This window comes from Balaenoptera ricei, chromosome X (genome assembly GCF_028023285.1).
Source record: "Balaenoptera ricei isolate mBalRic1 chromosome X, mBalRic1.hap2, whole genome shotgun sequence".
Lineage (NCBI taxonomy): Eukaryota > Metazoa > Chordata > Mammalia > Artiodactyla > Balaenopteridae > Balaenoptera > Balaenoptera ricei.
Window position 1 is genome coordinate 100012879 of NC_082660.1, and position 288358 is coordinate 100301236.

The 288358-nt window shown below is 41.6% G+C and overlaps 2 protein-coding genes across 12 annotated transcripts; one reads left to right on the forward strand and one right to left on the reverse strand.

The window, feature by feature from the left end:
• Positions 1-94948: 94948 nt before the first annotated feature.
• Positions 94949-206589, forward strand: PAK3 (p21 (RAC1) activated kinase 3). Of its 11 annotated transcripts, none has more exons than XM_059911966.1 (20): positions 94949-95046; positions 96023-96088; positions 96207-96316; positions 97128-97478; positions 97744-97959; positions 101384-101531; positions 120513-120714; positions 139124-139224; positions 144874-145027; positions 146572-146609; positions 155984-156115; positions 157367-157532; positions 165898-165961; positions 182818-182866; positions 183180-183292; positions 185282-185399; positions 186814-186913; positions 187419-187615; positions 202553-202690; positions 206052-206589. In XM_059911966.1, exons 7-20 carry the CDS (start codon positions 120540-120542, stop codon positions 206139-206141), a joined length of 1635 nt encoding a protein of 544 aa, XP_059767949.1. In that variant the 5' UTR covers positions 94949-95046; positions 96023-96088; positions 96207-96316; positions 97128-97478; positions 97744-97959; positions 101384-101531; positions 120513-120539; the 3' UTR covers positions 206142-206589. The 11 variants fall into 11 exon arrangements, with proteins under 11 accessions (XP_059767949.1, XP_059767952.1, XP_059767950.1 ...); XM_059911969.1 differs by having other exon boundaries at positions 97795-97959; XM_059911967.1 differs by having other exon boundaries at positions 97128-97247; positions 97351-97959.
• A 20649-nt stretch (positions 206590-227238) lies between these two features.
• CAPN6 (calpain 6) lies at positions 227239-252349 on the reverse strand. Its single transcript, XM_059910232.1, has 13 exons — positions 252265-252349; positions 245650-245829; positions 236615-236746; positions 235369-235577; positions 234663-234855; positions 233917-234110; positions 233583-233660; positions 233297-233483; positions 231223-231345; positions 230839-231041; positions 230142-230263; positions 229446-229582; positions 227239-228845 (listed from the first exon to the last, which is right to left on the reverse strand). Exons 2-13 carry the CDS (start codon positions 245812-245814, stop codon positions 228663-228665), a joined length of 1926 nt encoding a protein of 641 aa, XP_059766215.1. The 5' UTR covers positions 245815-245829; positions 252265-252349; the 3' UTR covers positions 227239-228662.
• Positions 252350-288358: the final 36009 nt, after the last annotated feature.

A 288358-nucleotide genomic window follows, 5' to 3' on the forward strand; every position in this document is an offset into this window, starting at 1 on the left:
AGGCCGACTGACATGATGTACAGAAGGAGGCACCTGGGCTTTACTGAGTAGGCAGCCCCAGAGAAGGCTCTGGAAGATAGTTGAGAAAAGCCTGGAGTTGGCAGCCCTGAGTTTGGATCAGAGCGTTGCCATCTTATAGCTGTGTGAACTTGAGCAAGTTGCTTAACATCTCTGAGCTTTAGGTTCCTCATCTGTAAAGTGGGGCCAATAACAGTACTAAATTCATAGGGTTGTGAGTATCCAATGAGATAGAGGGCCAAGCAGGTGCTCAATAGATGGAAGAGAGTCATTCATTTGATGGGGATTTATTGAGTTTCTTCTACGTATAAACAAAGAGTAGTTCAAATCCAGTCCACCCTTAACTTGCCGGTTTTGCAACCTTGGACCAGTTACTTTCTTTTACCTCTCTCAGCCCCAGTTCCCTTCCTCTCAAATGGGGCTGGTACTAGTGTGGAACTCCCAGGATTGCCGTAAGGAATAAATCAGGTCAGGTACATAGAAAAGTGCCCAGTCAACATGAATGATCATAATTGTTGTGGTTACTATTATTATCAGCTCTTCTCTGAGCTCTTTCTTATTATGAGTAGATTCACTTAGCCAAGCACTCTTTAAAATAGTCCTTTGCAGTCTCCTCCAGTAGACCCTCCCTGATCTGCACTGTCATCTCCTCAAGGGCAGAGGCCACATCCTTTATACTTTTCTGGTGTCTCCATGGTACCTGGCAGAGAGTAGGTGTTTGGTGCAGGAAGCAGAGAGCTTCAGTGCCTGGCTTTGGGTTTTAGCCTGTCCGCTTCACTTACTGAGTGGCTTTGTAGCAACTCCTGGACCTTCCTGGGGCTCCATTCTCTCATCTGTAAAATGGGTGTGATCATAATCCCTACCTCTGGGGATTACTGTGGGGAATAAAGCTGGGCTCAGAGTGGGAGTTTAATAAGGATTAAGTGTTATTATTGCTATCATTTGAGAAAATTCCCGCAGTCAAGAATCACAGGAGCTGCTCTGAGAGATCACACACACACATACACTCATACACTACCACCACACGAGTGGGCAGCCCAGAGAGGACAGGTTACAAGACAGACACAAATAGGCGTTCGTTGCCCAAGAGGGGCTCTTTGAACCCCAGGCCAGGGCCAGTGTCTGCAAAATATTCTCTCTGGGACAGTGGCGCTGTGAGCCCCTGCGTTCTTTCTTATATTGAGGTAAAATTCATATAATATGCAATTAACCATTTTAAAGTGAACAGTTCAGTGGCATTTAGTGCATTCACAGGGTTGGGCTGCCCCTGCTCCCTGAGTTCTTTAGAACTGGTTACCGCTTTCAGCTGGCTGTATCCAGAGGAAGGCGGTGTTCATCTGTTTTTGTCACTCTTCCTGTCACTGTACCATACCTGCCCCCATTCCCAATTTGTTCCTCCCTCCCTGTTTTTCCCATTGCTCCATGTCTCTCCACCCTTCTGCCTTTTGGGGCGACGGGGGTAGGTGTCTCTGGCTGACATCTACGTTTAGGAAGAGGGAGGGAGGGTGTTGACCCACTGGAAAGATGCCGGCCCCAAAGGGTGGCACCAGCAGACTGCGGGTTGGAGCTGGCGAAGCCACTTCTTGGCACGGATGAAAGCAAGCAAACCCATTGTCGCTTCACTTTCCAGCGGCCCCAGAGGCAGCAGACAACACAAAAGGGATTATTACCAACTATGGCCTCTGAGAATTGCTGTCCTCTTTGTTAGCGTGTCTTCCATCTTTGGGCTCCTCGTCCTTATGAAGAAATTTGCTCTGTCTCAAAGCATCTCTTACGAAATAACCTTGGCAGCCTCCGCGGCTTCACAAATATCTGCTTTGTATTTGTACTTGTGAGCAAGAGCCACATCTCAAGTATTTTAAAATATAAGAATACTTTATAGGGTACCACGCGCTGCGCTAAATGCCCTAAACTCTCATAACCGCTCTATATGAGTTTTCTAAGTTTCTACAATGACTCTAGGAGGTAGGCAGTTTTATTAAGTATCTACTTTCTATAGATGAAGAAACTGAGGCAGCAGAGCTGGTCAGTGACTCGTCCAAGGCCACCTGGTAAGTAACAAAATCCATGTTTTTACACCGCTAAGTAATACTGTGCCCTCATAATCCCAGCATGGATGTTAATTAGTTGGTTGAACAGAAAAAAAAAAAATGTGTAGCAACCATATACAGTAGCTTCCTTCATTCACTACCTAGATATTAGTTCTGGCTCATGAATTTCCTGGCTTTATGACTTTGGATGAGTCACCGAACCCCTCTGAAAATGTTTCATCATCTATATAATTGGGGTAATTTTCTTGTCTTATCTCCATCAGATTTGTGAGGGTAAGATATACAATGATACAGGGAACGTTTCTGCAAAATGTAAAGTGCTATGTCAATGTCAGGAATTGCTAACATGAATAAACGGTTTCCTGGGATTGTGTAAGAGCCACAGAGTTGCAGGTTGGGAATGAGAGCTCCTCAGGTGCTCTGTAGTAACCCTGGGAAGCTGCAAGTTTCTCTGGCTAAATCAAATCCTGGACAAGCCATTCCCATTTCTGCTCTTCAAGGCTGTGTGATCTTTTAAGCACTAGCCAACTTCTCTGAACTGCATATCTGTGTCTTTCATCAAGTGTAGTTGGGAGAGCACTAGGGGAATCCTCAGCCTTTGATACATAAAGGGATTAAATAAACCCAGTGAAAGCCTTCTATAGCTGGCTCCAGCCTATCCCAGTTTTGCAAAATCATAGCCTATCTATCACAGAGGTTGTGGCGCACATTAACTTGACATGATATGGCTGAAAATGCCTTGAATAGTGCCAGCGCTGGCCTCGTAGTGAGTGCATGCGCAAAAGATGATGAATTTTTGTGACTTGTTATTCTTGGGGGGAGGGCAAAATGCAAAAGGGGGAGGGAGGCCTCAGCAGGGGGCAGGCAGTTTGGATAGTTGGGCCTTCTCGACCACAGGGCTTGCCAGTTTCCCCCATTCCTTGAAATGAAGGCGTGATTTTGAAACACAGCTGCCTCTTATTCAAACAGGAGCTGTTTATGCACAGGGCTGTGTCTGACTTTCCATGTAGGTTATTTCTGTTTCCCAGGAATGTTGGCAAGGGGCAAGCGGATGAAGCCTTGTTAAAGCCCTACCCGTTCCATCACCCTTCACCCTTCACCTCTCCTGGCATGCAAACAATTTAGCAGCAAAGGAGGCAAGAGTCTCTGAGCAAGAAATAACTTTCCTTGTCCCTCAATGTAGACACGAAGGACAGGGGAGCAGAGAGACCAGGGAAGCAGTGGAGGGGAGCAGTCTTCTAAGTCCCATGTAAAGTTTTCTTTTTAAAGAATTATTAAACTTTTTCAGAAATTACAAATGTTCCACATTTTCAGTGCCATCAGTGAGATAATGCACAGACATATGAAGCAAAATAAGCAATGCACTCCTCTCTCCTTTTCCTCTCTACAGAATAAGCAATAGTAACAGCCTGAGTCTGAATCCTCCCACAACTTTCCTGTGCACATGCAAAGACATGCAGGCATGGAGTACATCGATTGGAGATTTTCTCTGCAGCCTGGCTTATGCACTTAAAAGTACATCACAGATCTCCCAGCACACCAACAGTCATGGATCTCGCTCATTTTTTCAAATAGCTACATGATAGTCCATAATATGATTCTACCAGGATTTGTTCAGTCATTCATCTATCGATGAGTGCTCAAGTTGTGTAGAACTTTGTGGTCATTCCTGTGAAAGAGGGCACCATCCCCATTCATCTCAGCATATTTACCAGGGTTGGTGGGAAGATTGCTGGGTCAGAGGGTTTTAATTTACCTATGGCAAGATTGCTTGGCTGGTTTTCATGAATAGCATTCTGATTCTCTCCTTTTATTGTCAAAAAGTTTATTGTTCATCTGTTAAGCGGATCTCATTTGCCTTCTCAGTAATCAACGTATTGCCCCATAGTAAAGGGTATGAATTGAAAAGGACTTTTGTAAGGAATGGGCATCCAAAGATAGAATCTTCTCTTCTGTGGGATCCCAGAAAGCGGTGGATTGCAGTTTATCCAACTGGACCAAATCTTCCTGATGCCTTCCTTCACTGACCTAGTCCAGTTATTCTCCCGCCTTTTCTAGCCATGAGTACCCTAGGCCCAACCTTGAGAAGCAAAGAGAAACTCCATTTTGTTGGCAGCAAACATGTTCTGGGTTCTCTCTCAGATAAAGACTCCTCTGCAAGAAAATACAAAGGAACCAGAGAGGCTAGAATACGAAGATGAGCACAAATTACAGAGAATGATGAATGTCAGTCTGCTTTGCTAATGTCTTTTGGAAAACTATTGTTGAACAGTGCCTTTAAAAATCAAGGACATGGTGGGCATATAGGTGTTCACTGTAAAGTTCTTTCATAGTCGTATAACAGAATGTTAAGATGTTAATATGTGGTTTGATTTATAAAAATTCTGGTCATATACCACTATCTGGGCATATAAAATCCATATCAAAACATGGGGCTCTGTATATACTTGATGCTTTTTAAAGCACTTAAAAAATCGAATTCCACCCTTCCAGCAGCCTTGTATGACAGGTATCACTCTCCTCATTTGACAACAGAGAGAATGAAGCCTGGAGAAGTAAATGACTCGTCCAAAGTCACATACATAATTGGCAACAGCCTTGAATTTGGGATCCCCCATCCAGTGTTCATTCCACTTGTAGAAAAGGGGTATAACATGAGATCTTAATTCCATTTCTCATTAGGCCTCTGCTTGAGTCTCATTTGGCCTAACCCAGTTTCTCTCTTACTCTAGGCATACAGAGTTATGCTTCTTTCCATGGCTGATTTAACACTGATGGAGCACCAGTAATGTGCTAGGTGCTCTAGAGACTGTAGAATTAAATCCGGTTGCTGCCCTGTAGCTCCCAAGCTCAATTTGTTGGAGCCCAATCTAAAATAGTTACTGCTCTTCATGGACGGTACAGGCTTATAAGAACATTTCTCCTCTCTAAGCTTGTTTCTCACCATTAAGGACCCCCAAGGGAATCTCTTCTTGTCAGACAGGAATATCTGGTAACTGGTGTCTGAGTAGTCCTGAAAAACAGTCCCTTATTTTGCCCAACTCACTCTTAAAGATGAATGTGTCAGTTTGTTTTTCTTTCCAGAAAACCAAACAGAGGCCAGTTTTCTCTTCTGAGGAGTCAGAAGTGCAGCTCACCCAACATGTTATGGTTTGAGGCACGTAGGAATGGTCTCTCTGACCCCAAATATTTTCCTTATCAGCTGAAATATCCTTTTTAGAGATGTAACTCCTTTCTGACTCTCACATCCCGTCAGTTATCATGCTGTATTAACCATGCTCTATGTATATCCTTTGGAATGTTCCGAACATCTATCCTTTTTCTAACCATTCCCACTGCCACTGGCCTTGTCAACTTAAACAATTACCACAAGGTCCTAGCAGGTTCCCCTACTCATTATCTCCTTTAGTCTACCCTACATTATATCGGCAGAATCTATTTCTAAAACACCATTCCGGTCACGTCATACCAATGGTCAAAAACCATAGCTGGCTTTCCATTGCCTGGAGTAGTAGTTTTCAAAGTCTGTTTGTTCATTTGTTTGTTCTTTGGTTTCCAATTACTACGGGGATGCTTTTTTCAAGCAAAATATTAGGTAGCTGAGACCCCCAAATGAAAAGCAAATAAAAGTAAACATGCTCCAAAAAATGTAGCCTCCCTTCTTTCCTGGGCCTCAGGGAACACAGTGTGGAAACCACTGGCTTACTCATGGGATTCAAATGCCTTAACTTGGCATTCAAGACTGCACTAGCCTGGCCCTAACATGCCTCTCCCGTTGGGCTTCCAACTTTCTCCCATGGGAGCCCTTTGTTCCTGCAGTTTGGTCTGCACACAACTGGAGCATTCTCACTTTTTACCTTTGCACATGTCATGCCCCCGAGCCTGAAATACCCACTTCTGCTCTCTCTTCCTGTCTGAATTGCATTCACCCTTCAAGGACCAGCTACTTCAAGAAACCTTCTCTGGCTACGTTGTTTCACAGGGACTCACTTCCTGGAGCTGTGATGACTTTATCTTCCAAACAACAGCAAAAAAAAGGAGACAGAAGCTGTTGCCATAGGCTCTGTTTTTATGTTCTCCTTCTAGTTAAAGAAGTCTTATGGTGTGACTGTTAAATGTGAGGCCAAGGCTCCCTGAGTTTGTGTCCCAGCCCTGCCACTTGTTAGCCATGTGACTCTAGTTACCGTGCTTCAGGTCCCTCGTCAGTAAAATGGGGGCAAGAATTGTTTTCATGTCAAAGGGTTATGTGAGGATTAAATTGTGTCAAGCTCCTCTAGCAGTGTTTGGCACTTAGTAAGCAGTTGCTAAAAATCAGCTATTATTAGGATAGCTCAGACATGAGGTGATGAAGGTCTGAGCTAAAGTAGAGGCAGTGGGCTGTCTACCAAGAGCAGAATTGTTGCGAGATCTAAAGGTAGGGAATTGTGGACAGAGTAAGATAAAGAGACTAGTACACAACCATTGGAGGGTGAAACAGGTTGCTCCATCATCGGAAGAAGGAGGTGCCCTGAGAGATGGTTCCCCCCGGGCTGCTATCAGAAAGGCTATATTCTCACTGAGCCTGTGCTCAATAATGAAACCAGTAAGTATCTTAGCAAAATTCTTTCTTCAGTTAACTGGGAACTAAGAGAATAGCCATTTGGAATTGGGCCATAAGACAGAATGCGCTGGAGAGGTGAAAATAGAGCATAGGGCGCTGTCAGGAAGAGGACCCTCCATGGGAACAGGTGGGGGCATTGTGCCAGACAGCATAAACTCTCTAAAATGTTACCTGGTGGAATTAAGAGTGCACTAGCTGCCTGGGGCAGGAAGAGACAGTGCCGGAATGGAGACATGGAAAAATCCAGAAGAGAAATTTTGATAGCTTGCCTACTTAAAAGCGCATGTGTGTGTCCTAGAGTGCAAAGGGAGAGATCACAAGATCCAAATTGTTTTATTCAAGTGTAATTGACTTAACAATATTATATTAGTTTCAAGTGTACATCATAGTGATTGGGTATTTTTATATATTGCAAAATGATCACCACAGTAAGTCTAGTTACATCTGTCACCATACAAAGTTATTACAGTATTATTGATTATGTTCCTTATGCCGTACATTACATCCTTGTGACTTAATTTACTTTAGAACTGAAAGTTTGTACCTCTTAATCTCCTTCACCAATTTCACTCATCCCCCCACCCCCACTCCCTTCTTCTCTGGCAACCACCAGTGTGTTCTCTGTATCTCTGAGACTGTTTCTGTTTTTGGTTTTGTTTTTTAATTTAAAAAAATTTTTTAAAAACAAGGTTTCTATTAAAATTATTTTTTATTTATTTTATTTTTCTTTATTTTTTTTGGCTGCATCGGATCTTCATTGTGGAGCGCGGGCTTCTCTGTCTAGTTGCAGCGTGCGGGCTTCTCTCTAGTTGTGGTGCGCCGGCTCCAGGGTGCATGGGCTCTGTAGTTTGCAGCACATGGGCTCTCTCGTTGTGGCGTGTGAGCTCAGTAGTTGTGGCGCACGGGCTTAGTTGCCCCGTGGCATGTGAGATCTTAGTTCCCCGACCAGGGATCCAACCCATGCCCCCTGCATTGGAAGGCGGATTCTTTACCACTGGACTGCCAGGGAAGTCCGAAGGTGTTTTAATTTGTTTCTTTTAAAATTTTTTTTGGCTGCACCGTGCAGCTTGTGGGATCTTAGTTCCCGACCAGGATTGAAACCAGGCCCTTGGCAGTGAAAGCGCAGAGTCCTAACCACTGGACCACCAGGGAATTCCCTGTTTTTATTTTTGTTCATTTGTTTATTAGATTCCACACATAAATGAAATCAAACAGTATTTGTCTTTCTCTGTCTGACTTATTTCACTTAGCATAATACCCTGTAGGTCCATCCATGTTGTTGCAGATGGCAAGATTTCATTCTATTTTATGGCTGAGTAAAATTCCATTATACACATGTACATCTTTATCCATTCATCTATCATTGGACACAAGTTGCTTCCATATCTTGGCTATTGTGAATGATGCTGCAATGAACATAGGGGTGCATGTATCTCTTCGAATTAGTGTTTTTATTTTCTTTGGAAAAATACCCAGAGGTGGAATTGCTGGATTGTATGGGAGTTCTATTTTTAATTTTTTGAGGAATCTCCATACTGTTTTCCATAGTGGCTACACCAATTTATATTCCCACCAACAGTGCACAAGTGTTCCCTTTTCTCTACATCCTCTCCAACTATTGATCTTTCTTGTCTTTTTTGTTAATAGCCATTCTGACAGGTGAGAGGTGATATCTCACTGTGGTTTTGATTTGCATCTACATAATAATTAGTGATGTTGATCTTGTTTTAATGTGCCCATTGGTCATCTGTATGTCTTCTTTGGAAAAATGTCTATTCAGACCCTCTGCCCATTTTTAATCAGGTTGTTTGTTTTTTTTTTTGATGTTGAGCTGTATGAGCTGCTTGTATATTTTGGATATTAACCCCTTAGCAGATATATCATTTGAAAATATCATCTCCCATTCAGTAGGCTGCCTTTTTGCTTTGGTGATCGTTTCCTTCACTGTGCAAAAGCTTATTAGCTTTAAGTAGTCCCATTTGTTTACTTTTGCTTTTGTTTGTCCTGCCTGAGGAGAAATATAAAAAATATTACCAAGAATGATGCCAAAGAGCATACTGTGTATGTTCATTTTCTTCTAGGAGTTTTATGGTTTCAGGTCTTACATTTAAGTCTTTAATCCATTTTGAGTTTATTTTTGTAAAGAGCATGAGAAAGTAGTCCAGTTTGATTCTTTTGCAGGTAGCTGTCCAGTTTCCCCAACACTATTTATTTAAAAAGGCCATCTTTTCCCCATTGTATATTCTTGCCTCCTTTGTCAGAGATTAATTGACGATATAAGTGTGAATTCATTTCTGAGCTCTCTATTCTGTTTCATTGATCTATGTGTCTGTTTTTGTGCAAGTACCATACTGTTTTGATTACTATAGGCTTGTAGTATAGTTTGAAATCAGGGAGTGTCATACCTCCAGATTTGTTCTTCTTTCTCAAGATTGTTTTAGCTGTCCAGGGTCTTTAGTGTTTCCATACAAATTTTAGGATTATTTGTTCTAATTCTGTGAAAACTGCCATTGGTATTTTGATAGGGATTGCACTGAATCTGTAGATGGCCTTGGGTAGTATGATCATTTAAAAAGTATTGATTCTTCTACTCCATGAGTATGGTATGTCTTTCCATTTCTTTGTGTTATCTTCAGTTTCTCTCATCAATATCTTATAGTTTTCTGAGTACAGGTCTTTTACCTCTTTGGTTAGGTTTATTCCTAGGTATTTTAATCTTTTTGAGCAATTGTATATGGGATTGTTTTCTTAATTTCTCTTTCTGAAGTGCAACAGATTTCTGTATATTAATTTTATATACTACAACTTTATTTAACTCATTTATTAGCTCTAATAGATTTTTTTTGGTGGGCATATTTAAGATCTTCTATATATAGTATCATGTCACCTGCAAATAGTGACAGTTTTTCTTTTTCCTTTCCAATTGGATTCCTTTTATTTCTTTCCCTTGTTTGATTGCCATGGCTAGGACTTCCAATACTACGTTGAATAAAAGTGGTGAGAATGGGCATTGTTGCTTGTTCCTGATCTTAGAGGAAATGCTTTCAGCTTTTCACCATTGTGTATGATGTTGGCTGTAAGTTTGTTATATATGGCCTTTATTATGTTGAGGTACGTTCCCTCTAAACCCAGTTTGTAAGAGTTTTTATCATAAATGGATGTTTAATTTTGTCAAAAGCATTTTCTGCATCTATTGAGATGATTATATGGTTTTTATTCTTCAGTTTGTTAATGTGCTGTATCTGATTGATTTGAAGATATTGAACCATCCTTATGTCACTGGTGTAAATCCCACATGATCATGGTATATGATCCTTTTATTGTTGAATTTGTTTTGCTAATATTTTGTTGAAGATATTTTCCTCTGTGTTCATCAGTGATATTCACATATGATTTTCTTTTTTTGTGGTGTCTGTCTGGTTTTGGTATCAGGGTTACACTGGCCTCATATATTGTGTCTCTGCTCTTCTTACCCATCCCATTGTGGTTCCTTTACAGCTTTAGTTGTGGAAAATCTTTTTTGCTAGTCTTCAGGTTGTTCTCATAGGTAGTTGCTCTGTAAATAGTTGTAATTTTGATGTGCCCATGGGAGGAGGTGAGCCCAGCATCTTCCTACTCCTCCATCTTGGACACACTTATCCCCCCAAATTGGTTTTGTTACTAGGGAGATAATTCGTTATTTGAATTCTTTCAAAGAGTAACCATTATTCCAGATAGAGTGGAGGACACTATAGATATGATTACTATTCAGTGAACTCTTTTGGGGCAAGGTCCATGCCTTACTTGTCTCATGTGCACATCATCAGTTCTTGTTCAGTACTGCTTGTTACATATACAGTTGCAGAAGGAAGGGAAGAAAGAAAGAAGGAAGGAAGAAGGGAAGGATGGAAGGAAGGAAGGAAGAAAAGAAGGGATAATTATGAGATGATGATTAAAGCATTTGCCCCAGGGACTCTTGGAGATAAATAGGAGCTTCTGACCTATTACTTTTACTCTAAAATTGGTGTTTCCTTTGGTACCCACAATGCTAAATAGTAAAAATTCAACAAGGATAGTAGTCCCTGCTTTTGGCTGGAAATGAATGTGAGTTTGGCATGGGGCAGAGTAGAGGCCTAGATTTATTTTTACCTACTGGGAATGAGATGGGGGCAATACATGGCTCCAATCCATTTTTTAAAAAATTTTTATTGGAGTATAGTTGTTTTACAATGTTGTGTTAGTTTCTACTGTACAGCAAAGTGAATCAGCTATATATATATATAACCTGTTTTTTGGATTTCCTTCCCATTTAGGTCACCACAGAGCATTGAGTAGAGTTCCCTGTGCTATACAGTAGGTTCTCATTAGTTATCTATTTATACATAGTGTCAATAGTGTATATACGTCAATCCCAATCTCCCAATTCATCCCACCCCTCCTCCTTTTCTTTGGGTATCCATACGTTTGTTCTCTATGTCTGTGTCTCTATTTCTGCTTTGTAAATAAGATCAGCTATACCAATTTTTTCAGAGTCCACATATGTGTGGTAATATACAATATTTGTTTTTCTCTTTCTGACTTACTTCACTCTGTATGACAGTCTCTAGGTCCATCCACGTCTCTACAAATGACCCAATTTCATTCCTATTTATGGCTGAGTAATATTCCATTGTGTATATATATATATATATATATATATATATATATATATATATATATCCAATCCATTTATTTTTATGTATCATCTAATGAGATCCAAGTCTGCTGTTCACTCTGGGCAAAGGCAAGGCAAGGATAAGAGGTAAAAGCCAATTCAGTCATATAAAATCAATAAGTATTTATTAAATACTTACTTTGAGAAAAATAGGCAGATGTTAAGCACCTATTCTCTGTAAACACAGCAGAACTTATGAATGATTCCCTACCCTAGGGAGCTTACAATCGAGGTGAGGACTCAAGTCTAATATACCTGAAGCAATAATGAATAATGCAAGTTAGATTAAAATTCAATTCAGAAAACGTTTGTTAAGCACTTCCTATGTACCATGCATTGTTTATTCAATGATTAAAAATAAGTGCAAACAGGTGATGTCAGCAAAATGGTGGACTAGGATGCTCCAGGTCCTCACAGAAACATCAAATAAACAACTAAGGACTGACTACAATAACTTTATAGGAGTTCCAGAAACCAGTTAAAGATCAGTACCAACCAAGCAAATTCCCAATCAAGTAAAAGCTACATTCAAAATGGCCAGAAATTTCATGATATTTTACTCACCCTTGCCTCATCCCCTCCCCAGTGTGGTGCAGTATGGTCAGGGGGGAATCAACCCAATTCCTGTTTCCCTCCCTTGGGACAGAAGGAGCAGAGTGGAACTTGTTTGCAATATTCTGGCCTCTCTGTGGGCTACCTGAGGAACTGGTTTCTGTATCACCTGACTCAGAGCACAGATGAGAAATAGTGAAATAGTTTGCATTTCAGGCTGGAAGCCATGGAGGCAATGGCAGGTGCTGCAGCACCTGAAAATTGCAAGAGAACTGCTGACCTGTGGATGCCTGGGAGCAAGAGATTATGGGCAAATGAGTACAATAGAATATCCAAGGGCCCAAGAAGAAGCAGGGGTGAGATTTTTGGGAAATTAAGACATTTAAAAGCAGCTGGGGGAACTATTTACAATAGCCAAGACATGGAAGCAAGCTAAGTGTGCATCAACAGATGAATGGATAAAGAAGATGTGGTACATATATACAATGGAATATTACTCAGCCATAAAAAGAATGAAATATTGCCATTTGCAGCAACATGGATGGACCTAGAGAATATCATACTAAGTGAAGTAAGTCAGAAAGAGAAAGACAAATATTATATATCACTTATATGTGGAATCTAAAAAATAATACAAATAATTTATTTACAAAATAGAAATAGACTCACAGACATAGAAAACAAACTTATGGTTACCAAAGGGGAAAGGGGAGACAGAGGGATAAATTAGGAGTATGGGATTAACAGATATATACTACATATATAAAATAGATAAACAAGGATTTACTGTATAGAACAGGGAACTATATTCAATATCTTGTAATAACCTGTAATGGAAAAGAATCTGAAAAAATATATAATTGAATCACTTTGCTGTACACTGGAAACTAACATAGTATTGTAAATCAACTATATTTCAAATAAATAAATAAACAAATAAATAAATAAAAGCAGTTGGAGGATATAAAATAATAAAATCATACATAAGCAAGCCCAGACAGGATGCATTTCCATAAAATACCTGAGAAGAACTTAAAAGCCTTAACCCTGGACTGACCCCAAGGCTCAGGTACCTGCTAACTAGTGAAGGTCTTCACGCTAGTGTGCAGAGACTGGAAGAGGTAGTTGCCTTTTCAAATGCCCAATTTTCAAAAAAAGATCACATCAAAAGTTATAAAAAAAAATACAGGAAAAACTGGCCTGATAAAAGGAACAAAATACATCTCCAGAAACTGTCCCTGAAGAGACACACACACTGGGCTTACTAGACAAAAACTTTAAAACAGCTGTCTTCAATATGCTTAAAGAGCTAAAGTAAAATATAATACAAAGAACTAAAGGAAATAAAGTGTGCTATGTACTGAAATGTGCCCCCTCAACCCCCATTCATATATTGAAGTCCTAATCCCCAGTGTGATGGTATTTGGAGATGGGGCCTTTGTGAGGTAATTAGGTTTAGATGAGGTCATGTGGGTGGGGCTCTCATGATGGGATTAGTGCTTTTATAAGAAGAAACACCAGAGAGTTTTCTCATACTTTCTTCCTCTCTCTGCCATGTATGGACACAGCAAGAAGGTGCAGAACTCCATCATGCTAGTGCCATGATCTCAGACTTCCACCCTCCAGAAGTATGAGAAAATAAATTTCTGTTGTTTAAGCCACTGAGTCTATGGTATTTTATTATGGCAGCATGAGCAGACTAAAACATCAGGAAAACAATATATGAACAAAATGAGAATATCAATAAAATATAGAAATTATGAAAAAGAAACAAAAAATTATCATGCTGAAAAAGAAAAATGAATTCCAAAATTCACTAGAGGATTTCAAAGGCAGATTCAAACAGGCATAACATCAGCAAAGTTGAAGACAGATTATTTGAAGTTATCAAGTCTGAGAAGCAAAAAGAGAAAAGAATGAATAAAAGTGACCAGAGCCTAAGGGACTTATTAGTGGTACTATTAAACAGACCATTGTACACATTATGGGAGTTCCAGAAGGAGAAGAGAGAAAGGGGCAGAGATTATTTGAAGAAATAATGGCTAAAATCTTCTGAAATTTGAGGAAAGACATAGATATACAAATGCAAGAAACTCAATAAATTCCAAGTAGTATAAACCCAAAAAGACCCAAATGAAGGCACATTATAATTAAACAGTCAAAAGAGAATGACGAAGAAGAATCTTGAAAGCAGCAAGGGAAAAATGCCTTGGATATATAAAGGATTCCCCATAAGACTATCATCAGATTTCTCAGCAGAAACCTTGTAGGCCAGAAGATAGGGGGCTTGTATATTTAAAACACTGAATGAAAAGCAAACTGTCAACTGAGAATTCTGTATCCAGAAAAATTGTCCTTCAAAAATAAGGGAGATATTAAGTCATGCTCAAACAAAAGCTGAGGGAATTCATTCCCACTAGATGTACCCTGAAAAAAATGCTAAAGGAAGTAAGTCCTTCAAGTTGAAATGAAAGAATGCTAGCTGGCAATTTGAAGCCATATGAAAATATAAAGTTCTCCAATAAAGGTAAATATATGGACAAATATAAAAGAATTTTAATTTTAATTTTGGCTTACAACTCCACTTTGTATTTTCTAATGGATTTAAGAGACAAATGCATTAATATATAAATCTATGTTAATGGGTATACAATACATAAAGATGTAATTTGTGACATCAATAACATAAAGTAGTGAGTGGGTGGAGCTGTAAAGGAGTAGAATTTTTTATGTGATTGAATTTAAGTTGGTATCAATTAAAGACAGATTGTCATAACTTTAGGATGTTGCATGTAACCCCCGTGGTAACCACAAATAAACTATCTATAGAACGTACGTACACAAAAGGAAATGACAAGGGAATCAAAGGGTGTATGGAGGAGACAGTGAAGGGCCTGGGGATGGGAGGAAGGCTGCTAGCCCTCTCTGAACAATGTATCCCACTTGGGCACTCAACTGCATTAATTCACTTCTCCCAGGAATCGCAGACGCATGCTAACATGGGACTGAGTTACAGTGCCATTTCATGCTACACTGTTCTCCTTGCTTGGAAATTCAGCAAAGTTGCATATGAAGCTTGGCTTCATGGGGCAACAACTTCCCATAAAACTTTCAGATATTTGTTATTCTTGATCTGTTGGTTGTCCCATGGTACCTTCCTTAAGGAATTGGGAGCTAGTGAAGCCTCAGGGAGTTTTCAGGGGAGGAGGTGAGTTTTAAGGCGTGGTGCCCTTTGTCACATCCTGCCTAAAACCTCCTTGTCATTTCTCCATATCTATCAAAAGACTGCAGCAGAATTCCCACCTTCATGTTGAGGAGGAGGCCTCCCTCCCTGCAAATCCTTACCAATGTTCACTGAGAAGAAACTTGTGTAGGAGGGTGACAGGACTGATGTTTGAGAATTATTTGGAATCTGCAGTGAGAGGGAAGGCAGAACTGAAAAGATCTAGGAAGGTTCTTAAGAGAAGGGATGCTTAGTGCAACTCAACAATTGTTAAATATCAGATTTCTATATTCCTCACCAGAATTTTCACGTGACACTCAATTTAGAGCTAGATTAACTGTAGAGTTCATTTGCCTTTAAGATTCCAAGAACATTAAACTTCCATAGTTACATTAGTTAAATAGGTGGGTGGATGCATGGATGAAGGGATGTTGGATATACGGATAGATCAGGGATGAATGGATGGCTAGATGTTGGATATACAGTTGAAGGGCTGTTGGATGGATTGATGGAAGGATGGATGGATGGGTGGGTGGAAGGATGGAGAGTTGGACTGAGACAAAGGAAAAAACCTCAAGTTGATCTGCTTGTTTCTTGATCGCTTTTGAAGTTCAGGTAGGCCTGCCTCAAGACATCATGAAATACTTCCTGGTCATTTCCCACTCCTTTCATTAGGTTTTAAGTGTGCCCAACAGTGATATAGATGCTGCATCTTAGCTTAGTTTCAGTACATTTGAAGGACATTAATTCTCACTGTGAAAGTTTAAGCTACATTACAAGTGATTTCGTCATCAGCTGAACTCTCCACTGTCCTATGATTTGGCAACTGGTAAACAGCTAACTTTATGGAACCCACCCTCACCCTTGTCCCAAGCAAATTGCAAATTGAACTAGTGATGTGGTCAAAGCCAGTTATTTGAAATGGCTCATCCATTGGAAATAATTTTACTCATTAACATATACATGCAATGCATACAAAGTGAATACCAACTGTGAGACGAATGAAGCACAGCTCCTATCTTTGGGGAGCGCACAGTCTAATGGAAGAAATAGATATGTGAAACAGGGAACTAGAGTACAGCAAGTCAGTACTAGATGGCTGGGGGAGACTAGAGCAAGAGGTGATTCACTATTTGAAAGGGTCAGAGAAGGCTTCGTACAGGAGGGAGGTACTGGGAATCCCTGGAGGCCAACCCAAGAAGATTAGGCTTCCTCCCATAGAGAGAAGGAAATCAACAGAGGGCTTCTTTGAGCAGAGAACAAAGTAGCAAAACATATTTTAACCTTTTCTGGTTGATGCTGGCTCGTCATCATCCTCAGTTACTCTAATGACTGTAAATCTCTATGGCTGAATCAGTTCTGATTTCCAAACATTTCCACTGTTATTGTTTTTTTTTAATTTTTATTAGAGTATAGTTGATTTACAATGTTGTGTTACTTTCAGGTGTACAGCAAAGTGTATCAGTTATACATATACATATATCCACTATTTTTTGGATTCTTTTCCCGTGTAAGTCATTACAGAGTATTGAGTAGAGTTCCGTGTGCTATACAGTAGGTTCTAATTAGTCATTTACTTTACTTTTTTTTTTGAATTTTATGTTTTTTATACAGCAGGTTCTTACTAGTTATCTATTTTATACATATTAGTGAATATATGTCAATCCCAATCTCCCAATTAATCCCACCACCATCACGCCCCCCCAGTTGCCCCCCTTGGTGTCCATACATTTATTCTCTACATCTGTGTCTCTATTTCTGCCTTGCAAACTGGTTCATCTGTACCATTATTCTAGATTCCACATATATACATTAATATATGATACTTGTTTTTCTCTTTCTGACTTACTTCACTCTGTATGACAGTCTCTAGGTCCATCCATGTCTCTACAAATGACCGAATTTCGTTCCTTTTTATGGCTGGCTGATATTCCACTGTATATATGTACCACATCTTCTTTATCCGTTCGTCTGTTGATGGACAACTAGGTTGCTTCCATGACCTGGCTATTGTAAATAGTGCTGCAATGAACATTGGGGCGCATGTGTCTTTTTGAATTATGGTTTACTCTGAGTATATGCCCAGTAGTGGGATTGCTGGGTCATATGGTAGTTCTATTTTTAGTTTTTTAAGGAACCTCCATACTGTTCTCCATAGTGGCTGTATCAATTTACATTCCCACCAACAGTGCAAGAGGGTTCCCTTTTCTCTACACCCTCTCCAGCATTTGTTGTTTGTAGATTTTCTGATGATGCCCATTCTAACCAGTGTGAAGTGATACCTAATTGTAGTTTTGATTTGCATTTCTCTAATAATTAGTGATGTTGAGCATCTTTTCATGTGCCTCTTGGCCATCTTTATGTCTTCTTTGGAGAGATGTCTATTTAGATCTTCTGCCCATTTTTGGATTGGGTTGTTTGTTTCTTTAATACTGAGCTGCATGTGCTGTTTATATATTTTGGAGATTAATCCTTTGTCCACTGATTCGTTTGCAAATATTTTCTCCCATTCTGAGGGGTGTCTTTTCGTCTTCTTTATAGTTTCCTTTGCTGTGCGAAAGCTTTTAAGTTTCATTAGGTCCCATTTGTTTATTTATTTATTTTTAACATCTTTATTGGAGTATAATGGCTTTACAATGGTGTGTTAGTTTCTGCTGTATAACAAAGTGAATCATTATTTTTGTTTTTATTTCCATTACTCTAGGAGGTGGGCCAAAAAAGATCTTGCTGTGATCTATGTCAAAGAGTGTTCTGCCTATGTTTTCCTCTAAGACTTTTATAATGTCCTGTCTTACATTTAGGTCTTTAATCCATTTTCAGTTTATTTTTGTGTATGGTGTTAGGGAGTGTTCTAATTTCATTCTTTTATATGAAGCAGTCCAGTTTTCGCAGCACCACTTATTGAAGAGACTGTCTTTTCTCCATTGTATATCCTTGTCTCCTTTGTCATAGATTAGTTGACCATAGGTGCATGGATTTATCTCTGGGCTTTCTATCCTATTCCGTTGATCTATATTTCTGTTTTTGTGCCAGTACCATATTGTATTGATTGCTATAGCTTTATAGTATAGTCTGAAGTCAGGGAGTCTGGTTCCTCCAGCTCTGTTTTCTTTTTGTCCTCAAGATTGCTTTGGCTATTCAGGGTCTTTTGTGTCTCCATACAAATTTTAAGATTTTTTGTTCTAGTTCTGTAAAAAATGCCATTGGTAATTTGTTAGGGATTGCATTAAATCTCTAGATTGCTTTGGGTAGTATAGTCATTTTCACAATGTTGATTCTTCCAATCCAAGAACATGGTGTATCTCTCCATCTGTCTTTGGCATCTTTGATTTCTTTCATCAGTGTCTTATTGTTTTCTGAGTAGAAGTCTTTTACCTCCTTAGGTAGGTTTATTCCTAGGTATTTTATTCTTTTTGTTGCAATGGTGAATGGGATTGTTTCCTTAATTTCTCTTTCTGATCTTTCATTGTTAGTGTATGGGACTGCAAGTGATTTCTGGGCATTAATTTTGTATCCTGCAGCTTTACCAAATTCATTGATTAGCTATAGTCGTTTTCTAAAGGCAACTTTAGGATTACCTATGTATAGTATCATGTCATCTGCAAACAGTGTCAGTTTTACTTCTTCTTTTCCAATTTGTATTCCTTTTATTTCTTTTTCTTCTCTGATTGCCATGGCTAGGACTTCCAAAACTATGTTGAATAATAGTGGCGAGAGTGGACATCCTTGTCTTGTTCCTGAACTTAGAGGAAATGCTTTCATTTTTTCACCATTGAGAATGATGTTTGCTGTGGGTTTGTCATATATGGCCTTTATTATGTTGAGGTAGGTTCCCTCGATGCCTACTTTCTGGAGGGTTTTTTTTAATCATAAATGGGTGTTGAATTTTGTCCAAAGCCTTTTCTGCATCTATTGAGATGATCATATGGTTTTTATTCTTCAATTTGTTAATATGGTGTATCACATTGATTGATTTGCATATATTGAAGAATCCTTGCATCCCTGGGTTAAATCCAACTTGATCATGGTGTATGATCCTTTTAATGTGTTGTCGGATTCTATTTGCTAGTATTTTGTTGAGGATTTTTGCATGTATATTCATCAGTGATATTGGTCTGTAATTTTCTTTTTTGGTAGTAACTTTGTTTGGTTTTGGTACCAGGGTGATGGTGGCCTCATAGAATGAGTTTGGGAGTGTTCCTTCCTCTGCAATTTTTTGGAAGAGTTTGAGCAGGATGGGTGTTAGCTCTTCTCTAAATGTTTGATAGAATTCACCTCCGAAGCCATCTGGTCCTGGACTTTTGTTTGTTGGAAGATGTTTAATCACTGTTTCAATTTCATTACTTGTGATTGGTCTGTTCATATTTTCTGTTTCTTCCTGGTTCACTCTTGGAAGGTTATACCTTTCTAAGAATTCGTCCATTTCTTCCACGTTGTCTATTTTATTGGCATAGAGTTGCTTGTAGTAGTCTCTTATGATGTTTTTGTATTTCTGCAGTGTCTGTTGTAACTTCTCCTTTTTCATTTCTAATTTTATTGATTTGAGTCCTCTCCCTCTTTTTCTTGATGAGTCTGGCTAAAGGTTTATCAGTTTTATCTTCTCAAAGAACCAGCTTTTAGTTTTATTGATCGTTGCTATTGTTTTCTTTGTTTCTATTTCATTTATTTGTGCTCTGATCTTTATGATTTTTTTCCTTCTACTAACTTTGGGTTTTGTTCTTCTTTTTCTAGTTCCTTTAGGTGTAAGGTTAGATTGCTTATTTGAGATTTTTCTTGTTTCTTGAGGTAGGATTGTATTGCTGTAATCTTCCCTCCTAGAACTGCTTTCGCTGCATCCCATAGGTTTTGGATCGTTGTGTTTTCATTGTCAGTTGTCTCTAGGTAGTTTTTGATTTCCTCTTTGATTTCTTCAGTGATCTCTAGGTTACTTAGTAACGTATTTTTTAGGCTCCAGGTGTTTGTGTTTTTTACCTTTATTTCCCTGTAATTGATTTCTAATCTCATAGCGTTGTGGTTGGAAAAGATGCTCGATATGATTTCCATTTTCTTAAATTTACTGAGGCTTGATTTGTGACCCAAGATGTGATCTATCCTAGAGAATGTTCCATGGGCACTTGAGAAGAAAGTGTAATCTGCTGTTTTCAGATGGCATGTCCTATAAATATCAATTAAATCTATCTGGGGGGCGGGACCTTCAAGGTGGCAGAGGAGTAAGACGTGAAGATCACCTTCCTCCCCACAAATACATCAGAAATACATCAACATTGGTACATCTGCGACACAGCACCTACTGAACGCTGGCAGAAGACATCAGACTTCCCAAAAGATGCCCTCAGGCGATCTACACGCAGAGGCGGGGTCAAATCCAAAGCTGAACCCCAGGAGCTGTGCAAACAAAGAAGAGAAATGGAAATTTCACCCAGCAGCCTCAGGAGCAGCGGATTAAATCTCCACAATCAACATGATGTACCCTGCATCTGTGGAATACCTGAATAGACAACGAATCATCCAAAAATTGAGGCGGTGGACTTTGAGAGCAGCTGTAGACTTGGGGTTTGCTTACTGCATCTAATTTGTTACTGGTTTTATGTTTATCTTAGTTTAGTATTTAGAGCTTATTATCATTGGTAGATATTTTTTAACATCTTTATTGGAGTATAATTGCTTTACAATGGTGTGTTAGTTTCTGCTGTATAACAGAGTGAATCATCTATACATATACATATATCCCCATATCTCTTCCCTCTTGCGTCTCCCTCCAACTCTCCCTATCCCACCCCTCTAGGTGGTCACAAATCACTGAGATGATCTCCCTGTGCTATGTGGCTGCTTCCTACTAGCTATCTATTTTACATTTGGTAGTGTATATATGTCCATGCCACTCTCTCACTTCGTCTCAGCTTACCGTTTGCCCTCCCTGTGTCCTCAAGTCCATTCTCTACATCTGCATTTTTATTCTTGTACTGCCCCTAGATTCTTCACAACCATTTTTTTTTTTGGATGCCATATATAAGTGTTAGTATATGGTACTTGTTTTTCTCTTTCTGGCTCACTTCACTCTGTATGACACACTCTACATCCATCCACCTCACTACAAATAACTCAATTTTGTTTCTTTTTGTGGCTGAGTAATATTCCATTGTATATATGGGCCACATCTTCTTTTTTTTTTTTTTTTAAACATCTTTATTGAAGTATAATTGCCTTACAATGGTGTGTTCGCTTCTGCTTTATAACAAAGTTAATCAGTTATACATATACAATATATTCCCATTTCTCTTCCCTCTTGCATCTCCCTCCCTCCCACCCTCCCTATCCCACCCCTCTAGGTGGTCACAAAGCACCGAGCTGATCTCCCTGTGCTATGCGGCTGCTTCCCACTAGCTATCTATTTTACATTTGGTAGTGTATATATGTCCATGACACTCTCTTACCCTGTCACATCTCACCCCACCCCCTCCCCATATCCTCAAGTCCATTCTCTAGTAGGTCTGTGTCTTTATTCCCGTCTTGCCACTAGGTTCTTCATGGATTTTTTTTTTCCCTTAGATTCCGTATATATGTGTTAGCATACTGTATTTGTTTTTCTCTTTCTGACTTACTTCACTCTGTATGACAGACTCTAACTCCATCCACCTCATTACAAATACCTCCATTTCATTTCTTTTTATGGCTGAGGAATATTCCATCGTATATATGTGCCACATCTTCTTTATCCATTCATCCGATGATGGACACTTAGGTTGCTTCCATGTCCTGGCTATTGTAAATAGAGCTGCAATGAACATTTTGGTACATGACTCTTTTTGACCTATGGTTTTCTCAGGGTATATGCCCAGTAGTGGGATTGCTGGGTGGTATGGTAGTTCTATTTGTAGTTTTTTAAGGAACCTCCATACTGTTCTCCATAGTGGCTGTATCAATTTACATTCCCACCAACAGTGCAAGAGGGTTCCCTTTTCTCCACACCCTCTCCAACATTTATTGTTTGTAGATTTTTTGCTGATGGCCATTCTGACTGCTATGAGGTGATACCTCATTGTAGTTTTGATTTGCATTTCTCTAATGATTAGTGATGTTGAGCGTCCTTTCATATGTTTGTTGGTAATCTGTATATCTTCATTGGAGAAATGTCTATTTAGGTCTTCCGGCCATTTTTGGATTGGGTTGTTTGTTTTGTTGATACTGAGCTGCATGAGCTGCTTATAAATTTTGGAGATTAATCCTTTGTCAGTTGCTTCATTTGGAAATATTTTCTCCCATTCTGAGGGTTGTCTTTTCATCTTGTTTATGGTTTCCATTGCTGTGCAAAAGCTTTTAAGTTTTCATTAGGTCCCATTTGTTTATTTTTGTTTTTATTTCCCTTTCTCTAGGAGGTGGGTCAAAAAGAATCTTGCTGTGATTTATGTCATAGAGTGTTCTGCCTATGTTTTCCTCTAAGAGTTTGATAGTGTCTGGCCTTACATTTAGGTCTTTAATCCATTTTGAATTTATTTTTGGGCATGGTGTTAGGAAGTGTTCTAATTTCATTCTTTTACATGTAGCTGTCCAGTTTTCCCAGCACCACTTATTGAAGAGGCTGTCTTTTCTCCACTGTATATTCTTGCCTCCTTTATCAAAGATAAGGTGACCATATGTGCGTGGGTTTATCTCTGGACTTTCTGTCCTGTTCCATTGATCTATATTTCTGTTTTTGTGCCACTACCATACTGTCTTGATTACTGTAGCTCTGTAGTATAGTCTGAAGTCTGGGAACCTGATTCCTCTGGCTCCGTTTTTCTTTCTCAAGATTGCTTTGGCGATTCGGGGTCGTTTGTGTTTCCATACAAATTTTCAAACTTTTTGTTCTAGTTCTGTGAAAAATGCCACTAGTAGTTTGATAGGGATTCCATTGAATCTGTAGATTGCTTTGGGTAGTATACTCATTTTAACAATGTTGATTCTTCCAATCCAAGAACATGGTATATCTCTCCATCTGTTTGTATCATCTTTAATTTCTTTCATCAGTGTCTTATAGTTTTCTGCATACAGGTATTTTGTCTCCTTAGGTAGGTTTATTCCTAGGTATTTTATTCTTTTTGTTGCAATGGTAAATGGGAGTGTTTCCTTAATTTCTCTTTCAGATTTTTCATCATTAGTGTATAGGAATGCAAGGGAGTTCTGTGCATTAACTTTGAATCATGCTACTTTACCAAATTCGTTGATTAGCTCTAGCAGTTTTTTGGTAACATTTTTAGGATTCTCTATGTATAGTATCATGTCATCTGTAAAGAGTGACAGCTTTACATCTTCTTTTCTGATTTGGATTCCTTTTATTTCTTTTTCTTCTCTGATTGCTGTGGCTTACATTTCCAAAAGTATGTTGAATAACAGTGGTGAGAGTGGACATCCTTGTCTTGTTCCTGATCTTAGAGGAAATGGTTTTAGTTTTTCACCATTGAGAAGGACATTGGCTGTGGGTTTGTCCTATATGGCCTTTATTATGTTGTGGTAACTTCCCTCTATGTTTACATTCTGGAGGGTTTTTATGGGAAATGGGTGTTGAATTTTGTGGAAAGCTTTTTCTGCATCTATTGAGATGATCATATGGTCTTTCTCCTCCAACTTGTTAATATGGTGTATCACATTGATTGATTTGCATATATTGAAGAATCGTTGCACTCCTGGGATAAACCCCACTTGATCATGGTGTATGATCCTTTTAATGTGCTGTTGGATTTTGTTTGCTAGTATTTTGTTGAAGATTTTTGCATCTATGTTCATCAGTGATATTGGCCTGTAGTTTTCTTTGTGACATTGTTGTCTGGCTTTGGTATCAAGGTGATGGTGGCCTCGTAGAATGAATTTGGTAGTGTTTCTCCCTCTGTTACATTTTGGAAGAGTTTAGAAGGATAGATGTTAGCTCTTCTCTAAATGCTCTTCTCTAATACTGTGTTAATGGACTTCCCCTTTTATGGCTGTTAGTATTTGGCTTATGTATTGATGTGGTCCTGTGTTGGGTGCATAACTATTTACAGTTGTTATATCTCTTCTTGGATTGATCCCTTGATCATTATGTAGTGTCCTTCTTTGTCTCTTGTAATAGTCTTTATTTTAAAGTCTATTTTGTCTGAAATGAGAATTGCTACACCAGCTTTCTTTTGATTTCCATTTGTGGAATATCATTTTCCATCCCCTTAGTTTCAGGCTGTATGTGTCCCTATGTCTGAAGCGAGTCTCTTGTAGATCACATATATAGGGGTCTTCTTTTTGTAACCATTCAGCCAGTCTATGTGTTTTGGTTGGAGCATTTAATCCATTTACATTTAAGGTAGTTATCGTTATGTGTGTTCCTATTACCATTTTCTTAACTGTTTTGGGTTTGTTTTTGTCGGTCTTTTCCTTCTCTTGTATTTCCTGCCTAGAGAAGTTCCTTTAGCATTTGTTGTAAAGCTGGTTTGGTGGTGCTGAATTCTCTTAGCTTTTGCTTGACTGTAAAGGTTTTAATCTCTCTGTCGAACCTGAATGAGATCTGTACTGGGTAGAGTAATCTTGGTTGTAGTTTCTTCCCTTTCATCACTTTAAATATGTCCTGCCACTCCCTTCTGGCTTGCAGAGTTTCTGCTGAAAGGTCAGCTAGTAACCTTATGGGGATTCCCTTGTATGTTATTTGTTGTTTTTCCCTTGCTGCTTTTAATATTTTTTCTTTGTATTTAATTTTTGATAGTTTTATTAATACGTGTCTTGGCATGTTTCTCCTTGGATTTATCCTGTATGGGACTCTCTGCGCTTCCTGGACTGGATTGACTATTTCCTTTCCCACATTAGGGAAGTTTTTGTCTATAATCTCTTCAAATATTTTCTCAATTCCTCTTCTTTTGTCTTCTTCTTCCGGGACCCCTATAATTTGAATGTTGGTGCGTTGAATGTTGTCCCAGAGGTCTCTGCGACTGTCCTCAATTCTTTTCATTCTTTTTTCTTTATTCTGCACTGCGGTTGTTATTTCCACTATTTTATCTTCCAGGTCACTTATCCATTCTGCTGCCTCAGTTATTTTGCTATTGATTTCTTCTAGAGAAATTTTAATTTCATTTATTGTTTTGTTCCTCATTGTTTGTTTGCTCTTTAGTTCTTCTAGGTCCTTGTTAAACGTTTCTTGTATTTTCTCCATTCTGTTTCCAAGATTTTGGATCATCTTTACTATCATTACTCTGAATTCTTTTTCAGGTAGACCACCTATTTCCTCTTCATTTGTTTGGTCTGGTGCATTTTTACCTTGCTACTTCATCTGCTGTGTGTTTCTCTGTCTTGTCATTTTGCTTAACTTACTGTGTTTGAGATCTCCTTTTTGCAGGCTGCAGGTTCGTAGTTCCCATTGTTTTTGGTGTCTGGCTCCAGTGGGTGAGGTTGGTTCAGTGCGTTGTGTAGGCTTCCTGGTGGCGGGGACTGGTGCCTGTGTTCTGGTGGATGAGGCTTGATTTTGTCTTTCTGGTGGGCAGGACCGCATCCGGTGGTGTGTTTTGGGGTGTCTGTGACCTTATTATGATTTTAGGCAGCCTCTCTGCTACTGGGTGGGGTTGTGTTCCTCTCTTCCTAGTTGTTTGGCATAGGGTGTCCAGCACTGTATCTTGCTGGTCATTGAGTGGAGCTGGGTCTAGCGTTGAGATGGAGATCTCTGGGTGAGCTTTCGCCGTTTGATATTACGTGGTGCCGGGAGGTCTCTGGTGGACCAATGTCCTGAACTCGGCTCTCCCACCTCAGAGGCTCAGGCCTGACACCCAGCTGGAGCACCAAGACCTGTCAGCCACACGGCTCAGAAGAAAAGGGAGAAAAAAAGTAAGAAAAACATAAAATAAAATAAAGTAAATTAAAGTTATTAAAATAAAAAATTTAAAAATTATTAAAAATTAAAAAATTAAAAAGTAATTGAAAAAGAAAAAATAAGAAAGAAAAAACAAAGAAATAAGAGATCAACCAAACCAAAAAACAAATTCACCAAAGATAACAAGTGCAAAAGCTATACTAAAAAAAAAAAACAAAAACAAAGGACAGACAGAACCCTAGGACAAATGGTAAAAGCAAAGCTATACAGACAAAATCACGCAAAGAGGAATATACATACATACTCAGAAAAAGATAAAAAGGAAAAATATATATGTATCTATATATTTTTAAAAAAGGAAGAGAGCAATGAAATCAATAAACAAATATTCCCAGGATAATAAACTCTACATACTAAACTAAGTTAAACATAAGGCCAGAAACAAATTAGATGCAGTAAGCAAACCCCAAGTCTACATTTGCTCCCAAAGTCCACGTCCTCAATTTGGGATGACTCGTTGTCTATTCAGGTATTCCACAGATGCAGGGTATATCAAGGTGATTGTGGAGATTTAATCCACTGCTCCTGAGGATGCTGGGAGTGATTTCCCTTTCTCTTCTTTGTTCGCACAGCTCCTGGGGTTCACCTTTGGATTTGGCCCCGCCTCTACGTGTAGGTCGCCTGAGGGCGTCTTTTCTTTGATCAGACAGGACGGGGTTAAAGTCGCTTCTGATTAGGGGGCTCTGGCTCACTCAGGCTGCGGGGAGGGAGGGTACGGAATGTGGAGCAAGCCTGTGGGGGCAGAGGCCAACGTGATGTTGTAACAGCCTCAGGCGGGCCACGTGTTCTCCCAGGGAAGTTGTCCCTGGATCACGGGACCCTGGCAGTGGTGGGCTGCACAGGCTCCCAGGAGGGGAGGTGTGGATAGTGACCTGTGCTTGCACACAGGCTTCTTGGTGGTGGCAGCAACAGCCTTAGCGTTTCATGCCTGTCTCTGGTGTCCGTGCTGATAGCCGCTGCTCGCGCCCGTCTCTGGAGCTCGTTTAGGCTGTGCTCTGAATCCCCTCTCCTCACGCAGCCCGAACCAATGCTCTCTTGCCTCTTAGGCAGGTCCAGACTTTTTCCCGGACTCCCTCCCGGCTAGCTGTGGCACAGTAGCCCCCTTCAGGCTGTGTTCACGCAGCCAACCCTAGTCCTCTCCCTGGGATCTGACCTCCAAAGCCGGAGCATCAGCTCACAGCCCCAACCCACCCACCCCGAAGGGTGAGCAGACAGGCCTCTCAGGCTGGTGAGTGCTGGTTGGCACCGATCCTCTGTGCGGGAATCTCTCTGCTTAGCCCTCTGCCCCCCTGTTGCTGGGCTGTCCTCCGTGGCTCCAAAGCTTCCCCCCTCCTCCACCTGCAGTCTCTGCTAGTGAAGGGGCTTCCTAGTGTGTGGAAACTTTTCCGCCTTCACAGCTCCCTCCCAGAGGTGAGGTCCTGTCCCTATTCTTTTGTCTTTGCTTTTCTTTTGCCCTACCCAGGTACGTGGGGAGTTTCCTGCATTTTGGGAAGTCTGCGGTCTTCTGCCAGCATTCAGTAGGTGTTCTGCAGGAGTTGTTCCACATATAGATGTATGCCTGATGTATTTGTGGGAAGGAAGGTGATCTCTACGTCTTACTCCTCCACCATCTTGAAGGTCTCTCTCCACTGGTACATTTGTTTATAGATTTAGTTGCTCTCTTCCTTTTTTATATATATATATATATATATTTTTTCCTTTTTCTCTTTTCGTGAGCGTGTGTGTGTATGCTTCTTTGTGTGATTTTCTCTGTATAGCTTTGCTTTTACCATTTGTCCCAGTGTTCTGGCTGGCTGTTTTTTTTTGTTTGTTTGTTTGTTTGTTTTTTAGTATAGTTTTGGTGCTTGTTATCATTGGTGAATGTGTTTTTTTGGTTATGTTCCTCTCTTCCTTCTTACTATTTTTTTTATTTTTTATTTTCAATAATATATTTTTAAATAACTTTATTTTATTTTTTTCTTTCTTTCTTTCTTTCCTTCCTTCCTCCCTCCTTTCTTTCTTTTTTCCTTCTTTCTTTGTTTCTTTCTTTCTTTGTTTGTTTGTTTCTTTCTTTCTCTCTCTTTCTTTTTTTTCTCCCTTTTCTTCTGAGTCATTTGGCTAACGGGGTGTTGGTGCTCCAGCTGGGTCTCAGGCCTGACCCTCTGAGGTGGGAGAGCCGAGTTCAGGACATTGGTCCACCAGAGATCTCCTGGTCCACATAATATCAAATGGCAAAAGCTCTCCCAGAGATCTCCATCTCAACACTAAGACCCAGCTCCACTCAATGACCAGCAAGATACAGTGCTGGACACCCTGTGCCAGACAACTAGCAAGACAGGAACACAACCCCACCCATTAGCAGAGAGGCTGCCTAAAATCATAATAAGTTCACAGATACCCCAAAACACACCACTGGACGCAGATTTGCCCACCAGAAATATCCAGCCTCATCCACCAGAACACAGTCACCAGTCCCCTCCACCTGGAAGCCTACACAACCCACTGAACCAATCTTAGCCACTGGGGGCAGACACCAAAAACAACGGGAACTACGAACCTGCAGCCTGTGAAAAGGAGACCCCAAACACAGTAAGATAAGCAAAATGAGAAGACAAAAAACCACACAGCAGGTGAAGGAGCAGGGTCAGAACCCACCAGACCTAACAAATGAAGAGGAAATAGGCGGTCTACCTGAAAAAGAATTCAGAATAATGATAGTAAAGATGAACCAAAATCTTGGAAATAGAATGCAGAAAATACAAAAACGTTTAACAAGGGCCTAGAAGAACTAAAGAGCAATCAAACAATGAGGAACAACACAATAAATGAAACAAAAAATCCTCTAGAAGGAATCAACAGCAGAATAACTGAGGCAGAAGAACTGATAAGTTACCTGGAAGATAAAATAGTGGAAATAACTACCGCAGAGCAGAATAAAGAAAAAAGAATGAAAGGAATTGAGGACAGTCTCAGAGACCTCTGGGACAACATCAAACACACCAAAATTCGAATTATAGGGGTCCAAGAAGAAAAAGAGAAAAAAAACGTGACTGAGAAAATATTTGAAGAGATTATAGTTGAAAACTTCCCTCATATGGAAAAGAAATAGTCAATCAAGTCTAGGAAGTGCAGAGAGTCCCATACAGGATAAATCCAAGGAGAAACACACCAAGACACATATTAATCAAACTACCAAAAATTAATTACAAAGAAAAAATATGAAATGCAGCAAGGAAAAATCAACAAATAACAAAGAAGTCAATCCCCATAAGGTTAACAGCTGATCTTTCAGCAGAAACTCTGCAAGCCAGAAGGGAGTGGCAAGACATATTTAAAGTGATGAAAGGGAAAAACCTACAACGAAGATTACTCCACCCAGCAAGGATCTCATTCAGGTTCGACAGAGAAATTGAAAACTTTACAGACAAGCAAAAGCTAAGAGAATTCAGCACTACCAAACCAGCTTTACAACAAATGCTAAAGGAACTTCTCTAGGCAGGAAATACAAGAGAAGGAAAAGACCGACAAAAACAAACCCAAAACAATTCAGAAAATGGTAATAGGAACATACATATTGATAACTACCTTAAATATAAACGGAATAAATATTCCAACCAAAAGACGTAGACTTGCTGATTGGATACAAAAACAAGACCCATGTATATGCTGTCTACAAGAGACCGACTTCAGACCTAAAGACACATACAGACTGAAAGTGAGGGGATGGACAATGATATTCCACAAATGGAAATCAAAAGAAAGCTAGAGTAACACTTCTCATATCAGACAAAATAGACTTTAAAATAAAGACTATTAAAAGAGACACAGAAGGACACTACATAATGATCAAGGGACCGATCCAAGAAGAAGATATAACAGTTGTAAATATTTATGCACCCAACATAGGAGAACCTCAGTACATAAGCCAAAAGCTAACAGCCATAGAAGGGGAAATCGACAGTAACACAATCATAGTAGGGGACTTTAACACCCCACTTCCACCAATGGACAGATCATCCAAAATGAAAATAAATAAGGAAACACAAGCTTTAAATGGTACATTAAACAAAATGGACTTAATTGATAATTATAGGACATTCCATCCAAAAACAAAAGAATACACTTTCTTCTCAAGTGCTCATGGAACATTCTCCAGGATAGATCATATCTTGGGTCACAAATGAAGCCTTGCTAAATCTAAGAAAATTGAAATCATATCAAGTATCTTTTCTGACCACAATGCTATGAGACTAGATATCAATTACAGGAAAAAGTCTGTAAAAAATATAAATACAAGGAGGCTAAACAATACACTACTAAATAACCAAGAGATCACTGAAGAAATCAAAGAGGAAATCAAAAAATACCTAGAAACAAATGACAATGAAAACACGATGACACAAAACGTATAGGATGCAGCAAAAGCAGTTCTAAGAGGGAAGTTTATAGCAATACAATCCTACCTTAAGAAACAAGAAACATCTCAAATAAACAACCTAACCTTACACCTAAAGCAATTGGAGAAAGAAGAACAAAAGAAACCCAAAGTTAGCAGAAGAAAACAAATCATAAAGATCAGATCAGAAATGAATGAAAAAGAAATGAAGGAAACAATAGCAAATATCAATGAAACTAAAAGTTGGTTCTTTGAGAAGATAAACAAAATTGATAAAGCATTAGCCAGACTCATCAAGAGAAAAAGGGAGAAGACTCAAATCAATAGAATTAGAAATGAAAAAGGAGAAGTAACCACTGACACTGCAGAAATACAAACGATCATGAGAGATTACTACAAGCAACTCTATGCCAATAAAATGGACAACCTGGAAGAAATGGACAGATTCTTAGAAATGCACAACCTGCCGAGACTGAACCAGGAAGAAATAGAAAATATGAACAGACCAATCACAAGCACTGAAATTGAAACTGTGATTAAAAATCTTCCAACAAACCAAAGCCCAGGACCAGATGGCTTCACAGGCGAATTCTATCAAACATTTAGAGAAGAGCTAACACCCATCTTTCTCAAACTCTTCCAGAATATAGCATAGGGAGAAACACTCCCAAACTCATTCTATGAGGCCACCATCACCCTGCTACCAAAAGCAGACAAAGATGTCACAAAGAAAGAAAATTACAGGCCAATATCACTGATGAACACTGATGCAAAAATACTCAACAAAATACTAGCAAGCAGAATCCAACAGCACATTAAAAGGATCATACACCATGATCAAGTGGGGTTTATCCCAGGAGTGCAAGGATTCTTCAATATATGCAAATCAATCAATTTGATAAACCATATTTACAAATTGAAGGAGAAAAAGCATATGATCATCTCAATAGATGCAGAAAAAGCTTTCCACAAAATTCAACACCCATGTATGATAAAACCCTCCAGAAAGTAGGCATAAAGGGAACTTACCTCAACATAATAAAGGCCATATATGACAAATCCACAGCCAATGTCCTTCTCAATGGTGAATAACTAAAACCATTTCCACTAAGATCAAAAACAAGACAAGGTTGCCCACTCTCACCACTATTATTCAACATACGTTTGGAAATGTAAGCCACAGCAATCAGAGAAGAAAAAGAAATAAAAGGAATCCAAATCAGAAAAGAAGATGTAAAGCTGTCACTGTTTACAGATGACATGATACTATGCATAGAGAATCCTAAAAATGTTACCAAAAAACTGCTAGAGCTAATCAACGAATTTGGTAAAGTAGCATGATTCAAAGTTAATGCACGGAACTCCCTTGCATTCCTATACACTAATGATGAAAAATCTGAAAGAGAAATTAAGGAAACACTCCCATTTACCATTGCAACAAAAAGAATAAAATACCTAGGAATAAACCTACCTAAGGAGACAAAATACCTGTATGCAGAAAACTATAAGACACTGATGAAAGAAATTAAAGATGATACAAACAGATGGAGAGATATACCATGTTCTTGGATTGGAAGAATCAACATTGTTAAAATGAGTATACTACCCAAAGCAATCTACAGATTCAATGGAATCCCTATCAAACTACTAGTGGCATTTTTCACAGAACTAGAACAAAAAGTTTGAAAATTTGTATGGAAACACAAAAGACCCCGAATCGCCAAAGCAATCTTGAGAAAGAAAAAAGGAGCCAGAGGAATCAGGTTCCCGGACTTCAGACTATACTACAGAGCTACAGTAATCAAGACAGTATGGCAGTGGCACAAAAACAGAAATGTAGATCAATGGAACAGGATAGAAAGCCCAGAGATAAACCCACGCACATATGGTCACCTTATCTTTGATAAAGGAGGCAAGAATATACAGTGGAGAAAAGACAGCCTCTTCAATAAGTGGCGCTGGGAAAACTGGACAGCTACATGTAACAGAATGAAATTAGAACACTCCCTAACACCATATACAAAAATAAACTCAAAATGGATTAAAGACCTAAATGTAAGGCCAGACACTATCAAACTCTTAGAGGAAAACATAGGCAGAACACTCTATGACATAAATCACAGCAAGATCCTTTTTGACCCACCTCCTAGAGAAAGGGAAATAAAAACAAAAATAAACAAATGGGACCTAATGAAACTTAAAAGCTTTTGCAAAGCAAAGGAAACCATAAACAAGATGAATAGACAACCCTTAGATTGGGAGAAAATATTTGCCATCGAAGCAACTGATAACGGATTAATCTCCGAAATTTACAAGCAGCTCATGCATCTCAATATCAAAAAAACAAACAACGAAATCCACATGGGCAGAACTAAATAGACATTTCTCCAAAGAAGATATGCAGATTGCCAACAAACACATGAAAGGATGCTCAACATCACTAATCATCAGAGAAATGCAAATCAAAACTACAATGAGGTATCACCTCATAGCAGTCAGAACGGCCACCATCAAAAAATCTACAAACAATAAATGCTGGAGAGGGTGTGGAGAAAAGGGAACCCTCTTGCACTGTTGGTGGGAATGTAAATTGATACAGCCACTATGGAGAACAGTATGGAGGTTCCTTAAAAAACTACAAATAGAACTACCATACCACCCAGCAATCCCACTACTGGGCATATACCCTGAGAAAACCATAGGTCAAAAAGAGTCATGTACCAAAATGTTCATTGCAGCTCTATTTACAATAGCCAGGACATGGAAGCAACCTAGGTGTCCATCGACAGATGAATGGATAAAGAAGGTGTGGCCCATATATACAATGGAATATTACTCAGCCATAGAAGGAAATGAAATTGAGTTATTTGTAGTGAGGTGGATGGACCTAGAGTCTGTCTTCACAGAGTGAAGTAAGTCAGAAAGAGAAAAACAAATACCATATGCTAACACATATATATGGAATCTTAAAAAAAAATGTTTCTGATGAACCTACGGGCAGGACAGGAATAAAGACGCAGACATAGAGAATGGACTTGAGGACATGGGGAGGGGGAAGGGTAAGCTGGGACGAAGTGAGAGAGTGGCATGGACATATATACACTACCAAATGTAAAATAGATAGCTAGTGGGAAGCAGCCACATGGCACAGGGAGATCAGCTCAGTGCTTTGTGTCCACCTAGAGGGGTGGGACAGGGAGGGTGGGAGGGAGATGTAAGAAGGAGGAGATATGGGGATATATGTGTATGTATAGCTGATTCACTTTTTTATACAGCAGAAACTAACACACCATTGTAAAGCAATTATAGTCCATTAAAGATGTTAAAAAAAAAAGAAATCTATCTGGTCTATTGTTTCATTTAAAGCTTTTGTTTCCTTATTAATTTTCTGTCTGGATGATCTGTCTATTGGTGTCAGTGAGGTGTTAAAGTCCCCTATTATTATTGTGTTATTGTCGATTTCCTCTTTTATAGCTGTTAGCATTTGTCTTATGTATTGAGGTGGTCCCTTTTTGGGTGCATATGTATTTATAACTGTTATATCATCTTCTTGGATTGATCCCTTGATCATTATGTAGTGTCCTTCCTTGTCTCTTGTAACATTCTTTATTTTAAAGTCTATTTTATCTGATGTGAGTATTGCTACTCCAGCTTTCTTTTGATTTCCATTTGCATGGAATGTCTTTTTCCATCCCCTCACTTTCAGTCTGTATGTGTCCCTAGGTCTGAAGTGGGTCTCTTGTAGACAGCATATATATGGGTCTTGTTTTTGTATCCATTCAGCGAGCCTGTGTCTTTTGGTTGGAGCATTTAATCCATTCAAATTTAAGGTAATTATTGATATATATGTTCCTATTACCATTTTCTTAACTGTTTTGGTTTGTTTTCATAGGTCCTTTTCTTCTCTTTTGCTTCCGACTTAGAGAAGTTCCTTTAGCATTTTTTGCAGGAGGTTTGGTGGTGCTGAATTCTCTTAACTTTTGCTTGTCTGTAAGGCTTTTAATTTCTCCGTCGAATTTGAATGAGATCCTTGCCGGGTAGAGTAATCTTGGTTGTAGGTTCTTCCCTTTCATCACTTTAAATATACTGTGCCACTCCCTTCTGGCTTTCAGAGTTTCTGCTGAGAAATTAGCTGTTAACCTTATGGGAGTTCCCTTGCATGTTATTTTTCGTTTTTCTGTTGTTGCTTTTAATAATTTTTCTTTGTCTTTAATTTTTGTCAATTTGATTACTATGTGTCTCGACATGTTTCTCCTCGGGTTTATCCTGCCTGGGACTCTCTACTCTTCCTGGACTTGGGTGGCTATTTCCTTTCCCATGTTAGGGATGTTTTTGATTATAATCTCTTCAAACATTTTTTGGGTCGTTTCTCTCTCTCTTCTCCTTCTGGGACCCCTATAATGCGAACATTGTTGCTTTTAATGTTGTCCCAGACGTCTCTTAGGTTGTCTTCATTTCTTTTCATTCTTTTATCTTTATTCTGTTCCATGGCAGTGAATTCCACCATTCTGTCTTCCAGCTCACGTATCCATTCTTCTGCCTCAGTAATTCTGCTATTGATTCCTTCTAGTGTGTATTTCGTTTCACTTATTGTATTGTGGTATCTCTGTTTGTTTGTCCTTAATTCTTCTAGATGTTTTTTCTTTAATTCTTCTTGGTCTTTGTTAAACATTTCTTGCATCTTCTCGATCTTTGTCTCCATTCATTTTCTGAGGTCCTGGATCATCTTCACTATTATTATTCTGAATTCTTTTTCTGGAAGGTTGCCTATCTCTACTTCATTTAGTTGTTTTTCTGGGTTTTTATCTTGTTTCTTCATCAGGTACATAGTCCTCTGGCTTTTCATTTTGTCTGTCTTTCTGTGAATGTGGTTTTCATTCCACAGGCTGCAGGACTGTAGTTCTTCTTGCTTCTGCTGTCTGCCCTCTGGTGGATGAGGCTATCTAAGAGGCTTGTGGAAGCTTCCTGATGGGAGGGACTGGTGGTGGGTAGAGCTGGGTGTTGCTCTGGTGGGCCCAGCTCAGTAAAACTTTAATCTGCTTGTCTGCTGACGGGTGAGGCTCAGTTCCCTCCCTGTTGGTTGTTTGGTCTGAGGTGACCCAGCACTGGAGGCTACAGGCTCTTTGATGGGGCTAATGTCGGACTTCGGGAGGGCTCCTGTCCAGGAGTACTTCCTAGAACTTCTGCTACCAGTGTCCTTGTCCCCGCAGTGAGCCACAGCCACCCCCCGCCTCTACAGGAGACCCTCCAACACTAGCAGGTAGGTCTGGTTCAGTCTCCTATGGGGTCACTGCTCCTTCCCCCTGGGTCCTGATGTGCACATTACTTTGCATGTGCCCTCCAAGAGTGGAGTCTCTGTTTCCCCCAGTCCTTTCAAAGTGCACATTACTTTGCGTGTGCCCTCCAAGAGTGGAGTGTCTGTTTCCCCCAGTCCTTTCAAAGTCCTGCAATCAAATCCTGCTCGCCTTCAAAATCTGATTCTCTGGGAATTCCTCCTCCCGTTGCCGGACCCCCAGGTTGGGAAGCCTGACGTGGGGCTCAGAACCTTCACTCCAGTGGGTGGACTTCTGTGGTGTAAGTGTTCTCCAGTTTGTGAGTCACCCCCCCAGCGGTTATGGGATTTGATTTATTGTGATTGTGCCCCTCCTACTGTCTCATTGCGGCTTCTCCTTTGTCTTTGGATGTGGGGTATCTTTTCTGGTGATTTCCAGTGTCTTCCTGTTGATGATTGTCAGCAGTTAGTTGTGATTCCAGTGCTCTCGCAAGAGGGAGTGAGCACACGTTCTTCTCTCCACTGTTATTGTTGTTGTTTGTTTGTGTACTTGTCATTGTTGTTTCTTTGCGTCTCTAATACAATCACTGTCTTCATTGTTCTCGTCCTCCTTTGACTTTTCAGAGGTGGTCAGAACATTCTCTTATTTAGGGGTTACTATTTCAATCTTATTTTCAGGTTTGGTGCTCTCTCTGTCTCTCTCTCTCTCTGTCTCTCTGTGCCTCTGTCTCTGTCTCTCAAGAGAATTTAACGATTTAGGGATCTGTGGATAGAATGCAGGGAGGGTCTGTGAACTTGGATAGGAAAAAAAGGGCTTTTGTAATTTTACAAATCTCTAGCTGAGATTTAGCTTTCTCTTCTGTTATGAATTTGGCAATAAACTGCAGTAGTATTAGCAGTAGTTGTAATTTTATCACCAGTAGAAATCACAGATGTTTTCCTATAACATTACAGCCATTGCCAATGTCTTAAAATATCATTTGTGCTGGTCACTTTTTTGAAATTATATTAGTTATGAGACCTTCTGCTAAAACTTGTTTAACATGTTAATAAAAAAGCACATATGTGACTATATCACAAATTTTTTAATAATGTGCTTATTTCAATATCTCCTTGGTAATCCTATATATTTAATTTTATACATTTAAAAACATTGTTCAGGGACTTCCCTGGTGGTGCAGTGGTTAAGAATCCGCCTGCCAATGCAGGGGACACAGGTTTGATCCCTGGTCTGGGAATATCCCACATGCTGTAGAGCAACTAAGCCCGTACGCCACAACTACTGAAGCCTGCGCGCCTAGAGCCCGTGCTCCGCAATGAGAAGCCCACGCACCACAATGAAGAGTAGCCCCTGCTCACTGCAACTAGAGAAAACCTGTGTACAGCCAAATGCAGCCAAAAAATAAATAAAATTTAAAAAATAAAAATAAAAACATTGTTCAGAAAGAGATCCATAGGTTTCATTGGACTGCCATGGGGGTCCATAGCACAAAAATGGTTGAGAGGCTCCATACTGCATTTGCTACAATTGCTTGTTCTAGAAAGTAAGGAATAGTATTTCTTTTTGGCCACCATGTTAGCATATTTCATCCAGAAACTTGCCCAAGCTTGTAAACATTTAGATCAATGTTCTTGAAGACCATTAAACCCAGGTTGCATTTTGTGTAACTACAGGCAAAAAAGGAACATTATGTGAGCCACTCTGGTTTTCAGCCAAGCCTAATTCTTTAGGGTACAAGACCTCTGGGTGTAAAATAATCCATTTATTGCTCTACTTGTAGCCAATTCTCCTGTTATTTGCGGGAACAGTCAGAAACTGAGATAGGGTGGCTCACGGTACTGCATTTAACCATTCTTCTTCCTTGGATGCTCCTGTGAACTGTGGACTTGTGTAGATCAAATGAAGATAATGAAAAACAAAGGGAAGACTGCCCATTGCTGAGCCCAAGCTAGGCAGGTACATTGCTAGGCAGGTACTGCCTAGGCAGGTACATTGCTAGGCAGGTACTGCCCATTGCTGAGCCCAAGCTAGGTCAGACACTTGTTAGGAAAGAGAGAGGCATGGAGGACAGGTACATTTCACCTGATAGAGGGGCAATTTTGCACCATTTCCCTTTCTCTTGATTACTGCAGTGGAGGGAGAAGGGGAGAGGGACTGGCTTAATTGTCAAGGAATTGAAGTAGTTTGGTTCAGCTCCCTGGCAACTCAGGCCCTAATGAGGTAGGTACTTAATGACCCAGATCTTCTTCCTTGTCCTTTTCTTAAAGGGCTCTTCACGGGCTCCTTGTCAGTTTCTGTCTTCCGTGCTCACATACTTGTCTTCTTTTCCCTTGTTACTAACATGCAGGAAGGTATACTCATACACACACGTCAGTGAATGACTCACACTGCGAATTTGAGACGTGCTACACATACGTACATAGTCCCATTGTGACTCGATTTATTATCACCAGATTTAGGTATGCTGACCCTGAAACATTCCGACTCTATATAGTGAGAGTTCAGTGGAACTCTCCCACTCACAGCTTCCCTCCGCACACACAGGGTCTTTGTGGTCACAGCCCCCTCTAGATGCATGTCACCTGTAGCTGTCAAGAGGCAAATCTTCACACCCATCGCCTACATCTGTGACAGGTGATACTTGTTCAAGCCTACATGTCTGTGGGGAGTGCACATTCTCCAATCTGCCACGCCCCTCCTCTCCCTCCTTCCTCGCCCGTAACTACCGACCCAGGCACACACACAGGCATTCATGACACGCGGGGCTAAGGATGTGGAAGGGGCAGAGGACCCTTACCTCACAGGCACTGCACTGATCTGCTAAAGCCCTACATTGGCCTGCACTCACCTTCCAGTTTCTGCTGATATGGTGAAAAGTAACTCTCCCTGGCTTGTCTCTAGTTTTTTAGAGACACCTGAGAGAGCGGGCAAAGAAAGCACTCAGGTGGACCCCCTTGATGAGACTTTCCTCAGCATGTGGGAATGTGACTCCCTTGGCTAAGCTGTCTAGCGAAATAGTTACAGGATACGCTGGGATGTCTGCCACCCACGCCTTTTAAAGAAGATTCCCCGACACCAAATTAGCCATTTGAAAATTGAGTGTTAAGTGATTCCCATTTGGCTAATTGCTTTTAGGGAGTCTGTCAGAACCCCTCACTTACTCCAGCCCACACTCAGAAATTCCAGAATAGCTCTGTGGTTGGGACAGTGGCTGGGAGCAGCTCCAAATGCTAGAATGGAGACAGCCTAGGGTGGTGGCTTGGGCCCTACGGGAACTCCTAGGGGGGACACTTAAGGGGCTTCTCAAGCCGACAGTGAGGAGAAGCTGATCTGATGTTGTCAGCCGCTTGGAAGCTGAGCTCTGAGAAATGCTGGACTCTGTCCAGTAGAGGATGAGAGACCCTAGATCTACTTGCACCACCTTAGGACATGGCTATCAGAGCCTCAGGGCAAAGGAAACATCAATGTAGGCCAAGAGGTGATCCTTGGATTCACAGCTTTCCCCTGGAGTTAAAAGGCTCACCTAGATCTTTTTTCTCACCCCTCTCCAGCGCTGTGCCATGGATTTGTTTTGCTATGAATGAGCAGAAGATCAATGAAGCTGCTGGCTGGAATCATACTGTGTTCACTATCTATTGCTACATAACAAATCACTCCAAAACTTAGCGACTTCACACAACACAAATGTATTATCTCTGAGTCTCTGTGGGTCAGGAGTCCAGGCACCGCTAAGCAGGTTTTCTCACAAGGCTGCAGTCAAGCTGCTGGCCAGGACTATAGTCATCTCAAGGCTCAACTGAGGAAGTGTCCACTTTTAAGCTCACTCATGTGGTTGTTGGGAGGATTCAGCTCCTTGTGGGTTATTGGACTGGATCTTGCTGCTGTCCAGGGACCACCCTCCGTTCCTTGCCACATGGCCTCTTCCCGTGGGGCAGTTTACCTCATCAATGTGTCTAAGCCGCAAAGGCAATGGAGAGAGAGTGTCAGCAAGATGGATTAACAGTCTTTTGGAACCTAATCAATGAAGTGACTTCCCATCACTTTTGCTATATTTTGTCCCTTAGGATCAAGTCACCAAGTCTAGCCTATGCTCCATGGCTGTCGATACCAGAGGGAGCATCGGGGTCCATGTCAGCAGCTCTGAAGCAGATATAGCGTAGTGGAAAGAGCATTGGAGCGCTGGATTGGGAGTCAGGACTCTTGTCTTCTAATTCTGGCTCTGCCATTAGCCAGCCATGGAAACTTGAGTAGTTTTCTTTACTTTCTCTTTCCTAACTTTACTATAAGATGGGGACTAATAATACCTGCTATGAGGATGAAACAAAACGAAAAGTATAATAGTACTCTGAGGAACTTTTCATAAGTATTATGTTTTATTTTGGAGCGGGGGGAGGTCCATCTCCCTGCAGGAGACTAGAGTGTAATGTTTAAGTCATAGGCTCTGGAGATGGATGCTTGGGCTTAGTCTGAGCTGTGACATTAACAGTGTGACCTTGGTCTAGTCTAATCACCTTAAGTATCGTTTGCCTGTCTGTAAAATGGGATGATGATACCTACCTCACCAAGTTGTGAGGAATAAGTAAAATGATGTTTATAAAACATTTAGCAGGGTAATTGGCACACAATAAGATCTCAGTAAAAATGACATTAATTTTGTTCTTATTATTGTTATTATTTTGCAATCATGTGAGGGGGCATAATCTCTTATACTCTTAAAAAAGAATTCCACAATCTCGTGCCTTACATCATTTCAGCGTCAGCACTCTAACAGAGCTGGGAACTTTTTCTCTTAATTTCAAGCTCTCACTTCTCCTGCCCCTGCACACACACACACAGACATACAAATGCATACACACAATTCTACTCTAAATTTCCCTTCTGTACTTAATTCTTTCTGTACTTTAGTCTCTCCATGAGGATGGCAGCTAGAGAGTAAAATTGAAGGATAGCTTATTTCCTGGGAGATGGTCACAGTAACCTACTCAGAGGGCTAAAGTATGGCCCAAAAGAGAGAAGATATCTGTATGTCTATCTATCTATGTATCTATATAGATATATATGTCTATATCTATATCTGTCTCTCTCTCTCTCACCTGATAAGAGAGAGAGAGAGAGAGAGAGAGAGAGAGAGAGAGATAAATGCCCGAGGAGATTTTAAAAAAATGATCCTGAGAGCAAATGGAGGTCATCTTCCATAAATAAGAGACTACCCGAATGCTTCAATCATCGTATTGTCATTGCTTGTCCACTCCTCCCTTTCCAACAATGTGTAAAATCCAATTTTTACATAAGCTTCTTTGATCTTTTAGACAACCTCTGTAGTGCTCCATGGATGCTGCTATTTCAGTCCTTTGGTAGTTTCCCAGGTCAGGGCAAGTAGATTACTTTGGGGCCAAAGAGTGGGCTTGCCAGTCATCTACTCTTTTTCCCAAGACAACCTCTGTATCCTGTCTGAGGTGCCGCACTCCCTTGAAACTGACCTTGATAGCTGTGCCTGCCAGGCCTTGCGATGTAGTGGAAAGAACTCTAGACTAGACCTAGGTTCTTTGTATTTTTTTTTTACATTCTTTTTTGAAAAAAAATTTATTGGAGGAGAGTTGATTTACAATGTTGTGTTAGCTTCAGGTGTACAGCAAAGTGAATCAGTTATACATATACATATATCCAGTCCTTTCTAGATTCTTTTCCCATATAGGCCATTACAGAGTATTGAGTAGAGTTCCCTGTGCTATACAGTAGGTCCTTATTAGTTATCTATTTTATATATAGTAGTGTGTATATATCAGTCCCAGTCTCCCAGTTTATCCCTCCCCCCTACCTTATCCCCTGGTAACAAGTTTGTTTTCTACATCTGTAACTCTATTTCTGTTTTGTAGGTAAGTTCATTTGTACCCTATTTTTAGATTCCACATATAAGGAAGATCATAGGATATTTTCGACCTAGGTTCTAATGTCACCTCTTCTGCTAGCTAACCGTATAACTTTAGGCAAGGCTGTCCTTCTCTGAGCCACACTTCCTCATCTTTTCAATGGCAATGGTAACATCTGCCCTGCTGGCCTCATAGCCTTGTTGGGCGGCTCAATGGAAATGTCAGGAAAGCATCCTGAACACAAACAGTGCTGTGCTAATGGATGTAGTTGTGGTTAACAAGGGTCAAGGATTCTGCCTCTTGTTTCAACTGCTGCAGTCTGCAGGGACTTAACCCAAATCTCTAAGCCTCAGCTTAGTCCCCATTAAATAGTCACTGTGATGCCCACAGGGACTTGTAAGCCAATGGCTGAATTTTCCCCAAGCACCTGTTGTTCTTTACTGTGGGTAACCGATGCCATGCTGGGGACTGATGGTGCCTGGCATGAGAGCAGGGGGGTGGGGGAGAAGCGGGGTGGCATGCCAGCAGGCAGAGGTGGTGGTCACGGCCCTGAGACATTATCAGCTAGATGTTTTCAGGCTTTCCTAGAGAGAGAGAGGGAAAAAAACAATAGAAAGAAAATGCTTTAAAAATAGAATTTTAAATGCTGTGCAAGTAGAAGATATGACGCTTCAGCCCCCTCATTTTTTATTACTCTTACTCTGTTTGGGCACAGTGCTGGGTTCTTTCCATGAAGTATCTCATTCCATCTGCACTTCAACCCTATGAGGGAAGTACTAAATAGATGAGAAAATTAAAGTCCTGAGAGGGGTGTAGTAGCTCTCTCAAGGTCAGACAGCTTGGGACTGGCGGAGCCTCACTCCACAGTCATCTTGAGAGGTGAATAAAACTAGCCCCAGTTTATGGGTCAGGAGACTGAAACAGAGAGGGAAGTAAACTCCCCAAAGCCAAATGGCCAGTCAGTGGAAGAGCCGATGCCAAAGCCCAAGCTTATTATCTGTACGATGTGAAATGTGGAACTTGGGCTCCCCATGTATCACCATTTCCATCAGTTCATCCACCTCTAGGCGGTGAGTCCTTGAACACGTACTCAGTGCAGGGGGCTTGCTGAAGGAGGTGGCACTGGACACGGACCACAGTCTGGTTGAGACACCAAGAGTTACACAAGGCTGAACTTGACTAACCAAGGTCGTGTGCTGAGTGTCTGTGGACTGTAGTTGCCCCTCACAGAGACCTCAAGCAAGTCATTATATGCCACGGGTCTAAATGTGTTGTAGGCTTTTTATACTTAGTACCAAATTTCTTTACAGACAGCTTGCCCAGTTTAAACTAGCCGTGCATAAGAGAGCCCATAGGACACTTTTTGCCAACTTTGAGTCCTCTCATTTAAAAAAAAAAAAACCTTTTTTTTTTCCTTTTTAAAATTTATTTATTTATTTATTTGGCTGTGTTGGGTCTTCGTTTCTGTGTGAGGGCTTTCTCTATTTGCGGCAAGCGGGGGCCACTCTTCATCACGGTGCGCAGGCCTCTCACTATCGCGGCCTCTCTTGTTGCGGAGCACAGGCTCCAGACGCGCAGGCTCAGTAGTTGTGGCTCACGGGCCCAGTTGCTCTGCGGCATGTGGGATCTTCCCAGACCAGGGCTCGAACCCGTGTCCCCTGCATTGGCAGGCAGATTCTCAACCACTGCGCCACCAGGGAAGCCCCAAAACCTTTTTTTTTGTTTGTTTATTTGATAGGCAAAATTTGCTTCCGACTGTTGCTTCATTTTTATATATTTTATGACTAGGTGAGGTTGAATGTTTTTCACATATTTATTAGCCATTTATAGTTCCTCCTTTAGAAAATAGTTGTATCTTTTGCCCACTTAATCATTAGAGTCTCAGTGTTTTTCTTGACAAATTGCAAGCTCTTTATATACGAAGGCTATCAACCTTCTGTCATGTTTGTGCTGATTGTTTTTTTAGGCTTGCTGATTCCCTGACACTGTTTTAAAATTGAGAGGATTTCCATTTGGGGTTTGGATTGGTGTGGATGACTTTTTAAATCTTCCCACATCCCTTGTTTGTTCAAAACTGGTCTTTCCTTGTTACTGTGGTTTATACCACTCAAGGATAACCAAGTATTTCAGTTCTTAGAGGAAGCAGAGTGAATATTGTCTTCCCCTTAGTCATAGAGACGCAGCATAACCCTGCCAAGAAACAAAATTGAGCCTGTCAAGTAGTAGACAGCATAGGTCTACCGTCTTCCTAGTACACAGTGCCTGGTACATAGTAGGTGCTGAGAAAAACTTTGTTGTAAAAGCAAGCATGAATCTCCCCGCTCCCCAAGAATCATGTTTTATCAGTTATAGCCTCATGTCTTATCTCAGTTATGAGGCAGACTCCCTTCTTTCTCTTTTTCTCTCAAACTCTTCTTTTCCAATATTTAAAAAATCTGATTATAACAGGAACAGGATATCTATAGGTGTTCATAGGTTTTTAACACTAATAATCTCCATTTCAACAAGGGGTTCACAAGGTGCCCCAATTTCTTATGAATATTGTGGAGAGGTCTGCAACATAGTGATTAAAAGCCCAGACTCTGGTGACAGAAAGACCTGATTTCAAATCCAACTTCTGCAACGTACTAGCTGTTTGACTGTTGGCAAATTACTTGACCTCCCAATGGTTTGATTTCCATTTCTGTAAAATGAAGATGATAGTAGTACATCTCTCACAGGGTAGAGGTATTTCTCAGGGTTAAGTGAGATAATGTATGCAAAGCATCAGGCACAGATTAGGTAAGCATTCACTGAATGATAGCTACAAGTATTATCAACAATAATAATGTACGTGTTTGGGGCAGCGGGCAAGGATGGAGGTAGCCTCAGGGAGTGTATCATAAAGGACATTAACGTGAAGTTCAAGCACATAGATTCAAGTTCAGGCTTTATCATCAAGTCATTCTGTGACTTTCTTTCCATCTGTGGGCCTGGTACACTGACAGTAAAGTGCCCTGCCATCCTCTGCCCACCTGAACCAGAGCACTCACCCCATCATTCTTATAGCAATGGCTCCAGCATCCTAATCTGCCTTGCACTCAAGCATAGAAAAGGCCTTTCGAGGTTAAAGCTAATGTAGTCTTTGGGACTCCAGGAAGAGTAAGTACTAGGACCAATGGGGTTACAAAGTTACAAAGGTAGACAGGTTTCAGCCCAATAACAGAGCTTTTCACAGTGCAGTGGGTAAACATACACAGTGAGAAGCCACATTGCCTGGGTTAGAATCCTGACTCTGACACTTACGAGCTGTGTGACTTTGAGTATTTTAGCCTCTCTGACACTCAGCTTTCTCACCTGTAACATCAGGATAATAATAGTACCTATATCATAAAGATGTTTTCAAGATTAAATAGTTTAAAATTTGTGATTTGCTTAGTTCAGTATCTGACAAACGTGAAGCACAGTGTAAGTGTTTGTTAAATAACAAAACAGATAAAATTGAGAGCTCATTAAGAATTGGAGGAAGTGCTTTGATGGGTAGCAAGTTCCCTGTCGCTCCCAGGATGCCAGTAGAGGCTGGTAGTATGAAATATATTCAAGCATCAGGAGAGGATTAGACAAGATAAACTTTACCACCACTTCCTGATCAGAAGTTCTATGACTTGCCCTTCAAGGTCACCCAGCTAGTCAGTAGCAAGTAATACCTAGGATAAACCCAGGTTAACTCAGAAGTTAGTAGAGTTTTCTTTCTTCTATGCCACTCTCACTGTCATTTAAGCTTGTGTTTCCTTGGATGACATTTGAAGATCGATCCATGAAATTCAGTGGCATAAAGGGCAAGTTCAACCAGTCACCCTTCTCATGCTCACAAAGCAGCTATTACTCAGAAATCCAGTTTTCCTTGCTGCCTCCTTGTTAGATCCTGGACAACTTTGATTGACAAGAGGCTTTGGGTGCACCTTTCATTAATGTGCTGGGTGTTGCTTGCTGATTTACAACCTTCCCATTTGTAAGGTTCCTGTTGCTCTTAAATGAGAGGAATTATCATGTCATAAAACTGATGCCATCAGCTTGTCAGTTTTATATCTGACCTAGATGTACCTGCATCTGCCATCCATTCATCTACCCTCCACCACCACCCCCACTCACTAAAGACCAAAAGTATGCCTCCAGATGGGGTTGTTCAGTGATAGAGTTACTCTAAGCTCAGCGGACCAGGCTGATGCTTTAATAGACCATGCAGACAAAGGGCAGTTGGGAGAACTGGGGCAGAGATGATTTCTCACTTGGAGAATCAGGCTAGACTGTAGCCCACACAGATGCAGCTTCCTGAATGATTGGAGATGGAGTGTCGGTATCGTCAGCCCTAAACTGGGCTGAAATCCAAACCGGGAAGGCAAGCTAGGTATGAGCACATAGGTGAATGAATTTCCCTCAAGTAGCTAGGCCTGTGGGGTACCCTGTGGCTAGGAAGGGGTCCTGTGAGGCACACACTTCCTACGGTCATGGCTGAGGCACACCTGCCAACCCTGAGAATCCAAGGGGGACATTCTGCCTGTTAGAGAAGGGCTGGGCCCCTCGGAGTTCTTAACCATCCCACGAAATGTAGATATAGCAAAACGCTGTCTCCAGGATGCCGTCAGAGTAGTGGAGGGGGGAGGTTTGCCTGCACTAAAAAACTCAACCTAGGTCCAGAGAGAATGCCGCTTAGCGACTGCAAATGGCAGTAAGGCCTTGGAATCAGAGAGAACTGGTTTCTTGTCCCTGCTTTGCCAAATTCTATTGGATGAGTTACTTAACCTCTCCAAGCCTCAATTTCCTCTTCTCTAAAACAGAGGTGATAATAAAAGTCCCTGGTTCATTGGGTTGTTGTGAGAATTACATAAGATAGAATGTAGGTGAAGCACTTAGCACTCTCCTTGGCAAAAACTAAGTGCCTAGTAAATGTTAATTATCATCACCATTATGGATCAATTACTGAAAGCAGATAAATATAACTATTTAAGAAAATACATATACATTTTCACACACTTTTTAATGCATACTGTATTTCACAATAAAACCGTCATTAGAAAGCGAAAAAAGGAAGGCGGAATGGTTACCAATGTATGACAGATCATGGTTCACACCCCCAGCTCTATGACCTGTGAGTATCTGGGTAAATCACGTAGCCACTTCAGACTCATAGGACCAACCTCACAGGATATTGTGAGAATTAAATGAGGAAACCCCCATAAAGCGCTTAGCGTAGTGCCCTGCACAGAATTAACTAAGGTTTATTCCTGGTTATTATCATTATGGATGTTTACCCTGTGCAATTCTCAGCCCTGTTGTATTCCATGTAATTCTACCAGCCTTTACTACATCATGCTGAGCTGTACCATAGGGAAGTCCAGAGTGTCACTGATGGGCTCCTGGAGCGGGGGGTGCGATTGAGACTCTCAGGCCTTAGGGTATGACCCAGTGCTAGTGGAAAGAGGTAAAACATTGTTAGGAGCCCACCCTATTAACTAAAAGCACTGTGGCTTTCAAAGGTCATTGTGTTCCAGTGACCCCACGGCTGAGTCAGTTCCCCAGTGGACCCTGTACCATGAGGTAGCCCCTTCCTTCCACCCCCCAACCCCACTAGCCAGTTGTACGTGTACACTCCTGGCTGACGCATTTGCCACTTTCTTCAAATATTTGTGAAAAGCTTCCCAGAGCAGGAAGCCTCGCGGCTGCGGAGAATTCCATGAGAAAACCGAAGCAGTGGTTTCCATGGCAATGCCTTGGCACTTATTAGTGTTTGCCTAGGCACTGAGGCAAGAGCTGGGGTCCAGACAGGCCCTTTCTGGGCAGAGATGAGGAGAAGAGAGGGCTGAATTGCTCTCACTTTGCCCTCTTGGGTGGGAGCCCTCAGGGACGGTCCTGGGGGATTGTTTGGGACGCAGTTTGGCCAGATGCCCTGAGAGAATGTTTGAACTCTCCTCCGGAAGCTCCAGAACCACTCAGTGCACCCAGTACCCCCTGTCTTTTCCTCTAGGTTCAGCTTCCTCAAACACCCCTTTACATGCCACTCCTCTGCTGCCCCAAACCTTTGCTGCCGTTCCCTACAAGTTCTAGATCAAGTCTAAACCATGGCATTCGAGGCCTTCCACACCTTCCTCTTTCCAAAAGTTCTGGCTGCTTCCCTCACCCTACCCTACGTACCTTCTACTTCAACAAGATTGTTCAACCTCATCCTGCCTCCACTCTCTGTCATACTGGGGGGATTTCTCCTTCCCCTCTCTCTCCCATACCATTCTCCTTGCTTGGAGTTCCTGAAACCCTTATCCATGTATCCAGGACTGACCTTTCCTTCAAGACCCATCTCAAACCTCAGTTTCTTCAAGAAACTTTCCTTGACACTGCAACTCAATGAACTCCCTTCCTCTGAACGTGTATTGCATTATTGCTTAGACACGTCATGCATTTGGCCCTTAAACATATCCTGCCTTTTCAGTTGTTTTACTATTGCTTACATGTCTCTGTCCAACTACACAGTAAGCTCCTCCCTGAAAGGGGATTTACAAAAGAATTTATGTGTTTCCCACAGCATCTAGTACAGTACTCTGCTCATAATAAGGAATTAGTTAGACCACATATGCAAAGGGCTTAGCCCAGTGCCTGGTGTATAGTAAATGCCTGGTATCTAGATGTGTGATATTATAAAATAACCCTCAAATAGTTCTGGATAGATGCTCTGGTACCTCAGTCACCACTTCCATTCAACACATCCCGGGCTGCATATGGCGCCCAATGAAGCATTCATTTAGTCTTAGGCTTGGGGCACTCATAAGCCATGAGGTTGGCAAAACTCACTGAGTGGCCTTGACCTTAACCTCATCTGCTGCTGCCCACTTACCACTCTGGCTGTCAGGACCAGCTACATAATTTGCAGGGCCCAATGAAAAATAGAAAGGTCAGGCCTCTGGTTTAAAAACTAAGAACTTCAAGACAGTGAGAGCAGAGCTTTAAACCACACGTGGGGCTCTTCTGAGTCTGGGGCCATCACTGCTAGCCATCCCCATTCCCTTGTGCTGCTTCCCAAGGCCCTGGGACAAGAGGCACAGGAAATCCACATGTAGCAAATACATGTCAAATTGTTCTAGTGACCTAAAAGCCAGTTCTCCAAAAGTGAATTCACTGAATGTCAAATCACTGAATGAATGGTCAAGTGTCCAAACGACCAGTTTGTCATATTTGTAGTCGTTTTTATTTTGTCCTGCTTTTGCCCTGGCCCTAGCCCTGCCTGGGCCCCTGACTGTGCCTAGGTCCAGGCTCTCAGCTCTCACTCCCCAGCTCTCAGCAAATTGGACCATAAAAGAAAGGCTGCATCTATTTTATGTCCTTTTTGTCCCTGTGTTCTGATTTCTTTGGAATCGGTCATGGTTTCTTTTGAGGCTCGGGTGAACGGCTACTCCACCACCCCACACCCTACTTGTGGGGCCAACAGGCAGTAGAGTCCGATGACCATTCAAGAACTGAGAGCTGAAAGTAGAGGATAGTTCTGTGCTTACTACAATTAAAGTTTCCAAATCACAAGAATCTCTTGCATTCGTAATACACTGTCAGCTTTTCCCTAGCACTTCTGTGCACATTATCCAATATGAATATCCACCAACTTGTTTTGTGCTTTCTACTTGTCCTTCTGTTTCTTTTCCTCTCCTTTCTTGCCTTCTTTGGCATTGATTTTGTTGTTTTATCATTTTCCTCTTTCCCCTCTACTAGTTTGGAAGATTTCAGCTGTTACCTAAAAATTAGAGCATGCCCATTTAACTTGTCATAGTTTTCGGATCATACTTTTTTTTTATCCTGTTCATGGATAATATCAGGACCTTAGAACAGATTAACTCCATTTCTTTAAACATAGTATCATTTTATAGTCTATCTCTAACAAGTCCCAAATCTGAAGTCTTTGTGGGTCGATTTCTGTTGTTTGCTTTTTCTACAGGTTCCTGGACATGGTGCCTTATTTCCTCGTGTGTCTGGTTATCTTTGTATGCTAGTCATTGTACTTGAAAACTTATTTGTAGGAATAATTTGAGACCCAGGATAAAGTTATCTTTCTTCAGAGAAAGAGTTTGTGTTTGCTTTGACCAGGATCTTGGGGCACTGCTAGTCTGGTGCAATTTTATTTCAAGACTTGAGTTTTTTATGGACAATATAAACAGTGGCTGCAAGCCTACAAGGTTCATGTGTGATTCATCCTTATCCTATAAATACTATTATTTGGAGCCCTGGCTCTCTGTGGCGAGAGTTTCCTACTGTATTTCTCACCTTCTATTGCTCTGGGCCTTGATTTTTGTCCCCCTTGACCCACAAGCCTTTCAACATGGAAGTTCACATTTGCTAGCATTGGAAAATGCCCTTAGGGCAAAAGGAGCTACCTCCATGCTTACTCAACTTTCTAGGTTCCCATTATCACGTCAGTCTTGTCCTATAATACTCACTACCTTGTTAGTTCTTTTTTTTCTACATGTATAATATTTTATTGACCATTACTATACATTCCTTTCCTCTCATCCCATTAACCATAATTTCTTTCTTTTAACCAATATCATTAGTTTTATTTATTATTTTCATTGGGGTGTAATTGACATGTAACATTATGTTAGTTTCAGGTGTTCAACATAATGATTTGATGTTTGTATATATTGAAAAACAATCACCACAGTAAGTCGTCATCATATAGTCACAGATTCTTTTTTTTCTGAGAACTTTTACTCTTTGCAACTTTGCTAAGAGAGCAAATATGCAATACAGTATTATTAACTATAGTCACCATGCTGTACATTACATCTCCATGACTTATTTATTTTATAACTGGAAGTTTGTACTTTTGGACTGCCTTCACCATTTACCCACCCCCAGCCCCTGCCCTTGGCAACCACCAATCTGTTCTCTGTATCTATAAGCTTGGGTTAGTTTTTTTTGTTTTTTGTTTTAGATTCCATATAGAAGTGAAATCAGCCAGTATTTGTCTTTCTCTGTCTGACTTATTCCATTCAGCATAATACCATCAAGTCTATCCATGTTGCTGCAAATGGCAAAATTTTTTCTTTTTTATGACTGAATAATATTCCTCTGTGTGTGTGTGTGTGTGTGTGTGTGTGTGTGTGTGTGTGTGTGTATCTTCCACATCTCCTTCTGTATTTTGGCTATTGTAAATAATGCTGCAGTGAACATGGGGCTGCATATATCTTTTTGATTTACTGTTTTCATTTTCTTCAGATAAATACCCAGAGGTGGAATTGCTGGATCATATGGAAGTTCTATTTTTAATTTTTTGAGGAACCCCCATACCGTTTTCCATAGTGGCTGCACCAATTTACATTCCCACCAACAGTGCACTTCCTTTTACTTCATATCCTGGCCAACACTTGTTATTTATTGTCTTTTACATAATAGCCATCCTAACAGGTGAGAGGTGATATCTCATCGTGGTTTTGATTTGTATTTCCCCAATGATTACTGATGTTGAGCATCTTTTAATATACCTGTTGGCCATCTGTATGTCTTCTTTGGAAAAATGTATATTCAGATCTTCTGCCCACTTTTAATTGGATCGTTTTGGGTTTTTTTGTTTTGTTTGCTGTTGAGTTGTATGAGTTCTTTATATATTTTGATTATTAACCCCTTATCAGATATATGATTTACAAATATTTTCTCCCATTTGGTAGGTTGCCTATTCATTTTGCTGATGGTTTTCTTTGCTGTGCAGAAATTTTTTGTTTGGTGTAGTCCCATTTGTTTATTATTGCTTTTCGTGTCAGATTGAAAAAAATCATCACCAAGACCTATGTCAAGGAGCTTACTGCCTGTGTATTCTTCTAGGAGTTTTATGGTTTCGGATGTTACATTCAAGTCTTTAATCCATTTTGAGCTAAATTTTGTGTATTATGTAAGATAGTGGTCCAGTTTCATTCTTTTGCATGTGGCTGTCCAATTTTCTCAACACTATTTATTGAAGAGACTGTCCTTTCCCCACTGTATATATTTGGCTCTTCTGTCAGAAATTTATTGACCATATATGCATGAGTTTATTTCTGGGCTCTTTCTTCTGTTCCATTGATCTGTGTGTCTGTCCTTATGATAATACCATACAGTTTTCATTACTATAACTTTGTAATATATTTTGAAATCAGAGAGCATGATATTTCCAACTTTGTTCTTCTTTCTCAAGATTGCTTGGGCTATCTGAGTCTTTTGTGGTTCCATACAAATTTTAGGAATATTTGTTCTATTTCTGTGGAAAATGCCATTGGAATTGTGATAGCAATTGCATTGAATCTGTAGATTGCTTTGGGTAGTATAGACATTTTAACAATATTAATTCTTCCAACCCATGAGTGTAGAATCTATTTCCATTTATTTGTTTCTTCTTCAATTTCTTTCCTCAATGATTTATCATTTTCAGTGTACACGTCTTTCATCTCCTTGGTTAAATTTATTCTTGGGTATTTTATTCTTTTTTGATGAAATTTTAAATGGGATTGTTTTCTTAATTTCTCTTTCTGATAGTTCATAATTAATGTGGCTTTTTATTGATTTTATGACAATTTAAAAAAACATATTTATCCAGAGATTTTTGGTGGCTTTAACCATTATAAGAAACCAAAGTATGTTGCATGCAATTCCGTCATGATGCTTTGAAGTAGACAGGTAGTCTGGGAGGCTAAATTATGTCTGTCTTTTGGATGAGGAACTTTCTACTTGCTTGCCTGGAGCCACACAGTAAAATAGTGACTGAGTTTGAAGGAGAATCCAGGCGTCCACCATGTATCTCTTACACTCTACTACTGTGTCACCATCACATTATGAAACAATGGAGGAGTATTATTCCCCAATGTGTTACCCTCTACTCTTTTTTTAACATTTAAAGATTTATTATATAATAATGTATTCTCCTGTTAGAACATTTTAGAATGGACACATAATCCAACATAATACAATAGGTACTTTCTATTTCTTTTCTTTTCTTTCCTTTTCTTTTTTTTTTTTCCTTTTTTTTTTTTTTTTTTTTTGCTACCCCCTACTCTTGACAAATCCTGGGAGGATGGCTTTGGTTGCTCCTGATTTTCCTTCTTCTTTCTCTCAATGGCTGCTAATAGCATATCCCCCAAGGACAAGACCTGCTTTCTTCATTTGGCCTTCAACCACCCTGCTTTGTGCAGGAACCCCTAGTAGAAAGAGATTTGGCAACTTTTCGAAAGCAGTGGTATCAAGGTTCGTGGTTCTTTCTTTTCTTTTCTGCCCAGGTACCCTGGTCACTCCCTGGATGTTGCCTTAGAAATAGGGAGATAGGTGATCACTGGCAAATACATGGTGCCTTATTGGCTACTCCCATCTATCATCATCTCGCACCCTGTAGTAGCAGTCCCTCAGGTGCAGCTTTGGAGAATGTACATACCAGAGTTCTGCAGTGCTTTTACACATAAGTGTTAATTTTTCCATCTGTGCTGTCATCTGTGACTACAAGAATGTGATCTTAGAATGTGTTTTGCAGGTTAGTGGAACAGAAACTCCAAGAAAACCTGCCATTTTGGCATTGCCCACCTAAGCTCAATCATGGAGACTGTGAACATGAGCCTTTTGGGAGGAGGGTGGGGGCTGGCATAGGAGACTCAGAAATGTCTAGAAGATGGAAATTCAAGCTATGACATATGACGTGAAAGCCTGCAGTGAAAGACACAGCCTCTGCAAGGGAAGCCTAGTGGACAGACACCCCAGCCGCAGACTTCTTCAGCTCTTTTCTCCTTTCCTCCCCTCCACAATGAAATTGACTTCCGTTTTAGATCTTAGGTGCTGTTAGCTCTTCTTCCCAAGGATCCTCATCAGATGCTATAGGTATAATCAGGCACAGGTGTCTGGAAAGAGGCCAACAAGGGGAAGCAATGGGCAAAGTGCCCAAAATGTATAGGAAATTACCTTGAATGTCAATTTGGAAGTGATAAGGTGGTTTGACACGAGTTAAAAGCAGAACCACACTGCTAACGCTTTCCAGTGTGTTATTGGCAGATACTGCCAGGTTGACAGGATTATGTTTTATTTTTATTTTCAACAGTTATATTTTCTGACATTTTGAGCACAATATTTCTATTGATATTTGAGAAGAACTGTGGCAAATTTAGCATACGGTTATGTGTTTCTTTTTCATTTAAATAAGAGATTTCACTAAACTTGCTATCCCTCTAAGTGTGATGTGATTGCACTCAATCTGATGTTTCCCAGGATAATGAGAAGGAAGATAATTGGAAAGTTGAGAAAGGAAGATAATTGGTTGGATTCGCTAAACAGAAGTTGCATCTATTCTATTAAATAAGAGCCACATGTCTCACCAGCAGTCTCACCTAGTCACACACCTCTAGCTATAGAGGCACTATTGTGTGAGCAAAATTTATTTTCCTCTAGGAAGTTATGGTGTCAAGATTCTAAGCAACTGCCTCCGTGGCTGATTTCACTCCATCCCACCTGCTGTTTCCATGGGCCAGAGCTGGGCTAGGCTGTAGGGGTAGTGGGTGACTCACCAGTTGCACTGGTGATGCTGGTCTGGGGCTCCAGTGGACAGAAACTTTTCAACACTAGTCACCTCTATTTGACCCTGCTTCTGAGCTTTTGTTTCTGCCATTGCCATGCCACTAAGCCGAGGTAGTCCAGCCTTCTCATTTACTGATCTAAGTTTCACTCTGACCTCATCTCTAATTGTTAACAGGGGCCACCCTGGCTGACCTGCTCAACCGGGGGCCAGAAGAGATCCTTAACTGATGGTGGGCAGAGCCAGCTACGTGGGAGCTGAGACAGAGAAGGGCAAGAAGGCCATTATCATTTACTGCACGTTTACTATTTGCCGGGTACTGCCCTGAGTGCTTTACATGCATTGACTGTACTCATTTGCTGTCAACAAAAGGTCAAAATGGTTCAGCCCTAAAGGGTGAGCAGTCCACTTGCTTTCCCTGCAGTAAATGAGGTGCTCCTGTGTCAGGGAGGGATTACTCCATGAGGAGGGAGGAGCCTGTGGTCCAACAGGCATTCGCCTTTAAACAAGCCACTTCCCTTCACTGGGCTTCAGTTTACTCCTCTGTAAAATGGCCACATTGTCTTTGCTCAGCTTATCACACATCTTGGTTGTGAGGACACAAGTGATACAGATTAGAGGGCTTAGAAAGGTATAAAATATTTTATAATATCGTGTGAGGCAATAGAGAGCCAGAGTACAGATGGGCTAGGGGTTCCCAAATCTCAGCCCAGCAACTTGTCACCTGTGTGACTTGGGCAAGTCACTCAACTTGGATGTACCTTAGCTTCTACATCTGTAACTAAAGATATGGCTAGTACCTGTTCGTAGGGGCTTTGTAAAAAAAAAAAAAAATGAGATAATAGATTAAAAACATTCAGAAGAGTACTGGCATGTAAAAAAAAAGCTGCTGTTATTACAAATAGTAGATACTATGAGTATTTCATTCCCCTGTCTTTCCCATATGCATTCTCTCAGTGTTTATAACACTTAATGCAGCAGAACTTGGTTAATGCTGCAATTCCATATGCAATGCGTGCAGCTCTCGACATGCTAGGGCATAGTACATAATGCTGCCCTAGAACGCACATATGACACAGCACCTGGATGGAAGCTCAGTGTTCCCCAGTGGATGAGAGACAGGCCTCTTTGTTTTTTTTTAAATTTATTTATTTATTTATCTATCTATCTTCCAGGTTTATTGAGATACGATTGCCGTAAAGCACTGTGTAAGTGTAAGGTGTACAACATCATGATTTGACTTTATACATCATGAAATAATGACCACAATAAGCTTCATGAGCATCCCTCATCTCATACAGATACAAAATTAAACTCAAAGAGGTGTTTTTGCTTGTGATGGGAACTCTTAGGATTTACTCTCTTAACAACTTTCACATATAACACACAGCAGTGTTCATTATCATGTTGTACATTACATCCCTACTACTTATTTATCTTATAACTGAAAGCTTGTACCTTTTGACTGCCTTCGTCCAATTTCCCCTCCCCCGACCCCTGCCTCTGGTTAACCACAAATCTCATCTCTTTTTCTATGAGTTTGTTTAATTGACCTACAACACTATGTCAGTGCCTGTTACACAACATAGTGATGTGATATTTCTATACATTTCAATCTGATCACCACGGTAAGAGACAGGCCTCTTTAAACTGACAGCCTCTGAGATGAATGCCATAAGGGATTCACTTACAGAAATTCAAGATGCTTAACTTTCAGAAACAGGTTGACTGCATTAAGTGAGATACACCTGTGTATGGAGGTAGATGTGATGTCATTTCACACTCTACAGTTAGTAAATGCCTACTTTTTGTCATCTGTGGCATAAGGTAGTCCCTGATCTCAGAGAGGTAGTTGATCGTTAAGGGGAGAGGCACATACTCAAACTCAACATGTTATAGGACAAGACGGTGTTGCCTATGAGTCTTAATTAAGAACATACACATAACCTTATAAGCTGAAACTATATAAATGCTAATGGTTGTAGTTTTTTCTACAGGCCTTAAGAATTGCAGAGTGCTATAGGTGCCAGGAGAAGGAGGGATCGTTTCTTGTTGGGGCATCAGGGAAGGCACTGAAGCATGAGGCTTTCAACAGGCAGAACTGAGGGCAAAGGGCACCAGCAAAGCCATGGAGATGAGGACACACACAGAATATGAAGGTACCAGTGAGTAGCTTATGTTGGCTTTCACATGGGATATATGTGGGGACTTGCTGAAGGATAACAAGGCTGAAGTTTTGGTGGTAGCTGATCTTAACTGCCAGGCTAAAAAGTTAGGTTTATTTAGTAGGCAGTGGGGAGCCATGGGCAATTCTGGAGCAATTGCAAAGGAGTTGCAAAGGAGGAATTGCGTCATCGAAACTGCCCTTTTGGAAGACACTCTGATAGCAGGGTCCAGGAAGTGCCATCTCTGGTCACCTCAAGGACTTCTCTCTTGCAATGGTATCTTTCTCTTCTGCATCCTCGATCTTTCTCTCTCCACAGATATGCAGTGTTAGCCTACTGCTTTTTTTAAAAAAAAAAAAACGAATGAAAACCTTCTTTAACTTCACACTCCCTTCCAGCTTCCTACCCATTGCTCTACCGCCCTAATAACAAAACTTCCAAGAAAAAAAAAGAAAAAGCTATCTATATTCTTGTTTCCACTTCCTCACTTATCATTCTCTTCTCAGCTTGCTCTAGACAGGCTTCTACCCCCAGGATGTTATGGTCAATACTCTTGTTAGGGTCACCAGTGACCTCCTCGGAGTCACATCCAGTGGTCATTTTTCCATCCTCTTTCTGCAACAGCCTCTTCTCTTGATTTCTCCAACTCCATACTTTCCGGTTTTCCTCATATCTCTCTAGCCATTTCTTCTCAGTCTCCTTTGCTGACTATTTCTTCTCTACCTAACCTCAAAATGTTGGAACACCCCGCAGCTTAGCTCTAAGTCTTCTATTCCTCTCTTACAATGTCACTGCTTTCTCTTACAATGATTTTGTCCAGTTTCATAGTTTTAAAAGTCTACATACTAATGTTGCTCACATTTATATCTTCAGCTCTCAGCTCTCCATTGAGCTTTAGATTCATATATCCTGCTATCTACTTAAATCTCTACTTAGACGTCTAATAGCATCTCAAACTTATCATGGCTCCCAAAACCCCCTGGATCCATGTACCCCTCACCCCGACCACCAAATTGTTCCTACTTCAGGCTTCCCTAAGTAAATGGTACCATTTGTCCAAGACTAAAGCTTAACCCTCATTCTTTTTTTTTTTTTTTTTTTTTGGCTGCACCACGCAGCTTGTGGGATCTTAGTTCCCCGACCAGGGATTGAACCCGCACCCTCAGCAGTGAAAGCCCAGAGTCCTAACCACTGGACCACCAGGGAATTCCCTTTAGCCTCATTCTTGACCCTACTTTCTCTCACCCAACACATCCTATTCATCTGTTCATCAGCAAATTCTATTGGGGCTTCCCTGGTGGCACAGTGGTTGAGAATCTGCCTGCCAAAGCAGGGGACATGGGTTCGAGCCCTGGTCCGGGAAGATCCCACATGCCGTGGAGCAACTAAGCCCGTGTACCACAACTACTAAGCCTGTGCTCTAGAGCCTGCAAGCCACAACTACTGAGCCTGAGTGCCACAACTACTGAAGCCCGCACACCTAGAGCCCGTGCTCCGCAACAAGAGAAGCCACTGCAATGAGAAGCCCGCACACCACAACGAAGAGTAGCCCCCGCTCGCCGCAACTAGAGAAAGCCCATGCGCAGCAACGAAGAGCCAATGCAGCCAAAAATAAAAAATAAATTTATTAAAAAAAAAAAATTCTATTGACTCTACCTCCAAAAAATATTAAAAATCCATCTGTTCTACCTCCATCGCTCTCATCTTGGTCCGAGCCATCATCATCTCTTGCCTAGACCACTGTAATATCTCCTACCTGGTCTTCCCACTTCTACCTTTTCTCCTCTATATTATTATTATTATATAATTATTATTATTATAGGGCCTATCATTAATTCTCCACAGAGCCTCCAGAGTGAGCTTTTAAAAATATAAGTCAGATCATCACTCATCTGCTTGAAACCGTCTAGTAGTTTCTCATTGCACTTAGAACAAAATTCAAACTTTTTCCTGTGGTGTACAAGAGCCCTACAGGATTTGGCACCTGCATGATTCTTCAACCCCAGCTTGTGCCATATTCCCTCTTGCTCACTGTATTTCAGTCTCACTGTCTTTTCTGTTTTGTGAACAAGTCCATTAGGACCTCTGCACCAATTCATCTTTCTTCTTGGAATGCTGTTCTCCTAATTATTTACATGTGATAGATACCTTCTTGTCATTGAGGACTCAACATAAATGTCACCTTCTCAGAAAGGCCTTTCTTGACCACCTAAAGTAGCCTTCCTTCCTTGCTATCACCTTCTAATACATCAACCTGTTTTCTTTTCTTCATAGTATTTATCTCTATTAAATTATCTTGTTCTTGAAGTGTTTACTCCTCACCTCCCATGCACAGAACTAGAATGTAAGCTCCATGAGAGCAGGAACCTTTTCTGTCCTACTTTCCCTGGTATCCTCCATGCCTGGAACAGTACCTGGCATGTAGTAGACATATAATAAATATATATTGAATTCATGTTGAATAAATTAATTGACAGCAGAGTGGTTACTGCAGTAATACAGACAATAGGCAGTAAAGCCTTTAAATTGGTGGCAGTAGGAAGCAAAATGGAAAAAAAAAAATCAGTATTAGACCAAACCCACCCAGATTTCATTTCAGTGTATTTAATACTGTAAACACTGGAAGACTTCTTAGGTCACTTATTTCTATTACAGAGTATCAAAACTGGGACCACAGGTCAATTAAGCAATAAATAATTGTCCATTAATCAGAAATAGAAGTGGAGGAATAGATCGGTAGAACTTGCTATCTGGAAGTTATGGGAGTGGAAGAAAGAGAGAAATGATAATTCTATAGTTTCTTGCCATGAAAATAAAGCAGAAAGTTTGGGGGAAGAATTGCTGGTGGGTGGGAAGGGAGGGTGACAGGTCTGGTTTAGAACATGCTGAGTTTTACTCACCCCCTGAGGTTTCTGGCAGAGCCTTTGAATCCTGCAGGGAGGAGGAGATAGAGGTTAAGGATCTCACCAGCAGAGAGATGAGAGTTTAAAGTAATGGCTGTGGGATCCTTCAGGAGTACAAAGCCACTGAAGGATCTAGGAAATCCTCATTCCAGGGGATCTGTTTATCACATCTAGTAGCTCCCAGGAAATACAACTAGAAAGTGTAGATTAGAATAATCTCCAATTCCCCCAGCCTCTTCCCCACAGTTCGCCCCCTCCCTTGAACAATCCTGTGGATTCTTTCCCAGGCAGGGGAGCCCTAAGCGTGGGCGGTGAGGAGTCCTTGTCGTCCTTCCTGACATTCAGCCTCATAACATAGGCTCCTTACTACTCACAGGGGCGGCTATCAAGATAAGCAATGGAGAATGCCTTGGAATGACTGAGATCTGTTGGGGAAAAAGCCTGCCTATAAAGTCATCACCACTATTTTGCTTTCCTACTACAAGTGCGCACTCTGATCCCTTAAGCACCAGAGACAATGCGGCATCAACAATCTCATCCAGACACGCAAAGCTTTTTGTAAGTCTGGCTAGTGTTGTCAGTCGAAGCACTGTTATAATTTGTATTCACTGCCAGCATGTGGCTTGGCGCGATGAAGGAGCTCACTCATCTGAGTTACTAGCGGAGCGGGGATGAGGTCCTCAGAGCTCTAGGCCCAGCCCCTCAGCTCAGAAGGAGCTGTTGGCAACGATCTCAGACTGTTAATCCTACCCTCTCCCTTTGCCAGTAAGCAAAGCCTCATCCTGAAGCCCTGCTAGGAGCCAAGAGCCTATCAGAGACTGATTGTTCTGCTTCCCTTGGCAGATTGGCACCGGCCAGTGTCAGGGCTTGTGCGGAGAGTATATAATAAGGGTCCCTAATGCGGACTTGACAAGGACGGTTTTGTTTCACCTGAAGGGCTTATTTGTCCTATGTCAGTGTCTAAACCCCACAAGGCAGACCTGGTGGCAGGGGCGGGGGGGTGCGTAGAGGAGAACACTGTAAAGTAGGGACTCAGAGGACGGAATGACAAGTGGCTCAAGGCTCTCAGTTGCTGCAGGAAATGAAACTTACAACTTTGTCCTGGACTTTGGGCCTTGCATTTGAGCAGAAAGAGAGGGGTGGGTTTGGGTGGTCAGAGTGGGCTATCACCTTCTGAATAAGACAAGACAGTCTGAATTTGGATTCTGGAAAAGGATTCCACCCCCATTGAAAACAGGAGGCTTGCTCCATTGGAGCCGTGACTCTGTGTGGCTTGTTCACCTCTGTCTCCTCAGGGCCTAGAAGGGTGCCTGGCACATAGCAGATGCACAATAAATATGTATTGAATATGTGGATGAATGAAAATAGATTTGAATATCAATCCCAAGTCTTAGACTAGTACTGATAAACTCAGTTTGTCTAGCGGAAACCTTTCCCTAGCTATTACTGGAAGAATTTAATTTCTGTAACATTCCAGGCAATAAGCCAAAAACCCACAGAGATCGCTTTTAAAAGATGGTCTTGGGCCCATTTCCTCCCTTTTTTTGTTTTTCTCTAAACCTAGTATTCCATATTGACCGTTTTGAGATTTTTTTCTTCCTCCTGAGCTGATAATCGTCATAAGCTCCCCGTTTTCCTCCCCCTGTCACTAGGTTGCTGCCGGTCTGAGCTTCTAATAACTTGGGTTTCCAGTTTCGTGCTGATCTCTGCTTAGTGTGACATCAGTGGGTGCAGTCCTTATGGGCAATGTGTGTGTTCATGGGTGTGCATGTGTGTACATGTGTAAGCAGTTTTAACTGCCTGGAAGAAGGAAAAGAACTAAAGAAGGCCATGGAGGGTGAAGATTCACATGTAAGTGAAACGATTAGGCACTTCTCAGCCTGTCACTAGAGCCATGATAAGTACTAGACAGGAAGACATCTCACTAGAGACCAAGTCTCAAATTGGCCCTAAGGTGGAGCTCTCAGTTCAAGGCAATGGTTGGCCTTCCCAAAACACACAGATGGTGAATCTACTCTCAGCAGCTCCAAGGTCACTGTAAAATAAGACACTGGGAAGCTTGGAAGACAAGCAAGCCCGTGTCTATAAACAGTACTTCCATTTGCCTGGGAGGAGGGTGCTGGGGGCAGGAGGTACCACCTATCCCGCTCCCCTGGTCCAGGCTGAGCCTAGCTCCTTGTGCTGCCTAGTTCAGAAACCAGAGTCACACCCCCTCAACCCTCCTCCCAGATTCTCCCACTATCTATCTCCAGAAATTGCTGAGGAAGAGAAATTAGCATTAAGTTAGATCCCTTATTGGTGAACGGGCAAGAATTTTAGGAGCAGGCAAGAGTCAGAGGTTTTGAACGATCTATAGGTCATCAACACAGAAAAATGAGTTATTTAAGACAACAAAACACTGGAACATGAGCCAGAGGGTCTCCAGAAAATGTTTTGTGTAGCCGTGTAGCTTGAACGTTTTATTTGTCTTGTCTTTCAGAGAATACAGATTAATGGTCAATAATTTCTTTTTTTTTTCAGACCCTCTATCTTGTGGCGTTAATAATAATGGCAGCTAACATGTATTGTAAACTATGTGCCAGATACCTTAATCCTCTTAAGCACATTATTCCACAACTTCATTTAATCCTCACAATGATTCCCACGGGGCAGGTACAATTAATATTGTCACTAGTTTTTAGATGATGAAGCTGAGACTTAGAGCGGTGAATAAATGTTCCTGGGTCACATAGCTACTGAGTGATAGAGACGGGATTTGAAGCCAAGCTCTCTAACTTCTGTTAACCAACGCACTACAATAGGTGTGTTTCCTTCCTTTGACTCTTTTACGTAAGTACCAATCTTATAAAGTCTTAAGCTGAGGCAGTGGCAATGGAAGTGGATGATTTTGTAAACGTTTGGCTTCTTTCGTGGAAGAAGGGATTTAACATGGCCACACCCCTTTACCTATGTCAGAAAAGCTCAAAAGATAAGGATATTGTGATCTATTTTATACTTTTATTAAGCAATAGGCCATGTTATAAATGTTATTAAGCTGTGAATAGACAGTGGTGGCTTTTACTGTGGAAACTTGTGATAGATGTACAGCTCATGTATCTCATAGGCACAATTGAATTAGGTTCACATATGTTCTTCTGAGATATAAAACATATTCAGGGAATGTGCCTCATGTGTAAGTGAGGTGAAGGGTATCGGAGGCAGGGCTTTCCTATATGTCTACTTCCAGGAGGGATCTGAGATTAGAATATAGAGAGGTGTAGGCTTCCAGAATACTTGATGGGAAGAGCTGTGCCTGATTGAGGAACGAGCTTCCGCCACTGGCTCAGGATAGGGTGAGAGAGTTGGCACCCCAACAGGTTCTACAGCTTGAGGTTCTCAGTGCTCTTTGGCCAGTAGCTACCAGTGTCTCCCAGTGCAAATGGGGAATTGGAGGCGCAATGTCTTCCAGATTATAAGGCTAGGATTGCAGGAACAGGTTCAGAAGAACGGTCAGGTTGTCTCTATTTCTTTATCTGTACAGGTATTAAATGATGGCGTACAAGCCATTGCGCAGTCACCAATTGGCAACCCTTTTAGAATACTGGTTCCCCGTGTGTTGTAATTGTCTGGATATAATATCCTCAAATGTCCATTCAAGGTTCAGGCACTTTTGACACACTACATACTATTAGGCAGGATCTTATCAACAAGGAGACCCTCAGACCAAGCTACGTACAGTGGGGTAACTCTCACCCCACCTAAGACCCTCACAACTGTACCATACCATGCTGGGCAGGCCCCGTCCATCCCAGAGCCCTTTCTTTTTTCCTTGATGCATTCCTTCAAGGGGCCTCATCCACTGATCGGGATAACCCCACACAGTACCTTCTCAGACCAAGGTCGACACCACCACGGTGCATACCCCAAAGCAGCCCTCCTGGCACTCACCCACACTCCAAACACCATCAGGCAACTCTCGCTTACATGAGAAGCCATACCCTAACTGCACGGAGTAAGAGCTTTCTTTTTGAGGTCACGTCTTGGCTGTGATACACGCTGAGACGAGTCTGCTCTCCACCAGAGTGTATCCTACAGTGATGCAGCCTTGACAATGATCTCCGTGGCCTACTTAACCCATCTTAACTCTGTGAGGCAAGTCCCCCTCGGATCAGAGCTCTCACTGAACTTTCCAATGCAGTGAAGGCAGCCTTACGCGATCCCTCGCCATGCCACCACTCTGAACATCATGAGGTCAATCTTGAGCACCCAGCCGCCACTTCACACAGGACAGCCAGACCAGAGGCTCCCATTGCTGGGTCTACTGTGAAGCTGATCTCACCAGCCCTCACCTTCACCAGGGCTTATGCTGCCATTTTGCTCCCAGTAAGGCAGCCCCCTCCCAGACCAGGGTTCACATCTCACCGTATGCCCGGCGAAACAACTTTCTACTGCCCCTAATTAGTGCTGCATTATCCGGAAGGCCAGCTAATATGTGCTTAGGGCACAGCAGTGCAGGGGCACCAGCCAAATAACTTGTTCAGGAGTCGGTAATTCGACATTAAAAGATGAAGTAGTCGTGATAAGAAAAATCAGAACTCTGTTGGATTTTTCTTTTACACCTTTATATGGTTTAGAATGATTTCCATTTGAATGATAAAGCCAAGGATGGTCATCTAAAATCTTTTCAGTAATTAGGGCTTCCAAAAAAGGCCCCGATTTGGCCTGCCCTCTCTGTTTCCCCACAAGCTATGAGGCAGCTGCCTGCCACTACTCAAAATGCCTCACACCATCAGACAACTCTTGCTTAGAACAGTAACCCTAAAACTAGGACCAATATTCATCCAGAATGCATGAGTATGGCCATAATAGGATTTAAAATATTGAAATTCTTCCCTACTTCTTGATAAATACCTACTTCCCTAAACCATCCCCCCTTCCCCTTGTGCATCTCACCATCATCCCAGCTTCCCTAGACCCTCCCTAAGGAGTCCTGGACCTCCTCAGAATCTCGCAACCGAGGCATAATGCTTGCCTCAGCATCCTGTTCCAGTGTGTGTACTGATTGGCCAGCGCCCATGCAGGATCTGTTGTTAAATATTTTGAACATTATCCTCTCCTACAACCACTGCACCCAACATTATATAGCTCTCTAAGGCTCACTACCTAGGTGCACATGCCATTAGGCAGATCTCTTCCAAACCAGTGAGGACGCCAACGTAGGTTTGCAGTGCACGCCAGCTACTGGCCCACACCATCACTCCCCATACTTATATGCACCCTTTTCCTTGAGACCACCCTTGAGCAGACCTCACCCCAACCAAGCTCTTCATGAAGCAGCCCTCCAGATACCTGTCAATCTCCCCACACCATGTGGCAGGTTATAACCACGCCTCCTCTTCACTTATTGGCTTGACCTGCCACTCACTACTGCCCCTGTTCTCTGGACACCCCATGATCTGGCCAGTGCACAACTCCGGCATGAGGAAATGACGGAGAAGACCAGGTCCACATAGCCGGTACCAGTCCTCAAAACCTGAGGCAACCTATGATTAGACCAGAGTCTACCTGGGACATAGGTGTCAGCCCCTACCATGGCTCCCATACCGCCTCTTCACAGAGCATTAGGCTGAATTTGATGAAACTAAGATCCGTAACACCGTCTCCAGCAATTCGAGGGATCTGCTAAACAGAGTCAGTTGTCAAACCCCTCTCCCCCAACAATGACTCTCTACCCCAAACAGGCCCGTGAAACCACTCAGGACACTGACGAGAGCAGGGCCACGCCTACTCTCCACACAGCACTAGGTCACCCCTGTCCAGACCAGGAGCCTCATCAATGCTGACCAGACGACCACCTGCACAGCCACGCCTCACATCCTGAATCGAACCCTCACCAGGCTAGGGGACGAACAGCAGCCTGCAAAACTTGAATGTTCTGAGCAGACCAAGGAATCTTACAGAAGCTGCTAAGATGACCGGAGCCCACAGAAGTGTCCTCCACTTCATGAGACTATCCGTGAACAGACCTGGCATATGACCCCACTCTCCACATTCATCTCGTCCTTCCCCGCCCTTCCCTTTCTCTGCTCTCCCCCCGCACCCTTTCTTCTCCTTTCTCCCCTTTGCTTCCATTCTCTGTTTCCCTTGTTCTCTTTCTCATTCAGTCAAGTCACTGCTGTACGGTTTGTCAAAATACTTTTGATGTATTCCCAGTCCCATTTAGGTCAGAGGAAAACTCTGGAAGCATCTAAGGCAGTCCCACCTCCTCAGGCAGGGCTGCTGCAGGAGACTGGGCCTCCTGAATGAGAATCTATGCTCCTGGAACAGAATGGGTGGGGAACAAAATCCCCTTTCTCTAGTAAGCAGGGCCGGCCCACACGCCAGCTGCTGGTGAGCTAAGACCAGTCCCCAGATGAAGGGCGATGTGTCAGCCAAATTGGGAGGGACTAGAGGAGACCTTGAACAAGAAAGTCAAGTAGGTAAAATCTTCTGTGCCTCCTGCTATCTCACTTCTTGCTATACCACATGAGGGAAAATACTTGTTTAAATAAATCCTTCATGTGTAGGTTTGTTGTCAATCTTTAGAGACTTAAGCAAACCATAATTCATTGCCCTTCATGTCCCTTGAACTCCTTTCTGCCCATTTCTCTCCTTTCCTTACATTGGGTTGGGTTTTGGTCTCATATGTGGTATTATCACACTCAATCTCACTCCCCGCTCCCTCCCTAAATTGACAGTGTCATCCATCTGGTGAGTGTATTTTAAGACCTTTATCTCTATGTTTACATGCATATATAGGGACCTATGCAAATATAGAGGATTATTTTATGCCTGGACTTTTTGTACAAATGCTGGGTAGTACATATCATTCTGCAACTTGCTTTTTTACCCTACGTTGTCTTGAAGATCTTGTCATGTACCTAGTTCATTTACAATAAATTACTGCATAGCGTGGCATATTATGAATATATCTCAATTTATGTAATTACTCCTTATCAGTGGACATTTAGGTTGTTTACAGTGTTTTTCTATTGCAAACAGTGCTTCAGTGAAAGTCTTAGCTTATGCCTCCTTGTGTAATTGAGCAGGGATTTCTCTAGGGTAGATATTGCGAATGGGAATCACCGGGTCATCGTGAATTCCCCCCTTTTTCATTGTAATAAGTACTGCAAAGTCACACTCTTAAGTGCCTTTTCAAAATTTAAATTCCACTAAAGTGTATGAACGTATGTGCTTCCCCAATCCTTTGCAAATGTTTTTTCAAGCTTTTATTGTGAAAAATTTCAAACATAAAAAATGTGATAGTATAATGACTGTCCATATAATCACACCTAAATTAATTAATTGTTAACATTTGTCATGTTTGTTTTATCTGTCATCTATCTATCTATCTATTATCTGTTTTTTGGTGAACCACTTCCCTGTAAGTTTTAAGTATCATGACTCTTGACCCTTAAATGCTTCAGCAAGAATCTCTTAAAATAGGACATTATCCTACATACATGCCAATTATATTCACACAATATCTTATCACCCCTATGCAAATTAACAATAATTTCCTAAACTTTATATCATTTAATATCCAGTTCACATTTAAGTTTCCCTCGGTCTCTCAAAATGTCTTTTATAATGTTTTATTTTGGCAACCAGGATCCAGCCAAGGCTAAGTGCATTTTTTATTGAAATAATAATTCAAATACCAAAAAATACTCAGCATTTTAAATTGAACAATTCAGTGGTTTTAGGTACAGTCATTAGATTGTACAGACATCACCACTACCTTATTCCAGAACATTCATCACCCCAAAAGGAAACCTCACCCCTGTTGGCAGTCACTTCTCATTCTCCTTCCTCCCAACCCCTGGCAACTGGTAATCTGATTTCTGTCTCTATAGATTTGCCTATTCTGGAAATTTCATATAAATGGAATCATACAATATGTGACCTTTTGTGCCTGACTTCTTTCCCTTAGCCATAATGTTCACAAGATTCATCCCTGTTGTAGCATGTATGAGTACTTTATTCCTCTTATGGCTGAATAATATTTCTCAGTTGATGGACATTTGGGTTGCTTCCGGTTTGGGGCTTTTATAAACAATGCTGTTATGAACATTCCCATACAAATTTTTGTGTGGACATATGTTTTCATTTCTCTTGGGTACATATCTAGGAGTGGAATTGCTGGGTCATATAATAACTCTATGTTTACATTTCAAGGAACAGTCAAACTGTTTTCCACAGTGACTAAAACATCTTACATTACCACTAGCAGTGTATGAGGGTTCCAATTTCTCCAAATACTTGCCAACATTTGTTATTTTACTTTTTAAGAAATGGTATAGCTAGTCTAGTGGGCATGACGTGGTATCTAACTGTTTTGATTTGAATTTCCCTAATGATGCTGAGCATCTTTGTGTGTTTTTTGGTCATTTGTGTACCTCTGTGGAGAAATGTCTGTTTAAATCCTTTACCATTTTAAAATGGGTGGTCTTTTTTTATTGAGTTATACAAATTCCTTATATATTCTAGATACAAGTGTCTCATCAGATCTGTGATTTACAAATACTTTCTCCTATCCTGTGGGTTGTCTTTTCACTTTCTTGATAGTTTCCTTTGATACACAAAAGTTTTAAAAATTTTTTTTAAACATCTTTATTGAAGTATAATTGCTTTACAATGGTGTGTTAGTTTCTGCTTTATAACAAAGTGAATCAGTTATACATATACATATGTTCCCATATCTCTTCCCTCTTTCATCTCCCTCCCTCCCACCCTCCTTATCTCACCCCTCTAGGTGGTCACAAAGCACCGAGCTGATCTCCCTGTGCTATGCGGCTGTTTCCCACTAGCTATCTATTTTACATTTGGTAGTGTATATATGTCCATGACACTCTCTCACCCTGTCACATCTTCCACCTCCCCCTCCCCATATACTCAAGTCCATTCTCTAGTAGGTCTGTGTCTTTATTCCCGTCTTGCCACTAGGTTCTTCATGACCTTTTTTTTTTTCCCTTAGATTCCATATATATGTGTTAGCATACTGTATTTGTTTTTCTCTTTCTGACTTACTTCACTCTGTATGACAGACTCTAACTCCTTCCACCTCATTACAAATACCTCCATTTCATTTCTTTTTATGGCTGAGTAATATTCCATCGTATATATGTGCCACATCTTCTTTATCCATTCATCCGATGATGGGCACTTAGGTTGCTTCCATGTCCTGGCTATTGTAAATAGAGCTGCAATGAACATTGTGGTACATGACTCTTTTTGAATTATGGTTTTCTCAGGGTATATGCCCAGTAGTGGGATTGCTGGGTGGTATGGTAGTTCTATTTGTAGTCTTTTAAGGAGCCTCCATACTGCATACTGTTCTCCATAGTGGCTGTATCAGTTTACATTCCCACCAACAGTGTAAGAGGGTTCCCTTTTCTCCACATGCTCCCCAGCATTTATTGTTTGTAGACTTTTTGATGATGGCCATTCTGACCAGTGTGAGATGATACCTCATTGTAGTTTTGATTTGCATTTCTCTAATGATTAATGATGTTGAGCATTCTTTCATGTGTTTGTTGGCAATCTGTATCTCTTCTTTGGAGAAATGTCTATTTAGGTCTTCTGCCCATTTTTGGATTGGGTTGTTTGTTTTTTTGTTATTGAGCTGCATGAGCTGCTTGTAAATCTTGGAGATTAATCCTTTGTCAGTTGCTTCATTTGCAAATATTTTCTCCCATTCTGAGGGTTGTCTTTTCATCTTGTTTATGGTTTCCTTTGCTGTGCAAAAGCTTTTAAGTTTCATTAGGTCCCATTTGTTTATTTGTGTTTTTATTTCCATTTCCCTAGGAGCTGGGTCAAAAAGGATCTTGCTGTGATTTATGTCATAGAGTGTTCTGCCTATGTTTTCCTCTAAGAGTTTGATAGTGTCTGGCCTTACACTTAGGTCTTTAATCCATTTTGAGTTTACTTTTGTGTATGGTGTCAGGGAGTGTTCTAATTTCATACTTTTACATGTACCTGTCCAATTTTCCCAGCACCACTTATTGAAGAGGCTCTATTTTTCCCCCTTGTCTGCTCATACTTTTGGTGTCATATCTATGAAAATGTTGCCTAGTCCAAACACATGAAGATTAACTCCTGTGTTTCCTTCTAAAAGTTTTATAGTTTTTAGTGCTTATATTTAAGTCTTTGAACCATTTTGAGTTAAATTTTGTATATGACATAAGGTTGGGGTCAAAATTCATTCTTTTGTATGTGGATATCCAGGCGTCCTGGCACCATTTGTTGAAGAGACTGTTCTTTTTTCTTTAAATGGTCTTGGACTTTCAATTCTGTTACATTGTTCTGTATGTCTATCCTTATGCCACTACCACACTGTCTTGCTTACTGTAGTTTTGTAGTAAGTTTGAAACTGGAAGTATGAGTCTTCCAACTTAGTTCATCTTTTTCAAGATTATTTTGGCTATCCTGGAACCCTTGAATTTCCATTTGAATTTTGGGATCAGCTTGTCCATCTCTGCAAAAATAGGCCATTGGAGTTTTGATAGGGATTGCTTTGAATCTATAGATAAATTTGGGGAGTGCTGCCATCTTAATAAGTCTTCCAATCCATGAACATGGGTTGTCTTTTCATTTATTTAAGTCTTAATTTCTATCAATAATATTTTGTTTTCAGTGTACAATTTTTGCACTCTTTTGGTTAGAGTTATTGCTAAGTATTTTATTCTTTTTGATACTATTGTAAATGGAAATGATTTCTTAATTTCATTTTTAGATTGCTCATTGCTAATGTATAGAAATACAATTTTTATATTGATCTCGTATCCTGCAACCTTCCTGAACTCATTTATTTATTTTATTGAAGTGTAGTTGATTTACAATATTATATTGGTTTTAGGTGTACAACACTGTGCTTCGATATTTTTGTAGATTATATTCCACTTAAAATTATTATAAAATAATAGCTATATTTCCCTATGCTGTACAGTATATCCTTGTTGCTTATTTATTTTATACATAGTAGTTTGTATCTCTTAATTCCCTTTCCCTATCTTGCCCCTCCTTCCCTCTCCCCACTGCTTACCACTAGTTTGTTCTCTGTATCTGTGAATCTGTTTCGATTTTATTATATACATTTGTTTATTTTTTAGATTCCACATATAAGTGATAACAAAGAGTATTTGTCTTTCTCTGTCTGACTCATTTCACTGAGTATAATATCCTCTAGGTCCATCCACGTTGTTGCAAATTGCAGAATTTCATTCTTTTTTATGGCTGAGTAATATTCCACTGTGTGTGTGTGTGTGTGTGTGTGTGTGTGTGTGTGTGTGTACCACATCTTGTTTATCCATTCACCAGTTGATGGACACTTAGGTTGTTTCTATATCTTGGCTACTGTAAATAATGCTGCTATGAACATTGGGGTACATGTATCTTTTTGAATCAGTGTTTTTGTTTTCTTCAGATATTTACCCAGCAGTGGAATTGCTGGATTATATGGTAGCTCTATTTTTAGCTTTTTGAGGAACCTCCATACTGTTTTCCACAGTGGCTGCACCAATTTACAATTTACTAGCATTCCCTTTTCTCTGCATCCTCGCCAACATTTGTTATTCATAGACTTTTTGATGATAACCATTTTGACAGATGTGAGGTGATGTCTCATTGTGGTTTCAATTTGTATTTCTCTGTTGATTAGTGATTTAGAGCATTTTTTCATGTGACTGTTGGCCATCTGTATATCATCTTTGGAAAAATGTCTATTCAGATCTTCTGCCCATTTTTTAAATCAGGGTGTTTATTTTTTGATACTGAGTTGTTTTGAACTCACTTATTTACTCTAAAAGTTTTTTAGTGGATTCCTTAGGATTTTCTCTATATAAGATCATATCATTAATGAACAGAGATAGTCTTACCTCTTCCTTTCCAGTCTAGATACCATTTATTTCTTTTCCTGACCTAATTGTCCTGGCTAAAACCTCCAAGCAATGTTGAATAGGAATGGTGAGAGTTGACATTTATGTCTTATGATCTTATGCGGAAACTTTCAGCCCTTCATTATTAAGTATAATGTTAGCTATGGGTTTTTCATAGATACCCTTTATCAGGTTGAGGAGGTTTTCTTTTATCTTTGGTTCGTCGAGTGTTTTCATCATGAAGGAATGTTTGGTTTTGTCAAATGCTTTTTCTTTTTTTATTGAGATGATCGTGTGGGGTTTTCCCCTTTATTCTACTAAAGTGGTGTGTTACGTCGATTGATTTTCATATGTTGAACCAATCTTGCATTTTTGGGATAAATACCACTTGGTCACGATGTATCATCCTTTTAATATACTGCTGGCTTTGATTTGCTGCTATTTTGTTGAGGATTTTGCATCTATTATTTGTAAAGGGTATTGGTCTGTAGTTTTCTCTTTGTCGATGTCTTTATCAGGTTTTGGTATCAGGGTGATACTGGCCTCACAGAAGGAGTTAGGAAGTGTTCCCTCCTAAGTTTAGAAGAGTTTATGAAGTATCAGTGTTAATTCTTCTTTAAACATTTTGTAGAATTCACCAGTGAAGCTTTCTTGTCCTGGGCTTTTCCTTGTAGAAATTAATTGATTATTAACTCAATGTCTTTATATAGGTCTATTCAGATTTTTACATTTCTTTTTGAGTCATTTTGGTCATTTGTGAAACTCTGCATTTTGTTATGTCTCTTTAGACTCTTTTATTCTAGAACAATACTCCCACCTTTTTCCCCCATAACATTGATTTTGAAAGATACCAAGTTAATTGTCTTGTAGACTGTTCCGTATTTGTCTGATTGTTTCAAATGGTGTTGTGATAACAGTATTATTTTACATGTTCTTGTTTCCCTTGTATTTCTTATAACCTGGAAGTTACATCTAGTGGCTTGAGTAGCGTCAGGTTAAACATTTTTCTTGTCAACATTTGATGTTTCAAAAAAAATTACATTTTGAAAATCTGATGGATGAAAATGGTATCTCACTGTTAATTACTAGGAAGAGTGGACATATTTTCAGATTTATTGGCCATTTGGGTTTACTATTCTGTGAACTTTTGGTTTTCATTCTTTTTGCATTTTGCTACTGTGTTGATCATCTTTGTCTTGTTGATCTGTAGGCATTTATTATATATTCTAGATGAAGACTACGTCCATATTTTTCATTTAGGTCTTTCATTCACGTGAAATTTAGTTTTCCGAATGATGTATATTAGGTAAGTATGTTATTTATTTAAACTGATAACCTATTGTATAGATGCAGTGTTTTGAATAGTCAGGGTTTTCAGTGATTTGAGATGCCACTTTTACTGAATTCCCATAGATACATGAATCAGTTTCTAGACTTTTCATTATGCTCTACTGATTTATTTTTGTCTAGTCTTATGCAAATACATTTTAATTACTCAGAGGTATCACATGCTTTGATATCTACAAATACCTTGCCTATTTCTTTTTAAAATTATCTTGGCTATTCTTACATATTCATTTTATTTTTGAATTTTGTAATCAGCTTGTCAAATTTTATGAAGTATCTTTTAGGACTTAGATTGTCATTATGTTGATCTTATAAGATTCCTTTTGTGAGAATTTATATCCTCAACATCCTGTCTCTCATCTATATTTATAGTTATATTTATCTATATTTATGATGTTCAATAAATTTTTATAGTTTTCTTCATAAAAATTTTGACCATTTTGGGGGTCAGATTTATTCCTATGTATTTCAGAGGTTGGGTTTTTTTTTTTTCTATTACACTTCCCAGCTGGTTAGTGCTAGTGTACAGAAAGCTATCAATTTTGGCCTGTGAATCATATACCCAATTGCTTTTAAAAGTGCTATGAGGTCTGAATAGACTGTCACTTCATTTTTAAACCTAACTTCTTTTTATGTCTTATTGCATTGGCTAGGATACCATATGGAATCGTAGTTGTTAATGATCATCCTTTTCTTCTTTTTCATTTTAATGAAAATGCTTCTAAATTTTCACCATTAAAGCATGCTTGCTGTAGGTTTCTAGTAGATAAGTTTCATCAAGGTAAGGAGTTTCTAATTTTAAAGATCTGTTAAATCATGGCTGTATGGTGTACTGAGTGTAGTGCCACACTTGAGACCAGGTACCATCTTCATTAGAAAAGAATTAATAAGCATCATGGACTCATGACCTGCAGAGCATTGGCTTGGGTTGAATTGAACTTTGGGCAGATGTACCCTGCAAATTGAAGCCAGACATCTGTGGAACCTCCTAGAAGTGAAAAAATTCCCAGACGGAGGGTTCTGTATATACCATAAAAGCTCAGTCTCATCAGGTAACAGGATCTTGCTTGGGGTAAGAGTGGCACAAGAGGCTGGCCTGGAGGTCCAGTCCCAGCAGATCAGATTTCTGCTGAAGACCCTGTTGCTTGCCTGCCTTAGGTTATCAAGTCAAATGGGAACAGAAGAGAGACAACTGTGGTTTGTTACACCTCCATCAAACTGTAGAACCCTTGAGTCAGGAAATTACCTCATTTTTTTTCACTGCCTCAGGAGAGAAAGGCCACTGCTTTGAAGATTATCATCCTGTCATAGTGGCAATCACCGCTTAGGGCTGACTGGCTTTGCCCTTTCCATGACATACTGTTTGTACTGCCATATGACAGCTTCAGCTCCTGTTATCTGAAGAAAAAGAAAGACCTCTTTCTTCTTACACTAGCTTGGAAAAACTGGTGGCTGAAGCCAAATGCCTAACATGTGCTTTCCTCAAAAGAACTTCTCTGCCTCACACTTTTGGGAAATACCCGGAAAGCATAATGGAATGAAGTATTCTTCAGTCAGGTCATGGTCAAGTGGAAGGAGCTAGGTGTCCACAGACCTGGACTTTAATATTAGCTCTTTTCCTCATTTATTATGTGAGCTAGGACAAATCACTTAATTTCTCTGTGCCTCAGTTTCCTATCTGCCAAGTGAGGATGAAAATAGTATCTACCGCAAAAGTCATTGTGATGATTAAAAGCGATGATATGTATCAAATGCTTAGCAAAGAATCTAACAATATTCAAGGTTCACGAAAATTTTCTGTTAGAAAGAATTACTGAATGGAATTGTTGTGAAAAGCCTCAGAGTGAAAGGGAAGAGACACCGTCTTTTATTCTATATCTGTTTCTCTCCAGTGACTTGCAAGCAGACACTAAATTATTTGAACCTAACTAAAGAGAAACAAGATTCTCCAGAGAGGCCTTCAGTAGCACCCTGCTGCTAAAGCAGTCATCTCTTCTTGTAGGAAAGAGTGGGCACATGGAACTGGGCATTTATTGCAAAAGCAGTGGCTTCTCACACATGAAAAGCAGCTCTAGACTCCTCAACACTGCTCAAGATTAGCTGGACTCAGAGACTGACTTGACTTAACCCCTGAATAACTCCAGGATGTTCCTTGTCTTTCAGGGATTTTGTTGGCAAGGGGAAGAGCACAATTCCAGGATTGCTCTAGACCACAGACCCCTCCCACGCACCCTGAACTATGCTAATCTGTTTACTGCTCTGTACATCAGAGTGCCTTGGTTGTTTAAAGAGGAAACCAGATGGTGTGCCTAATTTGGGCTCTGACATGCTCCTACTTTGGCTAAACCCTTTCCCTACTCTGTTGAACAATTTCTTATTTGCAGAAAGAGAATGACACTGTGAGTCATACCTCTTTCACCAGGACTTTGTGAGGAAGAAAATCACCCAATTTAAAAACAACAACAGCAATAATAACAATAGTAGTAGTAATGTTACCATTTAATGAGTACATAGCCTCTGTGAAGGAGAACACTGCTAAGTACTGTGCATGCTTTCTCTCATTCAGTCCTCATGAGAACACTATGAGGTAGCCACTATTAACTTATCTATTTGACATTTAAGAAAACTGAGGCCCAAAGAGGTTAAATAACAAGCTCAGGGTCTTATAACTAGTATTTTGTAGTTTTTGTTGCTATGGTAAATGACACTTTTTTTTTCTATCAGATATCCTAATAAGTTATTGCTGATATACAGGAAAGTTATTGGTTTTTGTAGGCTGGTATCTTATGTAACCACTCTGCTGGACTTTCATATTGATTCTAATATTTTATCTGCTGACTGTCTCAGATTTCTATACAGCCATATTATTTGTAAACGATAGCAATTTTTTCTTTTGCTTTCTAATTCTTATTCTCTCATTTATTTTTCTTACCTTGTTGCATTGGTTAGGACATCAGAATGTTGAATAGAAAGTGGTGATAATGACCATCGTTGTCTTGTTTCTCATCTTAATGTTTTGTCAATATGCAGTACTAATAATAACGGCTTATTGAGTACTTAATATTGTCTGACACTCTTGTAAGTGTCTTTATATAATTTACATCATTTAAACCTCATACCAATACTATGAGGAGAAGGTACTATTATTTTCCTCGTTTTTATGAATGAGTAAAGTGAAGCTCAGAGAGATTAAATAATTTGCCCAAGATCACACAGCTTGTATGTGATGGAACTAAGACCCAAACCTAAGCAGTCTGACACCAAAGCTTGTGCTTGTAGCCAGAATTACCTCCTGGCAATTTTCTAAAGGTTTGTTGAGGAAGTTCTATTGTATTCCTTTCTTGCTATGGGTTTTTATCATGGATGGGTATTAAATTTTGTCAAAATTTTTTTCTGCATCTGTTGAGATGACTGTCTGGTTTGTCTTGATCTGTCATTGTAGTGGATTATGTTAATAAATTTGCTAATGTTGAACTATCCTTAGATTCCTGAGATAAACCCTGCTTGGACGTGATGTATCATTTTAATAAGCTGCTACATTCCATTTGCTTTAGGATTTTTATATTTTTATTTATAAGTGAGATTAGTTTATAATTTTCTTTTTCTTTCTTGTCCTGTCTGTTCAAGTTGTGAGAGCAGCTCATCTTTTCGATACTATGGAACCATTTATATAAAATGGGAATTGTCTGATTTAAAGGTTTGGAAGGATAAAACTGCTTATCTTTTCAACTTGTTCTATGATTTTTGTCTATGATTTTTTTTCTACTTCTTGGATAAACGTTAGTAATTTGTTTTTTCCTAGAAATTTTCCCATTGAAATATATTAGTTTAGAACAAACAGATACAAAGAGCAGAGCAGCTGTTACCAGAGGGGGAGGTTTGGGGGGAGGGTGAAATGGGTAAAGGGGATCAACTGTATGGTGACAGATGGAAACTGAATTTTTGGTGGTGAGCACACCGTAGGGTATACAAAGTTAAAATATAGTGCTGTAACATGAAACATATAAAGTTATAAACCAATGGTACCTCACTAAAAAAAACTTTTTAATAAGATTTTACATAGTATTCTCTTATTTTTAATATTACCTTGGTTACATATTATTTTAATATTAAAATATTTGGTCTTCTATTTCACCATTTTCTGATTTTATCTTTATCAATCCCTTCCTTCTACTCTCCATGAATTTATTTTACTGTGCTTTTTATAACTTCTGGATTTGAGAGCTTAATTAATTATTTTCCATTTGTTTTTATTTTCTAGTAAGTGAATTTAAGGCCATATGTTTTTCTCTGAATATTGCCTTGACTGCATCCAACAGACTTTGATAGGTACTGCTCTCATCATCATTCATTTCTAAAGCATTTGTTATATCATTTTAAATTCCTCTTTTATTTAAAAGTTGTTTAGAAGTGTGTTTGTGTTTTTAATTTGTAGATGTATGTTGTGTTGGGTCTGTGTGTTGGGAGTGGGGGAGTTGGTTATCTTTTTATTGCTGATTTCTAATTGTTTTTGAGTCCTGCATGGCTGGATTTTGAACCTGTATTCTCAATCAATACAAACTGTAATTGTCCATCCCAGTGTGTGTCTCTGCCTGTCTCCCAATCTGGAGGTGGTGTGATGTTGACTTTTATATATTCAGCACCACCTAGGAGTGAGCACTTGAGGATATGAGAAATGAGACTGAATGTCAGTTCTGAAAATTTAGTTGATCCACTGAGAGAGGGGCAGCTCCTTTCCTAAAGAGCCTCCTCTAGAGGGTAGAGAGAAGATATTTACGTTATAAGCCCTCTTTGCCAGGCAGTACACACCTATCATGTTGCCTCATCTAATTCTAGTGGTTTGTAGCTACCCTGAAGGGTCTTGGTTAGTTGGTTATGGGCACATCCCATAGCTCATGGGGGATTGAGGAAGTAGAATCTTCCAAGTCCTGTCTGGGAGAAAAAAAAAATCTATCTATCTGTCCTTGGAGGCTAGGGCTTCTGGTTAATTTTTATTCTACTCAACACCACTATTTTCTTGCTCTTCAAACCCACTGTATCCATAGCAAAAGAGGTGATTTGTACATTACCTTGTAACCTATGATGTTTCTTTGTTATATTTATAACTCTTGCATAGATGTCTTGTCTCCCGACCTATATTTTCAGCTTCTTGAGAGCAGGGGCTGCATCTTACCTAGCTCCATAAGTAGTCCCTCAAGTACTTTGTAAAGAGCTAAGCAAAACAAATGCATCAGTAAATTCATGCTGAAGGAATAAATGGGATGAATGGGTAATGACCAGATATTCTTAGCAAAATAAAGCAAAACCAAAACAGAATACATCTTCCTTCTGCTTAACAACCTGATGGGTGTTTCATCTCCCTTTGTACCTTCTCTGTAAGACCACAGTCTCGTTGCCTTGTGACACAGTCTGTATCTCATATGTCAGGACCGGGGCCTCCTTCAGACTGCTGTTATGGTCTCTTCCTCTTCCCAGTGGCAATCCCCCACTGCCGCCTGACGTGTTCATCCTGAGAATGGTGAGTTTTAATTCGTCTTCCAGATGAATAGGGCCGTTTCTTCCCATCTGCACCCTCCAGCACAGTGTTCTGTTTTCACACCCACATCCATTGTTTTTAATGTCCTTGCTTCCAGACGACCCTTAATTGGACTCTTCTGTAGACCGAATCTGACTGCCTTTTTCTTTCTCTCCTCTGTATCATTAATGACAGTGCAGGATAAAGCGGGACCTGACATTGCATTCTGCTAACCCGTTTGCCAGATATGCAGTGCACTAGATTAGCTCTTTCTTTTTTTATGGTCAATTTTCTACCCATTCAAGCCATTACAAAATGATTTTGCATTAGATGGGCACAAGGTAACCCTGAAACAAAAGAACAGCCTGGCTGGGATTCCAGGGCAGTTGCACCAACCCAGAGCTGTCTTGAAGCTCCTATCTTTAAACTGCTGAATTTGATCATCTGTATGGACTGCGTGTGCTTCCAGTGAGGTTCCCATAAGTACTCTGTGACTTCAGAATGGCTGTGGCCATGTGTCCAGGTTGGGACGTGCCTCAAATGGAGACATCTTGCCTTTCTGAGACTGGGCTATGTTTGCTGCAGAAAAATCTTTGCAATTCTATCCCTGCAGGGAAATCTTTGCAATTCAGGTTGAACTGGGGGCAGGGGTGAGGAGGGAAGGCTTTTTAAATTTTTGAGCACAAGAATGTTTTAATCTCATGTTAAGGCTTTTGTGTACTTGTAGTCATTACTCTACCTCTTGGATGGCTCTTTCAAATGAATCATAGATCTTGGAGCTGGCAAGGACCTTGAGACTATCTGCTGTAACTCCCTTCCTTCAGCTAGGGGTGCTACTGTGATCCCCATTTTACAGGTGAGGCAGCTGAGGCCCACGGAAAATGCCATCCTGTAGCCCCAGACATCATACTTGACCCAGCCACTGTTTGCACTTCGTCTACTTTGTGATATCCTGTCTCGGTCACTACTTTGATCTAATGTTGCTCTCCAGAGAGTCTGAACATGTTGCTACATGCTGGGCACCTCGTGGGGGGAATCTTCACTCTTAGCTCCCATAATTGAGGGCAGATCTTACCCACTTCTGTTTGCCTGTAGAGAATTGGTGTATTCTTTAATGCAGTGATACTTTCCCCGAGCCTCCGGAGCTGCATGTGATTCTTTCACACGCGACCTGGCATTTTCCCAACCCTTTGATGTCTGTATTAAAATATTCTTTCTGATGATACTTCATAGGGCACATGTAGTCATCAGGTGGCTCTCATAATTAATGAGTGATTGCATATCAGACTCTAGAATCCATGTAAGTAACCCAACCTAATCGGACAGCCTGTTGCACGCATATACTATGTAGCTGGATGTTAAGAAGTGTTTGGGGGCATTCTCACATATGTCATTGAGGAAACCAGTTTACTGAGGCCATATTGGTCTTTGGAAACGGATAGAACTGGATTCTAAGCCTCGCTCCGCTATGAAATAGTGACTACTTAACCAGCTGTGTGGCATTGGGCACTTACTATAAGCTTTCTGTGCCTTGATTTCCTTATCTAATGGGATAATAATAGTACGTCTCACAGGTTTGTTGAAAGGATTAATTCACATAAAGAATTTAGCCCACACAATGCCTACCACATTGGAAAGATTTAATATATTGTTACCATCATCTTCATCATCATCATCACCATCTCTAACTGCATTTCAGGGTTGTTGTGAGATTATTAAATAAAATGATATAAACCATATAGCAGAGTTTCTTGTCCCTAGTAGTTTCTCAAAAATAGCACCTCTTATGGTTATGGTTATTAGAGTGCTGGGACTACACCATGAAGCTGTCACATTTCTGGAGCATGGCTTATTTGGCCACAGAGGGGGTTTATCTTGAGCAAATAGTACTGTTCAGATTTTCTACTGCAAATCCATATGTCCCCACCAGAGAGTAGAGTGATAAACAGCATGGAATCCTTTAGAAATGGATCCTGTTTCTGAGTTTTCTCATTAACCCTTTGTCAGTTTTCTAAAAGCAGTACTAAAATGTACTCTCAGAAAATAATTTCTTTTGAGGATAGAATTGTGACAAACAATACTACCAACGCGGCTAACTAACAGATACACAATTTTGCAAGGCAGAATTTTGAGATGTGCTCTGATTACTTGGTCTCAACCTTCCTTTGATTGTAACATCCACCCATACACCCTACCTCTTACATAAACACCCAGCCAAACGTATGTATTGGACATTGCAAAGGGTTAGGAGTCAGAAAGACCTTGATTCTCCTCCAGGCTCCACCATTTGCTAGCTCTGTGACCTTGGCCAAGTCTCTGAATGTCAGTTTCCTTATCTATAAAACTGGTGTAGAAGTAGTTTTCCAACCTCTTGTCCAAAAGCCTTCGGGCCAGATAAGTTTCATAATTCAGTATTTTCTCTTTATTTTAAAACTACTGCATGGTGTATAACACCCTTAGTGGGATTTGGAACAGAACCCAGGAATCAATCACATTAATATTTCTGCAATGAAACATATGAATATTTACAGAGAGAGCCTCACAGGTTTTGTTACCGTATAAGTTTTGTCGGGCAACTTATAAAAAACCGGCTTTCAAAGCTTTCTGGAATTTGGAATTATTGATCATCGACTGAAGAATTGTACCTGACCTCATGAGGTTATTCTAAGAGTTATGTGAAATACATTATGTGTATCAGGGGTCCTGCTGCTGACCCTAAATTGAGATTCAGACACATCTGGGTGTGTGAAGACCACCAGATGTCTATTTGCTTGAGACGATTTGTGGAAAGGACAAGGCTCTGTGAGGAGGACTCTGGGAAACCTAAGGCTGTGGAGGTGGAGGAGCACAGGAACAGAGCTGGGAAGTCTGAGCCGGGGTGGTGGGAGCTCTGGAGAAGGGGGTGTTGCTGCAGGAAGAAGCTGAAACCCCTCTTCTCCCATGGGCCTCACTGAGATACAGGATAGAAGCAACGTGGCTTCAGTGTCCAGGTGACAAAGTGTGGCAGGGAAAAGAAAGGGGGCGTTTCTACCTTTCTGGATAGACCCATAGATGGCTTCAGCCAAAGCTTCCGGAAGGGAGGGTGGCATCATTCATGGGCTTTTGAGCTTCTGCAGCTGTGAGCGCCCAGGAACCCACACCCCACCCCAGCAGCGGCCTCTGTGTCCCCACAGCCAGAGGCTCCCTCCGGCTGCTGGCAAGGGGTGGAGGGGCCGCCCCTGACTGTCTCTCATTAAAAATGTGAGCTCCGTAAGAAAAGGGACGCTTGTCTGTCAGTGGTCCCCGCTGGATTCCCAGCAACTGGGCCAGTGCCTGGCACATAGTATGTACCTAAGAAACATTTGTTCAATTAATTTGCTGGCAGTTGACATTTGTGAGGAGAGAGGGAGTAGAAGAATAACAGAAAAGAACTGTTCTTGAGGATTCTCAGAAATAACTGGGGAAACAGTAAGGGGGACTGAGCAAGTGCGGGACACGAGTCAGTGCCATGCGAGTTATTAAAGTGTATGTGACCTCATGTGTGATCAAGGTCAGGTATGGTTTCGGGAAACTTGAGACCTAACAGTTAATAAAGGTTCAAAATGTTTTCTGGAGTGTTCTGGGTGTTAGACAGCTAAGCTTCATCTAGACACCAAGAGGCTCTTGGAAAGTTTCTAATTATTAAGCAGATCTTCGGGGTGGGATGAGGATGGAGGTGCAGGGGCTGATTCTGGCAGGTTCTTCCTGAGATTCAGCTGCTCCATTTGCCTGCGGGATGTTAGTTTGGAGGAAGGGAAAGCCAATAGTAATTGGTTGGGGAAAAAAAGAAAAGATTCTCTGTTGTTCCCCACTGTACCAAGAGGAAGCAAGTTTTACTTGAGTTATTACTATTACGGTAAATTCATTTGTACCCGTGTACATGGGGAAATGCAGGTTACATAGGTCAAATATACAGCATTTCTCATGACATACAGTAGACATTCAATAATGATTTTTTTAACTTTTTATTTTATATTGGAGTATAGTTGGTTAACAGTGTTGTGATAGTCTCAGGTGTACAGCAAAGTGATTCAGTTATACATATACATGTAACTACTCTTTTTCAAATTCTTGTACACACTGCTATATTTAAAATGGATAACCAACAAGGACCTACTGTATAGCACAGGGAACTCTGCTCAGTATTCTGTAACAACCTAAATGGGAAAAGAATTTGAATAATGATTTTTAAATGGATGTTTTTCCCTCTAATTCCCCTCCTCCATCTCTGATCCCTGAGTATGAGGTTCTTGAGGGCAGGAATACAGATATAGTTCTATCTATATCTAGTGCTTCCTGACACATAATAGGTGGTAATAAAAAAAAAGATTGCTCATTGAATGAATGAGACACGTTGATGATTAGGACATGGATATAGAAATTAATGCCACAGAAATAATTAAAAGAAATGATCTTTTCCCAAACTGGTTAAATCCTGTCTGACATGAACACTAGTGATTTACTTAGCAAACAGTTCTTTGGTAGGAAATGCAAAAGATAACTTTATTCCACCCTAGGTCTGGAATTATCACAAAACTAAATTGGATGGGCTCAAATGAATGAGGTCTTCCTGTTTGTTTTTCTTGTCGTGGCTTCTGACATTTCTCTCCCATAAATCCGAATACAGCACAGAAACTATAACCGGTCTTTTCCTTCTTATGATTTCGTATATCATAGCTGCTGGCTGTGTGAGTTGGCTCACATTTCCTAAGTAGTCCCTTACCTCATTCTGGTTGATGGCTATTTTTATGAGGCCTTCATGACTTGCTGCTTGCTTAAATTAGTTTATTCATTTGTCTGAAAGCTGACTTTTAAAAAGGCGCCACTCTTGTAAGCTTGAATCATTATTCATTCCATAACCTCTCTCACTCATTACAGGGCTAGTTTTTGGTCTCTTCTCTTTCCCCTGAGTTATTAGCACGAGCCCTTTCTGTTCTCTTTAACCTCTGTTTTAAGTGGTGCCTTCCCTTCCTTTGCCACTCTCAATACCCTCTAACATCTGAACTGATGAGTTATATTGTTGTTTATGTCCTTCCTTCTTCCTGTATTTTTGTCACAGCCAATTCTTGGCCTCTTTGATCAACTGTTGCACATAAAACTTCACCTCCGATTGTTTCATTCTGGAAGGTGCAATACCATGCTCTTGACAGTGAGCAAGGGAGGGCTTCTCCACCCAAGCGGTACCCACCATTGCCCCATGTTTTCCCCACTGCACGCACCAACTCTTTTCTTTATACAGCATGTCTTTCGCTTGGTTCATCAATACTGCACACCTCTAGATACCTGGCAGAGTGCTAAGCGCTGGATAGATAGCAGTGAACATGGCCTTGCCATCAAGCATTGATCTTATTTATTTCATTTTTGGACAGTCATCTCTTTTGCCCATGACATGAATAAAAGGCAATTTCGAAATCATTTTTATCTTTTTGATTGCAGATGTACCCATCCTGATTAATCTCGCATTTAAAGTTAATTTGCATCTCTTGAGATATAACATTTACCAAACCCACAGTGTGCTGGAGAGGACCGGCTGGTCCATTCAGAAGTGTCCATGAAATATTCACAGGTGGCCACTGATACTGCACAGTGTTTGTCCAATATTTCTTGCACACACATTTCTGTTCCTTCCTGGATTATCTGTCTTTGTGAGCGTCCAGAGGGCAGGGACTGGGCCTGTTTGACTTAACTTTTGGGGAAACTAGCTCAGAGCCCCATCACTCCATTGCATGTAAAATAATGTGTTCAAGAGGTTACTGATTCACTGGATTCAATTCATTTTCTCTTCCTCTGTGCTATTGAAGAGAAGTCGTGACTGTTAAATGAAATGAAATGAATTGAAATAAAACTAATCACAGGTTGTAAATAGTATAGCTCCGACTGTGAGGCAGCTTTTAAACACGGGCTGCTTATCCTCTGTGTCTTCTGTCCTTAGGGATTTTCGTACTCCATTCTCAGCTCAAGCTAGGCATCAGATATCGTCATCTCCTCTAGGATGCTTCCTTGGGACCTGCCTCCCTTTCTGTGATGTGGATGGATGGCACCCAATCATTTTCTAGTTGAGCAGAGTAACTGATAAGCTCTAGCTTATGGAATGGAGCTTGTGAATGGTTCGCACCCAGGGGAGTTTCAGAACACCTAGCCCGGTAGCCGAGTCCTTGAGCCTCTAAACCTTTCTGTAGTTTATTTGCCTTTCTGATTCAGACACTTTGAAACTATCTTGCCACTATTCCAGGGGAATGTGTGAGGTTTTATTTTGTTTTGTATTTTTTTGTTTGTTTGTTTTTGTTTTGGCTGTGCTGTGTGCCTTGCGGGATCTTAGTTCCCCAACCAGGGATTGAACCCAGGCCCTCGGCAGTGAAAGCACAGAGTCCTAACCACTGGACTGCCAGGGCATTCCTTTGTTTTGTTTCTGTGCCTTCCTTTTTTGTGTGTTTTGGCACAGTAGATTATTTGAAAAACTATTACCCCTTTCCCTAGGAGCCTTGCAAATGACCTCTTGGGTAAATGGCCTAGTTCATTTCCCCGGGCCAGTGTAGAAACAGCTTTGGGCTCAGAGTTCATCGAAAATGGACCAGGGAGAGAATTTGCTTAGAGGAAAATGTATTTGATTATTATTTTTGTTTTTCAGTACAAGCAGATTTTCCAAAAGTTGCAGCAAACATCCAACTTATCTTCAAGTGCTGAATTATTTTTAAATGTCATTTTTTAAACAAGAGAACTTGAGTGTTTAAAAATGAAGATGTTATTTAAAAATAAAGCGGTGTATTGTAGCCAATCAAAATCCCCAGACCAGAAAATGGCTTTCCAATTTAACCAGTCTGTTTTCATCCAGGTTATCTCAAGCCTCTGCTAAAATGGCCATGAGATTGCTCCCCAACCGCACTATCACCCCCAGCCTTCTATATCGGGATGCATAAAGATGCACGGCAGTGAAGACAGATGTTCTTGAGGCAGGGACTGGCCTAGACTCCTAATATGGTCAGGTTGAAATTAAGCAGAAAGCTGAGGGTCATCGGCACTGAGAGGCATTTTAAATTTCTCTCTGACCAAAAGCCCCGTTTTTGTCTGAAGTTTCTTGGAGTTGATGAAAAGTCTTGCTTCCGTGTATGAATGCAGAAGTCTGTCTTTGAAATCATGGAGTTCTGATGTCTGAGAACCCTGGCCGACATCGGAACCAAACTTGGCTGTGGGACGGTCTCTTTAGCAGGCTCTTTTTCTTCACCAAAAACGTGCCTTTCTCATCCACTCCCCGCAAACCTACACTGGCTTCTGCATTTTCACCTGTGCACTTCATTCCTAAATGCAGATACCTAAAAGAAGCAATACATGGAATGGCTAAGACTGAACTGAGAAGAAGTCATTCAGATTTCCTTTTTCACAGACCCAGGAAGGAAATGGGCAGCAACCTTAGTTCACTGGGCCTCTGGGGGGCTGGGAGAAGTCCCTGAAAGGAAGAATGGAACACAGGAAGGGAAAAAACATATTAAGACTAGTTTATAATTTTGTTTAGGACAGGCCTGTCATGTCCGTGGATCATTGTCTTAAACTCCAGAGAGATGACTCAGATGTCAACATGTGTGTGTGTTGTGTGTGTGGGACAGGCTTTTAAAAAAAGTGGAATATAGTAAAAAAATAATAATAAATTTATTACTTGAGGCTGCTGTTATGGAGAGTCTAGATCATCTAGAGTTTACTAAAAATCTAAGGAATTTGAGGGCAGTGTGGTATAACTAGAACACGGTAACTTTCACCATCACCCCCCTCCAGCAGGCAAATCCAAATAGAGCCTGGGGGGAAGGGTGATAAATCCTCAGCTCCCCACCCCCAATGTAGCTTTGATAAATGATTGATAATTTCAACTAGAGTAGAGGGAGAATGATTCTCTGTCTGTCTACCTCCCTCTCAAGAACAGAATGAGGGGGCAGTTTGCTTTTTAAATTACAAAAAGCCGGGTTAAGAGTTCTTTCTCGCCTTACATGGGTGGTGAAAATTAAAAAGGGTCAAAGACGATCCCAAGATTAGTGAGAAAGTGCACCCTCCTCCCGTTTCCAAAGACGCCCCACGTCTTTCAAAAGAGAACCAGCAAATTACCATGGAAATCTGCCCCCACCGGCAGTGCTCCAGGAAGGGTCAGAGCCTTTGTTAGCAGGGGTTTGTGCGGGCCGGCACCATAGTGAACACAGTTAAGCCTCACTAATTCCCTGAATGGGGGAAAGGCCAATCTCGATTTGTAAGAAGCTTGAATTTGAAAATATGTTTAAAGAAATGCCATGTTATTGTTTCCACAAACGTGCAGTCAAACTGCTGGCTGGGGTCTGTGCTCTCAGCTTCCAAGACTCTTAAGGCCTTGAACGAACAGATAAGGCCTGTAATTAGCATACTGGTCATTTGAATGCAAAGTGCGGTCAGAGTGGTGTTTAAAACCTGCGTGTTCGCATACTCCCATAGCAGGCTGTCGCTTTCCTGTGCTTATAGTATTAATTTGCCTAGCAACCTGCCCCCTTTCCTTTTTGGCAGTAAACTTGAGCCTGGCATGTCAGAATTCGTTACATTTTCCATATTAGCCGCCGGAATGAATAAGGAGGGGAGGGGGTGAACCACTTGTAAAAGATCAACATGAACATATTTTAAACTTCACTTTTTAACTGACCTATAAAGCTCATCAGTTAATTCATATTTAGTATTTACTGGGTAGGGAATGTATTAGCTTGGTTGATTCAAAGGGGCGGAGGGGCAAGCTGTTTCGGATGTCCCTTCCCCAACAAGTGACCTGGTCAAGTGAACACCGGAGAACCTTGAACGTAACCAGTTCCTGGATTATAACAAAATAAGGGTTGATTAGGAGGCTCAACAGGTGCATACCTATACGGAACAACGGCACAGTGAGATCTGTATCTATCAACCACGTCTGTGACGGCCAGCCGATCCTGCGTGCACGTATTAAAATTTTTTTTCAATTCTAACTTTATTTTTATTTATTTATTTATTTTGGCCATGTCATGGCATGTGGGATCTTAGTTCCCCAACCAGGGATCGAACCCATGCCCCCTGCAGTGGAAGCGCGGAGCCCTAACCACTGGACCACCAGGGAATTCCCTAAACTTTGTTTTTAAATTCACACTTGAGACCACTTGATTTGAAGTGTGACTGAGCTGTATTTGGGAAGGGGGAAAGAGGAGACAAAGATGAATACAGCTGCAGTTTTACCCGAATATTCAGAGTCTTCATCACTTTGTTCTGCACGTGGAAGAAAAGGGCTGTGTTTTTTTTTTTTTTTCCAAGTCGAACAAAACATCTGGCAGTTGGGGTGGGGATTGCAGGAAAAAGCTGGGTAAAGCCTGAGGGAGAATCAAACTTAAATGCCTGCCTGCCCTTTGGGAAAATTCCCCAATTCTACTTCCTGGCCCTGAGAGAGATGGCGAGAGGTTACCCACTAACCTAAGGAGGAAAGATAATCCTTAAATAATGAAATCCTGAATGTAGTGCTTCCCCAAACTTTACTGCACATTAGAATCAGAGGAGATTAGAGTGTAAGATTTTTAAAAACCCTAATGCCCAGATTCATTGCCAAACAATTGAATCCGAATCTCTGGGCGGGGGTAGGCACCAGCATTTTGTGAAGATGACCAGGTGATTCCAAGTGCAGCAAATTGGGACCCACTACCCTAAAGCTTTCCCACCTTACATGCATTTAATCTATATTTAATCTTCCCAATTACCCTAAGAAGGAGGTGCTATTAGAGCCCCATTTCACAGATGAGAAAATTGAGGTTCAGAAAGGCTCAATAAGTCGCCAGGGTCTCAAAGCTGTTAAATAGTGAATCTGGAATTTGAATATCAGCAGATTAATTTCAGAGTCTGCATGTTGAACTTCTATGCAATACTGTTTCTCTGGGCTTTTGTCCCCTGGATCCAGTACCATTCCAACGAATCTGATATATGACAATCCCATGTCCACTCAGTGAGAATTTATTAGGCACCTACTGCGTCAATCTCAGTTTTAGGTATAGTGTGTGACTCTAGGTAGATTCAAGGAAATATGGCTAACTCCTGATAATTCACGGGGCCTTCCAGATAGCCATAGGTTGGTTATCGCGTTATTTATGTTAAAGCTTAATCAACCAAAGGCTACCAGAGACAAGACTGTAGTTGGACAAAGTCAAATGTATTGACCTGATGCATTGAGGAAGTGCATTCCAGAGGAACCCTAGGGTACCACTCTTGAAAAGAGGGAGGAGGGAACATCTTTTGTAGTGTTTGGGTTCCCACTGAAGGATGCTGAGGAGGGTCTAAGGAAGCAGGGATGACTTCTGGATTGGTTGCAGCTTTGGAGGTAGGATCAGGAGAAGGAAGGTTGAGTAGGAATTGGGTCATGAGGCAAGGGTGGCTTAGTAATTGGTATTCCCAGTAATACATGACAATAGCAAAGCAGGTCTGGGCCATCGCTGGCAAGAAAGTATCAATAGTAGTAGTCGCTCAAAGAAGACAAAGGTCATTATGGCATTCTACAACTGCTGTGTAACCTTGGGAGAAACAGTGTTTTCTGTTAACTTTGCAGCTGACTTTATTTGTCTGTCCTCCCAGCCTGATTAACGGCAGGGCTGTTTTTTCTTAGTCCAAGCTGATTTTCTCTCTTTCAGTCCCGAGCAAGTTTTGACTCTCAGATTTTGGCCTTTTTCAGAGGGGATGGGCCTGAGAGGGAAAAAAAAGTTGACACTCAGATCTACAATTAATAGTTTTGCTACTTCTCAGCTGAGTTGGTAAACTATCTAATGGGAGAGTGCATGTAAAACTGGTGAATATTGAAAAAGGCTTTTATTTCAGTTAGTAGCACTATATCAATGTCAATTTCCAGGGTTTTGACAATGTACTGTGGCCATGTAAAATAAAATAATACAATGTATCAAAATATTGGGGAAAACTCATTGAAGGATACCTGGGAACTCTCTGTACTATTTCTGCAACTTCTTGTGAGCCTTAAACTATTTCAAAATTTAAAACTGTTATAGAAGATGTGTAGCAGAACAGGTTTGTGTTGATCATCTTAATAAGACTTTTTTAAAAGTAGTGTGACTTTATCTATTCTCTTCCCCCCAAATAATCCAAAATTGGTTATATCAACCTTCTCTTGTATGTCGCTGAATTTGAATATGGTACCCAATAGTGATGTCGGTCAACATCCATGTCTACCAGTTACAGATCCCTGTGGGGTTATAAATATCAGAACCGTTTGTGCATCAACAGAGATGCCATTTGAGTAGGGTCTGGAAATACGTGTTAAATATCACCAGGTAGGGAAAGGAGAGAGAAAGCTATGCTAGGCAAAGGGAAGAGCAGGAGGAAAGGCACAGGAGTATGAAAGTCAAGGCATATCAGGGAAACAGATATTGGTTTGATGGAGCTGACGCTTGGGGTATAAAGGAGGACTGATGGGAGAAGAACCTGGAAAGATGGTTTGGAGCTGGAATGTAACAGTCTGGATGTGATTCTCTTCTCTCTGAAATCGAGGACTTTGGATTTTCCTTGTAGTATTGTACTTACTACACCTGTCTTGTATCACAGTTACCTGGGTCTGTATTTTTTCTCCCCAGCTAGATCCCAAGTTCCTTGAGGAGATGGTCCAGGTTTGGTTCGTCTGTGTAGCATCTGTAGCACTTAGCTGTGTGCTTTGTCCTTAGTAGGTGCTAATAAAATTGTCCTAGGAATGTATAACATGTCACAAAGGTGCAGTTGATATTCCCTCTCAAGAACATTCAGAGCCCCAAGATAATGTAGAGTGAGGTGCTGACCTCCAGGGAAATGAAAGCATCAGGAAGAAAAGCACACAACCCATCCTCCTCAAGCTCCCTTTGTATCTGGCTTTGGTGACTGGGTATGGCCATGCCCTGCCATCTTTGACATATGCCCTCTCTTGGCCCTCGACCATGCCATGATGGTGTCCTTTGAAGAGATGTAATGTGCCTTGCCCTAATCTATTTAGCATTCCACTCTCACTTCCCTCTGTTCAGCTTTGCTGGATGCTTGCAGAGATGCCTCACCCCTCCACCACCTGTTCCTCGGGTCTCTGAATTATAGTGAATACAATGGGGTTTAGATGGGAACCTGCAGATGCTAGGTGAGGATCTCCTCAAGAAGGAGATTTTCTCCAGGATTTGGCTGACGTACCTTACCTGAGAGGATCTCCACCACGCCTGTTGGTGATTTTTTTTTCCCTCTGCCTCCTAAGAGAAATGTTCTATTGCTCACCACTTCAGATGGTTGGATGTGGGGATGGGGGCACTTCTGTTCCTGACAACCTCATTATGTGGTTATCAGGAGCAGACACTGCCCAGGTTGTCACGACAACCAGCAATGATTCAAAGCTTCCCTGAAAGGTCTGTATCTCTGGCAAATAATCAGCCTTTAGCTCTCAGCAGATGCTGAACTGAGCAGCCAATCACAGGTGAGCTGAGAAAGCATGACGTCATAGTCCAGCCGGTCCCAAAAAAAAAAAAAAATTAAGATTTGGTTTTCTATTTCTCTCCTTGGCTCTTTGTCCCCTAGATTTTGTCCTCTACTTTCTCATTCTCTCTCTTTTCCCCTAGTAAAATGGAGAGAACAATGAAACCAACTTTCCAAATCCACTCTGCAGTTTGACTTAGGTTCGGGCCGTGCCTGGATCGGAGTGTGTGGGGAAGGAATGTATAATGTGATCCACTTAGGAGCAAAACAGAGCATCGGCTCAATTAAATAATGTGGTTTGATATGTAGGACCATGGAAGTGGGGCTAATTAAAACCGAGTCAGAGGAGAGGAACTTCCTAATTCTCATATTAATTCATCCACAGCCACCTGCATTTAATTGTCTTCCGCTTTTCCTTCGCTAACTCCCTGGTGGAGGGGAGGAGGGCAGAGGCTGTGGGCTTCTGAAAGCTGGTAGATTCTACAGGGCAGGTCTCTAACGGGCGCTAATTATAGTGAGGGAAGGTGAGGAGCGCCCCGCCCCAACCCAGTCCCAAAGTTCCACCATACAGGGAGTATATGTAAATGGGGGTTCGTCCAGTCTATTAAGGAGGTGTGTAGCTCTGAAATCTGTTAAAACCACTCATATTCCATTAGCCATTTGCATCCATACAGGAGTCCAGGGAGACAGGCAGGACAGGTTTCACAAAGGAGAAATTTAAAGCTGAGGGAAATTCGAATCTTGCCCAAGGTTTCCTAGCCAGAGGCTAGACTACAGTCTGGGTCTCCTGATTCCCTGGCCAAAACTCTGAAGACCCACAAGGATGGTGTTTTCCTAGCCATGGGCTTCCCTCTTTCCCTAGCCTCTGGTTTTAAGGGATGTGGGATGAGACCTTTGCCCTGCAGGATACCCACCACGTTGCCTCCTTCAGGACAGCTGGAGCCCCTAATGATTGGAGTAGAAGGTGGGAGGGATGGGAAGGAGCCCAGTAGGGCCTGACTACAGTGATGACAATAGGATAGAGTGAGCAGGCCCAGATGAAAGAGGAGTGGGCACCGCGCGCCCAGCCAATGCCCTGTGCGCTAGCTGCCAAGGCAGGTTCTTTTGCATTCCGAGCAGGAGGGAGGATTTTTTTTTTTAAGTTCAGCTGTTGCAGCAAAAGCTGTGAAGACTGAGAGCCACAGAGACCCAGAGTCGACTACTGGGAATAATTTCTGGCTTTGGGACTTGAGACAGGGGTGGACAGGGAGCCAGAATATCCAGGCTGCTTTTGCCTGGTGGGTTCCCTTTAGCAGGGATTCGGCTGGAACAGTTTGAAGATATTCGTTTTAGTTTACATCTGTTGCTACAAGCCCCATCTCACTTCTCATGCGACTGAAAGGGCTGACTGGGTTGGTGGGAGCCAAAGGAGAAATACAACTGAAGTTGCCATGTAGGGTGGTAGAAAGAACAGAACTGACAGTGGGAGACCTGATTTCTAGGATCATCTCTCTGAGGCATTGAACAGGCTACTTTCAACCCCAGACCTCCATTCACTCATCTATGAAATGCAAGTCATAATAATTGCCACAGTACACTGTCGTGGTTATTATGAGGATCAAACGGGGAGAAACAAAAGTGGTGTGTAACCTAAGAAGCAGGATACACGTGCCAAGAGGTTATTATGGTAGTGTTGTCGTATCCTTAAATCAATGAGCTTGGGGAAGGGAGTTGATGAACACAGATGAAATCTTTAAGACATTTCAGTTTCCCTGCAGGGTCCCATGCAGTTATGCTATTATATTCCTGGAGAACAAACCCCAGCAGCAGTAAAAACTGCTGTATGGTATCAAGAATGAAATAGGTTATCACCCTTTCACAGGAAGACTGAAGTCTTTGTGTTGATCCCTGCTCCTAAGTCCAGTCTTCTTTCTAGGACACCACTATGCTTTAACTTGTCAAGCACCTAATAGGATTTTGGCCCCGTGCTAGTTTCTATAATCACCAGGGAGAGAAGAAATACACGCATGAAATGTCTAAATAACCATGTGGGGTGATTGCATAAATAGCTCTGCGTTATAGCTGAGGTATATGGGAGGATTAGAGTGAAATCAAATACCTTTTAATTACAATTTAAATCAATAGCCTAGAAGACTCAAGTTAAGTCATTAGCCAGGAAAATCCAGTTATATCTTTCTATTTCTTTTTTTTTTAAAGTGTTCTTCTTGTTTAAAATAACCCAAAGAAGTGCATTTTACAAATCAGAGATGTAGCACTAAGTAAATGACATTCATTTATATCAGTGATTTTTAGATTACGTTTACCACGATGTAAAAATAAAAATCAATGTGATGGGTTGCTCTTTTTTTAACCCCGAAGTTAATTTAAAAGGTATCTGTAAAATTATTGGAAGCAGAACCATCCTGATTTAAACCTATTAATCAAGGATTTGAGGAGGAGGGTGATGGGAGTTTTTGCATTAGAAGACAGTAACCACATCAAAAAAAAAAGCGCCTTTTAAAAATGACTGATTAAAAAAAAAATCAAGCTGGTATACTCAGATTTTTTTTTAAAGCAAATATGTATTTTAACAAAATCAGTAATACCACACATCATATTAGAAAGAGCATGGGTTTTGTACTCAGATCTAGACACAAATCCCATCTCTGCAAAATTCATGTAATACTCATGTATACATAAATATATTTTTTAATTAAGGAAAATAAAAAGTAAAATGCAAAGTGATTCTTAAAAAAGTCTTAAAAGTATGTGGTTTACTTAGTCTTTGCCTCCCTCTTTCCTGCTTTGTCGTAGACTTGAAGGGTCGTTATTATTCATTTCCCAATTCCCAATATCATCAGAATTTAAAATGAATTAGTCCAAAGAGGAATCCCAATCTCCAACTTCCCCAGATGTTGTCTCTCGTGAATCTAGAGGCCTGTTGTGTGACTTTTCCTAAGAGGACCCTGGCAGATGTATTAGTTCACTCTTGGTCTTGAAACTTATTTTGTTGACATTACAGCGAAATGATTGCTGGAGGTTATGCAATGTTGAGAAAATTGGATAGAAGTGCACTGGGGAGGGTCATGACCCATCTTGACCATTTAACTATGTGAGGACACATTTATCTTTATAAAAAGAAGTTCGAAAGTGAAGAGGAAAAATCACCAATAATTCTACTTCTTTAACCCAACTATTATAATTTTATGTTCATCTCTGATTTTGTGTGTGTGTGTGTGTGTAGGCATATTTTACATCATTATAATTCGAATGTACTTATTATTTTGCATTTTTGGTCATTTTTGATGACAGCTTACTGTCTCCTTGCTGGGGTCTACGCTAATTTACATAATCTAGCCAAATCCTAGGGCGGATGGATTTTGGAGTAGCAAGAGATGACATTTGAGGTTAGATTTTAGAAGGCTTTCAACATGGGCAAAAATTTGAACTTTTTCTTAAAGACAAGAGATGCCATGGGAGGTTTTAGGGAAAGGGTGGACAGAAACAGCCGCATCTTAACAATTGTTAATATAACTATATATGTGTGTGTATACACACATATATATTGTATTTGAAGTAGATTAATCATTCTCTTTTTGTATAATGCTGTTTTTATTTTTATTTTTTGGCTGCGTTGGGTCTTCGTTGCTGCGCGCGGGCTTTCTCTGGTTGCGGCGAGCAGAGGCTACTCTTTGTTGCCGTGCGCGGGCTTCTCATTGCGGTGGCTTCTCTTGTTGCGGAGCACGGGCTCTAGGCACGCGGGCTTCTGTAGTTGTGGCACGTGGGCTCAGTAGTTGTGGTGCACGGGCTTAGTTGCTCTGCAGCATGTGGGATCTTCCTGGACCAGGGCTCGAACCAGTGTCCCCTGCATTGGCAGGCGGATTCTTAATCACTGCGCCACCAGGGAAGCCCCTATAATGCTGTTTTTAAAATGTGTGTTTCATGGGCAGAAAGGTAGTTTTCCTATCTAGATTGCCATCTCTTTGAACCCCATTGCCATACCTGCCTCTCAGTTTACTGTGGATTCTGGAGACTCCATCGGTGTAAACTGGTTGCCTGACAGGTGGTGTCCCAAATCCAAACCATTTGCCCCCAGTAAAAAGTGCTTGTGTAGCTGGACAGATTTCCTCCCCTGAAAATGTATCTGAAATCCCAGTCTTCCTGCGGGGGCAGTTGAGGAAGATATACTCAATAACCGCCCTCCCCTCCCACTGTCAGGTGCGCCTCTTTCTCGAGGGCCACACCTCTGTCTAGACAACCCTGACAGTGTAGAAGTTTCCATCTCCTTTTCCTTTCCCTCTCCCTGTTCCCTCCCCTTCATTTTTTTTTTTCCTTCCCGGCGCTTCCTGCCTGGAAACAAAAGATTGGTCCCCAGTAGCCCACTCAGGGTGATTTTAGTTTTCTGCTCCGGCTCTGATTGGCCTCCGCGCGGTGCAGAGCCCGGGTGACGTCATAGAGGAGCAGGGCGAGGGAGCTGTTGCCGAGCAGGGCTCGACCGCGGGCGTGCAGCTGTGGGTGGCGGACCGTCTGGGGTCTCGCGCGGGGGGCTGCAGCTTTCCCCGGCCCGGAGCGAGTGTGCAGGGCCGGGAGGAGAGCCGGGGGGGTGGGGAGCGGGCCGAGCCCGGGGCTGCGGCTGCGGCCGCGGGGCTGCGGCGCCCCAGCCCCGCCAGCCAGCCCGAGCGCTCGGAGGGAGAGGCAAGGTCTGGACGGGGTGGCTGGACCAGTGGCAGGTAAATCCCGCGATGGGTGGCACCCGGCTCGCTCTGGGGAAGGGGGTGGCGGCTGGGCTCTGCTTTTAGCCGGCCGGGCAGATTTTCTGCCTGCCCGGACCCCCCTCCCGCTGTCGCGGCGCCCCGGCCTCGAGTCCCCTACGTGGCTCCCCCAGAGCCCTGACACCCGGCGCACCGTGTACACGATCCCGGCGCGCGAACCCGGACAAGTGGGTGTGTCGGGGCCATTCCCGGAGGACCAGGGCCCCTTCGCTGGGTCGAGCCCTAGACTCGCTTACTGGGGCCTGGGCCGCTTGAGGCTAAATCCGCCCCCGGAGCTACGTCAGGCTGTAAGTCTTATACCATCTTCCCGCCTCCCTCCCCCAGCCACTGTAGCAGCGACGGCAGCCCCCTACCCCCCCCAAGGCGAGGGGGTGTGGCCGCGGCCCCGGCAAGTCCGGGGGAGGGGGAACAGCCCAACCCGAGCAAGCAGAAAAAGTGACGATTTTCTTACACGGGCGCCTTTCCCCCCTTTCTTTTATTTTTCTATATTCCCCCTCCCCCTTTTTGGTGGGGGGGAGGGCAATCAGAGGAGGACTCTTTTCTTCTCCTGCGAGGACTAGAATGATGCAATAATGTCCCTAGAAAGCCCGGGGTCCCTCAGTTGGCCTTTGTCTTTGTCTGGGGAGCAGGGTCATCAGGTCCACTGCCCCCCTTCCCTGACCCCATCAGCTTGCAGGGGGCCTTGCCCTCAGTTTGCGAACTGGCTCTGGCGAGGTTCCTGCCACACTTTCGGAGGGATTGGACCTTTTCGATTCTTGCTCTGGCAGGATTCCTGCCACACTTTCGGAGGGATTGGACCTTTTCGATTTCTTGCTCTGGCAGGTTCTCCTTCCCTCGGTGGTGGTGGAGGGGTGGAGTGCGGGAGCGGTGGGAGGGCGGTGCCCGCAGGGAGGGAGCCAGAGGCTCCACTTGTTCTTTTGGTCCCACCTTCCAGAATCCAGTGCCAGACTCTGGACTTGAGGGTTCTGGGCTGTGGTCTGTAGAAGCGAAGGAGAGAAGGGTGAGTGGCTTGGCTTTGGGAAGCATGAAGGGGGCGGTTGCAGTGCTATTTTTAAAAAATGGTTTTCAGCAGGGAAGCCTTTAGCCATGTTAGTCTCGCTCCCCTCATGGTTTTGCAGACTCAAATCCAGGCCAACTGTATGGCTGTCTGAGGTGTTGGAACAGAAGGAAGTCCATTCCTGTCGGTGACAACACTGTGGCCCTGTTCTGGAATGACCGAGGTGTAAAGGTCAGTGCGGTTTTCACTGGGCCATCTGCAAAATTATAATTGGGCAGGTCTGTGATTTGGTTCTTGAGGCCTTTAATCAGGGAGACCTTTGGGCAAAGGGGCTTAATGTGGTAATGGGCGATTAACAGGCCAGGGCTTGGAGAGAGCCACGTAAGGCTCTGTTTCTGGATACAAATATCATATCCTCCTCCCCCCAGGAAAGAGGCAAAATAGCCAGAGCCTGGGGGAGGGGGGACGGGTAAAAGCCAACAGCTGCGAATCTCGAGGCCAGGGGGGACCTTGAGATGTCAAGGAGCAGGCCCTCCAAGCCTCCAGGCAGGCAAGTGGGCCTTGTAGGAGAGACCTAACAGAAAAAGGGGGTTTGCCTGTGATAGAGGTACAGGCATGGGGCCACAACACCCTAAGGACGTTCCAAGTAGCTGACCATTCCCGCGGGTTGCTCTGAGGTCTTTTGGGGGAAGGGAGCAGACAGACGTGACAAGAGACGGAAATGAGGAATAACTTCGGGGATTGGGAGGTGCTGCCCTCATCAGAGACTCTGTTATTATGAGGTCAGAGACTAAGCTACCGTGAAGTCAAAGTGGGTAGCCAAGGCCAAAAAAAAAAAAAAAAGTCAGATCTAGAAATCAGATAGAGTAGGTAGGTAAGGTCAGGGGAGTAGATAGGAACAAAGCCAAAGAGAGAGAGAAGAAAAAAGCCATCATCTTACCAGGAGCCCAAAGGCCCTGATTTCCCTGGTGAACTGGGGGCAGTTTTGGTGGCTGAGGCACCTGTGGCTCAGCCCAGACTTAGGGGGACGATTGCTCCGTAGTTGGGGAATCAATAGCGTTCCCACCGGTGAAACCCAACCTTCAGGAGCCAGTAGCTTTGGTCGAGGGAAGAAGAAGAAACTTGATGAGCAGCGGCCTCTACAAATGGCTCTTCCTCCTGGGTAAGGAGAAGGGAGTGGGGGACCAGGGCCCCAGAACGGACTGGGGGAGCTTCGAATCTGGCCGAGACAGGTAGGTTGACTGCTTTTACCTGGGGTGGGCCAGGGCCAGGTCTGGGTCCCCTGCTCCAGGCATGGGGGTATCTCTGCCTGTGCTCAGAAAGAAAGCCCTCCTTCCCAGGGGCCCTGGGACCCTGTGCAGACCAGGGACGGCGAAAACCACTGCCCTAGAAGGTAAGTGAAGCTGCTGAGGCATCTAGGGTGCAGCTTAAGCTTCAGCTGCCCTGTTGTCCCCCAACCTCGCCACCGGCCAGAGGCTAGGCGGTTCCCTCTGCAGGGCCTGGGGTGAACTCGGCTGCCAGCTCCGCACTACGCGGCTTCTCCGGCAGGGGGCGGGAAAGGGCAGGCCGGGGCGCGCCCAGGGCCAGAGTCCTCCCTTTCAGGTGTGAAGCCTGGGCCTCGGATCAGGTGACAGCCATACATTTCAAATCTGATTTAGGGGTACCAGATGAACCCTCGGGTCTGGCAGTCTGTTTCCATTTCCTCCCAGAATGTGTCGCTTCCTCCCGCGCTCCGCGACTTTGGAAGGCGTTTGCATTTACATCCGCCGTGATTACTGGAGTCACTAATACAGCCTAACCCGGAGTTTAATTGGAAACGTTAATCAATGCGATGGATCCGTGTCTGATTTGCACAGTCGGTCAATTATCTGCAGGTTGGGGCAATCGGCGCTGCACCCAGGGGGATGCGAGGAGGGGCACGATGGCATGGCCACAGCTGGGTCTGCGGGCGCGAAGCAAAATGAGGGAAGCGGAGCTTGAAGACTGGAAAGAGATGAACAGTTTCCTGGTGGGGAATGGAAATCACAGAAAGGCCTGGGCACCTGATCACTGAAATGGAATAGGACGGTGTTGGAGCCCACACAGTGGAGATGGAGGCCAGGGTTTTGCCCTGAGGTGGGAGGGTCCTGGATTTGGAGAAGGAAGATTTTTTAGGGACTAGAGAACCAGGAGCCGGGGTGGAACCAACCCTGGGAGTCCAGAAGCCAGTGTTCTGGTCTGAGTGTTTCTGCCCCTCTCCGGGCCTCAATTTCCTTGTCTTTCAAATGATGGGTTTGAACGAGGTGGTTTCTAAGATGGTGGTGACATTTTAGGAAGTGGGTCCATTTATTCTTGGTAATGAAAAACAGGTTCACTAAAGGAGAGCCCCCCCCCCGCAATTTACCCCTTTTAAATCATACTTTTTGGCGTGCCTCTAATTTGGAGGAAAACAGTACAAAACAAACCCACAACCACTACACACATTTCATCTCTTTCAGCAGGGTGGCCTTACGTTTATTTCATGTGAATGGGAACAGGGAGGAAAAGAGATGCACAAGTGGAGAATCTGCCCCTGTAACCAAGGCCCTGAAAAGAGCCGTGGGGCTCTTAACACAGATCTTACACCCTGGAGGGGGGCGGACATGCGTTAGTGGCCCTGACTCCCTAACTCAGCCTCAAAACAGAAGGGCTTGGGGTGAGGGTGAAGGAAAGGCCCGGCTTAGGGTCTGTATCCTTTTCCTTCTGTCTTCCTCACCACCCCCCTCTCTCTGAGTCAGGTGGGCTTTTTAGAATTCTGTACTTTCTAGAGACACTACCCCTAACAGTCAGCACAATCGCGCCCTCTAGTGACCTCAACGGGGACACCTTTGGCAGAGCTCCGGATACATCCCGTGGCCCAGCTCCGATGTCAGAGCTTAACCCCCTTTGCAGTTGCTCCTTCCTGTGGAGAAGGGCTTCAGTCCTTCCAACTGAGAAACTCAGGCGGCTGCAACTTCCTGTAGGCCCATCTGGGGCTGGGAGTTGAGAGAGGGAGCCATTTCACCCCCAGTGCCCAGTTTCCTTCTTTGGGCCTGAAAAAGGTTCTGGAACATTCCCAGCTATCTTCAGTGCTGGGACAGGTACCTGCCATGGGAGGGCTCTGTGGCGGAGAGAGTGGTTGTCCACAGATTCCCTCCCCTACCAAAGAGGTGGCAGCCCTAGTCCCCAGACAGATGCTGGCGGGAAGCCGGAATGTAGCAAGGCTGGGGTGCTGGTAGGCACACGAGGGGTGCACTGATCTCTACCCCAGCCTCCAGTAGGAGGCTAAGCCACAGGTGCATACACGGGCAGTATAAACACACAGAAGATACAGACACACAACGTGGCGTAGACATATGACACACAATATAGATTAGACACAGGCTCCCCAAGCACGGGATAGATGGAATACACATGCAACACACTGCAGACCCACGGCGCACATACACAGTACGGTACTGACATGATACACACGCACAACACCATGTAGACACGGCTGCACACGCACGACACGGTGCAGGCACGCAAATGCAAAGTGGCGCAGGCTGCGGCTCAGACACAGCCGACCCCGTACGTGCTCACACACAGACATGCCCGCGCTTCCACCACAGCATGCCCCCAGACGGGTGACAGGAGCGCGGCCACCAGGTGGCGCCCTGTGTCCTGCCCGTTGCTTCTGCATTGGCTCCGGCTGTGCAGCTGGTGGGTTCAAAGCGGGCTGCCGTGGAAGCAATAAGCAGCTGAGGGGAAGTGGAGGTAGGTCAAGGAAAGCTCTTGATCTTGCACAGAAACCCGGAGCTGCTTGGTTAGTACCGGCTGGTGCACTAGCACCCCGCTCCCCCAGGTCCTCTGGCGCTGCCCCCAACCTGCGGATGCACAGGGGCCTTCCTGCGGCCCTTCTTCTTGGGCCCTCTCCAAGTCCCGCCCCTCTCTGGAGCTACGGCAGCCCTCCCTCCCTCACCACCCCCCCCTCGCCAGCGCCCTTGCAGGATGAGCTCATGCATTGGGGGCGGGGGTGGCACACCACTCAGCAGTGCAATGGGTAGCATTTGGAAAGGCTGCTTGGACTGTGCGTGTGGGACGCTCGCAGGGGATGCCAGGGCCCTGGGGGGCCAGATGTGCTCTGGAGGCTTGCCAGCAGCAACTGGCAGACCTGGGGGACGGCTTGGTCTTTTTATTCTAGAAAGGGGAATTGGGAAGAACGGGGCTTTTCCTGGCTCCCTGAGGCTTCCGTTTTACTCTCTCCACCTTTAGATACCCATCCACCCATCCATGTCTTTGGATTAGGACCCTCTGCGTCCTGGAATCCCCTAATAGAGCATGTGCTGGCCTGGATCTGACTCTATGGGAAGTTAGGCCATAGGTGCTGGTCTTCTTTGAGGACAAAGTCTATGGAGGAAAGAGGGGGCAGGGAAGGAAGAATTGCAGAGCTTGGGGTCCTATCGAGGGAATATCAGTCTCCTCCTTGAGAGGTTCAAGTGATTGTGGGGAAAGGCAGGAAAGGGAAGGGTTAAAGGGACCCTGTCTCCTTTGTGGTTGGACATGGAAACCTCTCTGGGGAAGACAGGGGAAATTGTAACCCCCTAAAAACCCCAGTATGTATTCATCCCCCCAAAATCTGGGGAAGACTACGGAAGGCATCCCTGTGGCAGAGATTGGCGGAAGGTAGAGGAAAGTTCCAATTAGGATCAGAGGCCGAGGCCCTCAGCAGCTGTGAGATGATAGCAAATCAGGGGACCTCAGAGTGCTCCCCCAACCCTGCCCACCAACCCAGTGAAGGAGGTTGTTGAGGAGGGAGATGGAAATGGCGGTGGAGACTTGGGGGTGAGGGATGAAATAAGCTGAACAGCCGGGTCTTCAGGCAGCTCAGGTAGCCTCAGAGCCAAACCTGCATCTGCCACCATCTCGCAGTTTCCTCCTGTTCACCGGACTGTACCACCTCCTGTAAATATGCAAATATTTCACGTCTGTCATTTGATAGAGTGCTCTCAGCACTTGTCCAGGGTGACTAGGGCAGGTCTTCTCCACTCACGGGCAAGCAGATCCAGAGTGGTGAAGTGCTAGCCGTTCTCAACTTGGAACTCGCAGCTCAGTGCCCTTTCCGGACTCCCATGTACCGAGGCTTTTTTTTTTTACACTTCTTGACTCTGATTATCTACCTTCTTAAGGGATTTTCTGTATAGTGTGTGTGTGTGTGTGTGTGTGTGTGTGTGTGTGTGTGTGTGATATTTGGGGGGTTGCATGGAGTAGTAGCAGGTGGGGAAGGAGGTTCCCACCCCCCCACAATGCTTCTCTCGGCAGGTTTCCCCCAAGAAAGAGCAGCTGAGTCCTTGCATCTTGTGGCAGCTGGTGTGCCCAGCACTGAGCCCGTCGGAGCTGAAGGCAGCCCGGCCCCTTCTCATGGGCAGCACCCACCTGTGCTGAGGTCCTGCAGCGGTGGCTGTGTGAGGTGAGTAATGGATTCCAGGGCAGGGAGTTAGGGATCTCCAAATCCAGGTAAATGCCACCTTTCCACCAGAGCTCCCTATGTCAAAGACCCTGCCTGGGCCTCACCAGCCAGGCCTCAGGGCACAGCCCATACTTTCTGGGGGATTGTGCAGCTGCGCTTGGTCTCTTGGTTCCCCCATCTCTAACATGGGATTGACAGCCTTGACCTACATCCTGGAGTGAGCAGGAGAAACAAGCTAACAGTCATTGCCAAGTCCTTTGCAAATGTCAAGCTCCATCTAAAAGCTTTAGTGTAACACAGACATGCTTCCCATCAAGCTGTCATTTCCTTTCCTCTTGCTTTCCTGACATTGAAGTGGCATTTCAGCCACATGCCCCAAATTCACCAGTTGGTTCCTGTAATTTCTACTGCCCCATAACCTTCATTTTACCTTCCTATTCAAAGTGTACCCCTATCCCATCCATCCCAGCTTCTGGGCCTGGCAGGCTTAACTTAACCCTTCCAGAACATTCCCTCTGTCTTACCACCCAACCAGGGAGCATTTCCTCCCCCAGCTCTCCAACGACGCCTGAGTCTGTAGCATGTAGTGTAGCCCTTGTTTCTCTGCTGCCTTAACTAATTCTTGCATGGTTTCTGGAGTGTTCATCTTGGCTGGTAAACTGGACTGTGTAAGGTCTTCAGGAGTAGGGGCCAGATTTCACAGGTCTCTAGTCTCTCTCAAGTGTCTGACAGTTCCCTAACAGCTTTTCCATTTGGGCCTCTCTCTCTTCCTGTCCACTCCTTTCAGGTTTCTTGGCCTGCCTCTCTGATCGTCTACCTGTCTCTTTTCCTCTCGGGCAGCCATGATAGCTTCCTCTGTTGTCGTCTCTGTCTGGCCTTCTGTTGCTATATGCTGCGGTCCAGCTATCTGTATCTTACCGTCCCTCTGTCTCCTTGTCTGGTCTTCTGTCTTTTTGTCAGTTGCTGAGACATCTCTCATATTGCCCAAGTGAAAACCAAACAACCAAAATTAAAAAAAAAGACTCAACAAGAAAAACAAAGAGACCTAAACAAAAAACAAACAAGGAATATGCAATGCAGTTTCCTTTCACACTGAGCCTGTCCTGGGCCTACAGGACGAAGGAAAACTGCAGCTCAGTGGCAGGTGCTTCTGTGATGCCATCTCATGGAGGGGAAGCTCCAGAGTTTTGGCCGTGAAATTGAAGGTATGAAATTACAGCCTTGCCGATATTGATGCATTCAGCTTTCCAGAGATGCTCTGGCAGGGGATCCTCTATAGAGCTTGAGCAACAGAAGGTAACTAGAACTGGCTAAAATAAGAAGCAAGCCCCTGGGTCTCTCCTGGGTGTTCCATGACAGCCACAATAATAACTTGTATTTATTGTCTACTGTTGCCAGCACTGTGCTAGGCATTTTACTTGCATGAGACCATTTGATCCTACAGTGACTCTGCAAGGTAGGAATTTTTTTCTGATAGCTGCTGTTTTTGTTTCTGATTATAAAAGTGATACTAGTTCGAGGTAGGTATTTTTATCACCACTGTTTTTACCCATGAGGAGATAGAGGTTGAGAGGGGCTAAGGTGCTTGCGTGTAACTGGACGCATGTTGTGACTTTGGGAGGAAAGACACTTCTGGAGGGTTTCTCAGCATCCCAGATAATTTTGGTACCCTCCGATGCTCACACACACACTCTCACTCTCACAAGCACATACTCATACCCTTGTACGTTCACACGATCATATTTACCTCCTTGACTCTCACTGTTCACACTGGACACATTCATAGTGATGATCGCTCTTACCCCCTCGCCCTCACACACCGTCATATTTCTGAACACACTGTATACAGGTACATTCATACTGCCACACAGTGATACATATTCACGTCTCTATATTCACAGTTCCGTGCTGACACACACCCACACTTATCATACACCCACCCTCACGTTGTCACACACTCTTTACGTTCCTTCTTATGTTCTCACACTCTCCCAGTCATACCTACACACTCACATCCACTTAGATGATGCAGTCACCCGTAACCCTCCCTCAAATTCCTACACAATTACACACACTCTGTACGCAGACATAGGTTGACTTTCCCCTGCCTGTTTCTCATATGGTCATACACACACTCAATTTCATACACTCCAACACATTTGCACTGATACCACTATTTCCTCCTCACAGTTACATGTTTACACAGCTCGTAAGTCACAGACACACACGTGTGCATACATGTTCATATGTTCACATTTATACATGCTCACACCATAAACACAATCTCACCCATTTAAACTTTTCTATCTTTGTACACCCCGAATTACACCGTTCCACTCATATATTCAGCACTGACACAATCACTGTAACCATGTCACATTCACACGTAATCACACTTACACATGGCAACACTCATTTTGACACAGATTCACAATAGTACTAATAATGACCCATGCTCTCACGTACACACCCATGTAATACTTTCCCAAACTCTTATACATACCCCCGCACTGATATTATCACATTCACACACTTTCTCACTTCACACACACACGCACACACACATTGTAACACACCCAATTACAGGCAGTAGTTCGTAGTCACAGCTGTCACTTTTTTCCCCCCTATTTGCCACTAGTTCTCTTCTCACCTCTGGCTAAAAGGAAGAGTGTTGCTCTCAGCCAGGTGCCAATGGGACTGGATCTTTCTAGCAGAAAGGAGTGAGATTTATGTCTAGGATTAAAAAGAAGCTGCTCAAACCCTCAGGTCAAGTTTTACATCCTTTCACCATAGTTTCCTTTTGCAGAAATCACCTCTAATAGGCAGAACCTTAGCCACTCCTTTCCAGAGAGGTTAGGGTTTCAATGGTTTGTTTATCTTTTGGAAGTTTATGGCTTAACTTGCCACCTCATTTCTCTCCCAAGGGCAGGGGGAGGTGAAGCCTGCGTTTCTTTATGCACTCATAATGGTTTCCTATGTGAAAGTGTGTGTCTTTGATTTTTTGTTTATGATCTGGAATTGCCTGCTGATTAGACACGTGGAAAGGGCAGTCCTGCTTCCAGCAGGTACCTCTCATCCAGCCAGGTCTACCCTTCCCCTATTAACCCTGGACCATGGTATTCAAGAAAGGGAAAGAAAAGGTTAATGAGCTAGCTGGATGATAAAACACATTCCTATTGTGAGTGTGCACGAGCACATGTAGACCCCACTGGAATTTCAACAGCTGTTACTAACAAGTTAACAGAGGAGATTTCTCAGTAGGCGTGGGTAAAGACAAGCTGAAGAAACTTCCTTGCACTCCAGACGGACTGTAGATTTCCCTGCAGAGGGTGAAAAAAAAACCCCAGGAGTGAACCAATAGATCAGGAGCCTGGTGCCAGGGCCATGTGCCACCCTAGTCCACAAGAGCACCTTGTAGGAGTCTCCCTAGTCCATGGCTGCCCCTGCTGGAGTCTCCCTGGAGTAAAAACACTTCAAAATATGACCAAGCTGCCATTGGGTATGGGTTCCAGCACACCATGGGGAAGAGCCTATACTCTGGGATACCACCTCTCCACCCCACCCCATGTACACCCATCATTAGATCGAGAACTTCTTTGATAGCTGAGACCACACCACTTTACTTATCTTGGATTCTCAGTGCCTAACACAATGCCAGGCCCAGGGCAGCTACTTGAGAAACTCGATTAAGAAGCTAAACGGGGTGGGTGGGCGGCAACATGTGGTCAGGACAGATCCAGTGCCTCTCTCCCTCAATTCCAGGATTCCAATGGCATTACCAGCTCAGATTGAGGACCTTCTGTGGGCCACACATAGTACAAGGCCCAGAGGGAAATTCAAATGGGTGAGAGGCACAGACTCTGCCCCTGAGTTTGAATTTCATTTGAATGGGAAAGATGAAGTCACCATGAAACCGTAGTACAAGGCAGCAGTCTTGAAGTTTGGGGTTAGCGGAGTCTTTATCATGTAATCCAGTGGTCTTCAGGCTCCAAAAGGCCTTGAGGGTCCATGAGTGGTTGGAAACAGCAGTCAGGATTTAGGGAAGACACTTCCCAAAGCAAACTGCCTCATAGACATCTTGCTTAGCACAGGAAAGATGGGTCATCTTTCTAGAAGATTGTGTAACAAAGTGCTTTGTCACTGGGCATAAGGCAGAGGAATAAAAGTGAGCTTTTAGACCTTAATGGAAATATTGTACTTAATTAAGATTTAACCACCACTTCCACCAGGAGACAGCTTTAGGGAAATAGCTCGGCAAATTTACATTTGATCGTTTCTGCCGATGTGCTGAGACTCACTGAAAGCAATTTATAAAACTGACAGTACTGGCTGAATTTTAGGAGGGACAAAATGCACCTGCCTGAATTCACTTGAATACAGCGAGGAGCGCTAAGTAAGGAGACCCACCCCTTGCATGTATATGGTATTTTATACTTCTCAAAATATTTAATAACCCCTTCATCTGTTATGATAGAAGCATTAGGAGCACCAACTCTGGAATCAGCTAGACCAGCATTTGAATCCCAGTTTGGCCGCTTCCTAGCCATGTAACCTTGTTTGAGTCAATTACTTATCCTCAAGTCTCAGTTTCCTCATCTGTAAAATGGGCATGACACTAATACCTCATTGAGTTGTTATGGGGATGAATTGAGATACTGTATGAAAGCGTTTAGCACAATGTCTGGCCTATAGTCAGTGCTCAACAAAAATGGTAGATCTTATTATTACCCTTACCATAGCCCTTGGAAGGAGGTGCTCTCAAAGGGGCAGGACCCTGAGGTAACAGAAACAGTATGGTTCCTTGCTGCCAAAGACCCAATTTTCACAGGACTTGTTGCCTGCTTTCCTTTAAGTCTTTATTTCTGCTTAACCACAGGCTAGGGGGTCAATGCTCATTTCCACTTAAGATGAGTGAAAAATAAAATTAACCCATGCGAGTTTCCTCATTTCCTGTGTCATTTTCAGACATGCTTATTTGGCCACTGTAGCAATGTTTCATGTTCATTTCAATGTCCCCTCTAGTCCTACAGCTTTTCCCTTGAAATCGTGAAGCCCTCAGTAATGTCACCCTCATATGCTGGTACAGAAACCTGGGAGAGGAGGAATGGAAAAGACTCCTGATGCTGGTGGAGCCAGAGGTCTGGTCTCTAACCACAGGCACTCCTCTGCCCTTGATTCTCATGCTGAAATGTCTGTGTCGTGGGCAGGGGGTCTGCTCATTTCCAGGCTTTGGTCCCAGACACCAGAGTGGAGGCACGGTTCACTCACTTCAAAGCCCTAAGAGCATTTGTGTTCATGCAAAAGCTGTGAGTAACTGAGAACTCATCATATCACATAAAATTGTAATGTGATTGAGGAAGCATAAATAAGAGCATGGGCTTTGGAGTCACACAGACGTGGGATTGCATAGTTTTGTTTTTCTTTTCCATTATGGTTTATTACAGGATACTGAATATAGTCCCCTGTGCTATACAATAGGACCTTGTTTATCCATTCTGTATATAATTGTTTGCATCTGCTAATCCCAAACGCCCAGTCCTCACTCCCCCTCCCCTCCCCCGGCAACTACAAGTCTGTTCTCTAGGTCTGTGAGTCTGTTTCTGTTTGGTGGATAGGTTCATTTCTGTCATATTTTATTAATAGATTCTACATATAAGAGGCATCATATGGTATTTGTCTTTGAGATTGTCTAGTCTTACTCTGCGACCTTGGCAAGTGAACTGATGTCTCTGAATGTCAGTTTCACCTGTAAAATGGAAATAATAACACAAGTGGTTTTGCAAGTTATGTGAACTTGTACATGAGTAACTTTTAGCAGAGTGCCTGGAACATAATCAAATCTCAGTGAATGGTGGTGATTTTTTTTTATGGCCTGTGAAGTCTGTGGCAGTAATTGTAAACATCTTCTGTGGGTAAAAAATCTTAAATTACTTCAAAGCATTTCCCACATGTGGATCATTTGATCCTCACAACCTCTTGGTGAGGTGGTCACCTTTTGCATGTGAGGAAATAGATTCAGAGCGACCAAGGGATGTACTCAAGGTCATGAAGCACCATTAGCAGTGCTGGGCTGAGAAGGTACTAGTCTAGGCTGAATACTTGCATCTTTGCTTGACAAAGTCTTTGGGGCGACAGTTGGCAAATATGAGCTGTTTGAACTGAGCATAATCCTTCCTGTGAAAAAATGTCTAAATGCTACTAGCTACAGTTTAGCTGCTCGCCAAACCACACGGTGTTTCTCTCTGTGTCTTGTGTGATGCCCAGCATGTTGCAAAAGTGCAATAAATGTGACATCGTGAGAGTACCCTTTGCAACAAGGCTGAGTGATATATGGCCACGGTGGTACCATTTACCACCAAAAGGAAAATCTTTCTTGAGGCATGCTGTGTGGTTTTGTTCATGCTGCTCAAGGAGTACCAAATGTCCAGAGCCCGGAAATTCTTGAAACATTCTGAAACACATCAGCAGACCTCTGGTGCCACTTGGCCATTTCTCTTCTGACCTGAAAATGACAAGGCGTCAACTTTAGTGAACTCTAGGGAAAGGATGGGAGGACAAAAAGATAAGAGCATTTTTGACCTCTCTGTGACATTTGCCTCATAGCCATATTCATCTTGAAATACATTTCTCTTGGTTTCCATGATGTCATAGAGCCAGTTCCTCTACTTCTTTAAGCATATTTCTCAAGGATCCCTGGTTCCTCTTCCAGCCCCGAAATGTTGGTGTTCCCCCGAGGTCTTTCCTCCTCTCTTATTCTATGCTCTTCCTGGGCAATCGCACCTACTCCCATGCTGATGGTCCCCAAATTAATACTTTCAGCCCACGTGTCCTGCTCTCCACTGAACCCTTCCATAATGCCAAATAAACATGTTAGAACTGCTGCTACGTTTATATTTGTCTTAATTTTGCTTTCTCTATTGAGAGGAATAGATATAGCTAGGGAGAGATTTTTTTCCCACCACATGTGAATTGATGTTTCCTTCAGCTTTTTATTATTTGCTATGTAATAAAGACAGGGTGCTTAGATATTTATTTTGCTTCCTACTAGATATTCCTAGTTTAATTTTTACCGAGATATCCATCGTGTCACTGTGTTTGTTCTCCTTTCTTTGTATATGGACTTATACAAAAGTTACATATTCGAGGACCATTTGCAGATATTTAGTCTTTGTAGAATGTTTATGTTTGTTGGTAGAGTCTTTATAAAAATTTAGACAAATTTTCTATAAAACTGATAAGGGCTGTCCTATTGGCCAAAACCAGAATAACGTGTTATTATTCTCTTGGGAATATGATTATTACTGGTGGTCCAGTGGCTGCTCATTTAAGGGGCCTCCCACATAATCATATTTGTTATCAGCATACCAACTTCATTAGCTTTTTTTATTAATCACCATTCTAAGCTAGTTGTTTACTCTCGTTTGCAAAAAAACCAGAAACTGAGGCACAGTTCTGTCTGGAATCCTGAGCAAAAACTAAAGGCTACACTAGGGATGTAATGTACAGCATGGTGACTATAGTTAATAATACTGTGTTGTATACTTGAAATTTGCTAAGAGAGTGGATCTTAAGTGTTTTCAACATATCTAAAAGCAAAACAAAGCAAGAAAGTGATGGATGTATTAGTTAACGTGATTGTATTTCATGTTACACAGTTGTATGTTAATTGGTATATGTATACTATTTCACATTGTACACATATACCAGACCATTAATCACATTGTATACCTTATATATATACTTTTTATATTTGTCAGTTATCCTTCCGTAGAGCTGGAAAAACCCCTAAAGGCTAAAAAATCAACCCTCCCACATTCCTCTGGGCCTCTTGGGATAGAAATATATATATTTCTACCCAGATTTCCATGTGGGGTGCTGAGACCAGTTAATCCCACCAGGCCTAGTTCTGAAACGCAAAGCTCATCATGCCATTCCACTGTTTGAAATCTCTTTATCTAGACAGGAAGAGTCCAAACCCCAGAGAAAGGCATACGAGATCCTTCTTAATTTGATCTCCACTGGTCTTATTTTTCGCATCCCTCTTCTTTGCTACGGTCACACCAGGTTACCTGTAGTTTCTCTAATACACTACATTGTCTCTGCTCTCCTCTCGGCCTTAGCACGTGTTGTTCCTTGTGCCTGAAACGTGACCTCCCCCCCATGGTTTGGTTACTTGTTCTTCCTAATTCAGCTCAAGTGTACTTCCTCTGTGAAGCTTCCTTCTTCAGGCTGCTGGGAGCCCCTCTCTTGTCCTTCAGTAGCAACCTGTTGTCATCTTCGGCCTGAGTTGTCATGGCCAACACCCATTATACTTTGTCTCCTTGAGGGTGGGAACTGTAACTTGTTCATCTCTCACCCTAGACCCTGGTGAGCTCCTACTCATCCTTCAATACCTTGCTCAAGTGTAATGCCCTCTGCTGCCTCTGGGGAGTATTAGCTACCCTTCCTACACTGGCCTTCCGAAGCATCCCCTGCCCTCCTGAGCACATACTAGACACTGTGTAAATGCTGAATGAAAGATTGAATTTATTTATGAAGATTCAGTGATTACCTGAAGATCACAGAACAATCCAGGAGTGGAGCTAGAATTAGCCATTCTGCTTTGGTTGGAGACAATTCTTCGGGATTTATAAAAAGACCTAACCAGAAATCAACTCCAAAAACTAAAATTGCGGAGCAAGATGCAACTTAGTTCTTAAATGTAACATGAAAGGAAGTAGTTTCTTTTTCCAAGTGTTATGTTCTTAATACATTTCCCCAAAAGAAGTCTGTTCTGCCCATATATGACTTCAGTTCTGGAAAATGCTTTGTGTCACCCATACTGATCCCTTCCGTAGTTCACCAGAAGCCAGTGTTCTGGCTTTTGTAAGTCTCATACATGTTACTTTCTTCCAGGGGTTTAAGATCTGTTCTTTTTCTTACATAGCACCAGCATCACTTAGTTCAGCAGAAACAGGGGCCTAAGGCTAAGAAACGTAATCGAGCATGCTTGGAGTATTTGTTTGCTGGAATATACTGCTGAATAATGTATTATACCAACCTAGTGCTTTCCATTTTTCAAATCCCAGCGAGCTCCTACTCATCCTTCAATACCCTGCTGAAGTACTATATCTCTGATCTCTTTGAGAACCTCAGTTACCTCTCTGCTGTGTCCTTCCACAGCATTCTGTGCCCACCTGGGTGCATCCATTGTATTCCCTATTGAATGTATGCCTGTCTACCATCCTCGTTTAACTGTGAGCTCTTTGAAGACAGGGACTGGTCTTCATTCACCTCTCTTTGTGTACCCCCTGTACCTGACACAGTACCTGGTACATACGAATGTTGGTGGCATGGAGATGAAAGGCAGGGCAATGATGTTCATTGGAACATCCACATCAAACACTTTCCTTATATGGGGAGGTATGATTATTGGCACTGATTTCTCATCCAATAGGATAGCAGTCAGTGAAGGAGAGTCTTCCCTTCTTCTGAACCGCTGCAGTCCCGCTTTTTGTAGCACCCTTCAATTTGTAATACACATGCCCTTGTTCTGTAGTTATATTTTTATCTGTGTATTTAATATACATTTTATATACAGTATGCAGCCAGGGATGAAACCCACTGCTCAAGCCTATAATGTCCCTCAGAGCTGGGCATTTATTTATCTCTTTACTCCCAGCACCTTACCGTTAAAGGGGAGTAGGTCTCTGCTTCGGTCTTAGGATTCTTTGAAATGAAAGTCAGCCAACAATCCACAAGAAGAAGGCATGTAACTGGTTTCTTTTCCTATAAAAAGCAGTGTTAGGCTGACCTAAGATCTTCTCTTTTCCTCTCTTTATACAGCTGTGTAACCTATAGACCCTCATAATTAAGCTGGCCAGAAGAGTATAGGGCATGTCTAAGCGACCTGCAGGCCACCAAACCTGCTGGGGGTTGACTGCCATGATCGTGAGTGCAGGGAATGTATTAGGCTCAATCGTTTTTTTTTTTTTTTTTTTTTTGGCCGCACTGCACGGCTTGTGGGATCTTAGTTCCCCGACCAGGGATTGAACCCAGGCCCTCTGCAGTGAGAGCACAGAGTCTTAACCACTGGACCGCCAGGGAATTACCCTAGGCTCAATCTTAAAGGAGAACGAACACTGTGAGATGACCATTGCTTGATACAGAATTATAATAGAGTTATATATATTTATTATAAACACCCAACTTTCCTTCCCTTTTTCTTCCCCAAATGTTTGTCAGGATGTGTTCTAGGCCACAGTCCCGCCTCCACAGGAGTCATTGGGAACTACTGACTGATTCCCCCTCAGGCCTGCTGACTCGCGCTCCTTGCAACAAACCCTGCTTCTGCTTTATCTGCAATTTTCCTACCGGGCTATCGTGCCCTTCCTTTGAAGTGCGGGCTGGGCCCTGTGATCTCAGCCTGGGGGCTTCCCCGGGCTCCAGAAAGACTTAGGTACCTGGCAACCTTCTCTTTGTGTGCGCGGGTGAGCGCTGGGGCAGCATAGCTGATCGAGTGCTGGAGGAGGGATCTGCCGCAGCATGAACCCGTCGTGAGCCACATCTTCTAGAAGTGGGCAGTGGCAGCTGCAAGTAGAGTAACGGGCAGCAAGGAGAATGAATCCCTCGGTGGATCTGACAGCTCGTAAGTGAAGAACTTACCTGGTACAGGAAAAGCCATAGGGAAGCCAGCGTGCTTAATTGTGAGGTCATCCTTCGGGCTTTTGGATTCTAGAGGAATTTCACTGGGTAGATTACGATCTTTTCTTAGACCCATGGACAGTTTTTTTTTAAGACAAAAATAATCCTCTTTGGTGGTAGTAAGAGGTGGGGGTAGGAGATGGGGAATTCCTGCAGCTAAGGCTATGGCCAGGTGGATGTTTATCCCCTACCATTTGTGAAGTGGGATAGATGGCCATTGGGCCTGGTCACGTCCCGTTCTTCTTTCAGCATTTGAGGGAAGCCCTTTGTTTTTAATAGATAGTATTTCCTCTTCCTTAACCATAGCCCCCAAATAAGATACTGAGACACATGCTCAGGGTAAACTTAGGTTAAGGGGCAAAAGCTTGAAGAAGAGTTGCTGCATTTTACACCAGCTCAAATTCTTTGACCTCCAGTTCTGGCAGGATGTCTTTTTTTTTTGCGGGGAGGGGGTAGCATATGAGCTTTGCTAGAATGATCTAAATTCCTAGTTTAGAAATATGTAATGCTAAGGTCTCAATTGACCCCATGTAACTCTTCTCTTCAAACATTCAATGGGCACCTTCCGTATAGAAGGCCGATTTGGGTGTAGAACATTGAGAATAGAGCAAGTTCCTAGGACGATAAGGCATAAGGCGCATGTTCGAAAACAATGTCCAGACATCTCTCTGGTATACAGAAAGCCCTAGCAACTGTGGGAATTGAATTTTTAGGCTTGAGTTTGAGGGCATTTGTGGCTCTTTTGCCGGAGTGGATCAGGGAAGGGTATAATTATCACCCATGCATAGTAACAGCGAGCAGCTAGAACGCCAGAGACTCGAGATGTTGGTTTACCATATCCTGTTCACTTGGGCTGCTAGTCTGCATCTAATTTTTTCCATCTGACTGCTTCCAAGGATACTACATTCTGTTTTGAGAACTAGGAAATGTTTTATTACTAGGTTTTGCTTCCCTTTTCTTTTTTCCACACATTTATTTGAGGCATCTTTTATTTTCTTTAACGCTTACAAAAATTTCTACCTCTGTTCTTTATGCATCTTATTTTCTCTTCTTAGAAGCATCGGTGTTGGAAATGAAAAGCTGAAACCTGTAATAATGCATCAGTTTGCAAATATAAACACAGGTCAGGTGATTATTAGCATTTTCTTGGCATTAGCTCATGCAGCATACACAATACATTTAGAAGCTGAAGAAGTCATTCGAATAGGAACTATTTGCCCCATATAATATATGCAGTATATGAGGTCTGGATGCTGGGGTATACCTATCGATTTCCTTATTTGCAACCTATTACTGAAATTTGCAACTATAATATGCTGGCTTATTGGATTTCATTAATGTGAAGTTCCTGCTACAAACAGTGGAAGTCACTCATAACAGAGAACGGGACTACAGCGGAACCGACCTCATTTGCTCGCGTGTGTGAGAGAGAGCATGAATGTATTCTGTGTGACCATGCTTTGTATGTGTGTCAGTAGTGAGCTATCTTTTGCAGGATCTAAGATTGAAATGAGGCGGCTGTAAAAAGAGCTAGTGCCTCCCTTACTTGTCCGGCTGCTTTTGCAAATCTGCCTAACAAGTAGCTCAGCAACTCCTGATCAAATGATCTTCGAAATGGCTTCCCTCCATTACACGCTGTAATGGTATCTCCCAGGCCAGGCTTTCTGAAACAGCACACCCCTGTCTCTGATAGCAGAGTTCCCTTGGTGAGTGCCCCAGAACAGACAAGCCCCAAAACAAGGCCATCTAAGAATTGGTCCTACCGGCCAACGAATCCTCTTGGAGTTCTGTCAGTAAATCTCCTAGCCTTGGGTCTTTGGATGAGACAAGCAGTTGAAATCGGTAAGTACCAGCCTGAAGTGGGTTGAAATGAAAAAGCTAGAACCGTCATATGAATATTCGGGGAGGATGAAAGTACATATATGAAGAGAGAGAATGTGTGTGTGTTTGTGGGTTTACTTGGATCCATATTGTAATGGTGTCATGGGAAGGGAATTGAGGAGAGTTTGAGATTCTGGTCTCAGTTCTTTCAGTTATTTTGTGACCCTGGGGAAGTCACTTAACCTCTATGCCTTGTTAATTCCTCATGTGGAAAATGGGGATGGTGCTCCCTTCTTCACATGTTGGTGTCCGGCTCAAATAAGAGCAAGAGCTCAAATAAGCTCCTGGACATTACAAAGTCATATAGTAAAAAATGAGGTGTCCATACTCCGAAGGTAGCTGGCGTCTACATGATGCCCAATTGCTTGGCAGTTAGACTAGTGCCAAAATTGCCAAACGCCTTCTTAGCTCAGACCTGCTTGGAGTAGGCATATAGGCTTATTCAACACCATGAAAAACTTACTCAGAGCTTCAACAAAGGCATAGAACTTACAGAGTTCCATTTCATTCCCTCACATGTGTATTTAATGCCTCCTGGGAACAAGGCACTGTACTAGGCAGTTTGAAAGCATTACAGTTATGACTGAGGGGTTCTTACCCTCAAGGAGCTTATGATCTAGTGAGGGGAATGACATGTTTCATGACTATGTGCGATTTGAGACAAGATGGTGGCAATGCTAAGTTGGGCCCATCTGGCTGACTATTGTTAGGGGTCGGGCTCTCGTCCACCTTGTCTGGGAATGGGAGTGTGGGTTTAGGGCTGCTGAGGGACCCAGACCTGGCTCATTCTCCTCCCTATGAAATGAGCCCTTTCTCTCTTCTTTGGCATCTTAGCATATTATGGGAAATAATGTCTGAAAAGTTGCTAGAAATCTTCAGGTACAAGTTGCTGTAAAAATGTAAAGCAAGGTATAAACATTCTTTCAAATGATAGTACATTGTCCCCTTTGTAGAAGGCTAGATGATTTTTTCCTTTTTTCTTTTTTTCTTTTTTTTGGCAATTGAAAACAGTTCACTACATCTTCTTACACTGTCAGTCATAAGTGTCTGGCTGGCTGATTCAGTTGCTAAGAACGTGTCCAAGATAAAGTGGGTTTAGTATCAGCATAGAATAGTTAGCAAAGCATCATTTGTTCCCCCATCACAGTTTATCCCGGGAAGCTCAGCTAGCCATCTTGAAAATGTGTGCTTCTGTTTACAGGGGAGCCCAAGAAAGAGCCAGCAAGTAACTCTTGGATCCTTTTTCCCACCATCAAAGTATAATTCAGTGTATACATCATTCTTATAGTAAAAGCAGTAACCTCAGCCTGAAATACGGAGAACAGTCCGGTGTTGATATCATTGTCTAAGGAGACATTGGCTGACTTTAAATCTCTGTTTACTTAATACCTCCAAGTCTGGAAGCTGTCATTTAAAGTTCACTTTTTCTTGATCTATACAGCTAATTCTTGTTATAAAGATTTACCCAATTCTAGAAATTTGAAACGCTCTCATGTTCTGTTAATGTCTAAACATAGTGAGAGTTCTTTGACTTGTTTACTACATTTTTGAGAGCCTAGAATCAGTCTTATTTCATGTGTGCTCTTGTCAGTTTAGCTGTCATCTCATCAGCTCTAGGTGTCTTGCAGCCAACCCTATTCTTTATGTAGGTATCTCAGAAACATTAGGAAGTTCACCCTGGAAATTTCCCCTGGGCTACGTCTCATTCCTGTGTTAGATCCTCTAGTTTGATATGACAGGGATATAAGCAATATTGATGCGCTCACCAATTTATAATAATGGCCTTGTGTGGTTGGTGGTTTGGGAGCTTTACCTCTGGGTTTATTAGGTCATGGCTGTGCATCTGCCGGCCTGGGCTTTTGTTTTTGAAAGGAGGCCATTATTAGTTTGTCTCTCATTGGGAAAATATGCAAATAAGCAGTTATTTAGATTTTTGAAAGCAGACAGAATAATACAGACATATGGGTTGTCTCTGATGACACCAGATCTGATGAAAATATTTAGTGCAGTTGCTAATGGCTTAATAGATGATCTTTGCAAGTCGTAGGGCCAGTATTTCTGGAGTCTCACCCTTCACACACCTGGGTAGAGCATCTGTGGCAAATGGGCACAATTGGCATTTTTGATTGTATCCAATTCAACACATATGCCGTGGTATGAATTTTGGCCACATTAGCTAGAGTATACTTGAGCACCTGTCTTTCCCCTTGACTCCTGGAACATGCAGGCTGGCGGCTTTCTTTTGTAACCTACTGAACATTCTCTGAGGGTTTAGTTTGTCACCACATTAAGAGAATGCATTTTGGAAGAATGAGAGAATAATGACAATTTTTATAATACCTAATCATTTCATCTAAAGTTGCCATGCATCTTGATAAAAGTTTTCCTCTGAAGTACTTTGCAGCAAATCTCTGTGTCAAAAGGCAACTCAGTGAAGGGGTGTGTGTGTGTGTATGCACCTGTGTGTGCATGCCTGCCCTTGCACTTGGGGGGTGGGAGTGGGGAGTAGGGAAGAGAGCGAGAGAAAAGCGAGATAAGGAGGGAAGGAAATAGAGAGTTAATCTTTCTTAGTACTCTGAAAGAGGGGTGTTCTGGCTTCTTGGTTATCATGAGACAAGAGGCTCATTTCCTACTGCTGGTGAATTTCAATTGTAATTACAGAGCATTGGTAAGCCACATTCAGTCCCAAGGGCTGGACGAGAAAAACACCGTCCACAAAAGCCATTTGAATTCTCTCTGAAAAACCTAGTAGCCAAGTCTGAAAGCAATTTGTGAACAGATACAAACTGTTGCTGGTTGTCCATTCAGATTCCTCCACGATGCTAAGAGCCACGTTCTAAAAGTGAAATGAAATGGCCTGTGGCTGGATCCAGCGTGACCTGCACTTGCAAGTTTCTGCTGTGTTGCAGAAGCGAACGACAACAGTTAAACTGTAAAGATCAACAGTTTTTCGATTGGGTTCCTGGAGAATAATGGCACTTTTGTACAATTCTTGAAATAGAGCCTACAGCCGCCCCAAACAAAATAGTCTCTTTCAAGATCTTGGAAATAATGACCTCATAGGCAGATTGAACCGGCAGTCCATTAATAGTATCCTTTGTAGAAAGCTGTCTCAGGGGAGGGATGTGGCTTAGTAAATCGGCATTGTTTACAAACATAACAGAATAGAATCCCCCTTTTTTTCCTACGTTTGTGGAATAGTCGGAGACACCTCCCACTTGGGAAGCAAACACATTAACAGCAAGGCTTCCTTACAGGGCCCTACCCTTTCTCCATCGGTCACCTAAAAGTGTGCTTTGAAGCACTTGCTTTGAAGGAGATAAGAGTCTCCAGCCCTATTCCTTTGTCACCGACTCAGAATTATCTGGAATCGTGAGAAGAAGATGAAGATTGGTTGTGCCTTGTAAAGAGTCATGAAGAACTGATGTAATATCAGGATAATTTGAGCAAAACCAAATCTGAAATGTCTAGGTAAACGGAGTGATTATTTGCTTCATGTTCCTATTGTGGAAGTAGATAAAGATTCTTCAATTTCATTTCCATCTCTGTAAAAGAGGTTTATTCCAGCCCCTCTTATAATCCCCTGATAAGCTGAATGGAATTAAACCAATTCCAGTTTGCTGGGCAGTAGAAAGGTGTACCATCTAAGCTGGGTCCCTTGCAGAATGCCTGTGATATAGACCACAGCAAGTGTGTGGTATTCAAATTTTGGGCAGGGATTTCTAGTCTACTATAGGAGAATATAGTGTGAATTTTATATCCCAAGTAGCCCTTTTTTCCCGACCTGAAAAGAAACAGGGCATCTACCTTTTGAGTCTCTACCCAGAGAGAATATTTAGGAACAAAAAAGGCCACTGTTACCCACACCTAATTATCCAGAACAAAGGAGCCTAGTATTTTGGATTACGTAGGTGCAGTAGAACCCTGACTGGCTCAGACTCATACTTGCCTTATTGTGTAAGATCAACTTTGTATATCATGTTAAAGAGGGTATGTATGTTTCTCTGACTTATGTCATCTCGAGTTAACTAACATGTCCTCAGAAAATAGGTATCATCCAGAATGCGGTGGCTTTCTCTCCCTGTGAGACACATTTTTCACTATTTTCTAGGTATTACCTAGAATCCTCAGTTCTTTTGCAATAACCTTCAAACTTCATTATTTTTACCAACCTAGATTCTGTATATTGAGCTTTAGTTAATAATCACCACATATCCAGGCATTATTTTTGAACCCAGAAAAGTAAAACAGACAAAGCACACACAGAGAAAATAATCAGTGCTTTTATTCTGGTGGCAAATTCTTCTTAGTGACCCTAAGGGTTAAAACCCTGAACCCGTCTGATACAGAATACCACTGGTGAAGTCAGTCTTAAACTCACTTTTCTTCTCGAGAAAGAATGAATTTAGAAGGATCAAAATCAAAACGTGAAAGGGAATGTAGACCCATTAGCAGTGATTTCATATATTTACCAGCAGTATCTATGAATATAATTGATCCTTGACATCACAGTTTTTCATTTTACCTTGTGCTATAGTTTCACCCATATAGGAAAATATGAGACTTAATCAAGCTGGTGGCGACAAAACATTTACTACTGATATTTTCACTGTCATGATTCCTGAAAAAAAATACAGATTTGGTCGTAATTCATTAAGATAATGCAAGGCATGACACTTAGGCAAAGGAAAAGAAAAGAGATCTCTTGTCCAAACCAAGGTCAAAGCAATCATTGTTAGTTGGCAGTCACCTGTGCAGATGGAGAAACTATTAATTGATACTCAGCTATTTTTGAATACTTACAGGCTCTATATATTTGAGAAATTTTAAAACAGTAAAAATTTCCACATAACATAATGTAACTTAGAATTCATTACTGAAAGTAATAACCACATTGTAACCACTGAAGGGCTGAAAAGAGTTACGGTAGATTATTTCTCATTATAGCAGGTTTTTGTTGTTGTTGTACTTAGGCTGGTTAATAGTAAATGTTATTGGAATAAAGTGATAGGCCAAGTTGTGTATGGGGAGCTCATACACTCCTAAATTAGTGCCGGTTAATACTTGATGAAATTACAGAGATTTTGTTGCAGTGGGATTTGATTTTCCTTGTATTCGAACTGGAGATTCACTTGGAAGGTACTCTTTTTTTTTTTTTTATATTGAAGTATAGTTGATTTACACAATGTCGTGTTAATCTCTGCTGTACAGCAGAGTGATTCAGTGATACACATATATATATATATTCTCTTTCATACTCTTTTCCATTATGGGTTATCACAGGATATTGAATATAGTTCCCTGTGCTCTACAGTAGGACCTTGTTGTTTATCCACTCTATGTATAATAGTTTGCATCTCCTAACCCCAAACTCCCACTCCATCCCTCCCCCGCCCTGTCTCCCCTGGAAGGTACTCTTCATGCCTGACTTGCGATGGCAAGTGTCAGGGCCCTAATGGAAGGACTTGAATGAGAATGGGAAGGCAGCTGGAAGCAGAAACATTTCCTTGTGGAGTTTGTGCTTTTCTAGTTCACTTTACCCTCCAGTGGGATGAAACCTGAATGTACTGAACCCTCAGCACAAGATACTAAAGAAGAATGAAATTAAGAGCAGATAAGTTGTTAAAACGAGACTGGTTCTTACCACACTGTTACCCCTGTCAACTCCCTTGTTCCCTGTTCCAGGACATAAAATATGACAAGGAGGAAGGTTATGGTGTCTCCTCATGAAGCAGTCCTCTCCTTGGAACTCCTCTTTGCTCATGGTGGCATTTGGCTCTGCTTTATCTTCTTCCTGCTCCTTGAAGATGGGGCATTTCTTCCCCTAGCAGTCCACCCCAACTCTGCTGAAACTACCAGGTTTACTAGATTGTTTCTCAGGTCTTTCTCATAAAACAGTAGGGTGTGTTTTGTTAATCAGGTGCACACAGGTAAGAACCAGACGCCAAAGGCATCCCAATGTCAAAGCAACTAACAGATGATTGTTGTGGGCCAGTAAGTGTCAACAGCCAGGCCTGTGTCAATTCCAGACTCCAAGGAGGTTGTGCTACCTGACCACGATGATCATGAGGATAGAATTTTTAAAGAAGAAAGATTGGAAATTGTTCATTAAAAGACTGAGTGGACAGCAGAAAATAGAGTGTCCCTGGGGGAAAAGGAAGGGGCCTTAGGTGTTTGTGTCTACATATTGAAAAGCCATTCATTATTGCCTTCGCTTTCCTCTTTGGGGAATTACATCGTTGGGCTTTAGGTAGGCAGCTCCCTTCCCTCTAGAAAAGAAACCCCTCAAAATTGTCAGTGCCAAACCCGAGACGACATGAGATGAATGCTTTTGTTTCTAAGATGTTAGACTCCCCGTATTTACCAGGTTGTCTTTTAGACCTCCCTTAACTCCTGTTTTCTCCTCCTCTTCTTTAGGAGCTGTGCAATCAGTTGTAACTGAAAATGTCTGACGGTCTGGATAATGAAGAGAAACCCCCAGCTCCCCCACTGAGGATGAATAGTAACAACCGGGATTCTTCGGCACTCAACCACAGCTCCAAACCACTTCCCATGGCCCCTGAAGAGAAGAATAAGAAAGCCAGGCTTCGCTCTATCTTCCCAGGAGGAGGGGATAAAAGTAAAGTATCAGTGGCCGGGCATTGAAAAGGGGCTAGTTTATTCTTTCATTGTCACTTTCTTTCTCGAGTAGTCATTTCTTGAGCATGGGCTGTTCAGGGCCTGCCTGACCTTTACATCTACACCTTCAGAGGTTGCATTTTGTCAGAGGATAATGTTTGATTGACTTACTGTGGGTTTACAGAAAATACACTTATGCTGTGTTTGCCTTTCACATAGCATTGAATTCATAGTGGTAAGCCAAGGGAAATCATAGCAACAGTACTGTCTTAAATATATGAATAGTGACTTTCTTTCTGATAACTTAAAGGAGAATTTATAGTAATCCCTTCCTAACTGCAAGTTGCCCTTATTGGGAATTTGAGTATAGGTGGATTTACTTCTGTATACCTTTTTGACAACCATGAAAATTTTGAATTGAGTATACGGAAGTCAGTCCAAGTGCCCCATTATTGTCTCTCTGACTATATCACAAGGTGGGAAGAAACTTCTGAGCTATTTGTTTCCTCTCCCATTTTTCTGCCTGTCATCCCCTATACAATCAGCCCTTTTTGCACCGGGTATCCCAACAATATACTATCATTTATCCTTGTGTTGTTCATAATACCATTTGGTCCTTAAATACCATTTGGTCCATAATACCATTTGGTCCTTAAATGTTAAACTTTGTAACATCAGGGGATATAAAATCTCTAGTAAGTAATTGTCAGGTTGCATTAATTAGCATAAAGCTTAAACATGGCTTCTATAAATGTGACTATTGCGGCGGAAGAGAGTAAAGCCAAGTACAAGGACTCCGGCACCAGAGAAAGTTGCTAAAGGGTAAGAGGGGTGATGTCTCTTGAAGAGAAAAGGGACACTCTTGATCTTCTCAAAGGTAAAACAGATAGCTTTATAGGTCGTTTATATGGTATTAAAGAATTCATACCATATGGAAAGCTGAAACTCTTATTAGGGCCAGTATCACCTCTTGTAGACCTGTGTCACTTAAGAGATGCTTTATCCCTCGTGACCCAAGGATGGAAGAGATGGAAATGATGTTAAACCTCTGGATTGAAGACAAGCAAAGGAATAAGAAAACACTTTCCATGCAAGGGACCTGCCATCATGCAAGAAGAATTTTCGAAGACATGTTTTCAGACACCGAAGTGGGTCCCAAAAAAGTATTGCCAGGAGCAAGGGATGGTTTGAGAAATGTATGGTGCACCATGACCCGGAGACCAAGTCACCTGATCCTGCAGCTCCTGTGTTGTATCTGCCACAACTGTAGAGAGCGACTGAAGAGGGGGATTATGGGCCTGCACGAGTCTTTGGTGCTGTCGAGACCGCCATGCTTTGGAAGCCCTTGAACAATCCCATTTGCCCTTTTGAAGAACACGAGCCAACTGGTGCTGACATGAGGTCAGCCAAAACAGAGAGGCTGCTGTTTCTGTTTTGTGCTAATACTGCAGGTGACCTCATAGTGAAACCATTACCACTCTACAGAGGACTAGGCCCATGTCTTCTCAGAGGAAAGTCCGAGCTAAGTGGCCAGTATACTGGCGTGCAAAGAGAGAAGCCTGGATGACTCACTCTCGCCTTAGGAATTGTTTGACCAGTGCTTTCTTGCGGAAGCTCAAGACTACTTACAAGAAAAAAAGTCTTGAATTCAAAGCCCTACTGATTCTTCACCGTCCTTTTGGTGCCTCAGATGCATTAGCCAATGTGCATCCCGATGTCAAGGTTGTCTTTAGAACCAGTTGCTTGTTTCAGGTCCTGGAGCCCTTAGATCGGTGTTTGATCCAGCCATTCAGGAAGACTTAGGCCAAACTAATGTATAACTTTGTTGTTCAGAATCTCACAAAGGTTCCTCTGTCTGAAGATCCTAGTGCATGGGATTCCTACACCATCACCAATGCTGTATTCTTCATAAAATAGGCAGTAGATAGTTTAACAGAGCCTGTCATTAATGTGATCTGGGAGAAGATTTGGCTAGGGATGGTGAAATATCTTTCAGTGTTTTCTCCTGAAGACAAAAAAATCTTTGGATGAAACAGAACGTGTAGGTGAGGGTGAACATTTGGCACAGGAACGGTCATTGGCTGAAGTTGAATCTGAACTGGTTGATGCTGATTGAAGTGATGTGCTTGGCTGCAGGACGACTCTCAGGAAGGTCCTGGGGCCGCAGAGGTGATTATCATAAGTGATGATAAAGATAATTAGGAAGCTATGGCACTGCAGACAAATACAGTTATAAGCAACAGGAGAAAAATTTTAAGAACAAGATTAAATCCTCCCCCAAGAAAGTAATGAAAAAATGGGTACCTTTGCATGTCAAATCTTACCTGTTCAAAGCTTGAGTGATTTGGCAGAATTCAGTAAAGAGGTGCTATTACGCCTTCCAAAAGAAATCACATTGGCCAGAAACCATCTTCGGCAGAACTTAAATCATCAGGTGGTGCCATTTAATGCCATTGCTGGACAGCTGATAAACTGCCTTCGTACAAAGCTTGAATGATCTAATTGAACTCTATAAAGAGGTGGAGTCTTTTTACAACACCGTGTTCGGAAGAAAGCAACCTCAGAGGAGCCAAAATCATCGAGTCGTGCCATTTAAATATCCGTGTCAGACAGCAGATAAGCTGCCTTCAGACAAACTCTAATGGTTTAATTTGAGCTCTATGCAGAAGTGCTAAGCTGTCTTCAGAAAAGACTTGAGAAGACAGAAAGCATCTTCAGAAGAGCCAAAGTCATTAAGTCATGCCACTTCACTTCACTTGCTTGGTAGGGCTAAAGCCCCAAGCAAGTTGTTACAACCTCAGGACTGGACTTTGATGAAGGCTCTGAGAGCACGGAGATCCATGATTTGGACTAACAGCCCACCTCTGGTCATTGCTTCACTGTCACCCCCATTTTCCACTGCCATAACGAGCGGTACATCCTCACCGCCTGTGGAAACCATCTCAAGATCTAAATGGAAGCTATACAGAGCCTATCACTTTTACTAATTTAAGCTATGTAAACTCTCGTTATTCTTTTTATGTAATGTACTGTTATTGTTTTACTGTGCAAAAAAATATTTATGAGGGCGTTCAAAAGTTTACGTGACCTCAGTTCCCCTGCCCTTTATTTCACCTCCTAAAATTATAATTTCCTCAGCTGAACTCTCCTACCTAGGTGGGGGGGGTGGTCATTCAGGAACTTGATCTTCATAGGTAAGGAGGGGTTACTATTTCTGTGCTTCTACCTCTTGGTGATTACTTGGATTATACCACAGTCAGTCTTGAATGAATGGAAAGAGCCCTGGACTTGGGTCCTGGAGACCCGGTTTCAAGTCCAGCTCTGCCACTGATTATTGTGACTTTGTGCTAATCACTTAGTTTTTTTTGATCCTCAGTTTCATCACCTGTTAAATGAAAATAATAAGACCTGGCCTCCCTAGCAAAGTATTTTTGATAATCAAATGTAATTCTAAATGTCAGAGTGCTATTAAAAGTGACATTAAAAAGTGCTAAATAATTGTGAGGTGTTATTACATCTGTATCATTCTGGAACTTACAAACAAACAACTAAAAAACTAGGTTTTAGAATTCTTTTTTCTTTTTTTAAGTAACTTTGTCCCTAACTAGAATTTATATGTCAGGTATAGGAAGTTTTAAAAAGAAAGTTAAAATTACCCATAATTTCACAAGCCAAAGATAACTAACTGGGTTGGTGTTTTTCCTCCCAGTTCTTCTCATCATAGAGAAATTGTTCATCAGTGATAAAAACTTGGAAAATAAAGACAAGAATATAGAAACAGTAAAAATCACCCATATTCACAAATCTCAGAAACAATGTTAATATTTTAGTGGCTTGATTTCCAGACTTTTTTTAATGGCTATATATACATATACTTTTTTATATAGTTAAAATCATAACGTATACAGTTTTATATCCTGCTTTTTCACTCAACATTTTATCATGAACACTTCCCTATATTTTAAAAAAGCTTTCATAAATATAATTTTTGATGGTATATAACATTTCATCATATAGTAGCATCATGGTTTACTTAACCATTTATTTTGTTCATTATTTGGGATCCTATCCAAATTTTTGTCATAAATAATGTCACACTGTCTATTTCCTCAGTTAAATGAAAATACTTGCTTTGGTGACAGCAGAGGTTTTTGTTTGTTTTAAGGGGTCTCTTTAATAGCTACATTTCATTGACCAAATGGAACTTCAAGAGACAGGTAGAAGAAAAACAAATAGTAAAAGTAATTTCCAGATTGAGGACCTGTCTTTGTTGGAGGCCTTTCCAGGAGCTGAATCTTGGTGTTAGAGCAAAGTAAGAGGGACAGTTTGCCATGAAATTATGATGCTTCACTTTACAAAAGTTTTCAGAATTTAGACCAGGAAAAGGACATCCTGAACAAGTGGTTTGATGTTCCTTTATGGACCCTGTGAAGTGTGAGACTGATCAGGTTTCTCTTTTGTTGGCTGCTAGAAAGCGTGGAGCCAGATGTATGGCCCCTGCCTAGCGCTTGTAATGGGCCTCTATGGTATGTATGCACTTTGTATAGCTTTCTTCCAGGCTCCGTTTTATGTGCCTATCTTTGTTCTTTTTTTTTTTTTTTTTCCTTTCACTATATCGACTTTGAATTTCTGCTGCTATCATGCTGTATTTTGTGTATTCTTGTAAGCCGTCTTATATCTGTTTTGGAACAGGGTGGGGAATAAATACATGGATGGGTAAATAAATACATGAAAAAATACATGAATAAATAAAACAATAAGGCAAAGGCAATGAGGCAAATGAATCAGCCAGGACTCTGAAAATGGCATAGTATCTCTAAAAATAATCAATGTTAAGTACTGGAAACTTGGAAGAACATGTGGGAAAGAAGCAGGTGAGGCTGCCTTTGGAGGTGACGTGTACTATGTGACGTCTGTGTCTTCTGAAGCGTGCTTATGCGTCTTGTGTCTTGTGCTGTACTAGAGCATTAGGTGTGCTTCAGGGGGCATGCAATGCTGTATGAAGGGCTGTGTCTTCAGTGAGCACAGTTCATGTGCATTTTGTTTGTGGGAAATCGAGAGATTTGGGAGCTGGTGAGCCTGCAAATGGAGGTGAAGGCCCCCCTTCCTGGAGGCGTACGAGGGGATAGTTGGATAAATCAAATCAAGGCGAATAGGAAGTGATCTGTCATTTACCGATTAGTTCCTACGTGCCAAGCTGTGTGACGGGCACTTTCTGTGTATTGAGTCTTTCCATCCTTACAACTACTCTGTATTAACCCCTTTTTACAGATGAGGCCATTTAAGCCCAAAGCGTTTAAGTAGACAGCCTGTAGGGTCACAGAGCAAATGATAGACGCCAGAAATCTCCCAGGTGTCTCTGACTCCAAACCCTATGCTTGTGCTACTCTGTCACACTGCCTTGCAACGGGACAAAGGGATAGGTGGTAAACTATGTTCCTAGCATCCAAAAGCCAGCAGTGGCTTTCATTTTTCCTTAAGAAGATGGCAGTGCACTTTGAAACATATCTGAATTTCAGAAGAGGGGACTTTTTATTGCCACTCAGGAAGAAAGAAAACGTTTTTTCATGTCTTTTTGGAAAGAAATGATGGCAAGAAAATATTCTTGACAAGAGAGATGTGCTAACATTTGATTTGGGTGTTTGATGGGTTAGATTCTCATTTGGTATGTGTACTTTACTGGCTTACATATTGCTTACTTCAGAAGGTTGAGGTTCTAAATTGAGTGTGTTCATATATGTGAAAAAGTTCTTTTTTTTTTAAATTTTATTGAAGAAAAAGTTCTTAAAGTGCCGTATAGTTTTGTTATTGTATTGCATACACATTATTGTGATAATTCCTAGAGTATGTTGTCTTCTATATACACTACACAGCAGGAAGCATTACTGTGCAACAATTATATTAAAGAAGACTCAGTTATCCTTTATGATCTTGTTACTCAAATGTTTTGGTCAATACACGTTATTAACTTTCATCTAATTAATGCACAATAAAAAATACTTAGTGTGATAACTAGACTGAACAGTACGCAGTCTTTCTTCGGTGATGCTGAAGACCCTTTGGGATCTTGCAGTAGTTCAAGGTTATTTTCATTGCACTAGCTATGGGTGGGAGTCTCAATTAATTGAGGGTTCTGTTAGCAGAAAGTCAGATGTCAGAGGCCACTACATCCTGAATGGTGTTTACATTCCTCTTGGTTCTTCAAATGTAGACCATACAGCTCAGCAAAGAGTGCTGTTTGGAGGTCACTGCCCTGCCCTTTGGGGAGCCAAAGGGCACGGCATCTTGCTTGTCCTCCATGGTCAGTGCTCTGCCCCGGAGAAGAGCCTCCTGTACTACTCCTTTACTCCTAGAAGTCCTCTGTGTTTGAAATGGGAAGAAGGTGGGGTAAGGATACACTCTATCTACTAGGACCTGAGCTTCTACTTCAAGGCTCGTAAACAGGGAAACTGGGCACAAATATGGTGGCCCAGTAGAACCAGCAGACAAATTCAAGAAAAGTATGGAATGTGGGATTGGGAGATAAATAGATGAAAGGAGAGAAGCAACGGGGAGAAATACATTGAGAGAGGAAGTAGTGTATGAGAGGGAGATTAGGAGAATGGAGAAGGTACAGGAAATGGATGAGAAGAGAGGAAGACAGAAGAGAGATGTATCAAACATTAAGATGAAGGGTTGCAAAGAGAGTGAATTTGACACCAGCTAAGGGATATGAAGTTGCTTTCCTCAAAACAAATGAGGCCTTCCTCCACCCCTTTCAAACTTATTTTTGCCCTATATCATTATCCACACGATCAGTAGTGTCCAGTTGAGGACATGGCCTCATATTTGCCTTTTGTTTTCCAACATTTTCCATTGAAATTGTTGCATGTGTGAATTGGGTGTAAATGAGAGTTGGAACTGGTGTGTGTTGCCTGGAAGAAGATACGTAAGAGTCAAGTTCATAATGATTTGCCAGAATGATCACTTTGGCTGAAAGTTTTTGAAGATGATACCACTGAAGGTGATGGCTGTCTGCGTGTATGTGAGTGGGAGTCACTAAAAGGGCTCACATGGGACCATCATTTCCTTTTCCCTATCATCCTCATGGAACACCCAACCTCTGAATTGGGCTTGTAGCTACTCTTGCAGAATTGGGTACCACTTGGAGTTTTTATCTATACATTAAAGGCTGCTGGTTTATGGAGAGCATATATTGTTTTTCATAGCCACTGAAGACCTGACAGGAGGAAATGGGCTTACTGTTCCACCAGAGGGAATGGAACTAGCCATAAAGAAATTCCAGATATGCCGATTAAATATTATGAATTACCAAAGGTGAAATTTTCTAGGTTCTTTACGGGGGGGTGTCTCAAGACTTTAGCAGGTTCTACCTGAAGGCAGGTGAAGGAACCTTCCACCATGGGCCTTCCCAACTATATACTTCTGGCATTTGCTATTATAATGAAAGACGTAAGAGCAGTGAATGTTTAAGATAGCCCAGTTTAATCTCCTTTCTTCGTAGTTATATTTGCAAGGACATCATTCATAGCATGGAAGTGCTGGGTTTAAGAAGTGACAGATTACTTAATTCTCCAGCAAACACAGTCACCCTGCTAATACGTATATTCCTAGTGAGATGATGTATTTTGGATGGTAGTTGTAGGGATATTACAGCGTTCAATGTATGTTCATATCAATCACCTTCTTCAAACCTCCTGTGATGGGGGCAAGGTTTATCCATTTTGCAGAAGAAGGCAGAAGTTTAGAGAGGTTAACTGACCTCCACAAACTTGCCCCACTACTAATTACAAAGCAAGGCTGGCCTAGAATTTAGATCCCCGACTCCTGGTCCAGTGGCGGTTGACTATTATACCGCTTGCCATAAAATGAGAGTCACCTAACTTGTTTTGAAAATAGGTTTTGGCCAATGGAATATGCAGAAATGGAATTTTTATGGAAGCAGGTGAAACTTAGGTGAATCTAACCCATTTTCTCAATCAGCAGTTAACAACAGTAGTCATGCCTTTTTATAAGTTACTCCTCCTGAGGGCCTAACTTGCTAGCAGAAAGTAACAGCCTTTGTAAAAAAAGAAAATTGTTAAATATTTTTCCCTGATTCCTGTTATTTGTTTTCGCCTTTAAAATCTTTTTCTATTACAAAAGTAATATCTGATATTGTTATAATTAAAATAAAGAACTATATTAAAATAGAACACAAGAGTCACCTCTCATCCCTCCCTTTAGATTCATTCATAATCCAGTATTTAAGGATTTGGGCCCTTTTCCTCATTTACTCAACATCGGTTTCCTTTTCTGCTCAGAGTCGGTATGTATTTTGCCCAAGATGCTAGGTTTAAGCAGAAATATATCTGTTACCTAGAACCTCTTTTAAATCTTTTACCAACCTTGTACTATCGATTTCTTTAAATTCTTAGAGCCCAGAATAAAATCTATTTTTATGCCTAACTTTCCATTGTAGTTACCACATAGTACTTTCAAGTATTTCCAATGGGAAAATAAATTTTGAAGGCCCACAAAATGTCATTCTTCTACCAAAAAAAAAAAAAATAGAGGAAAACTAGATAAATAATCTCTCCCCTCTGTAAGGGAAAATATGCACTTCCTGAATTCAGGAGGTGAGGAATTCCTGTGGGTCCCCTCTCATAATATGTCCTCAAACAGGATATTTGTTTATAGAGCAGAAGTGCCAGAAACTAGAACTGTCTTTGCAGAAGTCAGTCCCCCTGGAACTGTTGCCCTCGCAATGAGCACTCGCCTTTTGACACCACCTGCCGTGCTGCTGTTGCCATAGAAAGAACTGCTTTGGGATACTTATTCTTACCCGAATTAGAAGACCTCAGACATTTTCCCAGCTGGGGGCTGGGGAGGCGGGCGATTATGGCACGGTGTGCTCAGTGACCCACAAAGCAGAGGATGGAGCAAAATGGCATTTTTTAACTTAAAAAACACCAACTCCAGTACTTAATTTTCTTTCCTGGTAGTTAAGTAGACACTAAGGCATTTTAATTCTTGAAAGACCACAAGGGTAACATTTTGTAAACGATCTTTGTGAGGCATTGCCTCTCAGTGAATTGGAGAAATTATCGAACCACTGAATGCGCCTCTCACCCAGCTAAAGAGTGACCAAGTCACTAAGGATCGTCTACTGGGAAAAGTAAATGTTGTCACCCATAGGAGATGAATGGCCCTTTAAAATACTTCCGTATCCTTCCAACATGGCGTTCCTAGAGCAAAGCCCAGGAATATTGAGGTGAAAAACAAGTATTTTAGTATGATGGATCTCTAACCCTGACACCCTCACTGCCCCTGCCAGAAATGACCCCATGTCGGCACAAGTTGTTTGGCCTCAGGAACACATAACACTGAGTACAGGTTGCACCTGGCTAGGGGGAGCGGGACAAAGGGGGGAGAGGAGGGAGGGCTTCTAGTGTCAAGCTAGGGGTTGTAGGACAAGTGACCCTCCTAGGAGAGCTCCAACTCCAGCAACTCCAGTATGAGCCTCCTAGCAAAATGTTTTTTTAGACCTCCTTTGTCTCAAAGGAACTTTCTGGAAGATCACAGGATAGAGACATGTGCAACCAGCCAATGTCTAAATCTGAGTTGCATGCGGACTTTGAGCCCAGATCTAGTTTATTAGCTATCTCAGTTTAAGCGATGCCTTACCTTTCCTGCCTCCCCATTCTTTAAGACCCATCTCCCAAATCCTACCTCCTCTCCAGTAAGCCCTCACTCTCCACCAGAGTTTTCTGATCTTGTTTTATTTTGACATGCTACAGCATTTATACTCTATTTTTCCCAACTTAGCACCGAATTTTCGATGCTCTGGTAGTATCAGTTGTTGCTTCTTGTTTGCTAAGCTTATTTCCCCAATGAGATCACAAATTTAGAATATTACTTTAGTTCCTAATGAGTCACGCAGCACAATCTGTCACTACACTGATCCACAGGTCCATGTATACTGGTTAACTGATCCACAGGTCCATGTATACTGGTTAACTGACCCACTGACTGGTTCAAAGGAAAAGGAAGCTGGGGCAGTAGCAAGAGAGAGTTGTTCCTCAGAGCCAGGGCTGTGAAATGCTTGCTGTTTAGAACTAACCAGCCTAAGTGCTTTTTCCTTTGGAAAAATGGTTTCCGCATTTAAAAAATATGTTTTATATAATATTTTGTTTTTCTCTTTCTGTATTTATATGGCTTTCAATGTCACTTTTTTTTATGATGCCATACACCGTAACTTTGCGTGCTTTCCATTGCTTTTTAAAAAATAAGTATTGTTCTATTCTTTTAGGCTAAAGTTATGTAGGAAAGCATTTCTCTATGTCTGTCCCCTGTTATTCTTTTTCTTTTCCTGCATGCTCTGTTTTGAAGGAGCTAGAAAGTGTTCTAAAAAATAATTCTGGACGTGACATCCAATGAGAAGGCCCAACAAAACTTCCAGGAATTTTAGGGGAAGATGACGAGTGGAACTCCTACAACAAGGAAGACTCAGGTGACAGATTTCTAAAATGTTTTCAGAAGGCAAGCATAGCACCATCCTGGGATTTCACCCAGGGGAGAATCGGTTGCCTTGCTGTACCTCGAACCCTGCGCAACTGTGTTGCCAATGTATGCTTTTGGCCCCAAAGTGGCACCAGGCAAGAGGTGTACCTGAATGAGTACAGAGGCATCCCTAGTGCGGGGAAAACAGCAACAACGCCATCACCACCAACTGCAACTATAACAACTACTCTGAAACATACCCTCCCACCCCCCAGCCTTCTTGGGGAACCTGGATCAATGTCTCCTCGTCCATGAACACATAATGGCAAATAGGCATGACCTGTTTCCATATATTGGGTCTCATTTCATATAATGAAGGTCATTCATTCATCCATTCATTTGTTCATTTGCTTATTCATTAAATAGCTATTGAATCAAGTACTATGCTAGATTGATGTTGGGGTACAGAGGTGAATAAGTCCCAGTTCCTGCCTTTAAGGAGCTGATGGCCTAGTGAGGGACGCAGACAAGTCAGTCAATGAGTAGAGATTAGCGTGGTAAGTGCAATAGAGAAGTGAGCACTGAGGAGGGGCGTCTATTGAAGACTGAGGGAAGGGAGCAGTTAGGGAAGGCTTCCTGGAGGAGGTGACCACTCAACTGAGGTGAGTCTTAAAGAAAGAATAGAGCCAGCTAGTAAGAGTTGCGTGGCATCCCAGAAACAAGGAGCAGCATTATGAAGGCAGTAGTCATGACACACTATTAGTTGAGGTTCTATGGCTGTAACTACAGGTAGTTCAGCATAGCTAGTGCATAGAGTGCTGGCGGGAGAGGCATGGAAGACAGAGCTGTGGAAGTAATTGGGGATCGGGTTCTGGAGGGCTTATATGTGCCATGCTAAGCGCTTTGAATATGATTCTGAAGGCGATGCGGAAACATTGAAGCAGGGGAATAATATCAGATTTGTGTTTCACAGTATCACTCTAGCCACAGGAGAAAATGAGTGTGGGCGGGGGGGTGGGCGATGAAAGAAGACAAGTCGGGCTGTGGGAGTCAGGTAGGTGAGAAATGACAGTGGCCTGGCCTAAGGGCCAGTGTTGTAAGAATAAAAGAGGGCAATGCAGAGGGAACATTTACGAGGAAGAATTAATAGAACTAGGCAACTGATCAGATGGTGACAAGAGAAACTAGAGGAGGGTGAGGTAGGGAACACAAGAGGAATTGTAGTTTCTTATTTTACATGGGGAAAGGCAGTAGAGAATTCACTTTCTTTTGAAAATATTTCGAGTGAGGGGCCTGGGAGGCATCCAGATAGAGGTGTTCAGTCAGGGGACAGCAGAGAGGTCAGGGCTGGGGATCCATCTGGGGAGTCACGGAAGTAGACAGTGATTGAAACCGTACAAGTAGATGAGGTGACCAAAGGGAGAGGTGTGTTGATGAGAAGAGATGAGGACCTAGGACAGCTCCTGGGGAATACTATTTAAATTGTCTACAGAAGACCCAGAAATGTAGGAATAGACTCCAGGAAAGAATTGTGTGAAAGATGGTGGGGAGAAGTTAGTTTCATGAAGTTCATGGTCAGCAATGTCAGTTTTGACTGAGAGGTCAATGGTTGTAAGGACTGGAAAATGGCCGTCTTCAGGGAGGAGATCAATTTGGGACCTCAGAGACTCATTGCCGTGGTTTGAAGAGTGAGGGTTAAGGAAGTCTAGATTGCCTTTTCAAGAAGTTTAAGCTAGAGAAGGAAAGGTCGAGAGACTATAGCAACTAAAGAAAGCTGTGTGGTGGCAGGAGGTTTCAATTTTTAAGGACTAAAGAAATCTCAGCATGTTTTTTTTCAAGCCAAATAGAAAGTGTTAGTAGAGAGGGAGAGATTGAAGATACAAGAAGAAATAGGAGGTAATTGATGGAGTGAGACCCCTGGAGAAGTGAGAGGCTCAGGGATCTAGAGCACCAGTGAGGGCATAAACCTCAGGTAGAAGGAGAGGACATTGTTTCCGGTAAGATGTGAAGGGAGATGTTATTGATGGAGATAAATTCATAGGAGCGGGGCAGGAAGTGAAGTCAAAGGAGTTCCACACTGATGGCCTCCATTTTTCTCAGTGAAGTAGAAGGAATTTCTTACGCTGAAAGTAAGGGAGGAGAGGATGAAGTGGAAGTTTGAGCGAAGTTGTGAAATTCTAGAATATTCGCTAAGAGCAGTGGGAAAGGAAGTTGGCCAGGGTCAAGAAGGGTACTGCTCAGTGCCACTGATGACCCAACTCTGTCCGTGACCTTTATAGTAAGCACCAATCTGCATGGCTGTGTGATTCTTTTTCCCCCAACAACTTTTACCAGCCTCTGTATGGAAATGGAGATTTCACAGTTGGAGTCTGTCAGGGTAAGGTTTTGTGGGAGAATTGCAAGAGGGGGTCACAGGAGCATAGTTTCCAGGGCACTGGCTTAAGAGCAGTTTAAATGATGGACCATAGAGTCTAGGCGAGGAGGAAGCTGAGAAATTGGCTAAAAATGGAAGGATCCAGGGATTGGAGGTTTTGTTGGCATCAAAGAACAAGTAAAATAGGAATAAGGTCATGAAAGAGTGAGAAGGCTAGCAGGATGGGAGGCTGGGCCCAGGAAATGAGATAACAGGGTTATTCCAGAGAATATTTCAGAAAAAGGGTCATTCTGGATAATGAAGAGGCCTGGGGTAGCTGTGGTTCTCCACTCTGTCTGCACATCATCTGTGGAGCTTAAAAAAATCATTTGCCCAGGTCTCATCCTCAGAAATCCTGATACAGTAGGTTCTGAGTGGGCCCAAGCTGTTGGGATTTTTATGAAACTCTACAGGTTATTCTGATGAGCAGCCCTGGTTGAGGACCATTGGTTTAATGGTTGCCATGGGAGTGGATTGAAGAAGTGGAAAGGAGATGAAGTTCATTAGAGCTGAGGGAGGTCAAGGAGTTAAAAGGAGAGGGTGTGTATGAAAGAGGCGTCCATTTGTATATTACGTTTCACAGAGAGATGGCAGCACTGAGTGTCGGAAGCAATACTGGGAGCCAAAGTCCTCAGTGGATAAGAGGACTTGGCCAGGAGAACTAAATGGCAGTAACCTCAAAGGAGGGGGCTTTGTAGGAAAGTGCAGAAGTACTGATCTCAAATAAACAATATGGAATAAAAATGAGGAAACTCTGCCCTTCTCCATTCCCCCGGACCTAAAGACTTGGAATGGGGAAGAACCATCAGCGTCCATCAGGATTATCTGAGGAAGTGATACCTTCGTTGGATAGTAGGGTTTAAAATTATTTTTCTCAACCCCAGCTGCTTAATAGAAATACCGGAGGGTGTTTAAAAATTAAAGGTGCTGAGGTCTACCCCAGACTAAATCTGAATCTCTGGGGGCAGGGCTCTGAAATCTCTCTCTCTCTCTCTCTCTCTCTCTTACTTTTTTGAAGTTTCCCACATGAGAGTGATGCACAGTGAAGTTTGAGAACCTAAGGCAAGAAGTCAACAGTGCATTTAATGAAGAGGTTGAAGTGAAGGTGTAGGGGGAGATTTTAATGGAGTAAGCCCTAATCACTAGAGAAATGCAGAACGTTGGGGTCGGGGTGTATAGGGGATGACAGATGACTTCTCTTTCTTTAAAATGTAGTGGGATGGGGAAAGATGTCAGGATGAGAGATTCTGGAGAGATTAGCTGGCCCCCGGAGTTACAGCCAGAACCATGAGCAGGCAGAGGGTCCCAGTGCCAAACACCATTTGTAATCTGGGGTCTAGTCAGCAATTTGTGGCCTTCGCTCTAGGTTCCTGTAGAATATGGTTGACACACTTAGAAAGTGGTACTCATTTGTTCTTCTGCTCTCTGCAAATATCAACCCAGAGGTGATCAGGCCGCATCTTATGAGCCCAAGATTCAGGTTAGGATGAGTCTTAATATAAACAACCACTGCTCACAGAATTTTCTGGGGGAGATACAGACGTTTTAGTATTCCTTAAAAGAAAAAAAAGAAAAAAGTTCTCAGCCAGTCTCCATTCAGCCACTAACCATTTACTGAAGACTAACAGCTCAAACCTATTGAGGTTTTCTTTTAATGCTACTGAGCAATAAATAGTGTAGCTATTAAGAGCTTAGGTTCTGTAGACACAATTGAGACCTAGGTTCAGATCCTGGCTCTGACACCTGCCAGCTGTGTAATCTTGGATATGTGGTTTAACTTCACTGAGTCTTACTTTCCTCATCTATAAAACAATAATAATACAATAATAATGCCTGCCTTATAAGATTGTGGTGGAGATTAAATGAGATAACCCTAGAAGCACTTTGCACATGGTGAATATTCCGTAGATGAGAGTGATTACGTGTGCAGACATAAGCCAGGTGCTAGGGAATGTGAGAATGAATAAGATACAGTCTCTGCCGTCAAATATCTCAGATTTTAGCTAGAGAGATAGGTATGTAAAGAAGAAATGACAATTCAGTGTTAATAAGGGCCAAACTCAGAGTACACACTGGGTAGCTCTCTGGGAGCATGAAGAGAAGGGCAATCAATTTTGTCTGCAGAGGGAAGACAGGAAAAGACTTGCCAAAGGAGAGGGAACACAAGAGTGAGTCTTCAAGATAAAGGACTAATGGGCGCAGATGTGGGGCGTTAAGAAGTAAGACTTCCCAGGCCTCCGTGTAGCATGTGTAAAAGCTTGGCAGTAAGAGAAAAGCTTGGCAGTTGAGGGAGCATGAAATGGGTATGGAACAGCGGGGGCCATAGCAAGAATAGACAGTAGAGAGGTATGCTGGGGGCAGATTAAGCAGGCCCTTGGCTAGCGTGCTAAGGAGAATGAACTCTGAACTTCTGGTTAGTGGGGAGCCATTGAAGGATCTTACAGGCAGGAATGCGGGCAGATATATATATTTCAAAAGATTACTCCGGCCACAGAGTAATGAATTGCAGGGGGCAAAATTGGAGGTAGTAAGACCAGGTGAAAAATGCCGGTGCCTTGGACTAAGATGATGGTTTGTGGAGCTGAAAGGAAGGAGATGGATCCAAAATGAGTTTGGGAAATAGAACGTGATGACTGATTACGGTAGAATTAAAGTAGGAGTCAAAGAAGCTCCCAAGTTTATGATTTGGGCAGTTGGGCCAGGGCCGAAATAACCAAAAGCCAGAGTAAGCATGTGCCTAAGGCCCAGCACATCGGGGCACCCAAAATGTGAAAACATTTTGATTTGGGATATAGAGTAGTTTTTTTAAAGACTTAAATTAATCATCATAGGAACATCAGAACTTTTGGGGCTTCCTTCCCTTTTTATGCTTTAGTATTGCTTTTATTTGAGAGAGAAGGTCATAATCTTTTCATTGCTTAGAGCCTCCCAAAGAGGAGGAGTCCAAGGCCTTAATCCTTTTCTGATCTGGGTGGTGAGTGCTTATCATTTCACCGAGAACATGGACACTGAAGGAGGAGCAAGTGTGGGCTTCCTGCCTCTGTTACGCTTTGTCCTGTGTGAAGAGAATGGCATAATTAGGCTGGTAAGGGACTGGCAACAGGCTGGCCTTAGGGAGACCCCATTAGGCTGATTCACATAGCTCAGCTGAAGTGGAGTGTTTACGTCTAAGTCAACAGGCTTCAATTGTGCAGCCATTGCTAATGGAGAAGTAGGGAGAGCCTGTTTGCTGGCAAGAGAGGTCATGGATGCAAGTTGATACAATGATTAGAGATGGAGATTAAGCTAGGGGTTCTTAACCTAGAGCCCAGGGGAATTTTGAACCTCTGAAGCTATATGCAAAATTGTGTATATGTGTGTATAGTGCAATTTTATAGACAGAAGTACCACAGCTTTCTTCAGATTTTTCAGAGTGATCTTTGACACCAAAAAGGCCACCAACCACCAGAGTAGATTTACTATGAAGTGAATAAAGCTGCTTATTCAGAGTTTCTCACTTGCCTGGGACTCTTCCAAGGCTCTAGAAGAAGCCCTAGCAATTTTGTATTGTTTTTACCTAAAGGGAGCTTTCCTCTCAAATTACATAAAGTCTTTGGTCCCACAAAATCTGTATCTACCCCTGCCAACCGCAGATTAGGGAATTACCCAACATGAGTTAGTATCTGGGAGTGAATGCCATCCAAGAGAAATGAATGCCAAAGACTGCACCAGGAAAGGCAGAAGAAAAGATGCCCATCAAATGAAGAATGGTCACTGAGGGAGGAGGAGAATCAGACCACATTGTCAAGGAAGTATAAAGAGAGACGGTTAGCCATGTCCAACATGGATGGGAGATCAGGAAAGAGGAAAATAAGAAAACGATTACAGGAGTAGCTGGGACATGTTCAGTGGAGTGGCAAGAACAGAAAGCTGATTGTTCTGTTTGCCTTTCTGGACAAGTAAAAATGGTAGGTGAACAAGTATAAATGGTAGCTACAGTCCATAAACATGCAGGGAAGTAGAAGTACCTACCCAAAACTCTAATGTTCAGTTAAAATGATAGTCAATAAAGTAGGCTCACTGTAAATGTGGAATCCATGCTGAATTGAAGTTAGATGGCACATATATACTTTTCAAAATGAGTCCTAAATGTGTCCATGGCCAGGCAAAGACTTTGAGTGACCCTTGTCCCCCCGCAACCCAACCTTTCTTTCTTAATCCTGTATCTTAATCCTCTTACTACTTGAATTTCCATATTTCTGTCCCATATCTCTGTCCTCTGGCTGGCGATATGGAACAGTGAGAGAGAGTAGAAAGTGAAAATAAGCCATACGAATGACATTCGAACATGAAATGTTTTGAATTTAAAATTTGTCCTGGGTAACCCACAAAACCAGTAATCCATTATGGTTAATTAAATGTTGTCTGAAATTGAGGCCAAGGAAACATCTGTTTGAACCAGAATGTTCTAAATTTGCCACCCTGGCAACTCTAAAGTTGGTTGGTATCAATTGGGCAAAACTGGTTCATGCTGACTTACCCAGTATTAGGGTGAGTATTATTTTTTTGACTGTGAAATGCAGCCATATCAGAGATACATGCTCAAATTTGCTGCTCTGTCTATTACGGAAGCTAGTAAATGCCATTTTACAATGTTTCCATAATAACTTCCTCCTGGGATCTCTTTTGAGATAGACTAATTTCATTACAGTTCCTAACTTAATTTCTTCAGTGATTATACCTTTAAAGGCTTTTGATTTATTAACTATTGATGTATTTCTTCATAATTGTGTCACTATGAATAATCTGCTACTTGAGGACAATGATTTTGAATGGCTACTATGACAAAATGTATAGGGACATGGAAAAATAGCTACAAACTAAAATGACTAAACCAAGGAATTGGTTTGAGGTTTCTAAGAACTCAATAAAATTAATTCAGTAAAAAGCAACAATTTGTGTTTTGTTTTTTACTAGCAAAGTTATTGCTTTGCAATAGTATTCTCATTGAAAGAAGACCAAGAGCCTATTAAGCTACGCTTCATAATGTAAACGTGTAAAGTTCTAGTTACTTGATATTTAGCTATGGTTTAAAATAGAAACAATTCATAACACTTTTATAGATAGCTTAAGCACTTTTCTATTCTTTCTTTCTAATAGTAAGGCTTAGCTTGACTTGAGTCTAATGAATTTCTTCTATAGTAAGTGGTATTTGATCCAACAAGACCAGTTAAACACAGTATACCTAGATACCTGCTGATTACATCATTAGACTGGTAAAGGACATAAATCAGTTCGACTGCAAGTTTTGTTTGAATTGGATTTGGAAATTTGTAAATTATTTGGACATAGCATTTTGTCAAACTCTCAGCCATTTATTTAAATAAAATTATAAATTCTGGAGTTAAATATTGTTATAATTGTGTTGGACTCAATTGTCTTTCAACTTTGTAATTATTTTGATGAACCTAATTGTACAACTTATGGATGCCAAAACTGTATCCCAAATAAATACATGTTAACATTTTGCCTTTAGCCAATAAGAAGAAAGAGAAAGAACGCCCAGAGATCTCTCTTCCTTCAGACTTTGAACATACGATTCATGTGGGGTTTGATGCAGTCACCGGGGAATTCACTGTAAGTAAGCTCCTTATTTTGTTTTGTAAGGCATGAAAAGATTCCTTTGTGAAAATAGGTTTGAAGGAAGAATTGCCACGTCCCAAAATGTCAGACTTGATGTCTTTGGTGATTTCAAGGAAGGTGGACTTTGCCTAGACAATCACAGATGGAACTAGAGAGTGGCAAGAGTATTGGCAAAATTATTTTGTCCATCTTAACAAAAACGTCTGATCGCGGTTAGCCTTCAACTTGATTGAAAATGCTAATTTACCATGGCACAGGAGATGTAGTCCAGAGAGACTCAGCTTGAGCCTGTTCTTTATCACTTGAAGTGAATCAGAGAACCACTGACTCAACTTGGCCAGTGAAGACAGTCTATCTGAATAATTCAGGCTTTACAATGGAACCTGGATTACCCAGATAAGTTAACCACACTAACCAAAAATCTCTGTAAAACTGACCTTTTCTTCCCTTTGATTTCAAGAACATAGCTTATTTTTAGGCTTATTTACAGGTATATTTTGTAGACATTCAAAACAACAGACCCCATGTTTCAGGAAGAAATATTGATGGCTGTATCGTATGTTTTAGTGGTTATATGCTTACTTTATATTTGTATATATGTGTGTGTGTGTGTGTGTATATATATATATATATATATATATATATATATATATACACACACACACACACATATATACAAATATAATATATACACATAATGCACAATAAATACCAATAAGAATTCTCCAGAAAGACTATAGCTATAGATCCAGTCTTTCTTTGGATATTTTTAGTGCTCAAATAGCACATGATCTCAGATCTATGATATTTTATACCTTTTTTTTTTTAAAGATCTGGCATCTTTCTTTTAGATGGATGAAGGAAAAGATGTGGCTAGAAACATGTCCTCAGGAAGATTAACTACTTTTTCATACTAGTAAGGACCTCAATCAAAATGTGCATTCTGAGATAATGAGTAATTTTGAATGCATTCTGGAAAAAAAATCTTTGATAGAACCATCACCATTAATTCTTGGATTCTTAAACCAGAGAGAAATTTAGGTATTAAATAATTAAATTTCCTATTTCATAACATGATGGTTAGTGAGTAGACTGTGTCATAAGATTAAATTTTTAAAAAGAAGGAACAAATTAATTTGATTTGGAGAATCAAACCATGTTTCTGAACTGACAAATTACCTTCTTTTTTCAATTCCGGAAGTAAGCAGTGTGAGAATGAAATGGAAACTGACTAAACATCTTAGCCTTGTAAAGTGATGTAAGCTGATTGTATGTTCTCAGTAGCAAGCAGAAGAGAACGTTAAGAAGTGCTGACATTGATAAAGTTGAGATACTGGTTTAACCAATTTCATCATTGGAGTCAGAGACATTATTCAAATGGCCTTGAGTTTGAGCCCAGCCTCTGTTCTTTGCTGTATTTGAGAATATTCTGTTAGCTACACTTAGAAAATATAACCTCACTGTCACCACTACCACCACCATCATCACCACCCAAAACAAAAAATATTTATATATATTTTTATAATCTGAACAAGTTTAGATTTTTAAAAAATCATAAACAAGGAGATGACTATTTTTTCTGATGTTTGAAACAGTGAAAGCACTGAATCATTATAAGTTTTATCTTAAAAATCTTCCCTTTTTTATTTTAAGAACTGTCTTTCCAGTTTTGACCTTTTTGTTTTCCATGTGCTTTTCTTCTGTTTAATCTTTTCTTCTGTTTTATTGTTGTCATTCCATATTTCTCTGTTCTTTTATTCTTCCTTTTTGTTTTCTGATGTGAAAATTTTCCCCTCCACTATTCTCATGTGATATTCTGGTTCCTTTCCAATTTTTAAATTTTTTCCGCTCTTTCCTACTTGCTTGACATCTTCTGATACAATTTCTCTATCTTTAGCTTTTCCTTTGTTCTTTATGGGTTCTGAATGGAAATGAAGGAAAGTGAATCACCATCATCTTGCTGACTGGAGACCAGCCATTTTCTCTTTGCTGTCAGTTAGAACCCCAAGAATCAACCAGAGAAGGGTGGGGTGGGATGTGTGATGGGCAATCTTTCCAATTGTGAAAAACAGTTTGATGCAACTGAACCAAACCAAACAAGAACCTTTCCCCTCCTCCCAAAAACCTAATATAAAGTAAAGTGTTTGGATGCAATTGTTAGAAATCCACTGAATATATAGATAAGACACAGGCTAAATTTGGAAATCTGATGTACTTTATTGTCGCTGTGATAATCTTTCATAACTATTTGTCCCCACATTGTTTTTTAAAGATACCAAATTCTGCCCTTTTTTCTTTTTACTATTTTAACCTATGATTTATATTTACTAACCTTAAAAATACCAAATGCTAATAAGCTTTTAAAAGTCATTTTATTGGTAGGATTTAGAATGGGGTCTTAATCGCCCCAGTACCACTAATTGGCTGTGTGTGTGTATGTGTGTGTATGTGTGTGTATGTGTGTGTGTGTGTGCGTGTGTTCACATGGAAGGGGAGGGACATATTACTAAATTTGATCATTACAGTTGTTGAGGTTGAATTTTGAGCAATTTGTTGAACTGTCGAGTCCAGTTGTCTCACAAGGGCCTGTTATTTGGGATATTTGGACACTGGTTTGGTGTATTGCTTGGTGCTTACCCTTTGGCTAATTGGCCCATAAAACCTTGTACACTTGGTCACACACTTGGACCCTGAGGTTAAAATTAGATTGGGAGGTGAGATTTGGGGTATGAAACTATTATAAGTCCTTACCCTTTATATTGCCATTTTTGTCCCAAATACTTCAGAACTCCCCCTTCCAGACCTCTAGACCTGTGACGGTCGCTTCAAGTCAATCAGAGGGAAAAATGGTATGAGTGATATAAATTATCATTTCTTATGATAAGATAAATGCTTGGCCTGTTGTATCATGCTGCCATTCTCCTGGGCTACACTGGACAATCCCCAGCTTGATGTACATCTAGTTGTTATTACATACGTGGTCAGGCCTTGACATGTGCTCCTGCTTCTGAAGCTCACACTTCCAGGTCTCCATTAGCTATCTGACTTCTGGGGTTTGTACCTCAATTTGGAGTAATGAGTTATGGCTTTCTGATTACGTGCCTTTATGGCATACATTCAAATTGAAGTGTCAGGTTTCATTGATGAACTGGTTTATCTCAACTTAAAAAAGGAAAAAAAGAAATTATGTCAGCAGTGTAGTCACGTGGTAAGTATAGTTGTCTGGAGGATCTTTTGCAATTGACAGCAGTTTTTCCTGCTGTCTAGTGATCACAAGACTATTATCACAAAAGTTTAGAAGTGCCATGAGTATGTATAATAACTGCAAATATTCTAATGATTATGGTAATGATCATGCCAGTGATGTCCGCTCTGGTGGTTATGTGCAATGCATACCTGGTTTTGTAACACTTAATAACCCCTTTGGCCATTACAGTATTAACCAAATGCTATTAATTGCACTTAGAATCAGAACTGGGATCATGCATGGGCTCCTGAGTTCAAATTTTTGGCTTAAGGCTTTAGCATCAAATTGCGTGATGAATGCATGTAAAAGTGTCCTTTCACTGTGCTTGGAGTAACCCCAAATGCCAGGAATCAAAGACCTGTATCCCAAATCAAATCAGTTGGGTCAAAGCATGTTTCTGTAGCATTGGAAATATCATCTTTATTTAGACAAAGCTGTTACCTTATATCTGATCTTATTTTGTGGGAAGTGGGACTTTACAACTGCGGCATTAAAATGGAGATTATTCATAATATGCTTTGAAACGAAATGGTTTCCCTTTCCCTGGTCTAAATGTCTAAGAAATTCAAACATAGAGTCTGGCTGTGTGGGAAATCCTTAATCTAGTTTTCTCTAAGCCAGCCACGACTTTAGCTCCAAAATACAGAAGAATCACCTTAATGAGAACAGGTTAAATTCAGCATCACCATATACCTCTTCTTTGAATTTTAGCCATACAGACACTTCCAATGTGAAATTGAAAATGGTTCACCAGAATTGGGAACTGAAATTTGTAAGTTCATCACATGGCCGTTGGCTACCTGTGATCACCCAGTCGTAAAAACAACTTACAAATTATTGTTGAAGCTTTTCATGATGCCATCCTTCTTCCCTCCAAATTCATGTTTCTGCCTTTTAGTAATTTCTCCAGTCATTTAATGGTAATCCTTACTATTGCATATTTATGGAGGAAGCATCTGGCCAAAAGTGGAACTATGCATCCAAACTTTGGAACATTGTTGTTTTCTCTGTTTTCTTAAATCTGTTGTCCTGTAGCCTGTCCTGCCCCTGATTTAGTTAATACCTCCCTATTTTCATAACCGCCCCACTTTAGAAGGGATTAACCCCTCCCCATTCAGACCCATTGGTTTCATCTCCTCCCACCTTCTAAGTTGTCCCACATTCTGTTTTAACTTTCTTTTCTTTCTTTATTTACGTCCATTACAGCCAGATCTCTATGGCTCACAGATGTGCCCAGGGAAGCTCCCAGAGGTGCGTCACAGGCCCAAAAGAAGCTTGCATCAAAGTGCTTCTTTGAGATGTCATAGCACTGCAGCAGCAGGTTCATGTGTGTGCAGTACAGTTGTTGCTTGGCTTATCTCACTTTTCTGTTGTCATTCCCAAACTCTGGAGGCCCACGTCACACATTGTTTTGCCGAGACTTCATAGGACAAAGCCACGTCAATTGTGTCTAGATGCACTTCAGGAAGAGTGTGTCTGTTTCTCGCTCCAAGTTCTCTTGGAGGTTGGATAATTATGAAATGGGGACATCTGTAGGCCGAACATGTAGGAAAGAATGCTGAACGCTCAATACAAAGCTAACCTCTCTGTGTAATTTTTGCAATTCTCCTTGGTTAGATTGCCAAACACTCCCTCCTCTCTGCTCCAAATGCTTCAGATTATTGCAAATTTTCAGAAGGCTTTGGCACGGTTGCCACTGTCCCCAGGTTCTATGTGGCCAGTGACCGAAGTGGGGAGGAGGGGATGGGGGGAGGAGAGGAGAAAGCTGCAGGGAAAACGTTACTATTTAGCACCCCTGTGGTTATTGCTCGTCCATGATTCTATTTTTGTCTCCTCTCAATCCCCCTTTATATTAAAGCTCTAGACTCCCCCCTCAAAAATTACATTTGATAACCACAGAGTATGAACTGACCAAGGGTGAGGCTTTACTTTTATTCTAAAAGATATTCGGATTACAGCATGCCCAGAAACAGCTTATGTTATTCCAGTCATATAAAATCTATTGATCTGCACTATACTATGCTGTGCACAAATTTAGAGAAGTCTTGCTATGTCTGCCCTGAGTCGCCAGAAAAAATAAGCTAAGCCGTAAACATCATTTCATGGATGAGCAGAGTTAATATGGAGGTGATTTTCATGCGCTTTTTTTTTTCTATCACAGTCATACTCCCACCCACCCTTTTTAAGTTGGATCCTAGTTTTACCTATGTGTTTTAATTAGAGAAGAGAATGATTGCATTATTAAGTTACTAACTTTAAATCTAGAGTGTAACTTCAGTTTCCCAAGTGTAATCCTACAGGTAGCATGGGCTTCTTGGTGAAGAACTTTACTGGCACATGAAAATGCAGCTGCTGAATGTTCTGAGCTGCGATTCTTTCCCTTTGGTTGTCCACAGGGAATTCCTGAGCAATGGGCACGATTACTCCAAACCTCCAACATAACAAAGCTGGAACAGAAGAAGAACCCCCAAGCCGTTCTAGATGTTCTCAAATTCTATGATTCCAAAGAAACAGTCAACAACCAGAAGTACATGAGCTTTACGTCAGGAGGTAAGAGTAAATCTAGGATATCAAAAAGTGAAGAAGTGGGACTTCCCTGGTGGTCCAGTGGTTAGGACTCTGCGCTTCCATGGCAGGGGGCCCGGGTTTGATCCCTGGTCTGGAACCAAGATCCCAAAAGCTGCGCGGTGCAGCCAAAAAAAAAAAAAAAAAAAAGTGAAGAAGTAATTCCAATCTCAGAACCTCAGGATTAGAACAGAATGCCTGGAGGGTATTCGAAGCCAGTTCAAGTTCCTTTTCTGAACAACTTCAACATAAGTCAACCAAAAGATGAGTTGGAAGTTGAAGTTGATGTTAGGAGATTTACAGTACTTGGGTGATTTTAGAACTCAAATAAGGAAATTGTTCAGTGAAGCAGTAGTTGTCAGTTTGAATCAGCAATCACAATTGTTGTTTTGTCTCTTCACTGGCATGAAGACACTGAGTCACTTAGGATCAGGCCTTGTCATGCGTTTAGGAAGTAAGAGGTGTCTGGATCAAACCCTGGTCTCTTGAAATTTATTTTATCCCTTAGATTCACTGAATTGCATGCACCGTGATGACACAGAACAAATTTTGTGGTTGCTGGGTTATTTTGATCTGACCGCAAAATCAGACTTTAAAAAAGAAATCACGTCTTGGTATTTATAAGAGATTGACATGGCCACGTTCCTGCCATATCTCGACTTCATTTGCTAGCCTGTAGACCCAGCCTTTGAAGGTTTTATGTCCAAATTTGCATTGTAAGCAACTGAAAAAATATACCAAGCAATTATTTTGCGTTGTGAAAAAGATGATCTGGGTTGCGTCTCTAAAACAATTTATTATTTTACATCTAAAGAAAGAAGAGGATACTATCATTAGTGCTCCAGCTATAAAGAGCCCCTACCTCTTGGCATTGGTTTTAGTACAGGGCACATTTTCAGAATTTGTTCTTTATTCCACGTTGCCACTGCTTTTTAACCCTTTTGTTTTTATGTGTCGAATTCTCTCCGTTTATAAAGATGAAATCCTGAAAAAACTATGTTAGAACTCGACAGTATCTGAGTTATTGCTCTATTCTGAAACTCACCATATGTTTTCTTGACGCTCTCGTGTTGAGGCTAACTAATAGCATAGGAGGGGAAGGGGAGGAAGGGAAGGGGAAAGGAAGGAAGGGTGGAAGGGAGGAAGGGAAGGGGAAAGGAAGGAAGGGTGGAAGGGAGGAAGGGAAATGAGGGAGGGAGGAGGAGAGGGAAGGAGGAAGTCGGGGAGAAATTCTGGATATAGACGTGTAAAATCATGCCAGTCAGGAGTAGGTTATCTCAACATTCCTCAGTATAGATGAGATTCACTGGAGGCCTTCATTAAGATCTATAAAATGGGGTGGCGAGAATATGGTGATGATGTAAGGGTGTGAGCTATTTTAAGTAAAACTAGTCATTTGTCATAGTATCTATTTAATACTGAATCCGAAAATTTCCTTCTGGTCAAACACATGCAGTTTTTTTAAGCATGGTCTCTAAATGAGGCAGTCTTTATGGAACAAAGGTAATATCTTTATCTTCACTTTTCAGATAAAAGCGCACACGGATACATAGCAACCCATCCTTCGGTAAGTGAAAAATTGAAAGCAGTTTTGTATGATCGGTGTTTCCAGTGGTCCAACAGAACACAATAGTGCAGATCCTGTTTTTAGATGCACATAGAATCCTTTAAAAATATTTTAAAGGTATAATTTAGATACATAAAATTCACCCATTTTTAAGTGTACAGTTTGATGAGTTTTAGTAAATTTATACACCTGTGCTACCATCACCACAATCTAGTTTTCGAACACTTTCATCACCCCAATAAGATCTCCCAGGTCTGCCTAGAGTTAACCCCCATCCACCCCACCCTAGCCCTAGGCCATCACTAATCTGGTTTTATAGATTTGTCTTTCTGGGCATTTCAAGTGTACATGAAAGAATACAGTATATGTCCTTTTGAGATTGGTTTTTCTCTCAGCATAATGCTCTTAGGATTCATCCAAGTTGTTGTATTGTATCAATAGCTTGTTCCTTTTTATTGCTAAGTAGTATTCCGTGGTATGGCTCTACTGCTATTTAACAATTTACCCATTGAAGGATTTCTAGACTGTTTACAGTTTTGGGCGTTTATAAATAAAGCTACTATGAAAATTCACGCATAAGTCTTTACATAGACAAATGTTTCTATTTCTTTTACATACAGAATCTTGAAAATAATCATCATAATGATAGAAACTTCTCTTTACTGAACAAATGTGCCAGGCACTAGGCTAATAATACTTTGTATTCACTTAACCATTCCTACAACCCAATTAGGTAAGTCTTATAATTGTCTCCATTTTACAGATGTGGTTCAGAGAGGTGAAATAACTTGTCTAAGGTCATACCACTACATCTTTTGGTGTCACCTGTTCCAACAAAGTGAGACTTTGCCCAAAGTCACATAGATAGTTTTATCAGAGAAGTGACTAGAAAATAAGCAACCTAGCTCAAGGGCCTTGGAAGTGCTATAGTATCTGAAAGAATACCCATACACAGAAAACAGTCTTAGACAAGGCTTCCCTTTACATGATTTTCATTTTGATATCCTGATAGAAATTATTTCCTGCCTCATTTGCTTCCTTTGGAGTGAAATAATTAGCATCAGTGAAAGTTTCCTCACCGCTTATTCAGAGTCATGGATAATCAAGCTGATTCTTCCTTTTATAGAGGACAGATGCTGGCCTGCTTGATGTCACCCTGGGCAGCCAGTGTGACAGCAGTAAATCATTTCTGGTAAAAACTAAAGGCTCTGAGATAATATGGCAGTGCCTCAAAAATTTAGAAGAGAATTACCACATGATCCAGCAGTTGCACTTCTGGATATGTACCCAGAGGAACTGAAAGCAGGGTCTTGAACTGATATTTGAACACCCATATTCACAGCAGCATTACTCATAGCAACCAGAAGGTGGAAGCAACCCAAGTGTCCATCAACAGATGAACGAATAAACAAAAGTGGTCTATCCATACAATGGAATATTATTCAGCCTTAAAAAGGAAGGAAATCCTTACATAGGCTACAACATGGATGAACCTTTAAGACATTATGCTAAGTGAAATAATCCAGTCACAAAAAGACAAATACCGTATGATTCTACCTATATGAGGTATCTAGAGTAGTCAATATCATAGATACAGAAAGTGATTGCTGGGTGAGGTGGAAATGGGGTGGTGTTGTTTAATGGGTACAAAGTTTTAGTTTTGCAAGATGAAAAGAATTCTGGAGATGGATAGCAGGGATGGATGCAAAACAGTATGAATATATGTAACACCCCTGGACTATACACTTACAAACGGTTAAGATGGTAAATTTTATGTTATATCTATTTTACCACGACTAAAAAGAAAACCTAAAAGAGTAAAGGCTCTGGGCATAGGTGTTTAGTCTTATTCCTCCACTTACAAGCTGAGCCACTTTGAGAAAGTGGCTCAGCTTCTGTGACCCTCTCTTTCCTCAGCCTTTAACTGGGAATAATAACAGTACCTACCTCCTAAAACTTGTATGAATATTGAATATGCTATATGCATATAATATACTTAGTACATTACCTAGCACATACCATGTGTTTATTAAATGTAAGCTACTATTGCTACTATTTGTAGATGGCAACAAAGACGAAAACTCATTCTCTCCATGCATGAGACTTGTCTGAGGCCATGGTACTGATGCCTTGTTCAGAATTCTCAGAACAGAGCAGAATGTAGCCCTTCTTTTCTCACTGGTCATTGCCCTCCTTTTGCTTCTTTGCCATGACAGCTTCCTGGGCCTCACTGAAAACAGCACGTGAAGGGAGATAATAGCAAACTGGGAAAGACAAAAATACCAACCTTCCATAAGCAACACATAACTTACCTCCCTTGATTTAATTACTGTCATTATTGTGCGATACTAGATAAGTATCTTGACAAAGAAATAGTTGTTATCTTTTCAGGTCGTCAGTTATTTTAAACACCAACCTGCTAGGATAGTCTGTGTGTTGGTTTTCATTTTTGTAAACAGCTTATAGCTCCTAGGATATTGGCCTTTTTTTTAAACTTGCTTCTATTGGTTTTACTTGCAGAATTAAAACTAAATCTACATAATGTTCAAAATATTCCGTCAGATCAGAAAAAGAAAACTCATGAACCCACTGTTTGGAGATAAAACAACTGGATATTCACTTATTTAACATGTATTTATCAAGTGCCTCCTTATAAGCACTAGGAAATTTAGAGCTCAGTCTGGTAAGGGAAGAGAAGTATGAAATAAAGAAGCACAGTACCATATGGATCATGTTACATACCATAAAATATGTCCATGCGCTATGAGAATTCAAAGAAAGGAGCTTACTTTTAGCTGAGGAGGGAAAAGGAAGCAGGCCCTCATCTTCAGGGGCTTAAGCTCAGTGCCTAGTACAAAATAGACACTTGGTATGTATTTGTTGAATATTGAATTAGAAAATGCTTCATAGAAAACGTGGAATTTGAACTAGATCTTGAAGGTCAGATGCGATTTGGATCTGTGAAGATAAGGAAGGGCATTCTAAGCAAAGGGAAAGCATGATAAAGGGCAGGGTAGTGAAAAGAGCAAGGGGACAAGGGGGTATGGGTCTGAATGAAGACTGAGATGCGAGAAAAGGAATCATAGGAGTTAAGCCTTGAAAGTTAAGTTGGAGCCAAATCATAGAAGCCCTTAAATGGTATTCTAAGGAATCTGGCCTATGTAAGTGTACAGTGGGAAGCCCTTGAAGTTTTGTGGAGCAGGAGAGTTAGGTGATTAAAGCTTATGCTTTAGAAGAGTGATCTGATCGCAAATGTCCAGAATGAATTAAGGACAGAAGGTAAGACTGGATTCAGGGAGACTGACTGGGGAAACATCGCAAGCATCCAAGGCCAGAGGTGATGAGGGCCTACGTGAGATAGTGGCAGTGGGAATGGAGATTAGATTTAAATTCCAAAGATGTTTAGGTTATTGATTAGATGTTGAAGGAAAGGTTGAGGTCAGAGATGATTGCAGGCTTTGGATGCTATGTGGGTGGCCAAAAAGATGAGGGTATTATCTTTCAGGAGATGCATATTTCTGGGAGAAGATGCTGAGTTTCCTACTGGACAGTTTGAGTTCGAAGGTTTGGCAAGACTTCCAGATGGAGATGATTGATTAGGCTACTTGAGTAAAGCTGGGTTTCTATTGATTGAATGAACTGAATTTAGACCCCTAAGGTCAGGTTGGATCACTTCTTTGGGGCTCAGTAACTTGGGACTGGGGAATTGCACCTTGTGTTCTCCTTATGGCTCTAGGGGGAGATTGCACTTCACACTGCTTGTGCTTTTGTTGCATTAGAAACTCTCCCAGTAGACCTAGCTATTCTACAGGATGTGATTTAATGGGATTGACTACCCCTTCTCGACGTAGCCTGAATTGCTCACAAGTTTTGGCATCTTCTAGTAGCCTGGGTGGGAATCAAAATAGAAACAATGTTATATTCACTAAATGTGTTAAACTAATGGCAATATAATTAATAATGAATTCGGCGATGCCTCTCATAGTCATATGAATCTGCTTTACTGCCCACTCGTGATAGCTTCTTTGGTATTAGTGTTATTAAATGCTAAATACCGTTCAGGGATCTACTCTTCAATTTGAGGCTACTTTGAAATTCGTGTATATTTCTTGTACTATTGAGAGTGAAGTAATGCATTGAGAATCCTGAGCTAGTATTTTGAGTGGAAGGTAACAGCAATAATATGAATATGCCGTGATTAGTGCCTAGAGAAACTGGGTATATGTGTGACAGATGACACTTTTTTGATTTACAGTACTGGCTTATTTTGTTCATCTACATTAGTGCTTTTTAAAAATTTCAGTATGCATTAGAATTGCCTGGATAGCCTGTTAAAATGCAGATTCTAGGGCTCCATTCCCAGAGTAGAATGGAGCCCTGAAATCTGTATTGTAAACAAGCAACCAAGAGGGGATCTCAGACCACACTTAGCATTATCTAAAGTCTCCAAAGTCCTTACTTCTTCTTTCTTCGACCTTTAACAATTAAGCTCAAAGAAAGGAGAGTTTCCTAAGGTGGTTCCTCTAGCTGGTGTATTCTCTAGAGCAGGGTTTGCAACTTGGAGTCCGTGAATGGGCTTCAGAAGACCTATGAACTCTTGAAATTATATGTAAAAATATGTGTCTACCTGTATTTTTCTGGGGAGATAGGCCAAACCCTTTAGAATTGGAAATGAGTCCAAGACCCAATCAGGTTAAGAATAACCTGCCTTGCTCGACTGACTGTGTGGCATGATGACTGTCAAAAATACTTAATTTCAAAAAGACAAAAAATTCCTTACTTGATATCCATCTGTCTCTATTTTTACAAGTTTAGACATGCTAGACATAGTAATCCTCAGCCTGGAAGGAAGAGTGTAGCAACATTATAACTTTGACTCCCCCAAAGACCATCAAAAAAAGCTGTTAATCAAGCAAAGCTAAGTTTATTATACTTACAGGAGCAAGAAGGAGCACTGCCAGTGTCTTAGAAAGGGGATGTCAAGGGAGAATATCTATAGGGTTTTGGAGCACGGCTGTGTGATTTTGAAGCAGGTCTCGTGAGACCAGAAACGAGTTAGGATTGTGCAGTGTTTCTGATAAAGTAACTTTGGATTGGGGAATACAGCAAAGTGAGGGTCTTGAACAGAGTTTTAGTGAGCAAGCTGTTGTTATTCTTAATAAGTAAATTACTTCAGTTGGTTCAGTCTTATCTTCCAAGAACAAGTATTTCTTAAAGTGAGAAGCTAAGTTATTTTTGCTTGTTCTCAGTATTGTGTAACATAAGAATGGGAAAATATGCCCTATCTTGATATTGTTTAACGCAGGGAAAAGAAAGTATGCCCAGCCCCAGTGTTATTTACACAGGGATGGAAAATCTGTGGAAAAAATACACAGGAGCAAGAAATTATGTTAATTTCAATTCTTAGTACCAAGGCCTGGTAACTATGTGTAATGCTGGGTAGTTAATGCTCCCTGGCCCAACCAACATCCAAAACATAATGTCCACTGAAGGTCACACATTCTTTCCAGCCAACCAACATGGCAGCATAGTGTTTGGTCCCAGATAAACAGACATGTATCTTCTTCCTGCCCTGTAAACCCTCAAAGGATGAAAATCTTTAGGTTTTCGAATAGTCCTTTAGTCCATCCTTAGAGACCGGAATGTCCCCATATGAAATTAGAGTAGTGAGGATAGTAATGAATGTTAAGAATCAGTCCGTGAAATTTTGTAGGTGGATCTTCTCTAGTAAATTAGCGAGAACTGAAATGTGCAACTTGGCCAGTAGGCACTGGTTGGTCTTTGTACCAGTTTAAGGGTTGGGCCATTTTTAGATCCTCATAGGCTGTATATACACTCTCACTTATGGAGGACATGTGATGCATTGTATCAAATATATCAAGTATATTAAAGGGCCTCTATACCCTACTTTTTATTTTTGCTATAAACTTTTAAAAGTAATTTTTAAAATGTTAATTTTGAGATTATTTGATCATAAGTAGCACTTAATTTATGGTTAGGTGTAATTTCTTAGAAATCATTGTGAATACTCAAAAATTGTTGCTAAATAGAGCAGCCTAACCTATAATTTGTTTTTTAATATAATGAAATTTATATAAATACTAAATTTAAATGACTAATTAATTAAGTTGACATATATTATACTTAACAGACATTTAATTAGACATTAACTGACTTAAATTTTATCGTTTTCTTGTGGCATTTTGGAGCTGATGATTTCTGAGTTCAAATATTTTCATAGGCCCACGTAAAGCATATTATTCCTAGGCATGGTTCATATTGCCTAATGAATAAAATAGCATTGTTTGCCATATAGAAACTAGTCAATTTATATGCAGGTTCTGCCCATCTACCAAGGAACAGTGATTAGTTGCATTCTGGATCCCAGCTGGCATAAGATAGAGTAGAAGTTTCTGGAACAAAATAATATCAAAGCAAATACCATTAATCCAAAGGCAGCTTCTCCCTGTGCCCTGAGGTGCCCTGAAGAATTAGTCTTTCACAAAAAGAAACTGATTTTTTATCTAGAAATATAACGTCATTAATATATGTTGCTATCCACGCAGCCACAACCCAATGTAATAGCCCAGCTGTTTTGGCTAAACTAAGAATAAATATGCTGTACACCTGAAACTAACACAACATCTTTAGTCAACTATACTCCAATATAAAATAAAAGTTAAAAAAAGAATAGAAAAACAATATCAAGTAAGCATATAAACTTCAATCTATAAACCACTCAGCGTATATATCAGGCAATCAAATATTCTTTCAAATTTATAAATTCTAAGTTGTCTTGTCACAGTATATAAATCTTGCTGGCTCCAATAAGATATGTGGTTATACCTATTACACCACCGTAGGTTTATACATGATTATAGAAAATCCACAGTGAATTTAAATCAGACTGAGGTCCTTCGATGTAACAGTCTATTAGTAGGCTGTCTGTTTCTGCCTCAGGAACTTTGTCCTCGAGGAATGAAAATTCTTTTTAGTCTCCAAAGAAGATATACAGATTGCCAACAAACACATGAAAGAATGCTCAATATCACTAATCATTAGAGAAGTGCAAATCAAAACTGAAATGAGATATCACCTCACACCAGTCAGAATGGCCATCATCAAAAAATCTACAAACAGTAAATGCTGGAGAGGGTGTGGAGAAAAGGGAACCCTCTTGCACTGTTGGTGGGAATGTAAATTGATACAGCCACTATGGAGAACAGTATGGAGGTTCCTTAAAAAACGAAAAATAGAACTACCATATGACCCAGCAATCCCACTACTGGGCATATACCCTGAGAAAACCAGAATTCAAAAAGAGTCATGTACCACAATGTTCATTGCAGCTCTATTTACAATAGCCAGGACATGGAAGCAACCTAAGTGTCCATCGACAGATGAATGGATAAAGAAGATGTGGCACATATATACAATGGAATATTACTCAGCCATAAAAAGAAACAAAATTGAGTTATTTGTAGTGAGGTGGATGGACCTAGAGTCTGTCATACAGAGTGAAGTAAGTCAGAAAGAGAAAAACAAAGACCGTATGCTAACACACATATAAGGAATCTAAGAAAAAAAATGATTCTGAAGAACCTAGGGGCAGGACAGGAATAAAGATGCAGATGTAGAGAATGGACTTGAGGACATGGGGAGGGAGAAGGGTAAGCTGGGACATAGTGAGAGAGTGGCATGGACATATATACACTAACATATGTAAAATAGATAGCTAGTGGGAAGCAGCCGCATAGCACAGGGAGATAAGCTCAGTGCTTTGTGACCGCCTAGAGGGGTGGGATAGGGAGGGTGGAAGGGAGGGAGATGCAAGAGGGAAGAGATATGGGGACATATGTATATGCATAGCTGATTCACTTTGTTATAAAGCAGAAACTAGCACACCATTGTGAAGCAATTATACTCCAATAAAGATGTGAAAGAAGAAAGAAAGAAAGAAAGAAAGAAAGAAAGAAAGAAAGAAAGAAAGAAAGAAAGAAAGAGAAAGAAAGAAAGAAAATTCTTTTTAGGCTTAGCCTGAGCCAGTGTACTCAAAGGCATAAACAAAAAATAAACAAGTGCACACACACATGCACACACACACACACAGCAAAAACTCAAAAACCATCTATAATAGTGCTGTCCAACAGAAATGTAATAAAAGCCATATATGTAACTTTAAATTTTCTGATTTTCATTTTTAAAAGTAAAAAGAAATAGGGGAAATTAATTTTAATAATATATTTTATTTAACCCAACATATTAAAATATTTTTATTTCAACATACACTCAATATAAAAAGCGTTAAGGAAATATTTTTTTTTTCTTATTATGTATTCAGTACCTGGTGTGTACTTTTCACTTACACCTTACATCTCAATTCAGACTAGCCACATTTTAAGTGTTGAATAGCCATCATACTGAACAACAAAGACCTATATCATAGTTCAGTGATTTTTAAACTTAAGCAAGCATCAGGATCACCCGGAAGGCTTGTTATAGCACAGATTGCTGGGTCCCACCCCCAGAATTTGATTCATAGGTCTGGATAGAGTCCAAGAATTTGCATTTCTAACAAGTTCCTTGATAATGCTAATGATGCTGATCTGGGGACCACACTTTAAGTACCATGGCCATAGTTATTTCAAAATCCACCTTTGGTACCATTTTACCCCTGCATTAATGTGAATGATCAAGAACCAACCCTAGATACTATGGTTGCTGTCATTATTTTTGGTGTTATTGAAATTTTTCACATTGCAAATCACCATTTACCTGTTGGTTGAGATTGAATAATTATTTATGTAGATGAGTATTCCTTAAATCTTCATGTCTGTTATTCTCTGAGTGCTTCTTTCCAGGAGGCTGAACAGGAAAGAAACATTTATGGGCTTGCTTGTACTTAGTGAGTATTTGCAGAGCTGTATTTATGCCATATCCATATGCATGCTCTGATCTTTAGGCACAAAATAGCCCTTTGCTGGTTGACAAACTGTCAATCAACACATTGACAATCTGCCCGGTACCAATTCAAGGCGTTAATAGCAATTCATTTGATGTTTAAAATATACTCATTGATTTCAAAAACATTGAACTTGAAAATGTTAAATGAATAGCTCACTGTTTTTGAGCTTGAGCTCAGTGGAAAATAAAAGGAATTTTTCAAATTTCATGGTGCTTAAATCCTGACCTGAATTTATCTCTGAATGTGGGCAGGTTCTGGCCACCAAATTGTAGATGGTTGTGTGCATTTGTAAAAGATGAAGTTCCTTCCTATCCCTACATGCTTAGATATTTTATCCCCCTTTTCTCACTTCTGAAGAAAAACAATGAGGAGTTAATACCTGGTCTTTAAACTTTGTTTTTCCCGTAAGAGTACAAAAACAGCATCAGAGCCTCCGTTGGCTCCTCCTGTGTCTGAAGAAGAAGATGAAGAAGAGGAAGAAGAAGAAGATGACAATGAGCCGCCGCCAGTCATTGCACCGAGACCAGAGCATACGAAATCAGTAAGTCCCAAGTGACCGTTTCCAAATGATTCAACAGATGTCCTTTGGCATAGTCCTAGAGTCAGAATTTAGTTAATCACCTAGTATCTGTTGAGCATCTATGTTCCTGGAACTAGAGTATAAGATAAAAATTTGGTTGGGGTTGCTGTTTTGAGGATACAGATTAGCACATGACAATTAGAGAATACTACCAAGCAATATACAAATAAGTGCTAAATTTTAAAACTGCTGCAGAAGTTAAGAAAGAGAACAAAAGCCATGGGAATCTGGTAGGAAGAATTGCATAAGCAGAGGCACCAAGACCACAATTAGCACAGCATGTTTGGGGGCCTCAAAAGACTAGCTCCTGAGAGCTTTCAAGGGCAGTATACTTGAAGCAACTTAAAGATCTTTTTTTGATAGAAATCACTTGTCTTTAAAAACTCATTAAAGGTTGAGGGGCAGGGTGGAGGGAGGAATGAATAGGTGGAGCACAGAAGATCTTTAGGGCAGAGAAAATACTCTGTGTGATACCATAATGATGGATACATGTCATTATACATTCATCCAAACCCATAGAATGTACAACATTAAGAGTGAACCATATGATTGATGGATTGAAAGTGATGAAAAATAGGGTACTTGAATATCATAATCCTATTGGTCCAGTCTCTGTGTGGCCAAAAATACAACAGCTCAACTCTACCTTCATTATAGTTTGCTCCTCTAGTTCCTCCTACTTGACTTCTGTAGGTAAATACAGTTTGGTAAGTATCTCTATAGAAATTGATGGCCCTGGAGGCTGCCATCCCATATAAAAGATAATGGGAGATAGAAAAGGCATTTCTGAAAAGAAAGACTCAGAGGGGAAGGCCAAACATAAATTTTGAGAATTAGAAGAGACATATCAGGCATAATCAGACCCTAAAACTTTAGGAAAGTGATTTAATTGTCTAAGGTCTTACAACTCTTTCGTTATAGAGTTTTCACTAGTATCTGTATCACCCGTGCCCAATTAGTGATTTTGGATTCAAGGAACATTGAATTTATTAATGATCTACAAAAATGGATACTTCTGAAGTCATTACTGTAAAGGATACATCTAATAATTATGAAAGTACATGATAATAAATCATTGTGTGTATGTGTAAAAAAAAAGAGTGAACCATACGTAAACTATGGACTTTGAGTGATTCTGATGTGTCAATGTAGGTTCATCAATTGTAGCATTATTTTGGTCTTTAATCTGTAACCAAATTTTTTGTCTTTAAGATCTACACTCGTTCCGTGGTTGAATCCATTGCTTCACCAGCAGCACCAAATAAAGAGGTCACACCGCCTTCTGCTGAGAACGCCAATTCCAGTACTTTGTATAGAAACACAGATCGGCAAAGGAAAAAATCCAAGATGACAGATGAGGAGATCCTAGAGAAGCTAAGTGAGTTGTTTTTTGTTTTGCCATCATTAGTTTCTTCATGAGAGGGTTTCTCCACCTAGAGTAGGAATTGAACTTTTAAAAATTTGAACTTGTTTGCATGAACTTCAGGCTCCCTGACATCACAAGATGAAAAGTTTGAGACTCACTGTGTATTCCAGATCACCCCCTCCCTCATACTCCTAATTGCACAGAAACCAAGCGTTTTCACTTGAAAAACGTCAATTAAGGTGAAAACTTCACTAAATGAATTATGTAGTAAGTTTTATTTTAAGATTATACCCCCAAAGGGGATCAGTCTGATGAAAAATATCTTATGATCATACCCCAGGGGCCCCCACCTGATCAATCATGATGGATAATTCAACCTCAAAACCCAACACAGTCAATCAAAGTGGGTGGCCACGATAAAATTGCCTTTTCTCTTAATTTAGGAACATTGCTATGTGGACAGGGAGGCAGGGCCAGCAAATGCTCACAGCCTCCTTCCTGCAGTGTCATTAGTGTACCCAGTGTACCCAGTGTCATTAGTGTACCCAGGCTTGTGCATACACACTCGCTCCGTTTTACGAAACACTCCTCTTCCACTTAGCTTTCTGGGTCAAAGAGATTTTTTAAAAAATCCTCTGTTGAAAAGAGTCAAAGTTCTGTGAAGCACATTCATTAAACTCATACTACAAAAGCATCTAACAAACCACTAGTTATCTACAGTTCGTACCTCCAATCTGACTAACTCCTACTCATCCTTCAAACCTCAGCTCAAAAGACAGGAAAGCCCTCCTTGTCTCTCTCAGTCTGAGTCAATGGACCTTCTTTTCACTGCCTTTATTGCAGCAAATATCACACTGTACTTGTCTGTCTCCTTCACTAGACTGGGAGCTCTTTAAAGACAGAAATTGTGTCTTCTTTTCCCTCACATCCAGCTCTAATAAAGTGCCTGGTACACAAAGGCACTTAACGGATGCTTGTTGATTGAATGGGTGAAAAAATTAGCAGACAAATGCATCTTGACTGGGTTCCTACTTACCTGTTCTATGCCAGAGTCTTTGGAGGAAACTATAGAAAAACAATTTCCTGATATTAAGAAACTTACAATTTTATTTGAAAGATAAGATTTAATAGTGTGATACAATTAGAGAATAGGAGGCCATCTTGTTTCATGCAACTGTCTGTCTAAAAGAACTCAGGAAAGGAAGAAAGCAGTGCAGGCTATAGGCCACAGGAAGACTCTGCAGAGGTGGTCGTAGGGCCATTTTGCCCTCCAGGGGACATTTGGCAGTATCTGGAGACATGTTTATTGTCACAGCACAGGGAATGCCACTGGCATCTAGTGGATGGAGGCTAAGGATGCTTGCTTATAAACACTCTATAATGCAAAGGGTAGCCTCCTTCCTTTCCCCTCTGCAACAAAGAATTATTCAGCCCCAAATGTCAACAGTGCTGATGTTGAGACAGTCTGACACAGAGGTATTTGGAAAGGCAAAGGTTTGGGTTGCAGATGTCAGCGCTCAGAACTGGAATTGAGGGACTTTAGCCAACCGACTTTACTGTACATGATTAAACATGCCTCTAGTGCTAATACCAACTATTTCCTTAATAACAACAGCAATAATTCCCATTTATTAAGTGCCTTCTCTGCTGACCACTTTACATACATTATCAAGTTTAATTTTCACAGTAATCCCTTGTGGTAGATTTTCATGGCCTCATTTTATAGATCAGTGAAAGTAAGCCTCAAAAAGCTAAAGTGACCAGATCACCAAACTAATGAGTGGCAGAGCCAGAGTTGGAATTCAAATCTGTTTGCCTTCAAAGCTTATACTCTTTCCATTACCCACTTTGCTTCTGCATTTGCCAACTGTCTATTTGTGTAAAAGGGAAGGAATGAAGGAAAGAATTACCTGGATAATTTCAGTTCAAGTATTCAGACAATTGCCTCAGTTTTTTTCCTTTATTTTACATGACCTGTGAGATTACATCAGATTTTATAAATCTAGCAGCATCGCTTTAGTAAAATTGATTATTTGATAACTGTTTCAAGTCTCAGTAGATTTATTATAATGAAAATACATTTAGAGCTTTCTTAAGTTCACTGACAGAGAAACAGGCATTATTTTGAGGCGGGGGCAAGATCTTGTTTTGCTTGCAAACTGTAATGGTTCTGGAGCTGTGGTTTTTATAATTTGTTGTTTATTCTGCCCTACACTGAGCAACATGATGAAGAGGGAAAAGCCATGTTTGATTACATTTTTAATTAAGAATTAAGTCAGTTTTTTTCTCTATTGGAGAATGCTTAGGCCTAGAGAGAATCTTTTTCCCTCCAGCCTGTGGGCCACCTGCAACTCTCAACCCTACCTGTGCTCACAGATGTCGGCAGGGCACACCTGCCAAGAAATGGAGGAGTGTTTTTCACGAAGCAAATCCAGGCTGAGCTTTACTGCAAAGTCTGCAAAGTCAGTCTTTCCTGCTTCTGCTTCACCATCGCCCTCTCTGGGCCCTGTCTCTGCCACTTACTCGCTTATATAACCTTAAGCTAGTTATTTAACCCCTCTGAACCTTCATTTCTTATTGGCCAAATGGGGATGAGAATCATAACTACATTTTAGGACTCTGTCTATAGGATGGATTTTATGTAGCCCAACCTATGGCTGAGAGGACAGGTACTGGTGTCAGAAAGGCCCAGATTCAAATCACAAGCCCATTGCTCCCAGCTGTGTCACTTCAGGCAAGTTATTTTAACTTTTCTGGACCTCTTTTTCCTCATTAAGAAAAATGGGGATAATAATGGTACCAACTTTATAGCATTATGATAATTCAATGAGAATAATGTATGTAAAAACCTCCAGCAACAGTACTTGGTACACAATAGGTGCTCAATAAATGGTAGTTACTATTTTATTACATGAATATAAAGCCTTAATAAGATAATACAATAGGACAGACTTTGAAGTGAATCATAACTGAGTCTGAGTCATAGACCCAGACCAGCTGTGTGTCCTTAGTCAAGTCACTCAACTCCTCTAAAATTTAGTGTCTTCATCTGAAAAATGGAGATGATTGTACTGGTATAATGGGGACTTTGTGAGGACCAAACAAGGCAAAGTATGTAAGACACCCAGCACAATAAATAGTTGCTTAGGATTATTATGCTGTTTTTTCCACCATGAGAGCAACCATATTTTTCAATATAAAAAATTGGGACCTAGGATCTTCAGGGGGACAGAATGTTTGAAACCAGCAATAATCCCAGATGTATGGGCCCTGTACAGAAATCACTGAGGAGGAGGAGCTTGGGGAAGGCGTAAAGGAGCCTGTACTAAGAGGCAAAGGAGAGGGAAAAGGGAGACAGGGAGGTAGGAGAATGGCCTACGGCCCATACCAGGGTGGACCCCACCATAAGCGTGGGGAGGAGGGGAGGGCGGCCTCACCTTCAGTCTCAGGGATCTGATTACTATGACGTGGGCAGCCCAGACCACAGAGCTGTCAGGCTATTCTTCTTCCACACAGCTACTGATTGTGGGAGCCAGACCATGGGATCGTTAATGGCTGAAATGAACAGATCATCTTTCAGTTTTACACAGACAGATAGCCTGGGTCTGCCTTGTTCACTGTGGTCTGGTCTGAATCGGCTGGAAAATAAAGAAACCCCTACATTTTAGTGACATTTTTCAAAAGGTGCTGACTGTCAGCAAAATTGTACAATCACCTCCCCCTCTAGTCCCTCCCCTCCCCCAGCATTCCCCGCTCAAAACTCTCTCTCCGAATCCCCCCTCAGATAGAACTAACATTAGTTTAGAGAGTTCTTTTGCTTTTTCTCAGAAACCAAAACCTTCATTATGCCAAACAGTCTTTTAATGCTTGGAGTTCAACTTAGTTTATTTGATATGTAGGAGAACACATTGCTGGACTTTTCTGTCCCTGAAACCACATCATGAACCCTATTTTCAAACACTAGTATTTAGTGATTTCTTAAATCCTTGTACTTTAAAGTGAATGGTTTGTTTCTCATTTAAGAAATTGCTCTGGTTGGAAGTTGTTCTGGTATTGCCATCATTTTCTCCTCTGGATTCTGAGTTGCTGATTTTTGTCTCTTTATGCCTATTGTGTACCACTGTTTTTCCCTTTCTTTAGTATAATTTAGGAACACAAATTATAATGGCTCTGATGAAGGAGGTCACTGTAAAAGCTTGTTTTGTAATTCGGAATGGTACACAAGGCCTCCTGTTCACTTGCCTAGCAGCGGTAGATGGCAGCACACGCTCTCCTGTGACCGGTAATGGGCATGAGGACGCCATTTTCTTTGAATAGCAGTTAAATTCAGAAGCAGAAGCGCATCAAAATGGTTGTCTTTTGGTAATCCTCATGAAAGGATTTATTCCCAGTTGTTGTTGTTTATGTTTTTGTTTTTATCCTGCATACCATGGAAATAAAAGTTGAATCATTTACTGCCATAAAACCTCATTAATAGAGACACAGATGTAGAGAACAGATGTATGGACACCAAAGGGGGAAAGCAAGGGGTGGGAGGTGGGAGGTTGGATGAATTGGGAGATTGGGATTGACATATATACACTAATATGTATAAAATAGATAACTAATAAGAACCTGCTGTATAAAAATAAAATAAAATAAAATAAAAACCTCATTAACTAAAGCCTGCCAATTGGAATTGGTCATAATTCGGAAAGTGGCTTGGGCTGAAGCTTATTTGCTTTTGTTCAGTCTATGGAAAAGAGTTTGCTCAGCAACTTAATGGTATAACTTTCTTAGAAGACTTTGCTTAATAAAACTGTGGTTTCAAGTGACTTTAAAATCGTCATTTCATTAAAAAAAATTTTAAGTTCTAGGTCCTTACCCATTCATAGCTGGCTTGAAGGAGGGTAGTTCTCAGTGATGTAGAAATCTGTGAGACAATTTGAAAAATGAAATAGCAACTCAGAAATCATTAAATTGGTGGTATTCTATAGAGATAGCTCAAGTAAAATACATTCTCTAACCCCTGCCTTAAAATACGGGGCATTTACTAAATGAAAGTCCTAATTTTATTTGAGTTTAATTCAATAGACATTTATTGAGTAACCAATGTATTTCACCTACAGCATTATATGAGGAAGCACTGAGGATGCAGAGATGAAAAGACATGGCCCCTGTCCTTACGACACAGTCTATAAGGGGATGTCAAATACATAGATATAGATAGATGGTGTATTAAGTACAGAGAAGGAGAGCAAGAGCAAAAACAAGAAAAAAAAGCAAAAGAGGAGGCAGAAAGAGAAAGAGAGAGAGAAGGTACAATAGCAGTACAGAGAAGGGAAATTATTAACTTTATTCCAAAAAAAATCAGGGAAGGCTTCCTAGAGGAGGCATAACTGAAGCTGAGTTGAAGCATGAACAAGGACTTGCCAGGAAGAAAACTTAAGAAGGACATTGCAGGCAGAGAATAGCATGTAAAGAAAGTATAAAAGTATATGGTTGGGAACGTTAACTTATTCAGTGCCACTTGAATATATCAGTAGAACTGGTGGTGGATATGGGGACTGGAGTTTTAAGAGAGGGAGCCAAATCGCTAAACAGGATCTGATCATGAGCTACAATTCGTTTGTTATGGTGAGAGCATAAGGTTCTAGTGGGGAAGTGGGGAAGATGAGATGGAGAATGAAGCAAGAGCCAGATACAAAGAACCTTGCATTCCATGCCAAGGGGTTTGAGCTTTACCCTGGAGGAAGCATCCAGGACCCCTGAACCAGAGAATCACGTGATCAGGTCTGCACTTAGAGCATCCTGACAGAGGTGTGGAGCCTGGACTCGAGTGGGCAGAGGCTGGAAATTCTGAATCCAGTTAGGAGGCTGTCGGAATAGCCCAAACAAAAAATGGTGAGGGCCTAACTAGAACAGTAGTAATGAGGAAACGACAGATTCAAAAAGTATCTAGGAGGTAAACAGATATAGGCCCAGGACTCAGTGGGCAACTACACGTGGGGAGTGAAGGTAAGGGTTAAGTCAGGGTGACTCCCAGATCTCTGACTCAGGCTACTGAGTAGACAGATGGTAGTACCATTGACTGAGATTGGGAATACAAGAGGAAAAGAATTATAACGACTCACATATTGTGAGTCTTATTTAACCTAACTGAAACATGGACTTCTCTTACAAAAAACAAACAACAACAAACCTAACAACCATGGATGAACAATCCGTGAATGAAACATTTAATTTATTATTTTTTTCCAGGTATACTATCTACTGGTAGGTCTGAATTAAGTTGTTCACTAGCCCAGAAAATAGATCATGTCTAAATTAGCACGAAGTATTGTCTGTAGCACACAGTTTAGCTCTTGAATACATATTTTCTTGTTCACATTCATTTAGTCAACAAATTCAGTGGCAGCCACTGTTCTGGGCACTGAAGTTACAGGGATGAAAAGACAAGCTTCCTGCCCTCAAAAAGAAGCATGTAAGTCTCATTAGAATGATCAGAGAAGAATTCATAAAAGATGACTTGATATTATACTTAAACAATAAATAGGAATTCATGGGTTTGATAGGAAAGGGAAAGGGGGAGCATGTCTAAAGACCAAAGCCTTGGATAGTGATGGTGTTGCTAGGATATAAAGTCGGAGGGATGGAGAGGAGAGGAATAATATGAGGTTAGACTGGTTAGGTAGGAGCTAGATGCTGCTGGATGGTAAAGGGCCTTCTATGCCAGACTAAGAAATTTGAAATTGATCCTGTAGTAAGGGGGAACTTTTGATGATTTATGGATAATGGAGTGAAATCGCTCTGAAGTAGGCTGACCTCACATCTCAGTTTATCCAAGACAGTCTTCGTTTATGAGTTACATGGTTACCCTATTCCAAAGGCATTGTGGAAAAGGAATTAGAGAAGGCAGAGTTTAGAGGTAGGTAACGACTAGCACAATTGTTTGAACAAGAGATGTTGAGGACCTGAACAATGGCAGTGGCCATGGGTATGAAGAGGAGGGAATGGATAAGAGTGACAATTAGGAGATAGACTCCACAGACCTTCTCTTGATTAGTTCGTGTGTATAAATCTTGTTATACTAACTGACTCTACACTTCTTTGAATAGGGGCCATGTTAGTAAGATGTAACTTAAAGGTAACGATACTGATGTTTGCTTCCATAAGGAAAGAAAGGAGGGCCAGAAGTATCCAAATAAATGATTCCCTTCAAAGTAGTCCACTTGAGAACTTATTCCCACGATGCTGCCATGGCATGGAATTTTTCTGTACCTATTTGAGCATTGCATTGTAGAGTCAATGTCACTTCCTTTAGATTTATTCTGAGTGGTGGCAGGTATTGATCCTCTGAGTAGTGGCCTTGAAATTTTGAAATTGCAAAAAACCAATATTTTTTCCCAGAGCCAAACATGATAAATTAATGGTTTTCTTGTGTGGCTTGTAAACTTACTCCACAGTGTTTGGAACAACCTATAGAAACAGAAAGTAGATGAGTGGTTACCTAGGGATGGGTTGGTAAGCAAAGAGGGGATCAAGAGTGACTGCTAACAGGTACAAGATTTCTTTTTAGGATGCTAAAGATGCTCTAAAATGAGATCATGGTAAAATTTAGTAACTTTGCACAGCTCTAAAAATTTACTAAAAGCCATTGAATTGTACACTTTAAGTGAGTGAACTTTATGGTGTGGAAATCATATCTCAGTAAAGCTGTTAAAAATGTTTGGAGTGCTAGTAGGGTCCTAGGTTCAGGGATGTATGGAGGTTTCTTTAGGATTTTATTTTATAATCATACAAATTTTTATTAAGATATAGTTGTTTTACAATATTATATTAGTTTCAGGTGTACAGGGATGTAAGTTTTTTAAAACAGTAAGCCTCATTACTTTATGATTAACCTTTATTCTTTATTAGAGCCATTCCCCATCCCCCATCGCCCTTAGTGCAGTACTGGGTGCATATTAATTGCTCAAGAGATATTTGTCCAGCAAAACTGAATGTACTGTAGCACTCAATTTTACTCCAATTCAGAGAAGATAGTGATTTTATTAAATACTATGTACAAGTCCTTAGATGTTTCTATCTCCTAATCTACAGTATCCTTTTATGGGAACTTTTTATAAATGTTGGGTTATGTTCAATCCTTCTTGTTTCCCAAACATCATCAATTTTGAGTATAAGCATCTGGGTTATTACTACTAGTTTAATTAATATATTACTGTTTGTTACTTTAATAAAATATATCATTATCCATATAAATTATAGAAATCACATAAGAATATTGCTCTAATATTTTATTTGTCATTGACTCTGGCATCTTAAATTTTAATATTAAATAGAGGAAAATCAATCAATTTAAATCTCTCTCTCTCTCTTCCCTCCCTCCCCTCAGGAAGCATTGTGAGTGTTGGTGACCCAAAGAAAAAATATACAAGATTTGAAAAAATAGGTCAAGGGTAAGTGATTATTATGTGAACTATCAAAAGATGAGCACCAGAGACATATATTAAAATGCAATAACAGCTTGAATTTCTAGTAAATTATGCTTCTCATTTTCTAGGTTATATTCATGTTTTGCATTCTTAATATTGGCCTTTCTGGCTGGCAGACTGTTAATTAACCTAGGAACATATCCTGCGGGAATCTTCACTATTGTCAGGTTAACAGTGAATTATTTACAGATGCTTTCATCCCATAGAGTTAGACGATTCAAACCGATTCCTCTAGAAAAGCAGTAGAGTTATAGAAACCTCTAAGCTTGTATGAAAACCCCCTTTATCCCTGTCCCCCTCTACATCTGTATGGATGTTATGCTTAAGATCCTGTTTCATTCTCAAACTGTAAAGTGACAGAGTGATGGTAGGGAAGGTCCTTATTGAATGATCCAGAGGTGGGCAGAGTTAGCTATCTGAGTAAGGAAGAAATAGATCAATAATCCCTAAATGGGATGGAGTGCATCATTTTCACTTAGTATGCTAGTAAGAATAAAGATTCCCAGGCTCTACTGCCAGAGATTTGATTCAGAAGTCTGGAGCGGGGCCCAGTAATCTGAACTTTGGAACAGTTCCTCAGATAATCCTGACCATCAGCTAGACCTGGAAACCAGGGGGCTAGATCATTCACCAGAGCTAACGGTGGGAGTCACCAGTTCTACAAGCCAGCTGTAATTAGGCATGTTTCTCAAGCCTTAATGTGAAACTAAACAGGAGTGCCTGAGTAGGCAACAGGGTTTGAAACAGGGAAATGTTTTGTTTAAAGAGAAATGAAGCGTTCTAAAGGGGTGTCCTTAAATGGGAAATGAGACAAGATATTTAGGTGTACCAACAACTGTATGCCAGGCACCCCAGAGGTCTCCTGACTGAAACAAGGGGCTGGGAAGAAAGGGATACAGCTAATGTGCCTGCAAAATTGTGCTAGCCCCTCAGCCAATGGAAAAATCATATACTGTATATAAGCTTGACTGTTTTTGTGATTTTTTATATTTTATTTCGTTTTCCCCCTAGCTTTTTTACTAAAGTTTCTTTTGAAATTGCCAACTTATCTCGGGAAATAAGGGAAAACATTCATTAGACATTTGGGCTAGAGGGTAAGAGGGACACTCCTTGGGCACTGTGCCTGGTGGGAATCAAGGTGAGAAGACCCTAAGAAGGAGGCAGAAACTAAGGGAGAAATACATGGCCAAGTGTCTTCTTGCAGTGGAAACCGTAATTTTGTTGCATTTAAACTTTCTAGGAGGGCAAAATATATACCTGTTTGTGCTCTTGCTTCTTTCTTTGTCATTTGCTATCACTGGTATTCTCACATGCTCATAAAAAAAGGTTTTGTGGTCTCTAGAGGGCCCCTAAAACTTAACAAGTCAGATAGTATTTCTTCCCATTGCTCTAGGACAGTGCTGTCCCCTAGAACTTTCTGTGCTGATAGAGATGTTCTACATCTGCACTGTCCTATATGATAGCCACTAACATGTGGCTATGGAGCACTTGAAATGTGTCTAGTGCAAATGAGAGACTGTATTTATTTGAATTAATTTATTTGTTCAGCACACACTTATTGAACACCAACTATATGCCAGGCACTGTGTTAAATGCGAGAGAAACAGAGCTCACTAATGATAGTGTGGGCCCTCAAGGAACTTACAATCTATAGTGATGAATGCTTGAAGAGGCTAAATAGGGTACCTTGGGTGACATGCCTACTCAATTCACCTAAGTGCAGGGCAGGGCTGGCTTCTGTAGCCATTGTTTCACCTGGAGTTTTCCTCCTTAACTCCTAATGAACTAGAAGTTCTAGTGAACTGGTTGTTTTACTTAAGTCAGGAAGCCGTGCCTTCTCAAGTCCATGTACAAACCTCAGCTCACTTTCTTTTTGTCCAAAAGATTAACACCACAAGGCAGGTTAAAAAAACACAGTAGTTTGCACTAAAGTGACTTGGAAGGCAAAAGTTACCTTTTAAATTTATTTTATTTTATTTTTGGCTGCATTGGGTCTTCATTGCTGCGCGCGGGCTTTCTCTAGTTGCAGCGAGCGGGGGCGGGCTTCTCATTGCTGTGGCTCCTCTTGTTGCGGAGCACGGGCTCTAGGCGCGTGGGCTTCAGTAGTTGTGGTGAGTGGTCTCAGTAGTTGTGGCTCACGGGCTCCAGAGCACAGGCTCAGTAGTTGTGGCACATGGGTTTAGTTGCTCCGCGGCATGTGGGATCCTCCCGGACCAGGGCTCGAACCCACGTCCTTTGCATTGGCAGGCGGACTCTTAACCACTGTGCCACCAGGGAAGTCCCAAAAGTTACCTTTTAGATTTTAGTTTAATCTAGTTGGATCTTTGATGGAGCTAACAATAGGAAGTGATACACAATCCATAGAGAAGTAGCATTCCAGACCTTTGCTGTCCAATATGGTAGCCATGTGGCTATTGAGCACTTGAAATGTGGCTAGTCCAAACTGAGATATGCTACAAGTATAAAATATGCACCTGATTTCAAAAAGTTACTATGAAATAAACAATGCAAAATATCATATTAATAGATGTTATATTGGTTACATGCTGAAATATTTTACATACATTGTGTTAAATAAAATATATTATTAAAATTAATTTCACCTTTTGAGCTTTTTAAAATATAGTTTCCCCCAAATTTAAAATATGGCTCACATTATATGTCTAATGGACAACACTGCCCTAGTTGTAGGTTTAAATGGGAGCTATTTATTTATTCATAAAGTGTTTTCATATTCGGAGTTGTCTTTTGAGGAGCGGAAAATGTTATAATTTTGTTTTGATTGCTCATTCTCACTTAGACCCAAGTGAGCCAAAAATATCATTGAATTTAGAAAAGAAAAAAAGTAAGAGATGGTTTCTGGGAGATACTAGGTAATGAAGCAAGACAGATTTCTCCAAGAGCAAAGATTAGGCTGCCAAACAACTTGGCATACCAAAGAGATTTCCCCTCCTGGTTGTTATTTATGCTTCTGACCTCTGAAGGTGCAAAAGGAAAGTTCTCTATTTCTGCATACCTTTGTAAAGCCTTTATAATCTAAAATGAAAAATCAAAGGAGAAATCCTGCTTGCCGCTGCAGAAAGGTCTCTTTTATATTCCCAGCGAGTTCATCATTTTCAAGAATGATGAAACCAGCAGAGAGTTCACTCCTAGACCCCATTCAACTTTTAAATAAGCCCTTAGAGGGTGGGGAGTCTTTTTGATTTATCCTTTTGTTGCCTTTACTGTCTAGCACAGTGCTGTTGCAGTTGGTGGATCCCCCCAAAACAGTTTTGTACAGTTTCGATCAACAATCAGAGTTCATTTGGCCAAGCTCAGGGATTTACAGAACTTCCCCTGTCTGCTTCCCCCATCTCTCTGGATCTGTTTTGGCCTCAATAAATATTTGTTGAACTAACGAAAATGTTTGTCTTTCTAGCTCTCCATTTCCTCTGTCCTCTGTCTTTTCATGAGTATATACATGTGTATCTTGCTCTTTCTGTCTCTGTCTCTGTGTTTTGCAGTGTGTCTTTAACTGTTTCTCATAATCACTAGATCAGCCTCACCACATCTGATTTTGTTCTCCTTTAGGTATTTGTGTCTGTCTTTTTCATCCATGTTGGCTTCACCTTCTGCCATTTTCACACACGCACCCAACCAAAATGGTCATAATATAAAATCAAGATGTAATTATGTAGCTTTTTAAGATATAAGCTAGTAACTTAAATCTATTTATTTCCTGTAACTCTATCATTTATTTAATTAACGAATTATGATTTTTTTTCATTTTTAGTAGATTTTTGTTCTCTGTTCTTAATTTTTAAAGAGAATGAGCAAAATATTGATTTATTTCTCTCTAGACCAGAAAAGAACCCACTTAAATTAATTTTTCTTTTACTTAAGTTGCTCTCAATGGATTTTCCCATGAATTATTGACCAAGTTAGATAAACTAGTCTCTACTCTCAATTTATAGAGTTTTTTTTTTCTTTTCATTGACGGTGACATTCAAACCTATGTCCGTAATCATTTGGAGCTCGGAATAATCAGCCCCAGTATTCCATTTTTAGCTCCCTGGAGCACAGCAGCTTACTCTTGGGAGCCGGATTTGAGAGGAACCTCTCCATTAATCACCCTCATCTGCTTGGAAAACAAAATTTTTCCAGTGTGGGTTTCTGCCATCCCAGCATTCAGGCCTGGGGCCAGAGAATTGGGCTTCATCTTCCATAAATCAAATTCAGAATTGCATGTCTAATCATTTGAGGCCATAGCTGTGAGTGGAAAGCTAAAAATGACATTATTTCATCAGGTTTGCTGTGAAAAGTGTTCTGTACGTGGCCACCAAATCTAAATATTTTGAGCAGATGTATGTAAAGTTTTAAAAAAAAACAGAAAGAAAGAAAAAGGGACCGGTACCCCCCAAATTATCATTAACTTGACAATATGAGTTTGTCAGAAATACATCTGGTGGAGACTTAAAGAATCTTCACTCTTTAGGATAGTTATATAAAAGAACTTGTTTAATAAATGAGGTAGGGTGAGACAGCAAAATTAAATATTTATTTTCAGTCAACAGCTATCATTGGCAAACCTGTGTAATCCCTGAATAAGCAGTAGCTGTGTAACAGAGGGCTGAATTCACGAACATTGGCAGCTGTCCGAACATATTTCTCATTAATATATTTGAATTCATTTTAAGGTCTTTCCTTAAATGAGAATGCACTGAACAACAGACTCTTTTTCTCTTTGAGGTTTCTATTTGTTTTCTCTTCAACATTATAATAAAACAAATATTTTTGAGGAAGCAGCTCAGAGGAAATGGTTTAACAATATTTAAAAATATTTAACAAATAACGTGTTTCCTTCAGCGAACTTTTGTTGAGGGCCTACTATGTGTAGTACAGAGTAGTAGTTAAGAACCAGGTTCTGAACATTTGATGGGGAGAAACGGAAAGTTGTATCGAGAAATAAGCATGTCCGCCCTACTCCCAAATGCGTGTACCTTTCCCCCCATACTTTATCCACACACTCTTTTCACTGTCATCTCCCCCATGAATCTCTCTCTCTGGCTACCCCAGCCCTAACTCATCTTTTCTGTGTATGTCCTGAGTCCTACAGCTTTGATCCGCACGGGCATGTCTACACCACTTATATCTTAGCTTGTCTAGACATGTAAAATTGCTTGAAACTTTGAAAGCCATGATGGAATAAAGGGAGAATTTTTGGAAAATTTGAAGAGAAAGACAGAGTCCAGATTCCGAAATCAGAAGGCTGTGGGCAAGTTATTTAGTTTCTTTAAGCACCAGTTTTCTGTCATTGTAAGCAGAATTCACATACCTCATAAGGTTGTGAGAAATGAATGAGAGAAGGTATTTAAAGTGCTTTGCACGGTACATGGCACATAGTGAAGGACTCCATAAACAATAAGTTATTTTTAGGGGTAAAAGTCACACCCACAGTTACTATTATTATATAGAGCAAAATACAGTAAGTAATGTAATGTAATTATAAAGAGCTATGGGGACAGAGAGGAGGGACAGATCATTTATAGCCAGGGAGGAGATATGATGAAGAACTCTTCAAGGAGGGTGCGTTTGAATAGTGACTTGAGAAGGTGTGGGATTTAACAAGTTGGGATTATGGGAAGTTTCCGTTGAAGAAAACCAAATGAACACTCACTTCAGACTGTAGGTTTCATTCGTTTTGATATCCCTAGGGCCTGAAACGATGTCTGGCATAGAGTAAATACTCAGCAAGTATTGGATGAATGAGTATCAAAAAGACCAGAAGAATTAAATCAAGAATTCCAATTCTATAGACAGTCAAAGGTACAGTTTGGCAGGGGAATTAACAGGATACAATGCTAGAAAGATCAGTTGGGGCTGTGTTATGAAACAAATTGAGAGATACAAGCAATACTGTGGGGTTTTTTATTTGTTTGTTTGTTTGAGTTTAATTCTTTTAAGTAGATAATACTTGGACATGGTATAACATTCAGAAGGTACAGAGGAGTAGACAGTGAAAAGTAAGTGTCCCTCCAACCCTTTTCCCTCAGCCTCCCAGTTACCCTGCACAAAGGAAACTTCCAGAAAGATGTTGTTTCTGGTTTCGTAGGTAATATTTTCATAGAATCTCTGCGCACATACACGCCCCTACAAACACACACACATACACACGTGTGCATGTGCGCTCACACATACCATGTATGCTCAAATATTAGGTGGCACACTGTTTTTTAACTCACCTAAATACACAAACTATCAGATATATGATTAAATGGTGAATGTCTACTTGTGATGTTTAACTTGTTAATTCACCCTTATTTACATATTTAAAACCACACATTGTATAAAGTCATATATAAATTAGGAGAGATTTTTCTACTCTCACATTTCACGAGCGGTATAATTCAAAATCTGCCTCTGCATCTGTATTGTTTTTGTAATCCCAGAGCCCCTTTTTGAGTCCCCCAGCAGTTAGCTAAGTACATCATCTGACTTCCCTCTAAGATCTTTGAGATAAAATATTTTTGAATCTACATTTTGAATATTTTTGAATCTATTTTTGAATGATTCTGTGCCTGGATATTTTATTCCTAGTTACAATTACCCATTTATCCAACATTAAGATGATTGTTTTCCGAATCTGTCCTGTAGGTGTATATTTAAATCTTCACAACGTAACTTTCTACTATATCACTTTTTAAAGTTTCTGTTACAAATGTTCAGACTTACGCAAGAGTAGAGAAAATAGTATAGGACCTCCCATATTCTTATCACCCAAATTCAACATTTATCAATGTTTTTAATCTAATCACGATGCCATTATAACGCATATATATAAAAATTTAACCTCTAACACCCAGTCAATAATCAGAGTTGTCCAGTTGTCTCAAAACTGCAGTTTGTATAGTTGATTTGTTCAAATCAGCATCCAAAAAAGATTCACATATCACATTTGGTTGTGTCTCTTAAGTCTCTGTACTCTAAAGCATCTGCCTTCTTTTACCACTACCACTGACTTACTGAAGAAACTCATCAGCATCTTGTAGAATATACACTTTCTGGATTTGTCTATTAGTTTCATTTGATGCCATTTATCTTGCTCCCATATTTCCTGTATTTCCTATAAATGACAGTTAGATCTAGAAGCTTAATTAGGCTGAGGTTCAATTTTTGGCAAGGTTTCTTCATAGGTGGTGGTGCTATATGTTTCATATTATATTGTATCAGGAGGTACAGTGTCTAATTGTCCCATATTTTAGTGATGAGTAGATTGATCAGAAGGTTCAGTGGGTGATTGTCCCCTCCACTGCAAAGTTGTCGTCAGCCTTTCATCTGATGGTTTCATCTATTGATGATTATTGCCCAAATCAATTATTTCATGAGGGGTTACAGAATGGCAATTTTCTAATTCTATCATTCCTTCTACACTTATCAGTTAAAATACTTTTGTTGAAAAGAACTTTGTCTCTTCAGCTAGGGAGTCTTTGGTTACCCTGAAATATAGTTCATACAGGGAAATCAAGATAAATGCTTAATTTTTAAATTGCCAGTTTTCAGTGTAAGATGTTGGTGCCCAAGCTACTTCCAAAAGTGTCCAATGAAAGGTGTTTTGATTTTTTTTAAGTGGGAGAAGATGGTATTCTCTTTTATTTAAAAAAATATCTGTATAAACTCATGGGTTTTTTATGTTTTCTGTTTGTTTCAGTTAATCTCATTTATTATTGTTTTTGATGGTCAAACTGTCCCATCTTTGGCTACTGGGAGCCCTTTTCAGTGCATTAATTTGAAAGTGACCTTTAAAAAGCTTGTTTATGATATCTAACACCTGCAGTTATGAGGTAACACCTTTAGAAATAATTTATTTACATCATTTCTTTCCAATTCTGACAGATACTGTCTATGAGAGTCCAAAACTAGCATTGATTGAGACTATTTCAACCTAATGTATCTCTCCTAAACTGTACTTTATGGATAAAAATAAATGGATATGGAGAATTACTACATTACATGAGCGATTTTACAAGGATTTGAATACAAGGCAATTCCCTTTTTCTCCTGAGGAAAAAATTGGGGGAGAGCCCCTTACCTTGTATTTGGGTATACATGGTACATTTCTCTTTGTGTGTGTGTGTGTGTGTGCGCGTGCACGCGATGCATGTATTTTTAACACAAATGTTAAAACATTATATATCTCCTTTTCTATTATGTGCCTATGTCTTAGAGATGGTTCCATGTTCGTACCTGATTCTTTTTAACAGAGGCACAGTGTTTTGTTGTTTGGATGTACCATACTTTATTTAATTAGGCCCCCATCGATAGACATTTAGTTTGTTTCCAATATTTTGCTGCTATAAACAAGGCTTCAGTGAAGATCCTGACACGCCATTTCATACATATGCGAATTTATCATTAGGATGAATTCCTAAAAGTGGAATTGTTACATTAAAGGATATGTGCATTTTTCATTTCCAAGTTGCCCTCCATAGAGGTTGTTCCATTTAACACTCCCACCAGCAATGTTTGAGGGTGCCTGTTTGTCCACACTCTCAACACAACCGTGCTCAAATATGTGGGATTTTAGTACTATAATAAAAGCTGTCCCCACACTGATCTTCAAAGGGGAAAGTGTTTAAGAAAGGAATTCTAACAAGAAATTATGTGTCAAAACAAAAGGCTATCCTGAAGAATCCATTCGTCAATATAGCCCATGTTTGTATTACGCCAAAGTATCTTTGTTGCATGTAGTATCTCTTCGTATAGATTAGATCAACCAAGCAGCTAAATTTGTCAGCAACTGACAGTGGGAGCATTTCTTGAAATCATTTTCCTCCTATGCATAAAGATATGTATCCGACCAAAGGAATTTTTGTCTAACATCTGGGTCTTTGCCAATCGTATCATTATGTAGAATGATGATACGACCAATTCATCAGTAATGGCAAACAAACATTTTTTGGAAGCCCCCAATCCCCATCCCTCTAAATTAATTTTAGTTTTAATGCTTGAGAAAGTAAATATATCATGTTAGATATTTTTCAGACTTATCTCTGCTACTCAGTGAGGAGCCCTCTTTTTCTTAACTCTAATGTGAAGTTCCCATATGGAAGATGAATATTTTTGAAACTTGTTTCTTAAAGGACTTGATGAATAACAGCTTGTTTTGCAAATCTGACAAAGTAGTGTACAGCATAGAACTCAGGGATAAGTGCTGAGAATAAAGTGCTCTGACTTGTTTTTCTTTGCTCAAGGAACTATGGGCAAGAGCCGAAGTGGTGTCTAGAGTGCTTACAGAAGCGATTCTTTGGGTGAGACCACCCACCCCAAAAGTATTTGCTTCCTCATCGGATCTATTTTGGGCCGTACAAGGTAGAACACAGCTATGAGGCACTAAATAGATGTAGTCTGAGCTTCATAATAGGCTTTGTGATGAAGGGGATTGGAAATACATTAGCATTTGTGAAGAACAATGTTTATGGAGCAATGGAAGATGCTCTTTGTTCTACTTAATGCTCTTAAATGCCCTGTGTTGTGTGCTGTCCCTTGTAAAGAAAGATGGTGCCACTCAATCAACCACCATTAGCAGAGTTTGCACTTCAAGTTGTTTTTTCCAGCCATAGTAATGAGCTTGTATTAAGCCACCCGCCCCCCCTTTCCTGTCTAGGCCCTCTTGAAACCAGTGGCACACACTGGGAAACAGCTGCTTAGACTTAATGTTGGAGTGAGTAGTTGAGGGTTAGCTGGCCTTTCCAGGGATTAAGGCCTGTAAATGTGGCCTCATTATCACCGGACTATAATCCACTGAGCTCCCTGGCACCACACCCATAATGTGTTACAGCTCTATTTAAAATTAGATGATCATGAATACTCTGGGAAAAGTCATGCCCTAGCTAAAGAACAAAAAATTCCCTGTTCCTATTTATAATCCTAGTAATTAAAGACTATACCGCCTGGCCCTGGCTACATTCTGCGTACTTAGAAAGGGACTTAGATAACATGATTTTTTTGTGCAATTTTATTATTTTTAATTTAGTGATAGTTTTTAATTGAGTGGCAAATTATAGAAAACACTCTGAATCTTTCCCTTTCTGGCAGAGTTATTGCAAGTAGTAGTAACGCTGTTCCTCACCATTCTGGAGCCCTAAAGGACATATGTCTCAAGAAAACAAGTAAATGTATGGTAGCATTGAAAAATATATCTATATATTTTTATATCAAGCGAATTAATATAGTGAGACAGTTTCTACATAGGGACCTACAAGGAGTAATTGTATCTTCAATACTCGGCAGAAGATAAAGTCCAGTCCTAAGCACTAATTCTGGGTCCACTTCACTCTTGGCCACATGACCAATCTTAATTGATTCAGAAAACGGAAGAACCATCTTGTATGGTTATACCAAAGGAATCAGACTTATCGTGCCCAGGGACAAACTAAATGGTTCCCAAGGGGGCACATGGACTAAGCGAATAGAAAATTAGAGGCAAGAGAAATATTTTAGGGAGGTGGCTTAGCATAGTAGATACAAACGTGGGCTTTGGGAAGTACCACACTTGCACTTAGCACTTAGCATTGCTGTAAAAATGCTAAAGATCTATAACAGAACATGAAATGGTTGTTAAGAGCATGGGCTGTGGAGTCAAACCAATGCTTTTTTTTTTTTTTTTACAGTATATTGGGTTTTTTAAATTTATTAATTTTATTACTTAAAAGTTCTCTTGAATTTTCTAATTGTTTGTACTAGTATATTTTTTTAACATCTTTATTGGAGTATAATTGCTTTACACTGGTGTGTTAGTTTCTGCTGTATAACAAAGTGAGTCAGCTATATGTATACATATATCCCCATATCTCCTCCCTCTTGCGTCTCCCTCCCACCCTCCCTATCCCACCCCTCTAGGTGGACACAAAGCACCGAGCTGATCTCCCTGTGCTATGCGTCTGCTTCCCACTAGCTATCTATTTTACATTAAACCAATGGATTTTTTAGCTCAGCTGCTGGCTCTAACTGTGTAACCTTGGGCAAGCTACTTACCATTTCCCAGTTCCAATTTCCTCATCTGTAGAAGGAAGATAATAGAATTGACCTCATAGGGTTGTATAGGATGAGCATTAAGTGAGCTCATGGCATTTACAGAGAGAAGGCAGAAAGTAAGGCTCAATAAATGATACAACCTTTTCTAGCAGCAGCAGCAGTAGAAGTCAAAGTAGATGTAAAAAATAACCAACCTAAATGTGGATTAATTCCCTGACTGTGATCTCATTAGCACCAGATTTATACTTATGAAACCTTAAACTTGAATAATACCCTATCCTTCTGGCTCTCTCACTCTTATTCCCATGAGGCTCTCCTCGGACCCCGTTGAGCCCCTCTAGTCCTCTTGCCCTTTCCTTTTTCTCCCAGACCATGAGCTTCTTCCTAGCCCCACTGGCCTGCCCTTCTTTCCCTCCTCTAATCTATCAATATTTCTATGCTGAAATCAGAGTGACTTATCTAAATTATAAGTCCTACCATGTTGCTGCTTTGGCAGCTACTCATGATCATGGCTTGACATTGGCTCTGAGCAGGAAACATCAAAACCTGATGAAGATTACTGATAATTAAACTGACTTGTCTTGGGAGGAAAAGCGAGAAATAGTGAATTGTTTGTTTCTTTCTGGACCCTTTAGGCTAGATGCCAGTGTTTCCATTTGAATATTAAGTGCTTGGCCAGGTCAGGGAGAAACTGTTGATAAAGCATCTAATGTGATGCCAAGAACCCAGCAGTATATATCACACTGTAATTGCTGCTGAGGCCCAACGGTTGAGCAATCTGTTGGTTTAATATTCTTGAATCATAGTTCACTGAACTATGATTGAATTGAATTGAATACTTGAATTCATAGGTTCACCAAAAGATCTCTTGCTCAAAGTTAGGAGATTTTGGTTGCTTACTAGCTGTGTCCTCTTGGGCATACCCCCCAACTCTCTGTGCTTCAGATTTCTCATCTGTAGTGAGGAGGTTAAACTGGATGATCTCTGTATTCCCTTGAGTCCTGATAAGGCATGATTTCTTTATGCCATCTGAAGGACTGAGGTTTGGAATAAACAAAATGCCCATCGTAAACAAATGTTCTCCCTATAGTAATCTGGCTTCAGTATAACTACAGTGAAGGACTTCCCTGGTGGCGCAGTGGTTAAGCATCCACCTGCCAATGCAGGGGACACGGGTTCGAGCCCTGGTCCAGGAAGATCCCACATGCCATGGAGCAACTAAGCCCGTGTGCCACAGCTACTGAGCCTGTGCTCTAGAGTCCGCGAGCCACAACTACTGAGCCCGTGTGCCACAACTACTGAAGCCCGAGCGCCTAGAGCCCGTGCTCCGCAACGAGAGAAGCCACCACAATCAGAAGCCCGCAGTGAAGGATAAAAGGGATCAATGTAATTAAATGGCATAAAAATCAAGTTGACAATCTTGACCATTTTAGCACACCAGCCCCAACACACCAGAGAATTAGTTCTAACTGCCATCTTTGTGAGTTTGATTTCTGCCATCCTTACCGCCTAAAGTGCTACATGATACTGACTTTTTTCTATTAAAGTGACTGACAGATTTTATAAAGATACCCATTGAGATACTTCAACATACCCCAGCTGTAGCAAAACTTGTCTTTTGGGAATTACTGTGGCATCGTGTTGGCTCAAAGACTGTTTCTTTGGGAGTACCCACTACTGTGCATCACCTATTATAAGGAGAGTACTTCCCAACTTCACCACCAAGGACTCCTTCAATTATTTGTCTCTGTGAACTCCACATTGTGAATAAAAATAACTATTAAACTATATTTTATTATAGTTTATTTCCCATACTTTATTAAGCAAAAAAAAACAAAAAACAAAAAACGTATAACTGCTACTTAGAGAATTTGACCAGCATGAGATATGTATTGTAATCACAAGTTGATATAATTCTAGCTAAAAGGAAATGTATGTGATATTTTAATTAGCTTCATCTTAGGTAAATATCAAATTTCTGTTATGAATTTGAAACACCAAGATGTCTTGGAAACTCCCAGATACTTAAAAAGATTTCTAGTGATCCACAGATTGCAATTTGGGAACTTAATGAATATATTAGGTAGCAATTAACCTAATAATAATGATAAGTATTATTATTGTTCTTATTTGTTAGGCAATTACTATATGCCAGAACTGGTTTTAAACACTGTACACATTTAATCCTCCTTTAATCCTGAGCCACAGAGAGGTTAAATTATTTACCCAGGATCACACAACTAGGAATTGGGTGCAGGATTTGAACCCCGGGAGGTTTGAGTAGATGGGGATGAAGCCTACTTCCTTAACCCCTCAGTGGCCAAAAAGAGTGCTTTAGTAGGTGAATAAGAGAATGAGAGAGATTCACATTTATACCCGTTGAATCTTAAATTGCTGAAATACGGACAGGCATCAGAACTGGGGTGCAGAGAAGTGCTAGGAGTGCTGACACTAAGTTCTACTCTGCGAATTCATACCTGAGTTTGTGCATTTGTGTTGAGGATTCTACATAGGCTGTAAGTTGGGCCAATCAATAACTTATTGGTCAGGGCAGTGAATTCCAAATGCCTAACAACACGTTTGGTGTGGGGATAGGCGGTGCGAAGTGGGCTAGGGGAGGATATCACCATTATAAGACTGGGAACAAGAGTTGGGGGGAAGGGGGAAATGGTTCCCACCCAACAAGGACATATATGCAATAAGGTGGAGGAAGGGGAAGTGAGGAGAAAAGCTCGTTTTTGAGTTAATAACCTATGTTCTAGAGTTGCAGGGTCTTTAAACTCCTGTGGAGTGGGGATTTGTGGCAATTCTATACCACAGAATGCCATAAAACCCTGGCTATTGGGATTCCAGGGTTAGTACTCTAACAATTTTAAGACAATGAAATGCTGAGGGAGGTGGGAAGTAAAAAAACCAAGGATTTGAAAGGTAAAGCTCTGGCGATGCTAAAGACTAATCCCCCTTGTACTCTAAGTCGATCGCAATTTTAGCTCCTAGGCCAGTGGAAATGGACTTGGGGGTGGGAGGTGCAGAGGGGTTGAATAAGGGGAAGGCCACTTGGGCAGGAATTTGGAGCCTCCCTCCCTAGCTTTAACTTGAGCAGCTCCCATTTTATATTGAGGGTTGCTGCGTGTGGCTTCATTTGATAAAGACATTCCATACTTAAAGAAAAAGGCAAAACCACTTTCCTAAGGTGGGGGGGGGAAGGACGGAGGAGCTCCAAAAAGTGTTCAAATAGGTCAGCTTTGGCCTTTGTCCTTTTTGAAAATAGGGGCAGACACTAGCAAGGATGTTTTGGCTGGGAGATTGGGAAGGGCCAACTAATGACTCAGTAAATCAGTCTTCCTTTACTGTGAAACCAGTAACAGCAGTGGCAGCAACAAATGATAATAATAGCAGTTGCCATCTCCCCCCACCTTTAGGAGTTTGGGATTGACATATACACACTACTGTATATAAAATAGATAATCAACAAGGACCTACTGCAGAGCACAGGGAACTCTACTCAATATTCTGTAATAACCTATATGGGAAAAGAATCTGAAGAAGAATAGATACATGTATATGTATAACTGAATCACTTTGCTGTACACCTGAAACTCACAGAACATTGTAAATCAACTGTACTTCAACATAAAATTTAAAATTTTTAAAAATAGCAGTTACCCTATTAAGTATCAGCTCTGATCTGGGCACAAGGCTAAATGCTTATATAGATTGTGCCATTCGATTCTCTGTAGCCCAGTGAGATAGGTGCTCATTTTGCAGATGCCATCACTTTTTTTGCCTCTGAAGGAATTGTGCAAGTTGGCTACGGATATAGGAGTAAACCAAGTAAAGGCATTTTTGAATCATTCTGCAAATAGATTTAAGTAGTTGCTCAGGGCTTATGCAGCTGAAGTACACACCAGGTTGAGGTGATCTATTCCTTTGAACCCAGGCAATTCTGAATTCAGAAGGACAAATCACAAACTGGCCCCTGAAATCAGGGATGTCTGATAGCTTCTCTGTAGATTTAAGTAGAAGAAATGTTTCCTTCACAGAAAAGAATGGTTTTATTGCAATTACATGTTTGCTTGAAAAGACTTTTATTAGTTTGTTCATTGAACAAATACTTCTTGAGCACCAACTATGTGCTCTGAACCCAGAATCTCAAACATAAAATTGAGACTGATTTGTTTAATATAAGCCTCAATCCTAAGGAATGTCTGAAATTACCAAATTTAGGTAGCATGTGTTAATTAAGTGTGATTTTTCACTCTCATTCCAATAGATATTTAAATACCCACACCGAGGGTGTGAGGAGGGCAGTAGAATTCTTAGATTCTAGACCGTGGAATAAAAGAACCTTACAAATGAAGTAGCCCCTTTCCTGTATTTTATAGGTCAGAGAGTCAGATGGACTTAGATTTTAAGCTATACAACCTTGGGCAGATTACTTAACCTCTTGGAGCCTCAGGCTCCTCGTGTGTAACATGGGGGTAAAAGCACTTGCCTTACAGAAACATGGTAAGGATTGCGTAAGATTAAGTTCTTAGCGTAGTATCTGACACGCACAACATGCTCAATACACGTTCACTGTTACTGTGATCACTATATTCCAAGTGAGGGGACGGAAACCCAGAAAGGGGAAGTGACTACCTCAAGATCATATAGCTTGTTGATATTAGGGCAAACATTAGAACTCCGATCTCTGTTAGCAGTCAAATATTCCTTCTACTACGCCACCCATTTTATTCCCTAGGAGCAGGTAATGTAAACTTCCTAGGCCTGTGAGAAGTAGTTTGGCTGATCCAGGGAGAAGGAAGAAGAATAACAAGGAAATGGGTGACATAAGGAAAGACTTCCTGGACTCAGAAAACAAAACAGCAAGGGAGATAAATAGAAAGCAAAGGAGAAACAGCAATTACCAGAAAGTTTAGATCTTAACGTAGCAGCATTACAATGCCTGCTGAATCATAGAACTGATCTCTATCCTAATTCCTTTATTCACCACAAATGTTTCAATGCAATTGACTAGGCTTTTCCTTTTTCATGGGAGGTGGTTCAGAATGCATGTGTGTTTCACAGAAAGTTACTGGGAATTCAGCTTTACTAGACAATTTCTATTTTCAAAGCAAGGGAACCCCATAATTGAAGTTAGAATAGAAGCATGAGTACTACTAAGACTTAAGGAATGATAGATTTTAAGACAATAGTGGGCTGGAGTGAAACCTAAGCGTAGAAGCTGTTGCGAAATTTAACAAAAAGAAAAAAATGGCTCAACAATAAAGCCACATTGGTATTGCTTTGTATAGCTCCAGTACAGGTAAGTGCAGTAAGTACCTGTACTGGGAGTGATTAATTTGTTAGATGAAGATATTCTTAAGAATTAGAAATATATGAAAAAAGCCACTCTGTCCATGTGTTAAAAACAAAGATTAATTTACGGTTGCCTAAGCAAAAGATGATATAATCTTTCCTAAAGTATTTAATCAAGGACTGCAGTGTTGGTTGTGCAACATCCAAGGAGTGTTCAAAATATTCCAGGAGTTTCCTGAAAGGAACAAGGCCATTTTGCTCAATTTATGACTGCCTAGTTCCGTGGTACACAGAAAATCTGATTGGAGCTCCTGGCCCACCAAAAGAGATACATCATGATAGTTTGGGGAGCAATTACTATACAAAATGGTTGTTCCTTTTGTACTTCATCCTTAATCTTGAGTTTTCTGATTTCCCTCTCCTGAAAATGATTACATATAATTCCAAAGAAAATATATTGATAACACTTAGATTGCTTATTCATTTGATCATTTTCACCTTCACAGGGCATCAGGTACTGTTTATACAGCGCTAGACATTGCCACAGGACAAGAGGTAAGTGTTAACATTCAATTCTGACTTCTACTTTCGTTTATTCATATCGATCAGAATTCCTCTTTGATGGCATCTGTGCCTGAAAAACTGGGTAGCACTGGGTTGACATACGTTTACTTCGCTGGTGTCCAAAGTATCTGAAGTGAATGACGAATTCATGATTGACCAAAGAAAAGGAGCGTGGGTTTGTGGCATCGAGAAAGAGCTTAGTAAAATAAAGAATTTGTATGCCTGACTCTGTTGCCAAAAAATATGGATGTTTGTGTTTAGTCAGATGATGGCAATTCATTCTTGCATTTTAATCATTATTCAGGTGGCCATAAAGCAGATGAACCTTCAACAGCAACCCAAAAAGGAATTAATTATTAATGAAATTCTGGTCATGAGGGAAAATAAGAACCCCAATATTGTTAATTATTTAGATAGGTAAGTGTTTTCTCTCATCATGTACTTGTTTTCTTTATGGGATATCATTTTCTTGGCCAATTATTTTTATTTAGGATCTATTCATTTAGCATCCATTCTACAAATAGTTCTCAAATGCTACAAAATATTGAGTATCAGATCTATTGCTAAACTTGCACGCAGTTATCTTTGTCCACCCATTAAACATTTGAAGTCACATTTTATGGTCTTGCTTCTAAACATGAGCAGTTTGTGTAATTTCCTTTTGAGGATCGTGACCCCCTATTGCCAGGAAATAGACTATTGCATATAGGAGAGAGCTGTGGTGTTTTAAACATTTCATCAAGTGTTTGTTTGGAGCCAGTGCAGTCTCTGGCTATCTAAGTAAAGGAGGCAGACTACAATGGCCCTGCTTTAATGAGTGTTTTGTGATGAACTGACAGTGAGGTCTAGGGAGTTGAGACTTTAATCTCAAACCTTTTTCCTAGACCGGGTAATTAATGTCTCTTTCATCAGTGGTATTAGCAGTGGGTTATTAATAGGCATTTAAAGGCAGCACTAACTCTTCAGTTGTGGTTTAACATCTGTCTCATTCAGTTTCAATAAGTGTTTGTTTAGCACCACTGTGCTGTGTACTCTGGGGGGATACAAAGGAAACAAGACCAGGTCTACAACCTCAGTGAGTTTAAGATCTTGCTTTCTGTGTTTTGTGCCAAGTAGACCAGTGGTACAGAAGGAGGCAAAAGGGGGGCAAAACGAAGGAGGGTCAGGTTTTATAGTCGAAATCAGGGTTTCATAAAGTGCCATTTAGGGACCGTCTGCAGCAGAGTGACTTCACTCTACTTTTGTAATTTTGTAAAAACTGCATTTCTAAAAAATGCAGATTTCTAGGCTGCTCTCCATAACTAATGAGGTATTTCATTTTTATGAAATGAGAATTTTAATGAGAAATTTCCTTTTGAACAAACTTCCCAGGTGAGTCTTATGGGCACTGCAGTTGGAGCACCACTCGATAGAAAGGCTTGCTTCATACTGATGTCAAGCTGGGGGCAGGGTAGAATTGTTGGGGTCATTCCATTCACTGTAATTTCTCTCTCTTGCTGAGCAGGGGAAGAGAGAGACCTGATCATACTGCTAAAGTGCCTTCAGATGATCCCAGGGGTTTGAATTTGCCTACATTGCTCTGGTGACCTGCCTCTCCATATTTGATCACTTGGGCTGTGTCCCTCAATAACTACTTAAAGATAATGGGCATGTCATAACTGACTTCTATCAGAACTGAGACCTCAGCCCAGTAAATCCATTGCCAACATGAGTCTCTTTGATTCTCTTTGATTCAGCCACTACCTGAAAAGATTTCAGTAATTAATTGAGTAGAATCAAAAATAATGCTGAGATCTGAATAAATTATCCTGTAAAACTGTATGCCGCATAGCACAGAGAGATCAGCTCGGTGCTTTGTGACCACCTAGAGGGGTGGGATAGGGAGGGTGGGAGGGAGGGAGATGCAAGAGGGAAGAGATATGGGAACATATGTATATGTATAATTGATTCACTTTGTTATAAAGCAGAAACTAACACACCATTGTAAAGCAATTATACTCCAATAAAGATGTTAAAAAAAAAAAACACAAAAAACTGTATGCCATGGGGCAGTTCAGTCCAAGAAGTCAACACTGTGGCTTGAGTTATCCAAAAGGGCTATTCACTGATCCTGTTCGTTGAAACTAGCTTTTTACAGTGGAAGGATTGACAGTAGTCAGTCACCAGAGGCCTCCTTGCTCTTTTCCTTCCTTCCATGGTGCACTTTTATCTGATGATCCTTTGATTTCCATGCATATTCTCTTCTAACGTTAAGGAAGTGTCTCATACGCATTATTGATATTTTCCTCTTGTTATGTAATATGACCGAATGCAGAGACTAACTGCACATTGCCTTCTTAATGGAAATATAGAAGGGTCTCTACTTCCTTAGGCCTGAGTCAACGTCTTTTTCTTCTCTCCTTGTAGCTACTTAGTGGGTGATGAACTATGGGTAGTCATGGAATACTTGGCTGGTGGCTCTTTGACTGATGTGGTCACAGAGACCTGTATGGATGAAGGGCAGATAGCAGCCGTCTGCAGAGAGGTAAGAAAATAGAGCATTTCTCTGGCTGATGAGAACACCAAGATTGACAGTTTTTTATCTTTGATTATTCAGAATGTTTGTAACATCAAAGGAGCAATAGTACATCTTTTGTACTAAAAAACAGTTGAAGATCTTAACTCCAATTTAAATCCTAACCCTCCCTCCCCAGCCCCTTTGTTTATTTTAGTTGCTTTGCTGTGGATCTTTTTGAGTTCTATTATGCCATTCACGAGGTGCCATATCTAAGCCTGCATGCTGGAGTCTTGGTGACTATGGAAAACAGTAATGTTGGCATGGAACTTCTTTCTGACTGGGGGGAATTTTTACATGACAGTTATTTTGCCTTGCATATGCAATGTAGTACATGTATAATATAGACCACATTATAATCCAATCATTTTCTAGAAGGCAGTTTAAACAAGGTCCTCCCTCAGTCCAGAAAGTAGTGGCTTCCATAATACAATCTTCACCTCCCTTGGAGCCTTCCAGTGAGTCTGTGTCTGCCTCTTTTCCAATAACAGTGGCATATCCCTAGTTTCAAGCTAAACGAAGGATATTTTATTATATTAATTTTTTCAATATTAAAAAAAACACTCCTCATTGGAGTCTCACCTTGGGTGTTACCCTCTACCCCATTCGTTGAGGTTTTCTATAGACACAAGGAGGAACTCTGACCCACTGAAACTTGAAAATCAATGATAGTAAAACAAAACCAAATACTTCCAGCTAGTCCTTCGTTGTTTTTTTATTTTAAATTGTTCGCTTAAATTTCCTCCTTCCCAGTATGCACACATATGCACCAAACACATATATTTTCTATTCATGCAATTAATCAAACTTAAAATATTCAGGGGATTCTTCAACCTTTAGCCTATGGTTTCCGTTTTTTAGTATTACAATGCAAAGCCATTTCCAAACAAGTACCTATAGTTACTTCAGAGCCTAGATAGTGGTTCCCAAACCTGGCGGTTGGTCCATCAGAAATAGCTTGGGGCACTTGTTTTAAATGCAGATTCCAGGGTTCCACTCCAGACCTACTACATGAAATCATACCACAGATGCAGATGCTTACTGTATCTGTAAAAGACCAAGCTGAATCCATATCCTCCAGATAAGTAAGTCAAAGTATGATTATAGTAATTGGTTCATTTGGCTGTATTAACGATTTAGTGCTACTTATCACACCATCACTCTTCATGTCCAAGTCTGATTCGGGAGCTTTCACATGTATAACGCTAAGTTGCATCGCTGATGTAAATGGTAACATGATTTCAAAATGGCATTGAAAACCTTTAGTAATTTATTTCACCCAACAACATAAAATTATACCCTTGCCCAAAATTTATCTAGAAATGAAGCACATCTAAACAAATTTTTGTGATATAATTAGAACTTTTTTTTCCTGATTCAATAGTGCCTCCAAGCTTTGGATTTCTTGCACTCAAACCAAGTGATCCACAGAGACATAAAGAGTGACAATATTCTCCTTGGGATGGATGGCTCTGTTAAATTGAGTAGGTATTATGGTTCAGATGGCATATGAGAGAGTGTCAGGGGATTTCTACTCTTTTACTGTCTATCTTGAGAAGAAAAGGGCTATTGAAAGTGATCGGTTTGAAGGCATTTAGAGCCCGGTTTGAGGTAAAGAATTTTTCTAATGTTGTGTTCCTGTAGATCGTGACCAGATTTAGGGGGTTCGATAGTTCAGAATTTCTAATGGCTTCCATCTGCTGGATGACAAATACCTAATTAGAAAACTAAAAGATTCTGTAAGTTAGAGGGAACAGTGTGGGGAGGGAACCAGATTGAGGTCTAGTAAAAATGACATCACATCAGTCGGTTATTTCAGACCCGTTTAAAATCTGGACCAGCTGAGAGGTCAGGTAACAAAAGGATATGAGCCAGGCAGTTGTAGAAGCTCAGAGTCTAACTAAAGGAAAGTATGGCCGTATCTGAAAGTGACCTCTTGTAAAAGAAAAAGAATTTGAGCTGATTTTAACTGACTTTTCTTCTCTGCAGCTGATTTTGGGTTCTGTGCCCAGATCACCCCCGAGCAAAGTAAACGAAGCACTATGGTGGGAACTCCCTACTGGATGGCACCTGAGGTGGTGACTCGAAAAGCTTATGGTCCAAAAGTTGATATCTGGTCTCTGGGGATTATGGCGATTGAAATGGTAGAAGGTGAACCCCCTTACCTTAATGAAAATCCACTCAGGGTAAGTCGAAAGAAAACTCAAGTACTTCATCCCCAGGAAAGGGAAAAAGCCAAATGTCATTTCTTGTCTCCACTAAAAGTGACCAGAATGGGGTCTTTCATGGGACAAGTGACATAGAAGCTTCAAGCTATAATTTTCAAAATTACTATGAGTTATTTCCTGTTTGTCTTAAGATGTCTCAACAGTTTTTTCAAATGCTTCGATATCACTATTTCTAATGCCAGGGGTCTTTAAAATTCTTTAGTATAACTTTCTGCTGTTAAAAAAAATGTAGCTTTTTTTGTTAAAGCAAGATGTGGGAAGAAAACAGTATTTTTATCACATGCCATGGTTAAATGATCTATCTAGGAAACACTTTATAATTACTTTAACGAAGTAAATAAACACATTTCCAGAACAGCTATAATTTTTTAAATTAGATTTTGTTTCATTATCAGTAATGATTTATTAAGCAACAGCAGCATGGTGGGTAGTGAATGGAACACAAGATAGACACAGCACCAGCCTGGTGAAATCACAAACTTTATTAGACTGTCAAGTAGAAAATGAATGGAAATCGTTTGTGTTGGGTAACTCAGTTTGCTACTGCAGAATCAGAGGTTTGATTCTTACGCGGTCTGGTTACTTCTACGAAGAGAAAAGCTCCGTTTTGGAGTCTACCACCACCATCTTTATTCGGAGAAAGGCAAAGGAGCATGAAAGAGATGCTTGCTCAGTACAGAAGTGAGCCAGTAGCTGTTTCGTTGAATAAAGCCTAAAGGTGAGCCAGAAGCTGTGTTATATACCCAATATATAAAGGGCATCACACTATTGAGAAAAGGAAATACGCACTGATTCAAATTCTGATCTCAAAACCCATGCAGAATGCCAGTGCCAAAGGCATCTTGCATACTGTTTGCTTCATTACCACTAAGAGTCTGAAATTGAATTTTACCCTTAGTATACAAAAAACATTAGTAAATGGTTAAGTGTTTATACATTAAGCTTATAAGATCCATATTCAAGCCAAATATATGTGGCTTTCTGTACATGTAAAGAAACCTACAAGCTAATTATCTAGTTATTTTGCAGTTGAACATTTTGTAATTGGGAGCTGCGTTCCCCGTGTATGGAGAGGGGGACGGCCTCCTCCTTGCCCCCTCCTAATCTCTCTCTGGTACTTGGCCTCTTGTCCTAATCCCGGCACTGATTAGAAAATAACAGATAGGAGTGAATGCCCTAATGAATGCTATGGGCTATTGCTCTGGTCTCATGAAACAATCTGGAGGTGCGATGTGACTGAGTGGAAAAAGAAGGGGCATTTTCCCACCGTTTGTGGGTCAGCCCTCCATGAATTGAATCAAGCCCACCCCTGACCTATGGACCAGTGCATCAGGATAATTGCATGGGCTTGTCCTTATTGTTTAACCACCTTTGCCCATTAAGAAGTAGCAGTGAAAGAACACATCAGGTCTCTTGTTTCCATGGATTTCCTCCTCTAAGTCTTCGGAGTTTGGAGGCACTAAATGGATTATGGCTATTTTGCTTTCTGCCTTCTAATGAGTAATTTACAACCTGCAAAATTTAAGGATTAAATCAATGGCTCTGTAAAGCAACTGGTCTCAGTAATGCATTTATTACCTTCTTCGTTCCCCAATTACAGTTGATCGCTCTTCAGCTAGGCTGTTAATCGTTAGAAAAAAGGAAACACGTTTTAATCTTTATGGGCATCTTCTAGCCTAGGATTAGAGCTAATAATTAACAGCTTGTCTCTTAGGATCCACAGCCTTGTATCTAAATAAGTACTTGTAGATTAACAAGACACCAGGTTCAGGAAGCCTACATTAAGGCTATAACACAAAGATTCGTCAGAAAGACCACCCGGTTGAATTCCACTGACAAGGATTTACTCTCCATGTGTGATCAACCTCCAATGACTCAGTCACCAAGTCCTTATGATGCCGGCCCTCTGTCTGTCTGCCAGGCGCCACAAGGACCTTTTAAGTTTTGATTTTAGATATGTTGTCCTCATGTTCTCTTAAATGAAAGCCAGTGTTCCCGGCTATATGCCCTTATTTGGAATTTGAAAAATGTAGTCACTGAAACCCTGGAGAGATTGGACAGAAAAAGATATACCATGACCCTGTTGGAAGCCTGTGTTTTCTTGGATCCTGGTGACCAGGCCATGTGTGGGGAAATAGAAAATCGCAGAACTTTGGGAGAGGTATAAAAGAGAACTGGCTTAGCCCTTCTTTCTTTAAAATCCTTCCAAGACCACCACTCATCCACCTCTTTAGGCTTTGAGGAGGAAAAAAGGAAAGAAGTGGAAGGGAGACAGAGTGGTAGAGTGAAGGCTAGCATGTTGATATGAGAAGCATTTGGCCCACGGAGTCAAGCAAAACTGGGTGGGTCTCGGTTCCACCACCTGCCAGCTCTGTGACCTTCAGCAAGTCATTCAAAACCTTTATAAGCCTGTTTCCTGTGTGTAAATTGGGGACAATATCTCTCCTACAGAGTTAGTGTGAAAACTAAATGAAATAATGCATGTAAACACCTAGCACAGTGTGTGGCTCATTGTAAGGAGAATGGGGGAAGGGATTTATATATCAATAGAAAAGTGAGAAAGGATCCTTAGAATACTTTTTACCCATTCATGAAGGGATTCTGGATTCCCCACTTGCCCCCAAGAACTTCCCTTCCACACTGACTATACACACATCCCTTTGAGGAGTGGAGGGTCCTCCACAGTTTAGTATAAATGACCATGAACAGGTAACACTGAGCAGCAGAGGTTAAAGGTAAAATCTGGGGCTGTACATTCGAAGGCTGTTTGCATTTCACTGTGGCTTTTTTGTGTCTTTGTTGGCGTCCGTTGGAACTGAGCAAACCCTCTTGAAATATTGCCTGTTAACATACCACTGATGCAAGGAATTAGCGACTCCCCCCTCCCCCCAGTTATAAAGCGGTTGGGATTTTTTTTAATGTAAATTGCTCTGTACTAATTGACCTAATTTGCTCATAAAATGCCTTTTAAAGGTCAGAGAGTTATTAACTGTGCCGATGTTATGAGGTTGGTACCCTTCCAGAGACAGAGAGGAGACAAGTTCCTCACTGAAGTCTTTGCACTCAACGTAATTGGCCTTGGATGCCTTGTTCTGTGACCCACGGACATTTTTAGTGAAACCTCCAATAATCAAGTGCCTTGTTCTTTTTGTTTGCCAAAGTGACTGGAGTTAAAATCGAACTTCCCCTGTGGATATGCAAATCAAACGTTGGTACACTGCTCATCTCCCCAACCTTTGTGTTAATTTGAAGTTATCTTTTTATAAACCTGTGATTATAATGACCTGATTCTAAATAAGGAGGCACAATCATTTCCATAAAACAAATCTTTGGTTTGTTGTTGTTGTTTTTATTGCTCAGCACTAAGAGAGTGCCTCTTTCTTAACTTGGCATTCCACATAATGGGGCTGTTCTTGTCAATGGGTTTTGAGGGATTTTGGTGTTTGTGAAACGTCTCAGTGACATCCACTTGAGGTCCCTCCTGGACCCTGTGGATGAAGCCCTTTTGCTGTGTAATTTTCCAGACCTTTATCCTAGTTGAGATGAACTTTCAGTGTTCTCTTTCTACCCTTGCTTTAAGCATCTGTGAAACCGTATCAAACACCGGATCTTTGGAAGACAGTTATCGGTATCAGGAAGAAATTATCTGAAGGCTAAAAGTAGTATTTAGGATAGTATGTGAACCACCTATCCTGTACTAGTGGTTCTCCTCCTTGGTTGGACACTGGAATCATCTGTGGAGCCTCAAGAACAAATGACGTCAAGTTCCCACACCAAGGCCTAGAGCAAATACAAAGCTCTGTGGCAAGGCCTGTGTAGAACCCTGTCTATATTGAAACCAGTTCTTCATCAGCCCTCTTTGAGCATGGTTGTTCAACCAGAAAAGAGCATGCTATCATTCTGCCCACATTTCTCCTTTTCATCTAAAAAAAATATCATGAGTCACTTTGTTGAAATGCTGACACACCCTGGCCTTCTTTGATTTACCATTCCAGCAACGCTGTCAAAAAAGAAATGACATTAGTTCAGTATATACCTCTATAATATGCCCATTTTCTTTTTCAATTTTGCTTCTCCTGCAAATGGAGTCCATCATTACAATGTGCTAGCTGTTGTGTACATAACACATATTGGTGATCATAAAGCCATCAGTCTGGCTACTCATGATTAGGAGTGCATAAACTGTATGGCCAGAGAGAAGGGAGGGCAGAAGTGTAAATTCAGACCTGTTGTCTACATTAAGAGGCTCCCTCCTCCCCCTACCCCCACACTTGAAGCACTACACACATGTTAGTTTCTTCTTCTTTTTTATTATAGAACCGGGGAAATTCTGGTTAGCTTGTATGTCTAGAGAAGAGAGTTAAGCAGAAGAAGAGAATCTCTAGCAACTAAAAAGCAGCAGCTAAGGGCCAAAGTGCTGGAACCTGTGTTGTGGATTGGAATGTCTGGGTTTGATGGCGCGTGCTCATTTGGAATTAAAGTCAGACATAAACTTCCTGAGCGCCAGAGAAGCAAGCATACTTTGCTAGCACTCAGTCAATATTGTTTTGAATGTATTTCAGGAAGAGCTGGGAGCATTCCCTTCTTTTTCCGTAAGCCACTATGGAACAGCAAGGTTTATTGATGGTTTGTTGACACTTCTCCTACTTTGAGGGCAAACCTATGCCTAAAAGGAGGGGTGAGTTGGGATAACTGCAACTAAAATAATTATAGAACAGTGACAGGGTTTCTTTTTAATCAGAAAAAATATTGCCTGTCAAAAGATAGACAGCTCTTAAGAATCATTGGTTGTCAGGAATTTAGCATAGGAAAATGGGACCTAGCCATAGGAAAGCTGCAAGTCTCATTTAGATTGTACTTCAGAAGCAGACAGTTCACACTGGTGAGTTATGACCCAGAAGACAGCCAAAGGAGAAATTGATTCCACAGCAAACGAAAATCTGAGACTCTGACCAGGCGAAGAGGAGGCAAAGAAAGATGACAAATGTGGTGACCAGGGACCTGCTGTTGGCCATGACTGATATTCCCTTATCCTACTGTTTATTATCTTATCATTCCTCAGTGTCCTTAAAGCAAGGCTTGGGAATAAGCCAAGGATGCATATGCCCATTGCCCTAATAGGTACCAGACCTATAACAAAGTAGTCAAGTCCGTTGAAGTCAATGTTCATTCTACATGGACAAATCACAGAGTGTGATGATGGACATTCGGCCCCTGAAATGCCCACTCACATGTTTATCCTATGGCTTTTTAAATCTGTGTTTTTGCCAATGAAAAATGACTTCACCAAGAAAATTAGGGTTAGCTTGATAATTAAGATAATTTCTGACCTTTGTCATCGTTTTGAAATATACCTTTTCCAACCTGGTTGCAACATCATTTTAGAAGACCCTTTGCATTCTGATAAAAGGATACTCTGAGGTGTCTTGTATAAGCCTCTCAGCAGAGAAAGTTAACTTGATTAAGGCAATCTTAGCTCTGTAGCTGCAAGAGCCAACGTTCTAACAGTATCACCAAAAACAGGCTGACCTTTTTGCTGTAGCTTTCTTCCTCCTTCCCTCCTTCCCCCCTCCCTTCCTCCCTTCCTTCCTTCGTCCCTCTCAACCTCCCTTCCTCACTCTTTCTTCCTTCCTTCCTTTCTTTTTCTTTTCTTTCCTTTCCTCCTTCCTCCTTCCTTCTTTTTTGTTTTTTTCTTTTTTTATAAATTTCTTTCATTATTTATTTTTTGGCTGCGTTGGGTCTTCGTTGCTGAGCGCAAGCCTTCTCTAGTTGCAGCGAACGGGGGCTACTCTTCTTCATATTAAACTTTTTATTAAAACTGAGTCTTTACAATATATTTAAAATGACATGTTCCACAGGCTACTCTTCATTGTGGTGTGTGGGCTTCTCACTGCGGTGGCTTCTCTTGTTGCCGAGCACGGGCTCTAGGCATGTGGGCTTCAGTAGTTGTAGCACACGGGCTCAGTAGTTGTGGCTCACGGGCTCTAGAGCGCAGGCTCAGTAGTTGTGGCACACGGGCTTAGTTGCTCCATGGCATGTAGGATCTTCCCGGACCAGGACTTGAACCCGTGTCCCCTGCATTGGCAGGCAGATTCTTAACCACTGCGTCACCAGGGAAGTCCCCTTCCTTCTTTTTTAAAGCGTTGCCCCACTGCTTAGATGGCAAAATCCATCAGCACTTTTCATCTCTGTGTGGCCAGTGAATGTGATGGGACCAGACAAGGAACTATCTAGTGTCTCAACCAACAGTATGCATCATGTGAGTCAAAGAGTGAATTCTGTTCCCAGGTCTGCCAGTCAGGAGTCCCCTGACCTTGTATAGATTACTTCTTGCTGGGCCACCATTTCCTTATCGTTTCAAACAAATGGAATTCGACAAGATTATTGGTTACCAATGGACTCTACGAATTCCATGGACTCCTAGAATTCCATGGAGGTCCTTGGGGCCCAGGGGGGAGGTCATGTGGCTCTTGAGTCCACCAGAATAGTTCCTCTTTAACTTGTTTTCTGTATCGGGCTTCCACATGAAATTTAGTTAAATAAAAGGGGAAACTCCTGGGTCTCTTACTCTGATTCTGTATTCTTAGGCTGTAGATAGGCTACAGCCTTCCCTGAGTGCCAGAAGGGCCAGGGTTTGAGTATGCGTTGTCTGTAGGAGTGCTTCCAGAGTTGTGACCTTCAGAAAGCTGCTTGGATACATCTCTGTCATCATCTCGTGACTAAGTCTGTATTCCATAGAGTGGAAAAATCCGCCTTTCCCTACCAAGAAAGACACTTGATCATGATGCAAAACATGCTGCATGTGGCACTGGGCAAGCCCGCCCTGACAGGAATCTTGGGGAGAAGCCAGGGAAGAGCAAAAGAGTGATAAAGCTGTTGCAGGGACCCATGATCTACACTCTGGGGTGTATCGGGAAGAATAGCATGTTATGGTATACAGCACTGTTCAGCTGATGAACTGCATATAAAACAGAAGTTGAAACCAATTTATGTGAGCAGTAGTGTATGTTTCACAGATCATATCACACTCCAGCTGGATTTTGATCCTAATATGGTAATTTGGAAAAGCTCCAGAGAATCAGGGACTTAGTCCCTTCCTGCTCCAATATTCTGAAGTGAGATAGGAACAAACGTATTACGGTAAACGGTATCTTGGAACTAGAACCTAGGTGTGGGTTGAAGAGAAAATGGGAGGTGAGGAAGTCAACATACCAAATATAGGTGATGTTTTGAGAAGTTTTATGTGAGAAGGACCGGAGAAATGGGGCAGTAGCAGAATGGATCCTAGGATCGGGTCCCCTTGACCTTCCTGATTTGTTGAGCCTTTATCTTCATTTCTCTTCCTCTTCACTCCACTGACCACCTTCTCTCCCCATGGTACTTTGGCCCCAGTCCTCGTCCTGTATTTTCCTGCTCCCTCTGCTTCTTCCAGCTTTTTTTCCCCTCTACCTCCTGCTCCATTTTGCTTTCCTGCTTTTCCATCTCTATGCCCACCCCTCCCCCACTTCCAAACCCCCTGTGGTTCTCAACCTTGGGTGTTGCTTGGGCTGCCCAGGGTGGCTTCCTGAGCACACATAGCCTGCTCCACGTTTCCTGACAAGCACTATTAATCCTGAGAGATTAGAATGAGCATGTACATTATCAGACTCATCTGGTCTTTATTTTCTGGCAGTGGCCAGGTTTTTTTTGGTTTTTTAAAAATAAATTTATTTATTTATTTATTTGTTTTTTTGGTTTTTTGGCTGTGTTGGGTCTGCGTTGCTGTGCACGGGCTTTCTCTGGCTGCAGCCAGCGGGGGCTGCTCTTCGTTGCGGTGCGCGGGCTTCTCATTGTCGTGGCTTCTCTCGCTGCAGAACACAGGCTCTAGGCGCATGGGCTTCAGTAGTTGTAGCACGTGGGCTCAGTAGTTGTGGCGCACAGGCTTAGTTGCTCCGCGGCATGTGGGATCTTCCCGGGCCAGGACTCGAACCCATGTCCCCTGCATTGGCAAGCAGATTCTTAACCACTGCACCACCAGGGAAGCACAGTGGCCAGTTTTTTCATGCTTGAAAGGAGCAGTCTAAAGCTAAGCCAAGACCTAATCAGTCAGTGGTACCTAATTACCTTTACCATCAAGCTATAAGGGAATAGATCTGTAATAGGCTCAACAACAGCAGCAGAGCCCCCTACCCCCGTGCAGAATTTGGTGACAGATGAGAGCTACTATGCAAGACACACTGAACCGTTGGGTTGAATAAGTCAAAATAGGGAATACAATGGTAGTTATAATATAGCAATTTCATTTTTTGTAGATTTGGCCCCATTTACTCTCTTCTTAGAAAGAAATGTCAGGGCTTTTCATGAAATCCATAAACACATCAGAGGCAGTAACACACTCTGGCCTTTAACCTCTGAAATCCCAGGTCACGAGTAAACTAAGTCCTAAGGTGTCAAGTCACTCATTGCCACATCTCCCCCGTGAAACACTCAAAGGTAGTTGAAAATTCCAAAATGAGAAAGGAACCAGGACAGCAGTAGGTTACAGGCAACAACCAGAGGACGCACTGCTTATAAACTCCCAACATATATACAGACACTGGTGAATGCAATATGAAGCCTAACTGGGCGCCTGCCTTTTGTTCCCCATTTCAAAGTAAGTGGGAAAACAATTGACCTCCAGGGGGTCCATTTCCTCTGGTAGAGGTAGAGGTAGAGTTGGGCATGCTCAGTGTGCCTCATCTCTTGAAGAGACCTTGTCTGCCTCTGCTTACGAGAATTACTAGCTCAGAGGCTGGGAACACTGGGAGGTGATGCCGTGTAGTGGTCAGGAGCGTGGACTCTGGGCTCACAGTCATTGGATTCAGATATTGACTCCCTCATTGCTAGTTGTGCGATGTTGGGCAAATTATTACATTAACCCTACCTCCCTCAGTTTCTTCATTTGTCAATTGGGGATCATAATCAAGTATAACTCAGGGGGGTTATTGTATGAATCAAGTGAGCTAATAGTAATCATTCAATAAATGCTAGCTAATAATATTTCCCATGAAAACAGTATTTAAACAGATATTAAGATATAGGTGAATGGCCCTTTGTCTTATAGTTACATTGTTTGTTTTTTAATTTATTTATTTTATTTATTTTTATTTTTGGCTGCGCGCAGGCTTTCTCTAGTTGCAGTGAGCGGGGGCTACTCTTCCTTGTGGCGCACGGGCTTCTCACTGCCGTGGCTTCTCTTGTTGTGGAGCACAGGCTCTAGGCACGTGGGCTTCAGTAGTTGTGGCTCGCGGGCTCAGTAGTTGTGGCTTGCGGGCTCTAGAGCGCAGACTCAGTAGCCGTGGCACACAGCCTTATCCGCAGCATGTGGGATCTTCCCAGACCAGGGCTCGAACCCGTGTCCCCTGCATTGGCAGGCAGATGCTTAACCACTCTACCACAAGGGAAGCCCCAACATTGTTTATTAAATAGACTTTTATGGGAAAAATGTGTTTTGAGTCCCAAATATTCAACTTAGAAAGAAATGTTCACACCACACCCTCTCCTCTTTGTAAAGGGAGTCTTTATAACAGTGCCGGGACCTCTCAGGGTTACTAACACATTTCCGTTTAAGTCTCCTGGTTTGTCTTCTAACGTCTTAACCTAAACTTTATAAACTGTTAAAATGAGCTGAAGTCACAGACTGAAGCTTTTTAATTAAATGGGTAGTCCAGTTGCAAAACTGCCTTAATGAAAATTTATTGGGTACATATGGATTGTTTTGGGACTTCTTTGGAGAAATGTGGTAACTTCTAAGATGACCACTTTGATCTTTTTTAACTGAGGAAATTGCCAATAAGGTAAATTGAATTATTCCTCCAACTGGGTAAAGTCGTTTTCTCTGAGTACTAAGGTAAATTTAGTTGCACATCAGGGTCCGCAGAAAACTGCAAAGTTTGTGTGTTATTGCCAAGTGATATAGAGTTATTAAAAATTCTGGAACACCAGAAACTTCTGGGTAATGTGTGTATCACAAAGAAGAAAGGCACCATTTTCCGGCCAAAGGTTGTCTGTCTAACATTATAAATAAGGTCACGGGGCCTATGTTGCCTCACCTTAAGAATTAAACAGACCTTGTTTAATGATGTAGCTGAAGAAAAGTCAAGAGCTCCTTCTCTGCTCACAATCAGTCAGAGAAGACTAAGTTGCTGTGTTTCAAGTTCCAGAGAGAACTTATTGTCTCCGCTTCCTCTCTGGGTTTGCCCACAGCAGATTACCATGTTGTGGACCTCTTTCTCCAGCTTTCCCTCTCTTTGATGTCATCCCCTTACCTACATTGCTCATGGAGCTTTCTTCCTTCTCCCACACTGAGGAGTTGGGTAGTCAGAAGTTCCCACATGCCAAGCCTGTTCAACTCAGAAAGGGTGTTTTTGTCATTCTCTGTATATCTTCTTATATGTTTACTAGTTCACTTTAGGTTCTGAGCTTTAATACTTTGTAAAGTCTGTCATATTCGCAGCTCAATTAGATTTATTTATACATTTTGGCTCTCATTTCATTTAGCAACAAAAACATTTATTGAGCACCTATTTTGAGCCAGTTGCCATAAAATCCAGAGATGATTGTGACACAGTTCCTACCTTCACAGTCTAGGAAGACAGACCAGTGAACAAGTAACAAGTATTCACCCTACAATGTGAAAACAGACGTATAAACAAAGGGCTGTAGTAGCTCAAAGGAGGGAAGGACTAACTGTATCTGCACGGTGACCACCATCCCAGTTTGCTTGGCACTGAGGGACATAGGACCTTCAGTAGTAAAACCCAGGACAGTCCCCAGAAAACTGAGGTGGTTATTCACCGTATCCATCTGGGAGCGATGGAGAAGACTTTAAAAAGGAGGTGCCATTTGAAATAGAAATTATAAGGCAAGTAGAAGTTTACTAGGCAGTTAAGGGAGCAGCATTTCAGGCAGATATAAAAGAGCATTTCTTACTATGGGAATGATGAACTAATTGGCATGAATAGTATGTGAGCTTTGGCCAATGTGTGTACGTATGTGGAGTTGGGGAAAGCAGGGCTCTAGGGTGAGAAGAGAACAGATGAGGACTAGAAAGGGAGGCGGGACCAAATCATGGAGGACCTTCTATGCCATGCAAAGGAATCTTTACTACGTATGCCATGCAAAGGAATCTTTACTACGTCCTGTGTTTTCAAACAACTATAGTGATCCCTTGGTTCAAATTAAACCTTGCTTGGAAGCATGCATAAATAAAGAAAAAAGAAGTATTTCTCTGATTGAAACACATATGGGTGGGTGCAGGGTCTTAGAATCCCTACATCCATCTCCCTCTCCCACCTCTTTTCCCACTTAGCTGCTCTTGAGGGGAATTTTGGAGAGTCCAGTTTGAAAACCACATCTGTGGACCATAGGGAGCCAGCAGAAATTGTTAAAGCAGAAAAATGGATGCCATGATGAGATTAAAGATGAGATAGATTGTTAAGGAAGATGGACTGAAGAATAAAAAGGCTTGAGTAAGAAAAAACCTATTGGGAGGTTATCGTAACAGTCTGAGGGAAGCCCAACCTTTAGCAGAGACAGTGGGAACAGAGGAAAGTGCATGGGTATGAATGACATTTCTAAAGGTTGCATGAACAGAAGCTACTAGACTGATTAGAGTGAAGGTTCGGGGAGGGGAAGGTTTCCAGCTGAGGAAGGAGGAGAAGTCAGGTATGAATCTGGGTTTCTTACTCAAGGAGCAACCAACTGTAAAGGAAATCTCTAGTCTAATTTCTTTTTTTATTGAGGTATAGTTGATGTACGATATTATATAAGTTTCAGTTGTACAACATAGTGATTCACAGTTTTTAACGTTTATACTCCATTTATAGTTATTATAAAGGGTTGGCTATAGTCCCTGTGCTGTACAATATAGCCTTGTTGCTTTTTTATTTTATACATAGTAGTTTGTACCTCTTAACTCCCTACCCCTATCTTGCCCCTTCCCCCTTCCCTCTCCCTACTGGTAGCCACTAGTATGTTCTCTGTGTCTGTGAGTCTGTTTCTGTTTTGTTATATACATTCATTTGTTTTATTTTTGAGATTCCACATGTAAGTGATATCGTATGGTATCTGTCTTTTTCTGATTTGCTGGGTATTATGCTAAGTGAAATAAGTCTAGTCTAATTTCTCAGCCAGCCCATTTTCTTTGAGTTTTCACTAACTAACTCAGATAAAACCAGAATGTGATCAACTCGTGCCTAGACTGATTTTCCTTGATCTTTCTTCAGCTAAGACTTGACTTTGCTAGGAAAACGCTTTTTGCTGTGATTGTTGTGTTGCCTACAACTGTTTTTGTCTCTCATTAGCAGGGCAGTGGGTAGCAATTTTCTTTTTTGCAAAGATAGGACCCAGCTTACACACAAGTTCATTTTTAAGTTAATTATTTGGAACTCAGAGTGCATTTTCCCATAGAAACGGCATTATGCATAGTGAGTACGTTCCCAGGCCAGTCCACAAAGGCCAGTTTAGCCATAATATAACTGAAAGTGTGGATCTTTGCAATAGAAATTAGTTGGAAATAATACTGTTGCAATTAAAACGAACACAATAGTTGGAAAAGAAATTGTCTGGGTTTTTGTTTCCCTTAAGGGGTAGTACTTGATGAAAAGCAGGTTTAATCCTAGGAGGACAAAGAGAAAGAGATGAAGATTTTTGTGTAAATTGGATGGCACAGCTTTTTAGATTTTATTTTTTAAAGAATTTTGGAGGGTTTTTAAAAATAATAAAAGCAGTCGTGTTCATTGTAGAAAATTTGGAAAATTGAAAAATATGTTTTAAAAAATTAAGTCGCTAATAATCCTACCACCCAGAGAGAACCACTGTTAACATGTTGGGGTGTTTCCTGTCAACCTTTTTCTTAGTACATGGATTGAAGAGAGGTGAGAAGGACTTGAGTAGAGACGTATATGTGCTTGTGGGGAGCAAGGTTATATGGAGTAGAATGTATTGAGCTAAGAATGGTGAAAAGAAAAAGAGAGAAAATGAAACAGTATGGCATGCACACAGACTTAGGGAGAGTGGAAAGGGAAAAAAGAGATGTGTTTGTTTAGGACTGGGTTTGGCTACAGGGCAGAAAAAAGCCAGCAAAGGACGCAGAGTTTGGCGGAATTGTGGCCAGCTGAAATAAGAGAGTTTTAGGAGGAGTTAGCAAATGTAATTTGCAGTAACCAATTTTCTTTTAATGCAGGAACAAAGATGGTTTGTGAGGACAGGTGCCTCAAGCATCAATCATTAAGCCCATTGCTTAATTGGGTGGAGTAAACCAGTTCTCAAAGTGTGGTCCTGAAACCAGCAGCTTCAGTATCACCTGGGAACTTGTTAGAATGCGAATTCTCAGGCCCCTCTGCAGATTTACTGAATCAGAAACCCTGGGGGGTGACCCAGGAAATCTGTGTTTTAACAAGCCCTCTAGGTGATTCTGGTGCCTGCTGTATAAGTTGACAGCCACTGGATTAAACGGTCCTTTCTAACCCTTTCTAAAGTACATCTCTGGAGGTTTCTGGAAAGGAGGAGAGATGTACTCACCAGCTGATGAAAACTAGCCTGGGAAAGGAGTTTGATAGAAATATTTTTGTTAATAATATTAGGAGACACGGTGGAAAAGGGGGCTGATAATTTGCTGCGAAGTTCAAGCAAGTTCAAGAGGGAGCATGTGTTCATGATAGTTAGGAGTCTGGTCGCATAGGCAGGCATAACCCTGGTGGTAATACCTGCAGGAAAACTCCTATTTAGCCCTCAAGACCCTGTTCAAATGCCAAGCTCCTCTGTGAAGCTTTCTCTGAGCGCTGGTGTAAATTGTTTCATCCTTACATTGACTTAGCACTTCCTGTGTTTCTCTATTAGCTCTTGTCTCACTGTATGGTAGCTATCTATAAGTTTCACTAAATTGTGTCATCTTTGAAAGTAGGGCATTCTGCTATTCATCTTTGGATCTCCAGTGTTTAATATGGTACCTGATACATACTCAGTGCTCTAGAATAGTTTGCTTAGAGGAGGCATGAGGAATGGCCAGCTTTTTATGGCTGCGGAGCCTTTGAAATATGGGTTTACTTTCGTGAATTAACCATGGTTCTGGGTCCAACTCTCGGCCTGGAAGGCCAGGGCCCTTGATTTTGTCAGCACACCATGAGTTGATATCTCTCAGTGGTGGCCTTCCACAGCAAAGATCTCAGAGATATATTAGCAACTTATTATTTTACAGTAGGATACAAGATTATTAATGTCAACTTTTCTTATATTTTCTCTTATTATAGGTAGACTTTCATGGGGAACCTAATTAAAATCTATAGGGATACATCTGCCACAGGATAAAAGTACTTGAGTCCTTGAGCCCCAGGCGTTACTTCTCATCCAGTCACTGCCATCTTCTGATTCTCTGTACTTCTCTGATTGCATAACGTAGTCTGTTCACCCCTGGTCCGCTCACAAATATTCTCCAATCAAGATAAACAGTCAGTAAATTACAATCACCTTGGCAACTGTGCCTTCCAGAGGTTATACTTAGGTCGACATGATTGGATGTGTGTGTGTTTCCTCAACTCTTTAGTCACAGATTCCTTGGTTTCATTTCCTAGGTGGTTAATCACACATTCATTACATATGGATTTTTACTGGCTTAACTCTCATAGGACAGCCTTATAACCTTATTTCCAAGCTTTTGGGGGTGGGGCACCTCACGATCACCTCAGTTACTGCCAAGAGTAACCATTTCTAAATGTTACAGAAACTTTGCAGTATATGTCAGTGTCATTCTCTAAAATGGAATTTTTAAGACCCAGGATATAAACCAGAAGAAACTGGATTTGTGTCTTGTATGCCAACTCGTGATCCTAATATGTATATGCTGAATAGATTTTTCTAATGCTTTTTTTTCTCTAGGCATTATATCTGATAGCCACTAATGGAACCCCAGAGCTCCAGAATCCTGAGAGACTGTCTGCTGTATTCCGTGACTTTTTAAATCGCTGTCTTGAGATGGATGTGGATAGGCGAGGATCTGCCAAGGAGCTTTTACAGGTGACAATGAAACAGGACAGTTACAAAGAGAGAGTCATTATATTGAGCTTTTCCATGTCAATGTGTGACAGTAAGAGAGCGCTGTCAAAAGAGGTCTAGTTTGAGTTAGGCTCTAACCATTTGATCTGAGACCACAGGCACATAAGTATAGGCATGCATCTGATACGTGATTGATTGGCATGTTGCCTTTCTTCTGAGAACTTGGGAGTTCAATCTGTAACTCTCTTTTATTCTTCCTGGAGTCTTATTTTGCAAGGGAAATAACAATGTGAACCTCTGGTGTTGCTGTTTTGTTCTAAACTTTACTTGTGCCCCTGGATGTTGTACGCAGGTGCTCTTGGCCGGAGGTAATTGTCTACATAACTATGCAATTATTTCCATGGCATCTGCTACTCTAATGCTTTACTGGTCAAAGCCCCTTTGCTTGTGATGCCAAATGGCAGGCACCTGCTTGCCTGGGTGAGTACCATCCAGTGGTGAGTGCCTCTGTAACCATTTGTCCTTTTCATGGCTCTCAGGGATTAGTATATATGATGGTAATTAGTACCTACTTTATACCAAATTCTTTACAAACGTTATCTCACTTAATTCTTACAACTCTCTAGGATAGGTGTTATTATCCCCGTTGCAGATGTAGAAATTAAAACTCACACAGCTATTGAGTGGCAGAACGTGGATTTGAGCCCTGGATTGTCTGACTTTCTTCCACACAAACCAATTTAGAGGGAAAGAAAATGCATTTATATTGGTAAAGCAATGCATGCCCAGGATTACACATATAGCTTCACTGCTGGGGACTGACTGTTCCTTGGGGAACAAGATAAAGATCTGTAATAGCCAAGAAAAGTGATTGCTCGTTCTCCCTGACTTTGAACACATAATCCAGTTAAACAAAAGGCATAACACTTGGTCATGCAGAGTGTTATTAACCATAGATTCAGTCTGTTTCAGGCCAAACAACAAAAAGTTCCTGTTGCTTCTGAACTCCCTCCAGAGACAGCCACACCCATGCGAAAATATCCCATCCCAACCCAAATCATATCTGGGATAAACCAATTTGGAGGAATTGGGGAGGCTACACCTTGTCTTCTCTGCTACCTGTGAGCATTTCACAGGCTGTCATGGGGCCCGAAAATGTCAGATCTGAAATAGCCCTTTATTAATCCTCCCATTAATACAGCCTCAAATTATAGATGAAAACCTGGAACTTTTGAGTGCTTCATTTCCACATCTTTTCACCCCTCCCACCACCCCACATACACATCCTGGTACACACTCCTATCATGTCTTCTTCCAAGGATGAGTGAAGATACAGGTTCTCTGAAGGTAGCTATACAGTTATGTAGGTAATTGAATCGATTATCTAGTTAATTCCTTCCCCAACAATACTTTTATCTGAACCAGTCAGATTTCTGATGCAAAATGATATTTTGAGAAAATTGAAGACTTTGTTTGTTGCATCTTCTCCTTTTACACATATAGGCTATAATCTGTATATCACCTTAAGTCCATATAACTCCATTCTCTGACTCTAGCCCATTTTAGAGGTTAGAAAGGAGAGAGATACATGGCATTCACACCACTGGAAGGCTTGAGAAAAGACAGAAATAAGTGGATTTTTATGGAGCAACTTCTGTTTGCAAGGCTTAAGTGCAGTGGGTGATACAAATCTGTTAAAGGCATGATTCCTACTCTTCAGAAGTTCACAGTCTCCTTAGGAACATGAAAAAAAATGCAAGATTGTTTAGAGACTCAGTCAACCCAAGGCCGTTCAAACAGTAAATGTCACGGTTGATTAGAGACGTACATCTATGGGCTATGGCATTCAGAAAATGTCTGCGAAAAGGGAAGAGTTCGGCTGGGCCTTGAAAGACAGATCAGTTTTAGATAGTTTGAGGGGAAAGGGGGAAGGAATTTCAGATGGAAGGATTATCGCATGACCAAAGGCATGTAGGCAAGGTTCAAGGGAACAGAAACTAGACGGTGTAGCTGAAGTAAAGAGTTCCAGTAAGGAAAGCCGCAGGAGACAGGATGTAGAGAGCCTTGAACACCAGGCTAAAGGGTAGGGGCTGTAGGCAGTGGGGAAACACTGAAGATATCTGAGGGACACACCTGATGAAAGCTTTGTTCAAGAAGATGAATCTGGTGGTATGCAATAAGAATTAGCAATAGAAAAAAAATGGAGGCTGGAAGATGGGGGGGTTATTGTTATAATTTAGGATTAAGTTGATTAGGCCTAGGGAAAGCAAGAGATAATTGTAAAAGGCATTGAAAAGGAAGCACTTGGTAACTGATTGCATGTAGAACATAAGGGAGAGGAACACAGAAGTGACCTCAGAATATCAAACCAGTGGTAGAGTTCAGCAAAAGCAGAAGTGATAGAAGATAATACTACAGTGGCTAATGCTGATTGGCTTCAATGTAGCTTACAATGAACTGTCACTTACCTCATTTAACCATTGCGATAAGCAAAGGAGAGGATTGAACCTAGGTGCTCTGACTCCAAAGCCCCTGTAGCTTACATCACACAAGAGTACCCTATTTGGTAGATTTGAACATACATTTTTAAATGTTGAGTTCAAGGTGGCAGAAGGACATTCAAAAGGAAATATCCAGCAGGTAATTGGAGAAATAGGAGCAGAATTCAGGAAAGACATCAGGTGACACAGTGGACATTTGGGAGTCATCTCCATAAAGCTTGATGAGAGATTGGAACCATGAAAAGGAATGAGCTCTCCAAGGAATTAAATTAGAAAAAGAAGATGATGAGAGTCAAGTTCTGGGAGGTGGGAAGAGGAAGTGAAACCAGGGAGGAAGATAGAGAGGGAGGGAGTAGTCAGTGAGCATGTATGTGGAAGAGAATCGAGACAGTAGAATGTCACAGGCCCCCAAAGAGAACAACATCTCAAAGAAGAAAGGGATATTCACTTGTTTGAAGCACTGCAGAGGGGCCAAAAAAGAAATGGTGGAGACACACTATTGGGTTTAGCAGTTAGGAGGCCATTGATTTCAGGGTCAAGGTCTTGAGTGGTCAACAGAATACACTTTTCTAAGCATGAGGGCTGCTCCAGATAAATTCATCGATTTAAGAAAATCAGAAAGTTAGACTTGCAAACACAGCGAGATTTTACAAGACCCCTACTCTGAATTTCTAGCTCTGCCAGTCAGCTTCCAGAAGATTTCATGACACCGAAGACCAAAAACATCTGAAGGACAAAAGCTGGCACTATTTTTTAAATGATGTTTAATTGGATCCACAAAATACATTTTAATGAAAATAAGTCTCCTTGAAAGTGTAAAGTAATATACTTGTTGGAGGAAAGAATTCTAGTAATTCCTCTTTTTTTTTTTCCTTTTGCAGCATCCATTTTTAAAATTAGCCAAGCCTCTCTCCAGCCTGACTCCTCTGATTATCGCTGCAAAGGAAGCGATTAAGAACAGCAGCCGCTAGGACTGCAAGCCTTACCCCACACCATCTCCCTCATGAGTAAGACTGAAATAAAACTCCACTGCAGGAAAGACGGAAGAAAAGACAGTCGAATGGGGTGGGGATTCTTTAACTTTCAAATGAATAGAAACTTCTTATAAGCCTTTTTCCTACTCCCTCAGATTATGTAATTTATTTGTAAGTCTGAATCGCAGCCCAAACAGGGCAGCAATGTCGAAGTGGCCATAAAGTGGTCACTTCTACCGTGAAGCGAAAGAGCCAGTAGTGAATCCCCTCATTTTGTGCATTCACTTTGAAGAAAAAAGATTTCTCAAAGATGCACACTCCCTCTTCATAGTGTTGTGTTTGTTTTTAAGTTAGAGAGTAGTCCCTCTTGCATTCGAACCTCCTTCAAAACTCCTTACCCAATGTGATGTTTTTCACTTGCATTGTCATTAGATGTCCAGAAAAAAAAAAAGATGTCAAAACGTTTTTTTTTTTAAAAAAAGAAAGTAAAAAACAAAAACAAAACAAAAAAAAACACAAAAACAAAACAAAACAAAAAAAAAAACCCCAGAGCAAGTACTGTGTGAACATGTGGAAGTCCATGCCCTAATAGAGTTGAAATTTTTTATTCTTCTTCTATAGTGGTGGCTCGGTTTGTGTACCTGTTTTTCTGCATTTGTATTGGAAAAGGTTTCTTTTACGACATTTTCCAAAAGCAGAGAGGAATATGTGTGTTCAGGAAGGGCTTTTAAAAACTCTATGTCTAAATAAAGTTCAAATGGTGAAATCTTATCACATTTTCATGATGATGCTTAAGAGGTAGTTGATTTATCATTTGTATAAACCAGCTCGTTCATCTTCATGATACCTGAAAAAAGACACACCAAAACTATGGCACTCCAGTTGGGTGAGCCCAGGTCTTAAACCTAGGAAATCCTGATAGGAGAAACCATACTTAAACAAAGACGGGACTTTCTCCAAGAGCCAAAAGGAAGACAATAGAAGCATGCAATACTGAAATCCTTGTTGGACAGTAAACAAAGATAACAATACCTAATTTAATCCTGTCTTGTCCTTGTGGAATGTAGGTAACTGTAAAATAGGCACAACAGGAGGAAACAGACCCATTAACCAACATTTGCTGCTGATAAAAATTATTTATCTTGACAATTTATAACATTAAAAATTTTTTTAAAGATCTGGAGAACAGAAATATTGTAAGCACTCAACTCTGTAAGAAATGGGAGGTCAGTGAAAACTACATCCCAGTCAACATTAGGCTCTAAGTACTTGTGGCCATTTTCCCGATGTATCACCAATTTCTGTTTCTGGATATGGTGTGTTCATACTTAGCCCTTTGGGCTTTTGAATTTTAAAAACATGTTTGTAAAGATCTTGAAGTTCTCCAGTGAAAAGCATTTGGGTTTGCAATCATATACCCCAAGAAATATCAGTCCAACTGAATTCCTTTTGTGGCTTGGGGAAAATATGAAAATTTGACTAGTATTTCGCCGTGTATCAATTTATTAGAAATTCAACAGTTGCCACTTCCTGAATCTTCTGAGAGTAGAAAAATATCTGGAGGGTGTCTGCGTAGAAAAGGATATGCTTCTCTTTCGAGTGTATTGTCAATTTTATAAATTCTGCATAGTTGTTTCTCTAAGCCTTTGAAAAGCTAGCAGTTTGTGCAGTAGAAGGCTTCTTGATTTGTAGTATGTCAAGAATCTGAATAGAACCTATCTACATCCAGCAAGAGAGGGAAAGAGATCAATGCCGTGGGCCTCTCTCCTTCTCTGCCTAGGCACATCCGTCGATATAATCATCTATCCATTCCTTAAAATGAAAGCACTTTCTTTAGAGAGTTTCTGCTGACCATATAGTGCACGTGTTTATGTTTAGGAGATGACGCCACTGGTGGATTTCCTATTGTCTTCTTTGACTATGAAATTTGGGAGGGGCTTGACCTCCCCTCGCCCCGAAAATGTCCACAGTGGGATAAAACAACAAACATGAAAAGATCAAATGGTAATATTAATTTGAAGCATACTATGTTATACTTCACAAAAACGTGGCTGGGCCTGAAAATTTTAATGCCACACTGTTTTAATGAGAGAGAGAGAGAGAGAAGCCTTAATTTTGATTTCATTTAAAATTAAGTATTTTTTTAATTTTTCATTCATAGTGCCAGGGAATTCAATGAAATAATACCTGGGGTGCAAATAGAATTCAGTACATTGATAACTATACCCTGCCAGGGGAGAGAGCCCCAAACCTAGCTGGGAAGCCCTAGTTATCTATTAGCATCCCTTATATGTCAGGAAGGCCTTTTTTTGGTGGGGGGAGACCTGGAGCAGTGATCCTTCAGGTTGCTGTAGGCAGAGAAATGGCTGCTCTTTTATGCTTTCAATTCAGCGTATTAACAACAAGGAGCCTGGTACTACTTCACCACAGCCCGTTGTACCAAGATTTTATGATAATATATCCCAGTAGGCTTTACTCTTACAAACTTATATCTATGTAAATTTTAAAGTGAGAACAGCTTCTAAAAACCCTTCCCCATGTTGGAGAGTTATGTATATTTCTAATAAGTATTAGAAGGAAGCTGCTTCTCCTGCCAAAATGATGCTGAAGGATTCACATTTGGTATCCTTGACCAAGTTGGACTCCAGATGGTTAATAGTTTATTCCCTTTCCCTGGATTTTTTTTTTTTTTTTAGCTCATCTTGACACAGGTGAGTCTATCCAGATCTTTGAAGTCGCTCGTGTGCCCTGAGATAATAAGGGCACATCGTCGAATGTTGATTCCAAAATGTCCTGAGATAGGGATAGGGCAGTGGGAAAGTCAGGGAAGGGTGAGAAGCACAGTAGAGATTATTTATTTAAGAAAGAAAAGAACATTAATGTTGTAGCAAGGAGCCGGCACGTTGTCATAATCCCCTCAAATCAGTCACCATTTTGGGTAATGACTTCGTTCTTGCCGATCTCGTCTATGTGTCATTGTAAATATTTGTGTGTCTGTGTTCCATTTTGGCTACTGGATGGCCAAGTCATGTAAGAAGATTTAACTCAAGTATTTATTCTTTAATTGTGTTATTCAGATTTCTTTCAGGCTTGTGAATTGCACCCCAATGTTTGAGTTTAACTACCTGATCCCCACATCTTTCCCTCCCCTGTGAAGCACATTCCATTGCTAAAAGAAAAAGAAATATGAAATTGCTTCCTGTCGTCTGTATAACTGTTTTGATAGTTTGAGATGTTTGTCTATAAAGGATATTTCTCAGCTCAAAGATCGTGTAAATAATTATATTCCTTTGCTCAGTGGGTTGTTTATTTCTAATGAGGCTGCCAGTTCTCAGAGAGAATCGATAAAATCACCTTTAAATAACATAAACAGGGAGGACAACCATGTAAAAATAAGCGTGCATATGGGCAAAGACTGGGAACACAGACAATTGAAATCAGTTGTGTTAAGGTGGCGGGATTATGTGGAATTTTTTTTCTTTTTAAAATTTCCTTTGATATTGTTCTAATATTGCTTTATAATAAACATCAGAAAGGGAACTATAGAAACATAGAAAAGACGCCAGAAGCAGATGCCTTCTGGCCAGAGCCCAGAGCGTGCAGGGCACAGATATTTGCTAGTTACAATTATTCCATAGGCTTTATATTTGCCTGGGTGCTGAGGTTGGCACACGCTCGGGTATGGCACGTGCTTTCTTAGGGGACTATTATCTGCAAGTTAAAGCTAGGGAGATGCCACTATTAGTACTCCAAACGCATCCTTCTGCTTTCAAACTGGCTGCCCCCCTCCACTTTAGTATGGCCTTGAGGTTTCTGTTTTGGTTACTTTAGATTGGAGGGGTGACCTTTGATCAGCCCCCTGGATAACATCTGCTTCAACTATCACCTTTCTGGATCACTTTAGCAGATTTTCAGGTTGAATCTTGGAAGAACAAAAGGATAAAATCCCCAGCTCCCACCATTTCCTTTTCCAACAGGATACACTATCATTCAGGTAGGATTTTCTTTTAATGAACAGTAGGCAAGTCCCATTGATTTCAGTAGAACTTATGACTTGCACCTAAAAGCTGACTGAAAACATTAAGACAAATCTTTAGAACTGCCCTTGCCTGTTGGCATTCAGTCGCTCTCCTTTTAGCTTTGGCCTGAGAGGGCGGCCTCTATGTACTTTCTGTCCGGCCTGATTATAGGTTGTATGCAGTAACTACTGTCATTTTTAAACAGAAAAGGGGAGACTATCTACCCAAAGAGAGGAATTTCCTTCTAACTCACCAAAGAAATTGTAGGTGAGGACTTTTATAAGGCGGTAGTGGCCTCAGGTGTTAGTTTCACCAAGTGCAGACCTTATACCTAGAGAACCCACAGGCTTTTCTTTGGCCATTCTCAACATATAATCTACTTATGAGAGTCTTAACCCTGCCCTGCCCTGCCGCATTTAATCTCGTGGTCCTTTTCTTAGCTACTTGCAGTTAATATTCGGTTAAACAAAGGCATGGCCAGTGATGCAAGCAAGCTACTCCCAGTCTGTGAGGAAGAGGACTGAAATTGAGCATTTGTAAATTGACAGTCTAACAGACCCGGGATTTTGAGTGAACTTAACACACGATTCGGAACATGTATTTGCATGTGGATTGGGAAGGAAATAAATGGCATCTTGGAAATAATGGGACTATTTTTTCCTAAGAAAGAATTTTTCATCAAAAATATGTTTCTGATAGAATCTTTCTGTTGGTCAGCTTTCATTTTTTTCCACTCCTTTTCTGATCCCACACTCCTTTAGTAACCAAATGAATATAACCCGACTCCTCATTCATCGGGGATGTCTGTTTAATATTAAACAGTATCTAACTGACTGCAAATGCGGGAACTGAGATAATCACTTCCATGTGCACACTTCTGTGTTCAAGTAGACAATAATAACAACGAGGAGCATTTACTGCCACATAATACAGTTAGTGCCCTCAGAGTCTCCTTTGGAAGCTGTCATCAGGCGAATGCTATCCCATAATACCAGTAGAAGGCAGGTACCGAGTTCACCTGATTTAGGACCTATGAGGAAATCAACGGCAATTAGAGAGAATCAGTCAGATGTAGCGGAAGAAGTACTAGCCTAGAAGTAAGGATACCTGGATTCTAATAAAGGCTCTATTCCTAACTTACTATGTGACCTTGGGCAAGTCACTTAACCATGTTATGGCTGTTTCCTTATCTATAAAATAAGGGTATTGGACTAGATCTCCAAGGCTTTCCAAAAGCTCCAACATTCTGTGGTACTGTAGATTGCCTTGCTAATTCATCCTGCTAAAGTGATGGCAAATACCACATACTTCAGCCTGGGTCTCTTATGTTGCAGTTAAACAATAGAACTATGTAAGATGATGCCAAAAAAAAAAAAAACCCTCGAATAAATGAAGCGAATAATACTAGGGAATGTTGATAAAACTTGTGGCAGCCTTCCAATTCCTTCACAGTTGTTTTGTTTTTGTTCTGATGTTCCTTTTCTGTTGCATGTTCCCAGTTTTCATTTTCCATACACTCTGTATGTAAAGTCTGGTTTTCATTAAGCTGTGGCCAGTATTTGCTACTAGAACAGAAATACACCGTCACACTTGCTAGAATAGAACTATACTTGGGCCTCTTCTTTCCTACGAAGTGGTGTTGGGCTTTATAGAGTTTACTTCATAAATGGCACAAGATGTCAGAACCCATGCATTTTAATGGCTGGGACTACTGAGTGGGCCTAAGCATTTGCAGGTTGCAGAGAGAAAAAGACAAAAGTGATTACATGTTATTAGCATGAAGGAGTGTTGACAAATCCACTTGTTGGGAACCAAAGATAGCATTTCTGGTGACAACTCCCACAGGGATTGGCCAGTTGAATGAGTATGCTACTGGAAAGAGGATAAACTGGTAGTGGACAGTCCCAATGCCCTGCCCACAGCAGTGCCAACCAGCCCTGAGTGTGAAATTCAAGTTCGGTGTGTGTGCTTGTGTGTGGTGTGCTTTATGGACCCGCATATACTATATTCATTAGTGATGATAAGACCTTTCACAGAATTCCGTAACCATTAGTGGGTTGAGTTTTAAATCTCAGTACATCAGCAAGGAAGAGACAGATCACAGGGCAGTGATGGCTACTGGGATTATACTCACGATATCCAGACAAAACAAGTTAAGGAGGATCTACATTTTCATTGTTTATCAGAATTGTATCTCATTTGGCTGTGCTTTACTTTTGTTAAAATGTGTTATCTGTAAACCCATGTGTAGTGAACTTCTTATGTAACTTTGGATTAAAGGTATTTATGGTCTTTCTGTTTGTTTGATTTTTAAGTAAGTTATTTCTTTTGTAAACCTGCTGACGGTATGGTTCCATCCTTCTGACCTCAGCATCCGATCTTTTTAAGGACTTTTGTTTCCAATATTGTTATTTTAAATTGTGGTTGAAGCAATAGAAAATTGAAATATGGATTGTGCATGACTGTGTCTTGAGTGTAAAAATATTGCAGTTTGAAACTTGGACCTAAAGTATTGCAAATAAAAATGACAAACATCACTGAGCTGGTGCATCTCTCTTCTGTCACCTTTCCACCCACCCCCTTGGCATTGGCATTTACCCGATTCACGGGTTGGAGGGTAGCATTCTCCCGCAGGTATCAAGGCAGGGAAACGTCCAGCCTTGTAAGCAATGTGGGAAATGTCCTGTGGGAGCTTGTGTGTATAATTTGATACCTTTGTGTAAGTGAATACCCAGTGGTACTATATTCCCTTCGAACGTTTTATATATCTTACCAAATGCTATTTGGTTGTTTTCAGTTCACTGGATTTACATGCAAGCTTTATTTCTCTCACTGACTCTCTCCGTGTTGAAAGAAAAAGAGACATTTCTGTACCTGTGAATGGGCAATTAAACAAAAATCCCAGTAGTTGGCCTTTAGCCAAGCTCTCTACTGCCCATGCGCATGAATTCCTATCTTGCCTCTCCCGCTATTAGCCTCATAGCCTTCCAACTTGGATTGACAGATGTCCTCAATTTTTCTATCCCTATTAAAGTAGAAATACTTTTATTTATTTATTTTTTAACATCTTTATTGGAGTATAATTGCTTTACAATGGTGTGTTAGTTTCTGCTTTATAACACAGTGAATCAGTTATACATATACATATGTTCCCATATCTCTTCCCTCTTGCATCTCCCTCCCTCCCACCCTCCCCATCCCACCCCTCTAGGTGGTCACAAAGCACCGAGCTGATCTCCCTGTGCTATGAGGCTGCTTCCCACTAGCTAGCTATTTTACATTTGGTAGTGTATATATGTCCATGACACTCTCTCACCCTGTCACATCTCACCCCACCCCCTCCCCATATCCTCAAGTCCATTCTCTAGTAGGTCTGTGTCTTTATTCCCGTCTTGCCACTAGGTTCTTCATGGCCTTTTTTTTTTTTTTCCTTAGATTCCATATATATGTGTTAGCATACTTTTTACGTGTTAGCAAATTAGCAGTATCTTCCACCAGAAAAGAAAATTTCATAGGCATTTCCCACTGTCACAACAACTTAGAGGAACAGGGTCGCAAACAATGATAAATGTCTTACTCTGCAGCTCAGCCCTACTAGCTCAGTTGCTGGCACTCTAGCCTCATCTAAGTCCCTGACCTCCTGGTGAAGGGGGAGGGGTAATACCTGAAGTGCCTCCCACATTGTGGGTGTTCTCTACATCCCACGGGGCCCTGGCCTTCAGACACCTGGGTGGTATCTGGTGGCTTTCCACATACCTGCGTCAAGCACCACTGCTGTCACTGCCTTCTGCTAATCCTGTACCAATGCCACTTTCCCATTGCTACTGTGCTTGCCACTCTGCTGATCTATATCTTCAATAGCCACACTGGTCCCTGGGGCTAGGAGCCTCTGGGGAGGGCACTGGGGTGACTCATCCACTTACTTGCAGTTTCATAGCAGGTTGCTTTTTACTGGGTTTCTTTTTTTTAAATTTTTATTGAAGTATAGTTGATTTACAATGTTGTGTTAGTTTCAGGTGTACAGCAAAGTGATTCAGATATATATATATATATAATATATATACATATATTCTTTTTTTTACATTCTCTTTCAATATAGGTCATTACAAGATACTGAGTATAGTTCCCTGTGCTATACAGTAGGTCCTTATTGGTTATCTATTTTATAACTTGTTTTCTTTTCTATACCTGTCTATATCATGTCCCAATCCATTTCCACCACCAGCTGTTAATTACCTTGGTATCAAGAAGTTCCTCCCTAACTTAATTCCCCCTGTCCCTAGTCCTGCCCATCTGAGGTAGTGAGAATTCCCACTTTCTCTTCAGGCACTTCCGAGGCCTCCCTGGGGAAGCAGGGAACTCAGATCTAATTGCCCATGAGTTCCTCCCTGGGAGCATGGATTGACCGTCTCCTCAGCCTACAGTGTCCCACGAGAACAAAATTCATAATGAGAGACTTTTAATTCTACAAGTAAAACTGAATTGCTGTGCTTTAAAATACAGGATGGGAATGTTATGTTCCAACAGTGTTATATGGCAAAATAAACCTCTTGATGTGTCCTGAAACCCTGCTGTAGGCACAAATGAGAAGCCCTGCTATGTTTCCCACATATTCTTTCTAAGCCCTTTTGAACAGACATTAGGTGGTTAAAATCTCCTTCATATTTAAATGGCTGTGTGACATAATTCCAAAAAAAATTTGAATCTCACTTGAATGAGATACAGTTATTCCTCTAGCTATTCAAGTAGAGAGAAGGGATTACCAAACTAGTCCCCTTCAGGACGATCTCAATCCCTGGTCATCTTGGTCCATTGCTACCTTCAGCAATGATTGTTCTTCTAATTTTGGGTGTATTGTGTTTGGGAAGGTGTTTTTCACCTGAAGCACAAGTGCGTATGTCCTAATCTGCTCTCGGGGTATTCCTAGCATAAGACTTGACTGTGGAAAAGACAATATTGTCCCAGTTTGCAATATAGCCTTCTAAATCCTTTGGATAAATACTGTCTAGATTCCATATGTTATCATCAATCTCACCAACACGTCTAGCATCAAAACGATGCGGCTACCACACAGTGTGCAGACCCACGTTACCAAATCCCGAACAATAAAGGTTTTATCCGCCACACTGGGAGACAATCTATCTCAAGAGGTTCATGTAAGAAGCTACATTCATGAATTTTTTAAATTCCATTGATGATACCTCTCCCGTGACAGAGTTACATGGATGTTACTTAGAGTGATGTGTTTATCGATGACACAGGCGTGTGTATTAATATCAGAGTAGCCTGTGGTACCGGGATAAATATCTGTAATCTAAAACATTTCCCTTTCATAAGAGGATCAAAAACATCAATTCCAGAACCAGTGAAACTCTTTTTGTTTAGCTCCACGGTACACTCCTATGATCTTTTCTAACTCATTATCTGTATCATTTTGAGGGTTATTAACACCTACCTTAAGCCCTCCTTCAAACTGTGTATGGATCATAGCATTTTATAGTTATTAAAGAAGTCAAAGCCTTGATGTCATCTGCACTGACATCTGTACTATAAAGGATGTATTGTTGGCTGTGCTGGGCCTTTGCACTCTCTATGACCTTCCAGGAATCACTGTTCCTCTGATGGGAAAGCTGAGGCTCAGCACATGGCCACAGGCTTAATGATCCATAAGATGCCACGTGCCCACTTTAGTTTGCCTCACCTTCTCAGGTCTTCAGGTTTTCCACCATCTTTTCTTTCACCATCTTGGCATCACAATCAGAGGCTCCCCACCACACACACACACACACACACACACACACACTATAATGAATAATTTCCAATCATGTTATTCTTCGTCATTGTCATGGGTACCTGGCTACACCTGAGGGGACCCCTGCAGCTCCAGGAGCCAGACCAAGTACAAGTTTGGCCCCTCAGACTCTAAGTGTTTAAGAAGTAAAGGAATGAACCCTGCCTGGAGGGGCACTTACTTTGCCGGCCGGCATGTGGACGGTGGCCCAGGGGCTTTCGCTTAATTACCTATTGGCTGGAGTACACACTGTGACCCACTGTGATAGGTTCACCCCATTTTTCTCCCTGTCTATGGATAGGGCAACCATTTGGGGCTCACCAGGGAGGCCCCCGATTCTTCAACATCACTCAGCATCCCTTCCTGCAGCTCCTGTCATCATACTTCAACATTGCTCTGGTGCTTCTTCCATTCAAGGTTGCTGCAAAATGCCTTGGGGGGTGGTAATCTGCATGTTTCTAGTAGCTTCTACTTTAGTCTAGATATATATTATATCAGCTTCCTAAATTTCCATACCTTCCGCTTCCTCCCCCATAGAAGTCTCTGGGTAGTGGGTTTTCCCACCAAAAATAAAATAATGAGAGTAAAATCATCATTCCTAGTAGGGTAGCAACCCAGTACCAAGAATGCTCCATCCTGGCCCCCACCATGTCTTTTGCTCTTGCCTCAACTAGGCTGGACCACGTGCTGTCAATTCACTCGAATCTCGTAAATTATGGATCTCCCTTAGGCTGACAAGGGATTATGAGTTTAGATTTCAGGGCTAGAACTGCATTTCACTTTTCTTATCTAAGTGTTAGTTTCAATCATAAAAATAGGATAAATATACATGATGGGGCTGTGAAGAATGAAAAAGTTGACATATCACAATGCTCATTTGGTCACAAAGTAAGTACTCAATAAATGGTAGTTATTATTATTATTACCCTTTTAAAATATCCTGGCCAGTTGGAACACCTTCAAGAGTAACCACTGCCCTATCTTCTTTATCTGAACCTAGGGGCAGGACAGGAATAAAGACGCAGACGTAGAGAATGGACTTGAGGACTCGGGGAGGGGGAAGGGTAAGCTGGGACGAAGTGAGAGAGTGGCGTGGACTTATATATACTACCAAATGTAAAATAGATAGCTAGTGGGAAGCAGCCACATAGCACAGGGAGATCAGCTCAGTGCTTTGTGACCACCTAGAGGGGTGGGATAGGGAGGGTGGGAGGGAGACGGAAGAGGGAGGAGATATGGTGATATGTGTATATGTATAGTTGATTCACTTTGTTATAAAGTAGAAACTAAAACACACCATTTTAAAGCAATTATACTCCGATAAAGATGTTTAAAAAAAGTAATTAATAAATATTTTGTGGGGACACAATTTGAGATTATGTAAATACCTGTTTCCCCATCAAACTTTCCCCTATTAGTTTAAAACAAAAAATAAAAGAGTAGCCACTGCCCTGAGTGAATTTCAGCTGGCAGTCCAAATGCGGAGAAGTATTTCTTCCATAGCGCAGTAGCCATTGTTAGAGACCTTCTAGTCCTATGTAGGACCAGACTGGGAGGGCCCTGGTTGGTGAAGTGTGTAGACGGTGTGAGTATGCACCCCATTTTTTCCCCATCTCCATCCAAAAGCAAGAAATCTTTGCTAACACCGGTGGCTCGCATCTGGGGATTGCATCCACTTATGTGCCTCACATTTGTATTTCAAGTCCTTATCCATCTTTAGCTGAAATAACCAGTTCTTTAATAGTTACCAAATCTTCTCCCTTCCTATATCGCCAAATCCATTCCGTAATACTCTTAAAACCATAAGACAATACTCTTGGGGAACATCCAGCTATTTCAATTTATTTTTAGCAGGAGGCATTACAGCATCCATATAAGACATAGCTGACCCATAACTGAACCATGCAATTAAAATTGGGCAATCTTATTGTATTTAAGTTACACTTCAGTGAAACTGACTAAAAAGAAACAACAGATCTTCCTCGACTTATGATGGGGTTACATCCCAATAAACCATTGTAAGTTGAAAGCATTTTAAGCTGAAAGAGCATTTAATATACCTAACCTACCAAATATCATAGCTTAGCCTAGCCTACCTTAAATGTGCTCAGAACATTTACATGTGCCTACAGTTGGGCAAAACCACCTAACACAAAGCCTATTTGATAATAAAGTGTTGCAGATCTCATGTAATTGATTGAATACTGCACTAAAAGTGAAAAACAGAATGGTTGTCCGGGTAAAGAATGGTTGTCAGTGTATCAGTTGTTTACCTTCGTGATCGCATGGATGGCTGGGAGCTGCGGCTCACTGCCACTACCCAGCATCACAGGAGACTATGGTACCACACATCACTAGCCTGGGAAGAGATCAAAATTCAAAATTCAAAGTATGATTTCAACTGAATGCATATTGCTTTTGCACCATCGTGAAGTCGAAAAATTGTAAGTGGAAACATCATAAGTCAGGTACCATCTGTATATGATTTTGAGTGTGAGAGTGTGTGTGTGTGTGTGTGTGTGTGTGTGTATTTGTGAATATATGTATATAAAATCTGACCACCTTTACCGCAACCAATCTGATCCAAGGCATCTTCATCTCTTGCTTGGATTGTTGCAATAGCCTCTTAACTGGTCTCCTTGCTTCTATGCTTGCCTAACTATAGTCTCAACGGGACATTCAACATAAATCAGAACTCTCCAATGGTTCCATATTCCTCTCAAAGTAAAGACAAAGTCCTTATAATGACTTACAAGGCCCTCCACTGTGTGTAACCCCCCCCCCTTTTCATCCCCTTCTATTCTCCCCTTCACATGTTCTGCTCCAGGAACACTGGTTCCTAGCTAGTTCCCAAACATTTCAGCCATGTGTTTGCCTCAGAGCCTCTGTGATGACTGTTCCTTCTTATTGGAAAACACTTCCCTTAGATAGCCACACATCTCATGTCTCACTTCCTTTAGGTGTTTGCTCAAATATTTCTTTTTCAACGAGGTCTACCTGATTACCCCATTTCAACTGCTTTTCCCCCACCAGAATTCCTGATATGCTTTCCCTGGTCCTTTTCCTCATAATATCTATCAACTTCTTTCATGCTCTACCATTTCATCTATTTCTTCTATCTGTTGTTTGACTCTTCCCAGTTGAATGTAAGCTCCACCAGGGAAAATATCTTTTTTTTTTTTAATTCCCTGAGGCATCCCCAGGCACACGGCAGTCATTCTATAAACCTTAGTTGACTCAGTGAATGTTGGCTGTTCCTTTCTTCTTGAAACCCTGTCTTGTCTTGGTTCTGTGACCACTCTTTCCCGATCATTCTCTTACTCCTCTGTTTTCCACTTCTCCAGTTCCCTTTTCAGAGTCCTACTTCCAACCATCCTTCACATGTAGGTGTTTTCCCAGGATTCTTTCATGGTTTATTTTATCCACACCCAAGTATCCTATTCCCACCTATATCATAACTCCCAAACTAATATCTCCAGCCCATATGTCTCCTCTATGCTTCAGATCCTAATTGTAAATACATCTACCTACTTGAAATTTCCACTAATGTGTCCCAAAGTCACTCGATACTCAAACTGTCGCAAACTGAATGCATTAGCTCATATTCACCATATCAGAGCCTCTCCCTGTGTTCTGTCGCCCATAATTACCCAAGTCAGAAATCTAGGCATAATCCTTGAGCTTCTCTTCATTTTTATTTACCCCTACTGTCTCCTCAGTTACCAAGTTCTTATGATTCCTCCTATTAAATATCTTTTTTTTATTAATTAATTTATTTATTTTTGGCTGTGTTGGGTCTTCGTTTCTGTGCAAAGGCTTTCTCTAGTTGCAGCGAGCGGGGGCCACTCTTCATCGCGGTGCACGGGCCTCTCACTATCGTGGCCTCTCTTGTTGTGGAGCACAGGCTCCAGACGCACAGGCTCAGTAGCTGTGGCACACGGGCTTAGTTGCTCCGTGGCATGTGGGATCTTCCCAGACCAGGGCTCGAACCCGTGTCCCCTGCATTGGCAGGCAGATTCTCAACCACTGCGCCACCAGGGAAGCCCCTTAAATATCTTTTAAACTATCCCTTGCTCTTTACCCCCAATATTTAGGGAATATTGCAGCAAAATAAATAAGGAAGGCCTGAAGGAACCAGTCTCTTAGTTTCCATTCTTGGCACTCTTCTGATTCACACTGCTGCTAGTGTTTGTTCAGAAAAGAAAACCTGACCATGTCATGACCCTTCTTAACTCCTTTCCATGGACTCTCTGGCACCATCAGGATGGACCCCTTGCTCTCCATTATATGCCCTTCATGTGGATCCTCATATCAAGTTCAAAAGCTTGTCTAATACTTTCTAAACAGAAACCATGACCCCTGCTTATAGATCCATGGAGAGATATGGGAACCACATAACAAAGTCACATCAATAAATCAAAATTAATGATCCCTATGCCAGTAGGGAGTGGAAAAAAGATGCTGAAGAACATTGACTGTAGTTCGTGATTGCAAACTCTCCCTGTATGATGATCCCATAGGAAAAAGATATAAGGCCAAAGATATAATTAGTTCTGAGGCTGAGAACGCACAGACTGATAAAGAGGGGAGAGCATCTTTGTACTGGGCAACATTCAGAAGAAATCACACCGTGTTCTCTAGTTCGTAGTGTTTGGATTTGCCCTTCCAATTGCTGCAAGCCAGCCTCCATCCGGGAAGGTAAGCTAATTCTCCTCTCTCCTTGATGCTCAAGAAGGTATAGTCCTTCATGGAGAACAGACTTGTGGTTGCCAAGGGGGTGGGGGTGGGGGGAGGGATAGAGTAGGAGGTTAGGGTTATCAGATGTAAGCTATTATATATAGAAGGGATAAACAACAAGGTCCTACTGTATAGCACAGGGAACTATAGTCAATATCCTGTAATAAACCATAATGGAAAAGAATATTAAAAATAGAATGTGTATATGTTTAACTGAATCACTTTGCTATACAGCAGAAATTAACACAACATTGTAAATCAGCTATACTTCAATTAAAAAATAAACAAATAAAAAAAATTTTTAAGAAAGAAGGTATGGCCCTTGGCCAATAACCTGGATGGGTTCAATATATTCAGAATCCTTGGAAATGGCCTTATAGTGGTCTAGAGCTAGACACACAGAAATTTTCCATTACGGAGTAAAATGGGTTCTTTACACAATTGTCACTCAGACCTTTATCCCAAAGGTTTTACCAGGTGAGAGGTCTACACTAAAATCCAGAAGTATGAGTGTTGTTGGTTTGTCTATAAGTCCAGCCCTGGGACAAAAGACAATGCCCATCTCTGGGCAGAGCTCCTCTGGAGAGATGTACTGTGCCAGAGTCCCGGTTAGCTGGGATAAGAACCCTGGCACAGACTACAGACTTCCCTTGTGACCCTCGACATCTGTAAGGAGAATGTGAGAGCAACTCAACAGCCTAAGAAGGTCCAGAGAAAGGAGGTGAGACCCCTCTGCTAGGTCTGGGAAGCAGGGTTAAAAGGGGTTTGGACAGATGTTTTCATACTCTCAGTGGTCTCAGGGCATGGGAGCAGCGGGACTATCAGAGGCTCTGGAGTTAGAACAACTTTGTTTCAAACCCCACCTCTGCCACCTAATAGCCCTATGAGTTTGATCCAATTTCTTAACCTCCCCAGGCTTTCACTTCATCATCTGTAAAACTGGAATTGTTATACCCATGTAAAATGTCACTGTAAAGATCGAATGAGACCATGTTGTGGGAAAATGCAGGGCACTGGACTTGGCAAACAATATGCTCTTTTTTATTAAAAATTTATTTATTTATTTATTTATGGCTGTGTTGGGTCTTCATTTCTGCGCGAGGGCTCTCTCCAGTTGTGGCAAGCGGGGGCCACTCTTCATCACGGTGCGCGGGCCTCTCACTATCGCGGCCTCTCTTTTTTCGGAGCACAGATTCCAGACGCACAGGCTCAGTAATTGTGGCTCATGGGCCTAGCCGCTCTGTGGCATGTGGGATCTTCCCAGACCAGGGCTCGAACCCGTGTCCCCTGCATTAGCAGGCAGATTCTCAACCACTGCGCCACCAGGGAAGCCCCCAATATGCTCTTGATAAATGATAGTTTTCCTCTACCCTTGCACAGCATGGGACTATACAACAGTGAGTCTACAAAACCAAGAATTCTCAGGGTCAGAACTGCCTCTTTTTGATATGCCCCAGTTCTAATAGCAAGGTCTTTGTTTCTGTTTCTAAAGGACCAGTTAGAAACAACACAAGAGGGAGATGGGGCACTTGCTGAGAGGGGGCCTTAAATGGGGTTAGTGCACCATTTTATAAACAAATAATATTAGTTTTACTTTTATCTAAAAAGTAATGCATGCTCCATGTTCATTTTGATGTTGTTAAATTAAATGTTATTTAACACTGTTAGATGGCAATATTACCCAATTTGATCTACACATTCAAAGCAATCTTTGACAAAATACCAGCTGGCTCTTTGCAGACATTACAAGCTTACCCTAAAATTTATATGGAAGTGCAAGAGAGCCAGAATAGCCAAAACAATTTTGAAATGGAAGTACAAAATTGGAGGTCTCCCATTCCTGATTTCAAAACTTACTACAGAACTACAGTAGTCAAGACAGTCTAGTATTGGCATAAAGACAGACTTATAGATCAGTGGAATAGAATTGAGAGCTCAGAAATAAACCCATACATTTGTGGTCAACTGGCTTTCAGTAAGAGTGCCAAAACTATACAATGGTGGAAAGAATAGTCTTTTCAAGAAATGGTGCTAGGACAACTGGATATCCCCACGCAAAAGGATGAATTTGGACCCTTGCCATACATCAACATACAAAAATTAACTCAAAATGGGTCAAAAATCTACATGAAAGAGCTGACACTACAAAACTCTTAGACGAGGACATAGGCATAAATCTTGTGACATTCGATTAGACAGTGGTTCCTTAGATATCACACCAAAACCATAAACAACAAAAGATACAAAAATAGATACATTGGACATCACCAAAATTAAAAACGTTTTTTGCTTCAAAGAACACCATCAAGAAATAGAAAAGACAACCCACAGAATGGGAGGAAATATTTGCAAATCACGTATCTATTAAATGAATTAGATCCAGAATATATAAAGAGAAACTATAACTCAATAATAAAAAGACAACCCAATTAAAAATGGACAAAGGATTTGAATAGACAGTTTTCAAAAAAAGATGTACAAATGGCCAATAAGCACATAAAAAGATGCTCAACATTCTTAGCCATTAGAGAAATGCAAATCAAAACCACAATGAGATATCAACTTCACACCCACTAGGATGGAAATAATTAAGAAGACAGATAATAGCAAGTATTGGCAAGGATGTGGAGAAATTGGAAACTTTATACACTGCTGGTGGGAATGCAAAATGGTGCAGCTGCTTTAGAACACAATCTGTCAGTTACTCAAACAGTTAAGCATACAGTTACTGTGTGATCCAGCAATTCCACTCGTAGATACATACCCAAGAGAATTGAAAATATATGTCCCCACAAAAACGTGTACACAAATGTTCACAGCAGCATTATTCACAATAGCCAAAAAGGGGAAGCAACCCAAATTTCCATCAACTGGTGAATGAATAAATAAAATGTGGTATGTCCATACGATGGAATATTATCTGGAGATAAAAAGAAATGAAGTACTGATCCATGCTACAGTATAGATGAACCTTGAAAATATTGTGCTAAATAAAAGAAGCCAAACACAAAAAGCCACACTTTGTATAACCCTATTTACATGAAATGTCCAGAATAGGCAAATCCATAGACACAGAAAGTAGATTAGTGGTTTCCTAAAGTGGAGGAGAAGGGGATTAGGAGGAAGTGGGGAGTACAGGGTTTCTTTTTGGAAGTGATGTAATTGTTCTAAAATTGATTGTGGTAACGGTTGCTCAACTCTGTAAATAAACCAAAAACCATTGAATTGTACACTTTAAATTGGTGAGTTGTATGATATGTGAATTATATTTTTACTAAAGCTGTTATAATAAAAAATGATACATGTCCATTATAGAAACATGAGAAAATTCAGAAAAGCAAAAAAGAAGAAAAAGAAACTCCATTCACATTAAAAACTTTTTTTTGTTTTTCTCCAATTGTCCTCAGGATTGGTTAAGTCAAAAATGCCTATCCTGAAATATAAGACCTCTCATGATTCGTTCCGTTTACTGCTTGAACGTCATCTTTCATCATTCCCACATTGGCACCATATGTTTCAACCGTAACGAATTGTTTTTCTCCAAACAGTCCATGCTCCCTTGCAAGTCCCTGCACTTGCACACGTCATTCTCACTGCTTGTCACTGTTGGTCCCTCCCTCCTTCATTTGGCCAATTGTATTCATCCATCAGGTTTCGGCTTAGACATCACCTCTTTCAGAAAGCTTTCCCTGACCCCAGGGATTGGGTGTACCTCCTTGGTGTCTAACAGTTCTCTGTGCTTATTTCTATCAAATCATTCACTCCATGTAGATTTTTTTTTAATTAAAATTAAATTATGAACAAAGCTTCCAAGATCTCTGGGGCAATATAAAAATGTCTAACAGTCATGTCACTAAAGGTCCAGAGGGAACAGAAAAAGGAATTGGTGCAGTAAGTAATTTTTGAATAAATAATTACTGAAAACTTCCCAAAATTTGATTAAAGACATATATTTACACATTCAAGAACTCAGTGAACTCCAAACTGTATAAACATAAAGAAAATCACTCCTAGACAGATAATAGTACTGCTGAACACTAAAGATAAAGAAAAATTTTGCAAGAAGATAGAGCAAAATGAAACATAATATATATAAAACAAGAATTTGAATACTGTGGATTTCTCATCAGAAACCACAGAGGGCAGAAGAGAAAGGAATAATGTCTTTAAATCGCTTAAACCTGAATTCTATATCCAGCAAAAATATTCTTCAGGAATGAAAGCAAAATAAGATATTCTCAGATGAAGAAAAACTAAGAGAATTCATCAACAGCTCTAAAAGAAATGCTAAAGGGAGTTCTTCAGGGTGAATATAAATGATACCAAAGAGAATCTTGGAACTTCAGGAATAAAGACGCAAAACAGAAATAGTAAATATAAAATACTATTTTCCTCCCCTTCAGTTCTTTAAAATATGTAGGACTGTTGAAAGAAAAAATTATAACATTGTCTGGAGGAATTTTTAATCTATTCAGATATAATAACTATGAAACTTTAAAAGATTAGAAGGGGATGGTAAAGTGGTTATAAGGCTTCACTTCTTAAAAATTTATTTATAGTAAAATTCAGTTGAGTTTTGAGAAATGCATACAGTCGTGTAACCAACGAGACAACTAAGATACACAATAGTTCCAAAATTATGAACCTAATCATTACTCCCCAAACGTTCCTCTGGTCACTTTGTATTTTTTTCCTCTCTCCCCTCCCCACCTCCCCAGGCAACCAATGAGAAATTTTATGTCGCTACAGAGTAGTTCGCACTTTCGAGGTTTTATGTGAACAGAACTAGGCAGGATGCACCCTTTTTTTCTGCCTTCTTTCAGCCAGCATAATTATTTTGAGAGTCATTTATGTTGTTATCAAATAATACATATTGATACGTATTAGTGCACTGGATTCCTTTTGGGAAGACCAAGTCTACTGACACATTATATGTGTGCATACGTACATATACGCATGAGTATGCAAGTTAGAGAGGTAAAGATTCTGAGAGAAACATTTGGTATTTGCACAGTTCTTGGTACAGTATTATGGATACACAGCTGGTACAGATGGAGGGAAGATGTTACCGCTTTCTGGGGGACAGCATATTTTTATGGAAAAGTTCAAGGTTTAGGAGTCGAATAGACATTATTATCTGATTAATAATCATTATATGATTACTAACAACCTTGAGTTGTTACTTATTTATGTGTTATTTATCCTCTCTGATATGTGTGCTAAATGTTATTTATCCTCTCTGTTATAAGTGTGATAAATGTTATTTATCCTCTCTGTTCCTTCATTTCCTTATTTTTGGAAAACAGAGATAATAACAACACTTCATATGGTTGTTATGTGAATTAAAATGAGATTACATATATAAAGCATTGAGCATGGAGTCTGACACATAGCAGACAATCAAAAACGTGTTAGTTCTTTTTCTTTTCTGCCTTTTTTTTTTTACATCTTTATTGGAGTAGAATTGCTTTACAATGTTGTGTCAGTTTCTGCTGTACAACAAAGTGAATCAGCCATATGTATACATATATCCCCATATCCCCTCCCTCTTGCGTCTCCCTCCCACCCTCCCTATCCCACCCCTCTAGGTGGTCACAAAGCACCGAGCTGATCTCCCTGTGCTATGCGGCTGCTTCCCACTAGCTATCGGTTTTACATTCGGTAGTGTATATATGTCCATGCCACTCTCTCACTTCGTCCCAGCTTACCCTTCCCCCTCCCCGTGTCCTCAAGTCCATTCTCTACGTCTGTGTCTTTATTCTTATTTGGGGAAAAAATTTCTCATCCTTAAAAAGTGGTAGAGCATCTGAGCTTAATCATAATATCATAGTGCCATCTGGTGACCATATAGAACAATTACATTATCTGTATCAGAGACTTCATTTCTGCAAAAGCTCTACCACATCTAAATGCCTGTCTTTAAGATGTCATCTCTAGTGTGTTCTGGCTTAGTATTGCCGGGTCAGGGAATGAGGACTGTGCTTGAGGTCAGTCCTGCTGAGCTTGGATATGCCTCCCCTGTCTGGGCATCCTATCTGGTCAGGAGGAAGAGCTCAAGGAAAAAGGAGAGGAGTTTCCCGCCTAGCCTAACCCTAAAATGGGCAGATGACAAATTAAGTGTGGAAGCAAGTGAATGAAGTCTTCACATCCGTTCTGCTCTCAGGGATATGGTGGGAGGGAGGAGTTGGTATTGTCTCCTGTTGGAAGGCCTGCCCTTGAACGATCTGGCCACTGCTGCTTTGGCCTTGAGTCCAATCTCAGAGGGGTTTCAAAATCATGTAACCCCTGATATCACACAAATACCCCTAAACATGGACTAGAAAAGGACCCCCTCTCCATTCTACCAGCCCCTTCCCCACCTGGATGAATACAGCCAAGGCCTCTGCATCCATCAGACTTAAGCCTGGGCTCCGGTTGCAGGAAGTACCCCTCCTCCCACCCCGACCTCTAACCGCTCGCAAACGAGTCTCAGCAGACGGCCACTCTTACCATCTCTGCTGTACCACCAAATCAAGTCAAGACTGGTCAATTTATTAAACGTGAACTTTATTGTGGTTTGGATTATGTAAGGCAGTGTGGTGAAGGCACTGCGGAAGTTAGACTGAAAAACATGGTAGGAAAAGGAGCGAGCTAAGAGAACTACAAAATAATTTTTTAAATGATCGCGTGCTGGACTAGACTAAGTATACTACAACTAGGTCATTTGATTCATCATTGCAGAAGCGTTGAAATATTCTAGGAGGTGGAGCTTGGGGGATGGGGAAGGGCTTCATGGAGGAGGTGGCATTTGTGCTGGGCCTTGAAGGAGGGGTAGAATGTTGATAGAGGAGGAACATTTCAGAATGACTGACTCTAGAGAAATTTCTATAGAAGGACTGAAAAAACAAGAGGGCAAACAAACACCCCCAGGGAGTGAACGGTCCCAACTGGGAGAAAAGCCTGAGGGGTCTCAAGCCCCCCAGATGGGGTCTTCAGTACCAATGATATTAGGAGGCACAGGACAACGGGCTTGTTTGTAAACCTAGCAGCAGCAGGAGGTTTCACATTTGCAGTCAGGGGCCCCAGACTGGCTGGACTATGCCGGGATGGAGTCTCTCGTCCTTTTATCCTGCGTGGTCCTTATTCGTCCTTCCTCTTGCCCGCTGACTGCCTGAACGGTAGTTCGTGCGCGCCCACGTGCGCGTGTGTGAGTGTAGGTGTGTGTGGATGCGTGGGGGACCGAGGCTTTGTCTCCCACTGCAGCTTCTTCCACTTTTCCCTCTTGTGGCACACAGCTGGCTTCCATGGAGCTGGAGCTCGGGCCCTTCCCACTGTCTGAGCCTCACGGAACTCCAGCTCTTGATTAAGCACCTAGGAAGCTTCCTCAACATGAAGGTAAAACCTACCGTGGGGGGTGACTTGGGTCAGGGCAGGACTACACTTTCCGGAGGTGGTGGGTGGTGGTGGTGGTGGTGATGGCGGTGCCGGCGGTAAGGGCTGGGGATGTATAAACAGGCTCCGGCTGCTGGGTAAAAGGCTGCTGGGACACCTGTAGTGTTCAGTCAGGAGCTGGGATGTCAGGCTAGACCTGCTTGGCCTTGATCACCCCTCCCCCTTCCTCAACGTGCCCTACAGCGGAGACGTTTTGGGCACCTGAAAACAGCTAAGACATCGGTAGGGAATCCAGGCTGTTTTCGTTGTCCTGCATGAATCTCACCCCCGGAAGCCCCAGAGATCTTTCCTTGGCCAACATCTGTCTGATCTCCAGATAGGACTGTCACCTCCCCCTGTCCAGCTGCTGGAGGTATATAGGTTATGTAGCTACTTACGCTACTCGGATCGGGAGGTATGGGGAACTTATCAGAAGAAAGGAAAAATTAATTACTGTGAATTTCTTTCTTTCAAAAGATTATGAATCCTAGATAAGATCTAGCATCTGACAGAAAATAAAAGGATGGGAAAGCTCTGTCAGGATTCCCTGGAGCTGGAGATTTAGAGCTCAGTGAGATCATCACTGGAAATAACCTTGAAGCTGATGTGGCCTTGTTTAACTTTGGCAGTTGGGCCACCCTTCTTACGCAGGTACAGGGACTTCAGATCACGGCAGTCACTGGGGTCAGCATCCAGAGTAACCTGCCCCAAGAACTGATCACAGAACTTTCGTCTGTTCCAGACCTGGAGAGACAAGTCAAGAAAGTGAAGATGAGCAACCCTCTGTAACATCGGACTTTGCCGAGTGGCATCTAGAACCTAATGCCGGGCTTTGAAAGGTCTGTTTAAAAATCAAGAGACTGTATTTCCTGATACCTCTCTGGCTAAGGGGAAAGTACCTCAAAGAGTAGAGACGAAAAGCCACCAGAGTTCAGAATCAACCTTGACCTATGAGATGGCCGCCGAAAGGCAGCTGGTCAGAAGCATTAAGTCAGAAAAACAGCCAAACCACAGTGCTCCATTCTGAGCAGCAGGGCGAGGGGCATGTGAACTGGCATATACTTCCCCACATGCGAAGTTACAGTACCTGTGTTAACATGTGTATCTGCCAGCATGCGGGCTTCTGCCCACAATGAAAGAAACAGAGGAGAGGAGATTTAGGATGGAGATTCATAAGGAAGCGAGTGATTGTGCCTGGTGGGAGGTGTCTTCGAGTACAAAACAAACAAACAAAAAACCAGGATAAGCCTTGCTCTGTATCCTAGACATGTGTGAGGCACTTGAGATCATCCAGTATCTGGTACTGAATATGAGCCACCTGAGGGTCCCTGTTCACATCCTTACCTGCACTATAATAGGAATGTCAGTGGTCCTTCTGTAGAAAATGGCCTGGGTGTCAAAAATGGCATGAACAGTATTCTTTTGGACAGGAGAACGGACTTCCTCCTTTCCACACTTGATGACCAAATATGGGTTTACAGCTGGAACAAAGTAACATTTATTTTTAACACAGTGATTAAAAGTCCTCTTTCTAGATAGTCAAGAAACTATCTCACTAAGTCTATTCTGGGACTTTTAGCATAACACCTGGGTACTAGAATGACCTAGAACTTTGGTTCCTATTTCCCTTTTCTTTTCTATACTTTATATAGGGATATAGAAATGAATATTAGATAGGCCCTTGCCCAAAGACTTTTATATCCCATTTTCTCTTTTTTTAAATTGAAGTATAGTTGATTTACAACATGGTGTTAATTTCTGCTGTACAGCACAGTGATTCAGTTATACACATATACATTCTTTTTAAAATATTCTTTTCCATTGTGGTTTATCACAGGATATTGAATATAGTTCCCTGTGCTATACAGTAGGACCTTGTTGTTTATATATATCCCATTTTCCTACCACGGTTGACAGCCATTCTGACTTTTCTACACGGAAAACACCACTGGAGAGAATCATTTGTGACCATCTTTTCTAACCATATATGCAATAAATGAAACTGAATTTTGCTTTCCCAGACACCCCTGCAGTTCTTACTTTCATTGGCATACTTCTTCTCCAGGCCCTCGGCACTGTGCACTGTGATCTGGGTGACAACCTTGGGGTAGCCACGAGCCAGATTCCAGCAGGACATCTTGGGCATGTCCAGAGTCAGCTCCCTGGAACATCAAAAAGAAGACACGTCATCCATGACGAATGCCCTTTGATGAGGAGATAGGCTCGCCAAAGCAGACCTTGTTGTTGAAAAACATGAAATGCCAAGTGACCTAGCCCATTCCTCCTCAGACATGGCTTATATTTTATGAGGATGTTTTCCTTTCCCCTTGCTTTAAGGCCCAGCAGATAAAGATCAGAGTAGGCAGGGCTGGGGTGAAAAGGTAGCTTTGGTGACCCAGCACTCAGAACATAATAGAGGAGCAGTGAGGAGTGCTAGCTGTTTAAGAGAAGAGAGAGTCAGCCAGAGAACAGAAGATAAAATATAAGTGGAAAAGCTTAGGCTATAGGCCTGTTCTCCTTAAATGGCAGCTCAAAGCACTGAAGCTCTGACCTCCGCAGGGAACTTCTCACAACCCACACCACTCTGAGAAATCTTTCTCCTGCCATCACTGCAGTTAAATCTGACTTGAACAAGTTGTCCCTTTGAGTGTCCACCTAGGGGAAGAGGGCCAAGAGGGTTAGGACTGGAGGCAAAGCACAGAATGGGAGTTGGCAGGGCTGGCCAAGGACACGGCACCTGAGCTGGACAGGCACTTCAGAGAAGATTCTCAAGAGAAACTCGCTGGTGCGGCCATGCTGGAACATAGTTGGGACAAGCACGTAGTTGCCCTTCTTCAGGTACTTGCTCAGAAACACGGTGCGCGTGTCAATATAAGTGGAGGTCCCCGCGCGCTCCTGGATGTACAGGTGGTGGAGGCGGAATTTGCGGTTCATCTCCACCTGGAAATGCAAGAGAAGGAGATGCTCCTCCATTGCACTCAAATCCTAGTTGTTGCGTTGGAAGATCCCAGCTCTTCTACTTTCTTTATCCCTCGACCTTTCTTAATTCCCCTAACCCCAAGCTGTCCTAATTTTGACACTGTTTGCCATCATTCTCTCCGCTCCAAAGGCCCATTCTTACCTTGAAGAGCTCAAAGCCGATGATGTAATTGTCGGGTCTTCCCATGCGGCGGTAAGTGCGCAGGTCCTTTTGCTGCAGAGACATGATGACCTTGTGCCCATCCTCGGGCACAGTGAAGATGTACTAAGGGAAAGAGGCCAGCAAGGAGCTTAGTTAGCACTTCTGTTTCAGACGAGCCAGCTCAAATTTCAGGGAAGAAAACTCTACCTTGCGAAGCAGAGACTTGGGTTATGTTCTGGGCTTTGCCATTGACTTGCTAAATGCAGATCCTAATGTTTGCTTCTCCCTATGGCATTCAGCATGTGTTGAGAGAGCCAACTTCATACCTAGGCCTTTGATGCCAAAGAGGGTATGCTTTGTTTTAATAAGTTCTTGGTAGGATCTTGGGTTTTTTTAAATTGTCGCCTTATGGGCTTCCCTGGTGGCACAGTGGTTAAGAATCTGCCTGCCAATGCAGGGGACACGGGTTCAAGCCCTGGTCTGGGAAGATCCCACATGCCATGGAGCAACTGGGCACGTGTACCACAACTACTGAGCCTGCGCTCTAGAGCCCGCGAGCCACAACTACTGAGCTCATGTGCCACAACTACTGAAGCCCACGTGCCTAGAGCCTGTGCTCCACAACAACAGAAGCCACCACAATGAGAAGCCCTCGCACTGCAACGAAGAGTATCCCCCGCTCGCCGCAACTAGAGAAAGCCCGCACACAGCAACGAAGACCCAATGCAGCCGAAAATAAATAAATTAATTTTTTAAAAATCTTATAAACTGTCCCCTTGTTTTTAAAAGCTGTACACAGGAAAATTTGAGAATCAACAAAGACAGAAAGCATCCTTGCTTGACTTAACCTGACACTGCAGCATTCCCCTAGGCTAGCTTCCTATTGCCAGCCCAGATGCGTGACTTGTGGAAGGGGCCGGATCCATTTCCTTGGTGAATCGATGCTTTGCTATCACCATTTTAAGGATGCTGCAGGCCTGTTCTAGAGACTTCCCAAACATCATCTGGGGAATCATGGTGCCATTGGGAAGTAAGACTAAAAGGCATCAGATTTCTCTCTCTCTCCCCCAACCCTCCCACCAAGAAACAGGAAACAGATGCAGAAACATGCGCTCACGAGGCCCCCGTCGGTCCATCCTGCACAGACACTAACAGTGAAGCCAAAAAGCCCATTTCCCCAGTTTGGTATATGTTCCTGATAGTTAAAGCATTTCCAGGACTGTAAATGAAGGGGGGCGGCAATAGGAGCTTTCTTTTCTTTAGGGACAATTAAGGTGGAAGGAATGGAGAAAACTATGAGTTAAGTAAATCAGCCCACCAGCTTTAGTATCCTTCAAGATGGCTGGCCAATGAAGCTCATGGAAAGAAAAGACACACTCATGTGTAAGGCTGCAATATAGTCAGAAGTCTTGTCTCCTGTGGGTTAGCTCATCAGCAGGTTTGCAGATAAAACCATCAAGGTTATTACAGGTTCAGGCTTTGGATGTTTGGATTTTTTGCTTTGGGGTGTGCCTGGGCTTGACCTCTAATGTGTCATCTGGAATAGCACTGTAATGGGAGATGGATGGAACGGGGTCATTGACAGGGTAGCGATTCAAATCCTGAGAAGAATGACCTGGTATTCTAGATGAGAAAAGGGAGGCCTAATGATGGGGTTCAGAAGAATCACCTGCATGAGAAAGAGGACACATATAGTAAATGTGTACCCAAGGGAGCAATTAGGCAGTAAAGAAATGAAAAAGAATTGAGAAAACGTCAGGGAGCAGATCCTTTCTCTCTAATGTGGGACCATCACAAGGAAGCAGGGAGTGTCAAAGCATACCCAGCAATATGGTCAGGAGAGAGGCAGCCAGAGGAGGTGGCTTGGATTTGATAATGTCACCAAGTCACGTCTCTGCAAAGAGACACAGTCTGCTTTACAGGCATCTGAGCCAATCCCTATGCATCTTGGTTGATGAATATTACACAATAGCTGCAAATGGGAGAAGTGATGTCAAAGAAATACTCCAAGGTGAGACCTGGCTTCCTATTGCCTTGATAACTTGAAGGCAAAGAAAAAGCATTTGATTTAAACCTGGGGATTCTGCAGGAAGGTATCACGGTTGTTATAGCAGCCTCCTGAACGGTTCATCAGGGGATCATCATCCACAGTCCAGCATCCCACCACCGATTCCAGCTCCTTGCGGCCAAAAATAGGGTTGTTCACATTGCGGCAGACATTCAGTTCATGGAAGTTGCGGCAAAAGTCCTCCAGGCTCATCCTGAATGGAAGGAAAGAAATGAAGATGATACTTAATACCTACCCCGGCAGTTCCATGTGGAAGCCCCAATTCCCTTTAGCACAGAAAACCTCTGCTCACCAAAACTCGCCATCATCAGACATAACAAGCCCCAGGTTCTTGCGATCTGCTGCAGTCAGTTGCTGCCACTCTTCAGAACTAAAGGCAAATGAACAAAGGGATAAGCCATTATGTTTGCCATTGACTTCCTACAGTAAGCAGGATGCCAAAGGAACAGAATACATGAGGACTGGGACAGCTTTGTCTCACCATCAGCTAAGTCACAGGCCCCATGTCCGAGAAGGACCCACAGATGTCACTAAGCATTGACAGCCCGCTAGCAGTCTGGAGGGATGGGATTGGAAGAACGTATAGGGCTTTGCGGATGCAGCAATCAAAGTGGAAAACCACTCACATCTCACTCCAGGGCCCACTCCATTCTTGTCTTCCCAAGGGGTTCCTCAGACGAATCATGTACAGCTTCTCAGTACTGAAGACCTCCACGAGTCTTTCTCCAAGACGGATCTTGCGAATATCAGTCATGGTGTACGTATGGCCCTTCAGTAGACCCCAATCAGTTTCAACTTCTTGTTCCTCCTGATTGGGAAACTGAGAGCAAAGAAAGATACATAAGGGCACAAGAATTGGGAGATCCAAGGCTTGGCTCTTCCTCTTCCTTGATTGGTTTACCCAAGTATGGTTGAAACTAGTTCTCTTATGCAGATAGAAATTTGATCCTGCCACCTAACTTGATACAAAGCAAGCCAAGGAAAGGAAATAAAGAATTTAATATAACAACTCAAACAATTCAAATGACCCACGGTAGTACATTGAAGAGCATTGAAATTTGTTGGGGTTGGTTAATTCTTTGAGCAAACAGCTATAACCGCCACACCCAGGAGCAGAGGCAGGAGGGATAATTTAGCAGAGACTATTTACATCAGCTCGGATGCTACATCGGCCTCCAGCGGGATGACTGGTACAAAAGGATAATAGGTTAAAGCTCCTTAGCCTCTGCGCCAGGGCTCAGCGCCTATTGTTAGCTTTCTGAGTTTCATAATGACTTGTCCTGGATCTCCAGGGTAAGGGTGATGTTCTCCACCAAATGTCGTGGTCTCCTCTGCCAGAAGTGAGCGAAGAGTGGTTTTGGTGAGTACAAACCTCAATGGAGCAACAGATCAGACCTCCTTTGGTAAATGTTTTGTACAGTTCTCCAAACAGCTTATACTTCTCCTCAACGAGCTCAGTGTATCTTCCCTTCTGCATGTCAACAGTTTCAGCCAATGTGCCAGTGAAGTCCACGATGATATCAGTAGTGGTCAGACCATCGAGGGCTTCATAACAGCCAAGCAGCCTGGGGGCAAATATGCAAAGTTATCTTTGTAAAAGTATTTTTCCAGGTCAAGGACATCTTGTTCCCCCAAGTTAAAACAGTCCTTGCCCAGCCAGCCTTTACCGGCTAGCTTTTCTCTAGGTACAAAATGAGAGATAGTTTGAGAATATAGTCAGATTTCTAGGTTTAGGCTATGTTGATCTAGGACGGTCCACGCAGAAACTTCTTTCTACAGGTAAATATTAGACAAGGAGAAAATCTGTGGCCATAATTCCATGTGATCTGTAGATCAGCAGCAGGAAGAGGGCACCTGGGAGCAGTAAGGGTTTAATGGAAACTGGAACAGCTGATTTCTTTCTCATCTGGAATTATGGAGGGCCATTCCCAGGTCCAAAGCAATGCCTTGGATCTGACTGATATCCTACCCAATTTAAAGCCCAAGGCTAAGCTGGGAGAGCATGAGTTCCCAAGGATGAATGTGACCTTCCTTTCCTTGTGTAGCCTGACCACTGACTAGCCAACCCCCCTCCTTACTTGGCATAAGCTTTCTCCAACAGAGCATTCCAAAATTCATTCATGGAGGTGGAGAAGGAGAAAACGAGATCTCCATTGATGGTGGGCAGCAAGTCATCAATCACCACCTCGGTCCATTCTCCAAAATGCCAGAAACGGAAGCGAAATATCCCAGCATATTTATCTAGTTTTCGAGGGTCCCATTCCTGTTCCTTATGGTTGGGAATTGTCTGGAAATATAAGAACATTCAATCAACTGTTATTCACCAGACCATATCCAAATATTGAGATTACAGTTGACTTCTGGCAAATCCCATGTGGCAACAGGAAGCACACCAAATACATTTGGTTTGGGTCTAGGTAGGAAGTCCCTGGTAGGGCATTTTTTCCTGCAATTTTTGCTCCCCCAGTTCAGTTTTGCTGAGGATAGTATTACCATGCTTGCCCTGAATACACACAGGGTGACTGGGGGCAGCAAGTTATGGGTTAAACTATTTACCACAGTTAATCTACAAACTCGATCATGAGAGACTGTCTACACAAACATATTCGTGGTTGCATATTTAACCACATAAACAAGGCATTTTAAAAAGCAAAATCAATCAAAACACAAGGCCCCCTGTGGTTTCAGTTTTTAAAGGTCCATCCTAGAGAGTTCGTGCAGATTCTATAGACTATAGATTTTATTCACACCTTGAATAAAATTACATTTGGGAAAGTCTCCTTTTTAAATACAATTACACATTCATCTTCTAAAATTGTTATTTTCTGAAGAAAATGCTCTAATTTTTCCCAGGTCAACACTTCATTGCCTTGAACTCTGCCTAAATGCCAAAGGAATTTTTGTACTCATAACTTATTAGAACCTTTTCAAGGATCTAGTTCTTTCTCACCTTTTCTTTTGTTCATATCTGTCAGTGACTTCCTGGCCCCCAGTGGCTTTTTACCCCAGTAGGTACTGAGAATGCAAGTATGCAGAGCTACTGAGTCAAAGTACTGCAAGTGACAAAAGATCACCTAATATGTGTGACAAAGCAAATGGAGTAAAATGCTAATGGTAGAATCTAGGTGAGTAAATGGGTGTTGACTGTAAAATTCTTTCAACTTTCTGTATTTGTGAAAATTCTCATAATAAAATTGAGGGAAATCACCTGCAATCGTTAATACTTCTGACTTCAGGAATTAAACAATCTGAGACAGTTACGAGCTGACTTTTCCGAAAGTTACTAAAGAAGACAAGGAGGTGGAAACCGAGTGAGGTCGGTACCTTTGTCCAGTGAGACTCCTGAACAGCCAAACAGGAAAACGCAGAGACCATTGGCTTGTGCCCCAGTCTCCCTTGGGTCAGCTGGTGATTGCTGATATGGCCCACAATCAGACGGGGGTCATCGCAGATGTCCTGTGGATACAACAGTTGGTTCTAAGAGTCTGGGAAGTGTTCCCCACGGGTCAGTGTGAGCTCAGCTAGGCAGGACAGACTTCACAGATGAGGTAAGGTGGAAAGATTACCAGGACTTCCACAGGTAGGAGAAAGGAAGGGTTGGGGGGTTGTGGAAACAAACACAAAGCAAGTAGCTCATCAAGACACAGGAAAAAGGGTCATGTGGGAAGGTGGCAGGAGAAATGGAAGGAGAGGATGCGACTGAGACAGGATGAGACGTGCTGGTGGGAGCCCTCAGACATAGCTATCATTGAGGTTTAGAGAGTTTTCACTGCAGCAGTGAGCTTGTAAAGAGGAGAACGAGGGATTAGCACATTACATTCTGATCCTATTTGTCAGGATGAGATTTTCTGAAGCGCCTGTGCTCAGATGGGTGATTGCACTTAAAAGACAAGGCCTGATAGAGGTGGACATTAATGCTTCTCCCTCTCCAGAAAAATGAGTTAGGAGACCTTATACATGAAGCCCTTTCCTAACATAAAGCAAAGGCAACAGCGGTGTCCATGCAACAAGATTTCCCCACATCTTTGGATGAATACAGATGGCAGCAGCACTAATAGCAGGTGGTAATAGACCGCGTCTAGGAGCACTTCAACAGATACTCTTTTCCCACAGCGGATGTTCAGAACCTGGACAGAGTGGGGGAAGTATTTGTTTGAGGCGTATGTGTGTGTCTTTCCCCAATAGATCATTAGCTGTGCCATTCCCACTGCAAGTAGGAAAATGAGGTCCAAATAATACAATTCCAGCACAATGTAATGGAGGAATTTTCAAAGTATAATCAATGCCTAAAGGAAGGATCCCCAAAATTTCCCTGGTGGTAGACAAAATAATTTGAATAGTGGTGGTAATGTTCACGCTGAAGCCTTACGGATGACTAGAGTTAGCAGTTGGACAAGGGAGAGGTATGGAGGCATAAGGAGTAGAGAGACAGTCATGGACAGAGGTATAGTCACATACATGACACCATATAATTGAAGACACGTTTGCGTGACTCAGAGTATCAGCCCTTGCAGAGTTCAAAGGCAGGAAATACCAATGAAGTCTTGGGTAGATGGAGACAGCTTCGTGGAGGAGGCCGTTGGCCAGTACCTTGACATTTTGCTTACCCAGCAGAAATAAATCCTAGTCTCAAATGGAAAGAAAATCTAGACATATATCCTTTAAAAAATTATTAAATAGAGACAGCTATATTTTTCTGGTTCTCAAACCTCTTTTTTTTAATGGACATAATTCTCCTTGATGAAGGGTCTGGTCTACAGAATGAAACATTCCAAATATTCTTTAAAAGCCAAAATAACTCTGGAAAGGAATAGGCATTCTGGGCAAGGACAAGTCCAAACTGAAGATTAATTGGTCATCCCTTTGCCAAAAGGAGAGAGTTAGGTGGGTTGTCGTCAGCTTTGGTTTTCTGGTCTTTTTTTTTTTTTTTAGATGCATGTCTGGTGTCTCATTACTTTTTAGTCTTAGGAGAAGACTTCTATCTTACTAAATTTTTTTCATGCATTGGGAGCTGCCTGTTTTTTCACTTATTGAACATAAAGCAGGTGTGTTGGGTGGATTCAATCCTGATATTCTTTCTCTTCTGATTGTTTCTTTGCCCTTTCTAAGATGAGACGAAACACAGTTTTTCCTTTCTGAGTCAGGCATTACCATTTTATTTGTAGCAAGATGTAAAGTTATACAGTGATTTCTTGGACTTAGATGATGCATATAATAGTTTCCAAGCATGAAAAACCAATAAAGTGAACATCGATATGTGGAAAAGTGTGTTTTTAGATTATTAAGGCAAATTATTTGCTGGTTTTATGTAGAGTTATTAGTGGTTGGGGTTATATTACAGTGTCTTGATTTTCCACAAGGCTTTAATTCACAGCAGGGATCTAGGCTCAGCAAACACTTTTGGCATGTCAACTTCTATTTAAGACCTAAAGGATCATGTAAATAAGCAAAAAGACATGGAAACAGAACTCAAATTGAGGAACTGGATAATTATTCTCCTGTCGACTAATGTGAATGTGATTTTACATTTATATATATATATATATATATATATATATATATATATATATATATAGTGTGTGTGTGTGTGTGTGTGTGTGTGTGTGTGTGTAAAGCTGTGTGTAATCATTGGAGAACATACATTTGGGCAAAAAAAAAACACCTTATTTTCCATTTCCTCTCATAAACTGGCCCATGCCCCAGTTTTACTTCACCACTCTTCATACTTGATGGATGGCTATTTAACAATGGGTTTTTAAAAATGAGTTAACAGTCCATAGACTGTCAAACCTGGAAGGAATTTAGAGACTATTTAGTCAACCTGCTTATTTTACAAATGAGGAAACAGGCTCAGAGAAGGGCAGTAACTTGCCTCTCCTGTCATTTAGCTAGTTAGTAGACCTAGGATTAAAGTTTTAGGTTCTTCATATACAGTTAGAGAAGGAACCTCTAGACATCAGCTGGTTCATCCTTTTGCCTTTAAGTTGATCAATGGTCACCATGCAAAGGATAATACTGTGAAGCTCTTCAGGGATGGAGATGCAACTAATTCTCTCAGTCATCCATCCCAGTGTTTTATGTCTCTTTGCTTAACGCTCACCTAAAAGCTCTCCATCATTCTGGAAGACTGGCTTAACTCATGTCTTAGCTTTTGGTTCTAGGCTAGATATCACCAATGTGCTTTAATCTCCTCAATTTCATCCACGAAATATGAATCAAACTCTTATGTATGTCAGCACCATGATGTGAAGCATGGGAGAACATTTTTATTAAGCCACATTTTTTTTTACCTCTTTAAGGAAGTGAAAGACTAGAAATAGCTAAGGAGGTAGAAAGGGTAGAGGGTAATGAGCCAATGCAAATCTAACAGCCAAATGGACTTTTTGGTGACAAATTTGAAAACAATGAAATGGATATTTATTGAATTTTCCCCTAGATTTAGACAACTGGCTATAATTCCTGCGGGGGTAAGGAAGCAAGGCTGGAGACATTTTCCTGTAAGTCAAAGCTGGGATGCAGAGCGCAGATGGGACGTTGCAGCCCAAGCTCTGCTGAAATGGTAGGGAGTGGAGTTGGAGGAGAGGTCACAGCTCACATAGTCACATATTTGTGTGGCTTGAGAGGTAGGGAAGATTGCTGAACCTCTAATGGTTCCCAGCTGTGTTGGCCTAGTCGACGTGATCCTTGAACTGGGCTGTTTGTCAAGGCAAAATAATTTCTTAGGGGGAAAACACACAACTAGGAAGTCAAGCACCAAGAGTAAATCCAGGAATGGTCTCTGCAGACCCCCATCCCTGAGCCAAAGCCTTCTACTGATACAAGCAAAGCAGCGTCTCTAGGAAGTACGTTCTCTTAGCTGAGCATTGAGAGATCCTCCCATTGTCCTTACCTCATCTCCTTTCCCAGAGATCTCTGGGTGGTGGGGGAGGGAGGCATACAGTTATAAGCCTTGGAGTCCCACACATGTCACTCTATGTGGCTCTCTTCGCACCTACCACATCCACATATTTAGCAATTTTTTTTTTTTTACACAGGTGAAATTTGCTGACAATAAACATTGAGGTCCAGGGTAAACCTCAAGAACCACAGTAAAATGAAAGGCTGCCTAGAAAATCAGCAGCCAGAAGAGTGGAGGCATTTCAAAAGTGCTATGGGCAGTCTAGCAGTCCCATGGGGATGGAGACAGTGTGGACACTCACAAGTGAGGCCGGCCCTGCAGTAGGTACATTAGGACTGAGTCCAAGGCTCTAAGTCGTCCCAGAAGGCCCAGGGCTGCCATTCAGGGCCTGAGGGCTTTATCAGCTAGTCCAAGCAACCATTATCTTATCCTTAGAAAATTGTACCATCTCCAGACACGGCATTTATAGGTGGACCTCGGCTCAGGGACCAATGTTGAACCACCTGCACAAGGAGTCAACTTTACTTGCTGGGGAGTTTTGCTTCTGCATGACGATCTTGTCATTGGTAAAACATTCTCTTCCTTCCTAACCCCTCCAAGGAAAACTCAGTATGGAACCATAGAATAATATCTTAAGCCCAACTTCCACTTCCAAACTGGACAAGCAAGTCACTACAGAATTATCTTCTTCTTTAAACCTTCAGACTTCTGCAAGGAGACTCCGGGTGTAAATCCCAAACTGCTTTATTGGGAAAAATTTATATATCCGTGCAATGGAATACAGTTCGGCGATAAAAAGAAACAGATACATGCTACAACATGGATGATCCTTGAAAATCATGCTAATCTAAAGAAGCCAGTGACTTTTATGATTCCATTTTAAGTGAAATGTCCAGAATAGGCAAATCTAGACAGAAACCGAAAGTACATTACTGGTTGCCTGCGACTGGGGGGAGGAGGGGTTTACTCCCTGCAAATGTGCACAAGGGATTGTATTGGGATGATGCAACTGGTCTAAAACTGGATTGTGGTGATGTTTGCACAACTCTGTAAATTTATTTTAAAAAATCATTGCTTTGTATACTTAAAGCAACTGAATTTTATGGTGTATAAATTGTACTTTGATAAAGCTGTTAGCGTTTTTTAAATTCAGAATCTAAAATAAATAGGACAGATGGCAAGAGTATTGGCCTATTCAACTCTTTTCGATTGTGTCAACAGAAAAAAAACACTTAGGACTATTCACGTGGAGGGACATGATCTCTGGGAAGAAAAAGAAATTCATGAACAGTCTAGGCCAAAACTGCTCTACAGGGGTGTCCCATTCAGCTGGGTGTTGGAAATTTCTATTAGCACAAAGAGAGAAATATTTCCTCCTTTATCGGGGTCCCTCATATGCAATCTCTCTCTGCTTCTAATGTCCCCTCTCAACCGTTCCCTCCCATTCCTCCCACCTTTGCTTTAATCCGGAACCTGATCGGCCTCTTCTCACCCAAGGTAGTGAAAAGACCTGGGCAAGCGCCATGGTAGTGGAGGCTGAACTCAAAACCTGACCAGGAGAGCTGCCAGATCTTGTGCAGGTGCCCTGGCTTCCTCCACAGCTGGCTGTGCAATCCCCAAAAGGCCTTGCTCCATTTTAGCAGGAGACTAGCTGTGTCTGACTCGAAGACACGATTGTAGCTGGGTATGAGTCAGTCAGGAAAAAAGCCAGAGGCGGATAGGAGGGGAGAGTCGCTGCAGGGAGCTGGAGAAGAGATTTTCTGTGGGAATTTGGTGGCTAGATTTCAGCCTAAATATCCTACCTGCTGTCTTAGGATCACACTGTAATTCAGGGGAACTCAGCTCTTAGAATCTGCTAAGACTTTACATGTTGAAGGTCCAGGAGGACAGGGAAGCCCAGGAGGACAGGTCTCAGGCAATATATCTGTGTACCCAGGAAGCTAGTAGCCGGGGTCATTGGACCAATGGAGGTGTTAAGGAGAAGGATCTTCCTCTGAAAGGTATGGGCAGATGAACTGGCACCGAACAACTGCAAAACACTCTCATAATCCCTGCCTATCTAAAGTGGCTCCTTAGGACGCAGCAGGGAAGTGGCAAGTGGGAAGAAGGGGAGCTCAATCCTGCCCTAGGATGGTGGCACTTGACTGCAGTTGGTTGGTTTGATTAGCAGTGGTGTTTACAGACATGGAGGCTTTGCAACCCAGGAGGGAAAGAGACAGAAAATATCTGGTTAATCGTGCTTCTTCCATTTTAGAGACCTCAGAAACTAACCCTGTTTGAGTATGAGGCTGGGTGGCATGCCAAGGGACAAGATGTCTGTAAGCTTCCCTGCAAATGAGGATCTCAACCTTGCCAATGAGGCAGGTGAGTCCAACGACCCATCTGGTCTTCCTGAGCCAATTTAGAGAGGCCTAGGGCTGTCTCTTGGCTTTCCTGATGGGAGGCCAGAGAACTTTGACATGGTTCTTGCCCATAGGCTTGGCCTCCACTCTGGCTAGAGAGGAATCTCCAGCTTTTTGAAGAGGCTCAGATGGTGGTCCGGAACCTTGTTTCTCCCCCTACTCCCCACAAGAGCCCCCCTCCCCAACCACTCCAATCCACCATGATCTCCTTTTCTTCAAAACCCTATATGATTTACTGGCTATATGCCTGAAAATAGCATCTCCTCTCTGCAGCAGTAATTTCTTATTTAACTCTTCGATAGCTCAATATCCATCTCACCAGCTGGAATGGGAGTCCCTCGCCCCAGGCCTCGTCTGCATCTTGCACAGAGGCGGGCATAGAGTAAGCGCTCGATAAATGTTTCTCAACTGACTCTCTCTTTGGGCCTAATTAAGACTAAGCTCAGAGTATGCTCTCAAAAGGCAGAGTATGGATCAATTAATGGGCGTACAGCATCAACACAGTGAGGAGGATGTAAGAACTTACTGGAGGGAAGCTACCTATTTTATCAAAAGAGACACGAGCAAATCTATCTCCCTGACATGGCAGCATGGTAGAGTAAAAACTAATACAGGCTTTGGAGTCAAACCTGGATTCAAATCCCAGCTTGTTAGTAGTCTGACCCTGGGAAAATTCTTACCTTCCCTCTGAGACACAGTTTCCTCATCAATAAAATGAACATAGTATCTACCTTTATTTTTTACACCAGGAAAAAAAGAATTACATCAAAGTGGTTTTTAAGATACCTACCTCACTAAGCTATAGCAAATTAGGATGAAATGGAAAAATGTATAGAAAACTCCCAACACAGTATCTGGGCCCATAGTAGGCATGCCCTAAATGCCTATGCCTTGTTCTACCCCATTCACTCTCTCTTTCTGACACTCCAGTCACCTTGGAAGGGGTATCGCTTGCCTCAGAGGCAAGATGGATTATTGCAGTGGTTATTAAGTTTTTTTCCTTCCCTGCTAATTCATCTAGGACTCAATCCACAGAATTTGGAAGATGAAGGCAAAGGACGAAGGACTGAGCCAAGATGCGGGAGGGAGGATGTGTCTAAAGACAGGCCAATACAGGAAGCACTGTTGGCCTGGCTCACATCAGGAGAATGGCTTCATGTTGGCTTGCGATTTTACTGCCCATCAGATCTCCTGCCACCTCGTCCAGGACCTCACCCCCATCCATTATTCCTTCTTTCTTCTGTGTCTTTAACCTCTCCTTCTTTACTATTTCCTCCTTAGCCTATAAATATGTTCAAGTCTGTCCTATTTGTAAAAGACACCCTCCCCCAGAAAACCTCCCTCAATTTCCTGCCTTCTTTTCAGCTACTTCTGCCCTATTGATCTCCTTTCTTTCATAGCCAACCATCAAAAAAGAGTGGTGGCCCTCATTATCACCATCCATTCATAAGAGTGGATCCCAAACAGCATATTTCTATTTTCTCCATGCATTTGGGGGGGAAAAAATCTTACCTCTCTCCATACTGAATTAGTGGCTAGTGAATTCTGCTCATGTTTTCCAGATTTGTATTGCAGGTCAGTGATCTACAGGGACGTCAACAACTGGAGGCACAGAAACTCAGCAGCAGTGTAATCTTCCTTCTGATGGAGAGAACTTCTCCAACTCTTATATTCTCAGTGGCTATCATACTTTATGGGCAAAAATGGAGACATGTCCTCTGAGTCACATAGAAAACAAGAGCCTTGACGTGACCCATGTATCTTGGCACCCCCTGGTGGCAACCTACATAAACCGAAGTAGCTCTTGTAAGAACTCCCTTTAGGAGTTCAAGCTGTGGAAATTGTTCATTGAAGAAGGCGAACCTTGAGTTGCTGACTGAGATGGTTCCATAATAGTGCATAAAAAAGTTACATCATGAAATAGGATCAGAAGGTCTTCAGGATATTGTGAAAGTCCAAGAATTTTCATTTCGTAACAGCCCTTGGTGGCTTATATACCTGGTCACCTACTTTGGGATGGAGCCCAGGTTGAATATCCTTCTATCTAGTCATACCCTTTAGATATAACCAGGTTACTGTTTATTCTCCAGATTCCAACATCCTATCATTTTGTACATTGACCTCCCACTCATGTAGGACTTGTAAAGGGGTTCTGAGACTTGCTTTAGAGACACAATATACAGATGTTCCACAGAGAACCATAGTAACTATGAAGAGGTGGTGAAAGAGCTACAGTCCTACTTGGATCCCACTTTGCTAATTGTGGGAGAATACAGATGATGGTATCCAAAGAGCAGCAAAGAAGTCTCCCTCCCCCAATTCAAACTCCATCTTGTCCCTGTTGAGTTTATTTCATTTATGCTCACCATATAAGTTTTTCTCTTCAATGGTCTGAGATTATCTTGAAGTTGCTGTCATAGGTAACTCAGTAAAGAAACAAGAGTATAGTTGCTTTCTGAGTTACCAGATTTACTCAAATGAACTTCCAAAAGAAAACAAGCATGGTATATCTCTTTTTTGTTCTTTCTAAATTACGAAATCTGATAAAATGTGACTAAAATTCAAGATTCCTCAAGTTAGAGCCAGAAGCACAAATCCATAAAACTTCCCATTTTAAAGCTGTCTGCTGGGAATTTTTAGGGCAGTGAAAATATTCGGATACTATAATTATGGTTATATGTCATTATACATTTGTCCAAACCCATAGAATGTACAACACTAGGAGTGAACTCTAATGTAAATTATGAACTTTGTGTGATTATGATGTGTCAGTGTAAATTCACCAGTTGTAACACAGGTACCACGCTGAGAGGGGGCATTTGATAATGGGAGACACTCCGTATGTCCGGGGGCAGGGAATACATGGGAAATCTCTATACCTTCCTCTTAATTGTGCTGTGCTCTAAAAATATAAAAAGGATATTAGGCTATAAAAAATAAATAAAGTTGCCTGCTAAACTGGTCTATACGCAGTGGGCTGTGTGAGTGAAATAGCGGACCAAGTAGATTTATGATGAAAGAGATCAAGAGGGAAACAGAAATTGAAACAACAAAGTTACCTGGGGACGTTTCCACACCACCTTCCCAGGAAGCAGTCGGTTGTAGAAAAGTGAATCATTCTCAGGCAAAAAGGTTGGATCACAGAAAAGTCTACCATCCCTGATGCATTCCTGCTTCAGTTCCTGGTACTTCTGGTTTTTGAAGAGCTTCAGAGGAGGACCCATAATGTCAAACTATGTCTAGAATGAGAAAATTGTTGTTACTGAAGGAAGACGTTCTCAAGTCTTTTAAAGATTCCCTGAGATTAGACAAACAGTTGTCATCCATTGATTTATTCCCAGAGCTAGGCACCTCAGTTTTAGCTTTAAAGGAAAAGTCACCATTTTCAGGGAAAGAAGGGCCCAGGGTCTGCAGCAAATTAGTTTGGGGTTTGGGATAAGGCATCTAAACCATTTCTGGGTCTCAGTTTCCTCATCTGCCAAATGGGGTAATACGGGCCTTAACAATCTTATTGGAAAAATAGATAATAAACGTTAAGATTGCTAGTTAAACGTAAGTCATTATAATTTAAAGGGCAATCTTCCATCTTCCACTGGCAGGGAGGAGTTCAAGCACAGAACAATTGTAAATTTGAAGAGAAAGGGGGAAAATCGCTTTACTATATTCAGAATAATTTGGTGCCCTGAAGGGCCACACACTTTGTGCTTGAGGGGAGAAGCAGCCCCTTTCACTTCTAACAAGCCCTTTTACACAATTCCTTCCCTTTTATCATTAAAGAGCTTTGCGTTTTTATTACTGGCCAGGAAGACTAATGCAAGAAACAGAGCTCAGCAGATGGCCTCCAAAGACAAGGAAAGATAGAAAGATTGTATGTGTCTTTCTTCTTCAAAGTCTGGTGTGCAATCATTTGCGCACCATAAAAGGCAGACTCCGAAATTCAGTTACACTAATTTGGTGGATTCTTATCCCATGTCAATACACTGTTGCTTTCTTTTCTTAAAAAAAAACAACAAAACAACTCTCACATGGCTATACATAGAATTAATATAGTGGCTCTTCAGGCAATGTCTATCAGAGTGCCCCACACTCAAATGCCCCTGACCACTGGTTTTTATGAGGATAATTTGAAAGGCAAATTTGATTTTAAACAGCTTTGGGGTGATAATAGGGTTTTCAATGACTTTGCCTGATTCACAAAGATAGATTTGTAATGATTTTAATGATCCTCTGATGACAGTCAATGGTAAATAGAAGGGGGTTGTAAAATCTATATGCACCAAGTATTTCAAAAATGTATTTTAAGGATAACTGTGTCTATATTCTATGATTACATGAGGGTTGAAACAAAACATCTGGCTAAGGTCAGAGTGTCTGCTAAAAAATGGACGAAATTTGAAAAAAAAAAAAGGCTAATTAATTAGCACTTTAAAGAATATCTGTGTAGGTAACACAGCTCAAAACTCAGTTAATAATGAGGCAGTTGCTATTTTATAAAAAGTGTAATATTAATCAGACCTCTCTACTATCTTACTTCCTGTTCCTTTAGTATTACATCGAAATGTCTCACTGGTAAAGAAGTCTCCCCATTTGAAAATCATAAAAAAATTTAATTCGATGTTATTTGCAACCTACAATATGTGTAAACAAACTTACCCTTTCTCTGAATCCAAGGAATAAGAAGCTGAAAATAACCAGTTTTTCCATAGCCTTGTTTATTGGCAATTGTTTTTCAAATGGAAGGCTACAGGAAACTGCAAGTACTGAAATGCTTTCAGTCATCAGATTTAAGTCTGTCCACGGGTTTTAAATATTAACGTGCATTTCACTGTGTTTGAAGTCGTGGACGGTATCAGTAAGAGTTTTCCATTAAGCAGCATCAGAGCCAATCTGAATGTATGCCCAGGGCTCCTTTCTGGGGCCTTTTACAAATGGACCCCAATTTTTACATGTGCTCAAACTTACAACAAACCCTACCGTGCCTCTTGCTTTTCCTGGAAGGTTGGGTGGATTGCCAGAGGCTGGGGGCTGCAAATGGGGGATCGTCTGGGACAATTAGGATATTTAGTTTCCCAGAGCCTCCTAGTCTCTGAACATTTTGGATAAGTGAGTATTTCCTGTTCTTGGGAAGGCCCGTTGCTACTGCCAGTCTACCTTGTTACCTAGTCAAATGGCGAGGCAGGCAAGGCGCCTGCAAAGGGAATCGCTATTATATAAAGAGGCCTGTCTACAGATAGAAACGGCATCAATTGAGAAGAAAATCAAGTTTGATTTTCAAAACCGGTATGATTCCAGTCGACTTTATCAGAGACAGAATGTACAGCTGGTGCAGAGAATTCAAGCTTTTTGGGTGAGGGCACATGCGTTTTGGGGGCACACAGGAAATAAGGAAGAGCCAGCAATAGCCTCAACTTTGACAGGCATTCGTTAGAGTACAATTGCAGTCCCACGCCCCGTCGGACCTGCGGAGTAGAATTGCCCCCTATTTCTGACTAGGTAGCAGAAAACTATATTCCATTTGCTGGGACCTTGGTTTCTTTGTGCCTCAATTTTCTCAACAGGGGAGCGGGGTTATTTATCTTGCCCTCCTTACACTGGGGCTCTCCCTAATGAGATGGTTAGTGTACAGGTGTTTCGAATAAGTAGAAAGGGCTCCATAAGTGCAAGATACACACCGTAAGTCCTCTCACCTAGCCTGGCACAGAGCTAGGTACCCAGCCACTGTTCAGGAAATATTTGTGGAATGGATGAATGTCTTATGTAGAAAATTAATGTTTGTGCGGCAATTTATTGTTTGAAGGGTGCACATCAGCTCATGTTCTCTTCATGGCAGCCATGAAGCCTCGTCTGTGTAACACCCGGTTTAGTGTGCAGCTTCCTATCACACCACACTGCCTTCTTAAAGAAGGGATTTTTTTTTTTTTAGCTCAAATGAGGAAAACCCTCCAACGCAAACATGATACCTAACTTTGAGGCATTCTGCCTAGAATTCATGGCCGTGGTGGATATTGAAAAGGTTCTTTATTTCCATGGTTTGATGAGCATGGGAGAATCCGAACACTTCACATCTCAGGGTTCATCAGTTAAGTCTCAGAAAACTTTTGGAAACTCAGAAATTTGTCTTGGGTTTGTCATCAACAACTTGCCCTGTCAGGGCATAGGAGAGTGGAGAAGGGAATGTTCCTTCTTTGTTATCTTACTGTACCCAGCTGTGAAGACAAGAGAGCCTTTAGGTTAAAGACTACATATAGGAAAGTCGGTAAACAGAAGCAAAGCTGGGGTTTTGAGTATCAACCAAAGAAGGCCTCCAGCTAACAACGGGAACATGCACATTTAAGAAGGGGGACCCTGTGTCCTGAGGGCTAGTATTATGGGTGGTTGGGTGAAAAAGAGTGTGGAGTTTTGTATTGAGATAATGGTCTTAAGAAGTACTGTTTGAGTGGGGATCCTCCATCCAGAGAGAATGAAGAGGCCACAGTTAGGAGAAGGAGCTTTTGCTACTCACCGGACTAGAAAGCTTGGGAAGCTGGACAAAGTCTTAAGAGGAAAAGCACTTGTTCTTTACCTGTGGGTCAGCCTTAGAGTAGAAACCAGATTTTGCTCGTAAAAATGAAATCTGGGGCTTCCCTGGTGGCGCAGTGGTTGGGAATCTGCCTGCCAATGCAGGGCACACGGGTTCGAGCCCTGGTCTGGGAAGATCCCACATGCCACGGAGCAGCTAGGCCCGTGAGCCACAACTACTGAGCCTGCGCGTCTGGAGCCTGTGCTCCGCAACAAGAGAGGCCGCGATAGTGAGAGGCCCGCGCACCGCGATGAAGAGTGGCCCCCGCTTGCCACAACTAGAGAAAGCCCTCGCACAGAGACGAAGACCCAACACAGCCAAAAATAAAGAAACAAATAAACAAAGTAAACAATGCGTTTAAAAAAATACATTTAAAAAAAAAAAAGACTAAAGTTTAAAAAAAAAAATGAAATCTGCCTCAGTTTACTCAAGAGAATTATGATCTGATAAGAAGAAATCCAGTCTGCGGTTTACAACCTGCTTTCAATTGCGGTGAGTGGGAGGGCAGGGGAGGGTATTTAAGGGGGAGAGAGGGAGAGAACAGGGCCCCCGAGGGTGTTGTTCCTGGCTGGTTTCTCCTTTTCCCCAGTTTCCCCCTTGTGTTCTACTTGGGGCAAAATCGGAGGTCAAAGCAATTAGGAGTTTGCAGAGCAAAGTGAATACAGAAGACTTAACTCTGTCCTGGCATGAAGTAGCAGCCACTTTCACCACAATCGGGGGTCCCTATCCTCACCCCTGGGGGTGGTGTGATGACAGAAATGGGGCTTGGAGAAGGCGAAGTAATACAAATTCAGCATCCACATTTTACCCAGAGAAGAGTGCTTTCCATGTCTACACAGGCAGAAGCATAGCCACACCTTAGAGAATGCATCTACCAAGGAACGTATGGTTCTTCAGATTCAGATTGTTGGCCAGATATTCTGAGGTCTGAAAGGGACCACAAAAATCCTCTGATCCAGCCTTATATAGGACACAACTACTCTGCCCAGAGAGAAGACCCTGTTCAAAGAAATTCCAAGAAAAAAGAGTGCACAATTTCCTTTAATTCCATTGTTGCAGAACTCTATCAAAAAATGAAAAGCAATTCAAAATCATGAAAAGAGCACACATAGTCAAGAGATCCAGTCCCAAATACGATCATTTAGTGTAGATAACATCTCTGTCCCTCAGTTTCCCCATAAGAGCAATGGGAATAAAATGGCTGCCCCATATACACCTCAGGGTGTTATTCGGGAGATCTAACAAAATTAGGAATGTGAACGTGCTTTTTAACTATTAAGGATAAGACCAATATAGGGCAGTAGTATTAGGAAGCGCTCGTTCTAAGCAAGTTAAATCCCTTTTCTGTCCTTAGTGGAAAATGAGGAGATTTGATCACATACTTTAAGTAAGACACACACAAACATTTGAAAGACCAATATAAAATGGCCCCTCTGCCATTCAGTACCTCCTCTCTCTTCCACCTCTCCATTTTGGCTGACTTGCCCCACTACCCCTTTTATTTTTCCCTCTTGGCTGGAATAAGCCCATCCTATAAGTCTAATTTTATAACCTTGCGAAAATCTAATTCCAATTTTTCTAGGATGTTACATTGGATGGACTCTTAGAGATAGATCGCTTAGTCCAATTCCTTGCTTCTACAGGAAGGTGAAGGGACTTGTCCAAGGTTGCACAGTTGGTGACAGAGCTAGCACTAAAACCTGGACCTCCTGACTCGTTTTACCACAATTAAAAAAAAAGGGGGGGCTGGAGAATGCCAACACAAAACCTCAAGACATTGCTTTTGAAAATTCTTATTGTCCTCTTCTTACAAGAATGCACTTAGGAGTTTTGTTTTTGAATTGCTGTCAGAAGGTGAGATGATTTCAAATCAAGGCTAATCAAAGAAACACTGTTTTGGGGTCACAAAGGGGCTTTTTCTGCTTTTAATTTAGGGACTGAAAAGTCCCAAGGATACGGAAAGCCTGCTTTTTAACCTATTCCTGACTACACAAGTGTTTAGACTTCTGCCTCGCCTGCTAAGGACTCTAAGGATAAATAAAGAATGCTATTCAAATCCCAAGTATTCATAAACGCACATGCGCGTTTGTGCACACACACTCACATACACACAAACTGCAAGAGGAATGCAAGTTAATTAGGCGTCCCCCGTAGAATCTTTCCCTAAATTCCTTCAGACTATAAAATGTCCTTAATTTCACAACAAATGTTAGCAAATGAGACATTAGTCGAATTTCAATAAAAACATTAATTACAAACCAGGATGCTTTATCCTGAAGCCTGAAGTGACTGTCAGGATGGCAGAATTTGTTTAATTTTCCTACGTGCTTGTCACCATATTTCAAGCTCCAAATCCTCAGAACCAATTTTTAATTGCAATGCTCCAATCCTTTTGCCACCCCGTTCTCACCCCAGCCTGCTCTGGTCAAGTAGTCCAGTTAAGCCCCCAGAACAATGTAGTTGCGGTGGGGACGGATAGAGCCCCCAGCTGCAAATGTAAGTTTACACCAATGCAAGAATCAGAGAAAAACAAAACCAGGCCAGCCAGGGGCTGATCATGAAATAGCCAAGATCAACCTGTCACCAGGACAGGAAGACCCCGGCTCTGCAGACAGGACAGACTCTGCTGCCATTCATTCCCTCCTGTGCAACAGTGTACCACCCATGGACCCCGCTTCCAGGGCTTAAAGACCTTTTGCACACAGTGTGGCTCCAAGATTCTGCCTGCATTTCAATAATTTGCCCACAGTTGGGGGTCAGCAGAAGCTAGAATAAAGCCCTGAAAATGGGGATTCTCCCCCCTCACTCTTGCCTCCCAGGTTTGTCCATCCTTACCAGGTATTTTAAGTAACAGAAGACCAAAAAAAAAAATTAAAAAACCTTAGCAGATATCACCGGAAAAGTCTCATGGCCAGACAACCACAATTACCCCTTAGAGACCCCCCCCAAAAAATAAGCAATCCAAAATTCCATTAGTTTTGAAGTTTCCAAACTGCTATCACACACACACATTCCACTTTACCTATAAAGTGCAAGTTTCTTCATCTCATTGAGATTCTAAGTTATCCAGCAAAGAAAATTGCAGGATGAGTTTGCGAATGTCCTCCCTCCTCACCTGAGTTATCCCGGGAGCCTTGTTGCTGCTGCCGCCGCCGCCGCCGCTGCCACTGCCCTTAGCCAGGTAACCCCTACAAAGTCTGTTCAGTCAGTGCGGCTGAACAAAGATTCTGGCTTTCTTAACCTGAAAACTATTTGGGCTGTACCAAGCTCTGCTCACAGGGGGAGGTGCCTTGCAGAAAATTCAGGAGCCTTTGCCCCGCCTAGCAGTCAGAAACTGATCCAGAGTCATGAGGAAAATCTGGAAAGCACCCCTACCAGATGTGCAGACGGGATGCCCACTCCAGATCCACCCACCAGCAAACTGAAAAACCCAGGAAAACACGTTCGAAAGCTCTTTCTGTTCCAAGGAGAAATAGGACTTTTCAGGGAGGGGTCTGAGAGATTTCTGACTTTTCTATCCCAGGGTTAATAGTGCAGACCTGAGCATGACTCGAGAGAGGACTTGGAGAGAAAACTCTTGAAGCGCTGGCAGAGTTCTTGTGGGCTCGGCCCCGTACACGGATCTGTGCTGGTGATGAGGACTTCAGCAAGTGGGTGGGAGTGAAAGAGGAGCCGGTGGGGCACAGGCAAGAAAAGGTTGCTTCGTGAAGCAACACGTTACATCTGGCCAAGGGCAGAGAGAAGGGAGCCGTTAAGAGGAAAGTGAATGGAGTTTGATTGCACGGCAGCTGTAAGAAACCTAATTTCCAGCAGTGGGGCTGTGAAGAGTCTGCCTGGCGATGTGGTAACCTTTGACCTGAAATTACCACCCTCTGCCCCATCCCTGCACCACATCTGCTGCTGGCTAGTTGAGGAGAGAGACAGAGGGAGAGAGAGTGAGGAGAGAGAGACTTAGAAGGAAAAGAAGTGTGCTTGCCCTACTCACTGGCCCCAATATTTTCATGAAACAGATCTGAGCAGTTCTCTAACTCTGGTCTCTACGACCTCCTCCTTGGCACTTCACCACAACTCCCTCTGTGCCTTCTCGCCCTCTATGCCAAGATGGAAACTGAGCAACAGGTAGGGGGCAATACAAAACCCCAGAACCCGGGAGAATGAGGGCTCTCAATATTGGCACCTGATTTGGTTCCTGAGTGACAGATTTCTCAAGCAGGTATGCCCCATATTGTGGGATTTTGGCTTTGAAACCAAGGGAGGGTGTTTTGTCTGGGTTCATCAGCCATCTTTTCCACCTCCATAACTTTCCAATGAGTCGGGCATCATCGAATCTGAGAATTAGAAGAAACTTTAGGGGTTATATCTACCCTCCCGCTCAGTGCAGGAATATCATCCCGATAATCTGGAAAGCTCATCCCTCTGTAAAGCAGCTTGTTCCACGTTTGGACATCCCCTAATTGTCAAAAGAACGTATTCCTTAGGTTGAGCAAAAAGTTAGCTTTGCATAAACTATTTCTAATTCCTCTTTCACATGACAGATATCTGTCATGTCAGCCCACGTCTTCTGTCCTTCAGGCCAAATATCCTCAGTTCATTTAAATCATGCCTCATGGGACATGGTTTCCAGATCTTTTTCCATTCGGGTTGTCTGCTCAATGTGGAGCTTGTAGCTCAATTAAAACCCTCTTTTGTTTCTTGCACGAACTACTATTATTTGCCTGATTCTATGCTTATAAAATTGACTTTTATTTTAGCCTAGATGCCGGGCTTTACACGCATCCTCGATAACCATCACCTTGTTTATTTTTCGTATTTATTTTTAAATTAAATTAAATTTTATTTTATTTTTTTGGCCACACGCCAGGAATCTTAGTTCCCCGACCAGGGATCGAAACTGCGCCCCCTGCATTGTAACCACAGAGTCTTAACCACTGGACCACCAGCGAAGTCCCACTTTGTTTATTTTTTTATTTCAATTTACCTCCCTTATGATTTTTCTAGATGTTGAGTCTCTCATCTAAAATATCATATTCTTCATACCAATGTTTCTCAACCTTTTTTATTTCCATTTTTACACCTCTAAGGAGCCTTCTAAGACATTTTTCTCTAATCTCTGCCCGTGAAACTTTAATAACACTGATATGCTGTGTATATGTTTATTTACTCTCTACAGGTCTGTGCTCTATATGTAAAAGGTTTTTTTCCCTCCTCAAGAAGCAATTTTGCCCTCTTGGGGGCGATATCGCCTCCATTGAAAGTGCATGCTCTGTATCACCAAGTTTCTTTTATCTGCATATTTGATCAACTCGACTAATAAAAATATTGAATGAGAGAGAGTCCAGGACGGAAGACTGCAGCATGACCTTAGAGTTCTCCCTTTATTAAAAATCATTTTTAATAAGGTTGTTCAAACTTGAAGCAATCCATATAACTTCTGCTACCAACCAGCTCCAATTTTTCCACCTTCTCCACGAGTATAGCGTAAGACTTTTTCAAATGTCTCACTGAAATCCAGATACATTACACTGCGGTATCCCCTTCATCTACCCTTTTAGATATCCATTCAAAAAAGGAAATGGGCTTAGTTAAGCATGACTTGCTTTTAGTGAGCTCATGCTTACCCCTAGTGATTTCCGTTCCCTTTCTAAAGCCTCAAAAATGATCTGCTTAATAGTGCATTCTATGCTTTTGCCAAAGACCAATGCCATGCTCACTGGTCTGCAGTTTCCAGGATATACATTTTGCACTCTGCAACACCAGCCCCCTCCCCTTCAATAAAACTTGGAACAACGTTTGCCTGCCTCTTTGCGTCTCTCACCTATTCCCTTTGCCATGATTTCTCAAAGGTTACTAAGACTGGCTCTGTGATCACATCTGCACATTCTCTCAGTAGCCTCGGATGTAATTTGTCCAGGCCTGGAAACTTGAACTCATTGAAGGCAACTAAGTACTCCCTTATTATCTCCTCATCTATCTTGGGCTTTAATTCTCTTTCCAGTTCAAAGATCATGCTCCTTGATGGAGAGGTTAAGTAACTTGCCCACAGTCACACACCTAGTAAATTGGCAGAGCTGGAATTTAAATCCAGCCGTGTCTGACTTTAAAGTCTGGCTCTTAACCGGCATGCTATCTAGCTTCCAAGTATCAAATGAGTGGTATGGCCCACGAGTGCCATATGAGTTCCAAAGTGGGAGAGAGCTCTTCCAGCAAGAGTAGCCAGCACAGGCTTGGTAAAAGAGGTGAAATTTGAACTGCATCTTTAAGCGTGAGTGGGATTCTAATAGGAAGAAAGGAGTGATGTGTGCATTTGTGGTAGGGTGATACAGGAGATTGAGGATAGCATCCCAGGCAGGGGAAATAATAAATAATCGCCACTTTGGGTCTGCCTCATAGTACATTTGGTTGATCATTATGAACACTGAGTGACCACAAGTGGTCAAGAGATAGCCAGGGTGTCCCTGCCTTCTCTCAGTAAGTAACGATTCAAGCTCTGTTGCTTACTAGTTGTCGTATACCCTTGGGCAAGGAACCATCCTCTTGAGCCTTGCTTTCCTGCTCTATAAAATGGGAATAATAATGAGCCTACTTTAGAGGGCTGCTGTGAAGATCCAATCAGCTAGTTAACACATGTAAATTACTTAGAGCACTGCCTGGGGTACAATTGGGGCTCAATACATATTTATTACTGTCATTGCTATTATTACTGTGATTCATTTATTCATTCAACAAGCATTTACTGAGCTTCTACTATGTGCCAGATACTATGTTAGGTCCCGGGGATATAATGGAGAGCAATAAGAAACATGATCTCAGCCCTCAATGAGTTAAAGACCAGCCATTCATTTATTTTGTGGAAGTTTTCAGTCTGTGCTATTTTTTTGTTTGTTTCACATTCCGGGTAAAGTGGTACATTTGACTTATTCTTGAACAAGTTTTGACCTCCTTCAAAAGTTTGTGGGGATAGTTGTAAGAATCGTTTTGATTCAGTAGCCCAGGATTGGTAGAGCACGTTGGTGGCTACTCTGTCCAAGATGCTATAAGATTCTGGTTAATTCCATCTCAACACACACCCAGGTCTTGGAGTCTGCCCTTTTGCATCCTCCAGCGGCATTCCTCGCCCGATCTCTTCTCCCATCTTGGGCATTTTCCACCCCTAGGTTGTAAAATCGACTTCCCCTATGGGGAAAATCCAGCTGCACCCGGTGTGGAGTGTGGTACGGCCGTGGTGTGGGGCAGCATTTGGTTTTGGCTAGCTGACTGCAGTCCCTGCTTCTTTGGACTTTACAATCCCCCCAAGGCCAGTGAGAGTGCGAACAGAAGCCACGGAAGAGGTTGGACTGTCAGCTTCCAAACCAAATAGCCTTGGGCCGGTGTGGGGTGGAGTTCAACCAAGACTTTAGGAGGGGGTAAATTGGATGTCTTCCCTGTTGGCCTGGTTAACACAAAAATAGTCTTCACTGGGCTGTCGGCAGAATTTCCTTTAATTAGGGGAAGCAACTCATTTTCCTTGTCAACTAAAGGGCTCTAGTTTCTTAATATTAGTCAAAGGAAACCTCTGTCCCTAGTAATAGAAATAAATGGTTACGGTGGTTCCTAATCTCTGACTATATTACACCTGTACCCCTCTGTTTGGTTACCAAGGCCCTTCCTCCACCATGGGATGTCATTTTAGCCATTTCCTGTGATTGATTTCCCCACTACTCCTTGGTGCTGGTCTAGCTGGCCTTTGTGTTCCAAATCTCAAGGCTGGACGTTTTCGGAAACATCACCACCACTGATGGGTGAAGGGGTAGGGAACTCAGGGTTGGGATGGTTGGGTGGGGATGATTCTTTGGATACAGCTGGCATTCAAAACTTAAGCATACATTGTAGCTGAGTGTCAGCCCCAGAGAACTGAGCATTGGGTACCAGGTGAGGGTGGGCGAGGCCATAAGCAGAAGGCAAGACAAGAAGTCAGGAACTGAGGCGACCCAGAGCTCAGGTCAGGAAGCATGATTCAAGCCTCCCCCTGCCCCCATGTTTTTACTCAAGATGTCCCCCTACTGGGACTGTCCTTTCTCACTCCTCCATCTAGCCAAGTCTGGCTTATCCTTTGATTCTCCAACCTTACTTTCTCCATGAAGCCTTCTTCCTCCCTCACTGATCTCCAACCTCTCTGACCAATCATCTCACTCTGAGTCAGTGTCATATCCCACAGGGTTCTTCGTAATCATTCTCCAACTGTTTCATGTGTGTACTTGGGTTTCCTCAAACTGCAAACCCCTTGAGGACAACAGCTCTGGCTTTTGCACTCCCCACAGTGTGAAGCACAGGGCAAGGCCCCAGGTAGATGTGCAGTAAATACTTGGCAATGGATTCCAGAGACATTCGGAATGGAAGTCAGTAGCAACTTAGCAAGACTCCCTGAGATGGACCCATCACACACTCACAGAAAGTGCTTAGAAAATCAAGCAGAACTGTCTTCTGGGATTTCAAAACTTGAGAAACAGGGGCAGTCTGAGGGGAATGATAGTATTGGGCTGGCCAAAAAGTTTGTTCAGGGTTTTCCATGAGATGTTCCAGAAAAACGCGAACGAACTTTTTGGCCAACCCAATATCTCTTTGGCAAAGCTACATATCCATCAATAGCCCTTTGAGTGCAGGGGAAAGCTCATAGAATTAGAACAAAAAGGGTGGAGGCAGCCTTGAGCTGTCATTGAGCAGGAGAGTGAAGGAAAGATTGGGAGGGGGTTAAAAACAAACAGAATTATGAAAGTTTTCCAACATGGGGGAAAGGACTCTTTTTCAATCCCAATAAAACGTCATTCATCTGGGCTCTACTAATCTAGGATTTTTGCAAAATTGGACTAAGGGAGACTGTAGCTTGTTATAGGCAGATCTTGAAAGAAAAGAGCTGCTAAACTAATTAAGCCTCCCCAATGTTGGGAGAGGGCGTGAGGGACGGGACAAGGTCCTGTTTGACTTAGTTAAAAGAAGTCTTCCCAGTTCCCTCCTAGAGCTCTTCAGAAGTCTCATTAAGCTAATTATAAGTCCCAGTTGTACACTCATTCTGGTCCTATTTTCCCCTTGTTGTAAATACTTAGGAGTATTCAAACTGCATTATTAAAATTTACAGTTTCAACTTTTCACTATTTTCGATTCATTCTCCCTCCTCAGCTGGTGTCAAGAAAGAAGGGACTCTGGAAAGCCCCAAAGTACTGGGAGCTTTCATGTGCTATCTCATTTAATCTTCACAAAAACAACTCTGCACAGAGGTTTTGTTTTTCCTGGTAAACAAAGATAGGGGAGATGCTGAGTGGAGGGGGGGTGATGGTGGTGGAGGTGATGGTTATGGAGTGTTAAGTAACCAGCCCCAGGCCATGCAGGAAGGAAATAATGGAGCCCTGTTATTATAAAAAAAACAATTCTCCCAACTCCAAAGCCCTATGGCTTTCTCCTGGCCCGTGTTGCCTCTAAATTGAAAAAAAAAAAAACATTGACTGATAGGAGATTCAAAGACTTCTCCTGACAAATCTTGCTTTAGTAACTCATTTAAAGTGGCCATGAATTCATAAGAACACACTGTCAAAAACAGAGTTGATATTCATAATAGCCGAAACCTGCAACCAGCCCAGATGTCCTAATTTTAGAACTGGAGAACAGATTAGTGTTTGCCACTGGTGGGGAAGAGGGTTGCAGGAGGGATGTGGGTGCAGTCATGAAGGGTAATACCACGAAAGATCCTTGAGGCGATGGTACTGTTCAGTATTTTGACTGTGGTGGAGAATACACAAACCCACGTATGATAAAATTGTAGAGAACTAAATGCACACACAGATGGGTATACGTGAAACAGGAAATCTGAATAATATCTGTGAATTGTATCAACATCAATATCCTAGTTGTGATATAGTAGAGTTTTGCAAAATGTTATTTAAAAAAGCTGGGGAAAGGGTAAACAGAATCTCTCTGTACTAGTTGTTAAAACTGCAGGAGACTCTACAACTATCTCAAACATTTCAATTTTAAAAACAAAAGGAGTGAAATCATACGGTATTTGCTTTTCTCCGTCTGACTTATTTCACTTAGCATAGTACCGTAAAAGTCCATCCATGTTGTTGCAAATGATAAGAATTCATCTTTTTTATGGCTGAGTAGTATTCCACATCTTTTTTTTAACATCTTTATTGTAGTATAATTGCTTTACAATGGTGTGTTAGTTTCTGCTTTATAACAAAGTGAATCAGCTATACGTATACGTATATCCCCATATCTCCTCCCTCTTGCGTCTCCCTCCCACCCTCCCTATCCTACCCCTCTAGGTGGTCACAAAGCACCGAGCTGATCTCCCTGTGCTATGTGACTGCTTCCCACTAGCTATCTATTTTACATTTGGTAGTGTATATATGTCCATGCCACTCTCTCACTTCATCCCAGCTTACCTTCCCCCTCCCCATGTCCTCAAGTCCATTCTCTAGTAGGTCTGCGTCTTTATTCCCGTCCTGCCCCTAGGTTCTTCATGACCGTTTTTTTTTTTTTTAAGATTCCATATGTATGTGTTAACATACGGTATTTGTTTTTCTCTTTCTGACTTACTTCACTCTGTATGACAGACTCTAGGTCCATCCACCTCACTACAAATAACTCAATTTCATTTCTCTTTATGGCTGAGTAATATTGCATTGTATATATGTGCCACATCTCCTTTAACCATTCATCTGTCGATGGACACTTAGGTTGCTTCCATGTCCTGGCTATTGTAAATAGAGCTGCAATGAACATTGTGGTACATGACTCTTTTTGAATTATGGTTTTCTCAGGGTATATGCCCAGTAGTCCTACATCTTCTTTATCCATTCACCCGTTGATGGGCACTTTGGTTGTTTTCATATCTTGGCTACTGTAAATAATGCTGCAATAAACAAGGGGGTGCATATATCTTTTCAAATTTGTGTCTTCATATTCTTTGGATATATACCCAGAAGTGGAATAACTGGATCAGATATGCTAGTTCTAGTTTTAATTTTTCAGGAATCTCCATACTATTTTCCATACTAGCTGTACCAATTTATTCCCACCAACAGTGTATGAGGGTCCCCTTTTCTCCACATCCTCTCCAGCATTCTAAAATGTCTTTCCTCTTTGATTATAGCCATTCTGACAGGTGTGAGGTGATATCTCATGGTGGTTTTGATTTGCATTTTCCTGATAATTAGAGATGTTGAACGTCTTTTCATGTGCCTGTTGGCCATCTGCATATATTACGCTAAGTGAAATAAGCATATATTATGCTTAGTCAAATAAGTCAGAGAAAGACAATTACCGTATGATTTCACTCTTAAGAGGAATTTTAAAAAGTAAAATAAATGAACAAACCAAACCAAGCAAAAACAAACATATAGATACAGAGAACAGAATAGTGGTTCCCACAGGGGAAAGGGGTGTGGGGAGGGCTAAAGGAGTGAAGGGGGTCAACTGCATGGTGACGGATGGAAACTAAACTTTGAGTGGCGAGCACACTGTAGTGTATACAGAAGTAGAAATACAGTGTTGTACACATGAAACTTATATAACGGTATAAACCAATATTACCTCGATTTTTTTAAAAGGAGAATATATGTAGTAGGGAGGTTTATATATGCATCAGATATATTCTGTCTAATCAGACAGAAACCACTTTTGAGAGATGGAGTGCCAGTGGTCTGGTAGAGCTGAGCAATGTAGCCAAGACTTGGAGGTGGCAGGGCTCTGGGCTCAGGGAGAAAGTTCACAAAGGTCACTGAGCCTGACTGACTACAAAAGAATGGGAGTGTGGTGTGAAATTCACAGGAACAGATTTCATGCTTGGGGGCCTTTCATTCAAGGCCATAACTTTGCAGGTTCCTCTGCCCTTTTCTGGGAGACTGAACCCTGCTCCCAGACAGGTGACTAGGATGGGCCTCAGCCCAAAACGGCTACATCATTTGTGAGACCCAGTGCAAAATGAAAATGCAGGGCCGCTTGTTCAAATTTATAAGTCATTTCACGACGGTGATGGCAGAGCATTAAGCCAGGCCCGGGACCTCTTGAAGCACAGGGCCCTGTGTGACTGCACAAGTCCTGGCCCCAGTTAACATTTCTGCTAGATCCCCACAGCTGCAATGTCTAGAGAATACGGACCAGCTCCCACTCCCCAGCCCCTCCCTGCTGGTCTGGATTGACTGGGATGACTGAGGTCTAAGTGGCCCTTTGGAACCTATTACTGTGAAGTCACAGTGCTGGGCACTTGTAAAATCCCTGCTGACTGATCTAGAGCAAAAGAGGGAGGAGGGTGGAGTCCAGAGGGGGAAGGCGGGCTGGAAAACCCTGGGTGCCCACTGGCGAAGGGAAGCTGGTGGGTGAGAGGTAGATCAGGCTGGTGACCATTCCTGACGTGTACGATGAAGGGAGCCCTAAACTAGGGCCTGGAGGCCTGGGCTCAAATGTCAGCTCTGCCACCCCTGGGCAAATTAACTGATCTCTGAGTGTGTCCGTTTCCTCATCGATAAAATGGAGATACTAACAATAGTACCTACCTCATTGGATTGTCATGAAGATCAAATGAAATCCTGGATATAAAAGCACTGGGAAAACTCATGATGTATAGAAATGTAAGACAGGTTTATTACACTCACATCCCGAAACCTCTCCTAGCAGGTGGTGACTGACTTGGGCTCTAATGCCTAAAATGAGACATAAGGTTAAAATTCATGGCCCAGACTTCTGGTTTTGGCCAAAACAGAGGAATACCGTTCTCCCCTCCTTCCCTCCCAGGTCCTCCCTCCTACAACTAAAAAACACTGGACCTACCACAACAAACAAACATAGGAAGACTGAAAGGTGAGAAGAAAGCAGGCAACCTAAGGACCTCAGCACTTGAGGAACAACACAGCCTTGAGTCCCCTGGGTTTTCTTACTTCCTCCCATATATTCCAGATAGGACTCTGCAGAAACCCCTACCCAAAACTTCCAACAGGCACCAACCAAAAAAAAGTTCTAAGGAAAGCCCGTTCCTCCTAGTCAAAGGCCTAGGAAAAGGGTCATCTAATAATAGAACACATTTTGGGGGGCACTTCCCACCCTACTCCAACTAAGCATCAATGGAACAATGGCACACCACTCCCCTGGGGTTTCAGTGGAGCTGAGTGGGGAGCTGATCTTCTGTGCCCTGCTACCAGAGTAGTCTAGCTGTGTGGAGTCTCCACGCCCATCCTGCAGGGAGAAGACTGAACAAGGCAATGTGAGGCAGGGTTAGTGGGCCTCAACGAGCAATTACAAATTCTTCTGAAACAAATGAAAAACATGGGAAATCCCAGGACAGAAATAGAAAATGTAAAGAAGAACTAAAGGTAAATTATAGAACTGAAAAACACAATGACAGCAACAACAAAAATACTTACTGGATGGGCTCAATAGTAGAGTGGAGATAACAGGATAGAATCAGTGAATGTGAAGACAGATGAATAGAACTTACCCAATCTGAAAAGCAGAGAGAAAATAGACTGAAAAAAAAAGTGAACAGGGCCTCAGGGATCTGTGGGATAATAGCAGAAGAATTAATGTTTGTATCATTGGAATCTCAGAAGGAGAGAATAAGGAGTGTGGGGCTGAAAAAATATTTGAAGAAATAGTGGCTAAGAATTTTCCAAATTTGTCAAAAGATATAAACCTACAAATTAAAGAAGCTGAGTGAACCCCAAACAGAATAAGCCTAAAGAAATCCAAGGCACATGATAATTAGACTTCTGAAAACTGGAAGTCATGGTCCAAAGGAGAGAGTAGGTTTGGGGGAATTCAGTACGGAAGATCTTCAGGGCTGTCAGTCTCCCCTTTCTGCCTCTTGCCAGGAAAGGAGAAATCTCAATTACTTCAAACCCTAGCTTCCTCTGGGCTCTATCCCCAGCCCCACTCATCAAATCTACCATTCAGTGATTCAACAAACATTTATGAGCACCTAATATTTACCAGTCATTCACCTAACTGCTGGGGAGACAACAGTGAACCAGCCGGAGTCCCTGCCCTCATGGAACTACAATCTAATAGATGGAGAGAGACACACAGAGAATGTGTTGGGAAAGAGAGTAATTAAATAGAGCAGTAGCTATTTAGATACACACTTTTCCCAGAAAAGGTTCTTGGACATTCAGATAATTCATTCAATGTTTGTTAAGCACTCAAGCACTCACAGTATCTGAGAACCTGCTGGACCTTGGAGAGAGAGACCATAGTCATTCTTGTAGGACAGGATTTCTCATCTTTGGTACTATTGACATGAGGGACTGGGCAGTTCTTTGTTGTGGGGGCTGTTCAGTATGTTGTACCATGTTCAGCAATATTCCTGGCCCCCTACTGACTGGATGCCAGTAGCATCTTCCAAGTTATGACAACTAAAAATGTCCACAGACCTGGCCAAGGTTCTCATAGAGGGCAAAACCACTGGGTGAGAACCAGTGCTGGAGGAAAAACTGACAAGTGGACAGATAGTTGATAGAAAATATGTTCACTGCTAGCATAGAGAAAGCTCCCTCGGCTCCCATTGCTTACAGGATACGATTGAGATTCTTCAGCTTCAAAAACCAGGCCCTTCAGAGGTGGCCTCACTCTCCATCTCCAGCCATATTTCCTGTTGTGTGGCCAAAGCTTGCACTATACAGTGCTCTAATCATCTTCAGAACATGGCATGACTTTCCCTTTCCCCAGGTCTTTCCAAGTGCCCTTTTCTCTACCTTGAATACCTGACCCTGGCCAGCGACCTCAAATGGCATAGCACTCCTCTTAAATCTTTCTTCGAGGTGTTTACCCCCCTTTGAGGACAGGGACGGTGTCAAGTTCATCTCTAGCCCCAGAGCCTGGCATAATGCTTGCTCCTTGAAGGAATGCAAGGATATGGAAAAGAGAGAAGATTTGACTGGCCCCAGTTCTCAGATTGCCTCCATGCTTCCTGGAAATGAAACAATCACATTCATACAACCAGGCTTGTTAAGGGTGAATATGTGTGGGATGTATTAACAATGATAGAGCATGGGAGGAGGATTCATGTGATGAGGAATTTGAATGGGGCCTTGAAGGATAAGTCTGGCTTTGATAAGATGAAGGGGAGGAAGGAATAGCTAAGGGATGGGGGTGGGAAAAGATAGTGGAGCACAGCACACTCAACAAAAACCAAAGCCCAGAGAGTACAGGCCTGAGACCTGCCTCGTGGTACGCAAGAGGTCTTCTCCCACCTTGAGGTCTGGCTAAATCTTGGCTCCTTTAAGCAGGCAGCAAAGGGAGAGGGTTACAAGAGTGGTGGGAGTTTGGGACTAGTGGAAAACATTGGGAGTAACAGGTTTAGAGAATGAACACAAGCACACTGCCCCCCAAATGAGCTGATATTCCAAGCACAGGAAGCAAATTCTTCCTTAGCACCTCTGCTTCAGCTGATTTTGATGGAACATGTGTCATGCACAGTGTGCTTCCTGTATATCATCATGTTTAGTTTTCACAATAGTAAGATGGGTCTTTCTGTGGCAGAGCTGAGATTCAAATCCCGGCTTTTGGGTGGAAGGCCTGGCCACTTCCATTGTGCCATACTGCCATGGTTAGCTGGGCCCAAGTTTGGGGTCTGGAGGCAATCTTAGTGAACTTCTTCCTTCCTTCCTTCCCTTCCACCCTCTATAGAGCTCTAATCCTAAGTAAGACACCCTCTTCAGAAGAGCATACATACCCTCAGGAACAGGGCATGCACAAACACTTCCAAGACTGGTGAGGGAATTACACCTCGATACAAGGATTCCTCTGGAAGATTCCCAGGCTGGTGCCTCATCGCTTTGGAGCCCCTTGCCCTAAGTGAAGTTCAACTGTGAGCTGTCAGACAAAGGCCTATGCCTGGTAGCTTTCTTCATGCCTTGGTGCCGCTTGGCGGCTGTGCCCCAGCACGGGGACCATGGGAGACGTCAAGTTGGAGATGTCAACAGTGGGTGATGTTGCTGCTTCCTCTGACAGAAAGATACTCAGCATAGTTTTTCCTATTTAACAGAATCCTACTTGGAGAGTGAAACTTCCTAAAGCTAGAGAACCATGGGAAGAAGGTCAGTAGCCAAGACACAAGAGCACTCAAAAAAGCCAAACACTTATAGTGAGGATATCAGTTTTTGAAGGCATCTAAGGTGCTTACTCCAAGTCTTGGTGAAGGTTCCTGTGGTCCTGAACTTAGAATTACTCTTCTGAAGGCTGACTTTGCATACAACTGAACCCATCAGCTCTTGGGAGGAGGCAAGCGTGGTGGGAATGAAAGGGGGCACCAGGGGCTTCCTAAGCGGCCAAGAGAAAATGTGATCTGGGGACTCTCTTGTCATGCGGGCCCCCAGCAATGAGCTTCTTGCTTCCCTTGAGGTGAGGGGTAGTGCCTGTCCCTCAGTAGGGAAGACCCTAAGGCTTCTGTAGTTTGTGACTTACAGAATGTGGGTGCATTTCTCCTTCTCTCTCCCCTTTCCAGAAGCTAAGGAGTGATTGCTGTCTACCAAGTGGTACTTTGTCCAGCTTGGCCTTCAACCAAGATAGTGCTTCCTCTCTTCATTTCCAAACAGTCCCTGTAGCCTGGCCCCCACCAGGAAGTCAGACCTCTTCCTTTCCCAACACTCCTACAGACATTCACTCTTCTCCTCCACCCCAGGGGCACTTTGCTCAAGCTGCGTATTTCTGTTTCTCTGTCAGAGCTTTTCCCTATAGAATCTTCAACCTAAAGAAACAGGGACAAACCCTCCATCAGCCCTTACTGCCTCTTGGATCATGTCTAAGACCCTGGAACAGAAGGGAGCAACCCTGTGCCAGGTGCCTTACATGCATTATTTTTCATTCAATTTCTCCATTAGCCCAATGAGGTAAGTACTGTTCATTTCCCCATTTTAGAGATATGGAGACTGAGGTTCAAAGAAGTTGAATGATTCAACCATAATTTTGCAGCTAGTAAGTAGCAGGACCAGGATTTGAATCTATGTGCTTCATTCATCACACTTTTACTATAATTGTCTATTTTATTTCCTATATCCTCCAGTAGATTGTGCGTTTTTAATTTTTGTTTTCATTTTGCAGAATTTAGAATTGTCTGGAACTTCTTCAGCAGTAGATGAGACTTGAGCTGGGCCTGAAAGGATCATAGTGCTTTGAGAGAAAGTAGGTATTTGGGGAATGGGGTAGAGAGATCTGCAGCATTTCAGGCCCTGAGTCAGCCAGATGGAAATGTGGTGTGTGTTGGGGATGAGCTTCAGGAAAGAACAGCGAGGTAGATTGGCGGGGCTGGGTTTCAGAGTTCATGTTGGCAAATAATGGGAGATCAGACTGGGGATAGCCTAAATCTGGAGGAGTGAGGAGTTTACGTGAGTTCCCCAAGCTGGTATTTGTAGACACAGGAGGCTGACTAGCCAAATATAGTTGTAGACGGTCATGGATTAGTTGACTGGGGCAGCTGGGAAGGCTGCCACTGAGAATGGGTATAATAGAAACTTCTTTCGTACCAAGCTCCTCTGGAATGGAGACAGTGAGCAAGGGCCCACCTAGGGCAAAATGATGTGCCACGGGTCTCCTCACCTGCATGTTTCGCCCTCCTCCCTTCTCTCTCTCTCTCTCTTTTTTTTTTTTTTTTTGGCAACACCATGTAGGCTTGTGGGATCTTAGTTCCCAGACCAGGGATCGAACTCGGGTCCAGAGCAATGAAAGCCGAAGTCTTAACTGCTGGACCACCAGGGAATTCCCATCACCATCCTTTCTCTTTGGATGGCAATAGAGCCATCCTGCCTTCTCCATGCAGAACTCTCACCTTCTATCACTGGCAAAGTCTCACTCAGGACCGCCTTCTCTACGCAGCATCTTTTTCTCTTACTTTCCTCCATCCAAACCATATCGTTTTTTTCCTCTGGGCTCTATCATGTTACAAGCGTAAATCTGATAGAAAAATGCACAGTAGATGTTAACGGTTGATAATGTCTTAATAACGTTTTAATTTGAATGGGAGCTTACAATGCTTTTGCTAGAAGCAGGGGTTATCAGGGGACTTCGGGCTGAGAGAAGAGGGCGATGGGGATGGGGTGAGGATTGGGGTAGAGGTGGGAATTTGAGAAGGGGGTATTTGGGTGACCTTTGCATAAGGATAGTCCTGGTTATTTCTTAAATATTTGAAAAGGGGCTCTCCCCATTCCCCTCCCTGCCCCCTCCACGTTCTGCCCACCTTGTTCCTGCATTCCAGTATCCTTCCAGGAATAACTGTATTAATTAAAACAACCCTTAGATGCAGAGAAAATGTCCAATTTGGTTTGGGGATAGGAACTCTTCCTGAGTTGTCAAGGACCCCACAGAACTGGAGCTGCTGCTATGAGAGCTCATGTTCACAGCTCCCTTGGACACTAAATTTAACAGATGGGACACTTCAATCCAGGCCACAGTTGTCAAAAACCACAGTTTAAATCAGTCACAGACAACTGTTTCATTCCCCACACTTGCCTGGGTGTAACAACTGCAGGAATGCCTCTGCTTAAATTACACCCAGTGACACCACAGGGAGAGACATGTCTCGGCCGCATTCATTCTCTGTCCTTTCTGAGCTTCTTTTATAGCAGGGGTCAGTGCCCTTTCCAAAATGGGGTGCCAGGGCTCTGAACCATGCTCTTTTATCGGCCCGGTGCATGTTGGTGTATATATTCAATCATGCCAAGGTGGGAGGGTGATGAGGTAGGAGGGAGAGGACAGAGCTATACTGAGTGTTGCAGAAGCGAGTGTTTAGCCAAGGATTAGCCAGAGACATGGCAGCCCCGGGTGATGACTTACAAAAATAAATGGTGGGGAGCGGTTCTACCTGTGGCCCGTGACCTGTGTGCCTGTAATAACCAGTCTGTGCTTCATCACCGGCTGTCCAGCCGCAGGGTACCAGCTCCTGCATTATGGAATCCATTCATGCATGCATCCACCCAGGCATTTATTGAGTGACTGCTCTGTGCCATATGGTGTGCCAGGCACTGGGAACACAGACATGAATAAGATAGTGTCTGCCCTTAAGGAGCTCACAGTCTAGTTCCCAAGAGTTCAACTATTTACTCAGCCTAGAATTCACTGCTGTTCATTCCACTAGCACTTGCCGGTGCCTGGCACTGCACCATGCTGCTTGGTGGAGGTGTAGAGTTACAGAGAAAAATAGGACCAAGTTGTTGACCTCAAGAGGATTCCAGTTTAGTAGCGTAGACAGACACATAGACGTGTCCATTTGTATTCCATGTGGGAAGGGACGTTTGGCTTAGATGACGCCCTCTGACCAAAGATCCTCAATCCAGAGGCAGCATGACTTAGAACTGGGGAGCAGGGGATCTGGGGGAGGCAGACTTTGCCTGAGACTTGTCCTGTCACAGCACCAGACATCTAGGTAGGGGCTTGGTAAACATTTGTTATTTTTGTTTGGGGAACAATCTCTTTCATCACTCCCTTTGCATGGGGGGAAAAAAAAAAACGAAACACTTCAGCTAGTGAAATAAAGCAGGGAGGCCCCCTGATGAACAGATTCTGTTCTACTCGTGGTTCATGGGATTTGGAGCTTCTTCAGCTGATAGTCAGCCTGTCAGAGCTTCCACTACCTTGTACTGGCAGTTCTCAATCTGGAGGTCTCTAAAGGGAGTAAGTGGTGTTCTTAAGCTATTTTTTAAAATATTTTTTAAAAAGCCTAATAGAAATGGCACATTCAGCCAAGACAAAGCCACAGAGAGCTAAGTACAATATCATGTTTCTTTGCTTTTGACTGAAATCATATTAGCTTGGTGTGGTTATCTCACGCAGCTCAGAAGCACTGAGTGAGTAAAAAATTGGGAAAATGAATTATTCCATAATAAATGTAGCTTTGCTAGATAAAAATTTTTCCAAATGTGAGGCCCGCAGGGGAAAAAGTAATAAAAGGGATCCTTGGTGGTGAAAAGGTTGGAAATCACTGGCCTCTACGTCTGGATGCCAAAGTTTGGCTGCAGATTCAAAGCCTATGACCACAGAATCCTGGGATTATTGGCATCTGACACCCCTGATGTGGTTCCTGTTGGAAAAGCAAACATGCTCCCTGCCCAGCTTTCTAAAGTGTTATACATTAACCAGCTTACAAAGCACCATTCACGGGTGGACAGGGTTTTTTTGGATGGTGGTTTACTGTGTTTTTGTACCTGCAGTGAAAGAACATTTCAGAGGAAGCATAGGCTTGCCTGAAATCTACAAAGCTATGCTATTGCTGGACAAGCGCAGAGCTCCTTGTAACTTACAGGGCTGGAACAAGCTGTCCACACCTTTCTCCTCATCAACAGCCTTCATCCAGTACCTCTGAGAACGCACATTCCATGAACACACTGGAAATGGGCTAAGAACATCCATCGGGTGTAAGCGAAAGAGGAGGGACTCTACAGGCTGGGGAGGGAGGGAGGAGATTTGGAAGTGGCCTGGTCAGAGAATCATTCCCACTCTTCCCATTGTCTGAAAAAGTTTTCTGGAAGAGGCTCAGAAAAACAGGGGAAAGTGGAGCTGAGGTTTCTACAGAGAGAAGGAACTCCCCGAAACATCGATTCCAGCCCACATTTAATATTTTTTAAAGACTGTAATTGTGATAAAATATACTTAACATAATATTTACCATCTTAATCTTTTTTAAGTACAGTTGGCCCTTGAACAACATAGGGGTTAAGGGGTGCTGACCCTCTGGGCAGTTGAAAATCCACCCTCCATATCCACAGTTCTGCACTCACAGATTCAACCAACTGAGAATCATAATACTATAATATGTATCTATTGAAAAAAAATCCATGTATTAGGTAGACCTGACAGTTCAAACCCATGTTGTTCAAGGGTTAACTGTACAGGGTTCAGTAGTATTAAGTATATTTACATTGTTCTGAAACAGATATCCAGAAATTTTTATCTTTGCATGACTGCAATTCTAGACCCATTAAACAACTCCCCTTTTCTCCTGCCCCCAGCCCGTGGTAACCACCATTCTACCTTCTGTTTCTATGAATATGACTATTTTAGATACTTCGTAGAGATGAAGCATACAGCATTTGCCTTTTCATGACTGGCTTCTTTCACTTAGCATAATGCCCTCCAGGTTCATCCATATTGTAGCATGTCAGAATTTTCTTCTTTTTCAAGGCTGAATAATATTCCATTCTATGTTTATGCCACATTTTGTTTATCCATTTGTCTGTCTGTGGACACTTGGGTTGCTTCCACCTTTTGGCTCTTCTGAATAATGCTGCTATGAACATAGGCATGCAAATATCTCACTGAGACCCTGCTTTCAATTCTTGTGGATATATACTCATAAATGGGATTAATGAATCATATGGTAATCCTATTTTTAAGTTTTTTTGGAACTGCCATACTGTTTTCCATAGTGGCTGCAGCATTCCCAGCAGCAATGCACAGGGTTCCAATTTCTCCACATCATTGCCAACGCTTGTTATTTTCTGGGTGTTTTTTTTAATAGCAGCCATCCTAATGGGTGTGAAGGGGTATCTCATTGTGGTTTTGATTAATAATTAGTGACGTTGAGCATCTTTTCATGTGCTTCCTGGCCATTTGTATATCTTCTTGGGAGAAATGTCTATTCAAGTCCTTTGCCTATATTTTAATTGGGTTATTCGGTTGTTGTTGAAGTGTAAGAGCTCTTTATGTATCCTGCATATTAACCCCATATCAGATATATGATTTGCAAATATTTTCTCCCATGCCATATGTTGCCTTTTCACTTTGCTGACTGTGCCCTTTGATACTCCAGCCCACATTTTTAAAAACAAGGAAAATATGATAAAATGAAGAAAGAACCCAGCAGGAATGATGCCTGCGGGCCTCATTAGGTGATTTCTCCAAGTCCTTTGAACTCTGTGTTCTTGAATTCCAGCTCTCCTGGTGATGTTCCTCCCAAGCTCTTTGTACACTGCTTTGTCTTTACCCCATTAGCTCCAGACTGCTTCTAGAGAGAATGTGCCCCATTCTAAGTACCATGTGCCTTTAACACCCCATAACTTTCTTGCTGCTTCCTCCATGCCTGTGAGATGTGCCTTTTCATCCTGCAGCATCTTCAGCCTTGGGTGTTGTAATACAGCATCCTCAAATACACTTGCAACCTCTCTGCCATCCCAGGCAGAGACGAGTTTAAACTCTGCTTTTGTGGCAGCCATAGTGGTGGGACTGAGTGTAGAGGCCATTTGATGTAGGTATCAAAATTTCTCTGAGGAACAAGGTCTAATGGAAAGACCATCAAACCATCACTTCCTGGCTGTGTGACTGTTGACAGGTCACTTCACCTCTCTGAGCCCCCATTTTCTATCTGTAAGCATGAGGGTAGCACACCCACCCTGCTGGCGTTTGATGAGCCTTGTTCGGGATAAAGCATGTGCGGTGCCGAGCTCAGTTCCTGGCGCATCTCGGGAGAGCTGGGCCGTTGGTAGTTTCTCCTTCTGGGCCCAGACCCTTCAGACAGAAGGAAGCTCACCCAGCCAGGGCCGGGTCCACACAGAGGCTGCACAGCGCTGAGGGGCGGGAACAGAAGTCCCTCAGCCGCCTCTGGCCTCTGGTAGCCCTGTGCCCCAAAGAGCCCAGGCTGCGTGAGAGGCTGCCACTGCCCAGCAGGAGGCCCCCAGATATCCCTCCCTCGGTGACACCTTTCAGTGGCCCTCAGCTCTCCCTGGCCTGGAGTTCTTCCTATCCTCTGACTCACTTCCCTCTAACCAGAAATAAAACCTTTTCTCCCTCACCTTCCCACAGATTTCATCCCTTACCAAGCCCTGTAGATTCCCCGTCCTGCTCCCCGGCACTGCCATTACCCTTGTCCAAGCCGTTATCAGTTCTCTCCTGGATCAAGGACATCAATGCCCCGGGCAGATGCTCTCCTTATCTCCTGTTCCTGGGTCCCTTCAGTCCAGTCTCCACAGGGCAGCAGCAGAAAGGATCTATCTACAACTTTTATCTGCTCATCTCACTCTCCTGCTTAAAGCTTTTAAATACCTCCCTGGGTGCTCTTCAAAGGGGAAGTTCAAACTCCTTAACGTAGCCTACAGGCCCCGTGTGTTCTGGCCTCTGCCCGCCTCTGGCTTCATTGCTCACGGCCTCTCCTCCATCACACTCCACAGTGCAACCATACTGGATTTCTTTCGGTTGCTCCAACTAACTTTTCTCAGGGCTTTCACATATTCTTTCCCCTAACCTGGAACATTCTTCCTCCCTCTGGCTTTTATTCATCTGTAAGTTTCCGTTCAGATGTCACTTTCTCTGGGAAGGCTCTCCTAACTCGTCCTCAGGCTGAATTAGGTGCCCTATATGATTCCCCTGCCGTTTTGCATTTTCTCGAGTCACACTGTGTTATCATTACTGTCTCCCTTAGCTAGACTTGGAGCTCTGTGAGGTCAGGGGCCGTGTCTGTTTACCCCCCAGGGCCCAATACAGTGCCCAGCATGAAGCATGTTGTATGTTTGTCAGATGAATGAATCCCGATTTCCCTTTGCAACGTGGTCTTCATCCACTCACTCCCCTGCCCTCTACACCCCTCCACCTCACTGAAGGACTTTCTGATCCCCAGATACATTGGACGCGGATCAGACCCTTTGCCTTTGTGCATACAGGTCTTTCTGGCTGGAAGGCCCCCCCCCCCCACCTTCACCAAACAAACTCCAACTTGTTGAAGCCTCGGCTCAAGTTTCATCTCAGTGAAGCCCGTGCCTGAAGGGGACCATTAAAATAAAGATTTACTCTAGGCAGGGTAATTCTTAGCTCATTCTTCATCATTAATGCTTTATTATTCTAACTCCAATATCTAGCAGCCTTCATTAGCCCACCCCAGCAGCCAAACTGCCCCTCCTCTGGGCTCTCCCATCTCCTTGCAGCACCTCCATTATGGCACTTTCCCAAGGTTTTGGGTGATGGTTTTTTGTTTGTTTGGTTAGTTGGTTGGTTTAATTTAGTTTAGTTTAGTTTTTTTTTTTTTTTTTTTTTTCCTGGAGGAGGTAGGAGGACATTGTGTGACCTTAACCCTCCTGGCTCCTTGTAAGGGGACCTTGGCTCATTTCTTCAATTAAAATGAGACATAAATTCTGTCCCCTCCCCCATCCTTTGTCCCCTCCCTGCTAGTGTGTCCACTCATTACTGAGACAAACCAGGGCTGCTTCCCTTTCAGGAGGCATCATTTTTCCAATTAGCCTTTGATTGGAAACAGTACCATTACAGCTGGGCTGCTTTCAGTGACTGCTGGTGATAGGCAGCGTGGCCATATGGAAAGACCACCGGCCCAGGAGTCCCCAGTGCTAGCCCATCTCTGCCTCTACCCAAGCGTCTGGATGTGGGTAACCTCCTTTCCTTCCCTGGACCTCAGTTTCCTCCTCTTCTGAACGATGAGGAGTTTGAATGTAATGTTTTGCTACTTAAAGTATGATCCGTGCACCAGGAGCATGGAGCAGCCGTGGGTAACTTGTTAGAAATGCAGAATCTGTGCCGCACCCCAAACCTTGTATATCAGAAGCTTCTTTTTAACAAGATCCTCAGGTGATTCAATCCACAGTAAAGTTTGGGAAGCGCTGGGAACTTCGCAGATGAGAGAATCACTGAGGCTCTTGTTAAACATACAGTTTCCCCGGCCACTGTCCTGGAGCCCTAATCAAGTGGGACTGGGATGGGGTCCCAGAACTTGTATTTGTGACAAGTACCCCATGTGACTCACATCCCTGAGGAAGTTTGGGCAACATTGGACAAATGGTTTATAAGGGCCCTTGCACCTTTGACATTCTGCAATTCTGTATGCAACTGGTTCACTACTGGGGATAGTAAATAGTGATACATAATGCAGACCCCTAGGACTTACCCTTCTTTAAATTGGGTAAAGTATTTTTAGAAGCATCTAGGGTTGTGCAGGTGGGGTGGAGGGAAGGAAGAGGGATTACAACAACTTAAGCCAAGTCTTCTTGATTGGAGAAAATCAGTAGCCTCCGGGGTTCAAAGAGAAATTACCTGCTTACTCAAGACTGTCTCCTTGAAGCAGTCAGGCTTGATACAATCAGGCTACCTGAAAGACCCTCTTGGAGCATTGAAAAGGGAGGATTAGAGATAGAGGGGGCAGCGTCTCTCTCACACTGGCGATGGGATCGAGGAGACGGGGCCAGACAAGTTGACAAGGAAACCTGGGGAAAAGCCTCTCCCGGAAAAGAGTCACATTTTCCAAACCCTCATTGCGGATGTGTGTCCTGACAAGGGATGTTTTCCCATTTGTTGAGTGTATTTATATAAAAACTTTAAGAAAGGTCTAAAAATGAAATCACATTTAGTTATATGTTTAACAAATCACCTTTATTTGGAAACAGAAAAAAATTACCTAAGATCAGGACGGCCCTGGAAAGTCCAGGAGAGGAAGTCGCCAGTTTTTCTCCATGTTTGGATTTGTTTTTCTTATAAATATGCCTTAAGTTCCGTTGCTGGTAGGTTTTGGCTACATCTGAGATTTAGACAGGTGGAGAGAATGTGGAAGGGCATTCAGAGGGTATTTTTCTGGGCAGAGAAAGAAGGGTAGACTCTGTCAGCAAGAGTGAAGTGTGAATGAGCATGGCACAGCCAGGGCCCGAGTCAGGGGAGGAGCTGGATGAGAAGGAGACTGCTGAACTGTCCAGAGCAGAGGACCAAGTCTGGGCACAGCGGAAACTAGGACAGAATTGCTCAAGTCGGGGCTTTCCCTTTTTCATATTATCCCATATACCCGGTCCGGCCACCAGATCCAGACGCTTCTGTATCAATAGCTCCCTCCTCTCTACCTCCACTGCTCTGGCCTTAACTCAGGCTCTTTTCATGTCCCCTTCTGGACTCTTGCAACAGTTGCAAAGATCCATTCTCAATATGTCTTTACGTATGCAAGCTTTTTCTCAAGCTTGAAAAGGCCGTCTTCCTTCAGAAAACGGAATATAAAGAGATCTTATCAAAGTCAACAGCCTCTTGAGTCTTAGTTCTACTAGGCAAGATGCAAACTGCTCTAATTCAAACGGCCCATGAGCTCCTATAGGCTACTTAGATCCTCACTGAGTCCTGGTGAAAAGGAAGTGGAATTCACAAGAGCAGGGGTTCTCAAGCTAGAGAGGTTCTCAGAATTCTCCAGAGAGCTTATAAAAACAGGAATCGCTGGGCCCTACTCCCCCAGTTTCTGATCCGGTGTAGGTGGTGTAGGACCTGAGGATTTGCATTTCTGGCAAGTGCCTGGGTGGTGCTAATGCTCTGTGAGCACCTTGAAGGTAGAAACCCTGCTTTATCTCTATATCCCCATGGCCTTTGCATAGGGTCTGGAGTGTGGGAGGCTTTCAGTAGCCACTGTTGAAAGAAGGAAACCATAAAAGAGAGAGAGAGAGTGTGTAGTACTCCTAGGAAGAACTTCTTTCAAATACCAAACACCTTCTTTCTTTCAACTTAGCTCATACTGGTTTCTCCATTTCCTTATTCTTTTAGTCTAAACCAGTGGTTGCCAAACTTCTAGAGTTCACAGATCATCCAATTCTAAGAAGAAAAGAAATATCGATTTGATTTGAGCCTCTCCTAGGTTTACTCACTTTTTAGTTTGCCTTGTTAGGACATTAAAAGACAAACACACACGTGTCTTCTACCATGACCAACATTTCATAAAAGAAAGAACATTTTAATAACAAAAGTGTTAAAAGGCTATGATCGCAAAACAAAAGATAGTCCTTTAAATGGAGTACATTTCTTTCTATGAAAAACCACATGATATTTCCTTAGTTTTCTCTTTCCACCACAATCTGGTGAACGTTTTATTGCAGATTACCACTGGGTGCTGTACCAGCATTTGGGAACCACTGGTCTAAACCCACCCAAACTATAATTCCTCCCAGAACCCTGTGTACGGGGCCTATAACCTTGCCACCTCAGGTGATTTTTGGTTCTCAGGGAGGGCCATTTCTCATGCTATTCCGTCTGCTTGGAATGCTTGCTGCCCACCTAGAAAGCCCTTAATCTGTTCTCAAATCCTGCCAGTTCCGTGATGTTTTCCTGACCTTCATCATCCTGGGACAGTAATTGCCCCACACTTGGTGTTTCCATAGCACTCGCTCGTTTGCACTGGGCTCATTTATTAACAGGTCTAGGCTAGAACTCCTGGAGTCCTAAGACCAAGACCTCGATCTTGCAGATACCTGGGCAGGGAACCTGGAACATAGTTATTGCTCCAGAGATGTTTTGATAAAAACCATGAAAAGGAGCTGGACTTGATCTGATAGGCAATAGACAACGATCATAAGTCCCTGGTCAGAGGAATGACACAATCAAAATGATTCTTTAGAAAGATTTTACTTGCAGTGGAGACCAGGATAGACCAAGGTGGGAGAAAGTGACATCATGAGAAATCAGTGATGAGAAGGGCCTGATGATACTGGGGATGAAGACTGGCCTGGCCAGTCTTATTGTTGTATCTAACTTCTCTTTGGATTAGGAACACTAAGAAGTCCTCCCCATATACTTTCATTGTCTCCACCAGAGTGATGGTCACGGGGCTAGTTGATAAAATACTGTATGGAGGAATCATCCTCAATCATCTTAGTCCTTGCGAATACCTAGGCTGCTGGCATCTTTGCTTCTCCAGACACAGGTCAGATGGGAGCTGTAGGGTTGGCCTGCCCAGTGAAGTTGGCCAAACTGTTTTCCAGGATCTCCGCCTCCTCTTTCTGTGCCCTTTCCTCCCTCCCTCTCCATCAACCTCTTCACAAGCCCAGTACCTTGTGTTCTGTTAATAAAACCCTATCTGAGAAAAATATTCAATTTGTCACTTATGCCTGAGGGTGAATAAGATACGTAGGTGTTCCCTCTCCCAGAGAGTAGCTGCACATCAACCTACGGAGGGAGAAGAGCTACACTGTCCAAGGAATTGCAGGCAGCAGGTAGAGGTATTTTCAAGGAACCCACACGGAGTCTTCCTTGGGCCTCTGAAATCACAGCACTAGAAGTGACCACCTATGCCGTTGGCACAGACTGACCTTGGCCAAAGCATGGTAAGCATAAAGAGTCCATTTGATTCCTGCTCAGCTCTGGAAGGGAGATCTGAGATCTTATATGTTGCAAATGTGCTGTGCTGTTAGTTATGGTGTTTCCATCATACATTGATTCTCAGCTTCCTCATCTATAAAATTAAGGGGTCGGATAAAATATAAAATAATGTCGAAGTTTTTCTGCCAGCTTGGACATTTTGTGGTTATATGATCATCGGTTCAATGCTTTAAAAAAAAAAAAAAAAAAAGAGAGAGAGAGAGAGAATGTCAGCCAGAAATATTGAAATCAAATTTTATTTTTGGAAAATGACATTACACACATCTTGCAAATGTACACAGAAATGAGAATGAAATGAAGAACAGAGCTTGAGAGCCAAAATGATTGCAAGAGCAGCTCTGTGGCTGCCCCGTATTGAACGCTGTGAATCCGCAGCGTTCACAGTTCACAACACGTTACACACATGGGGAACTTCTCTAGACTTTGAAGTCCTCTGACCAAAGAAAGCCCTCATCAAATTGTGGAGGGAGGAAGAGGGATATTAACAGGCACAGGAGATGAAAAGGGTCTGCTCCAGCTGGTTTACATGGGCCTCGCCAAACCTATCAGTTCAAGTGGGAACAGCAAACCATAAAGGAAGATGCCTTCTTGGAACACTGCTCTTGAATCACAGCCTAAGAGCGGGCTAGGCATTGCGTGCGAAACCAACAGCAATGTATAAAAACCCATGTCCTTGTCTTTTCTGGCTATAACTATTCTAAAGGGGCAGCTAAAAATCCCTAAATATCTATCGTCTTTCTCTGTTTTCCTTTTCTGTTTTAGAAATAATTATTGGTCATTGGTCAAGCAGAGCCTTCTCAGGGCCTCTGAATATTTCAAAACTTCTGCAAGGATAAGGGACATCTTTGTCCACTGTCTTTAGATTATATGTGATTCTGAGAACTATTCAATGCTGCAGTGTCATCAAATGGCCAAAGAGGCTCCCAAGTTGCCACTGATTTTTATGCAAAGGGGAGCTGAGTCTTTGATCACAATGCCAATCTTTGGGAAATGGTCAATAACTACCGAGAGAATGTTGAGAAATATCTTCCCCCCCTTTTCGGTTTGTTTGTTCTTTGCTGACTTGACTTGGCAGAAATTATTGGCCCCTAAATCAGTTATTTACAACCGTAAGACACCTGGGAGCAGGGGGAGGGAGAAGGCAAGGGAGGGAAGAGGGACCACAAGGAAGAATATATTCTTTTCCGAGGTTAAAATGAGTTATTTAAGAAATGTGATGTACAATACCATGCATTTACTCTCCAAAGCTAGTCACTAGCAAGCTAACGCCTCTAACACTACAACCACCAATTACAGCTGTTTTGCTACAGTAACTGAGTTCTAACTACAGCTATAGGGCAGAAAGGGTGGGCTGTTTCCATTTTAAACTTTCTCCCTTGGAAAATGGCCATAAAAGCGTTTTCTGTACAAGTTTAATGGCACAAAAAGGTGACCGAAAACGTTTTCAAGAACTTACCACACATGAGAAATGCGAAATTCAATCAAAACATGCATTAGTTGTGTACAAGTCATAAGGGATCATTGGCTTCAAGCTGCAATGTATTACAGGACCGTACGTTGGAGACATTTTGGTATAACCTCTTACTTGCTCAAATCCCTTTAAGAGAACTTATAAAGAAACGGCATTGGAAAGGGCATTCCATATGGCATCGCTAAGCAGTGACATTCCCAAGGGCTGTGCACCCTGTTGAATAAATTAGCACCTACAAGATGGCTTCTTTAGTTCCATTAATTACTCTTATATGGACTGCCTGCCAGGATTATGAACAGTTCATGTCAATAGTAAATGCTTAGGTGGATTTAGTAACAGAAGGAAAAATACAATTCAATTATGTGACTTTCTTTTTATATTATGGAATTGCTAAATACGCTTAACATTTAAACCAACCCCAACTGCCTATCGGTTTAACTTTAAAAAATTCAATATTTGGCAAGCCTTATGTTTATAAGGTTATTATAGAGAGCTTATTGTGTAACAGTAAAACTTTAAACAAATTGTTCCCCCACCCAACGCCAAATGACAGGAGAAATTACCTGTGGTTTCTCACTATATTATATTGCAGCTTTTAAAGTTGTGAGCAAATTAAACAAAATCAATTCATAGTATTTAGCTGATATGAATCCATGGGTGGATTCTTCTGTTCAGCTGATTATTTCTCTGAGCACACTTCACTGCTCCACAAAACGGTGGACCAGAAGGAACCACAAAGTGTTCTGTACAATGCTTGGAAGGCAAAGACCCAAAGGTACGTGAGCTATAGGGAAACTGCTTCGGGGAATCACAACTGAAAATGTTGGAAGAAAGGGCCAGGATCGGATTGATTGCCACCAACAAACTTCTAACGGGACTCAGGTAGGATCAGGGCTCGTTGAGTCTGAAGATAACCTCTCATCACCAAGGCAAAATCACAGGGCTAAGAAGAGGCATATGCCCAACACCTAGATAAGGAGGAAGGAAAAAATTAAAAAGGGAGAGAATAAAAGAGAGAAGAATTGCAGAGGACAAAGGAGAGATGTTTGTAGTGTGGAAAGAGAGTGTGCTAAAACAGAGTATAAAACTGAGAGCAAATATGGTGAAATAGAGAGAGAAAGAAAAGACTAAGAGATACACAGGGGAGGTAAGGTAGAGAGCGGCAAAAAGCCATTGATTTCCTCAGGTTATTAACCCATAAATGAAGAGTTCCAGTGCCTCTAAGTCTTCGTCTTAGTTTACAAGATGTTTGCTCTGACTTCTGCTGTGCCATCTGTCCTCTCCCAACTAGTCCGTCCTTCTCATCAGGAGCAGGAAGATGCCTTAATTCCCAATGAGAATTCCATACTCCCCTAGCCCCGGGCATCCAATGTAAGACAAGATTGCTTCTGATTCCAGAAGATGTTGAAGCCTATAAACTAAGGGATAAAAAGTTAGGCAGTTAGAAGGGATGGGGGCTCAAGAGTCTTGTCATATGATAACCAGTGTCGCACTGCCTAGGCCACAGTGGGAGGCCTGCTTGGATCCTTAACAGAAAACAAGCAGGAAGAAACACCAAGACCACACTAGATCTTTGAGGATGGAGATAAGCTTGGGGACCAGGGTGGGAGACACAGAAGAGGAAGTCACCCTCTCCTGAAGAGACAGGAGGAGCAAACTTCTTTAGCCAGACATACTGAAAGACCGGCTGATGGAGAAGGAGCCTCCTGGTCTCTGAAAAGGAAAAGTGGAAAATGTTGGAGATGTATCTCCAGCCAAAAGGTAGGCGAGAGGAATCCAGGCAGTACCCTTGTTCCAGGTGGTCACAACTATAAAGAAGAGGAAATCCTGCATGGAATCATAGCACAGTGGATGAGGCTACCTATGGGGTCTCCTTCTTGGGCAGAGGCAGAAATGTGACAGCCTCAAAGTTTCATACCAGGAGAGAGACCTAGGAAGCCCAGCAATTGCAAGGCTCCGTGGCTACACAGGAGGTCTCAGGTCACTTCTGGCATATCAACGGCTAGGCCTTCATTCTATCTAGTTTCCTGGTACTCAGACATAGGACTCTAACCCCTCCCCAGTCCCAGATGAGCTTCAAAACACTGATGGTTTACTTAGGAAGCCAGCCTAGGCCTCAAAGCCAAATCTCTTAACGCAATGAAGACAGTACATGAGTGAGGCCTGGTCTTAGAAATCCAAGTGGCCCCGTGTGGCCAAGGACAAGCTCCAATGTGTTTTTTAAAAGAAATATCCATGCTTTTTATTCCCATGGCAAACTGGACAGTGAAGGAGGTCATTCAAACCCCACTGCCCCAGTGCATCAGTCTGGGGAAGTCTCTAGGCATAGATGTTTTTGAGGTGTGCTGAGTTTGGGGAACATTCTCATCAGTGTGCTGGAGCTCATCTTGGAGAATTGGGCATGCTTGTGCCCTTGTCCAAGGGAGATGCATTTTTTTAAAAAAAGATAAGCTATTTAGAAAAAAATCTGAGGGGGATTGGGGACACGTCCATCCAGAGTACTGAAGGGACTAAGAAGTAGACACAATTTTGTCCAAGGCAAGCACTGGATTGCTGGTCTAAGACTTGGGTTGGGTGATTCAAAGAAGGATCTAGAGGCTCAGACCCCTTCTTCTTGCCTTCTTCTGATAACAACACATCTCCTTTAAGGTTCCTTGGTTACTTCTGATTGAGGAGGAAAAGCAGGAAGGAGAGAGAATTTCCTGAGGACTGGGGTAAGCCCAGAAGGAGGTCTTTTGGAACTGAACTAATGAATACCTAGTTCCCAGGAAGAACCTTGCTGTGAGGAAAACTACGTCTTCAGACCTCGTTGTCCTGGTTTCTGCCATGGAAGGCCACAGGAGCAGTGTACACAAGAAGATAAGTATGGTGTGTACCAGCACATAGCTTGCTATTTTAGTGCAAACACAAGGAGTCAATGTTTAACATCAGCCAGGGTACATTTTAGTCACAAAGCCCCTTGCTTATACCTGGAAATTGTCTGCATCAGGGCAGGATGGCTATGGGGACATTGTGGATGCGGGCAACCATGACAAGGTCAGGTCATTTTCTCTAGCTAGTCTCACTCCCATATTTTAAAAGAAATCATTGCCAGTGAATGGTAGCCACACTCATTTAAAAAAAAAAATACTTAAGAGTCATCTCAGAAAGTCAGGATGAACAAAGCTATTATTCTTCCCTCCCTCCCTCCCTCCCTCCCTCCCTTTCTCCCTCCCTTCCTCCTTTCCCCTGCTCTAGGAACAAGAAACATTTTTCTCAGCCTACAAAGACCAACCAGTATGAGATGAGATGAAGTGAGCTGACAGGGGACACCAGTCTTCCCCCATCCCATCTGAACGGGGCAGGAGCTCCGGGGACTGTTCTGAGGGCTCCTCAAGGCAGGGCAGTGATCCCCTGTGTTGGATAGACAAGGTCAGCAACCCCACTGTTCCTGTTGGTCCCCAATGCCTCCTTCTCTTTGGGGACATCTGCAGTCCATGTGGATGGGAACCATGTGAATATAGGGAGAAAGAGCCGTATTAGGTTGCTGGGTGGATTTCCCACTGAGATCGGGGCAGCAGCATATGGCTCCAAGATGCAACATGACCCTGGGAAAGAATTCTCAGGAGCCTAGTGGAAGGCAATACAGTTCAGTGGGAAAAGGCCTTGGAATAAGAGCCAGGAGATGTGGGTTCTAATCCTAGCTCTGCCCCTAGCCAGCTGTGTGACCTTGGGGAAATTACTTTACCTCTGCATCTCCGTTCCTGGCCTGAAAATGAGGAATTTGGAGTAGACGATATGATCTTAAGGTTCCTTCCAGCTAGAAAACTCTATGATTCAATCTAGGCTAACACTAAAGTCCTTAAGGACACAAAGCAGTCATGCTAATGGCTATCCTTTCCAAAACAGTGAAGAGAAAAGGAACTTTTCTCTCAATTTACCCCTAGTTAACACTACTTATGAAGTTGTTCAGCCCAGCCCCATATATACATTTTCCCTTTCTTTGTCCCTATTTCTATTTCTGTAAGGAAGAAAAATCAGGAGGTAGGAACAAGCAACAGATGGATTGTGTGTGTGTCTGTGTGTGTGTCCAAGAGGGAGGGAGACTGGGGCGGGGGGGGGGGGGGAGTGGCGGCAAATCCTTGCTGAGCGACGTGCTACTTGCTGACTGTGCAGAAGGTAACACAATGGGACTTTCGTAGTAAAACCGGATTGGATAAAATTGAGAACCAATGACAGGGGTGAAGGTGCTCAGTAACAACCAGATTTCTTTTTGCCTTGAAAATGGGCCAATTTAAAATGCAATTGTTAAAGGCTTGAATTTTGAACTACACCAAACTCCCCTAAAGTGGCAGTACAGAAACATTTCCTTATAATTGATTTTTTTAAAAGATAGAAATTCTATTCTTATTATAGAAGATTATTATTATAGAAGATAATAATAGGAATTCTTTGATTATTATAGAAGGTTGAAAGATCATTCTAAAGAAAATATGGCCACTGAATATTTTCTAATGGTACATATGCCACAAGCAAGGGAACGCTCAGAGGTGTAGCACAGGGCGTGGACATGAGGAAATCTGAGTTTCTCCTCTGGTCCGGCTCTTTACCAGTAGGTCGTTTAGCTGCCTCAGCCTGCATTTCATCTTAAATCGAAGGAATTGGACTAAATGAGATCTGGGGAAAGATTGTGGGTGAAATCTTTGGGGAATCGGGCCTGCAGTTTAGAAACAGACCTCCTACCACTCTCTACATCCTCCAACCCAAGTACCAATTTTTCCCAATTAACTACAAATTGCTCTGGCAGGCACTAAGCAAACCTTGAACTTCTAGAAAGAAGTAGGGGGTAAGTACAATGGGCTTCTTAATGGTTTCTAACAGCCTACGAATAAAGGAGAGGGGCAAAAAGAGGTTCTCATCATTTTGGGTTCTTCAATGACCAGTTTTACCAGGAATCAATACTACCAACATCTGGACTTTCCTTGAACCAAAACTGTTTTATGTAGCTAAGGACGCCTGAAGCTTGTCTAGGGGCATCTGATCTACCCCTTCCATCACGAGTTTCCTCCTACCCAGTGCACATCAGCAATGCCACCAAGTTGTCACTGATCCATGTCGGGGTGTCCTGTAATATCTCCTAATTATGAAGTGGCTGCACACACACACACACACACACACACACACACACAGCAAGCTCATTCTAGTTAAAGTGGAGGAACAAATGCAAGTCATTCAATAGCCAAACAGCAGCTTGGCTTCAAATGCTGCGCCTTTCCAACTATCTGAACAATTACAAAGAAATAAGGACATCTTCATATCTGCTAAAAGCAAACACAGAATTGGCATGCATGGCTTTCACTTGATTTAGTTGTCTTTGCCATTATGGGCTATGATTACAGACAAAAAGCAGTGTTATGAACCTGTACCTCAAAGACTGAGAACTATTTCAAATGATCAGTCCTTAGCAAAGAGAAATCCTTTCTAGTGTTAAAGACAAGTGAAAGGACTCTCTGTCTTCAGTATGAAATATCAGGATTATAGATAAAAAAGAGCTGCTTAAAATATGCCATAACATTTCATTTAAAATATAATCAGAATGTCTGGTCCACATTGAAATTATTAATGTAAGCATAACTGTTAAAAAGTTATCAAAAGACTGATTCTATTGAATTGGCCTCTGCTATTCATTTTGTTTTTTCCTGGAGGTTTCTGTTTGGCAGTGACAGCATGATTTCTAAACTACGTTATTCTTCTGCATTTTTTTTTTTTTGGTAAATTTTCTGCATGTGTTTTTTAGACAAAAGAAAAATCACCAGTTTATAAAAAAGGAGCCTGAAGAGTTTGCTCCTGAAATATAGACACGAGGTTTTATAAAAAGGATATTGGTTTCTTGCTATAAAAAGCGACCGAAAGGTGTCAGACCTGAAAACAAATTCTCACAGTGTTTTCAGTGTTAGCTGTTGACAAGGCATTCAATAGAACAGAGATAGATGGATACCGTACGGTTTGTGTTAGACAGCCTCCTAGAGGAATCAGGTATATGGAAGCCGCTGACCCCCAACTCTTATTAATTGCTTATTGATTCTAAATTGCCCCAGTGGAGATGTTGACAAGGAATTCACTGTGCTGTATAAACACTACTGAAATGTCTACAGTGTTTTCCAATTTTGCCTGGTTTCTTTAAGGTAGCCCTGCACCGGGGTCCTAAGCATCTGGTGTCAGAATGACAAGTTGCTGGTGTTTCTCCCCCTTGACAGCCAGAATTGGCGCTAAACAACAAACTGGGGGTTCAATCAGGAGTGAAGAGCCAGGCTGGGGAGCTGCCTTGCCGTCTTCCCAGGATCCTCCAGCATTCTTGAGATGGGGAGACAAGGGGCACTTGTATTTGTCACTCTTGGATTTGCCAATGAGTTTTCTTCCCCCACACACACATCTTAAGTGCCATGTATGTAAACAACTCTCTACAGAAGGAAGACTGTCATGTATGAGCAAAGCGAGACGGGGAAAAATAACGCAGGCGCCTAAGTATTCAATAGAAAGGTCATGGACTAGCACATTTTGCATCGTTGGAAAGTTACCCCAAAGGATGCTTATCAATCTATCTCTTATAATTGGTAACTGTGGATCAGTGGCCCAGAGGAGAAATCACAGGAAAATAAACCCAACATATTACAGTGTGTTTTTAAAAGTAACAACAACAAAATAAAAACTTGAAAGCACCAGTAGCCCTGTTGGCCGCTTGACCAGAAGTACCCTATTGTAACGGTAAGCTTGGATTTGTACTCTGGACTCTGAATACTCTCCTCCTTCACATGGAATCGCCAAGTGAGTCTGAGTCATCCAAGGACAGAGGCAGGTACAGGTCCTGTAAGAAGATAAGAGATAAAGTTAACTCCCCTTTTCTTAACATCTTGGGCTCTGCAATGGGCAAGATTATATGGATGCTTTTTAAAAAACTAATATTTTCTCTAATTTTTATTTTGAAATAATTATAGATTCACAGGAAGTTGAAGTACAGGGAGGTAGCCTTGTACAATGTACCCTTCATTCAATTTCCCCCAGTGGTAACATCTGCAGTTTTCCATGCACTCATGTGTGTGTGTGTGTGTGTGTGTGTGTGTGTGTGTGTGTAGTGTAGTCCTATGGGACTTTACCATATGTGTATATTTGTGTGACCATCATCACAGTCAAGATACAGAACTGTAGCCTCACTAAAGGGCTCCCTCGTGCTACCCCTTTATAACTATATCCACCCCTACCCCATCCCTAAGCCTTGGCAACCAATATTCTGTTTTCCACCTCTACCATTTTGTCATTTCAGATGTTATACAAATGGAATCATACAGTATGTAACTTTTTGGGATTGGCCTTTCCCATCAGCATAATTCCCTGGAGATTCATCAAGTTGCTGCCTTTAACAGTAGTTCACTCCTTCATATTGCCGAGCAATATTCCATAGTGTGGATGTACCACAGTTTGTTTAACCATTCATCGGTTGAAGGGCATGTGGGATGATTCCAGTTTTAGGCTATTACAAATAACACAGCTATAAACATCCATGTACAGGTTTTTGGGTTAACATAGTTTTCACTTCTCTGGGATAAATGCTCAAGAGTACAACTTCTAAGTTGTGTATTATTGCATGTTTAGTTTTGTAAGAACTGCCATATGTTTTCCAGAATGACTGTACCATTTATATTCTCACCAGAAAAGTATTAGTGATCCAGTTTATTCACATCCTCACCAGTATTTGGTGTTTTCACTACTTTTTATTTTAGCCAGTCTTGTGGGTTTGTAGTGATACCTCATTGTGGTTTTAATTTGCATTTCTCTGATGACTATGACGTTAAACATTTTTTCATGTGCATAGTTGACATCTATAATTCCTCCTGAGTTCAACTGAAGAAACAATTCCTCAGAAGTGTTTCTTCATGTCTTTTGTTCATTTTCTAATTGGATTTTTCTTATTGTTGAGTTTTAACAGTTATTTTCATATTCTATATATGGCTCTGGTTAGATATGTGGCTTGCAGTCTGTAGCTTGTCTTTTCATAACTTTTGCATGGTCTTTGACAGAGCAAAAGTTTTTAATTTTGATGAGGTCCAATTTATCCAATTTATCATTTTTTTCTTTTATGGGTTGCACTTTTGTTGTCAAATCTAAGAACTCTTGGCCTAGCCAAAGATCAGAAGATTTCCTATGTTTCCTTTCTAAATGCTTTACAGTTACATCTATAATCCATTTTTGAGTTAATTTTTACATAAGATATGAGGTTTGGGTTAGGGGTCATTTTTTTGCCTAGGGATATCTAATTGCTCCAGCACCATTTATTGAAAAAGCTATCTTTCTTCCACTGATTGACTTTTGTACCTTTGTCAAAAATCAGTTGTGGATGTGTATCAGTTGTGGGTTCATTTCAGGCTCCCAGAGAGCTGCCAGGCCCTGAACAAATGGCTAACCCAGAAAATGTACCCCATCACCTAAGTCCAATTTATTTCTTAATGCTTCCATTTCCCACCAGGAATTAGGATTCATGGCTCCAATACTGCCCCAAGCCTTGTCTATGTCTTGGGGAGATGGGATGATATGGCATTGGTTTTTTCCCACCGTTCCCAGAGCTCTATTTGGAGATCCTTGTGATTATTCCTGGACTTACTTCACCCATTGTCTAAATCAGAGCTTTTCAAATTTCTCTCTCCATCTCTCTCTCGCTTCTCTTTTAAATTCTCTATTCAAATGAAATTTTTCTTGGAAGCCAAATATATGAAATAAATAAAAGTGTAGTTGTTTTGGTTGAACCAGACATGGGGGAGGCAGAATCTCACCCATCCCCAAATGAAACACAGTTTGAAAACCACTGTTTTCATTTACATTATCAGCAAAATACTAAAGGAAACTGGAAATTTTAGGGTCAAGTCTCTGGATATTTAAGAGACTCTCTTTGGTAATGGAACCAGAGAACTTCAGTAGTGGATTGTCCAAGAAAATTAGAGAATGCAGCTTCTCCTTGAGGTAAAGGAAAAAGTGAAGATGAGGAAGGGGGACAAGAATGGGGAGGAGAGGGACTTACTTATCTAACACTGAGAATGCTTTTTGCTGAGAAAGAAGGGGCAGGAAGTCTGTTAGGCCACTTAGAATGGAAAGAGAAGTAAAGTGTATTCAGAAACTTGAGGTCTTAGTCCTGGTTAAGTAGTACTGTGACACTGAATAAGTCTTTGAGTCTTGGTTTCTTCATCAAGAAAATACAGAATGTACAATCTGTAAGGTCTCTACCAGCTCTGAGGACTCTCAAAGAAAGACTGATTCATTAAAAAACACAACAAAGGCAACTATAGCAAATAAATTCACTTCTCACCAACCCATAATCCCTACACTGTAAATCAGGGGTTGGAAAACTTGCTCTGTAAAGGGATAGACAGTAAATATTTTAGGCTCTCTTTGCTGGTCACATATGGTCTCTGTCATACAGTTTGTTTGTTTGGGTTTTGTTTCTTTTACAACGCTTTAAAGATGTAAGAAAGATTTTTTCACATCGGGGGGCCATCCAAAACGACCAGGCCATACACATGATTTGGTACCCTTGCTCTAAACTACCAAATAACATTTCTTAGAAAACTGATAAACAGGTAGGAAGTACAACACTGAGGAAACAATAGGAGGGCAATTTAAAAAACACATAAAATTGAAT

Excerpts from the sequence above, each read along its gene's own strand:
- CAPN6 (XM_059910232.1), bottom strand. The coding sequence starts at position 245,814 with ATGGGTCCTCCTCTGAAGCTCTTCAAAAACCAGAAGTACCAGGAACTG. Across the intron at positions 234,856-235,368 it reads TTGGAGAAAGCTTATGCCAA|GCTGCTTGGCTGTTATGAAG; the intron begins GTAAGGAGGGGG and ends ATTTGCCCCCAG. Across the intron at positions 228,846-229,445 it reads ACATTCCTATTATAGTGCAG|GTCTGGAACAGACGAAAGTT; the intron begins GTAAGGATGTGA and ends TTGTCTCTCCAG.
- PAK3 (XM_059911963.1), top strand. The coding sequence starts at position 120,540 with ATGTCTGACGGTCTGGATAATGAAGAGAAACCCCCAGCTCCCCCACTG. Across the intron at positions 165,962-182,817 it reads TTTGAAAAAATAGGTCAAGG|GGCATCAGGTACTGTTTATA; the intron begins GTAAGTGATTAT and ends TCACCTTCACAG. Across the intron at positions 202,691-206,051 it reads CTGCCAAGGAGCTTTTACAG|CATCCATTTTTAAAATTAGC; the intron begins GTGACAATGAAA and ends TTCCTTTTGCAG.